General features: G+C 42.7%; 1 protein-coding gene and 1 long non-coding RNA gene across 12 annotated transcripts; one reads left to right on the forward strand and one right to left on the reverse strand.

Annotated features, from left to right (window-relative positions):
• The first annotated feature begins 2510 nt into the window (after window positions 1-2510).
• On the forward strand, window positions 2511-219898 carry wnk1b (WNK lysine deficient protein kinase 1b). Of its 10 annotated transcripts, none has more exons than XM_086008883.1 (30): window positions 2511-4523; window positions 54540-54712; window positions 65802-66022; window positions 67196-67353; window positions 116290-116378; window positions 117596-117815; window positions 118103-118442; window positions 127114-127301; window positions 130020-131564; window positions 132059-132166; window positions 132479-132514; window positions 133506-133652; window positions 150476-150757; window positions 154009-154082; window positions 157866-158025; window positions 158420-158536; window positions 159319-159492; window positions 165351-165408; window positions 166202-166336; window positions 170193-171631; window positions 172537-172638; window positions 183158-183250; window positions 185582-185654; window positions 186540-186697; window positions 198720-199414; window positions 201458-201660; window positions 201746-201940; window positions 212927-212968; window positions 215521-215717; window positions 216217-219898. In XM_086008883.1, the coding sequence occupies exons 1-30, from the start codon at window positions 3708-3710 to the stop codon at window positions 216535-216537; spliced, it is 8559 nt and encodes a 2852-aa protein (XP_085865009.1). In that variant the 5' UTR covers window positions 2511-3707; the 3' UTR covers window positions 216538-219898. The 10 variants fall into 10 exon arrangements, with proteins under 10 accessions (XP_085865009.1, XP_085865010.1, XP_085865006.1 ...); XM_086008876.1 differs by lacking the exon at window positions 130020-131564 and adding an exon at window positions 207456-207527 and having other exon boundaries at window positions 2522-4523; XM_086008877.1 differs by lacking the exon at window positions 130020-131564 and adding an exon at window positions 207456-207527 and having other exon boundaries at window positions 2522-4523; window positions 132062-132166.
• LOC147106108 (uncharacterized) lies at window positions 54565-89228 on the reverse strand. 2 transcript variants are annotated; one of them, XR_015081358.1, is made up of 6 exons: window positions 88953-89228; window positions 78048-78106; window positions 64474-64641; window positions 63919-64004; window positions 55325-55431; window positions 54565-54649 (listed from the first exon to the last, which is right to left on the reverse strand). It is a non-coding gene; the product is annotated as an uncharacterized LOC147106108 (long non-coding RNA). The 2 variants fall into 2 exon arrangements; XR_015081359.1 differs by lacking the exon at window positions 55325-55431.
• Window positions 219899-249494: the final 29596 nt, after the last annotated feature.

Below are 249494 nucleotides of genomic sequence, written 5' to 3' on the forward strand. Positions count from 1 at the left end.
TCACCTCTGGAATTTAACTCTTTTGTCCATGTTTGGACCAAGGCTGTAATGAAGTCTGGAGCCGAGTGGTCCTGGAGGAACCCAAACGGAGCTTTGATGAGCAGGTTATTGGTGAGTAAGTGCTGCTTAATACTCTTCTTCTTAGGCAGTCCCTCAGAACTGAGGATGACTTGCTTCCACACTAAAGATGAGTTCTCAGGTGACTGATGAGTCCAATGCGGGATCTACTGTCTCTGTCACAGGTGGGGCAGACGGTGGTTGAAGGGGCGGGTGGGTGGGGTGCTTGGGTTGACGTGCGCTCCTTCTGCTGTTTGCGCTTAGCTTCCGCTTGCTCCCAGCGAAGAGACTCGAGGTGTTCGGCGCCTTCTTGGATGCTTCTCCTCCACTTTGTGCGGTCTTGGGCTAGGGATTCCCAGGTGTCGGTGGGGATGTTGCACTTTTTCAAGGAAACTTTGAGGGTGTCCTTGAAGTGTTTCCTTTGTCCACCTGCTTAATAGCACTGTCGATGACACCTTCCATCACTTTGCTGATGATTGAGAGTAGGCAGATGGGGTGGTAACCAATGTTCCACCTAATTATAAATTTGGGCGTGCAGTCCCTTTAACGAGCTGCACGGCCCACTCAAAGTTTTGCACATAAGTGACATTTTACATTGGTAAAGCTGGGACCGGCAGACAGCTGTGCTGCCTCATGGCTTAGAGGGAATGTTGGAATGTTGGCGGTAATAGGCTGGATTGAATTTGTCCTTTTTGTGGATAGGACATACCTGGGCAATTTTCCATTTTGTCGGGTAGATGCCAGTGTCGTAACTGTACTGGAACAGCTTGGCTAGAGGCGCGGCTGGTTCTGGAGCACATGTCTTCAGCACTACCGCCAGTTGTTGTCGGGGCCCATAGCCTTTGCTGTATCCAGTGCGCTCAGCCTTGATATCACATGGGGTGAATCGAATTGGCTGAAGGCTGGCTTCTGTGATGGTGGGGACCTCAGGAGGAGGTCAAGATGGATCTTCCACTCGGCACTTCTGGCTGAAGAAGGTTGCAAATGCTTCAGTCTTGAATTTTGGACTCGTGCTAGGCTCCACCATCATTGAGGATGGGGATGCTCATGGAGTCTCCTCCTCTCATTAGTGGTCCACCATCACTCACGACTGGTTGTGACAGGACTGCAGAGCTTTGATCTGATCCGTTGGTTGTGTCATCGGTTAGCCCTGTCTATAGCATGCTGCTTCCGCTGTTAGCATGCATGCAGTCCTATATTGTAGCTTCACCAGGTTGGCACTTCATTTTTAGGTGCGCCTGGTGCTGCTTCTGGCATATTCTTCTACATTCCTCATTGAACCAGGGTTGGTCTCCTGGCTGGATGGTAATGGTAGAGTGTGGGATATGCTGGGCCATGAGATTATAGAGGTATACAATTCTGCTGCTGCTGATGGCCCACAGCGCCTCATGGATGCCCAGTTTTGACCTTTGTCTTAACAACCTTCTTGTGTAATATAGAGTTATAAAATGAGTTTGTGCCAGGCAGCATCCATATGGGGAGCTTCTGATTTCAACTGGACCATCCAAGATATTCCAAGTGAATACTTGCATTTGCTGTCGACTCATCTGTTCTCATGTACCTTCCTACAGTATTGGCCAGGTAGGAGGTCACTGATGCATCCCTTTGACTGGGAAATTTATGAAAGGGGCAAAATTAGCCTAAGTAAAACAGTGGATTTATTTTTTTAAAGTCCCACTGTAATGTCATAGCCATACGTTTACATTACACACATCCTGCATGTACTACCATCTTCAAAAGTTGGTCCATAGTCTAGCACTGTGGCCGGGCAGTGTAACCAATAAAACAATTTACACCAAGAAATAAGCATAAAGTGAGCAAAATAAATGCGACAGATCAGCGTTTTCACCAGTAATAAAAACATTATTTTAATCTTTCACTGTGATGGTGCATTAATACCCAGTTGTAGCACCCTGGTAACAAACAGAAATTGGAATAAGATGAATTCTGATCACTGATACACACCCTAAATGTAATAACCTGTCTTATTCTCTTTCCAGGCGCTGTGACCTGCCGCCAGCATTCTATGCTTTTTATTTCAGATTTTTATTTTTTATTGGAATGGTGAACTGAGGTCACTTTGAATTTGGGGCGGTAGACCATCCAGGAGAGAATTTCAATATCACGCAACGATGTATTTCCGTACGATTTATGTAATCTGCGTATTTAAGAAAAATGAGGGGGGGTTATTGCACATTTTTTCATTAAGATAGTATCTCCCCTTTAAGAATCAAGGCTGGAAAATGAATGACTAAGGATTTAAACAGCAGCCTCACCCCCTCCCTCGGTGCACTGCACGCATCCTTTTCCCCCCCCTATTGTCCGAATCACGTGCTGGTCTCAACGTGCTCGTTCGACGCAAAGTGGGAGGAATAAATAAACGCCAACCAACTGAAAAGTTTTCGCTGCATGATGGGAGTTGTAGTTCTCTCCCCTTGCGTGGTTCAAATTGAATGATAACCCGACGTCGTCAGTTGAAAAATAAAAACTACGTTTCCCAGATGGCTGTGCGGTGGGCGGCACGCATGTGAATTAGCTACCTTGAGCTCGAGCGCTGAGCTTCTTGGTAAGTCCCAGTCAGTGAGCGAAAGACAGTGTGTCCGCCATTTACAGTTGGAAAGAAGAGCGTGTGTGTCTCGGAGCGGAGAGGTGGATTAAGCACCTATCTTCGCCCCCCCCCCCCCCCCCCTCCTCCGCGGGGGGCCCGGGCTCGTTTTCATTATTAGTTGTCCGTAGCGGAAAAGAGTTGGTGATTTTCTTTTTTTTGGTTGAAAATTAATTTCCAGTGGGAGAGGAAGAGAAGAAGCCGGGATGTTACGTATGTGGACAGGACTGCAGTGAGATCTTCTCCCCGGGCAACTCGACCTGGGGTTTTCCATTGTTGTTGTTTCCAGGCCTACTCTATCTGGCAGCCCGGACTGCTCTTGCTTACTTCGATTTTGCTGACTTTTTTTAAACTATATACATTTATCGCATCCATTTTGAAAGCTTGGAAGAGCAGAGCCTTATGGACATCGACGGAACAGTTGTGGCGCTGTACATCATCGCTGTTTAAAAAAACGACTCCACACATTACCCGTAACTAGAATTGTTCTGCTGTTGAGGGATCAGACGCTGCATCGCTGTGAAACGGACTGTTGCGTTGATTGCCTCTCTTTTTTGGTAGTTAAAAAAAAATATAACTTTTTGGAGTTTATTGGAGAGAAAGGAACTATTTTGGCTCTGCTTCCATCGTCGGATTTTTTTTCATTTTAAATTTCTTTCATTATCTCCCTTTTGAGAGAAATGAAGGCTGAATGAAAACTGTTTGGGGTTTTTAATTAAGGATGGATGGATCACATCAGATGGTCCATGTTTATCTGGCTGCATCGCAACTGATTGAGTTGGACAATATTGTGTGTCTCTTTTTTTATGAAGGAACGCCTCTGTTCCAGGGACCCGATCCTTTGCACAAAAATAGTATGGAATTATTTTGACTTTAAAAAAAATTGGTTTGCATTTGTCTCTATTCGTAGTTGGTACTCTCTTGTGATTTTTTTGCATTTCAATCAGGCGCTTGACTTATGTCTCGCGTTGAAATCTTGTTCTAAAGAGAAACCACTGCAATTTTTTTGGTTTTGAACCCTGTTTGCAATCGCATTTTTGTGGCAATGTCGGAAAGTGCAGACAAGATTGGGTCTTTATTGCGCCCCCCTAAAAATGGTACCAATTCCAGTTCGGATACGACAATAGGGGAACGTTTTGGAGTAAATTTGAGAAAAAAGGAAGAGTTCAACGCCCTCAGAAGGCGGAGACATACTATGGACAAGGACAGCAAAGCAGAGCACCAACGATTTATCAGGAGGAGTGTGATCTGCGATTCCAACGTGACCGCTTTGGACCATCTGCCTAGTAAGACCTGCATTATCGTTTCTCCACCCGAATCGGATAATGCAACTATATTAATAAGCAGTGTCACCAATAATGAAGCGCAGCCTCCAGTGAAAGCAACGGCTGTTGACCCCGTCACTGCTGCAGTTCCTGTAATTGCCGAAGAAAAATGCGAAAACTGCACTGATGGCAGTACGAAAGACGGAAGCACAGTCGCGGGAATTGGCGATGAACCACCTAGGGCCCCCGTCCGTTCACCCGATGTCAATGTTTGCAATCATGCCGGGAGTACAGCCAGCAGCAGCAGCACTGTCAGCAAAGACAGAAGAAAGCAAAAAGCTGTCCCAATCAAGGAGGAAGTCGAGTCGAAAGTCAGCGAAGAAGACAGTGCGGAGAGCCGAGAGGCGGAGGAGGCGAGAAATCTCGAGAGGAAGGCGCAGGAGGATAATGAAGAAATAGAGACAAAGGCTGTGGCAACTTCCCCTGATGGGAGGTTTTTGAAGTTTGACATAGAAATTGGGAGAGGATCTTTCAAAACCGTCTATAAAGGTCTAGACACAGAAACGACAGTGGAAGTAGCTTGGTGTGAATTGCAGGTAAGTTTCATGCTTCTGTTGGAGGTCGTGTTTGTATTCATCCTTTAGGAAGATTGCCCTCTATTTAAATAATAATTCTAGCTTCCATCAGTACTGGTCCTGTCGAAGGAATCATAATCGTACCAAAGGTGATGTGAAATTTAGCACAAACATTAACTGGGGTCTGGCAATGAATCCCCTGACACTTGCCACTTGGAAGCATAGTTTAAAAAGTAGAGAAAACTGTTTTTGTAGTTTTAATTTTTAAAAAAGGGATTACCAATGTAATTTACATTCTGTTAAAAGGCTTTCTTCTGGCTTTCATTCTACCTTTCCTTGCTCAGACTTAGACTTAGTTTTGGTAATGGCCCTCTGGTATTTTCCCTGTATAAACCTAGACAGTGAGTGTTGGCAGATTTGACCATGGCTGGTGCCATCACATTGGACATCTGCACAAGAACAATTCTAAAGGGGATTGCTAGATTATAATCTGAATAGGGAACCTCTTGGTTTTCCACCCCCCCCCCCCCCCCTTCTCATGGGGTGCTGAGGCCATTGGATTTCTACCACCACCATAGCTGAAATCGGCTAACTTGGAACAGACTGGGTATTACACCATGCACCTTGCTGGTCTGTGTGGCTCAGAACTTACTGCTTTATAGCTGAATTTTGAAGTGGAGTCCAAAATGAACGTTGCTTCTCCTTCAGTAAATATTTGTGATTGTGTGGTTAGTTTCCACTGCACCACTGATGTGGTAATCCATGCAAGGGGTTGTGCAGTGTGCCTTGTTAATATGTATATTTACTTATTTCTGGGTTATTAATGTATAGTGGTGAGAAATGACCAGTGTTAATGCAGTACTTTTTATTAAAGTGTATTCACTGTTGTAATGTAAAATGCGACAGCCAATTTGTGCATAGCTAGGTCAAACAAACAGCAATGAGATCATGACTAGATAATCTGTTTAGCGATGTTGGTTGAGGGATAAATATTGGTCAGGACACCAGGGAGAACGCTCCTGCTCTTCAAACAGTGGCCATGGGATCTTTTACCTCCAAATGAGGGCAGTTGGGGTCTCGATTAAACATCGCCGCCAAAAACAGGTCCAGGCGGGGGGGCGCGGGGGCGGGGTGGGGGGGTTGGTCATTCGGCCTGATTGCCTGCCTCCCTTCCGCAGCTATGTTTGCGCCCGGGTGGCCCTGGAGATGGAGCACGCGGTGTCCGCTGGCGCGCTTGAGGCTTTCCGCGACCGGTGGGCGCCGCAGGGACTGGAGTGCATCACCACCCCGGCCAATACAATTTTAATTTAATTTACGTTTTATTAATTTACAGTCGTTATATGTTTGACCAAAAGAGCACAACCGTCTGACTCATTTATGGGGAGGAGGGTGTGGGACGGCCAAAGAACTTGACAAGGCTGGGACTTCGGCAGGACCTCATCATTTTTTTGGATCTGTTTCCCGCTTGGCAGCCAGTCACATTGACAGCCTTGTCGGCGGTTGGAAGGCCACACTCGCAGCAGGACGGTCAATGATCGGGGCTGGGAGGAGCGGGGAGATGGTTGGCGATTGGAGCTGGGTAGTAGGTGTGTGGAAGGTTGCCGATCGGGACTGGGGTTTGGGTTGGGCGGTGGGAAGTCTGTAGGCACTCCTGCGCTTCCTGGCCCACAAGGAGTGCTGAGAAAGGCACTTAGCTTGGGGAGCCGGCAGCTCCTGCCTCCCTTTCATTGCTGGGTTTCCCGAACTCTCTGAAACCCGTGCAGCAGCAGTGAATTTTAAATCGGGCTTCCAATTATTTAATTCTTTGTTTATAACCGTCAATCCTGTTTCCAACAAGATATTTATTATTTCTTTTACAATGTGTCAATTACTGAAGTTCCCGTAACAATAGTTGGTGCAACTTGGAGATTTATTCCAGTCTTACATAGTAACTTTTTGTTCTGATCAAAGGTCATTGACCTGAACTGTTAACCCAACCATCCTCTCTCCACAGATGCTGCCTGACCTGCTAAATATTTCCAACATTTTTTGTTTATTGTAGTAACTGTTTTCTGCTAGAATGTTCCACTTAAATACTATTCATATTTAATGTGGTAATGTCACTGTTTTTACATTATTTACAAGATATTTTGAATGATCTATAGTAAGTACAAAAAGGGCTCAGGTAGATTGAATTACTGTTTTTTAATTTTGTTCTACATCAATTGTGTATTCTGTTTTTGTTGACTGATCATCTGTATTTGTTTAAAATGTTATAGTTTGCAGGATGCTGCATAATTAAATTCATCTTATCCTCCAATATGCTTATAATGCAGTTTGATATATAGTCTGGCTGAAAAATCAGTTGTGCAGAATATTAGATGGCAATTTAGAGGTACAGGTAGACTACCCTTTATCCGAACTTCCGAAAACCGAAACCCTCTAAAAACCGAAAGTTTTTTCGTTCAGCGTAAGTCGTGCGCACGACCCCGACCCCCACCCCCGACAAATTTCCCAGTCTTATAAAATACCTTCTGAAATCCGAAATTTTCCGAAAACCGAAACCTCGGGACCAGCCGTGTTTTCGGATAAAGGATGGTCTACCTGTATTAATAATTGCATCAAAATGGGTATAAAGTTTGAATGCAAGGCCAATGTATATTTTATACAAAACATGCAATGCTTTATGGGTGCAGTAAGTACTTAAATCCTTGAAGCAAAGTGTACATTTCAAAATCTTGAAGGAGTAGTTACGATTTAAACACGAGCTGATTTCCCATAGGGTTGCTCGTGTCGAATCAGAGGATGTGGTAGAACTTAGTGAAAATGTGGTGAGAGACCGTGAACTAAATGGGTAGCGATCAGCCAGTTAATCAGGATAAGTTGATAATGAAGTGCTTTTTGATGCCTCCAGTTTCTCGGGAGCCAAATTATGAAAATGTCACTTGTGTGTGCACTTAAAATATGACTCCATATTAGTGTATCGCCTATGGTGTTTCTGATAGTATGTCAGTGATGGGCTGTTTTTAGGACAGGAGCGTTATGGCATGTATTTTGTACACCATATATTTTGCTCTGTCCCTTTTAAGGCCACAAAGCCTCATTGCTGTTAAGTGAACAGCAAAAGTAAATGTGGGTCCCTTACAGGCTGCGACAGGAGAAGTTATAATGGGGAATAAGGAAATGGCAGAGAAATGAAAAATACTTGGTGTCTGTCTTCACGGAAGAAGACGCAAAAAACTTACTGAAATAGTGGAGAACCAAGGGACTAGCGAGAATAAGGAACTGAAAGAAATTAGTATTAGTAAAAAAAAAAAAAGTACTGGAGAAATTAATGGGACTGAAAGTTGATAAATCCTCAGGACCTGATGGCCTACATCCTAGGGCTTTGAAAGAGGTGGCTATCGAGATAGTGGATGTATTGGTTGTCATTTTCCAAAATTCCATAGATTCTGGAACGGTTCCCACGGATTGGAAGGTAGCAAATGTAACCCCACTATTTAAGAAAGGAAGGAGCGAGAAAACGGGGAACTGCACACCAGTTAGCCTGACATCAGTAGTAGGGAAAATGCTAGAATCTATTAAGGACGTGGTAACAGGACACTTATTTTAAAAAAAAATTAAAAAAAATTAAAAAAAGTAATAATAGGATTGGGCAGAGTCAACAAGAATTTATGAAAGGGAAATCGTGTTTGACAGATCTGTTAGAATTTTTTGAGGTAACTAACAGAATAGATAAGGGGGAACCAGTGGATGTGGTGTATTTGGATTTTCAGAAGGTATCGATAAGGTATCACACAAGAGGTTATTAAACAAAATTAGGGCTCATGGATTGGGGGTAATATACTAGCATGGATTGGTTAATGGACAGAAAACCGCGAGTAGGAATAAACGGGTCATTTTCGGGTTGGCAGGCTGTAACTAGTGGGGTACGACAAGGATCAGTGCTTGGGCCTCAGCTATTCACAATCTACATCAATGATTTGGATGAGGGGACCAAATGTAAAATATCCAAGTTTGCTGCTGATACAAAGCTGGGTGGGAATATAAGTTGTGAAGATGCAAGGAGGCTTCAAGGGGATATCGACAGGCTAAGTGAGTGGGCATGAACATGGCAAATGGAATATAATGTGGAGAAATATGAAGTTATCCACTTTGGCATGAAAAATAGAAAAGCAGAGTATTTTTTAAATGGTGAGAGATTGGGAAATGTTGGTGTTCAGAGGGACCTGGGTGTCCTTGTACACGAATCACTGAAAGTTAACATGCAGGTACAGCAGCAATTAGGAAAGCAAATGGTATGTTTGCCTTTATTACAAGAGGATTTGAGTATAAGAGTAAAGGCGTCTTACTGCAATTATATAGGGCCCTGGTGAGACCACACCTGGAGTATTGTGTACAGTTTTGGTCTTGACTAAGGAAGGATATATAACAGCAAAATACTGTGGATGCTGGAAATCTGAAATAACAGAAAATGCTGGAAATACTCAGCAGGCCAGGCAGCATCCATGGAGAGAGAAACAGAGTTAACGTTTTGTCAGAACTGGAAAAAGCTGGAGATGTAACATATTAAGCAGGTGCAGAGACGGGGGGGGGGGGGGGGGAGTGGTGGTTAGGAGGGTAGGATTATATTATGTTAGAAGGAACGATATACTTGCCATAGAGGGAGTGCAATGAAGGTTCACCAGACTGGTTCTTGGGATGGGGGAGTTGTCCTATGAGGAGAGATTGAGTAGACTAGGCCTATATTCCCTAGAGTTTAGAATGAGAGGTGATCTCATTGAAACATATAAAATTCTTAGAGGGCTTGACAGGGTAGATGCAAGGAGGATGTTTCCCTTGGCTGGGGAGTCTAGAACTAGGGGTCACAGTCTCAGAATAAGGGGTCGGCCATCTAGGACTGAGATGAGAAATTTCTTCACTCAGAGGGTGGTGAATCTTTGGAATTCTCTACCTCAGAGGGCTGTGGAGCCTCAGTCATGGAGTATATTCAAGACTGAGATCGATTAGATTTTTGTATAGTAAGGGAATCAAGGGATATGGGGATAGTGCAGATGAGGTAAAAGATTAGCATTGATCTTACTGAAAGTCAGAGCAGGCTTGAAGGGCCAAATGGCCTACTCCTGCTCCTATTTCTTACTTTCTTATGAACACTGGTTGAGTTCATGGAGAGTTTAATTGTTATGCAGCTACTTGTCAAAATATTCACTTTTTATATATAAGGCAATTAAATGGCTACAGACATTCTGACTCTTAAATTTTCTGTTCTTGGAAATTTAACCCTACATTACAAAAAAACTGGCTTTTTTTAGTGTGATGCAGAAATTTGAGTAGTATGTAGAAGTGTGACTGGAAACCCATGAACTTCTAAAATACCAACACTATAATTACTGCTTTATTTTTGAGAGATATTACGACACTCTGCCGTTTTAAAGTTATGCAGTAGTGAAGAAAGTGTTATCCAGTGGTGAAAGCCTTTTTTGAAGGAGAATGAATGGTAATAATGTCACACGGTGCACTGTTGTATTGTGCAGTCACTAGATTTGGGGTGTCGGGTTAATCCAGTCTGGCTTTTAAGTGTGCACAGAAAGCATTGAAATATTGACTGCCACCTATTTGAAACTTGGCTGCCAATTAATAGCCAATGTAATCTCTAACAGGCTTTTAACAATTGTTCCAATATACACACACTAAATTTCTTCCCCCACTTTTACCTTTTGATGGCCTTCTTCCACATGGTTTCTTCAGGTGAAGAGAAGGTCTGCTCTATTACCTATGTGTCTGAAGGTGTACAAGAGCAACCTTGCTAATTAACCATATGTTTGGCTTCCTTTGAGGAATAATAGGCCTGACTTCCAGACATTCTCCTAAATATATGGTTGAGACTATTTATTGTACAGGAATTGTAATTGCAAGCCCACCTCTTGCCATTCTGCCACATTGAGTTAAATTCTGTATGTGCTGCATCACCTGTGGATTTTGTTTTGTAATTTATTTTGAATGATCAACTTTTAATTCTTTTGAATATCTTCAATTGGTGAAAATGACATGGGAAGGACATACTGATTATTGTTTGGTAATTTGTTTTTAGGCCAGTGACAAATGGAAGAGGTATGCACGTCACTAAAGACATCTGGACTGCTTAGATTAGCTGAGGAATTGCAAATGAGTTTTAAAATATTCATCTTACTGCATGTCTTATAAAGAATTGAGATGCAATTCCAGTACAGTACTGTAGTTAGGATGGTGATATGTTGAGTTGAGTTTACATATTACTGTATGTATATTTTGAGAGTAATTTGTGTGTATTGGAAAAGCACATTTTTCTTATGTTTTTGGGTGTCTCAAGCACATGGCAGGTTAGTTACTAACAGCTTGGGTATAATTTGAAAGAAGATTGAAAGTCATTATGTTTGAAGAACTCAAGCTAAATTTGAGGAGAGTTTAGTTTGTGTAACTACTTTAACATTTTTTTTGTTTATTGCTGTGTTGTGAAGAAATGTATGTTGTAAAACGGTACCTCAGGGTATTCAATGAGGGTGCATCATGGAATTGAGATAATATCTTGTAAACCAGCAGAGATTGTAAGAAATCCCAGTGAAAATCAGCACTAATATAAGCAGCCCAGGTTTGTTTATAGACAATATTTTTTGAGGCAGAGTGTTTAGGCTACTTGTTTGAAAATATTTAAAAATATTGTAACTGCACCAGAATTTTAAACATGTAAAATTCTTTCCATGCAAAAAATTCAACCACGTCTGTTGTCTGATTTGGAAGGTCTTGAGATGTAACTTGAAAATGAAAATTCTCATTAGAAACCTGCTCTTAAAATTACAGTAATCTTTTGCTTCTGGAAGTGTGCACTTTGGAAATATTTCACTGCGTTCTTAATTCCATGCTTACGAATTCACATACTTGTGTTGGGAAATATTTCTGTTGCATAGTCACAACAGCTGCATTGCTTAAACCAAGTTTAAATAATCTTGCCATGATCCCTTGTGACAAGAATATTTAGGCTTGAATTACCCAAAAATGTGATGACCTTTTTTTTCCCCCCTGACTGACTTTGCTACTAAATGGATGAAGAACATTTGTAGGTGTACAGTACTTAGTGACATGTGGAGCAGAAATGAGCAAAGTTAATAAACTGTTTAATTATATTGCTTAGATCACTTGAGTATAAGTTAGAAGATCTTGGGAACCTGTTGCATTTTGGAATTTTTGATTATTTGGCCTAAGAGAAATTTTTATATTAATTTTAGGATATTGGTATTAAGTGAAATTTGGCTCAGCAGAGGTTGAATCCATAACATGCAGCTTTTGGGAATCTACTATAGTTTCGAATTTAGCACCTTAGGAATTACACCCAGACAAACCGGTTGGACACATGGCGTTTTCCCCGTATCATGTCCGCTTGAGACAGTGGGGGGGTTTGTTAAAATCATTCCAGTATACATTCACAGACATGTTAGAATGTCTGCCTTTTCATTCAGCACAGCAGGGAATTGTCCGATCAGGCCATGTAGGTGCCATGGGAGGAAGTTTTCTGATCCAGTGTGGTAGGTTTGATTGGCAGCTCAATGGGCCAATACTGTCTCACTAAAGGCAAGTCAGAAACACAGTCTGGAGTGATTGGAAAAGGAGATGAGACACAAAACGAAATCTCCCAGTTTCAGAAAAACTACTGGTCAGAAAAGTGTACTTAGCACACAAACTGTGCTAGTGGTGTGCATTACAGGGAGCGTTACAGAATAGGTAGTAATCATTAAGTGTCAAGTAACCTAGATGTTTTTGGTTAAAGGTGCCCATAAAAGTTAGTGTCCACCCCTTGTGCACAAAGTACAGCCAGTTCATATGACTGCTTTATTATGGGTGCTATTAAAAACACTTGGGTGATTTAGATACAATAATAACTTGAATATAGTTGTAATTATAGACCTATGGTCATCAAATTGGTGTCCAATTTTTGTTAGATCAGCCTAGAACTGGTAGAAACATGAATCCAGCAGTATGATGCATTCAAGCTGAGTTATGTGCTCTGAATTAGTGGCAGCATAAACAAAACCCCTGTCACTGGATTTATTCTGGTCCAAGTTTATTCGGTTGGCCAGGGGATTATGTCAATTACCTTGCCACATTGCCTTGCAAAGTGCAGTCATTTCAGTTTGGTATTGCCCATGAAAATGTAATGACGTTCTTTGCCCACCTGTCTTTTAATATTCCCAATTATGCTTGATTTGCTAAACCTTGATCACATGATGTTTCAGTAAATCAATGACATTGTACTTTGTTCTGGGTGGGTTTTATGCTATAGTGTTTTCTGAGTTAAATATGTGCTCTAGGAGATTTGTGACTCAGTTTGAATTGGTGGCCCTCATAGCACTTTATTCCATTTAATTGTATATCAATGGATGTCTTGATCTAATGGTATGTGTGGGAGATGGTTCTAACATCCTTGGTGGGTGGGGGTGGTACCGGGAAAATGGGAGTCAAGCTATTGGTCCTTATCAAAACATCAGGCCCCCCCCCCCCCCCCCGCCCTCCCTTGTGCCCTCAAGTACCCCATTACTACTTTTGCTATCGTCACCAATTCCTGTCTTTATGTTCCTGCCTTAAAGCATTTACATACAAGTTTTCTGCTTAAATTAATGGTTGAAAAATCATGAGCTGGAGGGCTTCAATTTCCTGATGTACATTCCAGGTGTGTGCCAGGAGCATAAAGGAGGAAATTTAGTGCACTACCAGAGTTTTCTGATTTACAGTCTTTAAAGACATTTCATAAACATACAAAATTACCTTACAAAATGTTCCAAAGTTCATGATTTACTTGTTTTAAAAAGCTCCTTAAGCCTTAAAGTGGTACAGAAGAGTTTTTTAAAAACTACATTTATAAACAGCAATCCATCCTCTACAAATCTTTTGTTTTCTAATCATCAGTCAACAAACCACAATCACAGGTGTTGTCTGTTCATATACATTTAAATAAATGGTAGACTTGCCTCAAATAAAGCTTTGACTATTTATTTAATCCCCAGTTTCTTTCAGTCTTTTGGAAAAAGCAAAGAAACTTTCAATTCCTCACAGCATAAGTAGACACACCCTTCCAACCTTCATCTTTTGTGCACAGATTGCATGCTGGAAATTATGAAAACTGAGCATGCTCAGAATGTACCGATGTGGTTTAATGTTCTCCAGCTGCCGAGATAAAAGCGTCTAGATGAAGCTGAAGTTTTTAAATTTTCATGTTAAACATTGACGTAAAAAATGACATTGCGAAATGAGAAACTAAGTTTAATGACAGAGTGCATTTGCAAGAGATACAGATAGATATATCTATTTAAAAAAATTGTGTATGGTACATGCTTCCTAGTCACCTTTGTAAATTTAGCATTGGAATTGCCCATGTAAACATTCTGTATGTAAATCATTACTGCTTGTTTTAATGTAGGTGCAAGCCACTAGTTGCCACCATGGCAGTCTTCAAATTATGGAAGCCATTCTCTTTCTTCTTGCCCCCACCCCCCACCTTCTTGCAGCTGCATTTTTGGGTATCTCTTCATGTGGAAAAACAGGTTTTAAATGTGAAAGGGGTGTGGGATCGCTTGCCCCAAGGTTTACCCCAGGCATTTTCTGGCCACTGAATTGGCCCAATTTGGGGGTCGGGACTACGCACCTTGTTAGTTTTCCCTGGTACTTCTCACTCCCACATCATGACCTGCAACCACTGACCCTGTCATCCCAACCCACTGATTTCTGACAGATTAAATGGAGTGGACTTGAACAGAGTGTTTTATTTGGGAATTTGGAAAGAGTGGGAACTTGAAGAGGGGGAAGGAGTTGTTGCTTTTTGTCTACACTACTTGTAGTGCTTTGTGTTACAGGTAGATATTTAATTTCAGTACCCTTAACTTAAGCTAGATCAAGTAAGTAGTCAAAAAACTACACTGTAAACTAAGTTACCTAATTACAAATTTAATTAATTAAAACAAGGTCATATAGGGATGGCAGTGCAGGTGGTGTGCCACAACTGCAGCATGTGGGAGTTTGTGGAGAGCATTGTGATCCCGGGCAACCATGTTTGCAGTAAGTGCCTGCATCTTGAACTTCAGCTCAGAGTATTTGAGGTGCAGACATTGTGGGGCATCAGGGATGGGTAGAGTTACCTGGACACTTTGATCCAGGAGGCAGTCACACCACTTGGGTTAGGTAGTGGTACAGGTCTGGTTAGTGGTCAGGGACAGGAGGGTGTGATTACAACTCGGGCAGGTAAGTGGATTCCAGGTGCAGTGATGGAGGAGCCTCAGCCTTTGCCCTTGTCCAACAGGAATGAGGCTCTTGCTGCCTGTGTGGATGAGGGAAAAGCCTGCAGGATGGATGAGCAAGCTGACCATGGTACAGGAGGCCTTTCAAGTGGGTGTGGGGGGGGGGGGGGGGGAGAGAAAGAGGAGAGGAGAGGAGTGAAAGGGAATGTAGTTGTGGTAGGGGACAGTGTAGTTGGGGATAGATACTGTTCTCTGCAGCTGCAACTGAGAGTTCCAAAGGTTGTGTTGCCTGCCCAGTGCCAGGATTAAAGACATCCTGCGGCAGAACCTCAAAGGTAATAATCTCTGCAGCCATGTGCAAATTGGCATTGGGACAAACCGATTAGAGATTTAAATGCGTGGCTCAAAGAGTGGTGTGGGAGAAAGGGGTTTCAGTTCATGGGGCACTGGCACCAGTATTGGGGAAGGAGGGGGCTGTTCCGTTGGGACGGGTTCCACTTAAACTGGCTGGGACCAGTGTCCTGGCAAACCGAATAACTAACTAGGGCAGTAGGGAGGGTGGGAGGATTCAGGAAAGAGTAAATTTAAAAGCAGCAAGAGAAATGTCAAGGCTCTAGAGCAGAGTAGAGTTTTGGGTAAAAATAGGCAGAATGGGTCAGGAAGGGACAGAGAGTAACAAAGGTGATAAGGCATCAGTCACTAAGGTGACATCAGGTAAAAATAGAAATATGTCAAAGCTAAAGGCACTATATCTGCAAAGCATTCGCAACAAAATAGGTGAACTAATAGCGCAGATAGAAATTAAGTTTTGATCTAATAGCCATAACTGAGTCGTGGTTGCAAAGTGCCCATGGTTGGGAACTAAATATTCCAGGATACTTAACTTTTTTAGGAGAGATAGGCACAATGGAAAAGGAGGAGTGGTAGCCCTGATAAAGGATGGGATAATGACAGTAGACAGAATCGATCTTCGCTCTCAAAATCAAGAAGTAGAATCAGTTTGTGTGGCGCTACGAAACAGCAAGGGGCAGAAAACATTGGTGGGAGTTGTTTATAGGCCCTCAAACAGTAGTTGTAATGTTGGGCAGAGTATAAATCAGTAAATTGGAGGTGCATGTAATAAGGGTAATACAGTAATCATGGGAGACTACAATCTACAACTAGACTGGATAAACCGAATTTGCAGTAATAGTGTGGAGGACGAATTCATGGAATGTATGCAAGATAGTTTTCTCGATCAGTATGTTGAGGAACCAACTAGGGAATAGGCTATTTTAGATCTAGTATTGTGCAATGAGAGAGGGTAAATCAATAACCTTGTAGTAAAGGGGCCTTTAGGGAAGAGTGACCATAATATTATAAAACTTTATATTGAATTTGAAAGTGTTTAGATTTTAAGACCCTAGTTTCAGATATAACAAAGTAAACTACGTAGGTATATGAGGCGAGTTGGCTAAGGTAGATTGGGAAACTACTTAAAAGGTATGATGGTAGACAAGCAATGGTTAGCATTTAAAGAATTAATACATAATTTACAACAAATATACATTCCTTTAAGGCACAAAAACCCCACAGGAAAAGTGGTCCAACCATGGCTAACGAGAAGTTAAAGATGGTATTAGATGAAAGGAAGAGGCTTATAATGTTGCCAAAAAGAGTAGTAATCCTGAGGATTGGGAGGATTTTAGAATTCAGCAAAGGAGGACCAAGAAATTGATAAAGAAAGGGAAAATAGGACGAGAGTAAACTAGTGAGAGACATTAAAACATGGTTAAAGCTTCTATAGGTATGTAAAAAGGAAAAGATTAGCGAAAGTAAATGTGGGCCCTTTACAGGCTGAGACAGGAGAAATTATAATGGGAAATAAGGAAATGGCAGAGAAATTAAACAAATACGTTGTGTCTGTCTTCACAGAAGAAGACGCAAAAAACTTCCTGGAAATAGTGGCAAACCAAGGGCCTAGCGAGAATAAGGAACTGAAAGTAATCAGTATTCGTTAAAAAAAAAAAAAAAGTACTGGAGAAATTAATGGGATTGAAAGCCGATAAATCCCCAGGACCTGATGGCTTACATCCTGGGGCTTTGAAAGAGGTGGCTATAGAGATAGTGGATGTATTGGTTGTCATTTTCTAAAATTCCATAGATTCTGGAACAATTTTTGAAAATTAAGGGCATCAAGGGATATGGGGATAGTGCAGGAAAGTGGAGATGAGGTAGAAGATCGGCCATGATCTTATTGAGTGGCACAGCGGGCTCGAAGTGCCATATGGCCTACTCCTCCTATTTCTTATGTTCTTCATGATCATCCTCCCAGTTCCATTGCCTCCCTTTACCACAGTTACTTTCACACCTTTTTGTCTGTGACCTCCTGCTTTAAGGACCTATCTTTGTAATCACCAACTGCCACTCAATGTAAAAAATCAGCAACCTCTTTGAAGCATTTAAACTCCTTATACTGTACAAATATATAGTAGAAAGTGTTAAAGTGCTGCAGTAAATTTTCTTGCTCAGCGGTGTTCCAGAGTGCTTACTTTCCCTCTTGCTCGCTCAAACACTAGTGTACACTTCCAATTAATTCCCCTGCCCGAGTTATGTCACTTCTCCTCTTCCTTCCCCCCCCCCCCCCTCCAAATCCTATTCTTCCTCGTTCGAAGGTAATGCCCTTGTTTCTTTTCTGCTGCAAAACTCAGAAGGAAAAAGGTTGATGTTTGCAGTGAAGGGAGCAGCGTTACTCATTTGGCCCTTTGCTGGAATCCAGACTAGTTGATTAAATGAATCAAAAGCAACTCCACAAATAACAACAACATTCATTTATATACAGTAGCATCTTTAATGTAGTGAAACATCCCAAGACGCTTCACAGGAGCGATTATCAAACAATTTGACACCAAGCCACGAGGAGCTATTAGGCAGATAACCAAAAGCTTGGTCAAAGAGGCCGGTTTTAATGAAAGTCTTGAAGCAGGAGAGAGGTGGAGAGATTTAGGGAGGTAATTCCAGAGCTAGGTAGCTGAAGGCACCGCCAGCAATGGTGGAGTGAAAAAAATCAGGGATGCACAAGAGGCCAGAATTGGAGGGTCTTTGGGCTGGAGGAGGTTGGAGAAATAAGGAGGGGTGAGGCCATCGAGCAATTTGAAAACCAGGCTGAAAACTTTATAACGAGACTGGTAGCCAATGTAAGTCAGCGAGCATGGGTGAATGGGACTTGGTGCAAGTTAGGACATGGACAGCAGAAGTTTTGGATGATCTCCAATTTACGGAGGGTGCAAGGTTGGAGGCTGCGGATTTGGGAGGTGCTGTCGAGGAAGTCTTGGCAAGTTACTGCAGTGCATCTTGTAGATGGTAGACACTGCAGCCACGTTGTGCCGGTGGTGGAGGGAGGTAAAGGTTTAAGGTGGTGGATGGGGTGCCGATTCAAGTGGCCTGCTTTTTCTTGGATTGTGTTGAGCTTCTTGTTTTGTTCGAGCTGCACTCATCCAGGCAAGTGGAGAGTACTCGTCACACTCCTGACTTGTGCTTTGCAGGTGGTGGGAGAGGCTTTGAGGAGTCGGGAAGTGAGTCACTTGCCGCAGAATACCCAGCCTCTGACCTGCTCTTGTAGTCAGAGTATTTATGTGGCTGGTCCAGTTAAGTTTCGACGATGGTAATGCCATTGAATGTCAAGGGGATGTGGTTAGGCCCTCTCTTATTGGAGATGGTCATTGCCTGGCACTTGTGTGGCGCAAATGTTACTTGCCCCATGCCACTTATCAGCACAAGCCTGAATGTTTAGGTCTTTCTGCATGCAGGCATGGACTGCTTCATTTATCTGAGGAGTTGCGAATGGTACTGAATACTGTGCAATCGTCAACGAACATCCCCACTTCTGACCTTACGATGGAGGAAAGGTCATTGATGAAGCAGCTGAAGATGGTTCAGCCGAGGACACTGCCCTGAGGAATTCCTGCAGCAGTATCCTGGGGTTGAGATGATTGGCCTCCAAGAACCACAACCATCTTCCTTTGTGCTAGGTATGACGCCAGCCAGTGGAGAGTTTTCCCCTTGATTCCCATTGACTTCAATTTTATTAGGGCACCTTGATGCCACACCAGTATTGTAAATGAGAAGGGGAGCCAGAGTTAGAAAAGGAATAGGCCATAAATGCACCAAAAATGTTTGGAGGAGTAGCTGAACTCTTGATGCCTGTGCTGCAGATTGGGGAAACCTGTGTGTACTAGATCATAGATGATAAAGCAGAACCTAATTCCAAACTTATTACTGAACATTGACTGTCAATAACAGCACATCAGGTAGGTATTATGTGGTCACCACATTCCAAAGGTATTGGCGCCTGTAGGTGGCGCCCTGATCACAAGATGTTGGGCCAGATTTTGCTGTAGCAGAGCATCTAACAGCCTCTGCTGTTACTTAGACTTTCCCTTGCACCCTTCAGCTCAAAACATTTTTGCCCACTAAGTTACTGAAAGTGTGAGCTGATAATTGCAGAGTGAAGGAAACAGGGCATCTGGGACCTGAGTGAACATGGCAACCAACTGTGTGTATCAATCAGATTGAAGGATTGAGAAATAAACAGCTGAAGGACTGAGAAGCAAGTACAAATTAGTGGGTGAATTCAATGATGATGCTGACGGCAAAATACTGTTCTCGTGAAGCTAATGGTGGAGCGGCGCAACTCGAACAGTTTTTGAATATTGGCATGTAACTGCACATTTGCTCCTCGCCTGAATTTGCTGTACCATTTACGCATGTAAATTGACCTCCGATAAACCAGCCATGTAGAAATGCAGTGCTCTTGAAGAAGAAACCAAGAAGCTGAATGCCTAATCACTTATCACCTGCTTGACAGCCCACTGAAGCAACTTTAATAAGGTAACAATCATCTAACTAGACAGCGTTCTCCTCTCGAGGAAATTTCTCTACCAGGCACTCGTCCCCCACAAATACAAAAATCCAATTCTGATTTGAAGCAGAAATTCCCTCCGACATATTTCCTCTCCTTTTCCCCTCCCCTCTTCCCTTCCCCTCAACTCCTCTTCCCTCTCTCTCCCTCTCCTCCTCCTTCCCCTCCTCCTCTGCCGCCGATGACGTTCAGGCATTCGACATGTTGCAAGAGTTAAAATAGTAAAATATAATTGTGCCTTTGCATTTTACTGTTTCCAAAACGGATGCAACTACAAAGTAGATTTTTTTTTAAAAATCTATTCATTATGGTATGGCTCATCAAGGGGAGGGATGTCAATGCTAGAGAAAGAAACACTTCGCATTTCAGTTAACCAGTGTCTGCATTAAGAACTTCCAGGTCAGGAATAGTACAGCCACATGCAGAGTCAACTTCCTTCTGCCCCCAATCTCAGAACTGCACACCTCACTGCATTTTCATTTCCCACACCAGCCAGCCTTGGGCCTGTTGACGTGATATTGGCACTTTTCCCACTAGGAACTGGATTGAGACTGCCCAGACTCATATTTTACATGGGACTTTTACAGTCGTGAGACAAGAGACTTTCATGCCATTGGCCTGGGCTGGATTTGAATCCAGATACTAGAAGGCCAGTCTTTATCCTACTGCACCACCCAGTTCCCCATAATTACGTTTACTATATTATATCAACTTGTATTTGGTTCAGTAAGTTGTCAGCCATCCAAAATGCAGACTCCTTGATCCAACTGTAATTTTTTGTTGTGAAGTGTAATTTTTTTGATTAGGTTAAGGCTTTCATGGTGAGTAAAATGGATGCATTTTGTAAAGGATTACAGATGATGGCTGTCTACTTGGGTTTTTGTAAATTATGAAGTCAGTAAAGCAGTCATATTGTGTAATGTTTGTAAGGCTGAGATGTGGCTATAAATTGAAGTCTTTGAACATCTTTTCTGTATCCATACGGATTGTATATTGAGTACAGAACTTTGTTTAAGATGCATTTTTAAACCTGATTTGGGCATTTTTACCAGCATAGTAGGCCTGCAAAGGTCAGATGTCTTGCTTGATGCTTTATCTTGCTATCGCTCCCATTTTACTGGACCACTGGTAGTCTTTCTCATCCTCTCCACACCCAAGAAAGCACTGCATCTGCCTGACCATGACCTGGGAACTGACTATTGTTTCAAGCACATTCATGCTTTAAGGAACTTGGACAGATCATGAGTCATGATGTGGAGCTCGCCTATAGTGCTTTGCTTCGGTTGGGAGGTTGGTGACCAGCAATGGCTTTCCCAGCACTGAGCTGGTAGCTGTGTTTTAGGTAGTTAAGGTACATAGACAGTTGGCTGTTTGTGCAGACTGTGTGCTTTAAATAAGAAAAACCTGGCTTCCCAGCTCTGTTACAGGAGAAAACTTCTGGGAGGTGGTGGGAAAATTTATGAAAACTCACCCTTCCCTTTAAACATGCTCCCAGACTTCTAAACATTTATCCCAGGATTTTCAATAGACTCGAACAGTTCCCATGGATTGGCGGGTAGCTAATGTTACCCCACTATTCAAAAAAGGTGGCAGAGAGAAAACGGGGAATTACAGACCGGTAAGCCTGACATCGGTAGTGGGGAAAATGCTAGAGTCCATTATAAAAGATGTAATAGCAGAGCACTTGGAAAACAGTGATTGGATTGGACAAAGTCAACATGGATTTACAAAAGGTAAATCGTGCTTGACTAATCTGCTGTAATTTTGAGGATGTAACTGGTAAAATAGATAAGGGAGAACCAGTGGATGTGGTGTATTTGGACTTTCAGAAGGCTTTCGATAAGGTCCCGCATAAGAGATTATCGTGTCAAGTTAAGGCACATGGGATTGGGGGCAAGGTACTGACTTGGATAGAGAACTGGTTGGCAGATAGGAAGCAAAGAGTTGGAATAAACGGGTCTTTTTCCAAGTGGCAGGCAGTGACTAGTGGGGTACAGCAGGGATCGGTCCTAGGACCCCAGCTATTCACAATATATATTAATGATCTAGACGGAATATCTCCAAGTTTGCAGACGACACAAAGTTTGGTGGGCATGTGTGCTGTGAGGAGGATGCTGAGAAACACCAGTATGATTTGGACAGGTTGGGTGATTGGGCAGAAGCATGGCAGATGCAGTACAATGTGGATAAATGCGAGGTTATCCACTTTGGTGGCAAAAACAGGAAGGCAGATTATTATCTGAACGGCACTAGATTGGGTGAAGGGGAAGTGCAACTGGTCCTTGTGCACCAGTCGCTGAAAGTAAGCATGCAGGTGCAGCAGGCGGTTAAGAAGGCAAATGGTATGTTGGCCTTCGTAGCGAGAGAGTTCAAGTACAGGAACAAGGATGTCTTGCTGCAGTGTACAGGGCCTTGGTGAGACCACACCTTGAGTATTGTGTGCAGTTTTGGTTGCCTTATCTGAGGAAGGATGTTCTTGCCGTGGAGGGATTGCAGCGAAGATTCACCAGGCTGATACCTGGGATGGCAGGAATGACGTATGAGGAGAGATTGGGTCAATTGGGCTTACACTCGCTGGAGTTTAGAAGAATGAGCGGGGACCTCATTGAAACTTATAAAATTCTAACAGGACTAGACAGACTAGATGCAGGCAGGATGTTCCCGATGGCCGGGGAGTCCAGAACCAGGGGTCACAGTCTAAGGATAAGAGGTAAGCCATTTAGGACAGAGATGAGGAGGAATTTCTTCACCCAGAGAGTGGTGAACCTGTGGACTTCTCTACCACAGAAGGCAGTGGAGGCCAATTCATTAAATATATTCAAGAAGGAGTTAAATATATTTCTTAAGGCTAAAGGGATCAAGGGGTATGGGGAGAAAGCAGGGACCGGGTACTGAATTTGGATGATCAGTCATGATCTCATTGGATGGCGGAGCAGGTTTGAGGGGCCGAATGGCCTACTCCTGCTCCTATCTTCTATGTTTCTCATCCCCATCTCTAATAGTTATATACCTTGACACCAAAATCCCTCCCTCCATTTGTCATGAAGCTCCCTCCTAAGCCTTTAGCATTATATGGCCATCAGTGGTCCCATTCCTTAATGGACACTTCCCCAATGCTCTGAGCCTGTCTGTTGCTCCAAAATTCCACCATCCACTTCCTATTACTTAGATCTGAAGCATCACTCCCAGTGCTCTCAGACCCTGCATGCTCCTCCCCTTCAACTCTACTCTTCCTGTTCCAAATCTGAGATACCTCCCAGTATTCTATACTGCACGGCCCTCCTCCCACATCCCAAAATCTGGTTCCCACCACCGCTGCCTCCCACCCCTCTCCCCCTACCTGCCGCAGCCCCCCCCCCCCCCCCCCCCACTACTGTAAGACCCAAGAAACTTCCTTCCCTAACACCGCTTTGAGTCTCCAACTCCTGAACAGTCCTTTCCTACTGCTTTCAGACCTCTGGACCAATTTCCCACTACAAGCCACCTTTTTGCACCTTTTCTTTCACTTCCTCTACGCCCTGCACTTTTTACAAAAAAAAAGGCATAAAATTAAGTATGTAGGCAAACATACATATTCTAGTAAATGCCAGTGATTTTATAATTTCCATGCACCGTATCTCACAATTTGATACTTTTGTAGTTTAAAAACTCAGTTTCACTAAATCACCATAAATCCGTTGTCCTGATAATGTTATCTAGAATGGAACAGCATATCCTTTGTCACAACGTGAGCAAGGCCACAGAAGATTTGCTATTAAGTCTTGCATATAGTGCATGCTTCCGGTAAATGTAACCCTTACCCCTTGTGATTTTTCTGACTGGCTGCAAAGCAAAACAGCAGATCAGACTGAAATAGTAGCGAACATACGAATCAAAAGTAAAGAAACTGGCTAGAAAACTACCAATGGGCATCTGTTTCAAAAAAATTATGGAAACAGTTAATTGTGAATTACCTGTTAGGACAACCTAATCAAAGAAATGAGGGTGAATCAATTATGTAGCCTAAAAGAAAAAATCTTTCGTGCAGCATTTTTTCCCCACTAACACAAATCTCTAACATCCAAAATAAGGTTATGAACAAAATAAAAACATAAGATCAAATATTTCAGAATAACAGTAAATTTTACCCACAGAACGGCCTTGTATGTCGTTTAATGCCTTTACTTTTTACTGCGAGGCCTCAGCCTATCTCGCAAGCCTCGGCTTCAAGTTGATGGGTTTCGCCCACAGTTATCTCTTTAGCTTCAGAGTGATGACTAACCATGAGCAGTCAGCGCAATTCTCTACAAACCATCAATAGAATTATCCCACTGGTTTGACAAGATTTCTGACGACTTGACTTTCTTCCAGATGATTCTAGAATGCACAGTAATGAATTATATTTTTTTCTTCTTTGGTTAATGTATAAATTTTTGCCATTGCTGCATTTATACTGAAGTTTTGTTTCACAAAGCCACACAAATGGCAGTTGGCCCTTCTGTTCCTTTAAAGCAAAGAATTGATTTTTTTCTCATTGGAAAATCTGCCCCCTGTTTGTTTCGACTTGGTATGTGTGTTCATTTATTTATATATATTTTTTCTCCAGTGCAATGAACATTCACAAAAAGTTGCCATGTGAGATATTTGTCCTTGAAATATGGAATTTTACTTGAGGCTTTTGATGCTAAGATGTGTGTGTGCTTTTTATAAAGTTCTTCAGGCTGATGGCCAGCAACAGGCCAGGGTTGGGTTGGGACCACACAGGCTACATTCTCCTACCTCAATACTGCCAGAACTCAGTGGCAGTCCTAGTGTTCTTTCACCCAAGGATGTTTCACACTCCAGTGCTCTTAGACCCGGCTCTGAATTCCATCCTCGATCTATCCAGTCTTTTTTTCCCCACCTAACCCCAGTCCCAGGCCTAATTCCAGCAGTGATCTCGCCACAGTGTGCTGGTATACCGTGGGACCCTTTGCTCCCTATTCTGACCGATACCGCTATCATCCCCCAAAGCTTGCAGAGCTTGAGACACTGGTACCTCTAGTGTTCAGACCTTGCGGTCCTCTGCCCACAGTGCTGATGGACCCTGGAATCTCCTGCTCCCAACACTGCTGCCATACCTCACTAAACGCCACATTCCACTTCCTAGTGCTACCAAACCCTGGGGTCTTCCTACACAGTACTGCCATAATGTAGAATCTCCCTTAATGCTACCAAAGCCTGAGGAACCCCTGCTAATGCTGACAAATTGCAAAGCCTACATTACTGCTGCTGCTGCTAAATTGCACATATTTCCAGTCTGCTATATGCTGCCTATCCTGTATACCTTTTGGCTTTAGAATAGTTGAACTAGATCGTGTATTTTCTGATTTCATTTTAATAGATTGGGTAAGACCAGGGGTTGTGCATGTAAGTTACACAAGGTAGAGCTAGGTTACATGTTGGGCAGTTCTTTTTTCCCTGCAGAATAGTAGATCTTTGCAACAAGTTGTCGGATTGTATGATGAGCATGGACTCTCGGCAAACCTTCCATAGAGAGCTGGACCAATTCCTGGTTGGGGGCGGTGATCACGTTGTATAAAGTACATTTCATCTTTTCAGCCGAGAAGAATTTGTTTTCATTTTTAAAATTGGAAATTTAGCCAGAAACCAAATCCTACATGGGTTTTCTATTGTTTACTTTCCCCCTCCTCTACATCCTTGGATGCTAAGCACTCTCACGAAGACTTTTGACTTCTCCATGGCCTCCACTGATGTGACGGGCCAATGTGAACTCCAACTGTAAGTGAAATCTTAATCTTTATTATTCTTTTTCCCTTCTTCACTCCACCCCCCCCACCCCCAACAAAAAAAATCTCTGTCCTCCTCTTGGTGCTGTATGTTCCCCTCTACTTTCATTTTTTCCCCTCCCTCTCGCCAAGAAAAAAAATGCATTTTCCTCCTTTTCCAAAGGCACTCCACGAGTAGTTTCTAGAGTGTCAGTAGCCTTTCAGTAACCAACACAAGTGGTCATTCTTCATGTCACCAAGACATCAAGCATTTGCAGGTTGTTTAACCATGAGATTTTACAGCAAACTATTCGTACTTTTCAACTGGTTAATTGTCCATTATTCATTATCCACTGGAAAATGGAGACCTGGCAGTTATTTTTTAAAAAGCCAAAGAAAGATTCCTTTCATGCTTTTATGGAATGCTGTAAATGAAAAGATTCTCAAAACAAACTGGAAGAATTGCATTATGGTGAATGTTGTGTTTACAGTTTTGATCCACCAGTTGAAATATACTTCAGTGGTTGATAACTTAACCTTCACCCTGAATTGGGAGAACCTGTTTGCAGGGACTGTAGCTCCAGTCATAGATTTATACAGCACAGAAAGAGGCCCATTGTGTCCGCACCGGCCATCAAGCCCTGTCTATTCTAATCCCATTTTCCAGCACTTGGTCCGTAGCCTTGTATGCTATGGCGTTTCAAGTGCTCATCTAAATGCTTCTTGAATGTTGAGGGTTCCTGCCTCTACCACCCTTTCAGGCAGTGAGTTCCAGATTCCAACCATCCTCTGGGTGAAAAAGTTTTTCCTCAAATCCCCTCTAAACCTCCTGCCCCTTACCTTGAAACTATGCCCCCTGGTTATTGACCCCTCTACTAAGGGGAAAAGTTCCTTTCTATCTACGCCCCTCATAATTTTGTACACCTCAATCAGGTCGTCCCCCCACCCCAGCCTTCTCTACTCTACGGAAAACAACCCCAGCCTGTCCAGTCTCTCTTCATAGCTGAAGCGCTCCAGCCCAGGTAACATCGTGGTGAATCTCCTCTGCACCCTCTCCAATGCAATCACATCCTTCCTATAGTGTGGCAACCAGAACTGCACACAGTATTCCCGTTGTGGCCTAACTAGCGTTTTGTACAGCTCCATCTTAACCGCCCTGCTCTTGCCTTCATTAGCCAAGGAATTGAATATTAAGTATCCCATATGCCTTTTTAACCACCTTATCTACCTGTCCTGCTGTCTTCAGGGATCTATGTACATGCACATCAAGGGCCCTCTGATCCTCTGTCCTTCCTAGGGTCCTACCATTCATTGTGTATTCCCTTGCCTTGTTGGTCCTCCCAAAATGCATCACCTCACACTTTTCAGGGTTAAATTCCATTTGACACTGTTCTGCCCATCTGACCAACCCGTCTATCGTCCTGTAGCCTGAGGCTTCCCTCGCTATTTACCACTCCGCCAATTTTCGTGTCATCTGCGAACTTACTGATCATACCTTCTACATTCATATCTAAATCATTAATATACACTACAAACAGCAAGGGACCCCACACTGATCCCTACAGTACACCACTGGACACAAGCTTCCAGTCACAAAAACAACCTTCGACCATCACCCTCTGCCTCCTGCCACTAAGCCAATTTTGGATCCAATGTGCCAAATTGCCCTGGATCCCATGGGCTCTTACCACCTTGACCAGTCTCCCATGAGGGACTTTGTCAAAAGCCTTACTGAAGTCCATGTAGACTACATCAACTGCACTACCCTCATCCACACACCTGGTCACCCCCTCGAAAAATTCAATCAAATTGGTTAGACATGGTCTCCCCCTGACAAAGTCATGCTGACTATCCTTGATTAATCCTTGCCTCTCCAAGTGGAGACTAATTCTGTCCCTCAGAATTTTTTCCAATAATTTCCCTACCACTGATGTTCGGCTCACTGGTCTGTAATTCCCTGGTTTATCCCTATTACCCTTCTTGAATAATGGTACTACGTTAGCTGTCCTCCAGTCCTCTGGCACCTCCCCTGTGGCTAGAGAGGTTCTGAAAATTTGTGTCAGAGCCCCTGCAATCTCCTCCCTTGCCTCACACAGCAGCCTGGGATACATCTCGTCTGAGCCTGGGGATTTATCCACTTTTAATCCTGCTAAAACCGCTAGTACCTCCTCCCCCCTCAATACTAATTTGTTCAAGTATATCACAATCCCCCTGCCTGATTTCTATGCCTACATCGTCCTTCTCCATAGTGAACACAGATGCAAAATATTCATTTAAAACCTCACCCACATCTCCCGGCTCTACACACAGATTGCCACTTTGGTCCCTAATGTGCCCTACTCTTTCCCTGGTTATCCTCTTACCCTTAATATACTTATAAAACACTGTGGGATTTTCCTTTATTTTGCCTGCCAGTGTTTTTTCATGCCCTCCCTTAGCTCTCCTATTTTCTTTAAGTACCCCCCTGCACTTTCTATACTCCTCTAGGGCTTCCACTTTGTATCTGCCAAAAGCCTTCCTTTTTTTCCTAATACATTCTTGTATATCCCTTGACATCCAGGGTTCCCTGGACTTGTTGGTCCCACTCTTGACCTTTGCGGGAACATGTTGGCGTTGTACACTCTCCTTTCTGAAAGACTCCCACTGCTCTGATGTGGATTTTCCTACAAGTAGCTTATCCCAATCCACTTTCGCGAGATCCTGCCGTATCATATTAAAATTGGCCTTCCCCCAATTTAGAACCTTTTATTTCCGGTCCATCTTTGTCCTTTTCCATGACTACCTTTAAATCTCACCGAATTATGGTCACTGTCACCAAAATGCTCTCCTACTGACACTTCTACCACTTGCCCGGCTACATTCCCTAGAATTAGGTCCAGTACTGCCCGCTCTCTCGTAGGACTTTCTACATGCTGGCTCAAAAAGCTCTCCTGGATGCACTTTAAGAATTCCGCACCCTCTAAGCCTGTCACGCTGACTATCCCAGTTAATATTGGGGAAGTTGAAATCCCCTACTATTATTTCTACACTTCTGAGATTTGCCTACATATCTGTTCCTCTATTTCCCCCTGACTGTTTGGGGGCCTATAGTACACTCCCAGCAAAGTGCTTGCCCCCTTTTTGTTTTTAAGTTCTACCCATATGGCCTCATTAGAGGAACCTGCTAAGAGATCATCTCTCCTTACATCAGTAATTGACTCCTTGAGGTGTCACCCCCTCCTTTTACACCCCCCTCTGTCTCGCCTAAAGATTCTATACCCCGGAATTATTGAGCTGCCAGTCCTGCCCCTCCCTCAACCATGTGTCTGTGATAACAACAATATCATACTCCCATGTGTTCATCAACACCTTCAATTCATCTGCCTTACTCGCAAGACTCCTTGCATTAAAATAAATGTCATCCAGCCTTGCCATACTCCATTGTGCCGTTACATATTTGCTCTGCCTTCCAGGCTGACTTTTTTCCTCTACATTTGGCTATGCATCACCCCCCTACTATAGCTCCACTCTGTATCCCATCCCCCTGCCAAGTTAGTTTAAACCCCCCCCCCCCCCCCCCAACAGTACTAGCAGATCTCCCTGCAAGGATGCTGGTCCCATTCTGGTTCAGGTGCAACCTGTCCGACTTGTACAGGTCCCACCTTCCCCAGAAGCAGACCCAGTGATCCAGGAAACTAAAGCCCTCCCTCCTGCACCAACTCTTTAGCCACGCATTCATCTGCTCTATCCTCCTATTCCTATACTCACTAGCACGTGGCACTGGGAGTAATCCAGCGATTGCAACCTTTTGAGGTCCTTTTTAAATCTACCTAGCTCCCTAAATTCTTGTTGCAGGACCTCATCCCTCTTTCTACCTATGTCGTTGGTACCAATGTGAACCACGACCTTTGACTGTTCACCCTCTCCCTTCAGAATGCCCTGCAGCCGTTTAGGGACATCCTTGACCCTGGCACCAGGGAGGCAACATACCATCCTGGAGTCATGTCTGCGGCCACAGAAACGTCTATCTGTTCCCCTTACGATAGAATCCCCTATCACTATTGCTCTCCCACTCTTTTTCCTCCCATCCTGTGCAGCTGAGCCACTCGTAGTACCACGGACTTGGCTCTTGCTGCATTCCCCTGAGAAACCATCTTCCCCAGCAGTATCCAAAATGGAAAATCTTTTGGAGGGAGATGGATCCAGGGGATTCCTGCACTACCTTCCTAGTTCTTTTACTCTGTCTGGCGGTCACCCATTCCCTGTCTGCCTGTGCACTCTTTACCTGCGGTGTGACCACCTCGTTAAACGTGCTATCCACGAAGATCTCGGCTTCGCGGATGCTCCACAGTGACTCCAGCCGCAGCTCCAGCTCCGAAACGTGGATTTCAAGTAGCTGCAGCTGGAGACACTTCTTGCACATGTGTTCGCCCTGGACACAGAAAGTGTCCCTGACTTCCCACATAGCACAGGAGGAGCACTCCACGCTGCCAAGCTGCCCTGCCATGTCCTAACCTTAACTTACTCCCTTTACTTCCTTTAAATTGAAGAATATTAAATACACTAGGGACCTTACTTCACTTTAAACACTACTTACTCTAAACTAGAGACCTTACTTTTACTTCAACGACTGGACTGTAGAAATACTAGGTCCTACTTACCAATCAGCTCCTTCCCTGGTTGTGATGTCACTTTAGCGGTTTTGCAGTTGTTGTTGTTTGACTGCTCCCGCTCTCTGACTCTTTCCCAACTCTCAGCACTCCTCTGCAGCGCTCCTTTATGGCCGCTCCGCCTTCTCTCAGGTCCCGCTGCCGCTCCCACACAGGTCCGCCTTCTCTCCGGTCCCGCTGCCGCTCCCACATAGGTCCACCTCCTCCAGTGTTCAGAATTGTTTTCCAGGCCAAGAGCTATCTGCTTTTGTCACCTTCTAATCCTCAGGCTGTAAGTACTATTAAATATTTTATCAAACACAAAACTAACCTCTTGTGCACTAACTGAAATGCTAACGACCAGCTACATTCTTCAAATATTCATCATAATTGCATAATTTTATTAAAATATTAACATAATCTGATCAGGGCTGAAATGGCAAATAACAGATAAAGGTAACCAAAAAGTTATTTTTGGAAATTTGATCCTGATAATTGGTGTGAACAATTATGCATTGTAAGTTTGTCTGGAAAAAGCAGAATTCAAAGTGCCAACCTAAGTCTCTCGAATAATGCTAACATGATGTCGAGAGCCACTCGGATCCTGTGCTTCCTTCTGTCGTGACTTCTTGATTGCAATCATACAACAAAGCAATTACCAAGTAGAGGCCAGGTACTTATCTATGGGAAGAGAAAGGGGGGGTGAAATAAACTATAGTAATGGCTCTATTTAACAGTTTTCTGTTAAACCGGACCCTTTCGTTTGCTGTATGGAAGTTAGGATTCCCTGTCCTATCTTAGCATTCCCTTATCCTTTACGAGTGTAGGATTATTATTGACTTTCACGCCTCCCACATTAGGGTTCGTAGACCTGAATCCACTTTAACGGAAAACCACACAGATACGCCAATTCTCTCTGATCTTTCATTTAACCACTAACTAATGGATTAAATAAGAACCCAACTTAACCTGTCCTGGAGTTTTCAAGTGCCCGGTAGCCAAACCGGCGATCTCTTGAAGTCTGTTAATCTTTAGTCGTCTTCTCTTCGTTAGACCAGGATAAGTTTATCTTGCGTGTACACCTCAATGATTGGCTCATTCAGGCATGGCTTTCCCCTTGTTCATGATTGGTTCAAAGTTTAGTGGGGTTACTTGATCATGCGTTTCACTTGTTGCACTTTATTGAGGGTTTTATCTCAAGACCATGCTGGTTGGTTCCATAGCAACTGCAGATTTGTCCTTGGTTACAAATGTTTTTTTGTCTGAGTAATGTCTGTTAAAAATGCTCCTCCATATGTGATTTAGCCATTAAAAGTTCGCTTTTTTTTGTATTACAGTTCTTCTTGCCGGGTATGTTTAAAATAGATTTTCCTTCACCTAGAGAGCATGAAAAGGTAAATTACAGCCTTATACCTGGGCTTGCCATGCATGGAGTAACAAGTTTGCGAGAGGAGGGCTGGGTTACAAATGACCTGGCAGTGCCGAGATCTGTTGTAGTGTTGCTATTGCTACCCGACTGAGATCAAGTAACTCGACCCAGATTTATGACCTGTATGACTGAGTACCACACCACATAGTACATTTACCTTTGTAGAAAGTTTACAACAATTTTAGTATTTTGAAGTGATAAGTTGCCATTAGCTTTTGTTCAGCTTCACTTGTCATCAGCTACATTGCCAACCCTTGTCTTCAGCTACATTGCCAACCCTTGTCTTGAGCTGGAAAAACAGGGTAACTTATCGAGGAGAAAGAATGTGCTTACCTGAGTTGGATGAAAATATATAAAAGTGGGTATGCCACCACTACAGATCACTTGATACAATACCAGCCTGCAGCATCAGTGTTGTGCTACGTATTTTGGTATTTATTGTCTGCTTGCTTCACTTGGTAGCACTATTGCCTGAAAAGTCAGACATTTAAACCGCATTCCAGAACTTGTACATAATCTAGGCTGACACATCAGTACAGCACTCGAGGGGTGGTGCAATTTTGGAGGTGCCATCTTTTAGATGGGATGTTAAGGTAGACCTAAAAGATTCCATATCACTATTTGAAGAAAAGCCTTTAGTTCTGGCCAGTATTCCTTCCTCAACCAGCATCACCAAAAACATTCATTTGTCACTTAGCTCATTTGCTGTTTGTGGGTTTTTTGTGTACACAATTGATGTTGAACTTGCATAAGAATAGCGAATATACTTCAAGTAATTTATTAGGTGTGAAGCACTTTGAGATGTCCTGAGGCAGAAATGGCCCTGAATCTGCGGTCAGTGGCGAAGCAAAGGCTTTTGCCGCTGGCCCCAAAATAAGCTTTGCACAAAGATCTCGCGATCTCTGTCAAGAAGTTCGGGTTTTCCAATGTGTAATTCAAATTAATGTAGTGTAGTATAGTGGGAATCCCATAGTGTGAGCTGCTGTGATGTCAACAAGCTGACTAAGCAGCCAATCAAAACGCAGAATTCTCAGACAGCGAACAAGGAAGCTCTTAAAATTGTAACTTTTTAAAAATGAGCAAAGCAAAGACTGGGGCTCTCTCATGAGGAAAAGGCGAACCTGAAATAAAGATAAACAAACGTTTATTTAAAAAAAAAAAAAAAAAATTTTTTTTTTTTAAAGTTTCTTGCATTTTAATTTTTTATTAAAATGGACAAATTTGATTGCACAAAATTTAAATTAGTTTTTCAGGGCCATAACCTTTGTTTAGCAGTCAATACGCTGTTAAAACCTGAGTTACACCTAAACCCTTTGGGTCTAACTTTTAGTGGGGAATTTAACAGCATAATTACTGCAGAAGAGCCGAAGTTTTCGTCCGTTTCCATGATTTGATGGATTTCTCTGATTGGCTTTGTTGGGGTGGGTGCACAGCGCAGCCTGTGGAGGAGCAGTGAATGACTGACAACAACTTCAGGGTTTCCGCATTAAGCTGCGCGTGTGCTAAATCCTGAAGTTACGGTCACTTCAAAGGCGAAATGACGGCGAATGCTGCCAGTTCGCCGCGTTTGCCGTCATCAGGACTGCAAATTTAGGCCAATGTGTTGCTACAAATGCAAGGTTTTTTTCTTTGTGGTATGGAAACATCATCTTGCTACTATATTATTTGGTATTTTTATCAAACTGATTTAACTGAGATCTATTACTGGGGTAACAGCAGATAGGTGAAGAAGGAAGCTTCTTGAATATTTTGCAAGGCAAAAGATACAATCATACTAGAATTGACAAACTTTCTTTTAAACCTTGTCCATGAGTTTTCTGAATCGCTTTGATCTTCAGTATTTTGATTATCTCAATGATTTAAAAAGAAAGTCCGACAAGTGAAATATTGCAAATTACAATGTGATTTTTGGGGTTGACCTGCCCAACAAGCTCATGTATATCTTGTGATAATTTTGAAAACCAAGAATTTGAAATGGAAGTGCCAAGTATCGATGTTAAACAAGTAAATATTGTGTACAGGAAAACTTTTGTTAAATGCTGCCAATCCACAGAGCAGCTGGGTTTTAATGGCGGGGAACTCAATTTGATGACTTAGCCTCCTACACTGTTCTAATGATGCTCAACAGAAGCTAGAAATCACCTTGCCTTTCGATTTGGCACTTTACAGCCTTCTGGACTCGACATTGAGTTCAACAATTTCAGATCATAACTGCTGCTCCCATTTTCCCCCCAGACTGCAGCTGTTGGTAATGATTCTGCTGTTGCCATTTACACCTCCCATACACCCACCTTTTTGTTTCTTTACTTGTCCCATTATCACCACCTTTTCCCTTGCATCCCTTTTGTTATTTAATCTCTCCTGCCTGCCACCCTACCTTCCCTTTTATTCTTCCCCTTTCCCCCCCCCCCCCTTTCCCTGCCTGTACTTGCTTAAAATCTGTTACATCTCTAACTTAGAAACATAGAAGATAGGAGCAGGAGTAGGCCATTCGGCCCCTCGAGCCTGTTCCGCCATTTAATGAGATCATGGCTGATCATCCAAATTCAGTACCCTGTCCCTGCCTTCTCCCCATACCCCTTGATCCCTTTAGCCTTAAGAAATATATCTAACTCCTTCTTGAATATATTTAATAAGTTGGCCTCAACTGCCTTCTGTGGTAGAGAATTCCACAGGTTCACCACTCTCTGGGTGAAGTGATTCCTCCATCTCAGTCCTAAATGGCTTACACCTTATCCTTAGACTGTGACCCCTGGTTCTGGACTCTCCCGCCATTGGGAACATCCTTCCTGCATCTAGTCTGTCTAGTCCTGTTAGAATTTTATAAGTTTCAATGAGATCCCCTCTCATTCTTCTAAACTCCAGTGAGTATAAGCCTAATTGACCCAATCTCTCTTCATACGTCATTCCTGCCATCCCAGGTATCAGTCTGGTGAATCTTCGCTGCACTCCCTCCATGGCAAGAACATCCTTCCTCAGATAAGGCGACCAAAACTGCACAATACTCAAGGTGTGGTCTCACCAAGACCCTGTACAACTGCAGCAAGACATCCTTGCTCCTGTACTCGAATCCCCTCGCTATGAAGGCCAACATACCATTTGCCGCCTTAACCGCCTACTGCACCTGCATGCTTACCTTCAGCGACTGGTGCACAAGGACACCCAGGTCTCGTTGCACTTCCCCTTTTCCCAATCTATTGCCGTTCAGATAATCTGTCTTCCTGTTTTTGCCACCAAAGTGGATAACCTCACATTTATCCACATTGGGCAGATGCAGTATAATCACCCAACCTGTCCAAATCATATTGGAGTTTCTCTGCATCCTCCTCGCAGCACACAATCCCACCCAGCTTTGTGTCGTCTGCAAACTTGGAGATATTACATCTAGTTCCCTCGTCTAGATCATATGATTCTGACGAAAGGTGATCGACCTGAAACGTTAACTTTGTTTCTCTCTCCACAGATGCTGCCTGACCGGCTGAATATTTCCAGCATTTTCTGTTTTTAGTACACTTTATCTTAAATTGGTAAAAGTACCAGCATGAGTTGATTTTCACCAGAGGGAACAATAGAGAAAACTGATTTAAAATGTTGCCTAGCACATCTTTCCATAAGTTTCTTGTTTGAAGTCATTTAATCTTCTATTCATAGCTTGATGGGATTTTGGTGCCTGATACTGCCAGTTGAGTATTGATGAAAAATTCAGTAAAATAGGGTTGTAGATTTTTTTTTTTTTTTTTTTTTTTTAAACCATCCCCTTGTAGTTCTTCAGACTTAATACAGTTTTCCAAGTTAGTTGTTAAATGCAGTAATTGTGACCTTTTTTTAAAATACTGAGCACTTGTGTAATTATGGAAAGCCTATAGTTCTTCTGTTTTTCTGCAACCCTTCAATCCTCATCCTTTGTCGTTCTTATCAAATGCAGCACATGTTCGAGTTCCATATAAAAAACATTTCTGTATAATTCACTGAGCTTTGACAGCTGAAACCCATCGTATTAAGGATTGCAATTACAAACTTAGTTTTTCCAAACAAACCTTAATCGCCAAATAAAATGCTATTATCAATTTGATAATTACAAGTTCTTCTTGACCTAATACAGAAATATACTTGAAAAGAATTTGGTGCCGAACAAAGGTAAGTTCATGTTTAGATTTGGAGTTTTAAATGAAAACTCCTGAAAGGTTAGACATGTACACCTAGTTCTAATGGAATATAATTGAGCCAAAACATTGTTATGCCTTTGAGTGAGTTGATTCAGTTACTGTCATGTGTTTCTCAATGATGCCTCTCTTCAAAAGATCAAGGATTTGTGAAAACAATCTCGTTCGAGAGGAAAGTGGGGGGGGGGGGGGATGGCAGCAAACTCTCACTGGGGCTCTTTGCTCGCCATGGGGGGTCCCCAATCATTTCCCCAAACTTGGTGAGGGAGTGTCCTTCCTTTCCAGAGGGTAGATTTGGGCAATGTACCATCCAAGGGTTGGATTTGTGTTTTAAGGGGGGGTGGCTGGGAGGAGGAGCTGAGCTGTGGTGCAGCTGATATTCTAGGGCTGCTTTTGCTGGGGTGGGTTTGTAGTATAATAAGGATTGGTTTTGCTGCTCTTTGGGGGTTGAAATAATGTCCTGGGCTGCTACTAGAGAGGCAGGGTGTAGTGGTGTGCCAAGAGCAGTTATTCTCTGTGGGAGACCGTACACAGATGTGATTTGCTGCTCACTGGGGCGGGGCTAGGTGTTAATTACTTGTCACTGGGCAATAGCTGCGCCCTAATAATTTTGAGTTGCTGTCAGGCTTGGCCTTGAGAGAAGGGGCATGGATAGAGCTGCAGATGAACAGTGCATTTGGTATGGTTAAGAGGACCTAAGGACTTGATGGTGTGCAGACAATCATTGGGGGTGCGGGGAATTTAAAAGGAACCGATGCCATGAATCAGGATTTCTTGCATGATCGCCAACCCATCGTGACCGAGGTGTTCTGTGGTAGGACCTGAGGTTCTGTTCAGTGGTAGTGGGGCAGCCAAAGCAATCCTTCATTTATTTTACGTTTTGAATTTGTTTTCCATAGCCAAGTGCATGTTACTATTGAAATGCTTTCTTTGCCTAAATTAATTAAAAAATCTTCCATTCTGAAGTTGTGGCAGTCTATTTTTAAATATAAAATCTTCGCCTGCTCTCCAATTTCCCCTGCTGGTTTTGTCCCAAAGTTTTTATTTTAAAACTGTAGCCATGGCACAGTTTATTTCCCACTCCACACCTCCCTCCTCTGGTTTCAAAGCTGCATTGCCACTGAAACTGTGGCAAAGTTTATCTATTTAAAATATAAATCTCATCTTCAGTGCTCCCATACTGTGTGCTTTACCTTGCTGGTTTTGAAGTCCTCTGCATACAGAGTTGCACTGCCAGCTTACTATACCTTTTCCATGCTATTCTGAATTAATTCCATACAATTTATATTTAATATATTAAGTTTTATGGGTATTGTGGACTTCTGTTAGTGTCACTCTTCTTCCCCTGTCTTTGTGGACAGTTAGAAAACAAACCAAAGATTGTTTATTGAGAATGTTCTTTTTCTCAGTGAAAACTTTGAAGATTTCAGTTTATTTTCCCAAGTGATTTAAACCCAGTTGCAAGATGCTTGAATTACTAGATTTCTCCTGATTGACTGTCCATGTTGATCATGACAACTGACTCCCCATGACATTCAATTTAAAAAAATCTTGCTCTTCTGAACTATTTTTTGGGGCTTAAGAATATTTTTCCATATAAAATCTGGCAAACTGCGTAACTGAACTTTTGAGCATTTTGAGGCAATTTTGTTGAGCTGGAAATTTGTTTATTGAAGACTTAAGTTAGCAAGCTCACTAATATACCAAGTGTTTTAAGGTAGGAACCTAAAGACAGGCTGTGGATTGGTCAGGAGAAGAAGCAGTGGGACAGTGGTGTCAGATGGTTGGAAAGGGGTGAAGGTAATTCAGATCCCTTTCTTCTGTGCTTCTTTCATCCTTGGCTTCTAGACCCTACCCTTCCAATACTGCCAAATTCTAGCAAGCTCCAATGCTCCCAACCCCTGTCCTGCTGGACTTGAAACTTTATTATACTTCTACCCCAATTTTCATATTCTGAGACCCCTTCTCTGTGCATATAAACCTAGATTGCACTGCCTGTCTCCCCAGATGCGTTTTGGTACCAAACCCTGGGATCTCCTTAGTGCTGTGAGATCCATGTCTCGGTGGACTGGCCACCCAAATGCTGATAAATCAGAGTCACAATTAATACTACTCGGCATAATATCCCTGTTGTTTCAAAATATCCAACTCACTGAGCAGCCTTGTGAAAGGTTAGCTAATGGCCCGGAATTTGCAGTCAGCGGCGAAGCTGACCTCTAAGAAAACTGCCCACAAAGATCTTGCGATTTCTGTGGCGTAAATTTCAGTTCTCCTGACCTTAGTTTGAATCTGGTGCCAAATCAAGGGAATCTCCAGCATCCAGCAACTGTGATGTCATCAAGTAGGCTGAGCAGCCAATCATATTAAAGAATTATCAGACAGTAAACCAGGAAGTAAAATGCACAGATTCTAATTTCCTTTGTATTAAATTTTAAAGAGAATGAAATAAAGATTGGGACATATATGTAGGATTAAAGTAGAAGCTGAAATACCATAAACTACTTAAATATTATTTTAAAAACCATGTAATTCTTAAGCATATTAATGGAAAAATTTGACATTCCACAAATATAAAAATTAGTTTTTCAGGACCACAATGGTCAATATGCCGTTAAAAACCCAGTTACTCCTCTTTCAACTTTTTCGGGGGGTGGGGTGCGTAGTTTAACAGCAACATTCCAGCGTAATATGGGAAGTTTTTGTCCGTCAGTGTGATTTGAATTGATTGCCGGCTCTGGGGAGTTCCACGGCACAACCTGTGGCGGTGTAGCAAATGCCTGACCGCGCCTTCTGGATTTCCGCATTTATCTGCATGAGCTAAATCCTGAAGTAGCTGTCCGTTTCAGAGGGGTAATGACATCGAACGCTGACAGTTTTGCCATCATTACCACTGCAAAATCCAGGTAATGTTTATCACTATCAACGTGAAAACTAATATTACTGAAGTTCCAAAAATGTTGCATTTCTAAAATCCACGAAGGGAGTTCGGTGATGAATGAAGGAGACATTCATATATTTGTGCACAAATATTCAGAAGAGTTTTATCAATTAGGCCTATGACTTCCATTTTGTTAGACCATTTGATCAATTTCTGGAATGATTATGCAAAGATGTATCTCTTTGTGCTAGCTTACAGAATCCTATTTTAGAGATGGCTTTCATGCCATTTATGCATTACAGAACTGTTCTGCCTTTGTATTGCAGGGTTGCCGTAGAGGTTTAGAGTACTGTTGGCACAACTCCAGGATAAATGATTGTTTGCTTGAAAGAAAAGGACTTTCATTTATGCATTGCCTTATCAAGTTCCCCAAATTCACAAATAATTACTTGGAACTGGAATGACTGCATTTGCCTCAAACAATCAGCAGGATATCATAAGTAGCAGTGAAATGAATGACCAATTGATCTGTGTTTGGTGGTGCTGGTAAAGAAAGACTTTAGCGCCTTTCACGACCACCGGACATCCCAAAGCGCTTTACAGCCAATGAAGTACTTTTTGAAGTGTAGGCACTATTGTGATGCAAGAATGTTGGCCAAGGCATGGTCAGTATTCTCTGCTCTTCACACAGTGCAATAGGATCTTTAATAGCAATGTGAACCACAGGAATAGACAGATGGTTGCTCAGACACCGCAGCACTCCCTTACTGCTGCATTGAAGTATCAACCAAATTTATGTTCTGAAGTCTTAGACTGGGACTTGAACCTACAACCTTATGACTCTGAAATAGGAATGCTACCAGCTAAGGAAAAGCTGTCGAACTGCACAGAACCCAGCCTTCGCCAGAAACTACCAGTGGTAACAAATATAAAGAACACAGAAAATTATGAACAGCATTTGATGTGGAATCATCATATTGGATCTGACCAAGGGCAGGTTGAGGTGTCTGCATACCTGAGCAGCCAGCAATGTGTGTCAGAATGAATCGCACCCTGCCGCTCTAGTAATGTAAAAGGAGTACGAAGGAAGCACCTGTGATGCCATGGAATTAACCTGCTTTACATTGCAGGGTGTGTTCCACAGCATCAGAGAAGGTAAACAATTATAAATAGGTGGGTGTTTGTAAGACATGCTTTGCAATTTTTTTTTCTGGCCACAGCATCTTCCTCGGTGACTGGGAGCGAGCCGTATAGTTTGTGAAGTGACATTGCTGGCGTGTTTGGGGTAGCAGAGTAACCACAGCCAAAAGAAGTGATAGTGCGAATGTAAAAGGGTTGTTTGTTTTTTTTTAACCATTTTCTCCCCTCCCTTTTGTACTTGATAGCTTAGACTAGTTCCTGGGATGTGACTACATGGATTCAGATTGTTCTTCAGTTCCTCACCCATTTGATATTATACTTGAGCCTGATCCTGTCTTAAACCTGATGTCCATTCACACTCCCTTCCAGAGAAGGAACCTTATCTGATTTATTGGGATTGAATTTCCGTGGGGTTCTCCAATCTCCCATTGTAACTTCACCAGTAACTCACAGAAATTGCAGGCATAAGTTTATAAACTACTCAGGCAGCCGGTGAATGTTCAGATCCAGTATTTTATTACTGTAAAGTATAATTGCCAGGATGTTCTCCCTATCAGCCACTGTAACTTTGACGGAAACCCCCCCCAAAAGATGCGTGATTGGGGTTCCGCCAAAGTTTCAGCAACCAATTGGGAGAACTGTGGAAATTCCCAGCAATGGTATTTCCCCTCGCTTACCTTGGTGAGCTGAGATATGTAAATTCAGCACAGACTAGGGCAGTGGTTCTCAAACTTTTTTGGTTGAAGGACCCCTTTTCAAATGGATTAGTAATCATGGAGCCCCCCCCCCCCAATCTAAATTATACAGGAAACTTTGTTTTATCTGGCACCGACGGGACCGAGCTGTTGCCGATCTATCAAAACTGCCGGACATACCAGCGTTAATGTTGAAGCATACGGAGGTTTTCACCTCCGTATCTGACAACAAACACTGTTGCTTAGCAACAGCTTCAAACAGTCGGACCATACCTTGGAAGTGTCTCTGTAGCTTAGCAACAGTTTGAGAGACTTTCCAGAGCCTGACTGTTGGGGGGGGGGGGGGGAAAAAAAGCCACGAGAAGGAAAAAAAAGCCACGAGAAGAAAAAAAACCTAACAAAACGGCTCCTGATTTCTGCCGGTAGATCGAGGTTTCTGGACATACAACCTCCGGACAAACCAAAGTCTCCTGTAATACTATATAATATGAAAGTGCTGCATGTAAAGAGTGTTTTAATAATGATTTTAAGAAAATAGGTACTTACTTAGATATCTGTAAGATGAGTGTGCCACACTATCATCGATCAACCTTTTGACGCCCACCAGCTTTGGTAACTATGGATCTACCCGGCGATCTTCGTGCCATCCATGCCACTCCCCTCCCTGGTGAGACAGCCGGCTCACACTCTGCGTTGCACATGTGGCGGCCGCATTCCGCTCTGGCCTCCTGGCTCGCACCAAGCTCTCCTCCAGCCGCCGCTCATTCGCTTGGTCTTGACCACGGCACTCTCCGCCACCCCACCCTGTAAGGCCGGCCCTGCTCGGTACTCATTATTTCATGGACTCCCCTGGAAAGTCTCCACGGACACCAGTTTGAGAACCACTGGACTAGGGATCAAACCTAGGATGGTCTTGAGCGGACTGGCTCAGTTGCTGAGTCAACAAATTTGAGTTATCGTGAGGAGAGGGTCATTGACGAGAGTTCATCAGTTCTGTTCAAGCTGGCTGTGCACCATGCAACACTTCTGGTCGAGCACTACAAAGTGAGTCACACTTACTGTGCAGTTAGTCTTGGATAGGAGTTTGCACCTGGTGAATTCCACACCAGCTGAGCTGGAGAATTATTGAGCAGTATTTGGGTGTTTCCCCAGAGAGCGAATCATCCCGAGCTGTTCCACACACAGACTTTCCAGCTGTGGCTACTGAATAGCATCAGGAGCTGTTTCTGCTATTTACATTTTTTTTTGTTAATGTTTTCAAAGCTATTACAGGGAGTTGAGGGATTTTTAAAAATGTTATTTCTCTATAAATTCCTGCTGCTGCATAAGCTCCTCCAGCTGGGTTACTGTACCATCTGGAACATAAACCTGTGGAAATGAGATCCTTGTTGAAAAGATTAAGGGAAAGATATTTTCTCTCCTCCCTTCATTGCATACAGTGCATCATTGTTAGACCCGGCTAAGTATTGGCAGATTTTATACAATTGTTGTGCTGAGGAGCAGAAACAGAAATGGCAGGTACCCTGCAACTAGAACCCAGAACCTTTGTGCAACTGAATCACTTGTCATGAGGGCAGTTATTGTCGCTTTTAAAGTAGCATTACTGTTGGTGTATTTTATCTGCAAACAACTTCCTACTTAAAAAAAAAAAAAAAAAATCATTGTTCTCTCAGCCTCTGAAAGAGAAAATTTGCATTCATATTGTACCTTTGACAACCTCAGGATGTCAAAGTACAGTATTTTACACCCAGTGAATTACTTTTTGAAATGTAGTCACTTTTTGTCGGTAACTGTGGTGGCCAGTTTGCACACAGCAAGGTGTCACAAACCACAGTGAAATAAATGACCAGTTAGTCTGTTTTGGTTGAGGGATAAATGTTGGCTAGGACACGGAGAACTCCCCTGCTCTTCGCCGAGCAGTGCCATCGGATCTTTAAAGTCCACATGAACAGGTTTAAAGCCTTATCTGAAAGATGGCAATTCTGACAATTCAGCAGTCCCATAGTTCAGTATGGCACAAGTGTCAGCCTAGATTATGTGCACAAGTCCTGCAATGGAGCTTGAACACATGATCAGCTAACAGAAATGAGAGTACTACTGCTGTCACTCTGGCGCTCTGCTTTGTGTGTTCTACATAACTGCAAAAATTAAATTTACAGGAATTCGAAATGTTTGCTTGAGCTTTGGCGCTGCAGCCAGCTTTTTGGGTGTGGACTGTCAGTAGCTTGAAGCTAATGTTAAGCTTTTTTTTAATTTATAAAAAAAAAAAAAAAAAATTGGCCCCTCTCCCTTTCATTTGCTGTCATTTAAAATTGGAGAACATTGCTTCTGCTTTAGAGAGGCAGTTGCACTAGTTTAACCCTTCAGGTGACTCTATTGAAGCTTGAATAACATTAAACTTGATCGTTTTAATGCTGAGATTGTATCGTTAACAGCCAAAAATCCATGCAGGAAAATGTTAGCTTCCATCTTAATGTAGCAGTGGGATAAAACTAATTGGATCCCATAATACTTTAGGTAAAGTAATCTCTTTTTGGTGATCAGGGCTTGCTAAATTAACAAATTAGAATGGGAGATAGAGAAAAGACTGGAGAAGTTTTCTTTATTGTTAGTTAACATTGACTTTTAAACCCAAGTGTAGCCTGTCTCTAAACTAGTGCTTAACAGCAACTTCCATTTATATAGCACCTTCAACATGACAAAATCTCCAAGCATTCACTGAACAAACTTATGGAAAATGGATGCTGAACCAGGAAAGGAGAAATTAAGAGGAATGATCAGAAGCTTGGTTGAACAGATGAGTTGTGAGATTTTTAAGATGGAGAACAAAGCAGGGCCAGGTGACTGAAGGCCCTGCACTGATGGTGAGGTTAGAGGGATGTACTTGAGTTCAGAGTCAGAGGAACTAATGTTTGGGGTGGAGGGAAGGAATATGTCACGTGCTGTGGACAGGCCGAGGAGGGATAATGCACCACAGTCACAATCACCAAGGATGTTGTTTGTGACTTTGGTTAAGGCTGTTTTTGTGTTGCGAGAAGGGAAGAAACCAGACTGGAGACCTGTCGTCACCTCTCTGATCCCAAACCATCTCTTTCTCGTAACTCTCTTCCCCATCTCCCCCAAAAGGGGGGGTGGAGGGTGGGGGGGTTGAGTGTGATATAATTGGGCCTCATCAAGATGAGATGTATGTACTGAAGAGTAAAACGCTTGTATTTGGGCATCCATTCTTTGCACTGAGCCAAATCAGGTGCAGCAAGGATGTGACAACATGATTCAACTTCATGTACTCTGCCCCAATTTAGTGTCTAAACAGACAACATATCGACTTCCTACACAAACCACCATTGCGGTCACACTGACTGAGGACTGTAGATTCACTGTATAAGATCAAGAGTCGACCATTCAGCCTCTCGAGCCTGTACTGCTATTCTGTACCTCAACTCCATTTACCTGCCGTTGATCCATATCCCTTGATACCCTTAATTAACAAAAATCTTTCAATCTCAGTTTTGAGTTTGACCCAGCATCTACAGCCTTTTAGGGATAATTCAGCATTGAGTTTTTGTGGCTGTGTTCACATTAGGGTCTGTGTTGATACTATACAAATGCATTTCACTTAGCTTTAACTAGCCTACAATGACTTTGTCTAGATTCTAAACCCAGAATCCAAAAGCACAAGGATAATATGTTTGGTATCTAGTTAGGCACACTTCAGAGCAAAGTGTTAATTGAAGGGTGATTAACAAAAAAACAGTATTGAAGAGTCACTGTCTTCTGACTGGCAAACTTTTTTGTTGTGCATGACAAATGATGTACAGATACACCTGAGTAGTTCCAGCATTTTCTGTTTTTATGTCTTTTCTTAGTCTTCCCTATGAAACAAAATAGGCTATCCAAACAATTATTTTCAATAAGGAATTCCCTTAAGTTATAGATGCCATTGATGAGCTGTCTTTCATCTGTACAGCAGTATTTTTGTGTTGCTTTAGGTGGAACATAATACCAAGCCATGTAAAGTTTCAACAGAACTCGATCATCCTTAGTACTTTGAAAACCCAGCAGCAACCCCACATCTGTTTTGTTTTATTTCATATACTGCATGTTGGAGTGGAGTTTTGGGCACAAATAGGGAAAATAGTGTTCAGAAACATTGTTGAGTTCAATTGTAGTATGTATTTTGATTTTTAATGGGTAACTTGAGGCATAATCTTTTTGTTGAAGACTACATGGTACAATGGCGGTCTTTCCCGATGTTTCATTAGTTTTTCCAGTTATTTTTATATTAAGAGTTCCAAACACTTAGTTGGCCTATATAGAACACAATTGAACATGCATACATGGAATGCTGGAACACCACGTGGAAATTTGGTGTAAAAATGTGACTGGGTTTTCTACCTGTTCCATTTATATCTAAAACTGTGCTGATTATTTCAGAAGGAATTTTGGGTTGTATTCACTGCAGTGGAAGCAGTATGTTTAAAAAGCTACTTAATCACTACCACGAATGGACAGGCATTGGAAATAGTTGCTTATGTTGTGAAATTTTTACCTGTTGCAGGCAGGCCTGGTTTGCTTCCTTTTCATGCAGAAACGTAACCAGCTTAAAGATAAAATTGACCGCTCCCCAGGACAATGCCAATTGTGTGTGTCACTAGAATATCCAGTTTTGGAATTGGGAAAGAATTCACAAAAATAACTACAGATGAGGAAGACCATTTGACTTATCAATTTTGCGGCCATCGGATGTTTTATTTGTTCCTTGGCCACAAACTGAACATAGGTGTGACCTTAGCAGAGCACTGGGTAGCTTTAGCATGATTCCCTTGATACATAAGTTCTACTGATCTGGCAACATAGTTAAGAATTCTGTTTGCTCTGTTAATTGCACTTCTGTAATGACTAGATATAGTCAGTTTTAGGTCTACTATCACTTCCAGATCTCTTTCAATCTCTTCCCTAGCTAGCTAAAACCACTTGTTATGTCCACTTATATTTTATTGTGCATAAGATCTGTATTAAATTTTATCTGCATTGATTCTGGTCTCTTGTACATATTATCGAGTCTCTTAAGTAATTGGGCAGCCACTTATTGTTATCTCCCCAACCTGACATCACTCCCTCAATTGGTACCTGCTACTTCCTCTTCCAACCAATTCTTAATCCACCTCCAAGATTTACTTAGACACCCACTGCCTTAAGCTTGTGTAAAGTCCAAGTCTGAAAGGCTCCACTACATCAGTACTTGGAGTATTGTGTCCAGTTTTGGTACCTGCACATAATGAAAGATACTGAAGCTCTGGCGTGGTGCACAGGAGAGCAACCCAAGAAGATACAAATATTATAGCTCTTAGTCGTTAAGGGTCCCAAGATTTAGTGTTTATTTTGGCAAAATGCAGATTTAGAGGGGATATAATTGACATTTTTGAAATGAAGGAATCTGATGCAGTCTGGTTAGATGGACTCTTTTTGAAATGGACAGGAATGATGGGTAAGGGGTCATGTCTATAAAATCTGTATGTAAAGAATTGGATTGGATGACTGGATTTTACCATCCAGAGTAAACTGAAGATATTTGATTGGTAAGGAGTCGCTGCAGTTTTTTTAATGCAAATTTTAGAGATGTTTGGATTGGCGCCAGTGCAAAGAAGAGCCACAAAGCTGACTATTAATCTTCGAGGTATGAGCAAAGACTAGAGAAAGTTGGGCTTTTCAGTATTGAAAGGAGGCATCTGAGAGGCAATCTTAAAGGTATTCCAGATTGTAAACAATATGGGAAAGGTAAATCTGGTAAATTGAATTGCAATAGTAGGATACAAGCAGCAGAGTTTTGGATGAGCTGAAGTTTACGGAAGAAGAGACCTTCTGCTTTAGTTTGTTCTGAAAAGGGGCATCACCTACCTCGTTGAATGTTTCTCACCCCCTTCCTGTCCCCAAATCCTAATCTGTAAAATGCTTCAGGTATTTATCATGAATATTCAACTATGTGATGCTCTGATGTACAAATAAGATAGAGGTAAAAACAGAAAATGCTGGAAATACTCGAGTCAGGAGCCTCTGTTAAGGGAGGAAAAAGGTAAGGTTAATATTTCAGGTCACATTTCGGAAGATGTTACAGATTGATAATTTATAAGGAAGAACCGAGCCTGGGAAAAGGGTCGGGCAGAAAAATATGGTCTGTGTTTTGGTGGAGGACAGGCAATGATTAAATGACAAGTGTGAATGGTGTATGACAGAGGCAATAAGAGAGAAGTTAAGGTAATAAAAGATGTATCCCAGACCCAGGATGTATGAATGGTTGCGGCAGAGGGGGAGGGAAGTATGGGAAATCTGATCAAGTGAAAAGGACTCCAATGGCCCAAGAGTGTGATGAAAGAAAAAGGCAGGTGGACACCAGGGGTGCAGACCACCCTGCCGGCCATGCACTGATTGGAGATCCCCATTCCAAACACGAGCCCACAACTTCCCCAATTCCAGAAGTGCTGGTGCACCCATCTTGCATTGCCAGGAGCTGTGGTTAAGATCTGAAGTTGTGCAAGACAATGGTAATGCCAGAGGGCTGTAAAGTGCCGAGCGGAGAGATGAGGTGCTGTTCCTCGAGCTTGTGTTGAGCTTCATTGGAGCGGGCAAAGGACAGAGGTCAGAACGCACATGGGATGGGGAATTGAAGTGGCAAGGGACGAGAAGCTCGGTCACACTCAGTCGGAGGTGTTCAGCAAAGCTGTTGCCCTGATGCAGGGATCACCACATTGTGAGCAGCGAATACAATATACTGGGTTGGGAGAAATACATGTAAATTGCTGTCTCACTCCTGCCATTTACTCATCTATTCTCCATCGCATCGCATACTATTTTTCTTTCTCCCTGACCTCTTTCCCTGACTCTCTGTTCCTCCTTATAAGCCTTTGGTTTATAACATCTAGTTCTGATGATGGGCCATAAGACTTGAAACCCAACCCTCCCTTTCTCTCTTCATAAATTCTACCTGACATGTTGTGTTACCAGCATTTTCTGTTTTTATTTAAAATTTCCAGCATCTGCAGTATTTTGCTTTGTGTAGGATCCAGATCACAGGTTTGATTGGTTTGGAATACCTGTACTTACACATTGAGGAATGTACCATTGCATATTTCCACTCAAGACTTAAGATCATCAATCTGTTTGCAAATCGACAATTCTCTTTTTTTTTTCCCCCCTCTAAGGTTGATATTGAGCAGATATTTTGACTCCGTTCATGTATGGTTGTGTGCCAGCAGTCATTGCTGAAACTTGAAATTGCAGAATGCAATTGAGCAGTTCCTCAGTTTTTTTTTATGAAGGAAGAATTCTTACAGATTATTGAACATCTGTGGAGAGAGAAACAGAACTGTTCTGATGAAAGGTCATTGACCTGAACCGTTAACTCTGTTACACTCTCTCCACCGATGCTGCATGACTCACTGCTGAGTATTTCCAGCATTTTCTGCTTTTATTTCCAATTTCCAGCATCCGCAGTATTTTGCTTTGATCTTGCTGATTATTCGTGACCAGGCTAGAAGCATTAGTAGGAGTATTTTTCTACCTTCTCCATAAAGTTAAGTATTTAGCAAACTCAAATTTTTTTATTTGGAGCTTATCAATCCATATGTAAACACTTTGTTTTGTAGCTTGCCTTTAATCAAAACTATTGAAATACTTTGCTTGTAAAATAACATTAGGAAACATTATTTTCCCCACATTTTAGTGGATAAAAACCCATTGTGAACCTATTGATAAAAGGCTCCTTTCCTGAAGGTGCTGAAATAGGTAAGGGAGAACCAGTGGATGTGGTGTATTTGGACTTTCAGAAGGCTTTTGATAAGGTCCCGCATAAGAGATTAGCGTGCAAAATTAAGGCACATGAGATTGGGGGCAAGGTATTGACTTGGATAGAGAAATGGTTGGCGGATAGAAAGCAAAGAGTTGGAATAAACGGGTCATTTTCCGAGTGGCAGGCAGTGACTAGTGGGGTACCGCAAGGATCGGTCCTAGGAGTCCAGCTGTTCACAATATATATGAATGATCTGGACGAGGGAATTGGATGTAATATCTCCAAATTTGCAGACGACACAAAGTTGGGTGGGGAGGGTATGCTGTGAGGAGGATGTCGTGAAACTCCAGTACGATTTGGACAGGTTGGGTGATTGGGCAGAAACATGGCAAATGCACTATAATGTGGATAAATGTGAGGTTATTCACTTTGGTGGCAAAAACAGGAAGGCAGATTATTATTTGAATGGCAATAGATTGGGAGAAGGGGAAGTGCAAAGAGACCTGGGTGTTCTTGTGCACCAGTCGCTGAAGGTAAGCATGCAGCAGGCGGTTAAGAAGGCAAATGGTATGTTGGCCTTCGTAGCAAGAGGGTTCGAGTACAGGAACAAGGATGTCTTGCTGCAGTTGTACAGGGCCTTGGTGAGACCGCACCTTGAGTATTGTGTGCAGTTTTGGTCGCCTTATCTGAGGAAGGACATTCTTGCCATGGAGGGAGTGCAGCGAAGATTCACCAGGCCGATACCTGGGATGGCAGGAATGACGTATGAGGAGAGATTGTGTCGATTGGGCTTGTACTCACTGGAGTTTAGAAGATTGAGAGGGGATCTCATCGAAACCTATAAAATTCTGTCACGCCTGGACAGACTAGATGCAGGAAGGATGCTTCCGATGGCCGGCAAGTCCAGAACCAGGGGTCACAGTCTAAGGATAAGGGGTAAGCCATTTAGGACTGAAATGAGGAGGAATTTCTTCACCCAGAGAGTGGTGAACCTGTGGAATTCTCTGCCACAGAGGGCGGTGGAGGCCAGTTCATTAAATATATTCAAGGAGTTGGATATCTTTCTTAAGGCTAAAGGGATCAAGGGATATGGGGAGAAGGCACGGCCAGGGTACTGAATTTGGATGGTCAGCCATGATCTCATTGAATGGCGGAGCAGGCTCGAGGGGCCGAATGGCCTACTCCTGCTCCTATCTTCTATGTTTCTGTAAATACTGGCCACCCTCCAGTATTTTGCCCACACACTTGAGTATTAGCAACTTATATGACCACATCATCACAACCCAGTCCATTCCAGTTGACGCACTTGCTGTCAGTTTCTGATGCCAATCAGGAACGTGATCTGTGGCTGATTTTTTTTTTTTCCTCCTCCTTCCTTAAGCCAGGAGTGCTGAGGCCAAGTGTAGCACCCAGCTTGAATTCAGCCAACAGCAGAGACTGGTAATGGAACTTGGGACCATAATGGTTTATGTGCCTTAGTACTACGTGGGTGGTGCCTCATGACCCTTTGGGAGACATAAATATGTTTCAAATTTTAAAAATTCACTGAGAATTGCTAACAGGCTGTAACTAATGAATTGTAGCCTTTGTTAAACCTAGTGTTGATTTCCCACAGAGTTTTGCTGAACAAAACTGCAAAATTCCATAGACTGTTAACAGTTAAAACTCAGTCTCGGAATGTACTGCCACTATTTTACATTGAGTATGCTTCAAATTATGGGCTTGTAGATATTAACACATCATACTGTCCCCATTAGTGTTCTACTGTCACTACTAGTGTATCTGGTAATAGAAACATAGAAGATAGGAGCAGGAGTAGGCCACCCGGCCCCTCGAGCCCGCTCCGCCATTCAACGAGATCATGGCTGATCATCCAAACTCAGCACCCCGATCCCTTTAGCCCCAAGAAATATATCCAACTCCTTGAATATATTTAATGAATTGGCCTCCACTGCCTTCTGTGGTAGAGAATTCCACAGGTTCACCACTCTCTGGGTGAAGAAATTCCTCCTCATCTCAGTCCTAAATGGCTTACCCCTTATCCTTAGACTATGACCCCTAGTTCTGGACTCCCCGGCCATTGGGAACATCCTTCCTGCATCTAGTCTGTCCAGGCCTGACAGAATTTTATAGGTTTCGATGAGATCCCCTCTCAAATCTTCTAAACTCCAGTGAGTACAAGCCCAATCGACCCAATCTCTCCTCATACGTCATTCCTGCCATCCCAGGTATTAGCCTGGTGAATCTTCGCTGCACTCCTTCCATGGCAAGAACGTCCTTCCTCAGATAAGGCGACCAAAACTGCACACAGTACTCAAGGTGCGGTCTCAACAAGGCCCTGTACAACTGCAGCAAGACATCCTTGTTCCTGCACTCGAACCCTCTTGCTATGAAGGCCAACATACCATTTGCCTTCTTAACCGCCTGCTGCACCGGCATGCTTACCTTCAGCGACTGGTGCACAAGAACACCCAGGTCTCTTTGCACTTCCCCTTCTCCCAATCTATTGCCATTCAAATAATAATCTGCCTTCCTGTTTTTGCCACCAAAGTGGATAACCTCACATTTATCCACATTATTGGGCAGAAACATGGCAAATGCACTATCACCCAACCTGTCCAAATCGTACTGGAGTTTCATGACATCCTCCTCACAGCATACCCTCCCACCCAGCTTTGTGTCATCTGCAAATGTGGAGATACTACATCCAATTCCCTCGTCCAGATCATTAATATATATTGTGAACAGCTGGGGTCCTAGGACCGATCCTTGCGGTACCCCACTAGTCACTGCCTGCCACTCGGAAAATGACCCGTTTATTCCAACTCTTTGCTTTCTATCTGCCAACCAGTTCTCTATGCAAGTCAATACCTTGCCCCCAATCCCATGTGCCTTAATTTTACAAGCTAATCTCTTATGCGGGACCTTATCGAAAGCCTTCTGAAAGTCCAAATAAACCACATCCAATGTATCATCCCTATATGGCTGTGCTCCATTCATCAAAAAACAGTATGCTGTAAACAAATGGAGTACTTTTGGAAAACACTCGCAACTTTTCAAGAAGTCACAAATTAAATTGAGCACTGGTATCAAAAAAAAAAAAAAAAAAAATGGAGAGGGGCTATTATTTTGCTATTTTTGTAAGTCATTTATGTGTCATTGGAATTCATTGTGTTATTGTATCGTATTACCGCAGATGATAAACTTCACTTTGGCAACAGTGCTGTAATCTATATAGGTGAAGCAGTGCAACTGTTAGAAGAGCTTTCAGAGGTGAAGCATCATCAGGGCTGCCATTTTATTCCGGCTGATTCCTGCCTACTTGCACGTCAGCAACGCAATTTACACATTGTAGGCCTGTGCGGACCTTCCCCATACATCATGAGTCATAACAATGGCTTTAAAGCACCTGTCTGTGCTGAAGTCTCTGAATCCACCCCAGTATAAACTGGGAAACTCTTCGACCTCACCATCTGACATGGCCTCACGACTCCCATTGTGTCAATCAGAGATAAGGCCCCCCCCCCCCCCGCACCTGCTTAATATCTGTTACATCGCCAGCTTTTTTCAGTTCTGATGAAAGGTCTTCGACCTGAAACGTTAACTCTGTTTCTCTCTCCATGGATGCTGCCTGGCCTGCTGAGTGTTTCCAGCATTTTCTGTTATTACAGATAAGGCCATCTCTGATCACTCCCTTGTATCCCCCTCCACCTATATCTCCTCCCCCCCCCCCCCCCCCCCCCCCCCCCCGCAACCTCCCAATCCCACTTCCTTCTGTGTCCACCCTGGAAAAAACACTTCCCCTAAGTCACTTACAACTGCACTTTCAAATCCCCAACTAGCCTTTGGCGCTCCATTCAGCATAACATTTCTGCAGCTACTGATCTGCGCAATCACACATCACCGCCACCTTTCATGCCCTTGTCCCCATTAAAACTACCACTCTCTCATCTTGGTCGATCCCCGGTATATGTCTCATATTTTAAGCCAAAGGGACGCAGATTTGAACATCTATGGTGGACAACTGGTTTAACCATTCATCGCCTGATCTGGTTGGGCCACATAAAGCACGATAGGGTCCTGCTCTCCTCTGCCAAAACTGCTCACTATTCCAGGATCATCCTGGAATGCAAAGATAACCCCCAACTTCTCATCTCCATTACAAACTGTCGTCTTAAACCCTTCTCCACACTTTCCTTCAACAACAAATGCGAAGAGCTCATTGACTTCTTTTGTCGCAAAGATTGAGACCATCAGTTCTGCTGCTTCCCTCCTTTCCCCTAGCCCACTGGGCCAAACTTCTCCTAAGGTTCCCCCCCCCCCCCCCCCCCCCCCCCCGTCCTAGCCCTGAACTCTCGGCTTTCTGTAGTTTCTCTTCTATCACCCATCATGCCCTCTCCGAGCTAATCTTGTCCACGAAACCCATCTTCTGCTGACCACCCAACTTCCCTTCCTGGTCCCCGTGCTAGCCGATATTGTTGACCGTTCCCTTTCCTCCGGTACTGTCTACTCCTCTTCAAATCTGCCGCCTTCACCCCTCTCCTCAAAAAAAAAAAAAACCCTCAGTCCTTGCAAACTACAACCCTATCTCCAACCTCCCTTTCCTAAGTGATTGAACGTGTTGTCACTTCCCAAATCCGTGCCCATCTTACCTGCAATGCCACGTTTGAATCCCTCCAATTGGGTTTCCACCCTGCCGCAGTACTGAAACAGCCCTTATCAAAGTCACAAATTACATCCTATGTGACTGACCGTGATAAACTATTTCCCCCCCCCCCCCCCTCAATCTTCCTTGACCTGTCTGCAGCCTTTGACAAAGTTGACCGCATCATCCTTCTCCAACACCACATCCGTAGTCCTGCTGGGTGGGTCTGCCCTCGCCTGGTTCCATTCTTATTTATCTGGTTGGAGCCAGAGAACCACCTGCAATGGCTTCTCTTCCTGCTCTCTCACCGTTACCTCTGGAGTCTCCCAAGGTTCTATCCTTGGCACCAATGTTCTCTCTAAGCTGCGCAGTAATGGGAAAGGGCCTGTGCAGGCCACGTGCCGGCTTCTCCATTGGAAATACCACGCATGCATGGAAATTTAAAGGGACTGTGCACTTTATTTAAAAAAAAGGCTGTGCAGAACAAGATGCAGCTTACAAGGAACACAATGCTCGGTTCCACACGTACGCTGAAGACACCCAGCTCCAGCTCACCACCACCCCTCTCGACCCCTCCACTGTGTCTGATTTGTCACCTGTTTGTCTAACATTCAGTATTGGATGTGCAGAAATTTCCACCAACTAAATATTGGGTAGGCCAAAGCCATTGTCGTCTTCCTCACCACAAACTCCGTTCTCTAGCCACTGACTCCATCCCTCTTGCTGGTGGCCCGACTGAAAATAGGCATATGTGAATGTGTACATTATTTGGGTTGGCTGTGTTGCCCTTTTCTCCCCTTCTCCTTCTCCTCCTCTTCCCACCCCCCCCCCCCCCCCCCCCCCCCACCAAAATGCATAAATATCCTGCCAACATTCATACTTTGGAATCGCTCATGAAGTCTGTCCATTCGGGTGAGGTACCAGGCATCTGGTGCTTATAAGAACTGTACACCAGTATAAGTTTCCACCGGTGGGGGGGAAAACTTGTGTGGGGAAGGGAGGAAGAGAGTTGAATCAGAAGCTTCATCAGTTGCATCATGACATTTTTCTTCTGTTGCTAGTCAACTGGTACCTTTTCTTCAAATACTAGTAAATTGCCTGTGATGTTGTGCATATGACATTTGCTCCACAGAGCCGCCTAATAACCGAAGTGTGTAGTTACATTGTGGCTGTTGACGAGGCAGAATTGAATGGGAAATGTTAATGCAGCAATTTACAATGGGAAATGTTGGCAAAGTGTGAACGGATATTGTGACAACTAGAAGTAAGGTTTATGCACAGGAAGTTTGTGTCCTATGCAATCTTTTAATAATGTACATATAATTGCACCACTCCACCATTAAATTTAAGGTCTCAATACTTTGAACCATACCTCAACAGAGTGCATGCACCAATCTCTGCTGAGGCTGCTGCATAAATGGCAATTAGTCGATATACACAAGTGGTCTGAGGTGGTTACTCTTCTTCCATTCTACTCCATATGTTGGTGGAAATATTTGCCAATAATTAGTTAAGATGAACTTGGGTATGCATTCACATTGCCTATCAAAGTTTCTCTACCACAAATTTACTTCATGCTGCAGTTTATTCAGTGTGGGTCTGTTTGAACAATTACGGCATGAGTAACTTGATAATCGTGAACCTGTTCTTCAAGAACAGGAAATGGTATTTTAGCATGTTAGCACTAGAAATGTTACATATAAACATTGTGGTTTTTATCTGCAGGTAAATTTAACGAATTTGCTTTCAGCACAGATTTCCTTAATGCTGTCTTATTGTTAACAGGATCGAAAGTTGTCGAAGTCAGAAAGGCAGAGGTTTAAAGAAGAAGCTGAAATGTTGAAGGGCCTGCAGCATCCAAATATAGTCAGATTTTATGACTCTTGGGAATCGACCTTAAAGGGAAAGAAATGTATAGTATTGGTGACAGAATTGATGACATCGGGTACTCTGAAAACGTAAGTAATAATTGTATCTAAATATTTTAAACTGAAATATCATTTATTACTTCTCATTCTTGTCATTTCCAGTTTTTTGATTTTGTTTTTGTTCAAGCCGGTCAGTATCTTGATTTCAAAACTGGAAATGCACAGCACATTTGTCAAGACCTGAAAGCAGTTGTGAAGAAGAATCTCACTTTAAACCTTGGCCTAGGTTTCTGATGTTGACTGATCTAATGTGCATTTCCAGCATTCTCTGTTGGTAGCTTAGCTTTCCAGTGTTTGTTTTTCCCTTTTTTATCTCTAGTATCTTAATTTATGCAAGTTTTCTAGGGTAAGTTAGGGAAATTTGTAATGTACTTATTTGAACATCAAAGCATTATATTCTTGAATAACTAGTATGAGTAGATGCTGTCTCATTTAAAGGAACTGTGTGCCTTAAGTGGCCTTTTTTCATTGTATATGCATTTGAAATATAGAAACAAAGTATGTACCTAAAATCCTTATCAGTCTGTCCTGCTCATCATATTCTATTGAGATGCATTAAAAAAAATTATAATCTGATGATCGGGTCTCCTAATTTTGTTTTGGGAAAGCAGCTATCTCATTTAAACGAGATGTAATGTGCACCTGAATTAGAAGTTAGTTATTCCCAGAGTTGCTGTAAATGTAAAGGAGCTTTTTGCTGTAATAAAAATCAGTTCTTCCAAGTGCTGGAGTATTTGCATAGAAAAATGCTGCAAAAAAAGACATTCTTTCAGTAAAGATTCTGAGCATTTGTAGATGACATAACAATATAATAAATAAAAGGTTCATGACCGTTTGCAAGAAAGCTACTTTTACTTCAGGAATCCATTTTACTTAGATTAGATTACTGTTTTCAATTTATCTTTAGTGTATTTGAATCATCCAAAGGGCTAACTACTTCTGTTGTCTGAAAACTTCCTGCTTTTATATTTTTTTAATGACATTTTTGCTGAAGAATTTCATTAAAAAAAAAACTTCAAAGAAGCATTATCAGCATAGAAAAAGATCCAGCAAATCTTTTCTATTGTCAAAAATAGGATCATGTCATTCACATTGCAGTACATTTTTGGGCATCTTCTCGGACTTAAACAGACTGTTCAGTCTTGGAGTCCTGTTGGACCCTAAGCTGAGTATCAGCCCCATTATCCACTCTAACTTAAAATCATCGACTTGTATTTCTGTAATATTGCCCACCTTACCCCATCTGCTGCTGAATCCCTTATTCATGCCTGTTGCACTGATTTAGAGCATAAGAAATAGGAGCAGGAGTAGGCCAATCGGCCCCTCGAGCCTGCTCCGCCATTCAATAAGATCATGGCTGATCTGATCCTAACCTCAAATCCACTTTCACTCTCCATCCCACCCAAACCCATGTGATCTCCCGGGAGAGGCGAAAAACCAGATTTAAAAACCCAATGGCCAATTTGGGAGAAAAAATCTGGGAAATTCCTCTCCGACCCATCTAGACGATCGAAACTCGTCCAGGAGATCACACTGTCCCTGTATTTCCTGCAGTACTTACCTTCTGTAAGAGGTGCTCTCCACCCCAGCCAGGAACAGGCCCAATTTACTCTTGAAGGACTCCTAGCTGGCAGCCTGTTCCTGAGGTCTCCACTAATCCCTGTGAATAGAACCATCTCCTGAAATCTAACACAGAATTAGAACACAAGAAGTAGGAGCAGGACCAGGCTACATGGCCCCTGGGCCCGCTCCGCCACCCACAGGGCCATGGCCGATCCGAACCTAGACTCGTGTCCGATTTCCTGCCCACTCCCCGTAACCCCTAATTCCCTTTACTTCTAGGAAACTGTTTATTTCTGTTTTAAATTTATTTAATGATGTAGCTTCCACAGCTCTCTAGGGCAGCAAATTCCACAGACCTACCACCCTCTGAGTGAAGAAGTTTCTCCTCATCTCAGTTTTGAAAGAGCAGCCCCTTATTCTAAGATTATGCCCCCTAGTTCTAGTTTCACCCATCATTGGGAACATCCTCACCGCATCCACCTGATCAAGCCCCTTCACAATCTTATATGTTTCAATAAGATCGCTTTTCATTCTTCTGAACTCCAATGAGTAGAGTCCCAATCTACTCAACCTCTCATATGTCAACCCCCTCATCCCCGGGATTAACCAAGTGAACCTTCTTTGTATTGCCTCGAGAGCAAGTATGTCTTCTTAAGTATGGACACCAAAACTGTATGCAGTATTCCAGGTGTGGTCTCACCAATACCTTGTACAACTGCAGCAATACCTCCCTGTTTTTATATTCCATCCCCCTAGCAATAAAAGCCAACATTCCATTGGCCTTCTTGATCACCTGCTGCACCTGCATACTAACCTTGTGTTTTGTGCACCAGGACCCCCAGATCCCTTTTGTACTGCAGTACTTTCCAGTTTCTTGCCATTAAGATAATAACTTGCTCTATGATTTTTCCTGCCAAAGTGCATAACCTCACACTTTCCAGTATTATATTCCATCTGCCAAATCTCTGCCCACTTACTTAGCCTGTCTGTCCCTTTGCAGGTTTTTTATGTCCTCCTCACTCACTACTTTCCCTCCCATCTTTGTATCATCTGCAAACTTTGATATGTTACACTTGGTCCCTTCCTCCAAATCATTAATATAGATTGTAAAGAGTTGGGGTCCCAGCACTGACCCCTGCGGAACACCACTAGTTACTGATTGCCAGTCTGAGAATGAACCATTTATCCCAACTCTCTGCTTTCTATTAGATAGCCAATCCTCCACCCATGCCAGAATATTACCCCCAATCCCGTGATTTTTTATCTTGAGCAATAATCTTTTGTGTGGCACCTTGTCAAATGCCTTTTGGAAGTCTAAATACACTACGTCCACTGGTTCCCCTTTATCCACCCTGTATGTTACGTCCTCAAAGAACTCAAGCAAATTTGTCAAACATGACTTCCCCTTCGTAAAGCCTAGCTGACTTTGTCCTATTAAATTATGTTTATCCAAATGTCCTGTTACTGTCTCCTTAATAATGGACTCTAAAATGTTACCAACCACAGATGTTAGGCTAACTGGTCTATAGTTTCCAGCCTTCTGTCTACTACCCTTTTTTGAATAAGGGTGTTACATTAGCAGTTTTCCAATCTGCCAGGACCTTTGCTGAGTCCAGGGAGTTTTGGAAAATTATTACCAATGCATCCACAATCCCTACCGCCACTTCCCTCAAGACCCTAGGATGTAAGCCATCAGGTCCAGGGGATTTATCCGCCTTGAGTCCCATTATTTTACCGAGTACCACTTCCTTAGTGATTTTGATCGTGTTTTGCTCCCCCCCCCCCCCCCCTCCTATAGCCCCCTGTTTGTCCAGTGTTGGGATATTCTTAGTGTCTTCTACTGTAAAGACTGATGTAAAATATTCATTCAGTGTTTTTGCCATCTCCATATTTCCCACCATTAATTTCCCGGTCTCATCCTCTAAGGGACCAACATTTACTTTAGCCACCCTTTTTCTTTTTATATAACTATAGAAACTCATGCTATCTGTTTTTATATTTTTTGCTAAGATCATGCCTGAACTTCTACGTCAACTCCACTTGCCCGCCCTATCCCCATATCCCTTGATTCCCTTAGTGCCCAAAAATATCTCGATTTCTGTCTTGAATATACTCATCGACTGAGCATCCACAGCCCTGGGGAAGAGAATTCCAAAGATTCACAACCCACTGAGTGAAGAAATTTCTCATCTCAGTCCTAAGTGGCTGGCCCCTTATCCTGATGCTATGAGCCCTAGTTCTCGACTTTCTAGCCAGGGGCAACAGCCTCTTAGCAACTACCCTGTCAAGCCCTCAAGAATTTTATGTTTCAATGAGATCCCCTTTCATTCTTCTAAACTTCAGAGAATATAGGCCCATTCTACTTCATAGGACAGCCCTCTCATCAATCTTGTGAATCTTTGTTGCCTCCCCCCTCTAAGGCAATTATATCCTTCTTTAGGTAAGGAGACCAAAACTGTACAGTGCTCCAGGTATGGTCTCACCAAAGCCCTATATAATTGCAGTAAGACTTCCTTGCTCTCCTACTCCAACCCCCTTGCAATAAAGGCTAACATACCATTTGTCTTCCGAATTGCTGGCTGTACCTGCATGTTAATTTTATGTGATTTGTGTGTAAGGACCCCCAAATCCCTCTGAATACCAATATTTACTAGTCTCTTACTGGCAAACATTTAAAGAAATGATTCATAATTTGCAGCGAATATATATTCCCTTAAGGAATAAAAACCCCAGGGGAAAAGTGGTCCAACCATAGCTAACGAGAAGTTAAAAATGTTAGATTAAAGGACGTGGCTTAAAACGTTGCCAAAAAGAATAGCAAGCTTGAGGATTGGGAGGGTTTGAGAATTCAGCAAAGGATGGCCAAGCAATTGATAGAAAATAGAATGAGAGTAAACTAGCAAGAGACATAAAAACAGATTGTAAAAGCTTCTATAGGTATGTAAAAAAGATTAGCGAAAGTAAGCGTGGGTCCCTTCGAGGCAGAGACGGGAGCAATTATAATGGGGAATAAGGAAATGGCAGAGACTGGAGCAATTATAATGGGGAATAAGCAAATGGCAGAGACATTAAATAAATACTTTGCATCTGTCTTCACGGAAGAAGATACAAAAAACATTCCGGAAATAGTGAGGAACCCAAGGGTCCAGTGAGAATGAGGAACTTAAAGAAATTAGTATTAGTAAAGAAATAGCACTGGAGAAATTAATGGGAATAAAAGCTGACATCCCTTGGACCTGATGGCCTACATTGTAGGGTTTTAAAAGAGGTGGCTACAGAGATAGTGGATGCATTGGTTTTGATCTTCCAGAATTCTCTAGATTCCAGAACGGTCCCTGGGCATTGGAAGGTAGCAAATATAACCCCGTTATTCAAGAAGGGAGGGAGAGAGAAAACGGGGAACTATGGACCAGTTAGCTTTATATCGTCTGCAAACTTGGATGCGTTACACTCGGTCCCCTCATCTAAGTCATTGATATAGATTGTAAATAGCTGAGGCCCAAGCACGGATCCTTGTGGTACTCCACTAGTTGCCCCTGCCACCCAGAAAATGACCTGTTTATTCCTACTCTGTTTTGTCAGTTAACCAATTCTCAATCCATGCTAATCTATTACCCCAATCCCACGAGCCCTAATCATGTGTAACAACCTCTTGTGTGGCACCTTTATTGAATGCCTTCTGAAAATCCAAATATACTACATCCACTGGTTCCCCTTTATTTACCCTGTTAGTTACACCCTCAAAAAAACTAATAGATTTGTCAAACATGATTTCCCTTTCATAAGTGTTGACTCTGCCTAATCATATTGTGATTTTCCAAGTGCCCTGTTAGATTGGTTTCCTTTTCAGATGCTGATGAATATGCTGTGTATTTACAGCATTTTCTGTTTTGATAGATGTTATACTAAGGTTTTACAGTGCACTGGTCAGCGCGCAATTAGAATATAGTGGTAATAGAAATGGAAATTATCGATGCATTGAAAGGGTGAGCTATTAGGAAAGATGAGGGAAGCTCGAGCTTTACAGTTTAGAATGCTTCTAGGTATAACTTCAGCCATTGTCTTGGGTCTCCAGCACAAACTCTGTTCACTAGCCACCGACTCCATCCTTCTCCCTGGTTGCTGCTGAACCAGACGATTTGCAACTTTGGCGTCCTATTTGACCCAGAGATGAGCTTCCGATTCCATATCCGCGCCATCAAGACCACCTACTTCCACCTCCGTAACATTGGTAGTCTCCGCCCCTGCCTCAGCTCCCATCAGATCTTTTTCTATGCCACTATATTCTAACTGCGCTCTGACCAGTGCACTGTAGATCTGGCTGCAGAAACCCTCATCCATGCCTTTGTTACCTCTAGACTCGACTATTCCTGGTCGGCCTCCCATCTTGCACCGTCTGTAAACTTGAACTTATCCAAAACCCTGCTTGTATCCTAACTCTCACCAAGCTCCGTTCACCCTTCACCCCGAGCTCGTTCATCTACATTGGCTCCCGGTCCAGCAACGCTTCAACTTTAAAATTCTTATCCTTGTTTTCAAATCCCTCCATGGCCTCGTCCCATCATATATCTAACCTGTCAGTTTACATTGAAACCCTCTCGTCCTGTGTCACATTCAAGTGTAATCGGTATTGTTAAGAAATATAATAGAGAAAAGGCCTTTAGTACCAGCTGGCATAGTTTTCAATGTGTTTTGAAATGGAATCTTGTGACCCATCTAATGTTTTAGTATAACTTTGTTGATTTAGCAATCATACAGGCTTCACAAATGTATGAATAACCTTTTAAACTGATGAATCCTGTCAATACAAACAAAAATATAAAACATTTCAAGTTGCCACTTGCACAGAGATTTTTGCATGTTGCTCTTAGTGTAAGGTATTGCAGTTATGCGTTGGTACATAGAATCTCAGTTGAGAAGCAGGAGAGTACACAGTATCTTAACTGGTATGGTAAGAATACCAGCATGACGATCAACGATTCGTGTAGAAAAAGGGTACGAGACCTACTTGAATTGAAATATGCATCGAAAACAGCGTTGATAAAGGAAAAAAATGTTGATGCGTGATACCGTTTCAGCTAAACACAAATTAAAGCCAGTTGCTTTATTCCAAGTCATAGAAATGTGACTGTGGGCTTAAAACTACATTGTCCAAACGGTCAACATCAGGGAAATCTTGGGAGAGCGCTTTGAGTCAAATAAACGCAAACCTCTTCTACAGAGCCATGATCATTTTTAGGAGTGAGATGCATCAAATTAGGCTAAATTTTTAAACCCAAATGAGTGAATCTCACTCCAAATGAATAAGACTTTGCAGGTAAGTTAAGTTCCTCTGTCCTTTTGGAAAAATAAATTTTAGACTCCAATTTGCATTCTGCCTTGTAGTTTATTGAATGTAGGTGAAGGTTGTATAGGGTGTTACAAAAACTTTAAAGACCCCTTAACGGAGCATGCTTGTGGATTGTGTTTATATATAGCAAAGTTATTTGGGAAGTAATTCATACAATGGGCAGCACGGTGGCATAGTGGTTAGCACTGTTGCCTCACAGCGCCAGGGACCCGGGTTCGAATCCAGCCTCGGGCGACTGTCTGTGTGGAGTTTGCACGTTCTCCCCGTGTTTGCGTGGGTTTACTCCGGGTGCTCCGGTTTCCTCCCACAGTCCAAAGATGTGCGGGTTAGGTTGATTGGCTATGATAAATTGACCCTTAGTGTTAGGGGGATTAAATACGTGGGGTTACGGGGATAGGGTGGGATATGTGTTGGTGTAGGGGTTACGGGGATCGGGTGGGATATGTGTCGGTGTAGGGGTTACGAGGATCGGGTGGGATATGTGTCGGTGCAGGCTCGATGGGCCGAAATGGCCTCTATCTGCACTGTGTGGTTTCTGTGATTTCTGTGAACAAGGACCGCAAGCTTCAGTGACATTTGGATGCCAGCACCTCTCCTGATCCCTATTCTCCACTCTCCACACCACCTGCCTCAAACCCCCCCCCCCCCCCCACTCCAATCGCTCTTTCCAATGTCACCCGTTGTCATATTTTCACTCTCCCCTCTGGTGTCCTTCCACCTGATCCTGACCTGGCCTCCACTTTATCCTCTTACACCACCAACTTAATGAATTTTGAGCTCGACATGATGTTGAGCTCTTCTCCTACCGCCTTCGCCTCTGTGCAGACACCCCCCCCCCCCCCCCCCCCCACCACACACTTTTCTCCTGTTTTCAGGGTTCTGAGGAAAGGCCATTTTCTTGAAATGTTACCTCTACCTTCCCCTCTCCACAGATGCTGGCTGACCTGACTGTTTTCAGCATTTTCTGTTTTTACCTGGGGAAATTATTTGTTTCCTACAAAGACGAGACCAACCAAATCCCCAGAACTACCTACAAACTGCCCTTTCAAAAAGTTATTCTCATGTTTTACCAAGCAAGGGATAATGTTAATTATGCAGTCATGCTTAACTGTTTCACATGATGCTAATATCCAGTCAAAAAGGTGGTTTATATTTAGAAGAAAATTCTAACTTTTTTTGCTGTCAGACTTTTTTTTATTTTCATTGGACTTCCTCTACTTCTCGCCCATCTTTCTACACCCACCCGCCCCCCCAGTCTGTTTTTAAGATTTATTTTGGTGGTGATATTTATCTTGCTTCTTGAAAAGGTTGGCGATTCTCTGACTTCAGAGAGACTTGTAATTTCAGATCTCTGCTTCCCTGGTCAGCTGTTCTTGGGGGAAGACATCACATGTATCCCAGAACAGCTCTGTTCAAATTTATGGAAGCCAAAACTTTGGACTGTCCTTGGAGCTGATCCAGATCCATCTGATCCCAGAAAAACTACTGACTGCATACTTCTTTGGTTGAGTGCTTTCAAGGTTGAATGGTTCCATATCAGTATCTCAGCTAGTTTGAATGGCAAGCTACTGTTGAAGTGCTGTTCTTCAACGTTCCCATTGAGTAAACTTTGTTTTCTTCCCAGCGCCACACTGCTCTTCCTTGATATAAAGGGTGGGACTTTGAGCTTCTGAATTCTATTTTGTTCTGAACAGTAACAAAATGCCTTCTATCTACTTCCAGTCCAGCATCTGCACTAACTGGTTGAATTGCCTATGATTTGACGTGCGAAGTACATGAAAATAAATCTGTAACTAACTACTGTATATCAATAGTATTATAATTTTTTTCCCACACTCTCTTCCCCTCCCCCAGGATCATTTTACATTAAAGTTGTGGAGATAGTGACAAATGGATAGCCATACTTTCCTTTTACCTCCTGTGATCTGGGTTTAAGTCCAGCAAGTTTTCTCCTTGTTGTCTGTAAGAGTCCTATTTGAAGTGCATTTGGGCAGTTTCAACATGTGTGTGTGTGAGCCCACAGCATAAAACCAGCCATAATTTGAACCAAATTGACAACATTTCCCACAGCAGCTAATCTTGTGGCCCGTAAAGTAATAAAGAAATTCACACTGGTGCAATAGGGGCTGTTGTTCTGAGCCAGACACAATAGAGGGAGCTTTGTTGTTTAGGGCTCTTACTTTATCTGAGAGGGTAAAACTTGATGAAAGAAACAGACAAATGTACCATCCCGAGCACAGGCTTGAGTAAAAATGATCACTTAAGTATAAGAAAAGTGGAACACTTAAAGGAATAACGCTGATCATGCCAAACAAATACATACCCAAAATCAGCAAACTCCGATTTATAAACATCCCATTTCTGACCTTATGTTCAATACATTAAAAAAATTATAACTGACTTCAAATCCTGAAAGGAGAAATAGAGGGGTTTACTGGGATGAAAATGCAGAAACATGTTAAAAAGGATTAGATGGGCAAAGGGAGACTGAGGAATAAAACCAAAAATAACAGTAAAATTCTTACAGTACTGCAACATTGAGGGCAGTTGAATGAGGTAAGCATAAAAGATGTCAATGGACTCCAAACTGAAGATTATCAAAAATAATAAATATTCTGAATGATTACTTGGAAGAATTCACGAGAAGAAATGAAGTCCTAGATAAGTTAAGAGTTCAAAACAAACAAATCCACAGGGAGAGAAGGTATTTATCCAAGTGTGCTATAGTAGATATGTGCCATGCTCACAATTATTGAGGGAGATGCTGGATAACTTAACTATCTTGTATATTTCTGTAAGATCACCAGTATATTGGAAACAGGCTAATGTGGTGCCCATATTCAAAATGCTGAAAAAACATTCACGGTTAGCAACAAACCCATTAGTCTTCCATTCTTTCTTTGTTTTCTTTTTATTAATTTCCAGGATGTGGGCATCACTGGCAAGGCTGACAATTATTGCCCATTCCCAGTTGCCCAGAGAAAGTGGTGGCAGGCATTTTTCTTGAACCAATGCAGCCATTGTGTTGAAGGTACTCCCACAATCTCTGTAAAATAATGGAATTGATTATCAGGAGTGAATTTGAGTATTAACCTAATAAACAGTCAACATGGTTTCTGAAGGGGATGTCTTGCCTGACCGACCTCAACGTCTTTGAGGAAGTAACAACCCAAGTGAACTACGGGTGCCCTACAACATGGTGTACCTAGACTTCTGAAAGACAGTTGACACAATTCCATGAGAGGCTGTTGGTTAACTTTAAAGCTATAAACCTTGGGCATGGTTAAGAAATTGGATAAGGGTTAGGAAATGCTGAGTACTCATTAGAGCAGTCATGTTGGGCTGGGAGGGGAAGTACTGAATGTGGTGCCCATTGCTTAGTGTTGGGACTGCTACTTATTCTAATGACTGAGATTCAGAAATTCAGTGCGAAGTGGCCAGATTTTCAAGTTATGAAAAACTGGGAGGGAAAGCTCAAACTGCAGTGAGTTGGAGAAAATTTGTAACTGGAGAGAAAAATGACATTAAATGTAGTATGGCGATACATGAAGCATTGCACATAGGAAGGAACAATAGGCAACATGCGTACTCCATGAATGATGTTGAAAAAGCTAAGAATTAACCTGAAAGAGACCTCGGAGTCTTGGTGAACTTAACACACGATGTACAACTGTGAAGAAAAACTTCTTGATTAGTCCTAAATTATTTTTTACTAGTTTGAACCCAGGTGCACTTGTCTTACTGTTCCATAAAATAGTAGTCTAGATTTACTTCATCCATTCCCTTAACTATTTTCTATATTTCTATAACCTCACCAGAATTGGAAACAGTATTCAAGCAACTGACGAAGGCAATAGAATGTTGAACGACATAACTATATGTATTATAAGTTAGAGAAAATTGTGATCAAACTGTACAATGCTCTGATTAGACTGAACCTTGAATATACTATCTAATTTTGGTTGCTGAGAAAAAAGGAAGACATTTAATGGCTGGTTCACGCATGGAACTGTTCAGATAACATCCAATGCATACATTATAAATAGACTATCAAAATACTGTTTTATTTGTCAGCAGATGGGTGCATTTGGTCTCGAGCACATTTTTTAAACATTTACAATAACAGACTTGTCAGAACGAAGATATCTGGTCAACTCATTTAAAATAGCATTTTCTTGTGATATGTCTTCTCATTCTTGATTTCAGCTATTTGAAGAGGTTTAAGGTAATGAAGATCAAGGTCCTTCGAAGCTGGTGCCGTCAAATCTTGAAGGGTCTTCATTTTCTTCATACCCGTACACCACCCATCATCCACCGAGATTTGAAATGTGACAACATCTTCATTACAGGCCCTACTGGATCAGTTAAAGTTGGGGATCTTGGCCTTGCTACATTAAAAAGGGCATCGTTTGCAAAAAGTGTAATAGGTAAGTTGATTGTCACCAAGTGAAGTTTGCTTAATAGGCTGTTGGTTTGGAATATGAAAGTAGAAAAAAGTAATTTTACAGATATGACTTTGAAATAGACGAGTGCACTTTATTGGATTGAAAAAAAACCCTGCAAATCTGTGGCCTACTTTGCTGTGCTTGTAATATTTATCCACTTCCTAATTTTTGTTCTTTAAAGATAGTTTCAGTTTATCTGAAACTATTTACAGGGTCTTATGTTCTCTTGTTTTTTTTTGCCTGGTTGTCCTGCTGCGCCCTCTTTACTCAATTTTCTGTATTCTAAGTATTTTCAACTGTAGGACATCTACTTTCCCAGCTGCAGTAGACCTAAAAGTACTGCAGTTGAACGGTAAGTGCTACAGATAAAGGCTGTGGTGAGTTGCCTTTCTGATGATTTGAAGACCAAAATTATTGAAAGTTTCAACTTTGTTTAATTATGTGGTAGTTTTCATTTGCAAGGCAACTTAGTTACTGATAAAGGGTGTAAGAAGCATAGTTGATCAGAGATTAGCTATGGTCCAGCTTTTTTTTTCCCTTTAAAAAAAACTTAGCTGATGGGAAAACCTAACTGATGGGCTTCCTTTCAGTCTGTGGAAATTGAATGGCTTGTAACTGAAACTGTAAACTCTGCACATTGGAATATTTTAACCATATTGCTTTTGTTGCAATTTGCAGCGTAAGTAAGGTGTTTGAAACCGTCATGATTTTGTTGCGTGCTGATTTTTGGAATATTGGTGGAATATCCTATGCAAGTTGCACCCCAGCTGGTCCTCCACTTCTCAGTTATTTTAAGATGGGACAATAGAAGGAGGATGAAGTTGCATTTAACCGTTCTGCATATGATGTATTTCCACTACCAAGGGCATTTAAGATTTGAGGTTTTTTTCCTGGGATAAACAGGATATTATTCATGATTGCAGGAATACTCGTTTAAATGCAAAGGGTTAATTAGATCAACTCGGTACTGTACACCGTTCAGGATGCCTTGCAGAAGAAAACTTAGGAGTTGGTAGGTTGCTGAGTAACTGAGAAGGGCTCTCCTTCGCCTCCGCTTTGTCTTCCCCCACAGGTCATCGTCCATCGGTGAGTACCGACAGCCTCTACTCACTCTGAGACAGTCTGTTAGAGTCTGAAACGTTCTTTTAATTTAAGGTACCCCTGAGTTCATGGCTCCTGAGATGTACGAAGAAAAATATGACGAGTCTGTTGATGTTTACGCTTTTGGGATGTGTATGCTGGAGATGGCAACTTCAGAATATCCATACTCGGAATGCCAGAATGCTGCTCAGATCTATCGTAGAGTAACCAGTGTAAGTACACATTGGGTTTGTGGTGCTTTGGCTACACCTCTCTCTAGTGCTACATTTCAAGTTTTTAAAAAATTTACTTTTGTAAAATGTGGTTAACTGTGGGGCAAGCAGTAGTTGTCATTTGAGTGCAGCAATATAATTTTAAGCAACACTGCTAAACAACGTTCCTGCTAAGCTGCGCGGCCATGCAGCGGTCTGGAGATCCAGCACAGGCCGCTCACTGGCTTTTCCATGGAAGAAACCATGCATGTGCAAAAATTTGAATGGGCCACGCAGCCAATTATAGGGAGGGGGGAAAATTAGAGGGGACATTGCTGCTGAATTGTTTGGGGCACGAGAATCACTGGGAGGTTCGACTAGCTTCTTTTGTTTGTTTCCATTCTGCTGTTGGGCTTCCCTAAAGAGCCACATTTGAAATAGATACATTCTCAAATAATTAAAATGCTTCACATGGTAAGTTTCTGATCTCAAATGTTACTTTTAAGTTGAGATGTTGAATCGAAGTTGGGCATTTTGCTATAGAAAGGGAGGGGAAACAGATTGACAAAGCTGCTCTTGTGTAACTTCTTGCGACGAGAACAAACCTGATGACGAGTTGCCTGGATATTTCCTCATTTGGAAAACATAGAAACATAGAAGATAGGAATAGGAGCAGGAGTAGGCCATTCGGCCCCTCGAGCCTGCTTCGCCATTCAATGCGATCATGGCTGATCATCCAAGTTCAGTATCTGGTCCCTGCTTTCTCCCCATACACCTTGATCCCTTCAGCCTTAAGAAATATATCCAACTCCTTCTTGAATATATATTTAATGTATTGACCTCTACTGCCTTCTGTGGTAGAGAATTCCACAGGTTCACCACTCCCTGGGTGAAGAAATTCCTCCTCATTTCTGTCCTAAAAGGCCTACCCCTTATCCTTAGACTGAGACCCCTGGTTCTGGACTCCCCGACCATCCGGAACATCCTCCCTGCATCTAGTCTGTCCATATAAGTTTCAATGAGATCCTCTCTCATTCTTCTAAACTCCAGCGAGTACAGGTAGACTATCCTTTATCCGCACTTCCGAAAACCAAAAACCTCTAAAAACCGAAAGTTTTTTCGTGGAGCGTAAGTCGTGTGCACGACATGACCCGAGTGGCGCCAAACATGACAGGAGTGGTCCGGGAGCTCTGCCTTTCCCTGTGAGCAGGGCAGAGGGTCACAGAGTTCCCTCCTGGGTAGGAGATTGCAGGCCGAGCCAGGTAGTGGTGAGGAGGTACCGGGAGAGTGAACCCAACAATACAGCGGCCCGTCCGATAGTCTTCTTCCCCCCCCCCCCCCCCCCACCGACCTGATTTGCGGGCCAGCTTAGTGTAGGAGTCAGCCGATATCCGGCTTTCCCACAACTGGTGAACATAAGAACATAAGAACTAGCAGCAGGAGTAGGCCAATCGGCCCCTCGAGCCTGCTCCGCCATTCAATAAGATCATGGCTGATCTGATCCTAACCGCCAATCTACTATCACAGAACCATCTCCTGAATCGAACAGAATTAGACACACGAAATAGGAGCAGGATCAGGCTACACGGCCCCTGGGCCCGCTCCGCTACCCACAGGGCCATGTCCGATCCGAACCTAGACTCATGCCCAAATTCCTGCCCGCTCCCCGTAACCCTTAATTCCCTTTACTTCTAGGAAACTGTCTATTTCTGTTTTAAATTTATGTAATGATGTAGCTTCTACAGCTTTTTGGGGCAGCATATTCCATGGACCTACCACCCTCTGAGTGAAGTAGTTCCTCCTCATCTCAGCTTTGAAAGAGCAGCCCCTTATTCTAAGACTATGCCCTCTAGTTCTAGTTTCACCCATCATCGGGAACATCCTCCCCGCATCCACCCGATCCAACCCCTTCACAATCTTATATGTTTCAATAAGATCGCCTCATTCTTCTGAACTCCAATGAGTAGAGTCCCAATCTACTCAACCTCTCCTCATATGTCCATCCCCTCATCCCCGGGATTAACCGAGTGAACCTTCTTTGTACTGACTCGAGAGCAAGTATGTCTTTTCTTAAGTACGGACACCAAAACTGCACGCAGTATTCCAGGTGCGGTCTCACCAATACCTTGTACAACTGAAGCAATACCTTCCTATTTTTATATTCTATCCCCTTAGCAATGAAAGCCAACATTCCATTGGCCTTCTTAATCACTTGCTGCACCTGCATACTAACCTTTTGAGTTTCGTGCACCAGGACCCCCAGATCCCTTTGTACTTCAGCACTTTCCAGTTTCTTGCCATTAAGATAATTTGCTCTACGATTTTTCCTCCCAAAGTGCATAACCTCACACTTTCCAGTATTGTATTCCATCTGCCAAATCTCTGCCCACTTACTTAGCCTGTCTATGTCCCCTTGCAGGTTTTTTATGTCCTCCTCACTCACTACTTTCCCTCCCATCTTAGTATCATCTGCAAACTTTGATATGTTACACTCGGTCCCCTCCTCCAAATCATTAATATAGATTGTGAAGAGTTGGGGACCCAGCACTGACCCCTGCGGAACACCACTAGTTACTGATTGCCAGTCTGAGAATGAACCATTTATCCCAACTCTCTGCCTTCTGTTAGATAGCCAATCCTCTGTCCATGCCAGAATATTACCCCCAATCCCGTGATTTTTTATCTTAAGCAATAATCTTTTGTGTGGCACCTTGTCAAATGCCTTTTGGAAGTCTAAATACACTACGTCCACTGGTTCCCCTTTATCCACCCTATATGTTACTTCCTGAAAGAACTCCAGCAAATTTGTCAAACATGACTTCCCCTTCATAAAACCATGCTGACTTTGTCCTATTAAATTATGATTATCCAAATGTCCTGTTACTGTCTCCTTAATAATGGACTCCAACATTTTACCTACCACAGATATTAGGCTAACCTGTCTATAGTTTCCAGCCTTCTGTCTACTGCCCTTTTTTAAATAAGGGTGTTACATTAGCAGTTTTCCAGTCTGCCGGGACCTTTGCTGAGTCCAGGGAGTTTTGGAAAATTATTACCAATGCATCCACAATCCCTACCGCCACTTCCCTCAAGACCCTAGGATGTAAGCCATCAGGTCCAGGTGATTTATCCGCCTTGAGTCCTTAGTGATTTTGATTGTGTTTAGCTCCTCCGCCCCCCCCCCCCCCCCCCAAAGCCCCCTGTTTGTCCAGTGTTGGGATATTCTTAGTGTCCTCTACTGTAAAGACTGATACAAAATATTCATTCAGTGTTTTTGCCATCTCCATATTTCCCACCATTAATTTCCCGGTCTCATCCTCTAAGGGACCAACATTTACTTTAGCCACCCTTTTTTTCTTTTTATATAACTATAAAAACTCTTACTATCTGTTTTTATATTTTTTGCTAATTTACTTTCATAATCTATCTTCCCTTTCTTAATCAATCTTTTTGTTATTTTTTGCTGTCTTTTAAAGTTTTCCCAATCCTCTATCCTCCCACTAGATTTGGCTACCTTATATGCCCTTGTTTTTAGTCGAATACTATCCTTAATTTCTTTACTTAGCCACGGATGGCTGTCTTTTCTTTTACACCCTTTTCTTCTCAGTGGAATATATTTTTTTGGGAAGTTGTAAAATAACTCCTTAAATGTACACCACTGATCATGTATCGTCTTACCCTTTAATCTATTTTCCCAATCCACTCTACTCAATTCTGCTCTCATACCTTCATAGTCTCCTTTATTCAAGCTTAACACGCTTGTTTGAGATCCAACCTTCTCACCCTCTAATTGAATATGGAATTCAACCATGTTATGGTCACTCATTCCAAGGGGATCCTTTACTAGGACATTTTTAATTAATCCTGTCTCGTTACACAGGACCAGATCTAAGGTTGCTTGTCCCCTGGTCGGTTCAGTTACATACTGCTCAAGAAACCCATCCCTAATACACTCAATGAAATCATCCTCAAGGCAGCCCTGCCCAGTTTGATTTGTCCAATTAATATGATAGTTAAAATCCCCCATAATTATAGTTGTTCCCTTATTACAAGCCTCAACTATTTCCTGATTGATACTCCGTCCAACCGAGTTGCAACTGTTCGGAGGCCTATAGACTACGCCCACTAGTGTTTTTTTTCCCCTTATTATTCCTTACCTCCACCCAAACTGTTTCATTATCCTGATCTTTTGACCCAATATCATTTCTCTGTATTACAGTGATTCCTTCCTTTATTAACATAGCCACCCCACCTCCCCTTCCTTCCTGCCTGTCCTTCCTGATCGTTAAATAACCTGGTATGTTTAATTCCCAGGCATTGTCAGCTTGCAGCCATATTTCTGTAATGGCCACAAGATCATATCCATATGTCGTTATTTGTGCCATTAACTCGTCTATTTTGTTACGAATGCTACGTGCATTCAGATAGAGAACTTTCAAATGTGTTTTTTGATACTTAGCTCCTGCTTTTGCCCTTTTTATTACTTTACCTTTTACTCCATACCTTCTGCCCCTTCCTGACACGCTCTGGTTTTTAATTTCCCCACTGCTACCTAAGTCTATGACCTTCTCTGTTGTTATTTTTATTATTTGCTCTCTAGGAACCCCCCCCCCCCCCCCCCCCCACTAGTTAGTTTAAAGCCCTCTCTACAGCCCTAGTTATATGATCCGCCAGGACTCTAGTCCCAGCACTGGCCAAGTGAAGCCCGTCCCAACGGAACAGCTCCCTCCTGCCCCAGTACTGGTGCCAGTGTCCCAGGAAGCAAAACCCTGGGCAGTCGAGCCCCAGACCCCCGCTAAGTCAAGGAATTCAGATACGGAGCAGGGGGAGCCGGAAACCTCGATCTAACAGCAGAAATCGGCAGCCGTTTTGTTAGGTTTTTTTTCTTCCCCTAGCATTTTTTTAAACAGTCAGGCTGTGGAAAGAGTCTCTGTAGCTTAGCAACAGCTTCAGAGACGCTTCCAAGGAAGGGCCAGAGTGTTTACAAGCTGTTGCTAAGCAACAGTGTTTGTTGGCAGATACGGAGATGAAAACCTTCTGAAATCCGAAAAATTCCGAAAACTGAAACACCGCTGGTCCCAAGGTTGTCGGATAAAGGATAGTCTACCTGTACAAGCCCAATCGTCCCAATCTCTCCATGTGTCATTCCTGCCATCTCCGGAATCAGCCTGGTGAATCTTCGCTGAACTCCTTCCATGGCAAGAACATCCTTCCTCAGATAAGACGACCAAAGCTGCACACAATACTCAAGGTGCGGTCTCACCAAGGCCCTGTACAACTGCAGCAAGACATCCTTGTTCCTGTACTCAAACCCTCTCGCTACGAAGGCCAACATACCATTGGCCTTCTTAACCGCCTGCTGCACCTACATGCTTACTTTCAGCGACTGGTGCACAAGGACACCCAGGTCTTGTTGCACTTCCCCTTCTCCCAATCTATTGCCATTCAAATAATAATCTGCCTTCCTGTTTTTGACACCAAGTGGATAACCTCACATTTATCCATGTTATATTGCATCTGCCATGCTTCTGCCCAATCACCCAGCCTGTCCAAATCATCCTGTAGTTTCTCTGCATCCTCCTCCTCAGCGCACAAGCCCACCCAGCTTTGTGTCGTCTGCAAATTTGGAGATATTACATCTAGTTCCCTTGTCTAGATTATTAATATATATTGTGAATAGCTGGGGTCCAAGGACCGATCCCTGCGGTACCCCACTAGTCACTGCCTGCCACTTGGAAAAAGACCTGTTTATTCCAACTCTTTGCTTTCTATTTGCCAACCAGTTCTCTATCCAAGTCAATACCTTGCCCCCAATCCCATGTGCCTTAACTTTACACGCTACTCTCTTATGTGGGACCTTATCGAAAGCCTTCTGAAAGTCTAAATACACCACATCCACTGGTTCTCCCTTATCTATTTTACTAGTTACATCCACAAAAAATTCCAGTAGATTAGTCAAGCACGATTTACCTTTTGTAAATCCATGTTGGGGAGAGACAACGGCAATGAAGGAGAGAAAGAAGGAAAGAAAATCATAATCCTTAAAGGACTTGATTTTTTTTGTATTTTAAGAGTATAATCCTGGGGGATGAAGGAAATTTCTGTGCAAAAATAATACTCGAGTGGTTTTGCAGATGAGGTCTGCTTTACATTGGTAATGCACAAAAATAGAACTTATATCTGTCTTTGCCTTGTCACCACCTTTATTGTCTCCAGCCTCAACGATTTCAATGCACCCCTGGCAAGCCTCCCATCCTCCATCCTCTAAATGTCAATTCATCCAAAACGTTGCCTGTATCCTATCCTGCACCAAGTCTCACTCATTCATCACCCATGTCCCCTATCATGGCAAATTTAAGATTCTGATTCTTTTGTTTAAATCCGGGCAAACAATCCAATCCTGTGAATTTCCTGCCAGTCAGGTTAGGTTAAAATGACTCGCCTAGTGTTCAGATCCCTCCTTAGCTCTGCAACCTCCTCGAGCCCTGCAAACCTCCCTCCACGGAACTCTGATTTCCTCTGACTCTGGACTCTTCTGCTTGCTTCCTTCACCCCATCATTGCTGGCTGTGTCTTCAGCCACCTCGGCTGTCTCTTTCATTCCCTCCCTAAACCTCTGTTTCTCCAACTTTTGCTCTCTATCGCCCCCTTTAAGATTCTCCTTAAAACCTACTTTGACCAAGCTTCTAGTCAGCCCACTTAACTTCTACTTCTTTGGTTTGATGTCAATTTTTGTCTGATTACACTTCTATGAAGCGCTTAGGGATGATGTTCTACGTTAAAGGCGCTATATAAATGAAAGTTGTCTGAAATTTGACCTCGGTAAACTTCCAACAGTTTGGTTCTAAATTGGCTGGGAAACTGCATGTTAACCAACTTGGACAATACCAGATTTAGTGATGTTCCAGCATCCAAATAGATATATTTTCGCATAGCAAATGAGGAACTAGACAATTATCAAAATAAGAAATAATGTCAAGTGAAGAGTAATATGTAGAATATAGATGATATATGTAATATAGGTTAGATTAGCACCTCTTGTTTCTTGACTCTAACCAAATAGATTCTGTCCTTGACCCCTCCAGGACATATCCTCTCTTCAGCACTGTAATATTCTCCTTAATCAATACTGCCACCCTACCTCCTTTCTTAGAAAGTTCAGAGGGGAAGTTAAAAAGGAAATAAGAGGGGCAAAGATAGAGTATAAGAATAGATTGGCAGCAAACCTAAAAGGGAATCCAAAAGTCTCCAAAAGGCATATAAATAGTAAACGGGTAATAAGAGGAGGGGTGGGGCCGATTAGGGACCAAAATGGAGGCTGAATTGTTCATTGGAAATTTTACTGATGTGACCAAGAACAATTAAAGCAGAATTATCCCACAGCAAATCAGACCAAATATGGTAGTTAGAATGAAACCGTATTGAGTAAAAACAAGTTACTCTACAATCCCTCTCATACAAATGATGAAGGGTATTGTCAAAAAGTTATTTGCTTCCAATTCACAATGTATTGCATGGCACTATTGGATAAAAGGACTGCTTCGATTCTTTTAATAAATGCTGCTGTTTCCTTTACTGGATTATCAATCTTTTTGTGGTTGAAATTAATGGAAAACCATTCTGATAAATTAAAACTGTATTTTGTGACCTTCAGTTCTGTTTGACAGACGATTAAAACCAGTCTTGCTGATATAAAAACAGAAAATGCTGGAAATACTCAGCAGATCAGGCAGCATCTGTGGAGAGAGAAACAGAGTTAACGTTTCAGGTCGATGACCCTTCGTCAGAACTGCTGATGCTCTCTTTCCGATTGCTGTTTGTTCAGTGTTGCCTTTGTAGATTTTTTTTCTTACTTTAATTAGAACCAATTTAGTAAAACAACGAACTTCTGGAAAAACGTTGTCAAGACACAAAATTCAAATCCATACATGACTCATTGCGCCAGTTCCTGGCCACTTTGGATTAGTGGGTAAGTTGAAGAGACATTTAAGTAAATAATTGCTCTTTAGTGCTACAGTATGTCATCATCTCACCAACGCTGTCATCCTTGTTCTCAACCTATAAGTCCTAGTGGTCAGGACAAACACCATTGATATGTTGCTTTCAATAGAATGTTGTCGCATAGATTTTTTTTCTGCTAAGAAAAATATTCCTGCAGTATCTTGTACTTTTCTATACTCTTGTTATACTATCTGCTGAGGAAAAGGTGATTCATACATAGAAACATAGAAGATAGGAGCAGGAGTAGGCCATTCGGCCCTTCGAGCTTGCTCTGCCATTCAATGAGATCATGGCTGATCATCCAAATTCAGTACCCTGGCCGTGCCTTCTCCCCATATCCCTTTAGCCGTAATAAATATATCCAACTCCTTCTTGAATATATTTAATGAACTGGCCTCCACCGCCCTCTGTGGCAGAGAATTCCACAGGTTCACCACTCTCTGGGTGAAGAAATTCCTCCTCATTTCAGTCCTAAATGGCTTACCCCTTATCCTTAGACTATGACCCCTGGTTCTGGACTCCCCGGCCATCAGAAGCATCCTTCCTGCATCTAGTCTGTTCAGGCCTGACAGAATTTTATAGGTTTCGATGAGATCCCCTCTCAATCTTCTAAACTCCAGTGAGTATAAGCCCAATCGAGACAATCTCTCCTCATACGTCATTCCTGCCATCCCAGGTATCAGCCTGGTGAATCTTCGCTGCACTCCTTCCATGGCAATAACGTGTTCCTCAGATAAGGCGACCAAAACTGCACACAATACTCAAAGTGCGGTCTCACCAAGGCCCTGTGCAGCTGCAGCAAGACATCCTTGTTCCTGTACTCGAACCCTCTCGCTACGAAGGCCAACATACCATTTGCCTTCTTAACCGCCTGCTGCACCTGCATGCTTACCTTCAGCGACTGGTGCACAAGAACACCCAGGTCTCTCTGCACTTCCCCTTCTCCCAATCTATTGCCATTCAAATAATCTGCCTTCCTGTTTTTGCCACCAAAGTGGATAACCTCACATTTATCCACATTATAGTGCATTTGGCCACCCTGGAGCCATGTTTCCGTAATCCCAATCAAATCATAATCGTTTACCTCTATTTGTGCAGCTAATTCATCCACCTTATTACGAATGCTCCTCGCATTAAGACACAAAGCCTTCAGGCTTGTTTTTTTAACGCTCTTAGACTTATTAGAATTATTATTTACTGTGACCACGTTTGATTTAAACCGTTGTTTTCTCTGACTGCCACTTTTGTTTTTCTCCTTCCTATCTTTTTTGCTTTTATCCTTGTTTCCCTTTCCTCTGTCTCCCTGCTCAGGTTCCCAACCCCCTGCCATTTTAGTTTAAACCCTCCCCCAGAGCACTAGCAAACACTCCCCCTAGGACATCGGTTCCAGCCCTGCCCAGGTGCAAACCGTCCGGTTTGAACTGGTCCCACCTCCCCCAGAACCGGTTCCAATGTCCCAGGAACTTGAATCCCTCCCCTTGCACCATTTCTCTAGCCACGTATTCATCTGAAATATCCTTCTATTTCGACTCTGACTAGCACATGGCACTGGTAGCAATCCTGAGATTACTACCTTTGAGGTCCTATTTTTTAATTTACCTCCTAACTCCCTATATTCTGCTTTTAGGGCCTCATCCTGCTTTTTACCTATATCGTTGGTGCCTGTATGCACCACGACAACTGGCTGTTCACCCTCCCCTTCCAAGATGTTCTGCAGCCGCTTTGAGACATCCTTGACCCTTGCACCAGGGAGGCAACACACCATCCTGGAGTCTCGTTTGCGGCCGCAGAAACGCCTATCTATTCCCCTTAGAATAGAATCCCCTATTACTATAGCTCTCCCACTCTTTTTTCCTCCCGTGCTGTGCAGCAGAACCACCCCTGGTGCCAGGAAGTTGGTTGCTGCTGCTTTCCTCTGATAAGCCATCCCCCACCGCCCCCCCCCCCCCCCCCCCCCCAACAGCAGTCAAAGTGGTGTATCTGTTTGAGAGGGGGATATCCACAGGGGACCCCTGCGCTACCTGCCTGCGCCTAGTACTCCGCCTGTTGGTCACCCATTCCCTTTCTTCCTGTCCAACCTCTAACTGCGGTGTGTCCAACTCTGTAAACGTGCTATTCACGATGTCCTGAGCATCGAACGCTCCAGTGCCGCAATGCGGTCTGTCAGTAGCTGCAGCTGGATGCACTTCCTGCACATGTAGTTGTCAGGGACACAGGAAGTGTCCCTGAGTTCCCACATATCGCAGGAGGAGCATACCATGTGGCCGGGCTCTCCTGCCATGACTTACCCTTTAATTAATTGAATTTAAATTAAATCAATCAATCCCACTAATTACACTACAGTTAACTGGTTTACCAACAGTCCCCGCTACACCAGAGAGACCTTAGTAACTATAAACCACGGAGTTAAAGTTTAAAAAAGAGAAATATTCACCAACCAATCACTTACCTGGTGACATCGCACTTTGATTACTTTTTACCTCTCCCCCCCCCCCCGCTGCTGAATTGGTATGCCTCGTTCGCTGCTGCCGCTTTTAAACTGCCGCCGCTCCTCACCCAGGTCCATCGCTCTGGTCAGGCCTCGTTCGCTGCCGCCGCTTTTAAACTGCCGCCGCTCCTCGCTCCTCACCCAGGTCCGTAGCATAAAAGCAAAAATGAGGGAAAATGGTTGTAATCAACAGTGGAAGATTGAATACATTTGCTGCTTAAACTTGCCTTTGGGTTTCTGTGCAGAATCACTAAGTTTTCCTTGCCAGGAGTGTTGCATGAGAGATCTTAACAGGAGGAGAAAAGCATATTTCAAACAGGGTTTAAAAATACAAATTTCTTCCAAGTTGTTTCCTCTTTGGGAATGCAAACTTTTGAAACTCAGAAGGTCAAGACTGAGTTCATGGTTAAATTTTTTTTAAAAATTTCCTTACTAAAAATGTATGGTTGAACGATTTCCCTTGTTTGGATTTTATGTAGTGAAATTGTAAACATGTTCTTCAAACACATGTTTAGGATTTTGCTTAAAAGAAACACGAGGAAATCTTTCTCCATGCTGCTATCTTATGGCACTAGTCATCATGTGTATAAAACATAAATACTACTCTAGCATTAGAGATGCCTAAACGGGTGCATCAAAATTAAATGGATATCACACCAGTATTTACATTCTGCAATTTAAAGATTGCATCAACACTAGTATTTGACCAATCACAGAAAGCAGATCTTGACCAAGATTTTGCAATAAGAATAACGGTGAAGCTGTCAGTGCTTACCGTTATTATGGAGTAAATCGGACAGCAACTTCTAGCGTCCGCATATGCACAATATAACGTGGAAATCTGGAAGTTGCTGTCCGATTTACCCTGCTCCTCCGCAAGCTTCGCTACACCGGTACCTTGTCAATAGACGTGAGATTGAAATACATGCAAGGGTGTGAAGTTGCAGTACTTAGCCACCGAATACTCACTAAACACGCCAGAAAAACTTGGGGCTTGTCCATTCAAGTAAGCAAATTTTTAACAGTGTGATAACTCTGACACTGAAAATAACTTGCATCAGTGTGAAGTCTCATTCCTTCAGATTTTAATTATTGTTGGAGATTGAAAAAAACCTGTTTTTTTACTTTGTCTCTCTTTATCTCTCTCAGTTCTGTCTTTCTTTCTCCCTCTCTTTCTGTACATAATTTTACATAGAATTAAATATTCTAACATACACTTCCTGGTTTAGCCTCTGCATGTCGGTGAGGATTCTTAAATCATAGAATCATCGAATGATACAACACACAAGGAAGCCTGTCGGCTCTTAGAGCTATCTAATTAATCCCATTCCCCTGCTCTTTCCCCATAGCCCTGTACATTTTCCCCCTCCAAGTGTTTATCTAATTCTTTTTTGAATGTTACTATTGAATCTGCTTCCACCACCCTTTCAGGCAGTACATTCCAGATCACAACAACTTGCTGTGTAAAAAATTGTTTCCTCATGTTGCCTCTTTTTTTGCTAATCACCTTAAATCTGTGTCCTCTGGTTACGGACCCTTCTACCACTGGAAACTGTTTCTTTTTTACTCTATCAAAACCATTCATGATTTTGAACACCTAACAAATCACTTAACCTTTTCTGCTGTAAGAACAGCAACCCCAGCTTCTCCAGTCTCTCTGCATAACTGAAGTCCCTCATCCCTGGTACCATTCTAGTACATCTCTTCTGCACCCCCTCCAAGGACTTGACATCCTTCCTAAAGTGTGGTGCCCAGAATTGAACACGCTACTCCAGTGGAGGCCTAACCATTGTTTTATAAAGGTTTAGCCTAATTTCCTTGCTTTTGTACTCTATTCCTCTACTAATGCCAAGAAGTCTACGTGCTTTTTTAACAGCCTTCTCAGCTTGTCCTGCTACTTTCAAAGATTTCTGCCCATGCACCCCCCAGGTTTCTCTGTTCATGCACCCCCTTTAAAATTGTACCATTCAGATTGTATTGTCTCTCCTCATTCTTTCTAACATTGCATCACGTCACACTTCTCTGCATTAAATTTAATCTGCTATGTGTCTGCCCGTTTAACCAGTCTTTCTTTATTCGTTCATGGGATCTGGGCGTCACTGGCAAGGCCAGCATTTATTCCCTGTCCCTAGTTGCCATTGAGAAGGTGGCAGTGAGCTGCCGTCTTGAACCACTGCAGTCTGTGCGGTGAAGGTACTCCCACAGTGCTGTTAGGGAGGGGGTTCCAGGATTTTGACCCAGCTACGATGAAGGAACGGTGATATATTTCCAAGCCAGGATGGTGTGTGACTTGGAGGTGGTGGTGTTCCCATGCACCAGCTGCCCATGTCCTTCTAGGTGGTAGAGATCGCAGGTTTGGGAGGTGCTGCCGAAGAAGCCTTGGTGAGTTGCTACAGTGCATCTTGTAGATGGTACGCACTGCAGCTACGGTACGCCGGTGGTGGAGGGAGTGAATGTTTAAGGTGGTGTAGATGGGGTGCCAATCAAGTGGGCTGCTTTGTCCTGGATGGTGTCTAGCTGCTTGAGTGTTGTTGCAGCTGCACTCATCCAGGCAAGTGGAGAGTATTCCATCACACTCCTTACTTGTGCCTTGTAGATGGTGGAAAGGCTTTGTGGAGTCAGGAAGTGGGATACTCGTCGCAGAATACCTAGCCTCTGACCTGCTCTTGTTGCCACAGTATTTATGTGGCTGGTCCAGTTAAGTTTCTGGTTAATGGTGACCCCCAGGATGTTGATGGTGGGAGATTCAGCGACAGTAATGCTGTTGAATGTCAAGGGGTGGTGGTTAGACTCTCGCTTGTTGGAGATAGTCATTGCCCGGCACTAATGTGGCGTGAATGTTACCTGCCACTTATCGGCCCAAGCCTGAATGTTGTCTAGGTCTTGTTGCATGCGGGCACGGACTGCTTCATTATCTGAAGAATTGCGATTCTAAAGTCTGTTACGATCCGCCTCATTGTTTACTACATTTCTGAGTTTCGTATCATCTGCAGACTTTGAAATTATGCCCTATACACCCAAGTCCAGGTCATTACTATACATCAAAAACAGCAGTGGTCCTAATGCTGACCCCGCCAGTCTGTAAAACAACTGTTCACCACTACGCTCTGCTTTCTGTCCCTTATCCAATTTTGTATCCATGCTGCCAAAGTCCCTTTTAATCCCATGGGCTTTAATTTTGCTTACCAGTCTATTATATGGTACTTTAGTCAAATGCCTTTTGAAAATCCATATACAGGAAACTCTTTGGTATCCGGCACCGACGGGACCGGGATGGTGCCGGTTGATTAAAAATTCCAGATGATGAGAGGGTTATCTACCGAGGCTATTTTTAACAAACAAAAATTAAAAAATCAAGAAATGTGCAGTATACAGTAATTGGGTACTCCCGGCAGCACGGGAGAGTCAGACTCCTGTTATTGAGGTGTTCGGACTTCCGACAGCGCCAAGAAGCTGAGTAGTGGCAGTTTGGAGAACTACCCCCACTGACTAACTCGGCCACCGCGGGAGACTCGGACTCGGCAACATTTCCGGTTATTGAGCTGTTGTTTTCAGAGTATGAATTTTGCCGGTTAATAGAGAATTCAGGATATTTAGGTGCTGTTTAAACGAGAGTTTCCGGTACTCCGCATCAACCGCACTACCCTCCTCAATCTTCTCCGTTACTTGCATCCAAGAGCTCAATCAAGTTAGTCAAACACAACTTGCCTTTTTAAAAAAAAAAAAAAAAAAAAATCCGTGATGAGTTGGATTTATTAGCCATGCTTTTCCAAATGCCAATTAATTTTGTCCCGATTATTGTCTCAAAGTTTCCCCACAACCGACATTAGGCTGACTGGCCTGCAGTTGCCGGATTTATCCCTCTCCCCTTTTTTTAAACGGGTGTAACATTGACTTTTTCCAGTCCTCTGGTACCATCCCAATATCCAAGGAGAATTGAAAGATTGTGGCCAGACTTCTGCAATTTCCACCCTTATTTCCCTCAATAATAGAGTTATACAGCACAGAAAGAGGCCCTTCGGCCCATCGCGTCCGCGCCGGCCATCGGGCCCTGTCTAATCCCATTTTCCAGCATTTGGTCCGTAGCCTTGTATGCTATGGCATTTCAAGTGCTCATCCAAATGCTTCTCGAATGTTGTGAGGGTTCCTGCCTCTACCACCCTTTCAAGCAGTGAGTTCCAGATTCCAACCACCCTCTGGGTGAAAAAGTTCTTCCTCAAATCCCCTCTAAACCTCCTGCCCCTTACCTTGAATCTATGCCCCCTTGTTATTGACCCCTCTACTAAGGGAAAAAGTTCCTTTCTATCTACCCTATCTATGCCCCTCATAATTTTGTACACCTCAATCAGGTCCCCCCTCAGCCTTCTCTGCTCCAAGGAAAACAACCCCAGCCTGTCCAGTCTTTCTTCATAGCTGAAGCGCTCCAGCCCAGGTAACATCCTGGTGAATCTCCTCTGCACCCTCTCCAAAGCAATCACATCCTTCCTATAGTGTGGCGACCAGAACTGCACACAGTATTCCAGCTGTGGCCTAACCAGCGTTTTGTACAGCTCTATCATAACCTCCCTGCTCTTGCCTTCGTTAGCTGAGGCATAGAATATAAGTATCCCATATGCCTTTTTAATCATCTTATCCACCTGTTCCGCCTTCAGGGATCTAAGTACATGCACACCAAGGTCCCTCTGATCCTCTGTCTTTCCTAGGGTCTTACCATTCATTGTGTATTCCCTTGCCTTGTTAGTCCCTCCAAAATGCATCACCTCACACTTTTCAGGGTTAAATTCCATTTGCCACTGTTCCGCCCATCTGACCAACCTATCTATATCGTCCTGCAGACTGAGGCTACCCTCCTCGCTACTTACCACCCCACCAATTTTTGTGTCATCTGCAAACTTACTGATCATACCTTTTACATTCACATCCAAATCATTAATGTAGACCACAAACAGCAAGGGACCCAGCACCGATCCCTGCGGTACCCCACTGGACACAGGCTTCCAGTCACAAAAACAGCCTTCCACCATCACCCTCTGCCTTCTGCCACTAAGCCAGCTTTGGATCCAATGTGCCAAGGCACCCTGGATCCCATGGGCTCTTACCTTCTTGACCAGTCTCCTATGCGGGACTTTATCGAAAGCCTTACTGAAATCCATGTATACCACATCCACTGCACTACCCTCATCCACACACCTAGTCACCCCTGAAAAATTCAATCAAATTAGTCAGACATGATCTTCCCTTGACAGCCATGCTGACTATCCCTGATTAATCCTTGCCTCTCCAAGTGGAGACTAATTCTGTCCCTCAGAATTGTTTCCAATAATTTCCCTACCACTGATGTTAGGCTCACTGGCCTGTAATTCCCTGGTTTATCCCTACTACCCTTTTTGAATAATGGTACTACATTAGCTGTTCTCCAGTCCTCTGGCACATCCCCTGTGGCCAGAGAGGTTCTGAAAATTTGTGTCAGAGCCCCTGCAATCTCCTCCCTTGCCTCACACAGCAGCCTGGGATACATCTCGTCTGGGCCTGGGGATTTATCCATTTTTAAGCCTGCTAAAACCGCTAGTACCTCCTCCCTCTTGATGCTAATATGTTCAAGTATATCACAGTCCCCCGGTCCGATTTCTATGTCTACATCATCCTTCTCCATAGTGAACACGGATGCAAAAAATTCATTTAATAAACCCCACCTACATCTTATGGCTCCACACACAGATTGCCACTTTGGTCCCTAATGGGCCCTACTCTTTCCCTAGTTATCCTCTTGCCCTTAATATACTTATAAAACACCTTAGGATTTTCCTTTTATTTTGCTCACCAGTGTTATTTCATGGCCCCTCTTCGCTCTCCTAATTTCTTTTTTAATTATCCCCCTGCACTTTTTATACTCCTCTAGGGCTTCCTCTGTCTTTAGTCCTTTGTATCTGCCAAAAGCCCCCCTTTTTTTCCGAATACATTCTCATATATCCCTTGACATCCAAGGTTCCCTGGGCTTGGTTGGTCCCACCCTTGACCTATATGGGAACATGTTGCCATTGTACTCTCTCAATTTCCTTTCTGAAAGACTCCCATTGCTCCGATGTGGATTTTCCTACAAGTAGCTTATCCCAGTCCACTTCGGCCAGATCCTGCCTTTACATATTAAAATCGGCCTTCCCCCAATTTAGAATCTTTATTTCCGGTTCATCTCTGTCCTTTTCCATGACTACCTTAAATCTCACCAAATTATGGTCACTGTCACCAAAGTGCTCACCTACTAACACTTCTACCACTTGCCCGGCCACATTCCCTAGAATTAGGTCCAGTACCGCCCCCTCTCTTGTAGGACTTTCTACATGCTGGCTCAAAAAGCTCTCCTGGATGCACTTTAAGAATTCCGCACCCTCTAAGCCGGTCACACTGACTATCCCAGTTAATATTGGGGAAGTTGCAATCCCCCACTATTATTACCCTATTATTTGCACACTTTTGAGATTTGCCTACATATCTGTTCCTCTATCTCCCCCTGACTGGGGGCCTATAGTACACTCCCAGCAAAGTGCTTGCCCCCTTTTTGTTTTTAAGTTCTACCCATATGGCCTCATTAGAGGAACCTGTTAATATATCATCCCTCCTTACAGCAGTAATTGACTCCTTAATTAATATTGCGACACCCCCTCTTTTACCCCCCCGCCCCGTCTCGCCTGAAGATTCTATACACCGGAATATTGAGCTGCCAGTCTTGCCCCTCCCTCAACCATGTCTCCGTGATAGCAACAATATCATACTCCCATGTGTTCATCAACATCTTCAGTTCATCCACCTTATTCGCAAGACTCCTTGCATTAAAATAAATGCCATCCAGCCTTGCCCTACTCCCTTGTGCTGTTGCATATTTGCTCTGCCTTCCAAGCTGACTTGTTTTTTCCTCTATATTTGGCTGTACATCACCCCCTATTATAGCTCCACTCTGTATCCCATCCCCCTGCCAAGTTAGTTTAACCCCCCCCCCCCCCCCCCCAAACAGTGCTAGCAAACCTCCCCGCAAGGATAATTGTCCCGTTCTGGTTCAGGTGCAACCCGTCCGACTTGTACAAGTCCCACCTTCCCCAGAAGCAGACCCAGTGATCCAGGAAACTAAAGCCCTCCCTCCTGCACCAACTCTTTAGCCACGCATTCATCTGCTCTATCCTCCTATTCCTATACTCACTAGCACGTGGCACCGGGAGTAATCCAGAGATTACAACCTTTGAGGTCCTGCTCTTTAATCTGCTACCTAGCACCCTAAATTCTTGCTGCAGGACCTCATCCCTCTTCCTACCCATGTCCTAATCTAGGAAACGTCCCATCCGGGACATTGCTGCTTCCTTCTCCTGCTACATTGGCAGCATCCTCTTCTCTAGTGAAGGCAGATGCAAATAACTCATTTAGTACCTCGGCCATGCCCTCTGCCTCCACAAGAAGATCTCCTTTTTGGTCAATAATCGGCCCCACCCTTTGACTACCCTTTTTACTGTTTTTATGAAGACTTTTGGATTCCCATTTATGTTAGCCAATAATCTATTCTCATACTCTCTTTGCCCCTCTTTGCCTTTTTTTAGATCTCCTCTGTACTTTTCAGCTTGGTTCTCTGCTGTATTATGAACTTTACAATTATCCTAAGCCTCCCTTTTCTGTCTCATATTTTAATCTCTAGATCTTTAGTCATCTGGGGAGCTCTAACTTTGGATGCCTTTCCTTTCCCCTCATCAGAATTTGTCTAATATGTACCCAAACAATCTCTTTGAAGGCCTCCCATTGTTCAGTTACTGTTTTGCCTACCTACCTATGATTCCAATCTACCTGGGCCAGATCCCTTTTCAACTCACTGAAGCTAGCCCTCCTCCAGTTAAGTATTTTTACGCTTGATTGTACCATATCCTTTTATATAACTACTCTAAACCTGATGATATGATCCCCAAATGCTGTCCCACTGAAACATGCTCCACTTGCCCCACTTCATCACCCAGAAATAGATCCAGCACTGCCTCCTTCATCGTTGGGCTGGAAACACACTGATCAAGCAAGTTATCTTGTACACATTTTCAGAATACCTCTCCCTCTTTGCCCTTTACACTGGTACTATCCCAGTCTATATTAGGATAATTGAAGTCCACCATTATCATTACTCCAGTTCTTGCATCTATTAATTCTAAACAAATAGACTCTGTCTTTGACCCCTCAACTACATCATCCTTCTCCAGTGCTGTAATAGTTTTTTTTGATCAATACAGCAACCCCCTTCCTTTTTTTCTTTTCCTAGCTTTCCTGAATACCTTGTAGCCAATCTGATTACATGAGGAGACATGCTGTTGCTTGCCTTGTTCACAAATGTCCTAGATCCCCTGTAGAGGACACTGCTTCAGATGCCCGATGACCGTAAATTGCCACTGTTCGTTCGCCACTGACCACAAAATCCAGGCCATTACATGTCTCTATTTACCAGCATAATTAAAATTGCACAATAGTTAAATTATTCTAAGTTTGCCTGTAATTTGCAAGAAGCTACAAAGTGAGGTTCCTGACAGCGATCTAGGGTTCATCGACATTCTGGTGCTTAGAGTTTCTTCTCACCTCAGTCTGTCCTCGCTTCCTGGAGCCAAACACTGCATATCCTGCCCAGCTTCATCCATTTTCTTTCCCTCCCTCCGTACCCCTGTCGCCTGCCTCTTGAATCCTGATGCTTTGTCACATTGTAATTTGCTGCTATCTGTTCCCTTCCTTGGTCTCTTCCACCTCATCCCTTCCCTGAAATCCACCTCCTGCACCTTTTTTTAATTCGCCCCTCGCACCAAGCTCCTGATGACTTACAGACCCAGGCTCCACTGTTAGCTCGCATTATTAATGGTTCTCCTTCCTCAGGCATAGTCTTCCTTACCACCAAAACCAGTGCTATCACCCCCCTCCCCCCCACATTCAAAAACAACCCACTCATTCTCTCTAATTATCACTCCATTTCTAACTTCTATTCCTTCCATTGCTGAGATCACTTATTTACATCTCCACCCCCCCCCCCCCCTCAATCCCGCTATCTCCATATTTGATTATTCTTGCGCGGTCCTTGCTGGCTTTTCCTTGTCAGCACTCCATGAATTCCAATTTCTCCAAAATAAAGTTACTGGTATCCTATCCTGTACTAAGCCCTGGTTGTCCTCATCTCTCATCTTTGTGGACCTGTACTGGCTGTCTGTCTCCATCACATTAAATTTAAAATCCTCTTTGTCGTCAAATCCATCCAAGGCTTTGATCCACCTTGCCTCTCAATCTCCTCCAGACTTGACTTCCCTCCTGGACTTTTAGTTTTATTAACTCTGACCACCTGTGCATTGCTATTTTCCTTCACCCAATCATTGGGTGATTGAGCTTTCAACTGCCTAGTCTCTGTTCTCTTGAACTCCCTCCCTGTTCCACAGGGGGGAGTACTTCAGATGGTCATTTAGTGCATGGGATAAGATGCAAAAGTTCAGGAACATTAAATGCAAAAGTAATTATTTTAAAATGACATTGTATCATCCAGTTAATACCACGTCACTAAATGTAGGTAGAAATGTGGATATGATAGCAATACTTTAAAAAAAGGAATTGGGGAATCAAAAAGCTGCCATTCCCATAATTTTAAAAGTACCCATGTATTGAAGGGAAGAAGCCAATTCTATCATGGGTTGTTATGGTAATTTTTTTTTCCATCCGAAGAATGTAAGATACATTTTCGGTTGCAATTTTTTTTACTTGGGCTCCTAGGATTTCACCATTGCTTTTAGGAAGACATACAGGAGTAGTTACGAACTGCCTCTAATTTTTCCTTCCCCAAACACTATTCTGGTTTCAATGCTATAAAAAGGACATAGAAGCACTGGAGAAAGTACAAAAAAGATTTACAAGGATGGTACCAGAACTGAGATTACAGCTGTCTGGAAAGATTGAACAAGTTGGGGGGTTTTTCTTTAGAAAAGAGAAGACTTCGAGGTCTTTAAAATTATGAATGGGTTGGACAGGGTAGATGTAAATAGAATGTTTCCACTTGTGGGAGAATCCAAAACTAGGAGCCATAAATACAAGATAGTTACTAAAATCCAATGGGGAAATCAGGAGAAATGTCTTTACTCAGTGGTTAGAATGTGGAACTTGCTACTACAGGAAGTGGTTGGGGCAAATAGCTTGGATGCTTTCAAAAGGAAACTAGATGAGTACATAAGAGAAAAGGGAATAGAGAGATATGCTGAAAGGCTGAGATGCAGTAGATGGAATCGGATGACTCGTGGAGTATCAACACCAACACAGACTAGTTGGACCAAATGACCTGTTTCTCTGCTGTATATTCTGTGTAATTATTTTAGATTGATTTTGGTCATTATCATTCATGTTACCAGTTCTCTGTGGTTTTAATTTGAGTTGAATTGGGTATTGGAGAAATGTTTTGAAAAAGTTTCCAAGATCCCCAAGCTTTCCAAATATAACTTGATTTTCCTTTTTTAAAATTTATTGAAACATTAAGATGTTAAATGCACTTGGATATTTTGTAATTCCCCATAAGAGCTCCCAGTTTCTCCTGTTGAATTAGTGAAAAATGCTGACTGGGGCTTAAGGTTTCTTGCACTCCACCCCCACCCTCTTTCCCAGTCAATAAACAAGCAAAGAAGTAAATAACATAAATCACTCGAGTACTTATGAGCAGCTCCTACTATCTAACAGAATTATAGCAACAGACATTAAAATGGGGAGTGTTTGAAAAGTTTCTAAACTTATTTTTTAAATCCCTTTCTTCTGCCTGGCATAATGCCTGCAATTGAGGGAATAGGCTGCGTCCAACAGCCGTTGTAACTAGCTGGTAAGCATTAGGATATGACTAGCTATGACTGTTCATTGAGTTCGCCTGACCTGTGCACCTCACACCCCAAGATTTTTGCATTTGATGTGTCCTTTGCTATGTCATTCAGACTGGCAATAAAAATGGAATGGTACTTGACCCTGTGTCCACCCCACTCTGGCATGGAGCATTAGCGCATTAATTCAGCACCACAATCTATTCCATATTTTGTATCTCGAACAGCAATTTTCCTGATTGAAATTCTAACCCTGGATTACAACACTGGTACACCATCTAAACTTACCTCTGAATTTTTTGCCGATTACTTGAAGGGTTCATTTTCTCAATTATTAATTCCATGGTCCTCTGAATCCACAAGTCGTCAAATGGTGTTACCGCAGTCTTTCACCAAGTGTTGTTGTGCGAGTTGAATTTTTAAAACCGGTGATCTGTTTGGTAAAAAGCAGCTACGTTTTATTGCCTCCCCTTTACCTTTCGACTGCAGTCCAAAGCATAAGTGCAGTAGACCTTGATCCAAATGCAGGTTGAATTATTTTGAGCCTGGAGGTGGTAAGGGTGGGGGGGAAGGGAGGAGAATTGTCAGCAGTTATTATTAAACTTAACTATGCAGGCATTTTAATCAGATATTTGCACACAGTTATGTTAAATGTGCGCAAGTTGTGAAATGGTTTGTTCTGATACCCATATAGTTAGTTCAGTGCTGTATACATTCTAATTAGTTATTGAAAACCTTTTAAGTGAAAGGTTGCATTTTGTAATCAAACAATACTGTTTAGTTTTATAGGAATCTAGGAATTCAGCCCCTTGAGCCTGTTCTGCAATTCATTAGATCTTGGTTGATGTATCTCAAGTCCATTTACCTACATTGCTCCATATCCCTTGCTACACTCGGGTAGAATATCTATCGATCTCAGTCTTGCAAATTTCAACTGAAATAGCATTCACAGCTTTTTGGGGGACAAGGGTTCCAAAATTCCACTACCCCTTGTGTGGGGAAAAATGCTTTCCTGATTTGATTGCTTATTCACTCCTCACTCAGCGCTAATTTTAAGATTATGCCCCCTTGTTCTGATTCCCTAGCAGACATCAGTAGATATCCGAGTTGGAATAAAGGGTGCCTCCCTCATTCTGGGAGGATTTATGAGTTTCTTTGCTTTTTCCAAAAAAATTGGAAGCAAGCAGAAGTTTGAAAACTCTCAAAAGCTTTATTACAGGCAAGTTTCATAGTTTAAAATATTGCTCCTTTTCTATCATGAACTGCTAACTTGGACAACATGTGTGATTAACACACCAGCGATTTGCAGCACTTATGGTTTCTTTGTTAGAAAACCCAGCAAAAGATTCTTTATCAAGAATCTCTTTCTCCTTCACAGTCCAAGACTGAAAGGGATTTTAGCTTGTATTTCCAAAGTGATTGAAACCCAGCTGAAGGTTGAGTTTGAATTTTTGATTCCTTTTGTTTGGCTGCTGTCCAAGTCAGTCATGGCAAGCCACCCTCTTCCAAATGAAAATTTAGTTAAAACATCTTTCTCTGAACCATTTTTCTGGCATAAGCGTGTACATATATTTTTATACAATAGGTGGGAAACTACATAAACAATTTCTTGAGTGCTTTTAAGGTAATCCTTCGTTTTTTAGTAGTTTGTTTATTGAAGACTAAGTTGGCATATTCACTAAGTATACTATTGCTTAAAGATAGGACCATAAAGATCGGAACTGCTGACAACAGGGAAAGCAGTGGCAGGAGGGTGTTTAACAAGGTAAACATTTAGGATAGTGCGACACCTGATTCAAAAAGGGTCAAAGGTCCCATTCTCCTAGTGCCCTCCTCCACAAGACTGCTGTATCTTGCCTCCCCTAATACTGTCAGACCGGAGTAACCCCTGAAACACATTAACCGATTTGGCCCTCCCTCTTCCCCACTCAGATCCCAGGACACCCTTTCTGTGCTGAGAAACCCCATTACCACATTTTCAGTGCTCCCTGATGCAGGACTGCCCCTAATGCTCCCAGACCCTGGGATCTTCCTCCCAAGGCTCCCAGATTCAAGGACCTGTGTCACTGTTTTCAGTAACCTGCTCTTAGTGCTCCCTGTCCTTTGGGACACCCCTGCCCCCCTCCCCAAAGTACTACTCGAGTTGAAAACTTTATCCCAGGACTACCAATTCCAGGCCTCCTCCCGAGTGCTCCCAGATCCCAAAGCTGCCCTCGTGCTGATCAGTCAGTGTCTGATAATATTTTTCATAATACCCTTATCTTATAAAATTTACAACGCACCTGAGGAAGGCCATAGAGATCTGCTATATAATATATTAAAAGGCGGTGATTGGCGTGCACTTCCTGTTTGTCAGTTTCTGTGTTGCAATACTTGGCTTTCAATCCTCCCAATGCGATGTGGTGCTGCTGCTACTCTGAGAGCTTATCTCCCAGGTTGGATCCTCTAGGTAGTAGGTAAAAAGTGGAAAATTTATTTTAAATTTGCCAGCACTCTCCAACCTGTCCGCCCCGTTCTGCATGCCCCACCACCTTGTTTGAACCACTGTCCTCCCTCTTCAGCAAAATTCTAGGCTATTTATAACGCCAGAAGTGTTCTTTTTATTAAAAAAAAATTTAAAAAAATCTTACATTTATATATAGTTGTGGTTTTGGGACTGGTAGGGAAGCAGAGGGGACAGATGAGGGATTGAGAGAAGGAGAGAGCTCTACAATGAGTAGGATGGGAGGATGCAGGGAGTAAGAAGGTGGTGTGACAGGACAGTGGCAGTGATGGAGGAAGGGAGTGATGCAAGTACAAGTGGCACGTGTTGGAGAGATAACAGGAGGACGGGGATGTTGGCGGGCAAGTGGGATTAGGTGACTGGGGGTGGGGGGTAACATACAAGTGATGAGATAGGTATGAGGTTTGGAAAGAAGACTTGCAGCAAACAGAGTTGGAGCTCCACCCCCTCAATGATGATTTCTGGTGGTGTCTGCACCATGGCTAAATAACCCTCCATCACATACCTGCAATTGGAAAAAGTTGTCTGTGACACTCTGCTTTTGTCTGCCGTGCCCCACTGCCTCCCACTTGAAATCACAGGAAGAGACAGAAGTTGAAAATAATGGGGAAGATGAGTGAGTGCGAGAAGGAAGTAGCAGACTGAGAAAGATATGAGAAGAGAACCTGTAACATGAAGATGATGGACTCTGAGGAGGACAGTGAAAATAGCAAGAGGAAAGTAAGAGGAGAGAGACAGTAAAGCAGTAACACAGATATCCGAGACCAGTAAAAGACCATAAGCTCTAATAAGCTGTGAGCACCGCCACAGGAGATCTGCTAGTATATATAAAAAAATCTTTGTCTAGTGCGTCCAGATGTCACACTTGGTTGCAAATGCAAAATAATCTAATGGTGAGTGCCTCTTAGCTGCTCCCTGAAACTGACCAGCAATATTTTAAGCTGAAAAGTTTCCGTAACCAAACAACAATTAAAGCTGAGTCACCATAGGCTGTGTTTAAGGTAAGCAATTGGAGTTAGTGGCCTTAGAGACTGCAGAATAGTACATTGTGCATTACATAGCATATTGCAGTGCACCTGTCATTGTAAAACCGCACATCATCCAATTTACTATAAGGAATGCCATGGAAGATTTGTGTGTACTTCTGCAAAAATGTTTGTATAAGCTTTTGAATAATAAAATACTTGTAATTTTTTGATCTGAGCTTTGCATTAAATGGGTTTTAGCTTGCAATCAATTTTATTGAAATGAGCTATTAAAAGTACTTTACTAAGAGAATTTGATTATCACATGGTAGTGATCAGGAGTGTGTTTTGTTCTATTTTGTAACTGTCTTGACTTTGACGTGGAAAACATTAGTAACCAAAATAAGTCTCGTCAACATGTACATTCCACTTGCTTCGTTAACAACCATCATTTAGCCAGTTCAGTTCAAGGACAGAAAGATAAGTCAGAAATTTCAGTGTAATTATTTTCTCAAGTTTAATTGGCAGTAAAACCAATGGTACAAATTTCCTTGATGGTGAAGTGGTACCAGTATTTAATTGACATTTTTAACTGTGAAATCTATTGCCACTCTGGTTAACCTGTTACAGGAACATTCCTTCTTGGCTTCACTTTGAAGGACTTTGAGCTAAAATCTGTTCATGTACAGTTTATATTAGTCCACATTGCCTGCTACCCTCCAGGGATCTAGCAGTGATCTTTGGCAATCAAATCAGGCCTTGTTGGTGTGTTCTATTCAAGTCTTAATGTCTTGTGTTGTGATGTATAAATATTTATGTATCAAGGATGAGAAAAGGCCATCATCAAGTATAAATGTGCTCATCCCATCCTTTGGTTGATTTCATCTCGTTCCCCCGCTACCCCCCAACCTCTGACTTTGTTAAAGTTTTATTTCTATACAATACTATATTTTTTGTTCAGACAGAAGAATAATGAGTTGTCTTTTACAAAAAAAAAATTAACATTGACCATTACCACTTTGGGATTTTCAATATTGTCTGTTAGGTGCCCTACTGAGTTCACAATCACTGCTGAAATACTTCCATATATGAACTAGAAAATTCTATTTTTTGTGCACTCTGGCTTGAATATAAGGTTGATTGCTAATCCTAGTCAGTTTTGTGTTGTGGATTGACTGATCTGGTTACTGATTTTTGTTTTCACCCAAGGTTCTTGAAGTTCAAATGGGTCATTTTTCAAATGCTGATTAGATGCAAAACCAGTTTTAAGTACGGGGAAACTGTTAGGTTATAAATTTAATGACTTTGGTTCTAAAAGGGCAGTTTTACGTGAGGTTTTTTACATTTTCCCAGAAATGGCTTTAGGTGGGTACAGTTCCGTGACTTGAGGAAAAGTTTTATAGTAATAAAGTGAAACACTTCATCGGTTAACAACAGGTCAGAGAGAAAATGTGCTATTTTAAATCTGTTTTTTTCCAAATAACCTGTTGGAATGACTGGTTACAGTGAAGTACAGCCATTACTCTGATGTTATTACCTTTAGAAATATATTATACTTTCATGAAGGTGACCAGTGCATGGTTAAAATTCAAACTTTTTGTTGAACAATGCAAGACCTGCATGCACTCTAGATTCTGCATGAAAAGTGCGGAACAGATCATTTTCTAGAGCCTCCTATCCGGGTAAGATTTGCAGTGTCCAAAAATGATGATTTAGAGGCAGAGATAACTTTTTTTCATTTTTCTCATCTTGGTTATGTCTGGTGAAGTTGGGGGTTAAAGTATGTTTAAGTCATGATTTTTATTTTTCCTGTTTTAGACAGGTTTGCTTAAAAATATAGCATAACTGCTTCATTATGACCAGTTGTGAAATTGTGAGTATGATAATGGATAGTATATCTGGTGGTCATCAGCAGAACATTACTATTTTACCCAGTTCACATGACTGAAAGAACTTGCATTCATATGGCACCTTTTCAGGACATCCCAAAGCGCTTTACAGCCAATGAAGTACTTTTGTAATGTAGGGAAATGCAGCAGCCAATTTGTGCACAGCAAGGCCCCACAAACAGCATTGAAATAAAAACCAGATCATTTTTTTTAAGGTGTAGGCTGATGGATAAAAGTTGCGTAGCTCAATATTGTCAAGACAGAGGTCATCCTGTTTGGCTCCTGTCAGAAACTGCATACCTCAGATTCTATTATTTCCCCTTTCCCAGCTGCTTGTTCAGTGCAAGCCCAACCGCCTGCAACCATAGTGTCCTGCTCAGTTCAAATTTCGCACCCAGTTCCTCACCAGAAATGCCTGGTTGTGTATCTGTGATGTACATGTATGTGATTTCCCGTGCTAAATACAAAATATATCAGATGGTGAATGTAATTCTTTGTTGCCAGAACACTTAAGTACTCGTACCACATCAAATTATTGGTTTAAATGTAATTGTTTTTCAGTTATAACATATTAATGTCAATATGCTAAACAAGCCTTTTAGCAGCACCACATAAAGGATAAAGGGAAGTTTGATCAGATTGCCAATCAGTGCTGGTTTGGGACTAAAAAAACACAAGAGCAGCTGTTGTTAAAAGCATTGATATTAAGAGGGGAGACTGAGTAGCCTAATAATCAACTGGTTAAAGTGCTGGTGAGTGCTTATTGGAGATTGCCCACACTGATCACTTAGTTATGTTGGTCATCTACTTGTGTTGATCATCTGGGTTACACCTGATTCCACTATACAACAAAAAGGTTTGCTCCTTACCAGTGCTGGCAATGTTGTTTAAAATCAGCCAGGGTTCTAGCTACAAACATACAAAATTGATGGGCAGGAAAAGACCAGCTGGTCCATCAAGCCTGCCCCATGCTCATGATGGCCGGAGCATCATCACTAAACACTTCCTCCTTCCCTACCCCACCGCAGCCAGGTAATCTCCTGGGAGAGGCAAGAAAGAGAAAAAACCCAGGGGCAATAAGTGAAGTAATACTCTGGAAAAGCCCCCCTCACACCCTCAAACTATCAAAACCAGTCCAGGAGATTACTTCGACCAAGTGTTATTTATAAAAACACTTACATTTTATATGATGCGATCTCTGCTCCAGTCAAGAACCAGCCCAGCTCCAGATAAGTATCCAGTGACACCTAATAGAAAATGTGCGTGTGTGAGGACATTGGCTGAAAATCAGATCAGGCCCTCTAAATTTCAATAGCCAGTCAACACTCGTTATCTTGCCTTAAATACACAGAATGGCCACTTAGTTGAGATACCATGGTGGCATAGTGGTTAGCACTGTTGCCTCACAGCGCCAGGGACCCGGGTTCAAATCCGGCCTCGGGTGACTGTGTGGAGTTTGCACATTCTCCCCGTGTTTGCGTGGGTTCCCTCCCCGGGTGCTCCGGTTTCCACCCACAGTCCAAAGATGCGCGGGTTAGGTTGATTGGCCATGATAAAAATTGGCCCTTAGTGTTAGGGGGGATTAAATACGTGGGGTTACGGGACAGGGTTTGGGTAGGATGGCTGTCGGTGTAGGGATCGGGTGCTAGGGTTTGGATGATCAGCCATGATCTCGTTGAATGGCGGAGCAGGCTCGAAGGGCCAAATGGCCTACTCCTCCTATCTTCTATGTTTCTATGCGCTCGCTGCCCATGGAACAATACCCCCGCTCGCTCTCTTCTCTCCGCCCCCCCCCCCCCCCCCCCCCCAAAAAGCACAATTCAGTAGCTTTGGGATAGAAGGGGGGGGGAAATAATTGGGCTCATGCTTCGCTATGTCTACTGTTAAACTGGAAAGTTAGATTGAGGTAACATTTCTCTTGTCCCCATCACAGAATTAGTCACGAAATAAAACGTGCTGTTCCTACTGAAGTCATTTATTTCTGCCAAATGTCTTTACTATTCACTTTAATCATTACAACAAAGAAGTATGTACCAGGAATAATCAAGATTAAACTGGTTGCAGTACAACTATTCAAGGATAATGGAGATTTAAATCTGCTGCTTGTTCAAACCAAAGTGACTTGGGTGCCAATCACACAAACTTCCACTGAGAATTATTGTACGTAATACCATTCCTCTTTAGTAGGGTGAAATTATTATGGATCATCATCTCCCACTTGGCTCTTTTGAAACAGAAAAGAATTATGCATTTGAGGAAACCTTTTACTGAAGAATCTGCTCAGAAAATTTGATCCTGCCTTTGTGAAAATCTAGCTGAAAGATTGCGGGACAGAACATAGCCTGCAGAAAGTGTTACGCACTTCAATTGCTAATGAAATCTGGTCATATGACTAAACAATCTTAAAGGAGGTGTAGAGGATAGTGCTTGGCATTTGGCTGGGTAAGCAGTGGATTTGTTCTGCTTGCTGTTGCAAAGATAAGGAGGTAGTCTGATGAGACAAGTTTTTAAATTTATTCTTTAACTGGGGTGGGGGGCTGAAAGGATCCTAGTGACTCCAGTGTGGAAACTGGGCATCCACTGACTTGCCACATATTACCTCTGTCGTCTTTGTCAAAATGCCCCCTGTGACCAGTTAGACTTTATTGCAAATTCTCAGATGGATTCTGAGAATAAAGAGAGATCCCCAGTGTTTTTTATCATCAATTCCCATTGTTGTTGCTGCTCCCATCAAAATGACCATGTTCACGATAACGAGGTGAGTAATGGTTACATTCTTGAAGTTTGTTAATAAATGCTTATTTTTATAAATGAGGTATTGAATGTCAATGTTCACTGAATTTTTCTCATTGGCAACTCCTAAAAAGTGTGCAAAGCTAAAAATTATTTTTGTCTTGCCTTGCAAGGTCATTTGGTTCATAATTGTACTTAATTTTCAGAGAGAACCTAATGTTTCTACCAGTGTGTGTTTTATGGTAAACTCTGAATAAGCATATTGTTTAAAAGCCTCTTATTTCTAACCACCCTCAATCTCCTCCTTCCCCCACCCTGGTTCAAAGATTTTTGGAGGAAAAAATATCTCCAGATTCCTGAATGTTGATGGTTTGATAGTCCTACTCGTGCTCAAAATGTTTTTTTAAACCTCAAAAATATAATGGTGCCATTTGAATAAGATGGGAGGGAGATTCATGTGCATTCATTTGCCTTGTTTGCAACATAGCAAAATTCTCTGCCACCTTTTTCTAACCAAATTTCTAGTAGAGATATAGTTTTAACATTGTTTTAACTTCTGCATTGTTTATTTTGGAAAGTAAAACTTCTTTCACATTTGGTTTATGTTCAGATGAGTCCAGTTTAAAAAGCATCACTCCAGATTTAATTTTTATAAGGGCGTTAATGAAGAATTGTGATTAACTTGTAGGTCCATTTGCTTTTTTTCCTTTTTACAGGAAAAGTTCTGATATCCGGCACCGACGGGACCGGCGTGTTGCCGATCTATCAAAAGTGCCGGACATGCAAAGTCAACGTTGAAGCATACGGAGATGAAAATCTCCGTATTTGACAACAAACACTGTTGCTCAGCAACAGCTCGTAAACACTCGGCCCGTACCTTGAAGCGTCTCTGAAGCTGTTGCGAAGCTCCAAAGACGCTTTCCAGAGCCTGCCTGTTAACAGAATGCTAGGAAAAGAAAAAAAAACTAACTAAAACGGCTGCTGATTTCTGCCGTTAGAGCAAAGTTGCCGGACATTCAACTTCCGGATAGCACAAAGTTTCCTGCATTAGATTATAACTTTTACAATTCTATTACGAAATAATAGGAAAAAGAAGGTGGTTAAACGCAATGTGGGCCCCTTATAAAATGACTGGTGATATAAATGAAAATAAGTAAATGGCAGACATGTTAAATAAATATTTTGCGTAAGTAGAGGAAGAGGATAGCATGCCAGACATCCCAAGGAAACTAATATTGAATCAGGTTAATTTGCTTATGTTAATTTTGAAGAAAATAATGGCATAAAGAGTGACAAATACCCAGGACCCTAAGGTCCGCGGCTGCCTGCCGGTCCCGCGCAGCCTGGGACCAGCCTTTTCAATGTAAAGTTTCATGCGTGTGCAAAACTGTAAAGGGGGCCACGCACCCAAAAAAAAATTAAGAGGGAACATTGCCCTGGACCAGGTGGTTTCCAGGGTTTTAAAGGAAGTAGGGGAGAACATTGCAGATGCCTTAACTATGATCTTCCAAAGTTCTATCGATTCAGGAACCTGTGTTGGGGCCTCAACTATTCACTATTTATTAATGACTTAGATGATGGGATACAGAGCCACATATCCAAGTTTGCCAATGACACAAAGATAGGCATTATAAGCAGTGTAGATGGAAGCATAAAATTACAAAGATATTAATAGATTAAGTGAATGGACAAAACTGTGGCAAATGAATTTCATTGTATGCAAGTGCGAGGTCGTCCACTTCAGCAACATAGGAACAGGCGTAGGCCATTCAGCTGCTTGAGCCTGCTCCGCCATTCAATGAGATCATGGCTGATCTGCGACTGAACTCCATATACCTGCCTTAATACCTTTTGGTTAACACAAAGCTATCCATCCATCTCCAATTTAAAATTAACAATTGATCTAGCATCAATTGCTGTTTGCGGAAGAGTGTTCCAAACTTCTACCACCCTTTGTGTGTAGAAGTGTTTCCTCATTTCACTCCTGAAAGGTCTGACTCTAATTTTTAGACACTGCCCCCCCCCTATTTATGGAATCCCCAACCAGTGGAAATAGTTTCTCTCTACCCTATCTGTTCCCCTTTAATATCTTGAAAACTTCGATCAGCTCACCCCTTTTCCCTTCTAAATTCTAGGGAATACAACCCCAATTTGTGTAAAATCTCCTCGTAACTTAACCCTTGAAGTCCGGGTATCATTCTGGTAAACCTACACTGCACTCCCTCCAAAGCCAATATATCTTTCCTAAGGTGTGGTGTCCAGAACTGCTCACCGTACTCCAGGCGTGATCTAACCAGGGTTTTGTATAGTTGCAGCATAGCTTCTATCCCCTTGTATTCTCGTCCTCTAGATATAAAGGCCAACATTCCATTAGTCTTTGATTATTTTCTGTACCTGTTCATGACATTTTAATGATCTATGTACCTGAACCCCCAAGTCTCTTTGGACCTAAAAAGAGTAGATTAGTGTACTTTCTAAATGTTAAAAAGCTAGAAGCAGTGGCGCTCCAAAGACACTTGTGGGTCCATGTACATGGATCATTAAAATGTCATGGACCAGTACAAAAGATAACCAAAATGACTAATGGAATGCTGGCCTTTAGATCTAGGGGACTAGAATACAAGAGGTTAGAAGTCATGTTGCAGCTATACAAAGCCCTGGTTAGACCACACCTGGAGTACTGTGTTCAGTTCTGGGCACCACACTTTAGGAAGGATTTATTTTAAAAAAAAAAAAAAAAAAAAAAAATAATTTATGGGATCAGGGTGTCGCTGGCAATGCCAGCATTTATTGCCCATCCCTAATTGCCCTTGAGAAGGGGGTGGTGAGCCACCTTCTTGAACCGTTGCAGTCCATGTGATGGTACTCCCACAGTGCTGTTAGGTAGGGAGTGCCAGGATTTTGACCCAGTGACGACGAAGGATCGGTGATATACTTCTAAGTCGGGATGGTGTGTGACTTGGAGGTGGTGGTGTTCCCATGCGCCTGCTGCCCTTGTCCTTCTAGGTGGAAGAGGTCGCGAGTTTGGGAGGTGCTGCCGAAGAGGTGTTGGCGAGTTGCTGCAGTGCATCTTGTAGATGGTGCACACTGCAGCCACGGTACGCCGGTGGTGGAGGGAGTGAATATTTAAGGTGGTGGATGTGGTGCCAATCAAGCGGTCTGCTTTGTCCTGGATGGTGTTGAGCTTCTTGTGTTGTTGGAGCTGCACTCATCCAGGCAAGTGGAGAGTATTCCATCACACTCCTTACTTGTGCCTAGTAGATGGTGGAAAGGCTTTGGGGAGTCAGAAGGTGAGACACTTGCCGCAGAATACCTAGCCTCTGACCTGCTCTTGTTGCCACAGTATTTATGTGGCTGGTCCAGTTAAGTTTCTGGTTAATGGTGACCCCCAGGCTGTTGATAGTGGGGGATTCAGCAATGGTAATTCCATTGAATGTCGAGGGGAGGTGTAGGGTTGCAAAATTCTGGGAATTTTTAAGAGGAAACTTACCATGGGAATTTTGAGTTTTTTTGCACACTGATGGTTTTTGTCTCTGACCCTTATATTACCTTTGTCATCAAAATAGACATACTGTTCCATACAAATAAAAACAGGCTTTCAAAACTTTATTTAGGTCATAATTTTGAACTTTATTGAACCCCCACAAAAAAGACCCATCTAAAATAAAATAAAAAGAGCGTCAGCTTATTTAGCCTGTAATTTGCCCTTATTTTGTCCCTTTGAGTCTTCTACTCATGAGTCTTCTGAGTCTTCTACTCCTCATTGCTCCTCCTGATTCTCTGACTCTGGCTCTGACGTGTCCATTTCCTCCTCTGTGTCAGTGTCTAGCTGTGTGGTGGACACTTCTGTATCTGGCTCAATAAGTTGTCGGTTTGTCCGGATAGCCACCAGTTTCTCCACTCTCTTGTTAGTCAGCCTGTTGCGCACCTTTGTATGCGTATTCCCAAAGTGACCAGTTTCATTCAGAGGCTGCTTATGAAGGTGGGATTTGGAGTATCACTGATGCAATGGGTGACAGGGCCTCAGATGCACAAAGTCCCTTCCACCAGGTATGTGCACTGATATGCTTGCATGATTCCCATATCCCATCCCCATTCCAAAGACCTTGCTTGGTAGAGAACTTTGCCAGACTTCCCAGAACTTTGCCCACGTCCAGATTGAGGTGGCGTGAGAGGGTAGAAATCGCATTGTAAGTGCTGTTGATCTGTTCTCCAGAAAGTATTGGTCTCCCGACATGCTTTGGGTCCAGCATGTATGCTGCAGCATGAATTGGCTTGACACAAAATTCTTGACGTGTCTGTATGAATTGAACAATTGCCTTCTCTGCTTTGAGCAGCAGGGATGTGGGTAGGGCAATGCTGATTTGTTCTCTTAAATCAGCAAAAATCCTGAGAACATCAGACAAGACAGCATCATCTCCTTCAATCTGAGCAATTGCAGACGCTACTGGTGAGAGTTGTTTAAGGCTGCTAACCACTCTCTCCCAAAACACATCATCCAGCAGTATTTTTTTGATGGTGGTTTCCATATCCCCAGACTGGGATATTGCCATTTCTTGCAGCGACTCCTTACCCTCCAGAAGACTGTTGTACATTATGACAACGCCACCCCATCTAGTGTTGCTGGGCAGCTCCAGTGTGGTGTTCTTGTTCTTTGTCGTTTGCTTGGAGTTGTAGGTTGCTGCAACTACCTGTTTTCCCCTGACATACTTAACAACTTGCTTGGCTCTCTTGTACAGTGTTTCCATGGTTCTCAAACCCATGATGTCCTTGAGGAGCAGGTTGCGCCCATGAGCTGCGCACCCAATAGACGTAATATGAGGGTAGGCCTCCTCCACTTGAGCCCAAGCAGCCTTCATATTCGCAGCATTGTCAGTAACTACTGCAAAGATCTTTTGTGATCCAAGATCGTTGATGACCGCTTTCAGCTCATCAGCAATGTATGTGCCTGTGTATCTGTTGTCCTTCGTGTCTGTGCTCTTGAAGAACACTGGGAGAGGAGTGGAGACGACTTAGTTTATGATGCCCTCCCCTCGTACATTTGACCACCCATCTGAGATAACTGCAACACAGTCTGCCCCCTCTATTGTTTCTTTGAGCTTTCCTTGGACTCTGTTATACTCAGCCTCCAGCAAATAAGTAGACAAAGCATGTCTGATGGGAGGACAGTATGCAGGGCGAATAACATTGAAAAATCTCTTCCAGTACACATTGGCGGTGAGCCTGTCGCATATACAGCTCGAGCAAGGCACTCATCTGCATTCTTCTGGCTATGGTTACCCATTGTATCAAAGAACCTTCCAAGTGGGCCAGGAGTTGCTGATGAGGAGCCTGATGTTGAATGTGAACCATCATCTTCTTGAATGGAAGCAGAGGAACTCTGGGCTGACTGCTGTGAGCTTTGAGTGAAGTTGTTGCATTTGGATAAATGCTGCTGCATCTTTGTGGCATTCTTTACATCTGGTTTTTTAGTGTTTGCACATGTACACAGTCTTTCCATCTTTTATGCCTGGGGTAAAATGTTTCCACACATCCGACGGTAATCGTGGCATTGTTCTATGCAGAGAAATAAAGGGCATTCGTCTCTTGTGTCGAACTGTGGTCGATCAGCATGACTGCAACAGGGTGAGTGAATTTTTCGTGATGCTCCATGTGATGGAAGCATGACCTGTGCATGCACGATGCTACATCACCAATAGAGGGAGCTAATCGCTCATCCAACCAATCAGGACACATTTGTTCACAGTCACACACACAACTTGTAATTATTAAAACAAGCTAAGTAAAAAGATTAACATATATTGATTAAGAAATTCCTTAATAATTAAGATTTCATCTGTTAGTAATTTTGAGAGAGGATCTGTGGGGGGAAAAAATGAAAGAAATACAAAAAAAAAACAATATTATGCTAGCATGTGCTTTCTTGGGCAAAATTCCCAAGCTAAACTTCCCATGGAAAATTTACCGGAAACGTTCCACCCCTTCGCAACCCATGGGAAGTGGTTAGACTCTCGCTTGTTGGCGATAGTCATTGCCTGGCACTTCTGTGGCGCGAATGTTAACTGCCACTTATCAGCCCAAGCCTGAATGTCGTCCAGGTCTTGTTGCATGCGGGCATGGACTGCTTCATTATCTGTGGAGTTGTGAATGGCGCTGAACACTGCAATCATCAGCGAACATCCCCATGTCTGACCTTATGTTGGAGGGAAGGTCATTGATGAAGCAGCTGAAGATGGTTGAGCCTAGGACATTGCCCTGAGGAACTCCTGCAGCGATCTCCTGGGGCTGTGATGATTGACCTTCAACCACCACAACCATCTTCCTTTGTGCTAGGTATGACTGCAGCCAGTGGAGCGTTTTCCCCCTGATTCCCATTGATTTCAGTTTTACTAGAGCTCCTTGATGCCAGACTTGGTCAAATGCTGCCTTGATGTCAAGGGCAGTCACTCTCGCCTCACCTCTGGAATTCAGCTCCTTTGTCCATGTTTGGACCAAGGCTGTAATGAGGTCGGGAGCCGAGTGGTCTTGGCGGAACCCAAGCTGGGCATCCGTGAGCAGGTTATTGGTGAGTAAGTGCCGCTTGATAGCACTGTCGATGACGCCTTCCATCACTTTGCTGATGATTGAGAGTAGACTGATGGGGCGGTAATTGGCCAGATTGGATTTGTCCTGCTTTTTGTGGACAGGACATACCTGGGTAGTTTCCCACATTGTCAGATTGATGCCAGTGTTGTAGCTGTACTGGAACAGCTTGGCTAGAGGCACGGCTAGTTCTGGAGCACAAGTCTTTAGCACGACAGCCCATAGCTTTTGCTGTATCCAGTGCGCACAGCTTTTTCTTGATATCACGTGGAGTGAATCGAATTTGCTGAAGACTGGCTTCTGTGATGGTGGGGACCTCAGGAGTAGGCCGATATGGATCATCCACTCCACCCTTCTGGCTGAAGTTGGTTGCAAACGCTTCAGCCTTGTCTTTTGCACTCACGTGCTGGGCTCCACTATCATTGAGGATGGGGATGCTCATGGAGCCTCCTCCCGTTAGTTGTTTAATGGTCCACCACCATTCATGACTGGATGTGGCAGGACTGCAGAGCTTTGATCTGATCCGTTGATTGTGGAATCACTTAGCCCTTTCTATAGCATGCTGCTTCCGATATATTGGCCTTGATGCTAGAATGATACCTGGACTCTGAGGGTTGAATTACGAATAGAGTCTACCCAAGTTAGGGTTGTATTCACGGAATTAGAAGATTAAGAGGTGATTTGATCGAAGTTTTCAAGATATTAAGGGGAATTGGTAGGGTAGATGGAGAGAAACTATTTTTGCTGGTTAGGGAATCTAAGACTAGTGGACATTGTCTAAAAGTTAGAGCCAGGCCTTTCAGGAGTGATGTTAGGAAACACTTCTACACACAAAGGATGGTAGAAGCTTAGAACTCTCTTCCACAAACAGCAGTTGGTGCTAAGTCAGTTGTTGATTTTAAACCTGAGATTGATAGATTTCTGTTAACCAAAGGTATTCGGGGATTTGGAGCAAAGGCGGGTTTCTGGAGTTAGGTCACAGATCAACCATCTCACTGAACGGCAGAACAGGCTCTACTACTGTTCCTATGTTCCTAGGATTAGCAACCCAGAATTTAAGCTCAAATCTCACTGGCAAATTGTGAAATTTAATTCAATTAATCAGGTAATTTGTGGACTGGCACCAGAGAAAAATAACCACAAAAGCTTCTGGATTGTTGTAAAACCCCAACTAATTTCCAAATTAAGTAAGTGGTGACGGGGCATTTAGAAAATCATATGATTAGGCAGCATCAACTTGGTTTTATGAAAGGGGAATCGAGTTTAACAGATTTATTATTTTTTTGAGGATGTAACTAGCAGGGTAGATAAAGGGGAGCCAGTGGATGTAGTATCTTTGGATTTCAAAAAGGCATTTCATAAGGTGCCACAGAAAAGGTTGTTATGCAAGATGAGGGCTGATGGGGTTGGGGGTAATCTATTAGCATGGATAGAGGATTGGTTAACAGACAGAAAACGGAGAGTAAGGATAAACAGAGAATTTTCAGGTTGGCAGGCTATAACTAGTAGGGTGATGCAGGGATCAGTGCTTGGGCCTCAGCTATTTGCAATTTATATTAATGACTTGGATGAAGGAACCTAGTGTAATGTATCCAGGTTTGCTGACGATACAAAGTTAGGTGGGAAAGTAAGCTGTGAGGAGGACACAGTCTGCCAAGAGATATTGACAGGTTAAGTGGGTGGGCAATAAGGTAGCAGATGGAGTATAATGTAGGGAAATGTGAGATTATTCACTGGTAGGAAGAATAGGAAAACAGAATATTTTTTAAATGGTGAGAAACTATTATGTTGAAGTTCAGAGAGATTTAGGTGTCCTGTACAGCAAGCAATTGGGAAGGTAAATGGAATGTTGGCCTTTTATTGCAAGGGGGTTGGAGTACAAGATAAGGAAGTCTTGCTATAATTGTACAGGGCTTTGGCATGACCACACCTGGAGTACTGTGCACAGTTTTGGTCTCTTTATTGGAGGAAGGATATATTTGCCTTAGAGGCGGTGCAATAAAGGTTCACTAGATTGATTCCTGAGATGAGAGGGTTGTCCTATGAGGAGAGATTGAGTAGATTGGGTCTATGCGCGCTCAAGTCATAGATTGATTACAGCACAGAAGGAGGCCATTTGGCCTTTTGAGCCCATGCTGGCTCTCTACAAGAGCACTTCAGCTAGTTCCACTCCCCTGCCCTTTTCCTGTAGCCCTGCAATTTTTTTCCCTTCAGGTAGTTATCCAATTCCCTTTTTGAAAGCCACGATTGAGTCTGCCTCCACCACCCTTTCAGGCAGTGCATTCCAGATCCTAACTACTCGCTGCGTAAAAAAAGTTTTTCCGCTTGTCGCCTTTGTCACCTAAAATCTGCGTCCTCTGGTTCTCAACCTTTCTGCCAATGGGAAGTTTCTCTCTATCTACTCTGTCTAGATCCCTCATGCTTTTGAACACCTCTATCAAATCTCTCAACCTTCTCTGCTTGAAGGAGAACAACCCCAGCTTCAACAGTCTATCCACGTAACTGAAGTCCCTCATCCCTGGAATCATTCTCGTAAATCTTTTCTGCACCCTCTCTAATGCCTTCACATCCTTCCTAAAGTGCAGTGCCCAGAATTGGACACACAACTCCAGTTCAGGCTGAACCAGTGTTTATTAAAGGTTCTTCATAGCTTCCTTGCTTTTGCACTCTCTGCCTCTATATTTATGAAACCCAGGACCCCATATACTTTTCTCAAAGCTTTCTCAACCTGCCCTGCCTCCTTCAATGATTTGTGCACATATACCCCCAGGTCTTTCTGTTCATGCAGCCCCTTTAGGATTGTACCCTTTAATTTATATTGCTTCTCCTCGTTCTTCCTACCAAAATGTATCGCTTTGCACTTTACTGCGTTAAATTTCATCTGCCACGTGCCCGCCCATTTCACCAGCCTATCTGTCCTCTTGAAGTCTATCACTATCCTCCTTAATGTTCATTATACTTCCACGGTTTGTGTCATCTGCAAATTTTGAAATTGTGCACTGTGCACCCAAGTCCAAGTCATTAATATACATCAAGAAAAGCAGTGGTCCGAGTACCGACCCTGGGGAACACCACTGTATAACTTCCTCCAGTCTGGAAAAACAACCATTCACCACTACTCTCTTTCATGTCACTTAGCCAATTTCATATCCATGCTGCCACTGTCCCTTTTATTCCATGGGCTTCAACTTCGCTGGCAAGCCTATTATGTGGCACTTTATCAAACGCCTTTTAGAAGTCCATGTCAGCCGCATTGCCCTTCTCAACCCTCTGTTACCTCATCAAAAAAACTCGATCAAGTTAGAAGAATGAGAGGTGATATTATTGAAACATAAGGGCCCAAAATTTGCGGTTGGAGGCTTCCCGCAGGTGGATGCCCCCAAGCTGCTAAAAATCTCCGAATTTACCTGGTGGTACAGAGACTCGCGCTCCTGGGCTTCTCCAGAATGCCGCGATCACGTGGGCTGGCCCAACCAATGAGAAGGGAAATCCGCATTCATACTTGAGGGGATTCTGTATGTACGGAACTCGCAAGTATGAATGGGGATCACTTAAATACATAAACACATGAAATAAGTTTTTTTTTAAATAACATTCAAAATTAATTAAAATGCCGTTTAATTAAATATTTTAAACAAGTTCAATTTTTTGACTTATTAGACAGGGTTTTTTTTAATGTATAAATGAGTGATAAAATTTTACACTTCTATTTTTTTTTTTAACTTAGTGGTAAAAGCAGCTCTTGCGCCTGCTTTTACCAGGCATAAGAATTTCAAGGGCATTCGCTGGGCAGAAGTTGGGCAAATAGCGCAACTCTCCGCACGCAGAGGCTCTTTCCCCGGGGATGCTGCTAGTTACAACCTCAAAGAACTCCAACAGATTTGTCAAACACGATTTCCCTTTCATAAATCCGTGTTGACTCTGTCCAATCCTATTATTATTTTCTAAGTGCCCTGTTATCACGTCTTTAATAATAGATTCTAGCATTTTCCCTACTACTGATGTCAGGCTAACTGGTCTGTAGTTCCCTGTTTTCTCTCCTTCCTTTCTTAAATAGTGGGGTTATATTTGCTACCTTCCAATCCGTGGGAACCGTTCTAGAATCTATGGAATTTTGGAAAATGACGACCAATGCATCCACTATCTCTATAGCCATCTCTTTCGAAACCCTAGGATGTAGGCCATCAGATCCAGGGGCTTTATCTGCTTTCAGTCCCATTAATTTCTCCAGTACTAATTTTTTTTACTAATGCTAATTTCTTTCAGTTCCTCATTCTCGCTAGACCCTTGATTCTCCACTATTTCTGGGAAGTTTTTTACGTCCGTGAAGAGACACAAAGTATTTGTTTAATTTCTCTGCCATTTCCTTATTCCCCATTATAATTTCTCTTGTCTCAGCCTGTAAGGGACCCACATTTACTTTCGCTAATTTCCTTTTACATACCTATAGAAGTTTTTAGTCTGTTTTTATGTCTCTAGCTAGTTTACTCTCGTTCTATTTTCCCTTTCTTTATCAATTTCTTGGTCCTCCTTTGCTGAATTCTAAAATCCTCCCAGTCCTCAGGATTACTACTCTTTTAATGCAACATTATAAGCCTCTTCCTTTGATCTAATACTATCTTTAACTTCTCTTGTTAGCCACGGTTGGGCCACTTTTCCTGTGGGGTTTTTGTGCCTTAAAGAATGTATATTTGTTGTAAATTATGTATTATTTAAATGTTAGCCATTGCTTGTCCACTGTCATACCTTTTTAATGTTTCCCAATCTACCTTAGCCAACTCGCCCTTCATACCTACGTAGTTCGCTTTGTTTAGATTTAAGACCCTAGTTTTGGATTTAACTAAATCACTTTCACTTTCAAACTCAATATAAAATTCTATTATATTATGGTCACTCTTCCCTAAAGGCCCTTTTACTACAAGGTTATTAATTAACCCTTTCTTGTTGCACAATACTAGATCTAAAATAGCCTGTTCCCTAGTTGGTTCCTCAATATACTGATCGAGAAAACTATCTTGGATACATTCCATGAATTCGTCCTCCACACACTTACTGCAAATTTGGTTTGCCCAGTCTATATGTAGATTAAAGTCCCCCGTGATTACTGCCTTACCCTTGTTACATGCGCCTCTAATTTCCTGATTTATACTCTGCCCTACATTGCAACTACTGTTTGGGGGCCTATAAAGAACTCCCACCAATGTTTTCTGCCCCTTGCTGTTTCTTGGCTCCACCCAAACTGATTCTACTACTTGATTTTTGGAGCTAAGATCCTTTCTCTCTACTGTCTTTATCCCATCCTTTATTATCAGGGCTACTCCTCCTGCTTTTACATTTTGTCTATCTCTTCTAAAAGTTAAGTATCCTGGAATATTTAGTTCCCAACCTTGGTCACATTGCAACCACGTCTCGATAATGGCTATTATATGAAACCTCTTCTTTTCTATCTGCGCTATTAATTAATCTATTTTGTTAATGCTTCGCGCATTCAAATGTAGTGCCTTTAGCTTTGACTTAATTTTTCACCGTAGTCACTGATGCCCTATTATCTTTGTTGCTCTCTCTCTCTTCCTGACCCACACTGCTTATTTTTACAGAAAACTCTACTCTAGAGCCTTGACATTTCTCTGGCTGCTTTAAATTTACTCGTTTCTGAATCCTGCCACCCTTTCTTCCACCCTCCGCCGCCCCAACCTTTCAAGTTTAAAGCCCTGTCTACTGCCTTAGTTATACTGGTCCCAGCCCTGTTTAAGTGGAGCCTGCCCCAACTGAACAGCTCCCACTTTCTGCAGTACTGATGCCAGTGCCCCATGAACTGAAACCCCTTCCTCCCACACATTTAAACCTCTAATCTGTCCCGATGCCAATTTTCACGTGGCTCAGGTAACAATCCAGAGATTATTACCTTTTGAGGTTCTGCTTTTTAATTTGGATCCTAGCTCCTCAAACTCTCTCAGCAGAACCTCATTCCTAGTTCTACCTAGGTCGTTGGTTCCTACGTGGACCACAACAACTGGATCCTCCCCCTCCCACTCCAAGTTCTTCTCCAGCCGCGAGGGGATCTCTTTAACCCAGGCAACGTAACCTTTTGAACTCTGTCGCGGCTGCAGAGAACAGTATCTATCCCCCTGACTATACTGTCCCCTACCACAACTACATTCCCTTTCACTCCCCCCACTTGAATGGCCTCCTGCACCACGGTGCCATGGTCAGCTTGGTCATCCATCCTGCAGGCACTTACTGCAAACGTGTTTGTCCGGGATCACAATGTCCTCCACAAATTCCAATATGCTGCAGTTGCGGCACACCACCTGCACTGCCATCCCTATAGGACCTTTGTTTTATTTAATTGAATTTATTTAAATTTGTAATTAGGTAACTTCGTTAACAGTGTAGTTTTTTGACTACTTGATCTAGATTAAGTTATGGGTACTGGAATTAACTGTCTACCTGTAACACAAAGCACTACAAGTAGTTGTAGGCAAGAAGCAGCAACTCCCTCCCCCTCTTAGAATTCCCATTCTTTCCAAATTCCCAAATAAAACACTCTAAGTACACTCCGTTTTAATCCCGCTCTGTGCAGACGGCTCTGTGCTTTGCAGACCTGTTTACTCTTACACGCTTGAAGATTCTTGACTGATCGCAAGTTCCGGGTTTTCGCGCATGCGTTTCACATGTCTAAACGTGGAACTTGCACGGCCTCTACGGGCATGTACGCACCCATAGAGGTCGCAAATTACGGCCCAGGATTCGGAGGGGGATTGACAGGGTAGATGCTGAGAAGTTGTTTCTCCTGGCTGGAGAGTCTAGAACCAGGGGTATAGTCTCAGGATAAGGGGTCGACCATTTAAGACTGAGGTGAGGAGGAATTTCTTTATTCAGGGTTGTGAATCTTTGGAATTCTCTACCCCAAAGGACTGTGAATCGTTGAGTATATTCAAGGCTGAGACAGATAGTTTGTTGGACTCCGGGGAATCAAGTGATATGAAAATTGGGCGGGAAAGTGGAGCGGAGGTCTAAGATCAACCATGGTCTTATTAAATGGAGGAGCAGCCTTGATGGGCTGTATAGTCTACTCCTGCTCTTAATTCTTATGTTCTCATGTTAATGTCCTAAGGGAAGGACCTGCCTCCTTGGCTTGATCTGGCCTGCATGTGACTTCAGTCCCACATTGTGGTCGACTCTTAATGCCCTCAGGATAACTAAGGGTGGGTAATAAATACTGCCTTGTCTGTGTCATCCCAAGAAGAATTTTTTTTAGTATGGTAAATACTTGGTGAAACAAATTTTGATATTGCAGAGATCAGATGCAAAATCAAGTATTTAAAATTTTAACCAACTCCCAGGAGTTGCACATGAGCAAACTGGGAAAGGGTTGTCTTTTTTGAACCCATGCACATTTTTCCTTTCATCATAGTTTGCAACTGAAACATGATTCTTAGGAAAATGTGAACCCAATCAGATGCCTTGAATGGAAGTAACAATACATGTATATTTGATTCAAAATCATCAGTTGTAAATTGCAACATGGAGTAATTTTTTTTAAAACAATATTTTGGAGATTGCTATATTAGGGCATAACACCATTTGCAGCTTGAAGAATTATATTTTTGTCAGTCTATAATGTATTAAATCTTGCATCTGTGCACACTTAACTATAAATCCTTAACAACAGAAAACGCTGGAAAAACTCAGCAAGCCAGGCAACATCCGTGGAGAGAGGAACAGAGTTAATGTTTCAGGTCAAAACCCTTCAGAACTGAGAAAAAAGCAGGAAATGAAACAGATTAAAAGGCCAGTATGGGGGAGGGGATGAAAGAACAAAAGGGAAGGTCTGAGATGTGAAGAGACCTTAAGAGATATTCAAGACGAGATGGTAATAGGATAGGTAAAGAGACAACAGATGGCTCTAGATGAAGTGTGAAATGCGCTGGCAGAATGAGAGACAGCTGCCATGTGGGAGAGAAAAAAAGGAAAAGGCACAAACCAAAGGTATGGATAAAAAATATATAAAAAATATAATAGGGGCCGAGGTTATGATCTGAAATTGTTGAACTCGATATTGAGTCCGGAATGGTGTAAAGTGCCTAATCAGAATCCTTGCTTCCATTTGTCAACCTTTTTTTTGTTGTAAAGTCTTTTGTCCACATTTCCAAATGTATACCTAAACTTGTCATGCTGTAATTACACAGTGGTGGCAATATAGCAGATCAATTTATGCATTGTCTCAGTGGTAGCACTCTCACCTCTGGGTCAGAAGGTTGTAGGTTCAAGTCACAAGTCTCGCTCCAGAGACTTGAGCACATAATCTTAAGTTGACACTCCAATGCAGTACTAAGGGGAGTGTTGCCCTGTCGGAGGTGTCGTCTTTGGGATCAGACATTAAACCAAGTGCCTCCTCACATAGCCCAGCCTAAGTGGCTGCAAGCAAGGCTCCCAATGCTGAGGGGAAGGGAGGATGAATGCACAAAGGGCCAGAAACAGAGTTGTGTGGAGGGGACTATGAGGTTACAGAAGTAGGGAGGGGTGAGGCCATGGAGGGATTTAAACATGTTAAGAATTTTAAGTTTAAGGTGTTGGACTGGGGCAGGACTGTCCCTGTGTGCAATGCTACTGAAAATCAAGTATGACTATGTTCCAAAATGGTGACACGATTAACTGCATTTTTTGCTGAAGCTAGAAGCAATTAGCTCCTTTTACGAAGAATGTAACCTTGGGCCTTGAAGTTAAGGATAACCAGATGAAGGGTGGAAAGGAGAGATTTTTTCTTCTTTGCTGTCAGTGTTTTAAACAACATGCTTGTACACCTATTCAAAATTCTGAAGATTTAATTGGAGCCCTCCTAACATCACAACAACATATTTTTGATGGTTATCTATTTGCAGTGAACCAATATCTCTGCTGCTGGTTTAACTGCAAGGTAATGGATGATGAATTGGGTTGTTTAAAGAATGAGTTTGTACTCTTAAATGTGCTCCTCTAATGTGACGTTTGTGAAATATGGATATTCTGATGAGCAATTGCACAGTTGTAAGTTGACTTTTCTTGCTCTGTGCAGCTAATTTTTTTCATGACTACTTTTCATGCTAGAATTTTGTCCAGAACCTGTGTCCCATTGTTGCTGTCAGTAAGATTATTGGTTCCAAGTAATGTTCTACAAGTTTAGGGTAAACATTACTACTTTGTAATTGAGTGTTTTTTCTAAAGGACTAAGGATGGAACTGGGATTAAAATAATTAATAGATCTGATCTCGTAGCAGTAATAACAAGTGTATTCAGAATGTGTTTTTATTATGTCTTTGAACTGCAAAGCTGTTGTGACACTCAGTCATGCAACCCAAGTTTTTGTATGTTCACAATCGACAAGGTCAGTTTTTCTGAGGCATTTGTTGGTGTTCTGGAGGAGTCTACAGCTGCACCCTGTGGTGGCACCAAATAAAAGGTGCCTTTCCTTCAAAATTTGTTTCCTAATGTAGGAAAATTAGGACTTCATTCTTTGTCTCCAAACACAGTATATAATATATTTATTTGACCAATTTTCTCTTTTTCCCCCCCCCCCCCCCCCCCCCTCTCTCCATGTACTGAAGATATTAATTCCTGCTAAGGTGTGGTGTTCATCTGGCACATAACCCGTTGTCATTTTTCATGTATGGGGCACAATGACTGTTGGCAAGTTATTTCTAGGCATCAGGCTATTTGTGGGCGGCATTGTGTGGAGGACGCAAAGAATCTCCAAAGGGATATAGATAGGCTAAGTGAGTGGGCAAAAATGTGGCAGATGGAGTTTAATGTGGGAAAATGCGAGGTTATCCACTTTGGTAGGAAAAATAAAAACAAATTATTATTTAAATGGGGAGAGATTTCAAAATGCTGAGGTACAGAGGGATCTGGGGGTCCTTGTACATGAATCACCAAAAGTTAGCATGCAGGTACAGCAAGTAATTAGGAAGGCAAATGGAATGTTGGCCTTTATTACAAAGGGAATGGAGTATAAAAGCAGGGAAGTCCTGTTACAACTGTACAGGTTGTTGGCGAGACCACACCTGGAGTACTGCGTACAGTTTTGGTCTCCTTACTTAAGGAAGGATATACTTGCATTGGAGGCAGTTCAGAGAAGGTTCACAAGGTTGGTTCCAGAGATGAAGGGGTTGTCCTATGAAGAAAGGTTGAGCAGGTTGGGCCTATACTCATTGGAGTTTAGAAGAATGAGAGGGGATCTTATTGAAACATATAAGATTCTGAAGGGGCTTGACAGGGTAGATGCAGAGAGGATGTTTCCCCTCGTGGGGGAATCTAGAACTAGTGGGCATAATTTCAGAATAAGGGGGCACCCTTTCAAATCGGAAATGAGGAGGAATTTCTTCTGAGGGTCTTGAATTTTTGGAATTCTCTTCCCCAGAGAGCTGTGGAGGCTGGGTCTTTGAATATATTTAAGGTGGAGATAGACAGATTTTTGAAAGGTAAGGGAGTCGAGGGTTATGGGGAGTGAGCAGGAAAGTGGAATTGAGGCCAAGATCAGATCAGCCATGAGCAGGCTCGAGGGGCCAAATGGCCTACTCCTACGTCTTATGTTCTTATATTACATTAAGCGCTGTCATTCTTGCCCCCTCCCTCCACATAGACATTCTTGATAATCTTTAAGAAGATGGTGACTTGTATAATCATCAACTAAATAGTTCACAGTTCAACCCAGAGATTATTTGGTTAACCTGAATTTATTTCAAAGTTATGTTTTTTTTTGTTGTGAAGACTGGAAAGCTGCATAGTAATTGGGTTCCTGCCCAATGATACTGCAATGTTATCACAGCACTTCCTTTGTATGCTCAGTAATTTTTTGATGAACCGATCAATTATTATGCCCTGCCCTTTACAAATCTGTTTTCACTGCCCCTGATTAGTGCCTACGTTTCTAGGGATGCATTTACACTGTAACTACCTGGGTTACAGTTGTCGCAACTGTTTACATTCATGGTTCCTGTCTAGGTGGAACTGTAACAGCACTGCCCAGCAGAGAGCTCTGCACCTAGCTGAATACATGCATATGTAGAGCTTTCTTCTAACATTTAGAAACTTAAATGAATTTAACCTCTAGACTTGACTATTCCAATGCACTCCTGGCCGGCCTCCCTAGTTCTACCCTCCATAAACTTGAGGTCATCCAAAACTCTGCCGCCCATGTGCTAACTTTCACCCAAGTCCCGCTCACCCATCTCCCCTGTGCTAGCTGACCTACATTGGCTCCCAATTAAGCAATGCCTTGATTGTAAAATTCTCATCCTTATTTTCAAATCTCTCCATAGCCTTGCCCTTCCTTATCTCTGTAATCTCCTCCAGCCCTATAATCCCCCAAGACCTCTGTGCTCCGCCTATTCTGGCCTTTTGAACAGCCCCGATTTTTAAATGCTCCACCATTGGTGGTCATGCCTTCAACTGCCTTGATGCTAAGCTCTGGCATTCCCTCCCTAAATCTTTCCAGCTCGCCACTTCTCTTTCCTCCTTTAAGACGCTCCTTACTCTTCGACCAAGCTTTTGGTCATCTGCCCTAACATCTCCTTATATGGCTGTCATTTTTTTATTAGATAACACTACTGTGAAGCGCCTTGGGATGTTTTATTATGCTAAAGGCACTATATAAATATAAGTTGTTGTTGAATGGAGAGAGCAGAACCTTTGGTGGTCTCATTCAAATTGAGGCCAGGTAGGTTAAAAAAGTACCCAAAAGATCAAGTGGACCCTCTGAGCGCTTATGAGGCACTGGATTTAGACTGCATGCAATGTGTAACCAAAGTGATGCAGGACAACCCTCCAGAGAAGCTTGCCCTGCATTGCTCCTGAAAAGGTCAGGCCCCGAGTACAAAGCTACACTACAAGTTACCTTCATTGTGAAGCAGAAATCACTTTGCACTGATGCTAAACTTGCAGTGTGCTTACATCCTCAAGTGTTGACTCATATTATCCCCAAGTTAGCTACAGTTTTCCGACTACAGATGTGAGGTTAACTGGTCAATAATAGCCTCGCTTATCCTTCTTAACATTTTTGAGCAGGGACATAACATTAATCGCCCTCCACTCCTTTGGTAGAATTCCAGTTCTCTTACCCCGCCCCCCAACAATTATTTTATTTTTATCTTCCAATTAGGCACTTTGCAGCCTTTCGGACTCTCTCTCGAGTTCAACAATTTCAGATCATAACCTCGGCCTCTATCACATTTTTACTTAAATTTTTTTTTTCTTCCACCCCTTTGTTTTGGGGTTTCCCCCCCCCCTTCCTCTTTTTTTACATGGCAGCTGTCTCTCATTCTGCCAGTACATTTCACACCTAATCTGAGCCGTCTTTTGTCTCTTTACTAGTCCTATCACCATCTCGTCTCGTTTTGAATACCTCTTAATGTCTATTCACTTCTTTTGTTCCCTCCCCAGCCCTGCCTTTCGATCTATTTCATTTCCTTTCCAGTTTTGAAAAAGGGTTTCAACCCGAAACGTCGATTCTAATTTCTCTCCACGGATGTTGCCTGGCCTGCTGAGTTTTTCCCGCATTTTCTGTTGTTAATTTAATTTTTATTATTGAGCTGCAAATCAGTGGAAATGTACTTCAAACAACAAATATTACCATCATTGGCAAAGTTATTTTTATCTGGCAATTTCATATTTTGCATACAGAAAGGTGTTAAAAGGGAACAACTTTGTAGTAATTATCCAAGTGAAGAACACTAGTCATTTATTTTTCTTTTAGAAAGAAGTTGCTGAAAGTGCACATATGGTAAAGTCAGCATTGGCAAGAGCAAGCTAGGTTAATGTTTTGGGTTAAATCAGTTGTAATGAAGGTTCACACCCATATTTCTGTTTGATATTGACTTGATCTGATGTGCATTCCAAACATTCACTGTTATTTCAGATTTTCATCTTTTGTGTTTTTATCTTCTGTTTAACACTCTTTTCCTTTGGTTTGTTAGGGGGTGAAGCCAGCCAGCTTTGACAAGGTAGCGATCCCTGAAGTTAAAGAAATAATCGAAGGATGTATCCGCCAGAATAAAGATGAACGGTGAATGTCTTGACAGTTGCTGTAGAAGCAGTGTGGGATTTAAAAGCTGAACTGCAAATATGAGTCTTGCAGTTGTGTATAAATTAGTGTTTTGAGGAGATAGTTATTTTCAAAAGGCAGTTATGCACCATCAGGCAAGAATCACTGGAATTCGCAATTAGGTTCAGATCAGGTCAGAAGCTGTGATTAGTGTTTTCTTCATTCCAGTTTCAATTTATATACTGTGAAATTTATTTGCCACCCTGCCGTTAGTGTTTGTGTTCAGGCAGAACAACATGCAGCATAGTATATACTGTCACTTAGTCATGAGAATGAATTCACTGTCTGGAGCAATTTTGGCAGTGTTCCTAGGGAGGTTCCAAACTGAACTATGGTGCTCCTTTCAAAAGGAGGGTCACGACAAGTTGTGAAATCGGAAAATGAATCAAACCATATTGTCATGGAAAACAAGAAATATAAGTATAGAGGTCTGAGAACAAGTAACTTATCCACCCTTTCAATTGGGGCATAATGGTTTACTTGAGAGGACCAAGGAGAAAGGAAGATAGTCTTCAGGCAGTTGAGAAGTACATTGGTGCTGGAAGTGAAAAATCCATAGCTTAAATCATCCCTGTCCTCCCTCTCGATTAAGGAAAACACATTGCAGGAAAGTGCATCTAAAGGAAGAGAAGTTTAGAGGGGGAGAAGAAACTCCAATTAAGAATTTGTAAAAGGCATTTGTGAAGGTAATTTTTTATTAAGTTTATTATTTGGGCATCTGGGTGTAGTAGATTAGACACTGGCAATTGACCTCAAGGACTTTGATTCAAATCCAGTCTTGACTGATGGGATGAAAATCTCCTTTGTCTGCTGGCTCTAAGGGTTATGTGTGAAATTAGTTTGGCAACCTCAATCTAGTGGACAGAGACCTAGAGCACGAAATGGTCCATAATTTGTTACTGATTAGCAATCTCATTCAGAAGACCACAGGATCATTGGTGTGGGGAATGGTAAAAGTGTCATTGGTGCAGTAGGGATTCTTGTTCTGAAGTTGGGGCTAAGGCAGATGGCTAGAGGGAGTTTTATTCTGCATCTGGTTGTGCTGTACCTGATCTGCATTTGCTTGATGTTGACCTCTTGAAATAGGAAGAGTTTCATTTCCCCAGCACCAACATCAGTTATCTTAATGAGCATAACATAGAGTTTATTCATTATATTTTGTTTGAATTGGATTGTAGGTATGCAATCAAGGACCTTTTGAGCCATGCCTTCTTTCAGGAAGATACTGGTGTTCGCGTAGAGTTGGCAGAAGAAGATGATGGAGAAAAAGTTGCAATTAAGCTTTGGCTACGAATTGAAGATATTAAGAAGCTTAAAGGAAAGTATAAGGATAATGAAGCCATAGAATTCTCATTTGACTTGGAAAGAGATGTTCCGGAGGATGTGGCACAAGAAATGGTAAGTCATTGCACTAATTATAAACCTCAATTCTGTGCTCGATTTTTGAGTCCCAGCTGCATTTGTGACTTCGGAAACTGCATCTTGTAATTGTCATTGCCCACCATCAAAGTGAAATCATTTACCCGTAAACCAATCCTGTGTAAGCTATGTAACTTGCACACGGGAACCTTGCCAAGAACAAATCTTTTTTTCAATCTTGAAGGCTTTCTATCCTAATTTCCTCTGAATTGAAAATGTGGTAACATTGCAGTTTTTGACTTGGTATGGCATTGTGCTTTATTCAGGTGGAATCTGGATTTGTATCCGAAGGAGATCACAAAACGATGGCGAAAGCCATCAAAGATCGTGTATCTCTGATCAAACGGAAGCGTGAGCAACGTCAGTTGGTCAGAGAAAAGCAAGAGAAGCTGGAGGAACAGCAGAAGAAGCATGATCAAATGCAGCAGCAGAAAGCTCAGCAAGGAGCCAGTATCTCTCAAACTGGAGGGGGGCATCCTTCCCAGTTAGCCACTACTGCAGTCCCTTCTGCCCTTCCTACAACCCTCCCAACCCAAGTTGAGCCTGAAGAACCTGAAGCAGATCAGCATCGACTGCAGTATCAGCCAGCTGGAAACTCTGTTACATGTATGTTGTTCCTATTAAATCTTGACCAAAACTGTTTCAAAACAAAACTCGACCTTAGCCTAAAACCTGTGCAGGGTTTTCTAAAGTCCATTATTGATAAATCTGCCTTGTAATGTTGCATTTTATTTCCCTGATGAGAGAAATGTCACTTTCTCTTGGGTAACGTTATTATGCATGAACTTGCACAGAATGTTGGATGCAAATTTGTGCTTTTTCCCCATGTGGAGGAGAAGTCACAGAATCCCCACAGTGCAGATAGAGGCCATTTCGGCCCATCGAGCCTGCACCGACACATATCCCACCCTATCCCCATAACCCCACGTATTTAATCCCCTAACACTAAGGGTCAATTTATCATAGCCAAATCAACCTAACCTGCAAGTCCTGGTCTTAGTTTTCCTGTCCGAGAGGCAACAACTGAGAGAGATATTTAGCTAGTGGGTGGAAGTAGAGGGATATTGGGAGAGATAATATGTTGAGTTTTGCATGATTTTTACGGGGTGTAATCATCTGGAGGTACTAACTTAAAAAAAAATCACTTCCTTTCACTTTCTTTTTAACCTATCTTCCAGTCTGTTACAAAGTCTTGTTCTGGAGTGCTCTTTCAGTTCTTTCCTTCTTGAGTCTAGACTGTTGTCCATACATATAGGAAAAATATTTTATATCCAAAGATGATTATTTTAATGTATGCTGCAAAATAGTGAAGTTATACTGCATACATTTTTCAAGTCCTGTTTTTTTGAAAGTTTGACAGTTAAATCTTTAATCTACAGTTTGGAAAATTGTTAATGCCATTTTGTTGACTGATAAGTGCTTTATTTTTAATGCTTCAGTATCTATCACTAGATCCAAGTTAACAACAATCAAGATTCTTGTCCTGCCTAACCACTGATTCATAAGACCTCTCCTGACAAATCACCAATCTGCACTCTCCCACAGAGGAGTAATTGCAAAGAAGTCTGCTCTTAGAGATTTTCTGAAGGATCTCTTCAGCACTACTGAAGCCACAGCAAGTGTTTCACAACATATGATGCTCTTTGTGTAGATGTTGATAATAGCACTACTCCTCTTTCTATTTCTTCCACCCCCCTCAAAAAAATATTCTTGTTCTGATTCCTAATATTCTAGCACCAAGTAGGATTGGATTTTGTGTCCTTTCCATTTGATGCTGACAAACACTCCTGAGCCTAGTGTGGGAAAACAGTTCAGCTCCTCTGGCGAGAGGCAGAACTATACTCTTACTGAATGTCAGCAGTGAGAGGAGACTATCCTCAGTATTTTTAAACTTAATGTTTGCATTCCTAACTTCAACTCCATTGCCTAAATTTCCAATATAGATGCACTTTAGACTGAAATGATTAAGTGGGTTTTAGAAAGACTGAATTGGAAGTGTGCTGTTTGCAGACAGTATTCTAGGTTTTGTCCATTCGCATAGCTCCCAAGTACAAATTTGGACATGTGTAGGGTGTACACTACTCCTGGAAGCAGAAAACTGTATGTACAGTTAATGAAATTTAAAGGAATGGGGACAATTAAGAGTGCTAGAATAGGGGACATAAGTTCTTAAAGCCTCTGGGAAGGCTTTGAAGGCATCTCCATCCACTTGTAGGTTTGTTGAAGGAGGAGGGAACTAAGAAATGACAAGTAAAAGTGAAGGGACAGGAAACCCTAGCTGCAGGCATGCATCTGCTGGAATGTGACAGAGCAAACCAGCACACAACCCCTGTCGCTCTCTGCCACTCCAATCATCCCTGTAGGTTAGCATCATAGCATGCCTGGAAGAATGTGGACTCAAGATCTATGCTGTAGCTGGAATTACTGCCACTGGATGTGCCACCTCCGTGCTGGATGCTAGCTATAGGTGTACTTGCAGCATATGACACTGCTCTGTATCTAGCTCTGATGACCTGGATCCTGTAAAGACAGTTGCCAGATAGGTGTGCCAGGGCTTACAGTTCTGATTGGCACTTTGGCAGGTGCCGCTAATCAGAGTACTCTGCCTGATCATCCTGGCATGCCCTCTTTCCTGCAGTGCCATGGAAAATATGTACTTCCAAGGAAGCATCCATGACATTCAATGGTACCATTCGATCTGCTGCCCCCGCTTCCTTTGGGGATAGGAGCCTCCGCTTGCACCACCTGTCTGCCAAAGCATAGTATATTCATCTATGTTTGCAGAAGTCAGTGCGCGGACATCCGCGCAGCCTGGCCAGCCTGGAAACCCTCCTCTTCTTAAAGCCTAAAGATGGGGTTTTCCATAGGGAAATCCATTGATGGCAGTAATAACACTTGGGGCAAAAAAAAATGAGAATGACGTAGTTTACAGCAGAGAAACATGTCATTCGGCTCAACTGGTCTATGCCGGTGTTCTTGCTCCACATGAACCTCCTCCCACCCTAATTCATCTAACCCAATCTGTATATCCTTCTATTCCTTTCTCCCCCATGTACTTGTCTGGCTTCCCCTTAAAGGCATTTACGCTATTCACCTCAACTACTCCATGTGGTATCAAGTTTGACATTTGAACCACTCTGGTAAAGAGGACAGTCCTGTCCTGATCCAAGATCCACACCTGTACTTCCAGCAGGGGCTGTTGGATAACAACTGTGACAAGGACGCCAGCGATTTCTCTCCCTCCCCACGTTTCTTTTGAATACAGTTGTGCTGAGGCCAATCGTAGCTCCCTACCACTGTCACTGCTGGTAGGATATATTTTTAATTCAGATCGATCATTTTACCTTGTGGTGGATAAGAGGGTATGACGAGTGAGCTCTTCCCTAAATAGATTTAAAAGCTGCTCATTTCGCAAAACTTTGAGAAATGTACATTTTACGACAGAAAAATTGAGTGTCTACTTGCATTACATTGTCGTCTCAAGACATTTGCATCTGGACAATTGCCTTATTAGAGTAGCTTCCCAGGGTGTCACAGTCCAACAGGTGCTTTTTCATGAGACTGATTTGCCCTATAAATCTAGAACCGGTTCAGGATCTATGTTGAGTCTGGATCCTGACCATTGAATGTATATCCCCATTACTGTTGGAGTGCTTCATTGTTCTACAGTTGATTGCAGTTCAGGACCCAGACTGAGTCCAATTCAGTGGTACCTAAATTTTGCTATGTGACTAGATCAGTTCAGAGACCATTACAATATCATTATTCTAAGAATCAATATCATTGCAAAGGTGGCATTTGTCTTGAAATGTCCTGAGGAAAAGTTTATTATGGACTGTAGCTGCAAACTGTCCCATCGCTTGCCTGACTGACTGCATCCTCTGATACACAGCTGAAAAGTAGTGCAGACTCAACCACAAAGATATTTTGATGTAAACATACTTAAACTGTAAGCCACTTGGTTCGCTTCATTCTTCATAGAACGCATCTGCAGCAAATTGGTAGCTGTCTCAAATTAACCCTGTGCTGTGTAGAGGGATTCGGCAGATAAACCATTCATAGAGTCAGAGTTATACAGCACAGAAAGAGGCCCTTCGGCCCATCGTGTCTGCGCCGTCCATCAAGCCCTGTCCAATCTAATCCCATTTTCCAGCATTCGGTCCATAGCCTTGTATGCAATGGCATTTCAAGTGCTCATCCAAATGCTTCTTGAATGTTGTGAGGGTTCCTGCCTCTACCGCCCTTTCAGGCAGTGAGTTCCAGACTCCAACCACCCTCTGGGTGAAAAAGTTCCTCCTCAACTCCCCTCTAAACCTCCTGCCCCTTACCTTGAATCTATGCCCCCTTGTTATTGACCCCCCTACTAAGGGGAAAAGTTCCTCTTTATCTACCCTATCTATGCCCCTCATCATTTTGTACACCTCAATCAGGTCCCCCCTCAGCCTTCTTTGCTCCAAGGAAAACAACCCCAGCCTGTTTAGTCTTTCTTCATAGCTGAGGCGCTCCATCCCAGGTAACATCCTGGTGAATCTTCTCTGCACCCTCTCCAAAGCAATTACATCCTTCCTATAGTGAGGCGACCAGAACTGCACACAGTACTCCAGCTGTAGCCTTACCAGCGTTTTTACAGCTCCATCATAACCTCCCTGCTCTTGCCTTCATTAGCCGAGGCATAGAATATAAGTATCCCATATGCCTTTTTAACCACCTTATCTACCTGTTCCGCTGCCTTCAGGGATCTATGTACATGTACACCAAGGTCCCTCTGTACTTCCTAGGGTCCTACCACTCATTGTGTATTCCCTTGCCTTATTTGTCCGTCCAAAATGCATCACCTCGCACTTTTCAGGGTTAAATTCCATTTGCCACTTTTCCGCCCATCTGACCAACCCGTTTACATCGTCCTGTAGCCTGAGGCTTTTCTCCTCGCAATTTACCACCCCACCAATTTTCGTGTCATCTGCGAACTTACTGATCATACCTTTTACATTCTCATCCAAATCATTTATGTAGATCACAAACAGCAAGGGACCCAGCACCGATCCCTGAGGTACCCCACTGGACACAGGCTTCCAGTCACAAAAGCAACCTTCGACCATCACCCTTTGCCTCCTGCCACTCAGCCAGTTTAGGATCCAACGTGCCAAGGCACCCTGGATCCCATGGGCTCTTACCTTCTTGACCAGTCTCCTATGCGGGACTTTGTCAAAAGCCTTACTGAAGTCCATGTATACCACATCCACAGCATTTCCCTCATCCACACACCTAGTCACCCCCTTGAAAAATTCAATCAGATTGGTCAGACATGATTTACCCTTGACAAAGCCATGCTGACTATCCCTGATTAATCCTTGCCTCTCCAAGTGGAGACTAATTTTGTCCCTCAGAATTTTTTCCAATAATTTCCCTACCACAGATGTTAGGCTCACTGGCCTGTAATTCCCTGGTTTATCCCTGCTACCCTTCTTGAATAATGGTACTACGTTAGCTGTTCTCCAGTCCTCTGGTACATCCCCTGTGGCCAGAGAGGTTCTGAAAATTTGTGTCAGAGCTCCTGCAATCTCCTCCTTTGCCTCACACAGCAGCCTGGGATACATCTCGTCTGGGCCTGGGGATTTATCCACTTTTTGGCCTGCTAAAACCACTAGTACCTCCTCCCTCTCTGCTAATATGTTCAAGTATATCACAGTCCCCTTGCCCGATTTCTATGTCTACATCGTCGTTCTCCATAGTGAACACAGATGCAAAAAATTCATTTAAAACCCCGCCTACATCATCTGGCTCTACACACAGATTGCCACTTTGGTCCCTAATGGGCCCTACCCTTTCCCTGGTTATCCTCTTGCCCTTAATATACTTATAAAACATCTTAGGATTTTCCTTTTATTTTGCTCGCCAGTGTTATTTCATGGCCCCTCCTCGCTCTCCTAATTTATTTTTTAAGTATGCCCCTGCACTTTTTATACTCCTCTAGGGCTTCCTCCGTCTTTAGTCTTTTGTAACTGCCAAAAGCCCCCCTTTTTTCCTAATGCATTTTTGTATATCCCTTGTCATCCAAGGTTCCCTTTGCTTGTTGGTCCCAGCCTTGACCTTTACGGGAACATGTTGGCGTTGTACTCTCTCTATTTCCCTTCTGAAAGCCTCCCACTGCTTTGATGTGGATTTTCCTATAAGTAGCTGCTCCCAGTCCACTTTGGCCAGATCCTGCCTTATCATATTAAAACTGGCCTTCCCCCAATTTAGAACCCTTATTTCCGGGCCGTCTTTGTCTTTTTCCATGACCACCCTAAATCTCACCGAATTATGGTCACTGTTGCCAAAATGCTCTCCTACTGACACTTCCACCACTTGCCCGACTACATTCCCTAGAATTAGGTCCAGTACCGCCCCCTCTCTTGTAGGACTTTCTACATGTTGGCTCAAAAAGCTCTCCTGGATGCACTTTAAGAATTCCGCCCCCTCTAAGCCTTTCACACTCTGACTATCCCAGTTAATATTGGGGAAGTTGAAATCCCCCACTATTATTACCCTATTATTTTCGCACTTCTCTGAGATTTGCCTACATATCTGTTCCTCTATCTCCCCCTGACTGTTTGGGGGCCTATAGTACACTCCCAGCAAAGTGCTTGCCCCCTTTTTGTTTTTAAGTTCTACCCATATGGCCTCATTAGAGGAACCCGCTAATATATCATCCCTCCTTACAGCAGTAATTGACTCCTTAATTAATATTGCAACCACCCCCTCCCCTTTTACACCCCCCCCCCCCCCCCCCCTGTCTCGCCTGAAGATTCTATACACCGGAATATTGAGCTGCCAGTCCTGACCCTCCCTCAACCATGTCTCCGTGATAGCAACAATATCGTACTCCCATGTGTTCAACAACAACTTCAGTTCATCCACCTTATTTGCAAGACTCCTTGCATTCAAATAAATGCCTTCCAGCCTTGCCATATTTCCTTTTGCCTTCACATATTTGCTCTGCCTTCCCAGCTGACTTGTTTTTTCTTCCGTATTTGGCTGTAAATCACCCCCTACTATCGCTCCACTCTGTATCCCATCCCCCTGCCAAGTTAGTTTAAACCCCCCCCCCCCCCCCCCCAACATTGCTGGCAAACCTCCCCGCAAGGATATTGGTCCCCCTCTGGTTCAGGTGTAAACCGTCCGACTTGTACAAGTCCCACCTTTCCCAGAAGCAGACCCAGTGATCCAGGAAACTAAAGCCCTCCCTCCTGCACCATCCCTTTAGCCACGCATTCATCTGTTCTATCTTCCTATTCCTATACTCACTAGCACGTGGCACCGGGAGTAATCCAGAGATTACAACCTTTGAGGTCCTGCTCTTTAATCTGCTACCTAGCTCCCTAAATTCTTGCTGCAGGACCTCATCCCTCTTTTTACCTATGTCGTTGGTACCAATGTGGACCACGACCTCTGGCTGTTCGCCCTCCCCCTCCAGAATGCCCTGCAGCCGCTCAGTGACATCCTTGACCCTGGCACCAGGGAGGCAACAAACCATCCTGGATTCACGTCTACGGCCACAAACGCCTACCTGTTCCCCTTACTATAGAATCCCCTACCACTATTGCTCTCCCACTCGTTTTCCTCCCTTCCTGGGCAGCAGGAGCACCCCCAGTGCCAGGAAGTTGGCTGCTGCTGCTTTCCCCTGGTAAGTCACGCCCCCCAACAGTATCCAAAGCGGTATACCTGGTTGAAAGAGGGATGGCCACAGGGGTCTCCTGCACTACCTGCCTGCTTCTATTGTTCCACCTGGTGGTCACCCATTTCCCTTCTGCCTGTGCAGCCCTACCCTGCGGTGTGACCAACTCACTGTACGAGTAATTCGCGACCCTCTTAGCATCGTGAATGCTCCACAACCCATCCACCCGCAGCTCCAGCGCCCCAAGACGGCCCGCTAGTTGCTGCAGCTGGATGCATTTCTGGCACACGTGTTGGTCAGGGACACTGGCAGCGTCCCTGAATTCCCACATAGAGCAAGAGGAGCATATCATTCGTCAGTTAATTTGCACCTAAGATTTGAATTTGGTTGTAAATAAATTTATGTCCGAAGCATTTGAACCGCCAAGGCTTATATTATCTTAAGTTTCTCATTTTAAGCTGTTACTTTCAAAGTCCTCTTTTTGACACAAAGGATCAATGTATTGCTTGGTGGTAGATTCAGCATATGTTTAGTGCACCAATGAACTATGATTTTTGAAAGTAATGAGGTAATATCAAACTTTTATCTGTTACCTCACATTTTTGTAGGAAGCTGCACATTTGTTGCTGTGTAGAGCTTGGGCTTTCTTCTTAGAATAGCACATTTGCCATACAAGGCTAATTCTTTTTTTGAGAACACAAGACAATTTGGGCTTCTATAGTGTTCCTCAGTTTACTTTGCAGATGGAGAGATGGGCACATAGCAATTCAAGGGATTTAGGAACAAGAAATACAATTTTTATGTACAAATCTCTTGCTGAACATTGATTATCTTTCTGGTCTACAATAAATTTCTCAATTGGAAAGATCCCCAAGCTGATTTTCTTTTTCCTCTGTAGATGACAGCAATTCTTGCTTATAAGCAAAGGTTAAACTTTCAAAGAGACTCTACATACAATAAAGTAGTATTATAAGGTGTTTTGGTATACTTGATAGTTCACAACTGCTTTTATTTTACTGATGAATTTGCAGGTGCTTTAAAAAGAAGTTTAATACTTGTTGGACAGGTATTGTAATAAAGCCATTGACGAGTGTCATGAACACTAAAGGCCCAAGAGTAAAGGAACCCCAGTGTTAATATTTTTAATATATTGTCCTTTTGAAACCTGTTGAGGGTATCAATTTTGCAGGTCATTTAGTCATTATTAGTGATTTTAGTTCAAAACCCTAGAAGTAATGAGATAACTGCTTTCAAATACATTTGAAGTTCAGTGTTGCGGGCAATTGGGAAGGACTGGACATTGGTCTTTTAACCCTGTGTATTTTGGTATGAGATGAAGCTATGCGTTGAAAAGGATGCTAGCATATTAAAACTGAAAATCAATGCACTCTGCTTGTTCATGAATATCATTATACAACCACAAATTACTGAAATCTAATTCTGATGCCCTGATTTCAAATCCGAAGTTCAGAACCGAAGCTGGGATCTAATCCAGTTGTGGCCATCACCAGTTAACAATGCTATAAATAGACAAAAACACGATTTGATTAAAATACAAATAGTGTGTTTTTTTTTTGCAATGTAACATTTTGATACAAAGCTTGTTTTTCTTTTGTTTAGCTGATGGCACATTTGACAGTGGCCAAAGTTCATCTGGATTTTCAGATTCTCATGGTACCTGTAGTCAAACTGTTGCCTATGGTTCCGCTCAAGAACAGCATATTTCATCCAGCCAGGCCCCTGCTTACAGCCCTCCAAATGTCCAGGCAGCATCACAGCAGCTTGGTGGCCATCAGCAGCCTACAGGGGTAAGTACATTGGGCTGGATGCCCCTTCGTAAACAGTATTTGTAAATCCATGAGACTGAGTCAGGAAGCCTTTAGTGAGATTTTTTATTAAGTATCTATAACTTATGTTTGGAGAGCCCTAGTCGTTTCTTGAATATCAAATTTAATTATAAGACACAATATCAGGGCATTGAATTTAAAAATACGTTTTATTCCTTCTGTCTTGATTTGTATGTTATTTTAAAATGTAATTAATTTAAAAGTAGTATTGTTAAAATAGAAATTACTTTCAATAATTGGCACCATCGGCTTGTAAACTGGCAAAGATGCCATTGAGTATTTTTCTTCAATGTGTGCTTGACATGAAGCCATTTTTTCCACATTCACAACAAGAGTTTATTGCAGTTTATTTATCTCAATGATGTTTACTGCTTTATTTTTGAGGGTGAAACTTGGTCACCAACACTAAAGGCACCAGTGGTTTTTATTATGCAACTTCCATAGGTAAAATAATTCCAATGATAATTGTGATATTAGTTCAAAATCCTTGGAAGAGTAAGGTTGCAGAGAATTAGTCAAAACACAATGTGAGGAAATGGTACATTTACAATAGGTATTGAAAAACGGATATTTATCTGTAAAACGTTAAGGTGCCTGTAGTTCTGATGGTGTTGAGCTTTATTTTGGCACTGAAAATATGACCTGCCTCTGGCATGTTCATTGGTTTTAATTAATTATTGACTGATGCACGTGACATCATTTTTGTTTATCAATCCAGCTAATATGCATAAACCTTTTCATGCATCCTCATGCATTGTGCAATCCACCCTGTAACCCTTGCATTTTTTATTTTGAAGTGCACCTTTATTGGTAGTCATACAGAGTTTGCAGGCTGCTTGCAGTACTTTATTCTTCTATCCAAGAAGCATACATTGGATTTTTTTCTCCTTTTTGAGCACTCTTGGATATGATCTGATGCTGACCAGTAGTAAACTTAACAGATAACACCTGCAGGATCATATCTGATCAGTTGAGACTTGCATAGTACTAATTCTAACCAGCTAATCTGAAACCAGTAGCAGTATTAGCTGCCTCCATATATCCTGTGCAGCTAAACTTCCTGCAGATACATGGAGATCAGGTTCTAGTCAACCCATTCCTCATTTCTCAAGTTGAAGGAAATTTGCATCATCATGTGATAGTGTAAAACACCCCATTTCATTTCCTTCTAGTGCTCATTTACAAAATGCGATGATGAACGCTGTCACAAACAACTTAGTATGTCTTGTGTATGTATATGTTGACATCCAGTTTACTGTGGGTCAGTTGATACGTGTTATTTATTCCTTTCTTTATTTTTTCTTTAGCTTCGACGAGGTCGTAGCATGTCTGTATGTGTTCCCCACCTTTCCACCATCCCTGATTCACCCTACATTCCTAGACAGTCCTCCACTCCACCACCAGTTCCCTCTGCACCTGTCTCCCCCCATGTTTGGACTATCCCTGAAGAAACCTTTGCAGAAAAACTATCAAAAGCACTGGAAAGCGTCCTACCTATGCACTCAGCTCCTCCCCGCAAACTGCGCCGCTCCAGCCTTCCGTGTATTAGTTTCAACCCTGTATGTTGTATGTGACTCATGAGGATAAGTTGTCATTAAATACAAACTATTCTGGGCACTAAGTTTTACAATAAAGATGAGATTTAGTTCAGGTTATAGTACTTAGAGTTTCAGCTTTTTTGAAGTGGGAAGTGGAGGTGAGTTTTTTGACAGAAGCAAGAATGCAAAGTTACATTGCAATTTCATTTGATTATTAAATGATGCATCCATATGGGAAGAATTTAAAACAGGAAAAAATATAAAATGTTTATTTTGCTAGTTCTATTTATACAAGGTACCTGGAGCAACTCGGTTTAGTTCAGGAATTATCCACTTCTTTAAATAAGCAGTATTACTTGTAACCATTCTACTGGTTTATCTCCGATCCTGAGCAGAGTTGGCAGCATAGAAGCACAATAAAATTTAGAGAATCACATTCCAATTGTAATTAGGAAATATTTCAATTTAACTTGGATCCATACTTTCAAAACTTTTGTAGTCAAATAAGTGGCTGCTAAAAATAGTTATGTAGATTATGATGTCTGAAATATAATTTTTTGAATGGCATCGAGTAATAGTGTTCTGGCCTAATCTGTAAGCATTGTTGGCTTAAATGAGTATGATTCACCTGACAGCATAAAAAGTTTGTTGACAGAATATGTTTACTTGATAGTAACAGTTTTTAATTCCTTTATACCAAGTCCTACTGGTACTGTTAGACATTGAGAAAAGCGCAAAATTAAATGTAAAAGGACTGGCCTTTTCATTCTGTAAAGTAGAGGATGATAAAGTTCAATCAGTTGTCCTCGTAATATAAGCCAGCACTTAAGCTAGATCAGATCATTAATATAGTACTTTTGGAGGTCATGTTTTAAATGTGAACTTCCAAGAAATAAATCTCTTCCACATGCAGTGCCTTTAAGATCAAATGTAAACACTGCATCTGAATGTAAAACTTGTGCCCACAGCTGTATTTAATGTATTCATTCAGTTCTTTTAAATGTCTTCTGTGTTTGTCTGACACTTTTGCTATTGTTGTTCTATAATGTAATTCTTAGTGAAATTCAAACAAGCTCATTTTGTGATGCATTTTTAATTTTCTCGACTCTGATTTGAGATTTTTGTCTTCATGTTAAAGCAGCCCCCATCTCTAGTGCACCTTTGTGGGGGAGTTCCATCACAACCAGAGACTGTTTCATATCCATCTATTCCTGAAAGACCATTTTCTTTCTCTCCACCACCAAGTTTTCCTCTGAAAATTGCTAATTCTCAACGCCGCAAAAGTACTTCCATCCTGGAAGCCCACACTCGCCATTTTCAGCCGATGCTGAGGACCGTAGGCCAGAATGTTTTTTCTGTTGGTGATTTTTCAAATCGGAATGCTGAAAGCTCCACCATTAAAGGCTTGGTTACTCATAGATCTACCAGTGAACCAATTCAAATTGAAGGTCAGGTGCAACCAGAACAAGTTCATGCTTTTGTTGAAAGCAAATCAAGATTGGGTCAGTTTGAAGAAATTCCACTTGTGTGTCCAACAATGTATCCATGTGGTGTGCAGTTACAGCAAACTTTGCAGGACCCATATGAGGCTGTGACATACAGTAACTTTCCAGCCTTTGCATTTTCTTTGCATCAAATTCCAACAGAAGTAAACCAGCAGCAGCAGCAGATTTATTCCCAGCCCTTGAGCTATGAGGAATCCCTGAGTGGTCAAACTTTTCTGCCCTGCCCAATACAAAACCTGATGGGTCAGATGCCTCAAATGGTGCAGATGGCTTCTCATAAAGTACCATCTCAAGTTTCACACCTTCCTTCTCATCTCCAGCTGCCACAGGACATGACACAAAAATATGGACAACATTGGAAGATTGGAGAGTCACAGGCAGGAATTCCACTGCTATTTCTACCCATGCAAGAAGATAGAGATGCTCAAAGTGAACCTGCACCAACAGGTGTTTTCACAAGAAATGGTGTTGGGACTGTGAATACGATGCTAACTGTTCAGCATTTGACTGTCCCTCATTCTGCACCAGCTATTCTTGCACAGATAAATGAAGGCAGAACTGGGTCGATCTTTGAGTTCCCAGTTCCTCCAGTGCAGGTGGAAAGTAATGGCATACAAATTCCTGTTCCACCATCTACTCAGAGAATTTACAGAAGTCGGCGGGGTTCAATGGATCTAAGCTTAGAGGACAGTCAAGGGACTGGAATGTACAGGCTTCAGCCAGTGACTGAAGAACAAGTGGTTTATTTCAGTTCTGATACTGTGGTACTGCCAGGTGACTTCCTGCGCAGCAGACAGCCAATGTCAGAAGAACTTTCTCAGAATCTCAGTCCACAGCGTTCAAGTGACTCTGGTCAGTCGACTTCCTCGGAGACCCAAGAGTTTCAGTCTCCTCCTCCTTTGGGTTCTACAGCACCATACTCCAATTTATCATTTGGTTATGAGCAGCAACAGGTTTTGCCGGAGCATGGCACACATCATGAAACATTGCAAGGTGTGCCAGTTTCACTGGCTGCACAACCACCTGTGTTAATTCAAACCAACACTGAGCCCTTTCTGGCAGCTTCAGGGACAGCTGGCTTGTATCTCCAAGTCATGGAAGGATCCTGGTCCCATCCTGTTTCATCCCAGCAGAACTTGCCACTGGATCACAGTTCTGCAGATGGGCAGAGTCTACCTTTGGTACTTGAGTTTCAGGTGTTCATGCCTTTTGCTGAAGTCTATTTAGTATTTTACAAGGCAGATCTGATCACTGAAAAATGCATAGCAGCCTGCAAATTAGAAATAGTTTGTATTGCTCCATGACTTACATAAATCAGTCATTTGGTTTGGAGTAAAAGCGCCCTAGTTTAGATGCTACAGGTTCAAGAGTTTTTTTTAAATTGATTGTTCAGTTCAATTAAATACTTCAATTTTAGAAAGCTATTTGTATGTTTTCCGCTTAATCACCGAGGAGGATATCTCGCCCTTTTCAGCAATAATATCTCCCATTTAAAATTTCATAAATTTTAAAAAAAATCTAATTTTGTGTATAGTCAATAACATGATTTCAGAAGATACATAATCGTCTGACTTAAAATGCCTGATTAACATCAATTCAGGAGACATTATCTTCCCATGTGATGGCTACATAATATCTGTGCTATTAATTCATTCTGTAATGTCTGAATATCAAGCAGGTCCAAATGCAGAGCCAGCTGCCTCCAACCAGTCTTCCTCTGGGTGTGACATCTCAGCAGGCAACTTCACAACCTCCACCAGGTTCCATACAGCAGACGAACCAGGTAATGATCAGTTTCTACAAGGCATGGCTTGTAAGGATAAAAGTGAAATTGACTCTTATACTAGGGACTGCTATTCAGGAAATCTGGTGGTAGGTTGGCAACAAAAACCTTTTTGATTTTCACAGCTGAGTACTAACTGGGAAATTCTAGGAGCCAACACACGTGATGAGAATTTGGTAGTGTGGCTTTTCGCTTTGTTCTTTCTGATAAATATTTCTCCTGGCTTCTTCAACTTCAGTTTGCAGATAGATTGGTAGGACTGTCTTTCAGCTGGTACTGTATCTCATACTTTGTTATGTTTGTTTCTTGTAGTTTGGCAGTTACTACACCCCAACGTATCTTCCACAGGTAGAGAATTTCATTCTTCTTTAATCATTTTCCCCCCTTTTTTGTTGTGTATGCATAGTTTTCACTGCTCTTGGTTTGTGCTAAGCAGCACAGAATCCATGCTTAAAATTTGAGGTTTTTCTTTTTTGTAAGAAATAACAAAGCTGTTTGTTTATTTTTTTTAAGTTATTTTATTGTGCTAAGGAAATAAGTAGGTTGAGATTGCAGCATGCCTATTTGTTGCAAGACTATCTTTATTTATACCAAATGGTATTAACTGATTGACATTTGCAAGGTAAGTACATTCATTACTAGGTAACTTGTACTGTGTATGGAATTTCCTCATAATCAGTGCAACTTATTTCAAGTCCCATTAGAGTGGCTTATGCTCTCTAAAATTGCAGAGGAAATCCAAATAAAATACTATTTGTGCCCTGTGGTAGGGGATGGAGGAGGAGGAGAACCTTTTAATGTTCTCAATTTAATGACTTAATTCACAACCACAACCCCCATATGTCAAATTCTAAATTTTGACTCTGCTGGCAGGGGCCAAGGACCCAGGCTAAGACCAGGGAATGCTCTTGTAGTGGAAAATAGCTTCAGGGGAGTTTACCCAGGTTGGTGTTGCATACATTTTAGCTTGATAAAGGGAAGGTTGCCTGACTGCACAACCAGTGCCTCGTTGCATGGCTGCTGGTAGTTGCAGTAAGTGGTCCAGATGGTCTTTGGGCATCTCAGTAAGTTTGTGTTAAAGACCAGGTGTGGCTGTGGGAGGAAAGAGGGAAGTTTGGGAATTTAAAAAAATCATACATAGACAAGATATTTAAAACTTCTTAAAATTTGTGAGTTCAAAATAAAAACATTAACACCTTTCCAGGTTCAGTTAAGTAAAATATATTTTTAGAGGATTTTCATTCTAAGGTGTAAGATCGGAACCACAAAGCAAAGCTTACGCTGGATTACTTGCAGATATAAGAATTAACACCACATTTTTCTCTCTCTCCTTCCCCAGACAGTACAGCAGCAGCCAGTACAGTACTCACTTCCACAGATGGTATCCAGTGGCTCTGTTCCAGGTCAAGTAGTTTCTCAACCCCAGACCCTGCCTATAGGTCAGAACCAAATACATGCTGCTCAGCAGGGTCCTACTTCAACACAGGTATAGCATTGAGTTACTGAAGCATGTTTTCTTTGCTGTTTGACCAGATTAAGCTATATTTTCTCATACTGTACTAATCATAGTTAGCATGGAGCATTTATCTGTGTAAATTCTCTTTACTATTTAAATTGGTTATGGGAATTTTAGTTTAACTGCCAGCAACTTCAGAAAATCTTGAGCTGATTTTGTTTGTTTTAATCTCACACACACTGATGTTGAAATAAACATTGTTTTTTATAGTTATAAAGCTACTCAAACATCAGTAGATTTACTACTGAGATATTAACCATAAAACTAAATTAAATACCTGAAACACAATTTTACATTTTTTTTTGTCTTTGTTTAATTTTAACCTATTTAATGTATTCTGAGAGTTGATTTAACATCAGCAAAGATAGTCTGACCTATTTGCTTGACCATGAGCTATCTTAACATTAGCCCAGTAACCATTTGCAGGTTATTCACACAAAACAGTTAGTAAAACAAAGGGATGTTTGGTCCAGGTTTTATCGAGGAGTGCTGATGAGACCAAAAACGGTCTTTCAGGAGGCCCTTTCTGCATGGACTACTGCATAATCCAGTCAATGTTGCACTGTTATTGGCTGACAGGAAATGTGCTTGTGGCAGGAATCAGGTTCTTCGTACTGTCCTGCTCCCATTTTGAGAGATGTATTCTGCAATAGTACTAGTAGCCTGGCTCTGAACTGACTGCTTATTTTCAACAGCAGTAAGCAGGTTTGAGTTAGCGCTAACCCAGGGAACATTAACTTTGTGTTTGGGAAGTAGGCATTTTACTACCTGTACCAATGGCCATTCATAGAATCATAGAATAGTACAGCACAGAAGGAGGCCATTCGGCCCATTGAGCCTGCACCAGCTCTTTCAAAGAGTAATCCAGCTAGTCCCAATCCCTGGCTCTTCCCCATATCCCTGCACTTTTTTTCTCCAAGTATTTATTCAATTTCCTTTTGAAAGCTACTATTGAATCTGTTTCCACCATCCTATCGGGCAATGCATTCCAAATCCTAACCACTTGTGTAAAAAAGTAAAAAAAATTGGCCCCAGTTCTGTGGCAGGGCAGATCTGTTCAAGCTCCGAAACACTCAGCTTGAGTTCGAGCTGCTGGAGGCATTTCCTGTACACGAGTCTCTGGACTCGCATGGCGCCGAAATTCGCTGAGATTATTTGCATGAATACCTTTGTGGCCTTCTGCGCATGCGTGCAGTATACTGAAGTCACGCATGCAGACCCAATCCTTTCTACGCATATATGCTGTATAACGGAGCCGCGCATGCGCAGCACCCAGTTGCGGCCTGCACCGTGGGCCATGCTTTCCTCTGCTCCGTGGGAGAAGGTCAGGGCATCCGTTGGTTTTTGGGGGTTGGGGGACTGGGAAGAAAGAGGAGATAGGAGAGAGACATCATTGGTGGGGGGGGGTGGTGGGGAGAGAGAATGGGGGTCGGTGGGGGGAGCGAGAGAAGGGGGGTCAGTGGGGGGAGAGGTCGTCAGGAACTACTCTCTATTCACTTCATACCCAATAAACCTGTTAACATGTCATGCGCACGCACACAATGCCCCATCTACGGGGTGGGTGGGGTTGAGGTCAAGAATTAAGGCGTGGGGCGGGTGGCGAGGGTCAGCCCTGTCTGTTCTCTGAGCCCCGTCTGTTCTCTGAGCCAGAATGAATGGCTCGAATTACACTGCAAAGTACTTGATTACTTGGGCAGGCAGGATCTAATTACAACTTTGAGATAAACTGCTGGGTGTGTCTTGTCCTTCAAGGGGACTAATCAGAAATCTGGTCTTGTCCTCCAAAGTGACCAATCAGAAATCTACAAATAGATGCGACCGCAGAAATTGCAGTCTACGGGTCGCAGCTGTCCCTCCATTCTAATTAGAAACTTTAAAAAAGCTCCTTAGATATAATGTAATTATTTATATAATTGCTGTTAACTATGCCTAAACTATTTTAATGTATTAAATTACACTTTTTCTATTTGCTCTTCAAAACAAACTATCCACAGACTAATTATTTACTGAAGCTTAGCAAGAGCCACTGAGATCATTAAACACACAGAACCTAAACATTAAATATCTGGATACTTAGCCTTGATACTTATCTTGGAATTCTCGAGTTCTGCGACTCCACTTCTTTTGAGTTGGGTGTGAGAACCGCCTTCCTCCTCTCCACCGAATTCCTACTATCACCAAATTCTGTTTGCGATCCACTCCGATTGTGATTCACGCAGCAATGTCTCCAAACTGCAAAATTTAAGTAACTAGGTCCAATCTAAATTGTTATTGGTATGAGTTTAATTTTGGCTGACTTCTGTCTAACTAGGCCATGTCAGTTTGATGACAGTGTTGAATTTTATTCTTAGGATATATGGTTGCTCCTTTCTTCTGCTAGATTTAATTTATAAAAGATTTTTGCAACATCTTGGGCATGAGGGCCACACATTTATTGCACTTTAAAACCTAAAGGCACTGGCATTTGGAGTGTTAATGTTCATCCTCGAGATGGCAGAGTTAAGTACAAAAAAAGTTAACTTATTTTTGGTCAGCCAGCTGTCTGACGCACATGGAAACCCAGTACCTTGTTTGAGTCTGCAGACAAGCTATTGAGATGAGCTTGTTTACCAAATAGGGACAGACTCCATTTGCCGAAGTCCAGAGAGCTTGGTGCAGGTTGGCAGAGCCAAGATTTAAGATCCCATCAAGTGTGCATAGGAGATTGCTAGAATGTAGTCACCTGAAACCATGCAGTATACCAGTATAGAGCACTGGTAAACTTCCTACTGCTTCAACAGTAAGGACCAGCCTACCCATTAGGCATTGTATTGCAGGGCTATCTTCAGCTGAATGATGAGCAGAAATTCCTTAAACAAAATATTGGGAAGACCGAAGCCATTGCCTTTGGTCCCCACCGCAAACTCCATTTCCTAGCCACCGACTGTATCCCTCACTCTGGCAACTGTCTGAGGCTGAACCAGACTGTTAGCAACTCTGGTGTCGTATTTGACCCCATGATGAGCTTCTGACCACATATCCGCGCCATCACCAAGACCGCCTATTTCCAGCTCCGTAACATCGCACAACTCCTTCCCGCCTCAGCTCGTGCTGCTGAAACTCTCTCATACGTTTTTTACCTCTAGACTTGACTATTCCAACGCACTCCTAGCTGCCCTCCCATGATCTACCCTCGGTAAACTTGAGGTCATCCAAAACTGTCCTGCCTGTGTCCTAACTCACACCAAGTCCTGTTCACCCATCACCCCCGTGCTCGCTGACCTACATTGACTCCCGGTTAGGCAACACCTCTTTTAAAATTCTCATCCTTGTTTTCAAAACCCTTCGTGGTCTCACCCCTCCCTATCTCTGTAATCTCCTCCAGCCCCACAACCCTCCAAGATATCTGCACTCCTCTAATTCTGACCTCTTTAGTATCCCCAATTTTAATCGCTTCACCAATGGTGGCCATGCCTTCAGCTGCCAAGGCCCTAAACTCTGGAATTCCTTCCCTAAACCCCTCAGCCTCTCTACCTCTTTCCTCTTTTAAGATGTTCCTTAAAACCTACCTCTTTTTGACCAAGCTTTTGGTCATCTGCCCTAATATTTCCTTATGTGGCTTGGTGTCAAATTTTGTTTTGTAACGCTCCTGTGAAGCGCCTTGGGACGTTTTACTACGTTAAAGGCGATATATAAATACAAGTTGTTGATGTCGATGTTAATGATGAATGGGAAGAATTCCACCAGTAACGAGTATATCCCTCCAACTTCCAGTGGTGTGCAAGGCCTATGGTCAATTTTCAACAATGCCAAGTCGCACACAATGGTAGAGTTGCATGTTTTTAAATCCTCAGCTTGCACCACACCTCACACCATTGTCTTGTTGAGAGGATGGTCAGACATCTACTTTGTTTCCAGATCTGTTGGTTTCCATTTCTGTGCGTTCAGCTGCCAAGGCCCTAAGCTCTGGAATTCCCCCTCTAAACCTCTCCACCTTTGTACCTCCCTTTCCTCCTTTAAGACGTTCCTTAAAACCTACCTCGGGTTCTGTAGAAGGGTTTCGACCCGAAACGTTGACTCTATTTCTCTCTCCATGGATGTTGCATGGCCTGCTGAGTTTTTCCAGCATTTTCTGTTGAGGTAGGTTTTAAGGAATAACTTGTCCTAATATTTCCTTATGTGGCATGGTGTCAAAATTTGTTTGATAATGCTCCTGCGAAGCACCTTGCGATGTTTCACTACATTAAAGACGCTATATAAACCAAGTTGTTGTTTTGAGCCAGGTATTTAAGAGTATATATGAGAACTGTATGAGTTGTGCTTCAATTTTTTTAATTTTAGTTCAATTTTTAAAATAATTTTCTTCCCTTTCTGTGAAGAAGTACTGGCTGTAACTTCATCTTCTAATGGCCATTTGCTTTTTTAAGATCTACTGGTTCAGCACCATGTCCAACATAATCATACTTCTATATTTTCTGTTAAAATATTTAATTGTGTCGAGCATGAACAGAAAATATAAAAATCAAGGCAGTATATTTGCTATGTAAAACTACTTTGGCAAAAGTATATCTGTCAAGTGAGACACAACTTTTAACAATAAAATAAGTGCGGTTTCCTCTACCTGATGTTGTTGATCAGGTAGAGGATATCAAAATAAATTGTTCAAAATGCAGAAACCAATACAATAAAATAGTAGCTAATATTGCAAAATTGGGATGAACAAGGCTGTATAGAGGCCTGTAGTATGATTCAATTAATTAGCAATTGTTGGGGTTTACTTCAAATCTAGTCTTTAAGCAGGTGTACATTTCAATGGTGCATATTTGATGGTATTTGCAATTAAATGTAAACACAATTCCACAGCTTTAATATTGTATGTAGACGGTTTTTTGCAAATCTGAATCCTTGTTCACTTTTTAAAAAAAAAAAAAAATTGTAATTTTAAACTTAGTCTCTATTATTGGCTGGGGAAAAAAGTGGTTGTTTCACTTAAATCCTGAAATCTCCCTTAAAACTGAGCATGCCGTGCTTAAGATAAATGCTGGAAACACTGTTAAATGCATTCTCCTTTAAAGAGGGTAAGGAACATTGCTTGCATATTTTTCATTAAAAACTGAATTCAGCAGGCAAATAAAACATTTTGCTACCACCCCTCTTTCCCCTTCCCCCCCCCCCCCCCTTAAGATGATTCACCTGTAAACTTAATTCTTTGTACTTTGTTCTCCCATTATATGCTGCTACGGTAATATTGGAGTCTACCTGTGAAATAGTTCCCATCTGGGGACTGCGGGTGGGGAGAGAGTGTAGAAAGAATATTCATGCTGTAGTCTTCTGTCAGTTATCCTGATACATGTCTGGCACTTTGTGGCCAATCTCTGTTGCAGTATAAATTGATAGGTTGTATCTCTGGAAAAGTATAGTAATGCTACTCGGTCTTCTATGGCGTTGCATGTGAGTGGTTATAACCAAGAATTGTGTGCAGATGAAGTGGAGTTAGCAGTTGAGGGATAATTGGACCAAGGTGCACAGACATAATTCAGTCTCTATTTTGAAGTCATATATTCTGTGCTTCACATTTATAATGGAAACTGCTTCTGTAAGCTTGTCATTCTGTAATTGCCCTCCTGCCAGTAGTGGAGCGCCTTCACTAGAGTGAGAATGTCATTATAGTGAGACAAGTTTACATAAACAGTTGGCATTATAAACGTGGGCATAGTAATTTCTAATGGAAGAAGTTGACTAGAAGTACATGCAGACATCAGATGTTAATATATTACTAGTCAATCACCCATAACGTTACGTACAGTGAGTCAAGACCTAGTGCATATTTTAGTCAAGTGGTTTTGGATAAATTGACCCTTAGTGTTAGGGGATTAAATACGTGGGGTTACAGGGATAGGGTGGGATATGTGTCGGTGCAGGCTCGATGGGCCGAAATGGCCTCTATCTACACTGTAGATTCTGTGATTCTGTGATTCTGAATCCCAGATCCCAGAAGTCAGAATTCTGTTCTAAATTGGGTGGTGCTGTTTTACAGGTAGAGTTGAGGTGCACCATTAAGGCCTTGAAGAATGCATGCTGCTTTGCATCTGACTTCTGCTGTAGTTCACTTAGGATTGCTCGATTTTTAAACTGAAAACAAGCAGAAAAATGTCTTCAAAAAAATTAATGTGTTTTCATGTGTTTGTAGCGCTGAGGCAGGTATTATCTTTGGCAGATGTAACCATTCCTCCTTCAAATTGAATTAAAATTTCAAATTTTGGCTTGCATGCTTTTATTTAAAAAAAAACTACAGCACTTTCTTCAGTTAAAGTCCTTGTATTCATAATCTGTCACTAGAGTATTCCATACATAACAATGCTGCTTTTTCATTTTAATGTAATTCTCTTTTTCCTTCCTTACTTTTCTGCATGTTGGTTGCTTGCATGTTTAGCAACTCTGTGCTAGTGGCGTGAGTGCACCATGTCTTACTACCTCACCAAGCTCTGAGCATCTGCAGTTAATCTTCCAGGGTGCACAGGTGTCTCTTCAGGTACTTGTAAAGCCACTCTGCCTACCAATTTTTTTTAATAGATTTTTCTTAATCTAGTTATTTATAGAGATGATGATGGTTTTCCTTCTGCTTCATGAAGATTACCTATTAGAAGTGGTGTATAAGCACTTTTTGTCAGCCAGTATTAGATGCCCTCCGAAAGCTTGAATAAGTTACTGGTCACTTCCATCTCTTGATGCATAGCCTTACTGGTGAAAGAGGATTCTGTTGAGGAAATTGTTCCATCAGAAGACTTTGAGTCTAACCGGCAAAATCCCATTGAATGTATTGTGGCAACATGCCACCATTGGACATAATCCGCTCACGGCGGCACGGACAGTTTACGCAGACGCACTGCCAGCAGCAGCCGCCCCCAGCCGTGGGCCCTTTCCTCCGGCAGCTTGTTTCCCGCAGGGACAGGCTGCCGTGAGCACTTCCTGTCTGGGGAGTATTTAAGTGGTTGCGCGGGCTTTTTAAGCACTTGTTTTGCCATGATGTAAATTAAAGCAGTTGTGTTCCATCAACTCTGGTCTCGACTCCCACGTTTGCCGCGGTATCTCAACACTGGTGACCCCGACGCTCAGGACGAATCCTAAGCTAGCATGGCGGATACAAACGCAGTCACGGTTAAACTACCGGACTTTTGGGAGAACCTGGCCAAGGCCTGGTTCGTTCAAGCCGAGTCCAGATTCCGGCTGAGAAGCATTACAGTCGACGCCACGAAGTACGACTACCTCGTCGCCTCTCTCACCTGCGCCACAGTCCCTAAGGTTTGGGCAGCGCTGCAGGATCCACCAGAGGAAGGCAAGTACGAACATCTGAAGGCCGCGCTCAAAAAATTTCAGGCGTCCTCCTACCAGCGCAACTGCCAACTCCTTGACCTCCCAGGCCTTGTTGACGCTTCACCATCAGACCTGCTTTCCCACATGCTGTCCCTCTCGGACGACAAAAAACCCGGCGCCCTCTTTCGCACGCTTTTCATTCGGCAGCTCCCCGCCAGCATCCGCCCGCTCATTGTGGAGTCTGGCTCCATGGACCTGAACGAGATAGCCGAAAAGGCTGACCGGCTGCTCTCCGCGCAGACCGCCCGTGACGTCGCGCCCGACCTCACGGCAACGACCACGCGGTCCCCCCGGCTCACTAGGCCCGACTGCCCTTCCACTCCGGGTCACTGCTACTACTACACCCGTTTTGGCACTAGGGCCCAACGCTGCACGCCACCGTACACTTTCAAACCCCTCCCCGCACCGGCCCCCACGATGGCCGCGGGGCAAAAGGGGCCCCTACTGTACGTCACCGACGACCGCACCAACCGCCGATTCCTGTGCGACACAGGAGCCCAGCACAGCATCACCCCCGCCTCCGCCCTCGAAATCCAACGCGGTGCACGGGGTGTTACGCTGGCTGCAGCCAATGGCTCTGACATCCGCACATACGGCACCCGCATGGTCACGCTTGACCTCAGAGGCCGCCGCTACCGCTGGGAGTTCCTCACAGCCAAGGTCCTCTGCCCACTCATCGGCGCCGACTTCCTACGCGCCCACGGCCTCCTTGTCGACATTCCGAGGCACCGCCTCGTCGACATCAACACTATGGCCCCCATCCCTGGCGCAGTCACCCCGGCCCGTTCGGCCGGCCTGACGACCTACTGCCTCGCCAGAGCCACGGACGACTACTCGGCACTACTAGCCGAGTTTCCCGCCCTCACTAACCCGACCTTTTCGGCCAAAGCCGCCAAACACGGTGTGGAGCACTATATCCCCACCACCGGCCCCCCGGTCGCTGCCCACGCCCGCAGACTTGACCCGACCAAGCTGGAAATCGCGCGGGCCGAGTTCACCACCATGGAGCAACTCGGCATCTTCCGCCACTCCAGCAGCCCTTGGGCCTCACCCCTCCACATCACCCCCAAGCCCGGCGGAGGCTGGCGCCCCTGCGGGGACTACCGCCGCCTCAACGATGCCACCACCCCCGACCGATACCCGGTGCCGCACAGCCAGGACTTCTCGGCCCGATTGGCCGGACGAACCGTCTTCTCCAAGGTCGACCTGGTGCGCGGTTACCACCAAGTCCCCGTACACCCCGCGGACATCCCCAAAACGGCCGTCATCACCCCATTCGGCCTGTTCGAGTTCCTGAGGATGCCCTTCAGCCTCAAGAATGCAGCCCAGGCTTTTCAGCGCCTTATGGACTCAGTCCTCCGGGACCTGAACTTTCTATTCGTCTATCTAGACGACATTCTCGTGGCCAGCTCCTCCAAACAGGAACACCTCGAACACCTTCGCATCCTGTTCGGACGCTTAGCCCAACACGGGCTTATCCTCAGCCCGGCGAAGTGCCAATTCGGCCTAGCCGAGATCGACTTTCTCGGCCACCACATCACTCCTGTTGGGGCCGTCCCCCTGCCCAACAAGGTGCAGGCCGTCCAGCAATTCCCCCGCCCTAAAACCATCAAGGGCCTCCAGGAGTTCCTCGGGATGGTGAACTTTTACAACAGGTTCATCCCCAGAGCTGCAGCCCTCATGAAGCCCCTATACGATTCCCTCCGAGGTAAATCCGGCAAGATGGCCGTAGCCTGGACCGCTGACACGTCAGCCGCCTTCGACGCCACCAAAAACGCACTCGCCGACGCCACCCTGCTCGCGCACCCGAGGGCTGATGCCCGGGTTGCGCTTACCACCGACGCCTCCGAGCCGTGTTCGAGCAGTGGGTCAATGGCGCATGGCAGCCACTTGCCTTCTACAGCCGCCAACTGCGCCCCCCCGGAGGTCAAATACTCTACTTTCGACCGCGAGCTCCCCGCGCTCCACCTGTCGGTCCGCCATTTCAGGTTCCTCCTGGAGGGCCGCCCCTTTACCACGTACGTGGACCACAAGCCGCTCACATACGCGATGGCCAAGAACACCGACCCCTGGTCCGCTAGGCAGCAACGCCAGCTCGCGGCCGTGTCCGAGTTTACCACGGACATCCAGCACGTCTCCGGTAGAGACAACGTTGCCGCCGACTGCCTTTCCCGTCCTGCCATCTGCGCGAATCACCTAGCGGTCGACTACGCGCAAGTAGCAGCGGCCCAGCTCACGGACCCAGACCTCCTCTTCGGCGGCTACCAGCCTGCCAGGGCTACGCCTAGCCAAGGTCGCGCACGGGCCCGAAGCCACGGCAGTCACTTGCGACATCTCACTCGGCCAACCCAGGCCGGTCGTCCCTGCAACCTGGCGCCGCCGCATCTTCGACGCGCTCCACAGGCTCTCCTATCCGGGTTCCCGCGCATCCATTAAACTCCTCTCCCAGCGCTTCGTCTGGCGCGACCTCGGCAAAGATGTTCGGACTTGGGCCAACTCCTGCCTCGCCTGCCAACGGGCTAAGGTGCAGCTACACACACAAGCACCCCTGGGAGACTTCGAGGTACCCAGCCGCCGCTTCGACCACGTACACGTCGACATCGTCGGTCCTCTGCCGCCATCGCAAGGCCAAACTTATCATCATACGATGGTCGACCGCTACACACGCTGGCCTGAGGCAGTGCTGCTGACCTCCACCACCACAGCTGACATCGCCAGGGCGTTCGTTAACACCTGGGTCGCGAGGTTCGGCGTACCGGCCGACATAACCTCCGACAAAGGCGCCCAGTTCACCTCTGGACAGCCACAGCACGCAACCTCGGGGTGACGCTCCACCGAACCACGGCGTACCACCCGCAGGCCAATGGGCTGTGTGAACGCTTCCACAGGTCACTCAAGGCCTCGCTCCGCGCCAGCCTGCAGGACAGTACCTGGACTGACCGCCTACCGTGGGTGCTACTAGGCCTACGCACCGCAGTCAAGGAAGACCTCCAGTCCTCAGCAGCGGAGTTAGTCTACGGACAACCGCTGCGCGTACCAGGCGAATTCCTTCCGGAGGCTACCACGCCTTGGTCGGCCGAACAGCAGCGGCTCAACTCTTTCGCTTCCGCTCAACAGTTCGCCCCACTTCAGGTCAACCGACACGGCGAACTCGCACCTTACGTCCCGCCAAACTTACAGCAGGCACGCTTCGTCTTCGTGCGACACGACGCACACTGCGGACCCCTGCGACCCCCGTACGACGGACCGTATGAGGTACTACAAACCGGGGACAAGGTCTTCAAGCTGCGACTCGGCGACAAGGTTGAAACGGTCTCCATCGACCGACTCAAACCAGCACACACAGAACCAGGGGAACAGGTCCCCGTGGCCCGACCTCCAACTAGAGGCCGTCCCGCCAGTAAGCGAGCACAGCCAGCGGCGAACCGCCCGGCCCCACCAACTAGACCGGCGGCCACTCGGAGCTGCTCCGGCAGAACCATTAGACCACCGTCACGACCCGTCCACTCCTCCTAAGCGGATTCTGGGGAGAGCTCTGTGGCGACATGCCACCATTGGACATAATCCGCTCACGGTGGCACGGACAGTTTACGCAGGCGCACTGCCGGCAGCAGCCGCCCCCAGCCGTGGGCCCTTTCCTCCAGCAGCTTGTTTCCCGCAGGGACAGGCTGCCGGGAGCACTTCCTGTCTGGGGAGTATTTAAGTGGTTGCGCGGGCTTTTTAAGCACTTGTTTTGCCACGATGTAAATTAAAGCAGTTGTGTTCCATCAACTCTGGTCTCGACTCCCATGTTTGCCGCGGTATCTCAACAGTATAATTTTAAAATCTGTGCTTTTGAAACCACAGATTTAAAGCATCAAAAAAGTTAGAAAAATCTAAAAGCTAACGAAATATTCTGAGGAGCTCCTCAAAAAAATGAATGCATTATTCTCACCAGGAGCTTTCACTTTTTTTAAAAATCCTGCAGATACGATTGCACCAAGAAACAGATTAATTATGCTCATATTTGTTTTTTAGGTGAACCATGTCTCTTTTACCTCAGTTTATATTGAATTTAATTTTTTTTTAATTATTAAAGAAATGAAAGCACTGAGTAAACACAAAATTTAGTGAGACTGAAAAGCTGCTTAAAAAAAATAAAGAATATACTTGTAAGGAAGAAGCAAGCGACTGATTTATTTAAGTTCTACGGTAACTGATTGTTCAATATGGTTGAACTTAAGTAAAATTATGAAAAACTTTTGTTATTTGAGAAATGTTTAATCTATTGAGCCTTTCATGAAATTTTTAACAAGTTTAACGATTCTTGTCCTGTTGGAAGTAAGAAATGCCTGTCGGCTCATAATTAATGAAATGGAAAATGCTAACTAGATCTTTGGATGAAATATTACTCTATGTATATTTTTTTTTTTTTTTAATTCTTCTGACTCCCACCTTTGTAGAAAACCAATTTTTCAAGCCTGCCTTCATAACAATTTCTCATTCTTAGTGTTTTAGTGAATCTTCACTTCAACCTTTCTTTGACTCTAATCCTGGCGTGCGAAGAACTGCATGCAGTATCCAACTGTGACCTAAACGATGTCTTGTACAAATTCAATATCACTTCACTGCTTTTATATCCAGCGCCCCTTAATATACAGTGCAGAATTCCATTTGCCTCTGATCGTTTCTGCCTGCAGATGTATCTGCAACTCTTGGGTGTACTCTTCCTCTGTTGAGATGTTTCAGTTTATCATCATACTTTCATTTCTTTTTTCCCCAAAATGTGCTACTGAACATTTCTCTTTATTGAACTATATCTGTGACCTATCTTCCCATTTTTGGTAACCTGTTACTTACTCTAGCAATGTTCTGCATTCTTCCCCTTTCTTAGCCATGCCCTTAATTTGGCATCATCAGCAAACTTCATTTTTATTATTCTTGTACCCAAGTCCAAATGATTTAAATAATTTAATAGCAAAATTTGTCCCAAAACAAATTTGTGGATAATACAACTCTCATTCCTCCGATCCGAAAAACATAAATTTACACCAGCTCTGATTTCTGTCCCCATGCCATTTCTCTGTCCAGTTGGCTACATGTCTTGCTTTTCATAATTTTTTTTGTGACATTATCAAATGCCATCTGAAAATTCATATGTATAACATCCACCCCAATCCCTTAATCCTATTTACTGTGATTTTGGTTAAATTAGTCAAACACAATTTGCCCGTCACAAATCCCTGCTGATTATTCCTGATTAGCCCATGCCTTTTTAAATGTTCACTAATTTCATCCTGTGTTCTGGGTGGTAGAAGTTCACCCACCATAAAGGCCTATGATTTTCTGGCATATCTTCCCATTTTTGAAGAGACTGTAGCATTTAACTCCTTCCCATCCTTGAGCACAATTTTGGTTTCAAAAGATTTTTGTAAAATTATAGTTAGTGCCTCCACTATCTCCACCCCAGTCTCCTTTTTTAGTATTCTGGAATATGATTGAATGTTTATTTGCATCACTAAAATAATGCTTTCATATCCATGTCAGAGACTTAATTTGTAAGAAAACATTGTGAGCTAGGTTTTTGCAAACAATTATAAAGAATTTACGATTTCAGTGTTGTAGTGGCACATTCTATACTTGTGTGTATATATGAGTGGCCATTAAGGAGATAAACTGAAGTCTACAAGATATAGCTATTCAAGATTTATTTGATGCTCTTTATGCTTATGACTGGATTCATATTTGCTCACCTATCTGCTGAGATATAGGCTATAAGTCATTTATACAGAATAACTGAAAATATTTGACCACATTAATATAGGTGGGATAAGGGAGACAATTTTATGAGAATAAAAGCTTAAAAATATGGTGCCTGAAGCTTGCCAGTAAATGTAGTGAGTCTTTATACAAACAGAAATAATAAACTCTATTAACATTTTAATTGTTACGTAATGCATTGTGATTTTACGACAACCTAATTTCATGTTTTATGGGGTAATTGTTCCTTTCAGTAGCAGAAAACATTACTGAAGTTAGCTGTGGGTAAGTTACCAAGCTTAAAAAAAAGTTGAAAAGAAGTGACTTGATAATTGTATGTTTCACAATATTGAGTTACAGATAGAAAAAAGGCATCTACCGCATATAATATTATTGCCTTGTACAATCAATCCTTGGTTCTTGCATCATTAACATGCAAAAACATTTTGGCCACGGTATTTTTATTTCTCAAGTGAAATGCATAATATAGAACATCCCACTACATCACTGAAATCCTGAACTTATCAGAATTATTTGCAAAAACCTAACTCAATTATTCCTTATAATTGAACATCTGTCATGGAAATATAACAAAGCAGTGCCTGAGCAAAACACTAAATATTCCAATTCAAGTGCATTTATCAATTAATGGAATTGAACCTAAAGTATATGCACAGGGTTTGTAAATCTCTCCCTAGAGTTTGAACTGTCCTTTGTGCTGGACACAGTATGAAGCTGCTTTCTTTATGCCCTTACCCTAACCATAGTATGATTTTGCAATTTGAAAAACTTATATCAAGTATTGTATGTTTCTTTTAAATGATGCAAACGTTTTTTTTATTTGGCGGCGTGGTGTGGCATCAGTCTGTATGCCTCGGTTTTGCACCATAGAGTGGAAGGGTACACTTTTTGAAACTCTCTGCATCGTGACTTCTGATTTACGTCACGGATGACGATTGATCTTGGTGTATAACATGCAACTTAATTTTACAGTATATACACGCTTGTGCAGTCTGGGATTTATGTGTAGATTTAGTTTTTCCTGAATAGTCCCTCCCATTTTTAACAGTGAAGGAACTTAAATACAGTAAGTTACTTTCTATTCAGGAAGGAATAGATATTGACCATATCATTAAATCAAAAGAAATGTTTTACAAGTGGAAAAGTATTGAAGTATTTTTTTATATAAGTAGGCATTCCCCCTTGCCTCCTTTCTAATTCCGATCTCGCTTTTTCTTTAGCCTCCTGTATCCCAAACATTTCAACCAAACTGCTTCTATGCCAGTATCAAACACTGGTTTCCAACAATCCTCTTATTCTCCTCTTACCACACATTCTACCTGGGAGACACCCCACTCTACAACACTTGTGGCATCCCATGTATCTGTTGCTCAACCACACATTCCAGCCAAACTTTGCTTCCTTGCTCAGGCAGGTCTTCCTCCTTTGGCCCCATTTACAATAGTGAGTGTCAGTCAGTCAACACACCCTGTAATAACATTGGTTAAAGCTACTTCCTATTCTGTGGCACATCTCATGCTCACTGATAAAGTTTCCTTCATGGTGTAGTTATTAACGCAGCTCCTTGGTCAAGTAGTTCCACAACTGGAGTAATGCTTTGGCTTGTCGTTGGGCATTAAGTAGCTGTCACACCTGAAAGTTGGAAAAGTTTCTCAGGCAAGTTGTGGTGGGGAATTTCCTCTAAACACAAATGGTGGAATAACTGGATCACTGTTCTATCTAGATAATTATATTCATTCATTGGCAGAGTTTAAACTGGCTATGCAAATGCCTCAATTTCATTACAGAACAGCAAGGCTAATGTGTAGGAAAGATAGCAAAATACTGCAGATGCTGGAAATCCGAAATAACAACAGAAAATGCTGGAAAAACTCAGCAGGCCAGGCAACATCCGTGGAGAGAAATTAGAGTCGACGTTTCGGGTGAACCCTTTTTCAAAACTGGAAAGGAAATGAAATAGATCGAAGGCAGGGCTGCGATAGAACAAAAGAAGTAAAGAGACATTAAGAGGTATTCAAAACCAGACGAGATGGTAATAGGACAAGTGGAGACAAAAGACGGCTCAGATTAGGCGTGAAGTGTACTGGCAGGATGAGAGACAGCTGCCATGTGGGAGAGAGGAAAAAAAAGGAAAGGGGGGGGGGGGGGGGGGGAACCCAAAACAAAGGGGTGGGAAAAAAATTAAGTAAAAATGTAATAGGGGCCGAGGTTATGATCTGAAATTGTTGAACTCTAAATTGAGTCTGGAAGGCTGCAAAGTGCCTAATCGGAAGATGAGGTGCTGTTCCTCGAGTTTACGTTGCGCTTCCGTGGAACAATGCAAGAGGCCAAGGACGGTGAGGTCCGAGTGGGAATGGAGCGGTGAATTAAAATGACAGGCGACCGGAAGCTCGGGGTCACCCTTACGGACTGAAGGGGGTTTTCCCTCCCCCCTGCCCCCCTTTTTTTTTTCTCTCTCTCCCACATGGCAGCTGTCTCTCATCCTGCCAGTACACTTCGCACCTAATCTGAGCCGTCTTTTGTCTCTACTGCCCTATTACCATCTCGTCTGGTTTTGAATACCTCTTTTGTTCTATCGCAGCCCTGCCTTCGATCTATTTCATTTCCTTTCCAGTTTTGAAAAAGGGTTCACCCGAAACGTCGACTCTAATTTCTCTCCACGGATGTTGCCTGGCCTGCTGAGTTTTTCCAGCATTTTCTGTTGTGTAGGAAATTTGGATTCAAAGAACAGCCGTTAACAGATTTAAACTAAATTTCTGACTAGCAGAAATAGTACTTGTATTCTCTAAAAATTTTGGTGTTTCTGTCTTTCTCTAGATTTTAGACTTTGAATGTAACTTATTGTCAAAGGAGTTAAGAATTGAACACTTTCACTCAAATAAATAATATTTTTAAATGCTTGAGTTTTTTTTAACTTAGCAATGCAATTCCCGTTTCTTACTTGGGCACCACCATCAGTAACATTTTACATTAATCTTTAAACCTACTGAGTTTTCCATTTTGGCTAATTTGGGAGGTGGCAACAGATATGTAGGCTTCAAAAGGACCCAAAATAGGGACAAAAGCTAGCAGAAGGAGCAAGTATAACTGCTGGTAATGAAAGATCTGATTAAATATGGATCTGTATAGAGTCGAGGAGAGAAAACCTCTTCAAAATCCAGAACTTAGGAACACGGCGACAGTCTTGGGGAAGGTGATTACATTGGGGAAAATCCTACCATAGAGGAACATTGTTTTAAAAAGTTGAAGAAAAAAATAATTTGTAATGGTCTGTCTGCCTCAGATGACTTAAAACTTTACATTTGTATACTTAAAGTTTGGGCAGTAACGGATACACTATTATTTGTTAAAAACCTACATAATACTGAAACACAGTTATTTAAGCTTTGGAATACCTTTTTGTACCAAGAGAGAATTAACTAAATTGCAGCAAACAGGAATCAGAATTGCCATGTTGGGGACATAAATCAATGACATTTGAAGTTCAATTCTGTTTTTTTGCTTAAAATTCATGAGGAACAAAACAGAATATTTCAAGCGAAAGAAATTAGTTACAGGCTTAAGATTTTAAAGAACTGGTTGTACATAGTTTTGTTTCCAGCAAGGAGAAGGAATATTGCAGTCTTGCAAATTATACAGTCTTCATAATTGTTCTGATCATGTGTTTTAATTCCTTTCAGAGTTACCCCACCCAGTTGCCGGGTGTTGCTCCTAGTCCTGTGAAGTCTTCTGTGGGTGTTCAGTCCACTGTTGTCTCACCACCACTTCCGGCTTCTACAGATGTTGCATCTCAGCCTGTTACACAAGCATCGTATCATGTTGGTCTTGCTGCAGGTGTGGCACAGTCCTATATTGAATCTACAGCAACTGGACAAACAAGAGTGCTCCAGCCTGGTGCCTCCACTATTCAGCAGAACCAGATAGGGCCTCTCACACCGTTACAGACACAGGCATCTCAAGAGGTATTTATGCTTAGGCATATCATTATTAAGGAAGTACAAAACATTCTACTTGGTAGCAAGCTTTATCACTTTTCTACTACCTGAATTCATTTTTGTTTTCTAAGAGTAAATGCATTTAATATGTTTTGAAATATCAGATTTTGCTCCCTTTTGTGGATGAAATACAGTTGCACAAGTGATTTTACAATATTTTTTGTGTTGTGGCTCAACTAAACTGTATTATGCAGCTTCATTGCACAACCTGTGGTGGCATACTCCATTGAAAGCTGAGTGAGCGAGAAAGACAAATAGATTGAAAGATAGTTCCTTCACTTCAATTTGATTTTTTTTAAAACCTGCTGAATTTTTAAATCCAAGAAAGCCTCTGAGGGAAACAAGGGAAGATAGGAGAACGTGATGAGAAAGACAGGGTTGGGGGGGGGGGTGCTCCCCATGGGCAGAGTGGGTGGTGGGTTAGGTGTGAGGTTAGTGACAGTTGAGCAGTTAGTTCAAAGGGGAAGAGATGAGGTAGTAATGTGAATGAGGGGTACTGGGAAGGGGTAGTAGGAAGGGGATGCAATGCAATGGGAGGAGAGGGTGGGGAAAGTGAGCGTGATGGGAGCTACTGAGAGCAATATTTTCCCCACAACACCCATCCCAAATGCAGTCTGCAGTCATGGTGGCTTCTTTCCACTCCACACCATGCCACCTACCACCTGAAAAGTCATGGGGGGGAAAAAACAAGCATAAAGAAGAGTTGAGAATAGAGGAAGAGAAAGCAGAAAATGAGAAACGGCAATATGAAGAGAGTGCGCATTTTCTCTGACTTGCCATGTTCACGGGAGGTTGACTACCAATAAAAAACCTTGTGTATGTATGCACCTCCGGTCCCCAAACTTGACTTCCAGCGTCACTTTTTTTATCAAGCTTTTAACATACAGCATTGAAATTCCTTATGTAATTATAGTTAAACTTCCTTATGTAAACAGTTGCCTGTAACAATGTGGGCACAGCTGTTCTGCCACTGCATGACATTATGGTTCCCAGCACCCAGACAGTAATTAGAACATAAGAAATAGGAGCAAGAGTAGACCATACAGCCCCTCAAGCCTGTTCTGCCATTTAACAAGATCATCATCTACATCAACTCCACTTTCACACCCTATCCCCATATCCCTTTATTCCCAAAAATATACCGATCTCCGTCTTGAATATACTCAATGACTGAGCATTCACAGCCCTCTGGGATAGAGAATTCCAAAGATTCACAACCCTCTGAAGAAATTTCTCCTCATCTCAATCCTAAATTGCCAACCCCTTATCCTGAGACTAAAGCACACCTAATCCTAAATCCCTGCTTTAAAAAAAAATTGCTATTTTAGAATTTCATGTTGGTTTTTGTGCATATTTTTTTCATTTTTGCTTCAAAAATGTTTTTATTGCCACATCAGGCCTGCTATTCCAGCTTACTGGCACTGTGAAGGCATGTGGGGGAAAGAAAATCATAATTGTATCAATTGTTGACTGGGCATATCTTTTTTATTTGCCCTCCAAAAAGTAAATATTTTGTCACGTCTGGCCCAATTTTCTAGCCCCATGTCAGCTCCGTGTTAAATGGCACCATCAGCATGGCAGGCAACACGCACACTCCAGCTTCCTGTTTAATTAGCTGCTCATAATATTGAATGCTGATTGAACAGATCTCATTTATATTCATGAAAATATTTTTTTATTGCCCTGTTGAGCTTGTTTTTCCCACCATGTTTCTGCTTCTTGTCCACTCCAGATCCCTGCTTGAAAGTGTAAAGGAAATCTGATTTTCTTCAATTAATATAATCCATTTCTCCTATGAATAATCTATTTTTCACCGATTGACCATGTGTAATGCCACGGGCCGTTTACTGGTATAAAATGCAGATCACTCATTTATAGTATCCACAGTATTGTGGACAAAGTTGTGGAATTCAATCCCCTAAGCACCAGTAAAAATCCCAGAATGCCTTTAATAATTAAATTTGATTCAGTGCCATTGATGTTATGCCGTACATGGTATAAACACTCTATCTATATCACTCTATCTATACCTATATTAATATTGATATGTCCAATCACCTGTCAATATTCTTTATGGAGCTTGCCAGGTTGTGTCTACACACTTAGATTTGTAACAGCGCGTGATGCCTGTAGGTGGTGCACTGTTCGGGTTTCTCATTTAAAGTTCTTTCATGTTTATCAATCGCAAAAACCTTTGAAACACTTGGTTTGAATCTGCATGCAGTTCTATGCTTTGAGCACGGAGTGGCTAGGCGACTATTTGTTTTCTCCTCTGTCAGCCATCGTGCTAAAGGTAAACAGTTGTGAAGTTTTAAGTCTGTTTATATAATTACTCTAATACTGAATTATTTTTCATGTTATTCTTCCCCAGCAGACAACCCCTGACCCAAAATTAAATTCCCTGGCTAATCTAGATGATTTCCTGCTGCTTATTTTATTCACTCCTGTCTCTCTCTCTCCTCCCCAGACAACATTATTCCCTGAAGCTGATCTCGTTGATTCCTAGCTTCAAGAATAATCTCACAACCTTGCAGTGAACGAGGGATAAGACTTCCCACACTGTTCTTGATAAATCAGTCTTGTTGCTGCGCACACTGATCTTCCACGCCGCCGTAGTGACTTACATCCCAGCCAGTGCCTCCACCTGGCCTGCGGCCACATTCCTGGTTGTTTCCCACCTGTCAATATAGTGTACCCCCTGCTGGCAGCCTTGACTGGAGATGTTTTAATGGAAGGAAGCAGCCTGTCAAAACTTTGCACTTATGATTTTGAGATAGTAGGAAGCAGTATTAGACAGGCCAGTAAAGATTTGATTTCCAAGTACACATTCTGCAGATGTTCTGCCTGAATTATGCAGCCGCCCTAAGCCCGTTGCTATTGAGATATGTATGCTGCCCACCTACCCTAAGCTGAGGAAGTTTCCAAGCCTTACAACCTTTCTCTTCCCCCTTCCTCCTCTCTCCTTTCCTTCTACTTACCCCACCTTTGCAGGCATCCAGGTTGTTCAACAGGTCAAGAAATAAGCTGCTTGGCTTCCATATTTGGTTAACAATAGCATGAAAGGCAAAATTGAACATGTGGAGGAAAGTTATTTCAGTAGAATTTTGTGCTGGAGAAAGAACAGTAAGACTGACATTATTAGGAAGAAAATGCTTATCCTTGTTCAGTTTGCTTTTGGATGTCTATGGTCACAAACTGATTTTGTTTTATGTTTCTAGGTGCCCCAGGCTCCCTCACAGACCTTGCCTGTGGAACAGTTACAATTACACCAATTATGCTCATCTGTGGACAGGTGATGATTTAAAAATCGTTTTAAAGAAAAAAATCAACTTTGATTCCCATGACATAGTGCATTCCTTTTTGAGCTTTATACACTGCACATATATGTATGCACAATTAGTTTGTGGGTTTCATGAGCCTGTGACACATTCCAACTGTATATAGATAGATAGAGGCAGAACCCATTTTGTATATAAATGTTATTAGATTGTGCTCTGTATAAATGTGAAGCTAAGAATGTGGGAGGTCTAAGATGGTTGCCCAGTTCTGACATGTCAGTTTTCCTGAATGTGGCTTTTGTTTTCAACCGGCACAGCATTACTGTGTAAATTAAGTTTGGAAGATTTCATTTGAATGGTGTAAACAACCTGTAAATTGAACTGTCCGAGGACCAGATAGCATGTGGCCTGTGAGATTGAGTGTCAGAGGATGATTTGAACCACCTGGAAACACTCAGCTGAGTGTTTCTAGCATTTTCTGTTTTTATTTCTGAATTCCAGTATCTGCAGTATTTTGCTTTTTGTAAGGCTGAACCAGCAGTGTCCTTCGTGAAATGGAATTTAAGGTGCAGTAAGTAGTGCAGGTGGGGGCAAGAAGTTACAAAGGGGCATAAACAGATTAATTGAGTGGGCAAAACAGTGGGAAATTGAGTTCAATGCAAACAAGTGCGAGGTCATCTGCTTTGGATCCAAGAAGAACAAATTGGAGTATTTTCTAAATGGTGAGAAACTAGGAACTGTGGAGGAACAGAGATTTGGGTGTCCATGTACACAAATCATTAAAAGCTAGCGGACAGGTACAAAAAGCAATCAAAAAGGCTAATGGAATGTTGGCCTTTATCTCGAGGGCTTGAATACAAAGGGGAAGTTATGCTTCAGTTGTATAGAGCTTTGGTTAGACCCCACCTGGAGTACTGCTTTCAGTTATGGGCACCACAATTCAGGAAGGATATATTGACATTGTTTTCTGTGAAGCTGCTTGGGGGTGGGGTGGGGGACATCAGTGATGTGCCCATCAGTGATGTCCTCACAGCAACCTAGTAGCAAAATCCAACTTGAATCTCCATTCTGGCAAGAAAATTAATGTTTTGATGAATGTCAAAATAAATTAACTATGTATGAAAAAGGGAGTATTTAGAATACAGAGCGGGATTAAATGGAGTGGACTTGAACAGAGTGCTTTGTTTGGGAATTCGGAGAGAAGGAAGGAGTTGTTGCTTTTTGCCTACACTACTTGTAGTGCTTTGTATTACAGGTAGATATTTAATTGCAGTACCTTTTTAACTTAATCTAGATCAAGTAAGTAGTCAGGAAACTACACTGTAAACCAAGTTACTTAATTACAAATTTATTTAAATAAATCAAGGTCATATAGGGATGGCACTGCAGGTGGTGTGCTGCAACTGCAGCATGTGGGAGTTTGTGGAGAGCATTGTGAACCCAGACAACCACATTTGCAGTAAGTGCCTGTATCTTGAGAAACTTCAGCTCAGAGTTTTTGAGCTGGAATCTGAGGTGCAGACATTGTGGGGCATCAGGGATGGGGAGAGTTACCTGGACACTGTGATCCAGGAGGCAGTCACACTCCTTAGGTTAGGTAGTGGTACAGGTCTGGTTTGTGGTCAGGGACAGGAGGGTGTGACTGCAACTCAGGCAGGTAAGGGGACCCCAAGTGCAGTGCTGGAGGAGCCTCCGCCTTTGCCCTTGTCCAACAGGTATGTGGTTCTTGCTGCCTGTGTGGATGAGGGAAAAGCCTGCAGGATGGATGAGCAAGCTGACCATGGCACCATGGTGCAGGAGGCCATTCAAGTGGGGGGGAGTGAAAGGGTATGTAGTTGTGGTAGGGGACAGTATAGTCAGAGGGATAGATACTGTTCTCTGCAGCCGCGACTGAGAGTTCAAAAGGTTATGTTGCCTGCCCATAAAAACATAAGACGTAGGAGTAGGTAATTTGGCCCCTCTAGCCTGCTCTGCCATTCAATAAGATCATGGCTGATCTGTTCTTTGCCTCAACTCCATTTCCCTGCCCGCTCCCTGTAACCCGTGACTCCATTACCATTCAAAAATCTGGTACCAGGGTTAAAGACATCTCCTTGCAGCTGGAGAAGAACTTGGGGTGGGAGGAGGAGGATCCAGTTGTCATGGTCCACGTAGGAACCAACGACCTTGGTAGAACTAGGAATGAGGTTCTGCTGAGGGAGTTTGAGGAGCTAGGATCCAAATTAAAAAGCAGAACCTCAAAGGTGGTAATCTCTGAATTGTTACCTGAGCCACACGAAAACTGGCATAGGGACAAACCGATTAGAGGTTTAACTGCGTGGCTCACAGTGGTGTGGGAGGAAGGGGTTTCAGTTCATGGGGCACTGGCACCAGTATTGGGGAAAGAGGGAGCTGTTCTGTTGGGACAGGCTCCACTTAAACTGGGTTGGGACCAGTGTCCTGGCGAACTGAATAACTAGGGCAGTAGATGGGGCTTTAAACTAGTGAAGGGTGGGGGGCAGGAAGATTCAGGAAAGAGTAGCTTTGTAAGCAGCAAGAGAAATGTCAAGGCTCTAGAGCCGAGTAGAGTTTTGGGTAAAAATAAGCAGAGTGGGTTAAGAAGGGACTGAGAGTAACAAACGTAATAAGGTATCAGTGACTAAGGTGACATCATCTCGGTCCTAAATGGCCGATCCCTTATTCTGAGACTGTGACCCCGTGTTCTAGATTCTCCAGCCAGGGGAAACATTTTCTCAGCATTAACCTTGTTAAGCCCCTTAAGAATTTTATATGTTTCAATTAGAGCACCTCTCATTCTTCTAAACTCTAGGGAATATAGGCCTAGTCTACTCAATCTCTCCTCATAAGGCAATCCCCTCATCCCAGGAACAGTCTGGTGAACCTTTGTTGCACTCTATCTAAGGCAAGTATGTCTTTCCTTGGATAAGGAGACCAGAGCTGCACACAGTACTCCAAGTGTGGCCTCCCCAATGCCCTGTATAATTCTAGTAAGATTTCCTTACTCTTCTACTCTAATCCCTTTGTAATGAAAGCTAACACGGTGGCATAGTGGTTAGCACTGTTGCCTCACAGCGCCAGGGACCCGGGTTCGAATCCGGCCTCGGGTGACTGTCTGTGTGGAGTTTGCACATTCTCCCCGTGTTTGCGTGGGTTTTCTCCGGGTGCTCCGGTTTCCTCCCACAGTCCAAAGATGTGCGGGTTAGGTTGATTGGCTATGATAAATTGACCCTTAGTGTTAGGGGGATTAAATACGGGGGGTTACAGGGATCGGGTGCGATATGTGTCGGTGCAGGCTCGATGGGCCGAAATGGCCTCTATCTGCACTGGGGTTTCTGTGTGTTCTGTGTGTGTGTGTATTTGCTTTCCTAATTGCTTGCTGTACCTGCATGTTAACTTTCTGTGAGTCATGTACAAGGACATCTATGTCCCTCTGAATGCAAACATTTCCCAGTCTCTCTCCATTCAAAAAGTATTTTGCTTTTGTTTTTCCTACCAAAGTGGATAGATTCACACTTGCCCACAATTCCCTACAAATGATTGGAATCTGAAATGAAAACAGAAAATTCTAGAAATGATGTTCAAGTCTGTCAGCATGTAGAGAAAATTGATGAGTTAAAGTTTTAGGTGTGGATCCTTTATCAGACCATGGTCAATTCTACACCAAAGTTAACCAAAGATTTATTTTTTCAGATGCTGAGATCTACTGTGTAATCCAAACATTTTCTACTTTAATTTCATAATTCTTGCAAAAATTCTGTTAGAGATGTTCTGTCTAACTGTTGTGTTGTGATTTCCAGTGCTCACTCAGATGTTGCTTCTGGGATGAGTGATGGAAATGAAGGCCTTCCAGCAAGTGGGAGACATGAAGGGAGATCAGCAAAACGGCATTATCGTAAATCTGTGAGGAGTCGTTCACGTCATGAAAAAACATCTAGACCAAAGTTACGAATTCTTAATGTAAGCATCCATTGTTTTAGGTAGTTATGTTGAAAGTAAAGTGACGTAAGAAAACTACTAAGCACTTGATTTGAGTATAAAACAAGGCTTTAATCAACTTTCACAACCATGAGATTCTAGTTACATCACTAGTTCCTGGTTACAAAAACGTCCTGGGCAAGCTGGGCCCACGCCCGAGTATTTATACTCCTTGGACGGCGCCACCAGCTGGCTGCCCAGTGTTATTTCATGAGTCATTTCTTCATGAATGATGAGATTCATGACAAAGTTTAAGAATTTGGAGGTTAATGTAAAGGTTTGAATATTGAGTGAAGAACGCAACACCACATTTTCAGCCTGTTGTAAATTTTTGCCCATGTTCAATACACAACACTGCATTGCATTTTATTTTTAGGTTTCAAACAAAGGAGACCGGGTTGTGGAATGCCAGTTAGAAACACACAATCGAAAAATGGTTACTTTTAAATTTGATTTGGATGGTGACAATCCAGTCGAGATAGCAGTTATTATGGTGAGTAAAAATTACTGAAATTGCTTGAAGTTTCAAGTGTGCTATTGAATAAAGTGCAGTATTCGTGGTGGGAAGTAGGTTAAATTCGCAAGAACAAAATTTAAATTAAGTACATAATGTTTACTAGGATGGTACCAGGGATGTGGGACTTCAGTTATATGGAAAAGCTGGAGTTGTTCTCCTTAGAGCAGAAAAGGTTAAGAGGAGATTTGTTAGAGGTGTTCAAAATTATGAAACGTTTTGATAGAGTAAATAAGGAGAAATTGTTTCCAGTGGGAGAAGGGTCGGTAACCAGAGGATACAGATTTAAGGTGACTGGCAAAAGAACAAGAGGCGACGTGAGGAAATTTTTTTATACAGTGGCTTGTTCTGATCCGGAATATACTGCCTGAAAGAGTGGTGGAAGCAGATTAAATAGTAACTTTCAAAAGTGAATTGGATAAATACTTGAAGGGGAAAAAAATCAAGGGCTATGTGGAAAGAGCAGGGGAGTGGGACTAATTGGATTGCTCTACCAAAGAGCTGGCACTAGCACAGTGGGGCAAATGGCCTCTTTCTGTGCTGTATCATTCTGTGATGTTTATATATGACCTCAGTATGATTTGTTCTACATGGCTGAAATCACGGTTCATGTTTTGCATTAGAAACTGTACGCAATTATGAAAGTGAACTGCTTTTGATTGTCGTCCCTAAAATACAATTACAGTAAGACCTCTAATAACCATTTGCACTGTTGAATGAGCAATGATTGTCGGAATCAGCTGCAGTCTTCTCTGATACAGGTTCAAAACGAGTTTATCCTGGAGACTGAGCGGGAATCATTCATTGACCAAGTACGGGAAATTATTGAGAAGGCTGATGAAATGCTGAGTGAAGATCCAAGTGGGGAGCCAGAAGGTGATCAAGGCTTGGAGACTGTAAAAGCCCAGGTTGCTGCTTCCTTTAATCAAGTACAGGTATGCTTTACACCTTGTTGGAAAACGCTCAATTAATTCTAATCACCAGTACTGATCTGTCTGTAGAGCCTCGCTACCTGAACTTAAAAATTTGGATCCCTGAGAACTATTTAGATGAGAATTGTAATGTTCTGTGTTGATATTGACTTGACTTGAGATGCAATAGTGTAACTTTTTTTTCTCGACATCACGCCAGTCTGTCCACATAAGTCACATCTTTATTTTCATTCACACCTGCTCCTCACACAACTCTCCAGAGTATGTAGACATGGTAACTGCAGTTGGAATACATGCAAGAATAGTACAAGTTAACTTCTCGCTGTAAAAATCAGTGGCCCGTATTTTCCGATCGGTGGCTTCCTGCGTGCAGAGGCCTCCGATCTGGAAAAAAATCTACGCCCTTAGCTGAGGGCTCCAGAGGTCCGGCCATTTCTGCTCCTGGGCCTCATAGTCATAGAGTCACAGAGTTATACAGCACAGAAAGCGGCCCTTCGGCCCATCGCGTCCGCGCCGGACATCGGGCCCTGTCTAATCTAATCCCATTTTCCAGCATTTGGTCCGTAGCCTTGTATGCTATGGCATTTCAAGTGCCCATCCAAATGCTTCTTGAATGTTGAGGGTTCCTGCCTCTACCACCCTTTCAGGCAGTGAGTTCCAGATTCCAACCACCCTCTGGGTGAAAAAGTTCTTCCTCAAATCCCCTCTAAACCTCCTGCCCCTTACCTTGAATCTATGCCCCCTTGTTGACCCCTCTACTAAGGGAAAAAGTTCCTTTCTATCTACGCCCCTCATAATTTTGTGCCCCTCATAATTTTGTACACCTCAATCAGGTCCCCCCTCAGCCTTCTCTGCTCCAAGGAAAACAACCCCAGCCTGTCCAGTCTTTCTTCATAGATGAAGCGCTCCAGCCCAGGTAACATCCTGGTGAATCTCCTCTGCACCCTCTCCAAAGCAATCACATCCTTCCAATAGTGTGGCGACCAGAACTGCACACCGTATTCCAGCTGTGGCCTAACCAGCGTTTTGTACAGCTCCATCATAACCTCCCTGCTCTTGCCTTCATTAGCCGAGGCATAGAATATAAGTATCCCATATGCCTTTTTAACCACCTTATCCACCTGTTCTGCTGCCTTCAGGGATCTATGTACATGCACACCAAGGTCGCCCTGATCCTCTGTCTTTCCTAGGGTCTTACCATTCATTGTGTATTCCCTTGCCTTGTTAGTCCCTCCCAAATGCATCACCTCACTTTTCAGGGTTAAATTCCATTTGCCACTGTTCCGCCCATCTGACCAACCCATCTATATCACCCTGCAGACTGAGGCTACCCTACTCGCTGTTTACCACCCCACCAATTTTCGTGTCATCTGCAAACTTACTGATCATACCTTTTACATTCACATCCAAATCATTAATGTAGACCACAAACAGCAAGGGACCCAGCACCGATCCCTGCGGTACCCCACTGGACACAGGCTTCCAGTCACAAAAACAGCCTTCCACCATCACCCTCTGCCTTCTGCCACTAAGCCAGCTTTGGATCCAATGTGCCAAGGCACCTTGGATCCCATGGGCTCTTACCTTCTTGACCAGTCACCTATGCGGGACTTTATCGAAAGCCTTACTGAAATCCATGTATACCACATCCACTGCACTACCCTCATCCACACACCTAGTCACCCCTGAAAAATTCAATCAAATTAGTCAGACATGATCTTCCCTTGACAGCCATGCTGACTATCCCTGATTAATCCTTGCCTCTCCAAGTGGAGACTAATTCTGTCCCTCAGAATTGTTTCCAATAATTTCCCTACCACTGATGTTAGGCTCACTGGCCTGTAATTCCCTGGTTTATCCCTACTACCCTTCTTGAATAATGGTACTACGTTAGCTGTTCTCCAGTCCTCTCCACAACGAAATGCACAGGGCCCACGTACGCATGCGGTTCGCGGTCCCTGGTATCACGTGGGCCATGTGGAACCAATGGGAGAAGAGAATATCCCTTCATACTTTTGACAGCTTAGACCTGTCAAAAGTATGAATGGAGATCACTCCAAAAACACATCAAAACATTATTAAATATATATTTTTAATCCTGTTTTTGAAATTACATTATTAAATATTTTAAACAAATTTAATTTTTTGAAAAAAATTAAAGTTTTTTACGGGGCTAAAAATAAACTTTTTTAAAGTATTTTTAAATTATAAATGAGTGGGGGAATTTTTTTTTTTTACTTTTTTAATACTCTTCAGTTGGCCTTACGCCTGCTTTTACCAGGCTTAAGATTTTTAAGGGATTTCAGCGGGCAGAGGTTCTGCAAAAAGCGTAACTCTCCACCCGCAGAGGCCCCCCTTCGGGGCAGGCATGTGATCTGTCGAGGATTCTTGACCGATCAGAACTGCTGATTTTCAGTGCATGCGCTCCGCATGCCTGAAACCGGCACTTGCGAGGTCCCTACGGGTGTATACACAACTTGTACACACCGATAGGGATCAGAAAATATGGGCCATTGAAAAAGTTAAGTCTTGTTGAATGAGGTCTAACTGAGTTTTTTGCAGCGTACCAAGTCATAATTACTGCTGAACAACCTCTCTGGTCCTGAAAAACTAATTTTATAAGTGCGGAGTGCTGTTTTCTCCATGCCATGATAAAAATTCCATAGATTGTTAAAATAATTTTTTTATAGTTTGATATTTCAGCTTCTACTCTAATCCCATATGTATGTCTCAATCTTTATTTTGCTCCCTGTAAAATGATTACAAATGAATGATAATCAGTACTTTTTACTTCCTGGTTTGCTGTCTGTGAATTCTTCAATTTGATTGGCTGCTCAGCCTGCTTGATTCACTATTCCTGGATGCCTCGGATCCCCTATAGCTGACGCCAGATTGAAACTGACGACGGAATAGGGGAAATCGACGCCACAGAGCCTGCTAAATCTTTGTGGGCATCTTTGTGGTCAGTGGTGAGCGCCGTCCCTTTGCAGCTGACCGCAAAATCCGGGCCAATGTCAAATCAGGTACAGAAAGCAAAATAGAGAGCAAGAAAGATTGGATATTAAGAGAGAGGAAATAGTGATAGTGACAAAGTTTAAAAAAATATATATATATATATCCCACACTTGTGAAAGTGTATCTTCAGTGCTAGAGACGTTGTTTGGCAGTAATTAAGACTTGTAACACCGTTAAAAAGGGTACTTAAACTGAACTGGACTAGCCCTAACTTTCTGTGACGAGTTTAGTCCATATCGATCATGCAAGTACAGGAACTTCTGTTTAATACGTTTGAATGGGGAGCCAGACAGCGCAATGCCATTTTCGTGCGGCTTACGGAGGAGCGGCGCATCTCGGACAGCATAAATAACGGTGAGCGCTGTTAGCCTCACTGTTACTTTTACAGTAAGTTCTGTCCATTTGTGTCCAACCCTGAGCACCACACATAAGAAGGCCATCAAGGCCTGAGAGAGGGTACAGTGGAGATTTACCAGAATTATACCAGTAATGAGGGACTCCAGTTATGTGGAGGGACTAGTGAAACTGGGATTGTTCTTCTTTGAGCAGAGAAGGTTAAAGGGAGATTTAATAGAGGTTTTCAAAATTATGGGGTATTGATAGAGTAAATAAGGAGAAACTCCACTGGTGGGTGGGTTGGTTAGTAACCAGAGGACACAGTTTTAAGATAATTGACAAAAGAACCAGAGGGGAGATGTGATTTTTTTTTTTTACGCAGCGAGTTATGATCTGGAATGGCTGGAGTAAGCAGATTGAATTGTAACTTTCAAAAGGGAATTGGATATATACTTGAAAAGGAGAAATTTGCAAGGCTATGGAGAAAGAGCGGGATTGTGGGACTAACTGGACAGCTCTTTCAAAGAGCCAACACGCAGTTGTGCTTGTATGATTCTATAATCTCTCCTGATCTCTTGCCCTATCATGCTCTTTCTTCACCCTGATTGCACTCCCGCATCTCCTGCTCGCGCTCTTCGTCCCCCAACTACTTCTCCCTCCCGAGAAAGTGAATAACTTTTTATTAAATGAAATATGTGACTGAACAAAGTAGTTTTTCCAGAATTTTACCTATTTTATGTCGCTCCTCATAACATCAGAAATAATAAATTATTCAATTTTTGCCATTGATATTGGCCTACCTTACTTAACCAGTTACTTGCTAGACTGACACACACTTAAAGAATGAGTTCTCTCTGCTTCTTGCTCATGTAGCTCCAAACACAAACCTGCTGCACAACTACCATTTTTTCCATCCAGAGAGAGGAAGCCAAAAGCTTAACCTTTGTACCTCCACCAGCTTGCACTGTCTAGGAGTGACTAGTTGAGATGCTAATCAAAGTATCACCTTCCCTTCTTTGGTGTGGAGGTCATGGCAACCCTATTGCCTGTTTCGTTATTGCGCTCAGTAAATTGAAGCCGTTCCAACATTACAGCTGCAAATATCTCTAGGCGGTGGTGGGCAATGTTCCCCCTTATATTGTTAAAGGGGCCGCGCAAAACTTAACATTGAAAAAGCTGGTCCCGGGCTGTGTGGCCATGCAGCTTAGAGGTAACGTTGGTGGTGGGTTTGCAATTCTGTTAATTATTTCATTTAGTTCCCTAGCTAAGTATCTAAATCTACATCCTGAATAACTTGCGTGTTCCTAGAAGTTAACCTCATGTGAACCAAATTTCATGTCATTTGCAACATGTGTTAACCGAGGAATCCCCCCTTTACCAAGTAGGCAAAAATCTAAAAGGTGACTGTCACGCTTCCTGTAATGCTCTTCTGATTCATTGCGAGCAATGCCAAGGGTTATCTGCTAATATAGCTAGGGTTATGGAGGATGAACCACATATTCAAAGAATGACAAAATCCGTTTTTCAAGTAGATTCATTTTTCAATGCTTTTCAAGTGTTAACTGTATATCATAATATTTGAAATCTTGTATTTGTGTGCATTTCCTGTCACACTTACGACATTTTCCCCCCATTTTAAATTCCTGTTTCTACATTCATAATGCAAAGTGTCTCTAAATTTGCCTCGCTGTAATTATACCTTGCTATCAGTGCTGGTGCTGTGGTGGATCAGTTTTCATCTCCCATTTCCTCAGCTTGTATTGGAGAGGAATGTGTATACTTTAACCAACTCTATTTCTCTACTTTGCAAATTGCTGTAAGATTTAATATCTTTTGGTAAATAATATAAAATTGAAGTACATAAAAAGGATAGAATGTATGACTTTAAAATGGAGATGGAATTACATCTATGCACCCTAATCCTTCCTTCATTACTTTCTGTTGTCACGTTTCTTTGATGTCAACTTTTTTCAAATTCCTATATCCACATTTCCATTTTCATTGTCACATCATTGCATGCTCTTGCCACTAGGTGGCTTCATGGATCAAATTTCTTAACTTTTTCTCACAACTATGTCACCATCTTGATTTGTGTGGTAAAGTTTAAACTTCAGTTCTTTCAATGTTTATTGTATTATTTTGAATATGCTATACTGTGTTACATTAATTTCACTTTTTTGCTTGCTATCTTTTACTGTCTCACCTCCACTCTCTTGGCTTGCATGTCTGTCTGCTAAGGTCTTGTCGCCCTACCAATACTTCTGTGCCCTCAATGGTCCCAACATTGCTAGCCCCTTCTGACCTGCTCAGTCTGCAACTTGCTGACTTCTATGGTGGTCTGCCCATGCCCCATTGCGCCCACCTGCTTATTAAGTTGCTCCACCCTCATCTTCCTCCATCCCACCCACCGACCTTAATGGGCCTTGGCATCTGCCTCGTGCGAAAGAGAATAACTAGTAACTGATTAAACAAATGTGGTTCCACTGATACACAATTCATTTTCTGTTCAGAATGCAGAGGGCAAGTACACGCAACAAGAACCTCTCATATCGGCACCCATTCAGTTAGGTAAGTGACATTGTTTCTTGTTTGAAAGAATTTATTAAAATAATTTTGAAGTTTAGGTAAACTTCATAAATCTGTGGTAATCCAATGTGGACATTATCTTCCATCAACTGGCTGTCCTTTGACATTGCTGCTAGTGTACAAAAAAAGTCCCCCAGTGGATCAGAACTTCACTTCTTTCAAGAACTTCATAGAATGTCAACTTTATAAAAAAAAAAAAAAAGCAATTTGAAGACTAATCTCATGTTGGGATTCAAATGAACATTACCAAATGACAAAGTGTTGTTCGTTCAGTTTTTACATCATCTGAACTTCAGTGGTGGTATTATTGCCATGAAATCCCCTTTTGAGTCTTTAGTGAACTGTAATCATGGTCCCATTGTACATCTTTCTTCTAATTTAATATGTGATCACTTTTCTTTCCCCTTCATTCTCCACCCCACTTCTCCCTTTCCTTCCCCGCCCACAAAACCAATACTGTGATGTGCAGCCCTGGTTTAGTTGTGGAGCAATGTTGATGCCAACCAGATTTATCAAAGGAAAATTGCATCTTTAAAGTACAATTTGTTGTTGCTATTGAATCTTAAAGCCGTTGGTGAAACACAGTCCTGCATGTTTACTTTCTGACAAGTTGGATGTCACAACAGAAGGCTTTATGATGGTTGGAAGTCAGTGCATGAATGATGTAAATCTATCTTCCAATAAAGAAAGTACTGCCAAAAAAGGATGAATGGTAATGTGGAGTGATGGAATTGTACTGAAATTGCATTAATGTTTTGTTTTATTATTGGTGTAGGTACACAGGCAGGCTCTGCAATGCAAGTGGTCCATTCTGCTGGAAGACGGTTTATTGTCAGTCCTGTCCCTGAGAGCCGATTACGAGAACCAACTTTAAGTATGGGGGTCACTTCAATTAAAGAAACTCCGACAGGTATAGTCTGAGAGATGGATTGCAGTATTTTTCCCTTTTTTAATTGCCAGGTATAAGAGCATTTGTGAGGCAATATTCTGGGCAGGAGTTACTGCAACTGTTAAATTCATCTTTAGCAAATGCAAAATTGCAGTCAGTGCCCTAAATATCATACATCCTTCTCCTCTGAAAATGGATATTGTAGAAGAGAGTAATATCCATTCTGAGAGATTTGCACATTGACCTTTTTAAGATGTATACTCACTTTCTTCCAAAACTTTCATTCCTTTTATTTCTTCTAAAGTGCCCATTTTAATTGAAGCTATCCAAGAGATTACAATAGCTAACCGATACGGACTGTCCATCAATACAAAAGTAAACAAACCTCAAGAAAGGGCAGCTAAAATAAAAGATGGGGCAGCTTAGATTGACACTGTTTACAAGTCAGAGGGGTTGTAATTGGAGGGGTTTCTTCGCTCAGGAAAGTGGATAGTCAGGTGTGCCATAAAGACAGTACCTACAAGATGGTGTGTTTTCTACCTGGAACTAGAGAAATCGACACTGAGGAAAAGTTGGAAGGAATACCGAAGAGGACAGATAGGGACCCAGCAATGGTAGTTCATATAGAGTAAATGACTCGGAGAAATACTAGATGGGCCCTAAACGTCTCATGCAAGAGGATTGCTTCAAAACTGAAAGGTGGGGATTCAACTTAATGTTTCTCTGGTATAATTCCAGTGTTTGGGAAAGAAGGGGCATTCACCAAGAAAATAGTGACTAGCAATCTGATGTGAAAACAACAATGCTGAGTTCATAAATAACTGGGAAAACTTTCAGAATGAAAAGGACTGGTATAGGAGAGATGGGCTGTACCTAAATAAAACAGTTGAAAATCATAAGAGCCAGGAGGAAATCACATCCCAAATGAGCTGGATCTTGGGTAGAAGGTAGTCGGCAGGGGCGTTTGGATACAGATAACCAGAGAAAGGTGTACATGAACTAGAGAACAGGAAAAAGCTGAAACTTAGGGCTATAAGTAAAAGCACTAGCAATAAGATGTCAGAAATGGAGGCAGTTGTGGCAGTAGGGAGTTATGGCCTAGCGGGAATATCAGAAACATGACTAAATCTAGAGAATGGAAATTAATATAAGATTCAGGAATATAGTAGTCTGAAAAGACAGTGGACAGAAACGGAGATAGTGTAGCCCTTTATGCCAGGAATATCTGGGAGGCAAATGGAATTGATTCTGTGGGAGGGGAATACTGCAAAAGGAACTTCTCTGGTTGGTTATCTCTGATGTAAAATACTGCAAGTTAACAGTATGCTGCAGGCTACCAGGTCAGCACAAGGAGAGACCATTTGCTCTATGGAGAGATAGGGTAAGGTTATGGGAGAATGGAAGACTCATTTTAATAGACTTCAATCAACCAAATATATATTGGGGAAACCCAGGGGGTTTATAGTCAGAGTTGGTAAATATAATGCCTGACTGTTTATGACAGTGCATCAAAAAAGTCATGCGAGGCAGTGCTCAGTTTGTTGATGACCCAGACGAAGTACAAGAATTGGAAGTCATAGCACTCATGGGGTTGGTTGGGTTGGGGGGGGGGGGGGTAGCAACCACAGAATGGCATGATCTGGGAGTCAGAAATACCTATGGCAAGGAATAAGGTATATAACTTTGAAAGGGCTAACTTCAAAGAAATAAGGGATAACTAAAATGAGTGGATATGGGAAGCTGCTCAACAACACTTTGGTAGAAGGTAAGTGGAAACACTTGAAAAGAATAATGCTGTGCTTTCAAGATAAATGCATAAAATCGGTACGGTCAGACTAAACAAGAGTGACCCTAAATGGATAAATAAAGAAGAAAATGACCTCTATATCCCGAAGAAAGGAAGGGGTTCACTGGGATAAATGTAAGAACACCTATAAACATTTTAAGAGTGACCAGAGGGGCAGAGAGAACTATATTTAAAAAAAATGGCAGACAGTAAAGATGGTGGCAAAAAATAATTTCAGTACCACAGTGGGAAGAGGGCAGTCAGAGAAGAGATGAGAACCTTAAGATGAGCTGCATGTACTTCCTCATGATCATTATTTTGTGATAATATACACTTGGCTGTATTGAAGTTGTCAAAAAGCCATTTTTCATGGTTGTCTAAGTAAATCAGTCAGAAAATCTCCAATTTGGTTAAATGTAAATTGAGTTAAAATATTGGCCCAGAAATTCGGGTCAAGGGCTTCCCGTGGGTGTAAGCCCCTGACCTGCACTTACCTAGCATGCCGGCCGTTGAGCTGTGGGCCCCCGTGGAATTCCGGAATCCTGGGCCTCCTCCAACTGCCAGCGCGCAGTGCTTGCGTATCCCAGGGGCACAGTTAGTTCGATGCGTCCCCTGAGATCACGTGGGCCATGGAGAGCCAATCGGAGCAGGGAATGCTCCATTCATAAGTTTGACAGGAAGGGCTGTCAAACTTATAAATACTACAAGCCCCAAAACATCACTAAATTTTCAAATAATTTTTTTTTTTTTAATCACATCTTTTAAATAAACTATAAATTACATGAAATAACTATTTTAAACAATAATTTAAATTTTTGAAAAAAATAATTTTATTTACTAATGGGGCTAAAAATAAACTTACCTTTCTTTAAAGTATTTAAAAATAATAAACCTGTGGAAAAATGTTTTAATTTTAATTAATTCACCACTTACCTTGTAAAAAGCAGGCCTTGCGACTGCTTTTTATATGTGTAACTTCTGGAGACTTACCCTCCCGGGAAAACCTGCAAAAAAAAAAAACCTAAGTTTGATGCGCATGCGCAGTGCATGCAGGAAACCGGCACTTCCATTGGGCTTACGGATGAGTGCCCCGTGCGTACTCGCCCGTGAAGACCTGAATTTCTGGGCAATCGTTCCATATAGACTCGGACTTGGTGTATATTTATTTATGTTCAGCGAGCAGAAACAATACTTAATGTAAGTGGAAAATAATGACCTGGTGCAGACTTTTGGACTCCCAGGTCAAAGACCTGAGTTTGGATTCCAATTTAGACTGGCATTTTCACTCTGGCTTCACCAAAACAGGAAGATTATTGGTCTCAGTAAATTGTTTTGGAGAAGAAAGTGAAAATAGATTTTGGGTTCAAAGTGGATGACCTCACACTTCCCCACATTGAACTCCATCTGCTACAGTTTTGTCCACTCACTTAATCTATCAGTGTCCTTTTATAACTTTCTGCACTATTTACTGGCCACCTAACTTGGTGTCGTCAGCAAACTTGGATATATGGCTCTCTATTCCTTCATTTTTAAATATGGTGTAAAGCTGAGGTCCCAGTACAGATCTCTAGGGGACACCACTCGACACATCCTACTAATTTGAGTACATACCCATTATCCCTACTTTCTGTCTCCTAACCAATTCCCTACCCATGTCAGTAGGTTGCCTCATTTTTCCATGTGCTACCATTTTTGTTAAGGATCTCTTATGTGGCACCTCATTGAATGCCTTCTGGAAGTCCATATAAATAACATCCATAGATATTCCCTTATCTACCACATTAGTGACGTCCTCAAAAAATTCAACTAGGTTCACCAGACATGACTTGCCCTTAAGAAGCAGCAACAGCACAGTGAATAAAAACGATTAGTGTTATAAGATTTAATTTAAAAGGACATTGCTATTCTAAGGATTATTTGTTTGCATTTAGTACACTAAATATCCCACTGATGCAGGTATCAACTTGCTGATGCATGTGGCATTGAAAACTGTTCTTTAAATTGTGGAGAGATTGAAATCACTGTTTTTGGTTAGAGGTTTTCTGTTGGCAAGTGATTTTTGTTCTAATTAAAATTATCTTTGTTTTACAGTTGTTTCCCATAGTCACAATCTAAATCTGTCGCACTCGGCTTCCTCAGTGAGTTTGCAACAAGCCTTTTCAGATTTAAAGCACAAACCATTTCAAGAGGGTCCTAATACTGCCCCTCCAGTTTTCAACCAAACCATAGCACCGTTTACTATGGTACATCCAGAAATGACCAGTATCGGACAAGGAATTCATACACAAACGGCGGTGTCATCGTCAGCACCAGCTAGTCTAATAGCTGCTAGTTCTGCATCTCCAGCCGTGATGCAGAGTATTCAGTCGCAACCAGCTGAGCTGTTACCTAGTGAAACCGTTGCCAGTGTGATTGTCCCTAGTTCTATATTGCTGCCTCCGACCTCGCAGCCAGCTCAGCAGTCAGTTGGTGGCCCTGCTGCCAGTGTTAGTGTTCCAAATTGTGTATCTCCACCTCGGATCTCCCAGGCAAGTCAGCAACTAATTGGTGGCCCTGTCACAAGTGTTTCAGCTCCAAGCTCGATATCTCCACCACTAATATCGCATGTGGTTCAAAATTTGATTGGAGGAGCTGCAATCAGTGTAGGAACTTCAACTTCTGTTTCCCCATCTTCCACTCAAGCTGTGATAATGCAAGCCCCTCAACAACTCAGTGGTGGAACTGTGGTCAGCCTGGCAGAATCGTCCACTTCACTGAGTTTGTCACAGGGCCAGACAGAGACTTTGTATAGTGCAACCCAAGCAGAAATCCAGCAGATGGGTGGTAATGGCATGACATTGGCAGTCACCACATCACCACCATTATTACAACCTGTTAGTGGCATTCAGACTCCTGTCAGCCAACCCTTTGTGGTGCAAACAATTACTGCACAAAATGCCACATTACCTCAGACTGCAGGCATTTCTGTGCCACTGGCAACCCAAGTCTCTGTACCTGGCACAGGACCTGTGCAACCTGTTTGCAGTATCCCTTCTGTTCAACAAACACTGATTCATAATCAGCCTCAAACAGCTTTTCTTCCAAATCAACCCCATATTCATTACTCCGAAGTGGACATAGATTTGAACACCAAAGGCACTGGCATTGATGATATTAAGACCTTGGATGAAAAGCTTCGTTCGTTGTTCAGTGAACATGGTACTGCAGGCTGTACTCACATTTCAGCACCTTCGGAGATGGGATTGGTTGCAGAGTCTGCCACAGTTGATAGTTTGCTCATTACAGGAAAGGTATCTGGTGTCCCAGGGACTTCAGCAACAGTTACTGCCCCACCCTACCCAGTAGCTACCACAGGTTCTGTCGTACCTCCTTCCAGTCTACCTCTTGGCCCTACAGGACTTCCATTAACTGTCCAGCAACCTTTGACTCCTGCCAGTTATGCAGCAGTAGTTGCTCCCCTGCCAAGTGTCATCCCAACTGCAGGACGGCCAGGCACGCCACCATCCAAACCACCACTTGGTAGATTACCGGTAAGTTAACCAAGAGTATATGAAACTATGTGCATAATTTAACCGTGTAAGTGTGAGAATGGAAAACTGCATAAATAATAATGGTTCAGTTTTCAAATATCTTGTCTATTAACGTAATTCCTTCTGGGGGTGAATTAATACAAGAATTTAATATCTAGGACTAGGTTGCAGTGCTGGTCCAACTGCACCAAATTTCCTTATTTGCTTGATTTATTTTTTTATTTCTTCCCCTTTGCCTCACCTAATAATTCAGTTGTAGTCAGTAAGGTGGCCACATACACATTTTTCTTTGTCCTGCAGCATTCTGTAACAGGATGGCTATGGTTCCCATTGCCAAGTCTCTGCTATTGGTGCCTTTAAACTGACTACAAGGAAATGTTTGAGAAAATGTCTGATTTTCTTTCATTGCATGGCTCCTTGATGAACTATTGAAGAGTAGGAGCTCTTCATATGAGGAGCACATATTTTCCAAATCCCATCTTACAATTAAACTTCAAGCTCCCATGTATATGTTTTGATCAAGATGACTCTTTGATCTTGAACATGACTAATAACTAATTATACAATTTGACAAAACTCAAGATTGCACACCTGTAAAGTTGCACTATACAGTGGAAGATTATTTTGCCATTAATGAAGTTTGTGATCAGGTACAGAAAATACTGCACAGCTGATTATCAAAACTGTAGACTAGCATATAGTTTGTGAACATTTTGTATTGCTTATTTGAATTTGTTTTATTTGAAGGTCAGGTTTTTATTATGAAATGCTAAATTCCTTCTCTAAATTGAAGTATGCTGCTTTATATGATATACATTGAGAATATCTTTGAAGACCTGTATTTGCTAAGTCATTCACTCTCAGCCTTGGTTGATGCAACTCCTCTTCCCATTCATTACTTGTAGGTGCAACAGCTAAGCACGGAAGCTCTTGACCAACAATTAAAACAGGCTCTCACTCCACCCACTGAGCAGTTGCCACCCTTTCCAGGACCTTCACTAACCCAGGTGCAATAATATTACCCAGTGTGCTCTTTGTGAATTCATTACTCTATATATGTGCCATGTCCTCTGCATGTGATTCATTTCATCTGATTGCAAATTATCTGATGCATGTTCTGTGTCTTGCTTATTAACCCTTTAATTGTAAGTTAATTCAGCATTGTATGCAGTACAAGCTAAACCTCTCGATGCGCAACACCCATGGGTTGGACAAATTGCTCCCTTTATCTATTCCTTCTGTTCACCAGATATTGATGAACATATGGCAGATGAGTCCATATACGAGCAAATGTTCAGTATCACTGAACATTTCTATTCACAGAATGCCCTTTAACGTGCATGCGGCAGTCAGTGGTTTTGGAGTGCTCAATCCATCAATTAATGATGTGGGTTAGGTTGGTAAATTAAGCATGGTTCAGTACTGTTAACTGAGCCAATTCCAGTGTTGAAAAATGATTCAACACCTGCTGTAAAAGATGCAGGAAACATCAAAGCTGCTGTTATTTTCTGCTTAAGTCCATGTCAGGTGGATTCTGCAGAAAATATTCTGGTGTGCACAAGATGTAGGACAGTTCTGGATGTTTCAGAAATATTTTCTTCTGGTAGAGTGTTGTGGTGCATCACTTCTGCTGGCAGTGCTCTCAGTATAATCCCATGATAATGGAAGCAGAGAGACCACACAAAATTATTGATACTTTGTTTAAACCACAGGTTCCACCATGCAAGTAGACTTAATCCCACAGAAGCCTCCTGGACTGATTCATATTGTCTCCACCCTGCCAACAATTACCACTGCATGTCTTGCTGAATCTCCTCTGTGCCTCTAACTTGGCATTCCCTTTGTATCCATTCATATGCACACTTTAGCTACCATCCAGATCTGGGATCACTACTACTTTCTCCCTTTTTGTTTTGGCCCTTCTGAGGCCGTACCATCCTCCTCTTCCCTTCACCTAGCCATGGCACCTTTCATCTACACCTCTCTGGTATTTTGCCCACCCTGACCCCTACTCCAACCAATCACCACTCTTCAGTCTACCCTGTCTCCTGTTGCTATCCCAAGGTTGAATTCCCTCTTTGAACAAGCTGCTGACTCATCCTCTTCATTTCTGCAATGAGCCTATTGTGGTACCCATCATTGCTTCCTTCGGAGCAGCAACCCAAATTACCCCATTCTCTACTATCACTGACCATCTCACCCAGCATACTCCTCCATGTTCAACCTCTTCAACCACTCCCCATCCTTCTTGCCTTTTGCACTACCGCTGGCACACAATTGCCTCCTGAATGTTTACTCCTTGCAAGTGAGACTTTTACCATTCATAACTTAATGTGGATGATTGTATCAACATCCTGTATGATGGACAAATGGATCACAGGCAAAGACATTTCACAGAATTCTTCGCACCAGCCTATTCATTTAACCATTAGCTCTGCCCTAACCTTGGTCTCTTCCCTTGGCACTTTCTCATTGCCCTGAACATCTTGCCCTTTTCCATCTCATTTCATTTAAAATCCTCATTGGCTAAAGAAAGAACTTGCATTTGTATAGTGCCTTTCACAACGTCCGGATGTCGCAAAGCGCTTTACAGCCAATTAAGTACTTTTGAAGTGTAGTCACTGTTGTAATGTAGGAAACACGGCAGCCAATTTGTGCATAGCAAGGTCCCTCGAACAGCAATGTGATAATGACGGGATAATCTCTCTTTTTTCATGATATTAGTTGAGGGATAAATATTGGCCAGGACACCAAGGAGAAATCCCCTGCTCTTTAAAAATAAATAAATAAATAAAAATTTAAATAACGCCAGGGGAATTCTTTACGTCTACCTGAGAGGGAAGATGGTGCCTCGGTTTAACATCTCATCTGAAAGACGAGACTACCTCCACTCCCAATCCTCATGCCGACTTCCTCCTGGACATGCCCTCTCTCTCTCTCTCTCTCTCTCTCTCTCTCTCTCCTTTGCCCCTGCACTTAACATGACTCATCTTCAGTGCTTTCAGTCTTCACCCTAGCCCCCTCTTCTCTGAATACACCATGTTCTTGTCCTCCCACAATCTCACCCTTTGTATAAACTCCCCATATCATATCCTTGATCATCCCCTCAACCTAGTCATATCTTGTAGCCTCTCTAGCCCTGTGGTCTCAATTTCTGACATGGCTATTTCTGACCACTTCATTGTCTCCCTTACCGCCCACATCTCTCTAATCGCCTACGATTTCACTACTTTCATAAAGTGCTTTTAGAAAACCCCCCTCTAGGAACCTTAGAACCTCAGTCTCAAATTCCCACCTCCATGTTCCACAACTAGACAATGTAGACCATGACGAGCTGTTTCACCTTGTCCAGCACAGTAGAACCACAGGACACAATCTGCGCTTGAGAGAGAAATTCAAAACAAATCTGCGGAAACAATATTTCAGTGAGCGAGTGGTCAGTCTATGGAACAGACTCCCGAGGGAGACAATGGAAGCAGTTAATATTGATTTATTCAAATGCAGATTAGGTAGATTTCTTTCAGAAAATATATTTTGTGCTACAGTATGAATAATTTGAGACATGACGTGGTAAGTGTAGCATGCTTGGAGGGAAAAGGTGACTGAACCTATGGTTCCCAAAGCTTTCCACCACTTGGATTTTGTGTCATTTCTGAGCCTGTTGTAGATTAATTATTAGAGATTGATTGCTATGATTAGTCAACAACTCCATTATCATTATCATGTGACTACCAGGATGGTAGAAGGCAAACTAGATGGCCATTGGTCTTTTCTTATCTAGAAATTCATATGTTTGTTCCTCTGTAACACGTGATTTTTTTTTGCTGTTGATTTTTATAACTGCTCCTTACACCCTATTCCTCCACTCCTACACCATCACCAAACACCAAGTATGAGTAATTCTTGGATTTAATCATCACCAAGATGGAGACCAAGTGTGCAGCTGCTTCCACTACACCCTTCCCTTCCCTTTACCCATAGGCCCCAACATTCCCAGTTCTCACCACCCCACCGCTTAGCCCTGGACCCCTGCTTTCCCCCAATCTCCCTGCAGTCTGCAAGTTCATCTTATTTTGTGAACCCAATCTGCTGCTGCCTCAACCCCATTCCCACTCAACTCCTGATCACCTAACTCCCTTTCCTTGCCCCATGCTAGCTGGCATTTGTCAGTAGTTAGATATCCTGAGATGTTGCCCCTCCATTCAAAACTGCCATTGTCATCCACTCCTAGCTACCCTCAACCCTTCTGCCCTTGGTAATTACTGCCCATCTGAGCTTTCATTTCCTGTCCAAGGTCTTTGAACAAATCATCACATCCCAGCTCCATATTCATCTCTCCCATAACTCCTTGCTTAAGTCTCTCTAGTTTGGCTCCCGCCCTTCTCACAGCACCAAAGTCGAAGAACATCCTTTGTCACTGTGACCATGGTGTTTCATCCCTCTTCGACACCTCCACAGCAATCGACATGGTTGACCACGCCAACCTCCTCCAACATCTCACTTCTATCATTCAGCTTCATGGGACTGTCTTTTTATGACTCCGATCCTACCTATCCAAAGTAGCGAGTGCATCTCCAAGAATGGCTTCTTTTCCTTCCATTTTCGCAGTCATATCTGGGGTCCCGCAAGGATCTATAATGATTCCTCCTCCTCTTCCTTGTCTACATGTCGCCACTCAGTGACATCATCAGCAGCCATGGGGCCAACTTCCACTTGTAATGCTGAGAACACTCGGCTGTACCTCACATGCCTCGACCCTCTTTGTGCTGTCAGGCTGCTTGTCTATTATCCAGTGTTGGATGAGTCACAACTTCCTCTAGATTAATGCTGGGAAGGACAAAAACCATCATCTATGGCCCCTGCCACCAACTTTTCTCCCTTCCCACCAATTCCTTCCTTTTCTCCAGCCACTGTCGAGTTTAACCAGACTGTTTGCAACCTTGGGATCCTTTTCAACCCAGGACTTGCTTTCTGACCCTAAAACTAAACTATAAGCTTGGTTAATTAAATACATAAACTTTAATTAATTAAATAAATAAAGCAAGGTTAGATAGGGATGGCAGTGCAGGTGGTGTGCTGCAACTGCAGCATGTCGGAGTTTGTGGAGAGAATCGCGATCCCGGACAACTGCATCTGCAGTAAATGTCTGCATCTCGAGGAACTTCAGCTCAGAGTTGTTGAGCTGGAGTCCGAGGTGCAGACATTGCAGGGCATCAGGGAGGGGGAGAATTACATGGGCACTTTGATCCAGGAGGCAGTCACACCCATTAGGTTAGGTAGTGGTACAGGTCTGGTTAGTGGTCAGGGAAAGGAGGGTGTGAATGTGACTCTGGCAGGTAAGGGGACCCCAGGTGCAGTGCTGGATGAGCCTCGGCCTTTGCCCTTATCCAACAGGTACAAGGTCCTTGTTGCCTGTGTGGCTGAAGGCAAAGTCTGCAGGGTGGATGAGCAAACTGACCACGGCACCGTGGTACAGGAAGCCATTCAAGTGGTGGGAGTGAAAAGAAATGTTTATAGTAGTAGGGGATAGTATAGTATGGGGAATAAATACTGTTCTCTGCAGTTGTGACCGGGAGTTCTGAAGGCTGTGATGCCTGCCCGGTGCCAGGGTTATGGCTATCTCCTCACGGTTGGAGATGAACTTGGAGTGGGAGGGGGTGGATCCAATTGTCATGGTCCACGCAAGAACCAATGACATAGCAGAACCTCATTCTTAGTTCTACCTGAGAGTTTGAGGAGCTAGTTTTGAAATTAAAACGCAGAACCTCACAGGTAATAATCTCTTGATTGTTACCTGGGCCATGTGCAAATGGGCATAGTGACAAGCAGATTAGAAGGTTTTAGGCATGGCTGAAAGAATGGTGTGGGAGGCAGGGGTTTCAGTTTGTGGGGCACTGGCACCAGTACTGAGGAAAGAGGGAGCTGTTCCGATGGGATGAGTTCTACTTAAACCGGGCTGGGACTAGTCAATGTTCCCTTTAAGCAGAATGGAAAAGGGAGTGGGGGCGGTATGGGTAGCCCTGATAACAAAGGATGGGATAAAGGCAGTAGAGAGAAAGGATCTTAGCTGATAAAATCAAGATGTAGAATAATTTTGGGTGGAGCTAAGAAACAACAAGGGGTAGAAATCACTTCGTGGGAGTAGTTTATAGCCCCCCTAACAGTAGTTGTAGTGTCGGGCACAATATAAATCAGGAAATTAAAGGTGCATGTAACAAGGGTAATACAGTAATCATGGTGGAGTTTAATTTTCAAATAGACTGGGCAAACCAAATTTGCAGTAATAGTGCAGAGGACGAGTTCGTGGAACGCATTTAAGATAGTATTCTAAATCGGTATGTCGAGGAACCAACTCGGGAACAGGCTATTTTAGTTCTAGTATTGTGCAATGAGACAGGGTTAATTAATAACCTTGTATTAAAGGAGACTCTAGTAGCAGTGATCATAATATGATACAATTTTATGTTGAGCTTGAGAGTGATTTAGTTAAGACTGAAACTAGGGTCTTAAATCTGAATAAAGCAAACTACATAGGTATGAGATGTGAGTTGGCTAAGGTAGGTTGCAAAACTAGATTAAAAGATATGACCATAGATGAGCAACAGCAAACATTTAAAGAAGTAATTCATAATTCACAACGAATATACATTCCCTTAAGGAATAAAAACCCCACAGGGAAAAATGGTCCAACCATGGCTAACGAGACATTGGATTAGTATAAGATTAAAGGAAGAGGTTTATAATGTTTACCAAAAAGCATAGTAAGCCTGAGGATTGGGAGGATTTTAGAATTAAGCAAAGGAGGACAAATATAACTCTACCATTACCATCAAGCCAGGGGATCAACCCTGGTTCAATAAGGAGTGCAGAAGAGCATGCCAGGAGCAGCACCAGGCGTACCTAAAAATGAGGTGCCAACTTGGGGAAGCTGCAACACAGGACTACATGCACGCTAAAAAGCAGAAACAGCCTGTTATAGACAGGGCTAAGCGATCCCACAGTCAACGGATCAGATCAAAGCTCTGCAGTCCTGCTACATCCAGTCGTGAATGGTGGTGGACCATTAAACAAGTAACGGGAGGAGGAGGCACCATGAATATCCCCATCCTCAATGATGGTGGAGTCCAGCACGTGAGTGCAAAAGACAAGGCTGAAGCGTTTGCAACCATCCTTAGCCAGAGTGCCGAGTGGATGATCCATATCAGCCTCCTCCTGAGGTCCCTACCATCACAGAAGCCAGTCTTCAGCCAATTCGATTCACTCCACCTGATATCAAGAAACGGCTGAGCGCACTGAATACAGCAAAGGCTATGGGCAGGAGTTCCTCGGGGCAGTGTCCTAGGCTCAACCATCTTCAGCTGCTTCATCAATGACATTCTGACATAAGGTCAGAAATGGGGATGTTCGCTGATGACTGCAGAGTGTTCAGTGCCATTCACAACTCCTCAGATAATGAAGCAGTCCATGCCCGCATGCAACAAGACCTGGACAACGTTCAGGCTTGGGCTGATAAGCGGCAGGTAACGTTCACACCACAGAAGTGCCAGGCAATGACTATCTCCAACAAGCGAGAGTCTAACCACCGCCCCTTGACATTCAATGGCTTTACCATCGCCGAATCCTCCACCATCAACATCCTGGGGGTCACCATTGACCAGAAACTTAACTGGACCAGCCACATAAATATTGTGGCAACAAGAGCAGGTCAGAGGCTAGGTATTCTGCAGCGAGTGCCTCACCACCTGACTCCCCAAAGCCTTTCTACCATCTACAAGGCACAAGTCAGGAGTGTGATGGAATACTCTCCATTTGGATGAGTGCAGCTCCAACAACATTCGAAGCTCAACACCATCCAGGACAAAGCAGCTAGCTTGATTGGCACCCCATCTGCCAAGTTAAACATTCACTCCCTCCACCACCAGCGTACCGTGGCTAGTGTGTACCATCTACAAGATGCACTGCAGCAACTCGCCAAGGCTTCTTCGGCAGCACCTCTGAAACCCGCGACCTCTACCACCTAGAAGGACAAGGGCAGCAGGCGCATGGGAACACCACCACCTCCAAGTTCCCTTCCAAGTCACACACCATTCTGATTTAGAAGTATATTACCAATCCTTCATCGTCGCTGGGTCAAAATCCTGGAACTCCCTACTTAACGGCACTGTGGGAGTACCTTCACCACAAGGACCGCAGCAGTTCAAGAAGGCGGCTCACCACCACCTTCTCGAGGGCAATTAGGGATGGGCAATAAATGCTGGCGTTGCCCACATCCCATACATGAATTTAAAAAAATTGATAGAAAATGGAATATGAGGGTAAACTAGCAAGAGGCATAACAACAGATTGTAGGAGTTTCTATAGGTATGTGAAAAGGGAGAGATTAACAAAAGTAAACATGGGTCCCTTACCGGCAGAGACTGGAGCAATTATAATGGGGAATAAGGAAATGGCAGACATTAAACAAATACTTTGCATCTATCTTCACGGAAGAAGATACAAAAAACGATTCCAGAAATAGTGGGGAACATTGGTGAAGTGAGAATGAGAAACTTTAACAAATTATTATTAATAAAGAAATAGTACTGGAGAAATTAATGGGAATAAAAGCCGACAAATCCCCTGGACCTGATGGCCTACATGGTAGGGTTTTTAAAAGAGTTGGCTACAGAGATAGTGGATGCGTTGGTTCTGATCTTCCAGAATTCCCTAGATTCTAGAACGGTTCCTGCGGATTGGAAGGTAGCAAATGTTACCCCGCTATTCAAGAAAGGAAGGAGTGAGAAAACCAAGAATTATAGACTAGTTAGCCTGACATCAATAGTAGGGAAAATGCTTGAATCTGTTATTAGGGACGTGATAACAGGGCCCTTAAAAATTCATAATATGACTGGGCAGAGTCAACACTGATTTACAAAAGGGAAATCGTGTTTGACAAATCTTAGTTTTTTGAGATTGTAACTAGCAGGGGTTAAGGGGGGGAACTAGTGGATGTAGTGTACTTGGATTTTCAAAAAGCATTCGATAAGGTGCCACACAAGAGGTTATTGCACAAAATTGGGGTTGATGTATTAGCCTGGATTGAGGATTGGTTAACAAACAGAAAACAGTAGGAATAAATGGGTCATTTTCTAGTTGGCAAGGATCAGTGCTTGGGCCTCAGCTATTTACAATCTATATCAATGACTTCGCTGAGGTGACCGAGTGTAATGTATCCAAGTTTGCTGACCGTAAAAAAGCTAGGTGGGAAAGTAAGTAGTAAGGAGGCTGCAAAGGGATATCGACAAAGTTAAGTGAGTGGGCAAGAACATGGCAGATGGCATATAATATGGAGAAATGTGAAGTTATCCACATTGATAGGAAAAATAGAAAAGCAGAATATTTTTTAAATGGTGAAAGATTGGGAAATGTTGCTATTCAAAGAGACCTGGGTGTCCTTGTATACGAATCACTGAAAGTTCACATGCAGGTTCAGCAAGTAATTAGAAAAGCAAATGGTATGTTAGCCTTTATTATAAAAGGATTGAAGTATAAGAGTAAAGAAGTCTTACTACAATTATATAGGGCCTTGGTGAGACCATACCAGGAGCAATATTCCCTTTAATTTTTTTTGGGTGCCTGGCCCATTCAAATTCCTGCGCATGTGCATTTTTTTTCTATTTAAAAGCTGGTGCGACGGCAGTGAGGGAGCTCCAGAGGCCGCGCAACTTAAAGGGAACATTGACCAGGAGCACTGTATTCCTTACCTAAGGAAGGATATACTTATCTTATAGGGAGTATACAATGAAGGTTCACCAGACTGATTCCTCGGATTGGGGAAGGCGGGAGGATTGTCTTTTGAGGAGAGTTTCAGGAGACTAAGCCTATATTCCTTAGAATTTAGAAGAATGAGAGGTGATCTCAGTGAAACACATAAAATTCTTAAAGGGCTCGACAGGGTAGATGCTGGGAGGATGTTTCCCCTAGCTGGGGAGTCTAGAACTAGGGGTCACAATCTCAGAATAAGGGGTTGGCCATTTAGGACTGAGATGAGGAGAAATGTCTTCAAAGGATTGTGAATCTTTGGAGTTCTCTACCCCTGAGGGCTGTAGATGTTCAGTCATTGAATATATTTAAGACAGAGATCGATGGATTTTTGGATACTAAGGGAATCGAGGGATACGGGGAATAGTGCGGGAAGGTGACGTTGAGGTAGAAGATCAGCCATCATATTGACTGGGGAACAGGCTCGACGGGCCCAATGGCCTAATCTTGCTCCTATTAAGTTCTTATGACGCCATGTGCTGTGCGCCGCAAAAATTTTCCCACCTCAACCCCTACTCTAGCAACTACTACAATTTTCACTTGCTGGAACTCCAAAACTCTTGTACAAAGCACTGCAACACAAATCCCAAGATGCATTAAGTTCAACTTTTCTCTCTGCTTTATCCTTGCTAGCCTACATTGGCTCCTCATCCCTCAGTGCATTACATTTGAAGTGTTCGTCCTTGACTTCAAATCCTTCCCATGTTCTCACCTCACTTAATCCCTGCAATCTCATCCAGACCTATATCTCTCCTGCCACCCCCTCTTCCCCGCCCCAGCAATTGTGGGGCCATCTGATTCTGGCCTTTTGTGCATCATCTTCCCCCCCCCCCCCCCCCCCAAAGTAATCCCACCATTGGCGACAGATCCTTCAGCCACCTTTGTCCTACTTTTTGGAATTCCTTTCATAAACCTCTCCACCTCCCTTTTCACTTAAAAAAAATAAAAAATAAAAATAAAAAAAATAATAATAATAATAAATAAATAAATATAAATAAATAAATAAATAAAAAAATATGTTCAACCAAGCCTTATGTCGCCCATTTCCTAACTCCTTTTTCTTGCCTAATCTGTGAAGCACAAATGACTGTTAGTTGCATGGTCTGTCTCAGCCAGGTTAACGGGAAATATATTGGACCCATAAGCTTGAATGACATGAGACTGCATTCAATCAGACAGTGGAAATGTGGAGTAATTTAGAAAGGAAAATGGTGTATATATATGTTTGTTAGATTCTTCAAGCTACCTCTTATTTTAACATTTTCTCCCAGGGCCACACACTACTTGTGGCCCAGAGGGCAGCTGGGCTGGTAGGTAAGAAGCTTGCCCAACACTTTTTTGCTGCTGTTGAGCCATCTGCTCAGCACTGCATGACTAATCTAGGGCACTCCCTCCTCTGACCTCTTGGTTTTCCCCCAGCTCCTAGAGGTGGGCAAGACGGTTGGTTTGAGCTTCAATCAGTACACTTAACAGTATTGACCACATTTTGTTTGTGTAATGATACTAGGAATTTAGTACTTTGAGCTCCTTTATTTGTGAGGTTTATTTGTGTGCTCTGCAATACATTCATCATACCTCTAGGGAAGTTTTATCTGCAGCTGCAATAAAACTTCAGTTGAAATATTAATGAGTATTAGAAATGAGCTTCTGTTTTTGGGTACAGGCTATGGATTGAAGTGTGAATCCATGGATAGCTAACTTAGAAAAACTTGTGTTGTCCTTCAGTCACAACCGTTGGACACTTTGGATGCCCAATTGAGACGTGCCCTGAGTCCAGAGACTGTGACGAATGTACCAATTGCTATCACTTCAGTGCAGGTGAGTGTTGAGGTATTATATGACCAACTTTTCAAGTTCTGGTAGTGTGGTTTGAATTCCTGACGTCGTTAGAGGGAGTTTAGCCAAGTTGGAGGTAAATTTGGGGCACAGCAGTGAGAGAATACGGGAAGTATTTAAGTTTTAAGGTAATTGAGCAGTATCAAATTGGCTTCACCTGCTGTTCAATTTCCAAAACTACAAGCCTCTTGGAAAATTTATGGCAATACAGAAATGTCCTCATTAGCTTCCACTCAACTTACTGCACATTGAAGAAATAATTTATAACAGGGTTTTATTTGTCATTGGGTAGACTCATACTGGTCTCTGCTGTCTAATGAATTGGTTGGCAAAGTACTGATGCCATGAAAATCTAAAGCTGTGTGGTGAGAAGTGAGAAATTCCATATTTATATGTGGTGGTTTGTACTAGGATTAGTCTACAGTGGAGTCTGATTAACGCTAGGATAAACTAGGTACACAATGTGATTGCAACTTCGGAACAGGTGCTTAAAGTTTAGTGAACTAAGCACTACATTTGTCATGGTTTGTTGCTTGATTGCTTCTCCTGTTCAGACCACCTTGGTGTTGTCCAACGTCATGTGGATACCATGTGGTACTATTCCTGTGTCTAGTATCATGTAGGGTGTTATGTACCTATTTACTGGAATCAGAACTTGGCTCTTTTATATTCCGCAGAGGTTTTGTTTTGGATTTAGTAATTGCCTTGACTTCCACCCTGAACAAGTGAAGTTACAGTCAAGCTCTGACGTCTCTCTTTTTAGTGTGTGTTTTTAAAAAAAAAAAAAAAAAAAAAAAAAAAATTGGTAAAGCCAATAGACATGATTTTTATGCTACTTCAGTGCTTCTACAGCTATCAACAATTTATTTATGGAATACTGGGTTGAATGATGTAGGATTTAATGTTAAATTGATATCTTGGAGATTTGCTACATTATCTTAGCACCAAATAATTTTTTTTGCCTTTGGGTCGCTTCCATTTGGGGGTTTATTAAGTTGGATAATAGTCCATGACAGGGGAAAATGATATGTTCTGTGGAAGGAACAAGCTGGCTTGACAGAGTGCCCATTTCTCACACTATACATTCATAATCTCGACCTCCTGCTTGCTAAGGTTGTTAACTTCTCCCTAAATTTGAGCACTGTTTCCATCTCTTTTAAAACCATTCAATATCCGTTTCTTGAAAGATGCACTCTCGCCTCCATCATCTCAACTGCCCTATCTGTAAACTTCCCTTTCTCTCAAGTTCTTGAATATGCCATTGGTACTCAACTATAGGCTCAGCTCTTTCATCACTCCCTGTTCAATTCCTTCCTATCCAGTTTTCTATAGCACCAAGACTCCTTTGATGAACGTCAACAATAATATCCTGTCTGACTGTGACCACAGCTAGTTCTTCCTCAACTTTTCTGTTGTCTTCAACACTGTTGATCATTCCATTCTCCACCGCCACCTCCTCTTGTCCACCTCACTGTCTTTGTCACACTACTGTCTGTTCCGGCATGATTACTACCTTTCCTCCAATAGTTTCTCTTTCTGTTCCCACGTGCGTGTTCCACTCGGCTCTACTTCTCCACCAGGACTGTTACTATACAATCCAACACCCTGAACATCTAGCCTTAGATGAGTGAAAATTTCCCAAAATTCAACATAGGCAAATCTGAAAGCATCTTGTTTGACTTTTGCCAGCCTTTATGTGCCTCTGGCTCCAATCTCATCAACTTTTCTGTCTTGTCTATTAGAGCTGAACCCAATGGCATTCAGCTTCAATGTTCTGCTCAATCCGGAATTTTAAACCCTACAACCGGTCCAACAGCAAGATAGCTACCTTCCACCTTCAGAGCATTGCCCACTTGTGTCCCTATCTCATGCCACCACTGCTGATGCCCTTTTTCACATCTTTATTACCTCAAATATTGTTTTCTCAAACACACCTCTACCCTTCACCCAATCCAGAATTCTATGCCCAAGTACTTATGTGCACATTTATAACTGTCGTCTGCACCAAGCTCCACTGGCTCCATGGAGCAAAACTAAAGCTTACTTGAACAACACAAAAAAACTATGGTACAAATGGGATGCAAACTTTAGCCAAAGAGGAAGCCTGGTAATGTGCACACTCATGACTCCAATGTGTTTTGCCCTGTATGTTATGTCCATTTGTTATAACTCTCTCCAAGCAGTACAAAATTAAGTCTTTTGCAAATTACTACAGCTGATATGGATATGTCTGCAGAATAGGTAAATTTGTACAAATCAAACATGCTAATTTTAGGCTGTTAAGTCTTCATTAAACTTTTTCTGTTATCACAGGGTGCGGTTCCAGTGAATGGATCGATGGTGCCTCTTGGACAGAGCTTTACAACAACCAGCCTGCCTGGTGAAGGTGAAGAATTTACTGAAATGAGCTACATTCCACAGCACTCCTTGCAGGGAAAATGAGTCTTGTGTAATGTTATAATGGATTACTGCCACTCATCAAAATATTTATCGTTCAGCTGAATATAATCAAAGGATTTTTGAGTAGTGAAAGTGATCATGAGTTTACCACAGTTGTTGAGTGTGAAATGTGCGTAATGGATGAGTAGAGTAGATAAGTTAGTGGTCTTTTGTACCAAGTGAAAAGAGGTTTAGGTCATTTTTTTTCATGAAACTTAAGATTCAGACATGAATTCTGGCAAAAAATGTAGATTAACTGGCAAAGTAGAGTTTTATTTAAATATTGATGCACGACTGCAACTGGTCCAAGCTCCATCCTGGTCAACTGGGGCTAATGAAGGCAATTGTTAATTTATCCATCATTGTAACTTGAACAACTTGGGAAAAGAAATCAAATACTTTTTTCAATTAGTTATGGAGTACTGGGTGGTGTTGTGGACTTCAGAAAGTGCATTAAGCTCCGAGAAAGTGTCATTCCTTTATTGTACTTGGAGTTCATTTTTCAAAAAAATACTTGAAATTTGAAGCAAACTGCCTCCAATTATTTCTCCTGATTATCACTACATCTAGTCTTGACTGTCAGAACTGTCTGTTATGCTGACAGTTCAAAAATGTAAACATTTTCATTGATAATCGCTGTCAGACACAGACATTCACAAGGTGTCTTTCCTCATTTAATTTGTTAAAATAAACAAACCAGTCCAATTTTGAAAGCTCAAAGTAAGCAATCATATTTTGAATGTACTCAACCACATGATCTGAATCTACTTTTGAGATGATGTATTTCACAAATGTATTTTTCACTCTTTTTCCTCCCCTTTTCCCACTCCAGGCCATGTCTCACAGCTAGGTGACAGTTTGACTGCCTCAGAAGACAGATCTGGCTATCCTGTGGTAGCGTCACGGTCTCACGAGGAAGGTGTTACAGCGTCAAACACAGCTACAATTGCTAGTATTGGAAGTGGAGTTGTTAAAATGGGACGTTTTCAGGTAAGAATTCAATGTTGCAAACCAGAGGAGATGAAAACATTCTGGTTTTTTACCATGCATTGCTTTTATTTGGTCATAATCTGCTATCAATTTGACTATCGATCTCTGACTTGCTGCTTCAAGATTGCTGTATTTTTTTTCCACCAACCCTCTCCCAACTCATTGATTTGGACTTCTTTCTCAGATAATGTTGAACAGCTAGTGCCATTATCACAGAATCACAGAAACCCCACAGTGCAGATAGAGGCCATTTCAGCCCATCGAGCCTGCACCGACACATATCCCACCCAATCCCCGTAACCCCTACACATCTCCCACCCTATCTCTGTAACCCCACGTATTTAATCCCTCTAACACTAAGGGTCAATTTATTATGAAGAACCCTACAAACGTATGCCAAATATTTAAACACCCCCTTTGTTTTATTTCTGTCTTTCACTTCCATTGAGGGAGTAAATGACACCAGTGTTTTCTTTAAATAGTTGGGAAAGCAAAACAAAGAGGAATGTGACTGATGGTGTTAAGCTCAATAACCCCTTCAGCAGCCAATCATACATATTTTAAATTTGCATGCACTTCCCATCAATTTTTTTCCATTGTAAATGACTGTGTTCATGTTTATAATGTAAACTTTTCATGATTTAATTACACCCACCCCCAGTGGAGACGCTGTACTGTCACACTGCTGGGAGGGTGTAATTACAACGTGATAAGTGGATGTAGGAATTTATAATGGAAATATAAAAATAAGGAATGTGTGACTTCAAAATGGGGACTTAATTACATTACACACACTGATCCAATTATGCCCTGCCCTCCTTACCTGATGACAGTTGGTCTTGACTCCCCGTGCAACACCACGGACGATCAACTGGAAATATGTAGATTTTTAGACTGATTTTACATTTAATTCTTTCACGGTCCATTTAAGAGATTTTATACGAATGAAAAAGAAAATGTCATGTGGGTGTAACTGTAAGGCATGGCATTCCTTGGTGTAGGATGGTCAAAATGTTGTTTTGTTTCAGAGTGCCTTTTGTTCCATTATTGATCAGATCGATTACATCCTACAGTTTCAAATTTTCTCATGTTTGTTATTTTCATAAAATGGAGAATTTAATCAAAACTACCTCCAGTTAGTTAAATTTGTTAAAATAACTCCTACTTCTGTCTTGCTGGCCTCATGTTATGTCAGTCAGATCTTCCTACATACAGCATACTTTTCAGTGTCTGCTATCCTACATTTAACAGTTCTGTGTTTAGGAATAATTTTAAATACTCACCCAACAACAGAGTATGCATTTGACTGCTTGTGTCTTACACAGAAACATAGAAGACAGGAGTAGGCCATTCAGCCCCTCGAGCCTGCTCCGCCATTCAATGCGATCATGGCTAATCATCCAAATTCAGTACCATGTCCCAGCTTTCTCCCCATATCCCTTGATCCCCTTAGCCTTAAGAAATATATCTAACTCCTTCTTGAATATATTTAATGAATTGGCATCAACTGTCTTCTGTGGTAGAGAATTCCACAGGTTCACCACACTCTGGGTGAAGAAATTCCTCCTCATCTCTGTCCTAAATGGCTTACCCCTTATCCTTAGACTGTGACCCCTGGTTCTGGACTCCCCCGCCATCGGGAACAACCTTCCTGCATCTAGTCTGTCTAGTCCTTAGAATTTTATAAGTTTCAATGAGATCCCCTCTCATTCTTCTAAACTCTAGCGAATATAAGCTCATTCGACCCAATCTCTCCTCATACGTCATTCCTGCCATCCCAGGTATCAGCCTGGTGAATCTTCGCGGCACTCCCTCCATGGCAAGAACATCCTTCCTCAGATAAGGCGACCAAGACTGCACACAATACTCAAGGTGTGTTCTCACCAAGGCCCTGTACAACTGCAGCAAGACATCCTTGCTCCTGTACTCGAATCCTCTCGCTATGAAGGCCAGCATACCATTTGCCTCCTTAACCGCCTGCTGCACCTGCATGCTTACCTTCAGTGACTGGCGCACAAGGACACCCAGGTCTCGTTGCACTTCCCCTTTTCCCAATCTATTGCCGTTCAGATAATCTGCCTTCCTGTTTTTGCCACCAAAGTGGATAACCTCACATTTATCCACATTATACTGCACCTGCCCAATCGCCCAACCTGTCCAAATCGTACTGGAGTTTCTCTGCATCCTCCTCACAAAACACACGCCCACCCAGCTTTGTGTCGTCTGCAAACTTGGAGATATTACATCTAGTTCCCTCGTCTAGATCATTAATATATATTGTGAATAACTGGGGTCCTAGCACCGATCCCTGTGGTACCCCACTAGTCACTGCCTTCCACTCGGAAAAAGACCCGTTTATTCCAACCCTTTGCTTCCTGTCTGCCAACCAGTTTTCTATCCAAGTCAGTAATTACCCCCAATCCCATGAGCTTTAACTTTGCACGCTAGCCTCTTATGCGGGACCTTATCGAAAGCCTTCTGAAAGTCCAAATACACCACATCCACTGGTTATACATAAGAAAATAAGAAATACGAGCAGGAGTAGGCCAATCGGCCCCTCGAGCCTGCTCCGCCATTCAATAAGATCATGGCTGATCTGATCCTAACCGCCAATCTACTATCACAGAACCATCTCCTGAATCGAACAGAATTAGACACACGAAATAGGAGCAGGATCAGGCTACACGGCCCCTGGGCCCGCTCCGCTACCCACAGGGCCATGTCCGATCCGAACCTAGACTCATGTCCAAATTCCTGCCCGCTCCCCGTAACCCTTAATTCCCTTTACTTCTAGGAAACTGTCTATTTCTGTTTTAAATTTATGTAATGATGTAGCTTCTACAGCTTTTTGGGGCAGCATATTCCATGGACCTACCACCCTGAGTGAAGTAGTTCCTCCTCATCTCAGTTTTGAAAGAGCAGCCCCTTATTTTAAGACTATGCCCCCTAGTTCTAGTTTCACCCATCATCGGGAACATCCTCCCCGCATCCACCCGATCCAACCCCTTCACAATCTTATATGTTTCAATAAGATCGCCTCTCATTCTTCTGAACTCCAATGAGTAGAGTCCCAATCTACTCAACCTCTCCTCATATGTCCATCCCCTCATCCCCGGGATTAACCGAGTGAACCTTCTTTGTACTGACTTGAGAGCAAGTATGTCTTTTCTTAAGTATGGACACCAAAACTGTATGCAGTATTCCAGGTGCGGTCTCACCAATACCGTGTACAACTGAAGCAATACCTCCCTATTTTTATATTCTATCCCCCTAGCAATGAAAGCCAACATTCCATTGGCCTTCTTAATCACTTGCTGCACCTGCATACTAACCTTTTGAGTTTCGTGCACCAGGACCCCCAGATCCCTTTGTACTTCAGTACTTTCCAGTTTCTTGCCATTAAGATAATAACTTGCTCTACGATTTTTCCTGCCAAAGTGCATAACCTCACACTTTCCAGTATTGTATTCCATCTGCCAAATCTCTGCCCACTTACTTAGCCTGTCTATGTCCCCTTGCAGGTTTTTTATGTCCTCCTCACTCACTACTTTCCCTCCCATCTTAGTATCATCTGCAAACTTTGATATGTTACACTCGGTCCCCTCCTCCAAATCGTTAATATAGATTGTAAAGAGTTGGGGACCTAGCACTGACCCCTGCGGAACACCACTAGTTACTGATTGCCAGTCTGAGAATGAACCATTTATCCCAACTCTCTGCCTTTTGTTAGATAGCCAATCCTCTATCCATGCCAGAATATTACCCCCAATCCTGCGATTTTTTTTATCTTAAGCAATAATCTTTTGTGTGGCACCTTGTCAAATGCCTTTTGGAAGTCTAAATACACTACGTCCACTGGTTCCCCTTTATCCACCCTATATGTTACTTCCTCAAAGAACTCCAGCAAATTTGTCAAACATGACTTTGTCCTATTAAATTATGATTATCCAAATGTCCTGTTACTGTCTCCTTAATAATGGACTCCAACATTTTATCTACCACAGATGTTAGGCTAACCTGTCTATAGTTTCCAGCCTTCTGTCTACTGCCCTTTTTAAATAAGGGTGTTACATTAGCAGTTTTCCAGTCTGCCGGGACCTTTGCCGAGTCCAGGGAGTTTTGGAAAATTATTACCAATGCATCCACAATCCCTACCGCCACTTCCCTCAAGACCCTAGGATGTAAGCCATCAGGTCCAGGTGATTTATCCGCCTTGAGTCCTTAGTGATTTTGATCGTGTTTAGCTCCTCCCCCCCCCCCCCCCCCCTAAAGCCCCCTGTTTGTCCAGTGTTGGGATATTCTTAGTGTCCTCTACTGTAAAGACTGATACAAAATATTCATTCAGTGTTTTTGCCATCTCCATATTTCCCACCATTAATTTCCCGGTCTCATCCTCTAAAGGACCAACATTTACTTTAGCCACCCTTTTTCTTTTTATATAACTATAAAAACTCTTACTATCTGTTTTTATACTTTTTGCTAATTTACTTTCATAATCTATCTTCCCTTTCTTAATCAATCTTTTTGTTATTTTTTGCTGTCTTTTAAAGTTTTCCCAATCCCCTATCCTCCCACTAGATTTGGCTACCTTATATGCCCTTGTTTTTAGTCGAATACTATCCTTAATTTCTTTACTTAGCCACGGATGGCTGTCTTTTCTTTTACACCCTTTTCTTCTCAGTGGAATATATTTTTTTGGAAGTTGTAAAATAACTTCTTAAATGTACACCACTGATCATGTATCGTCTTACCCTTTAATCTATTTTCCCAATCCACTCTACTCAATTCCACTCTCATACCTTCATAGTCTCTTTTATTCAAGCTTAGCACACTTGTTTGAGATCCAACCTTCTCACCCTCTAATTGAACATGGAATTCAACCATGTTATGGTCACTCATTCCAAGGGGATCCTTTACTAGGACATTTTTAATTAATCCTGTCTCGTTACACAGGACCAGATCTAAGGTTGCTTGCCCCCTGGTCGGTTCAGTTACATACTGCTCAAGAAACCCATCCCTAATACACTCAATGAACTCATCCTCAAGGCAGCCCTGCCCAATTTGATTTGTCCAATTAATATGATAGTTAAAATTCCCCATAATTATAGATGTTCCCTTATTACAAGCCTCAACTATTTCCTGATTGATACTCCGTCCAACAGAGTTGCAACTGTTTGGAGGCCTATAGACTACGCCCACTAGTGTTTTTTTCCCCTTATTATTCCTTACCTCCACCCAAACTGTTTCATTATCCTGATCTTTTGACCCAATATCATTTCTCTGTATTAGTGATTCCTTCCTTTATTAACATAGCCACCCCACCTCCCCTTCCTTCCTGCCTGTCCTTCCTGATCGTTAAATAACCTGGCATGTTTAATTCCCAGGCATTGCCACCCTGCAGCCATGTTTCTGTAATGGCCACAAGATCATACCCATATGTAGTTATTTGTGCCATTAACTCGTCTATTTTGTTACGAATGCTACGTGCATTCAGATAGAGAACTTTCAAAGATGTTTTGTGACACTTAGTTCCTGCTTTTGCCCTTTTTATTACTTTACCTTTTACTCCATACCTTCTGCCACTTCCTGACACGCTCTGGTTTTTAATTTCCCCACTGCTACCTAAGTCTATGACTTTCTCTGTTGTCATTTTTATTATTTGCTCTCTAGGAATCTCTCCCCACCACCCCCCCCCCCCCCACTAGTTAGTTTAAAGCCCTCTCTACAGTCCTAGTTATATGATCCGCCAGGACTCTAGTCCCAGCACTGGCCAAGTGAAGCCCGTCCCAACGGAACAGCTCCCTCCTGCCCCAGTACTGGTGCCAGTGTCCCAGGAAGCAAAACCCATTTCTCCCACACCAGTCTTTGAGCCACGCATTTAACTCTCTAATTTTATTTATCCTAGCCAAATTTGCTCGTGGCTCAGGTAATAATCCAGAGATTATTTCCCTTGAGGTTCTGTTTTTTAATTTGACCCCTAGCTGCTTATACTCCTTTAACAGAACCGGCTTCCTAGTCCTATCTACGTCGTTTGTACCAACATGGACCACGACAACTGGATCCACCCCCTCCCACTGCAAGTTTCTTTCCAGCCCAGGGGCGATGTCCTTAACCCTGGCACCGGGCAGGCAACACAGCCTTCGGGACTCTCGCTCTCGGCTGCAGAGAACTCTATCTATCCCCCTAATAATACTATCCCCTACCACTACAACATTTCTATTTACTCCCCCCTCTTCAATGGCCCCCCCCCCCCCGTTCCACGGTGATGTGGCCAGGTTGCTCATCCTCCCTGCAGTCCCTGCTCCTGTCCACACAGGGAGTAAGAACCTCGAACCTGTTGGACAAGAACAAGGGCTGCGGCTCCTCCAGCTCTACCTCCTGGATCCCCGTACCTGCCTCACTCGTAGTCACACCGTCCTGTCCCTGACCATGGGCTACATCTGAATTAATTAACTTCATAGGTGTGACCACCTCCTGAAACAGAGTCCAGGTACTTCTCCCCCTCCCTGATGTGTCGCAGTGTCTGAAGCTCAGACTCCAGCTCATCAACACGGAGCTGGAGTTCCTGTAGCAACAGACACTTGTCACAGACGTAATCACCGTGAGCCTCAATGGGGTTCACCGGCTCCCACGTCTCGCAACAGTAACACATCACCTGCTCCATTCTATGTAATTAATTAAATTTTTTATTGTTAGTTATGGACACCCTCTGCCTGATTTTAGATGCTAGTATCCCCTTTAATTAATTGGATTTAAATTAAATCAATCCCTCTAGTTACACCAGTTAAATGGTTTACCAACAGTCACTGCACCAGAAAGGCCTTTATTAACTACAACCCACAGAGTTAAAGTTTGAAAAGAGCACCTAACACCCCACTTACCCTAACTCACACTTACCCAAACTCAGAGCACTCTTACCTTATTTATTCTACCAGTTACATCCTCTCAAAATTCCAGTTGATTAGTCAAGCTTGATTTACCTTTTGTAAATCCATGTTTAGCTACCCTCCAATCCATGGGAACTGTTCCAGAGTCTAGAATTTTGAAAGATGACCAGCAATGCATCTACTATTTCTAGGGCCACTTCCTTAAGTACCCTAGGATGTAGATTATCAGGCCCTGCGGATTTATCGGCCTTCAATCCCGTCAATTCCCCTACAAATACTGATTTCATTCAGTTCCTCCCTCTCATTAGACCCTATGTTCCCTGACATCTCTGGGAGTTTATTTGTGTCTTCCTTTCTGAAGACAGAACCAAAGTATGTATTTAATTGGCCTGCCATTTCTTTATTCCCCATTATAAATTCCCCTGATTCTGACTGCAAGGGAGCTACGCTTAACTTTACCAATCTTTTTTTCTCTTCACATATCTATAGAAGCTTTTACAGTCAGTTTTTATGTTCCCTGAAAGCTTACTCTCATACTCTCTTTTCCCCCTCTTAATTAATCCCTTTGTCCTCCTTTGCTGAATCCTAAACTGCTCCTAATCCTGAAGTTTGCTGCTTTTTCTGGCCAATTTATATGTCTTCTCCTTGGATCTTATGCTATCCCTAATTTCCCTTGTTAGCCAATGTTGAGTCACCTTTTTTGTTTTATTTTTATGCCAAACAGGGATGAACAAATTCTGTAGTTCATCCATGCGATCTTTAAACATTTGCCATTGCCTATTCACCGTCAACCCTTTAAAGTAACATTCCCCAATCCATCCTAGCCAACTCGCGCCTCATGCCATCGTAGTTTCCTTTATTTAAATTCAGTATCCAAGTCTCAGAATTCTTCATTAAGATGGAGAGTGAAGTAGTTGATACAATCATATTATGATCGCTCCTCCCCAAGGGGCCCTCACACAACAAGATTGCTAATTAATCCTTTCTCGTTAATAATACCCAGTCTAAGATGGCCTGATCTCTAGTTGGTTCCTTGACATATTGGTCCAGGAAACCATCCTGTATACACTCTCTAGGAATTCCTCTTCCACAGTATTGTTACTAATTTGGTTAGCCCAATCTATATGTAGATTATAGTCACCCATGATAACTGCTGTGCCCTTCTTGCTCGCATCTCTAATTTCCTGTTTAATGCCATCCCCAACCTCAGCATTACTGTTTGGGGGTCTGTATACAACTCCCACTAACGTTTTCTGCCCCTTGGTATTTCTCAGCTCTACCCATACAGATTCCACATCATCAGAGCTAATATCCTTCCTTACTATTCTGTTAATCTTCTCTTTAACCAGCAATGCTACCCCACCGCCTTTTCCTTTTTGCCTGTCCTTCCTGAATATTGAATACCCCTGGATGTTGAATTCCCAGCCTTGGTCACCCTGGAGCCATGTCTCCGTAATCCCAATTATATCATATCTGTTTACATGTATTTGCGCAACTAATTCATCCACCTTATTACGAATGCTCCTCGCATTAAGTCACCAAAGCCTTCAGGCTTGTCTTTAACACTCTTAGACCTTTTAGAATTATTGTTTGCTGCGGCCATGTTTGATTTACACCCTTGATTTCTCTGACTTCCACTTTTGCTTTTCTCTTTTCTGTCTTTTGCTTCTATCCTTGCTTCCTTTTCCTCTATCTCCCTGCACAGGTTCCCAACCCCCTGCCATTTTAGTTTAAACCCTCCCTAACAGCACCAGCAAACACTCCCCCTAGGACATCGGTCCTGGTCCTGCCCAGGTGCAAACCGTCCAGTTTGTACTAGTCCCACCTCCCCCAGAGCCGGTTCCAATGTCCCAGGAATTTGAATCCCTCCCTCTTGCACCATCATTCTAGCCACATATTCATCTGAAATATCCTTCTATTTCTACTCTGATTAGCACGTGGCACTGGTAGCAATCCTGAGATTACTACCTTTTGAGGTCCTATTTTTTAATTTATCTCCTAACTCCCTATATTCAGCTTTAAGGACCTCATCCCGTTTTTTTACCTCTATGCACCACAACAACTGGCTGTTCACCCTACCCCTCCAGAATGCCCTGCAGCTGCTCCGAGACATCCTTGACCCTTGCACCAGGGAGGCGACATACCATCCTGGAGTCTCGTTTGCAGCCGCAGAAATGCCTATCTATTCCCCTTACAATAGAATCCCCTATCACTATAGCTCTCCTGCTCTTTTTCCTCCCGTCCCGTGCAGCAGAACCACCCATGGTGCCAGGAAGTTGGTTGCTGCTGCCTTCCCCCCCCCCCCCCCCATAAGCCATCCTCCCCAACAATATCCAAAGCGGTATATCTGTTTGAGAGGGGGATGGCCACAGGGGACCCCTGCACTACCTGCCTGCGCCTACTACTCTGCCTGGCGGTCACCCATTCCCTTCCTGCTTGTGCAACCTTTACCTACGGTGTGACCAACTGATTAAACGTGATATCCACGACGTCCTCAGCATCACGAATGCTCCAGTATGTATCCATTCGTAGCTCCAGCGCCACAATGCGGCCTGCCAGTAGCTGCAGCTGGATAAATTTCCTGCACACATGGTCGTCACGGACACAGGAAGTGTTCCTGATTTCCCACATAGTGTCGGAGGAGCATGCCATGGGGCTGAGCTTTGCTGCCATGACTTACCCTTTTATTAATTTAAATTAAATCAATACCACCAATTATACTACAATTAAATGATATCCTCAAGGGCCCTTGTTTCCTAGCACTCCCCGCTACACAACAGAGACCTTAGAAACTATAACCACAAAATTAAGACCACCTAAACTTTATAAACTATGAACCTTAACTGTCAAACTATGGGTGAGTACTTATACTACTCTAATCACCTGCTTCCTCCTGCCCGCGTCACGTATTGAATCGTGACGTGGCTCTGGAACGCCGCCGCCAGTCTGCGAGATTGGTAAGCCTCTTTTTAAAAAAAAAAAAAAAAAAAATTAAAAAAGTTAAAATGCCCGCAAAAGTGAGTTTAAATACTCACTGAACCTGCGCTCTCACCGCTCCCGACACTGGCCTGTGATCACCCTGTGCAGTTCTTTCACTCATGAGTGATGTTCCCTCTAATTTTTTTTGGCCCACACAGCCCCTTTAACTGGCTGCATGGGCCATTCAAAGTTCCGCGCATTCGTGGTTTTTTCTATTTAAAAGCAGGCTCACTGGCTGCGCGGGACCTGCAGAGCGGTGCGCGGCTGTGTAGCTTAGAGGGAACATTAACATAGAAACATAGAAGATAGGAGCAGGAGTAGGCCATTCGGCCCCTCGAGCCTGCTCCGCCATTCGATGAGATCATGGCTGATCATCCAAACTCAGTACCCCGTACCTGCCTTCTCCCCATATCCCTTGATACCTTTAGCTCTAAGAAATATATCTAACTCCTTCTTGAATATATTTAAAGACTTGGCCTCAACCGCCTTCTGTGGTAGAGAATTCCACAGGTTCACCACTCTCTGGGTGAAGAAATTCTTCCTCATCTCTGTCCTAAATGGCTTACCCCTTATCCTTAGGCTATGACCCCTGGTTCTGGACTCTCCGACCATCGGGAACATTCTACCTGCGTCTAGTTTGTCCCGACCTGTCAGAATTTTATAAGTTTCGATGAGATCCCCTCTCATTCTTCTAAACTCCAGTGAGTATAAGCCCAATCGACCCAATCTCTCCTCATATGTCATTCCTGCCCTCCCAGGGATCAGCCTTGTGAATCTTCGCTGAACTCCTTCCATGGCAAGAACATCCTTCCTCCGATAAGGCGACCAGAACTGCACACAGTACTCCAGGTGTGGTCTCACCAAGGCCCTGTACAACTGCAGCAGGACATCCTTGCTCCTGTACTCAAACCCTTTCGCCAGGAAGGCCAACATACCATTTGCCGCCTTCACCGCCTGCTGCACCTGCATGCTTACCTTCAGTGACTGGTGCACAAGGACACCCAGGTCTCGTTGCACTTCCCCTTCTCCCAATCTATTGCCATTCAGATAATAGTCTGCCTTCCTGTTTTTGACACCAAAGTGGATAACCTCGCATTTATCCACGTTATATTGCATCTGCCACGCTTCTGCCCAATCACTCAACCTGTCCAAATCATCCTGGAGTTTCTCGGTATCCTCCTCGCAGCACACATGCCCACCCAGCTTTGTGTCGTCTGCAAACTTGGAGATACTACATCTAGTTCCCTTATCTAGATCATTAATGTATATTGTGAATAGCTGGGGTCCAAGGACCGATCCCTGCGGTACCCCACTAGTCACTGCCTGCCACTCGGAAAATGACCCGTTAATTCCTACTCTCTGCTTTCTGTCCGCCAACCAGTTCTCTATCCAAGTCAATACCTTGCCCCCAATCCCATGTGCCTTAACTTTACACGCTAATCTCTTATGCGGGACCTTATCGAAAGCCTTTTGAAAGTCCAAATACACCACATCTACTGGTTCTCCCTTATCTATTTTCCCAGTTACATCCTCAAACATTGCTCATGAGCCAAACCTTAATGAATTTAGGATGACCCTCCGGTCGCCTGTCATTTTAATTCACCGCCCCATTCCCACTCAGACCTCACTGTACTCAGGCTCTTGCATTATTCCACGGAAGCTCAGCATAAACTCGAGGAACAGCACCTCATCTTCTGATTAGGCACTTTACAGCCTTCCGGACTCGATATCAAGTTCAACAATTTCAGATCATAACTTCGGCCCCTATTACATTTTTACTTATTTTTATCCACACCTTTGTTTTGGCCCTTCCCCTCCCCCCTTTTTTGTCTCCCATTCTGCCAGCACATTTCACACCTAATCTAAAGCTGTCTTTTGTCTCCACTAGTCCTATCACCATCTCGTCTCGTTTTGAATACCTCTTAATGTTTTGTCTTCACTTCTCTTTTGTTCTCCCCCAGCCCCCATACTGGCCTTTTAATCTATTTCATTTCCTGTGCTTCTTTATTCTTGACAAAGGGTTGTGACCTGAAACATTGACTCTATTTTCTCTCCACAGATGTTGCCTGGTCTGCTGAGTTTTTCCAGCATTTTTTGTTGTTATTTCTTAATGAATTTTTGTTTGGCGAACCACTAAGTAACTTCTTTCCTTGTAGGTTTCTGTTGCAACAGATGATGTCTTGTATCAAGAAACATATGATAAACAGGAAGAGAGTAAGCAGAAACATATTTCAGATGAGTCTTCCTTTTCTGGAAGCAGCCCTGAAAGTACGGTGGTAAAACCTTCTGAATGTGTCAGTCGTGAAGATGTGGTGGATAGTGCATCAGTAACTCAAAGCAAAAACAGTAAATCTCCACCATACCAAGAGCAGGAGTCAGCCCAGCAGGCAAAAATAGGACGATTCCAGGTCACAACAAGACGAGACACTGTTGGCCGTTTTTCAGTGGCAAGGACACAAGATGAGGTTACTTATGAAGCTGGCAAGGGAAACTATCCCTGTGTTCCTGTGAGTACTGCTCCATTAACAGTACTCTCATCTGGGCCAATGGATCACATTAGGGCTTCAGATCAAATTTTACCACCAAAAGATTCAATTGAGTCAGAACAATATCTGCACACGAATGGACCAGTTTTGTCGGAGGCCGGACAACAACCCTATTCAAAGGAACTGGATCAAACACAGGTTGATAGTGCAGGGAGTCCAGGCTCTCCTCAGTCACCAGAATCCAAGGGTACCATCATTGTACAGAACCTTACCAACTCATTTAATTCCTCCTACATGAGCAGTGATAATGATTCAGAAATTGAAGATGAAGATATGAGGAAAGAGCTGCACAGATTGAGGGACAAGTAAGTGTTGTTACTTTTCTCTCGATCTAGTTATAAAATTTGTCTGACATGTTCAATGTACACTGATGTAAGTAAGCCTGTTTCCAGCAGTTAAGTGAAATTTAGCAAGTGTTAAAACATGTAATATTAACACTGATCTGTGAATAGTCACCTGTCTGAGAGCAGGGAATGCTTTCCAGCCTTGAGATTCACAGGCTTGTATCTTATTCCATGTATAGAAAAGTGCAACAAATCCATTTTTTAATTTTTGTTGTTTTACCTTCAAAGGAGGAACTTTCTACTTTTTTTTCCTTTCCTGAACAAATATGCTGGAATACAGTTCCAACTGCAATAAATGACCAATTTTCATTGATTTGCCATGGGAGAGCGCATCATTGTCAAGCCCAATCCTGTCCCCTGATTCACAAAGATGTAGTTATGACCAGCAATGCAGATTGATAATCCAGAATGAATTTTTCTCTCCCTAGTTTAGGGGCAATGCAGTCAATTGCATTGTCCTTACTGCTGCTCCAGCTAAGATTAGCAAAACAGTGCACACAGATTTAACCTGGTCTGTACAGCTCAGTACCACAGCCAATAAAACATCACAGGTCATTCTCGTGGTTTTTACTGCAGGAATCTGATGTTTGTTTATCATTGATCCTGCTGAATGGTCCACTTGGTTCTGTAGTCATAATTTTGTGCAGCCATCTCAGCAGTAGTTTGGTGGCATTGAGAATGTGTGACCATATGTTTTATCCTTAAGCTGCCAATGAATCTATGCAAATATATTGAGGTAATTTAATGTTAAAACATTCCTCACTCCCTTGTAAATGTATGATCTGGTATGGTGCTAAGCTGTATGGACTAAGTTAGTCTCTGACGTGCACTGAATTTAGCTGATCATGGCTGGAACAGCAGTTGGCTACAGTGCACCTGGGTTAGGGAAGAAAGAAATCATTCTGGGTTGTCACTCCTGATTTTCATGTCATAAGTGTGTCTTTGTGAATATGAGGTATGGGCAGGACTATGATCCTTCCTTTCCCCCAACATCTGAAGAATGTCCACATTTTGCTGCTGGAACATGTAAGGCCATACATTAGGATGACTGAGAGAAGGGCAAAACTGAGAGAAATAAAATTCAGTCCATCTGCACCTGCTAAGTATTACTTGGATTTAAAAATGTACTTTTTTGTGTTTCTCTGGAGTTAAATACTCTTCACAAAGATTTTTGCTGCAGCAGCTTGGCTAATTATAATTAACAAATTGCAATAATGTAGTGGAACATAGGAGCAGGAGCTCCTTGAACCTACTCCGTCATTCAGTCAGCTCAATACTAATCTGTACCTTAACTCCAATCCGTACCTCAACTCCATTTATCCAAAAAAGGAGGGGGTGGGTGGGAAGAAAGAGTTCCAGATCTCCACTACCCTTTGTGTGGGGAAAAAATGCTTCCTAATTTCACTCCTAACTGGCCTAGCTGTAATTTTAAGATTATTCCCCTTATTCTGCATTTACCTCACCAGAGGAAATAGTTTCTCTCTATCCCATTTTAAAACAGGCGGTTGCTTATTAGGTGCCCTAATTAGGTGTTTGGGTTGTTTGTGATGGAGTTAAGATTTGTGTGGGTTTTTTCTCTCCTGTCTGAATTTTACTGAGATGCTCTACCTGGTAATAGCTTGTTTCTGATTAATGGAACCTGCTCCCTGCTCCTCCAGTTTCCTGATGACCTCTGCTAGGGTGAGGTTGGAGCTACAGATCTCTGGGTGCTTGGTCAGGTCTTAGAGTCCGTCAGTAAGGAGGCTTGTTCAGGTAGCGGTTCAAGAAGTTGCGGATGCTGTTGAACGACAGCAACATTCTTGTAGCGCTACCACGTTATACTTGCCATCGTGTATAACGGGCAAACGTGTTCACACGAACATGCCCGCTATAAGTGATGGGGACTGTATATACCCTATTGAAATTCTTTAACATTTTAGTCAAAATACCATAAAATATGAAGCATGTAAAACCAACACATACGGTTTACAAAATAGTACAGTATCCCAAACTTATCTGTTTCAGACATTTGAAAGAAATTCAGGAGTTGCAATCACGGCAGAAGCAGGAAATCGAGGAACTCTATATAAAATTGGGTAAGGCACCACCTGCTGTAATAATTCCACCTGCGGCACCCCTGTCTGGACGTCGCAGAAGACCCACCAAAGGAAAAAGCAGCAAATCCAGTCGGAGCAGTTCCCAAGGACAAAAGAGTCCTTTACTTTCTGGTAGGTGATGACTAGCATCCATTGTGATAGTTTTTTGTACTGTGATGTTTTCTGTTGATGTCATGTAGCTGCGCTCTAATTGCAGGGTCCATAACTGCTCAGAGTACTGCTTCGGTGTTGACACCACAGCAGATGCTGTTGCCGCCCTCAAGTACTCATGAATTCACTGTTTCTGGACAAGGTCAGTTGCCGAAACCCTCACCATCCAGTGAAAATTTGTACTCTGCTTACACCAGTGAAGGGGTGATTTCTGGACAAAGCATCTCTGGTACCGGACAAGGTAAGAATTTTGCTAACTTATGTAAAGTTTCTGGGTTACAAATTCTGTCTTTTTACAATCACTACCTCAGTTGTAGAAGTGCTCATATGCAAGGTTAATACATGCATAGTTGCTCTGAAGGCACATTTTATGTCTGATTTTGGGTGTGGACATTCACTGATTTTGAGGGAAAGTCCGTACAGCCCATCAATGACTAGTGTATTATTGGCCTGCACGGAGAGGTCCTCCAATCCATGCCAGAGTTACAACGAAGGACCTGATGGAAGTGCCACCATCTGAGCACATACACATTTATTACTACTGGCATCCAGTAAAATCTCATCCCAAGGAGGGTTTCACTGCCTCCAATGATCTTACCATTGGAAGTAATGCTATCATGTAGAGTATCAATGAATTAAAAGTCTGATCCGCAAACCTAATTTCTGTGCTGCACACATTAACTTTTGATAACTGCTTACTGTACTGTTTGGAATTTACACAAATATCCATGACTCCTCCATTCATCTTTCACCAATAAAGCAGTCCTGATTCTGTGCTTTATAAACTAAGCCTGAGAGAAGATTTTTGTGGACCTTTGTGTGGCGACTTCTGTTCAAATAAGGCTGCTTCTGCTTTTGAGTCTCTTCCGTCCACTTGAGAGTTACATTGTTCCTCTTGTAAAAGATGGAAGAATCTCTTTCATAAGTCCTTGAGCAGTGATGTCTACATATCTCTGTGAACATTACCCTAAACTATGGGCCATGAGACAAAAGGTTTGGTTGTGTTGCTCTGTTTTGTGATGCTGATGTATTGTAAGGTTATACCAATTTACGTTTACTAAAGGTACCTACACTACTCCATATGATTGCTCTACAGAAAATCATTTTAGCTTGCAAGTGGACAGTGTGCCAGAATGAAAAATGGTCATTACTTGTGTTTTATGTGAACTTTTAATTTTTCAGTTGTGCCATGAATTGGGATGAGACGTGGTGAACTTGTCATGTAGCAAATTAGCTGGATCGTGGAGTGGCCATGACACAGAAGTCAGTCAGGTTTTAGTGGAATACAGATCAAATCTCCTTTTGTTCTTTTTTCAGAATGATAGTAAATATCTGGAAGCTGGTCATTCATTGGCATTTGTTTCAGGGATGGAGGAACTAGAGTGAAGGAGGAAGAAAATATGGATTTTGAACATGCATGGGGGGGGGGGGGGGGCGGGGGGAGGGAACCACAAAGCTCTGGAAACATTTCATGAAGGTGGAAGAAGCAAAGAGGTCTATAATGCCCAACTGCAAAAAGTGCTTTTTATTTTACCGTGATTTTCCAATCAACTGGGCTAGTATAGGGATTAGAGCACGTATTTTCAGCAATCGTCCATACCCTTATTCCCTATTAGAGAAGCTGGGATTGTTTTCCGAGCAGGAAAGGTTAAGGGGAGGTTTAATAGAGGTGTCCAAAATTGAATGTTTTTGATTGTAAATAAGGAGAAACTGTTTTCATTGGCGGGTGGGTCGGTAACCAGAGGACACCGATTTAAGATAATTGGCAAAAGAACCAGATTGCCGATGAGATTTTTATGTAGTGAATTGTTATGATCTAGAATGTACTATCTGAAAGGGTGGTGGAACCAGATTCAATAGTAACTTTTAAAAGGGAGCTGGATATATACTCTAAACGGATAAATTTGCAGGGCTGTGGGCGAGTGTGACTAATTGGGTAGCTTTTTCAAAGAGCAGGCACAGGCACAATGGGCTGACGAGCCTCCTTCTGTGCCATAAGGTTCTATGATTCTAGTACTGATTAAAATAGAGAGAGAGAGAGAGCAGGAGGATTGTGGTTAAGAGGTGAGAGAATAACCCAGCTATCAAGCTTATTCTTGTATCTATCAGGAGTGTGGAAGAGTTAGTGCAAATGATTTGACACAGCACATCTCATGACACATCCTGCAAATTTCTACATTTAACAGCAATTTGCTGCCATAGTTTCCCAATTTTGTACAAGTCTTGGAGTGAAAATGCCAGTATCTGAGCAGTAGCAAACATCTTAACTGAATTACAAGAGTCTTTTTAAAATAATTTTTGTTGAGCTGCTGTTTGTATTTTAGCTAGAACTTCAAGGAGGAATGGCCATGCGTAGTATTTAGCTGGTTTTCTACAATGCCTGTGCGATAATGAATTAAGAATGAGACATAGAGACCATGCACATCAGTGGGTTTTTGCTTGCCCCTATTCTGACCGGTGAGTTGAGGACATCATGCCCTGTAGATAAAAAGAAAAAAATGCAAATGCCAAAAATTGAGATAAAAGCAACAAACATTGATAATGTGCACCATTTTCAACAGCATGTGTAAAGAGAAAAGGTAAGTTTATGTTTCAGATACATAGCTCCTTTGTTAGAACTGATAAAGTTCTATGTTTAAAACGCTAACCTGTCTTATTTGCTCGGTTACCATTTTGAACTTAACGCAGCGCTAAATGGCTTAAGCACTGATGTATTGATAACAGAACTTGGCCTTCAGTGTGGTTGCAGTTTAACCTTACTACAGTATGTACACCTCTCCAGTTATCTGTGTAGAACACAGGTTGTGTATTACAGCAGAGAAGGTGTTGTGTATCAGGAGTTTTAAACCATTTTTTCCACAGAGGATTTAGTGGAAAAAAAATACTTGTAATTATTTTTTAACTAAAATGATTCTCAAGTTTTTTTTAATAAAAAGGTACCTAAACAAATGGTGGTTAATATGCTGAATGAAAGTTGTTTCTCTCTTTCCTCCCTCCCCCCCCCCCCCCCCCCCCCCCCCCCACAAAAGACTAAAATAATAAGCAATTTGCCAGCTTGTCCAGATAATCGAGAAACAGCTTGCACGCATTGTATTGGAAAGTCCTTTGTCCACAGACAGGGATCAAAGGGACAGACAAGTTTTTTGAAAGAGTAAGGCTGCAAGGGCGTTTAGGTTTGTTAGAGAAAACTGTGAGGGCTTTCGCTGAGGCAAAGAGGTCAGAAATTCTGAAGGATAGTTAAAAGCCATCTTGCTTAAGTCAAGTAAGCCAACCCACTGATGTATATTTTATATTATTACACAAAGATGAGTTGTATGGATTTAATTGAGAGTTTGATCATAACGGCTCTTCTGTTTGTTCATCTTACTGTGGAAATAAAGCAGCTTATTAATTTAATCAGGCATTATTTTGCCAACTGTGTGCTTAGTATGAGGATGGAATCGGTGACTAGGGAATTGAAATTGTTGCGTTGGTCTAAGGCAATGGCTTTGGTTTTCGAATCTTCACTTGGAGGAAATGTTGACTCATCTGGGACTGGATGTTAGACAAGCAGTCTGACAACACTGAGGTACAAATTCACAAATCATTAAAAGTAGCAATGCCGGTTAACAAGGTCATAAAAAATGCAAACCAAGCATTGGAGTTCATTTCTAGAGGAATAGAATTGAAAAAGCAGAGATGTTATGTTAAATGTGTATCGAACCTTGGTTAGACTACACTTAGGATAATGTGCAAAGTTCTGGGAGATGAGGAGAAATGTTTTCACCAAGTTGTCGGAATCTGGAATGCTCTACCTGAAAAGGTGGTGGACGCTGATTCCATAAATAATTTTAAAAGGTAGTTGGACAGGTACTGGAGGAGGAGGAGGAACTTACCGGGTTACAGACAAAAAGCGGGGGTGTTGGACTAAGCACGACTGCTCTTTCAAAGAGCCAGTACAGGCACCATGGGCCAAATGGCCTCCTTCTGTGCTGTAGGCTTCTATGATTTCTATGCCTTCGGAGAGGTTGAAGAAGGATTTGTGAAAATGAAACTAATATCCACTCCAGATCACAAGGGGATGCTATTGTTGCATCCCTGGGTTATATTAACATGCAAGTAGATGCAGCACAGTGTAAATCAACTCCCATTTAAAAAAAAAAAAAAAAAAAAATGTTCAGGCTGGAGCGACTGACTCGAAGATACCCACAGCAAACCTTAATTTGTCACAGAAGTTAAAATCACATATTAATGACTGCTGTCTTCTAATGGTATATAAGTGTGTGTATGTATGCATACATCTATTTGTATGCCCATAACATCTACATACAAAATTTGTCCAACAGGCAAGATGCCATTTATTGGTTGTGCTAGGAGATGGAATAGTTTCTTTCATTTTAGTTTTTTTCTCCATATATTGACAACTTTCATTGTTTCAGTTTTTGTGAATTGTCTTAGTTCTGTGAAATTCAACTTGTAGAACAATTTGAAGTGATATTTTGATTGCTTCAGTTAGCACTGGTATATTTAAAAAATCTTTGAGGCAAATCTAGGTATATGTGCATGTAGATGAATATATATATATATATATATATATATACATTTTGATTGCTGTTATGCTATATATAAAGTGGTTTTAAGTTTACGGTGCCTATAGCCCTCTGCTGTAATAAAATAACCATGTTTTACACACATAACTGGGTACTTCCATTTTTTCTGTTTGAACAAGAAACAAAAATGTCTTTTGGAAGTTTCTTGACTATCTCCTGTTCAAGTTCTAAACGATCTGTTTTCTGTCTCCGAGCATTCCATTTCCACAGACTGATGGTATCTATATTTCTGGTTTATGCAGGCCAGATGTCTGGACAAGTGAAAAGCAGCTCAGTCATTGCCTCACAAAAGTTAAGAATGTCACAAACAAGCTGATGATTGTAGCTGTTGTCAACTAATTTTGTCACACTGAGAATCTGGTCATCTATTGTATTTTGAGTGTCTCCATATGCAGACTGAAGGCTCAAATAATTGCCATTGGTTTTGTGTGTGAATGTGCAGTGCAGTCTTTCTATACAGTAGAGATCCCAGTGTTTAATGGTTATATTTACTGAACATTTCTGCCAGCTATAAAATCAGGACGGTCATTGTGGGCTCTGGGGATTTCTCTACAGGGAGTCAGACTCTGATGGATGGTAGCCGTTAGGCAGCTGCTGTACACCCCCAAGCGTTGCCAAAAACCTGGAAACAGATTGTTCATACACTTACGGCTAGGAATAGTGTAATAGGACACCTGAGGTGGAGAAAAAAGATGTCACATCCAGTTTAAAAACATTGAAGGAAAAAACTTTTTTGCAGCTATTAAATGTTGCAGTATTAGATCTCTTTAGCAACCTTTAATAAATTGTTAAATGGTGAAAACAATTAGTGGAAAATAACCAGACCAGACTGAACTTGATCTGACTGAACTTGACTGAGGAAGAATCTGAAGCACGGATAGTGCACATTATTGGGGATGATGACTATTAAACTAAACTCCTATAATCAGCATCACATTTTCCAGGGCAACAAAAAAAAACAGGTAAACATTTCTCAAACTTTTTAAAAAGATGATTGGGACAAGGCTACATGTAGTCTGGGTGTGCCTACAAAATAGTTACTGTTTCATTGAAATGCTCAAGGATGAGAGGTTTTGTATTTGATGTGAAGTACTCCCTCAACTCTTTAAAAACTAACATTCTGACTCTAGTTGTCTGTTTTCCTCCTTTTCTGTTACTCTGTCACAGGCTCAGCAACGTTTCACTGTGCATCAGAGCAAGTGACTTTTAAACTTGGCGGCAGAAGGACAAGGTTTCTGAGTACGCCCTGTCTGGCTCTTTGTGTGTAACACTTTTATTCTTTTCTCATCTGCCCTTTTCTTCCTCTTCCGCTGCATAAAGCTTTGCTGCTAACTGTCCATAATCTGTTCACTACGTTTTCAGAATTCAGTCGCCTATTCGAAGTTTTCCCACTGGGCAGAGTGATAAATTCAAAAATTCAAGAAAAACAAAAATACTGTAATTTGACTAATTTCTGCTGAAGTTTGGAAAAAGAAGCAAAATACATTATGAAAGTGATCTTGACACAAAAGGTTGCCAACAACCAACCATGATTGCGTGTGTGTGTACGCGCGTGTGTTAGTGCACACATCACTTGAACTCCTTTTTAGGGATTTAAGTATTTGAATCCAGATTTCATTTTTTTGTCCACTTACATGAGGTTTTATAAAATTAAGCCTATTTCTTGCAGAAAGTTTATATCTTAAGATATTTATTTTTACCTTTTTGTGATGTACTTTATACTTAATTTATCTCAAAGCCCTGCTTTCAGAGGCATTTTTGCAAAATAAATGAGGTGATTTATACGCCACTGGAGGAAGAAGCCCTACCTTGTGAGATGGTTTCATTCCTTGTCTCTCATCAATGTGTCAACAGCAGCAAATGAGAGTGGCTGCCACCTACAGAGCTTCCTGTCAGCCGCCATTTTATTCTGGCTGCATGTGTGCTGAGTGCTCAGTCTACTAGCACAAGCTAGCAATGCCATTTTCATAATATTAGGCTGGACAGACCACCATCTAACATTGTTGAACATCTGCAGCCATGGTGAAAAAGTTGCAAACATGAGCAGAGCAAATAAGAACATTATCATGAAGGGAGCAAATTCAGAACATATAATTACATCATATTGCAGTTAGATGGTAACTTTACCCCTTTACACACAAGTTCTGCAAAGTAAATTAAGTGTCCATTTGAGTAAGTATTGCATTTTCCTTAAAATGAGGAAAAATTAAATAGCCCAAAATTGGCAGATTTTTTTTGGTGGAGTTCTCATTCACCATGTTCCCATCCTACCCTTTTGTTTCTTCTGTCCAATATTTCAGCATACTTTTATTAATACTATGGAGTGTGCAACTTCACAGCTACAAATGCACTTCTGTTCACCTAAACACGAGCAGCTCAACAGTTAACTCGGGCCTCCAATTTTAGTTTAGTCAATTTCTGTATGACTGACAGTGTTGAAGTCTCTGTCCAGTCTTTCAATTGAGTTGTAAATAATTTATGCTATTGGTCTAGAGGTTGATTTTTAAACCATTGGTGTAGAATAACATGCATGCAGTAATACCTACTTGTTATAGTCATTACAACTAATTTTCGGTGGCCCTTGGGTGGTTAGATTGTATCATTAACTCATTAATAATTCACCATTGAATGGTGTTGGCTCTTTGAATCGGGTCTGTATGACAAGTTACATGGGCATTGGAAAATTGTCAGAAATTACTGTTAAAAACAATTGAAATATTTTGCTTTTTTTTTACTAAAATGGACCCCATTCAGGAGCTGTGGTCTTAACGTCCAAAATGTACCACATACCAAAAATTTTTTTAAATTCTAAACCTTTTTGGAGTAATGAGCAGTAGATTCCCTTCACTGATCCCTGCATTATCATGGTCCCCCCCTCCTCAAAGCATCTTAACCACCCTTTCATGGTAGTAGGTAACCTTTCGACAATGGTAGGTCACTATTTCCATTCCTGTCCTAAAACTTTTAATAGGGGAGTTCAGCCATTTTTAAAATGTCCATGCATTGCATGGCATCTGTTTTATTCCAATGATGATTTTCTGACCATTTTGTTTGTTGCTGTTACAAGTTAGAAACATGGATGCATCAGTACAGAAAAAGCCCCCTTGTCCTTTATTCATGCCAGGTTTTCTGTTTTACAGTCAACAGAATCTGAACTTTTTCAAACTATTACGCAATTTTTTGTTCTAATTGCAAAAACTGAAAAGCATCTTTTTAATAAGAGTACATCTGTGTTTGGGCATTCCATCTGCCAGTAGTCAATCTGATTAAGTAAAAAGTGCTTGAAGTTTTTAAGAACTGATTCTAGATGTTTATACCATAGTTCTGGTTTTAGGAACTGTGGCATAATACTGCAAATGTTTTGCTTTCTATCATCATATAGGACTACTTTCATTCCAAATATGGAAATACTTAGTTGTATTAAAACACCCAAGACACTCAATTATAAGCTTGTGCCCTTTTACCAGCCTGGCCCACCATATGGTTTCACCAACCTTTTGACAAAATAGTTCAACACCAGCTGCCTGCAGCCTCCAATCCTTCCTGAATTATTCTTTAGTCTTAAGTACAGAGCAGTCATCAAATTGTTCTCAACCTGTGTAGTCCTTTTCCTCTCCCCCCTCCCCTCTTCTCCCAGCCTTTGTTACCACTCTACAAATGCATGCTGCTGCAGTATCTTCCTTTATCTAAGCAAGCCAAAGAGAATTTCAAGTGGCTTGAATAATTGGTGTAATGTGTTTAGCTGATGAAAAGACAAGAGTTGGCTGACACCACCTTGGATAACAATCCCGGTTGTGGTGTAGATGCTAGCAGTTCTTTTGAAGCAGCAACTAAAAAAACTATGCTTCAGAACCAACTTTCTAGGTATGTTTTACAAAAAAAGCCTTTCCTGTACTTTTCCTGCACCATAGGTTTCCTGGGTTAGATTGGGTTGGAGTACAACTCTCGGGCAGGTGCTAATGGCATTCTGAAAGGCCACTGATAGCTGCGTCAGAGTGGTTCCGAGTGGCTTTCCCTTCAACTTTCCATGCCAATGGAGAGGTACATTGTCTGCTTGCCACCCTTTCTACAAGTTCACACTTGGGATCAGGAACTTGTTTGGTCAGTTGCACAAATACAGTACACGGGTATGGTTTAGGTATATATTGCAGCAGTAGAGTGGTAAAGTAGGCTCGTGTGGTGAGGGAAAGGGGGAAGAAGACAAAGATTAGACTACAGCAACAGTTTGAGTTCTCTGGCTAGTGAGCTGACCTGAAAGCCAGATCTAGATTTCTTTTTGATATAAGGATTACTGTTAAATCCTTAAATCAATCCCCATTTAGTTATTTGTTTAATATCACAATTGAGTGCAAAAAAACAAAGTTTGTAATTGGTACTTAATATAACTGAAATTATGCTGTGGCATATGTTCCACTATAAACTCACCAAGTTTCAATAGTCCTGCATAGCAAAAAAAAAATAGAAATAATGGGTAACAATATGTACACCTGCTGAGAATTGACTTTACTGCTTGACTTGGTTTGTGGTGGAATGTTCCAGTCATCATCCTGATTTGCCAAAACACTTTGAATCCCACAGGCTGGTATGGATGCAGGTCCAGTGGACTTTATCTCTGCTAATCCTAGTGCATGTCAGTTTAAATGTTCAGCAAAAGCAGCATGGCTTCCTACGAGTTTACATCTCATGGAAGTTGTTTGATTACAGCTTTCTGACTGTCTTGGTCTCAATTTTCTGACCTTTCCGCTGTCTAGCTGCTCTGTGTAAGTAATTTCATATTATAAACTTGTGCTGTGGTTATTGAAGCTTAAACAGGAAATATCTTGGACTTTAAATGTTTTTACTTTATAATGATGCATACAAGACTGTCTTTTTACTTTTTTTCCTTAAAACTTTTGGACACGATCATCGGCAAAATCATTTTGCAACACCATTACAGCACCTCCTGCGTCATCAAAATGACTTTTTCCAAAAAATGTTTTATTCAATTTGCAGTATAATTGACTCTTTCGTGCAGATTAAACATACATTTATAACCATTCTATGCTGCTTATGAAATATTGATTGAGAAATTACTTTTGCATTTTTTCTATGAAAAACATTCAATTTTAATTTTCTGATTGTATTTATGGATTGTTAGTTTGTCAGTTTCTGTAATTAGGAATGACAGATTAGAAAATATTTTAATGCATATCATAAAACTTATTTCCCAGCTATAGTGTTGTTTGGCACAGCAAACCATTAAATTGTTCATCTTGATTGGTCAAAATTACAATTGCCATGGTTTTAAAGTTTACCTGTGCTTTAAGAATGTCATCGGGCGTTTCTTTGATACAAATCTCACTTTTACATGGCGTGAGTTAGCTTATCAGTAAAGCCTGACAACACACAACTTTGACTGCTAAACAAAATTGTCAGTAGCTTTTTAAAATCTTTAGAAGTTGTATTCTCTATGCTGTATGTCACTCTTTAGCTGAGTGAGCAGGTGAATGATCTGCTCGCAGACTTCTGCTAAATCTGCTTTGCTGCCCTGTCCTCACTTTCCACGGGCGATCCACTAATGTGTGTGCATCCATCTATCTCTCTCACTATCACATAAGCAGACTCGCTCTCTCTCCCGTGCACGCTATCTCTCACTCACTCTGGCTCTCACTCATTCAGACAGTTATATACATTAAAATATAATGTGAAGATTTAATTGCCCTCATTATAACAGGGAAATCTTATTTATTTTTTGCCTATTTGTGACGGTGCCCTCTCATCCAAAGATGATCTGGGTCAAGTAGTTATGAGCTAAATATATTTTTCACTGTACCCTCTGCTGTCAGGGAAATGGAGATGTTGAACCTGATATTTAGACAGGATCACTTTTAAACAGCGATGATGAGATATCTATTTCAGCAAATGTAATATTGAATTATTTAAATTGACCTGCATACATATTCAGATTCTGTGGCTGGTGTTGCTAAATATGCATGACCATAATCCCAGGACTAGAAACTATACAGCACAGGAAGAAGGAAAAGCTGACCCCAGGCAGGATCTCTTGTCTGCCGCTATGGGAATGGGACTTTACCTTTACTGCAGTGCACATTAATCTTCTGCTAAATAAGTTCCTTCCTAACCCCCCAAAGTTCGTCTACTGTTTGTTCACTTTGCTGGTCCATTACAACACTGAAGCAGAGATGCAGAGGAAAAAAAATCCTCCTCCATAAAGATTTGTGTGACCTGACCATTGCGTGGTGCTGCAGAGCAGTTGTGTTCTAGAGGAAGTGCAGATGTTTGAATAAACTCGAAATAAGAAAGCAGTGTATCGATCTTAAATAATATTTTGAAATACTAGAAATCGGAGGCTCTGTGCATACTTCTCAATTTGTAAATGTTTAAGTTTAAGTGATCAAATAACATTTTGGAATAGGTTCTGAGAAAGAAGCATACTTTTTTACTAAATTTAGTCAGTGATGAAGTCCTAACTTCCTGAATTTTGCACTCACGTGCTGAAGGATAAACATTTACTTCCTCTCTGGTTTTACTGCAACGCAGTCCCGTATGAGGTCACATTAATCAATTCAATTGATATTAATGTACTTTCTTCCATTCTGTATGTTTCTCTTCTCCAAGCACTTTTCTTTATTCTTTAGGGAAGATGGTGAAAAAAGTCTGCCCATGCAACCAACTGTGTAGTAATTATCTTTTTCTAACATTTTACTTGCATAGCATGTGACACTTGCTGTATAAAATCCTTGCATCTGATTTTAGCACTTGGGCTTCTCCTGATTTTTTTCGAGGTTTCTACAACACCATTGTTTGTTGGGAGGACGAGATGTTTTTCAGAAACCGCATTTTTTTTTTGCACTTAATGACCTGAAGTAGTGTCAGAAATGATCTTTTCTAATCTGGCTGCATGGCTTTGTGTTGCCTCAGGATATGCAGACTTCAAAAAATTGTAATAGAAGAATTCTTTCTGTAGACCAGCACCTCATGGAATGAAAAGCTAGAATTTAAAAACCCTTTTTTTCCAAGCTTTGTTTGAAAGGTGTTCGCTGCCCCCTTCATAATAGAATTATGCATTTTAAAGGAAAGCTAGTTAAGTACATGAAGGAGAAAGGAATAGCATGATATGCTGACAGGGTTAGATGCAGTAGAATGGGAGGAGGCTCGTGTGGAGCATAAAGACCGGCATAGACCAATTGGGACAAATGGCCTGTTTCTGTGCTGTAAATCCTATGTAATGTAGACTCGCAAAGCTTGTCTCATAGAAAAAGCCCAAGTGTAACTGCCTGACAGGACCTGGGCTCCAGACTTGGGACTCCATGTTCAGAGACTGTTGCTTTAGCTGAAAGGGATGGTTCATTTGTACTATAGATCCACTTTTAATTGCAAAAACATTTTAGTAACCACAAGGTTATTAGTAAATCTTTGACTACAGCAAATGTAATTAAAGCCAATAGTGCATCAGCTTGAGAGTAAAACATATCAAATACCACAAGCAGCAACCCAGAAAACCTAAATAGTTGAGTCCATGCAGCACAGTCATTTAACTAGACTATGAATCTCACCTGGTCATAATTAGTGCATGGATCACAGTATCCTATTAACTTTGGATCAAAACTTTTGAATTTCCTTTCCCTCACCCCTCAATTTAATTGGCCAATTATCAGAGACCACAGAACCTATGATGCTAAAATCAGGTGTAAAGGTAGCTTTGGTTTTTGCATGTGCTAAGAGCTGGTAAAAATAATTTGTGAATGTGAATGGGTTTAGTGTTTTCTTTTGTGATGTTCTCTAGCTGCACTGCATGTACAAATGCAGCTTGGCTTTAATGCAACATCTTTGAAGCACGTGTTACAGTAAAGGAAGACTGCATGAAGCCTTTATTAAATGGCTGAAACTAATTTGCTTTCTTGTATGTACAGTAAATCTTTTCTATAACACAATCTTGGACCTGCAAACTGCATGTTGAAGTTAGAAGTGCGTTATAAATATAATTTGTGCAAATTAGTTTGCTCTGTTCAAGGCTACATGCTACCACAGTTCTAGACCCATTGATGAAGGACATTTTAAAGATATTTATTGAAACTTGACCCCTCTTTGGTTGATTCAATCCTGCAACAACAACTTGCATTTATATAGCACCTTCAATGCAGAGAAACATCCCAAAGCGCTTAAATTCATTATTAACTTCAGATGAGGAGTAACGAGAAAATAAGAGCTTTCCTTTACTCTTACATCCTAGATTCTGGTAACTTTTGGTTGTGTTTGCCATGTATCAAGAGTAAGTATAAAGATGCAGTATAATGTGGATAAATGCGAGGTTATCCACTTTGGTGGCAAAAACAGGAAGGCAGATTATTATCTGAGCGGCAATAGATTGGGGAAAGGGGAAGTGCAACAAGACCTGGGTGTCCTTGTGCACCAGTCGCTGAAGGTAAGCATGCAGGTGCAGCAGGCGGTTAAGAAGGCAAATGGTATGTTGGCCTTCATAGCGAGAGAATTCAAGTACAGGAGCAAGGATGTCTTGCTGCAGTTGTACAGGGCCTTGGTGAGACCACACCTTGAGTATTGTGTGCAGTTTTTGTCGCCTTATCTGAGGAAGGATGTTCTTGCCATGGAGGGAGTGCAGCGAAGATTCACCAGGCTGATACCTGGGATGGCAGGAATGACTTATGAAGAGAGATTGGGTCGATTGGGCTTATATTCGCTAAAGTTTAGAAGAATGAGAGGGGATCTCATTGAAACTTATAAAATTCTAACAGGGCGGATGTTCCTGATGGCAGGGGAGTCCAGAACCAGGGGTCACAGTTTAAGGATAAGGGGTAAGCCATTTAGGACAGAGATGAGGAGGAATGTCTTCACCCAGAGAGTGGTGAACCTGTGGAATTCTCTACCACAGAAGGCAGTTGAGGCCAATTCATTAAATATATTCAAGAAGGAGTTGGATATATTTCTTAAGGCTGAAGGGATCAAGGGATATGGGGAGAAAGCAGGGACAGGGTACTGAATTTGGATGATCAGCCATGATCTCATTTAATGGTGCAACAGGCTCGAGGGGCCAAATGGCCTACTCCTGCTCCTATCTTCTATGTTTCTATGATAAGCAGTCATAAAAAGAGGTAATCTTCAAGTCGTATCCAAATATCACTGAAGACATGAGTTATAATGCTTTTCTTGTATTGAAAACTATATGCTGCCAAATCTGTAATCAACAACTTTTAATTTCTTTCTTACTTCCCAGGAACAACTAGCACAAATGCAGTAAGTGGAGTTGGGCAAATGGCTCAGCAACAGCAGCCAGCAATAACCAGTAGAAAAGGCACCTTCACAGATGATTTGCATAAGTTGGTAGACAATTGGGCTCGAGATGCTATGAACCTTTCCCAGAACAAGCGTGGCATGAAACAACAGGGTCAACCGGGCCAGCATTACTCTGAAGTAAGTAGGAGTCTGCTTCTTGGCTCAGATTTGTTTTAAATGTGTTTAAATGGCACACTAGGTCAAATGGTTGAGTATTGGACTGCTAACCAGAACTACCTGCTGCTTGAAATTACTTTAATCTTTTATTTGAGTCTTAAGATGAGTTTTCAATACTAGAATGTTCACCTTTGTCTTATGGCTGATCTGAGTGACAAGCAATCCCTATCACAGACTTTGTACCTACCTAAAATATCGACACTGAAAAAAAGCATAGGCTGTATAGCACCTTATCATATTTCAGAAACTTCATTAAGCACATGGCATACAATTTTAGTTACTTGTGTTTTTTTTGAGGGGCAGTGACTATTATGTAGCAAATATGTCAGTTAAAACTATCAGAATTATTCTGAGGGGTAAAAGGTGGGGGGACTTATGATGGGGCAGCTTCTGTTATCTCGGTGTCATTGGCAGTCCTATTCCTATAGGACTAATGCTGTTTGTTTATATAATTTTACAGACAATGCCAAGGAAGTATTCAGCACCAGGTCAACTCTGTGTCTCCATGACAAACTCCGTGGGGGGACCTTCTATTTCTACTGCCTCAGTTGGCTCCTTGGGTCCTTTCAACAAGACTCCTATCTGCCAGTATGGTTACCCTGGAGCGCCTTACAGTGGCCAATGGACTGGAGCACCTCCCCAGCAGCAACCAGGCATGACACCACCAACACCAGGCCTCCAGTTTCAAGCAGTCGGCACCACTTCACTACAGAGCTTTCCCTTGGGCACTTTGCAGAAATCTGTCAGCAATCCTCCTGGATCCAATCTTAGGACAACGTAGAGGCACATTTCTAGTTCTGGATAAGTGTGATCGATCGACTGAGTGGAATTCAAGGTTAAATGGCCTCTGCTGATGTTGCTGGGGATGGGTCATAGAGCTTTAAAACATACAAATGGCTGACACTGCTTTTATATACACAGCATCATTTGAGAGCTATTTTACTAGTTCTGTTTCAAACAGCGTTCTGTGCGGACATGTATTTACCCATCAGTTTTTGATGTTCAAACACTGTGATATATAAATGTTGTTGGACAACAGTAGTTAAAAGTGGATTTAGAGGGTTTAAAGTTTAAAAAAAAAAAAAAAAACTAAAGCTAGCTATAATCCATACTTATCAGAGACACTTTAACTTCCTTTGTTACTTCATTGTATTAGGTAAATAAATGTGAATGTAAAATTGTATAAATGTACTTGAATACCTGTTTTCCCAGTATGCTTGCTGGATTCATAGTGCCTTGTATTGTGCTTCTGACTTGTCTGCAGGAAAGCACTTAAGTGTCCCCAACAGAGAAAATAGAGGAAGAGAGCAAGTGAAGGTGGAGTTGTGGTAAAGTGGATAGTTCATACTTGTTCTTCAACAGAGCTGTTGTCATTTGCAGTGACCGAAATACGTCCATTATGTAAATCTGTTCCAGTCTTTGTCCTTCCCTCCCAAGTGATGTTAAAATATGGAGTCACCCAAGGCCAAGATATTAATGGTTAAAGTTTTCTCATGTAGATTCAAGATTTGCATTTTCCAGGATATTCAGCAAGTGCTGTTGCTTCTGGAAATGCATTGAAAATGTCAGTGGTTAGGTTAGACTATGTTGAAGTCACGAAGTCTAAAATATTAGTTAATAGTTGATACCCCCACTAAAGACTGCTGGTACATATTAAAAGCAGCATCCCCTCTAAGGCCAAAACATGTTTCATTTTCCTTCATGAAATACTGAATCTGGAAGAAAATGAGGTTCTGCCATGCATCTACCATTAATCTTTTTGAATGTAATTCATAATTGCAGTTTATTGGCCATTTGTTTTTTTTTTACTTCATTAACCCTGATACAATTTACTTTGTAGTTGGAGGTTGTCACCGTTAAAATAACTTGTGAACCAACACAGGAAAATGTTCTGAACCTGGATATGTGAGAAATGTGAAAAATGATGTAGGAAACCTAGTAATCAGTTTCAGGAAGGCCTTTCTGACATTCTACCCTGGTTTTTCCTAGTATGTCAATCTGATACATAAGTGATCAGAAATTCTAAACTTCACTGTCCATATTTTATATGCAGCAGTGACCATATAGAACAAGAATATGATTTGAAATAAATACAAAATTTAAGACTACACTGATGTATAAGATTTGTATTTTTCTTTACATTTCTCACTTAATGAAAAGGAATGCTAATTTAAAAATATTTGATAGTTTCCTGTAAGATCAACTACTTAAACCTGAGACTGTCTTCTTCCCCTCCCCCCAAAAAAGGATATTTTGTCCTTTTGCTTCATATTCATCCCAACTACAGAAGTTTAATTTTTGTTTCACCAGGTATTTGCAGAAAAGTAACTGGTAAAGAACTTGCAGTTTTTACTGATGTGGAGAATAAAAGGACAAATATAACAACATTAGGCTGTGAAGGTTGTTTTTAAAAATAAAAAAAAAGGTTTCAGTTCTCTGATTTATCAAAGAACTGTTAAAACCCTGCATATGTAGTTGTTGCAAAATGCAGGTCAGCACTTTATTTTGTTTAGTTTTTTTTTTAAGTAAAATTGAGGACGGTTGCACCATTTATATAAAAAAAAAATAAGACTTTTCAATATGAATGAATGGTTAGTTCTGCTGTAACTGTTGCAACAATTCATGGAACTGAAGAATTTCTACTGCAGCATCTATTGCAGACTGTTGCTAATATGTGAGCCTTAAACAATATTGAATGGAGTTGGGAAGCTTAAAAGTTGTAGAAGTAGACATACTATAGCAAATTATTCCAATAGCTCTTGTTTGAAATGCCCAAACTCTAAGAAAAGCATGCATTAGGAGTTCCCATGTATAAATTACCTGTTATGAAGAACACACTTCTGTCTTTCACTCGGCTTTGTTTAAAAAGAAAAACTTCAGAAAGAATTATTGTGTAATTTTATTGTTGGTTGAAAGTGTAATGGTATTTTCTGTGTGACCTGCTGGGGGTTTTACTTTTGTTTTAGGCAGATAGGCATGATAATGAAAAGCTTTTATTTCTCTTTCTGTCTTTGCTTCCCTTTTAATAAAATTTGAACTGGTACGGGGACCGTTTCAGCAGCTGCTTTCACTGTATCTCAACCCTATGATTCACGATGTTTGTTATTCTGTTGTGGATTCCTTTCTTTAAAACGAAGGAAAAATTGAGAAAGAAAAAAAAGCAAGTACTGCAATCAGTATTACTCCTTAGACTGCAATAAACTGTGAAAAGTCCACACAAATACATTGCATTTTTTTTTAGTAGAATAACTTTTTTTTTAGATACTGGTTGGGTTACTGACCTCGGGGGGGAAAAACCCTAGATGTTCTGTGAAATTTATGCCATTTGCATGGGGTTGAGGAGAAAGCTCAAGAATGCTTAACTTAAGTTTCTCAGCCCTCAATTTCCTCTTCCTTCTCTGCCCATCTGTTCCCTCCCTTCCCCAAAACTGTAGTGGAGGTGGATGTGGAATGATATGCAATAATTAGTGCTGGGATTTCTGATGGAGGTAGGCTGTTAGTTTACGTAATGTTTGTTTTTGGTTCCTGTTTAAGTACAGGTTGGCAGTTAGAGTTTCAGTATATGTATGCTATTCTTGTGCGTTGAGATGCATATTTTTATGCACTTGATATATTCTGCATTGTTTTGCTCTGTAGTTAAGAATTAACATCATCCAACATCTAAAGCAAAAAGCAGTTGGTTTCAATTTATTTTAAACTAGGATGCAGCACACAATTTTTCTCCCCATCTCCCCCTTGTTTCAGGCTTTTTAATATCGTGCAAAAAGCTGGATCCATTTGCCATTTCCCTCCTGTGGAAAACAAATTTAAAAAAAAAATGTACAAATGTTATAAATGCTACTGACCGGTGTTAAATTATTTTATGTAATACTCTTGATACCTTTTTTCCCCACAAATTGCAATCTTGAAATGACTGATTCTTCTGTTGCTCTGGAGTTCAGTGTCTGTCCTGAAGATCTCCTTTCATTATTTAACATTATACACTGTAAAGAAATGTGGGGATCATTTGCAACATGAATTGTATGTTTGCACTAAATAAGGGTGTTGAGCTACATGTAAGATTGCGCTTTGCGCTGAAATTTGTTACTTTCTTTGTAGATTATTAACTGAAATCATTCAAATAAAAATGATCAAAATCTCAACACCAATCTGTCTGCATGTTTATCGCACAAATAAAAGTCTACCCAGCCTGGATGACCTCGGCATTGTTTTTAATTAATTTTAGTTGCTGGTGGCTTTTGTGGTGGGTTCAGTGCCAGTGATGTGAGAGAACTACAGTGACCAACATGTGTGGAGGACCAATACCTCATGAGCACAAGTGAAAGTCAATTGATGATCTCATTGAACACCTGATAGTCTTGTTACTGATGACATTTGGTGTTGCTTCTAATGGAATATTTACAGTAAGTTGAATTTGGTTTTTTTAAACTTGTGATGTCCAAAATAATCCGAATTCACAAGATAATTGTGGATGATAAAGACTCGACCCACTTGGTTCATCCATCCAGAAAGTTCCTAAAATCCCCCTATTGAAGCATCCATTTGTTCCTTAAATGTTTCCAGGTTTTCCACTTCCACGACTCTATCTCGAAGCCTATTCCATGTATTTATTACTTTGTGCGAAGAAAAATTTCCTGTTACCTGTCCTAAATTTATCTCTTACTTGTTGGGACTTGTGACCCTTTTTTTTCTCAATTTAATTTAAAGTAATATTCCAAATTTACTTTATCCTTTCCCTTAACTATTGTATTCTGTTATAAGATCACTTCTTGGATGCCTCCTTTCAGGCAGATGAGATGAAGTTTCTGCAGTCTTTCCTCAACTTGACAGTTGACACTTGAGATCAGCCTCATGGCTCATGTCTGCACTGCCTCCAGCACTTGAATGTTATCTCCGTTGTGTCTCGGTGATCAGAACTAGACATAATACTTGAGTCGTGATCTGACCAGAGCACACTGCAGTTTGATTAGAACTTCCTCTGACTTAATAGAATAGTGCAGCACAGAAGGAGGCCATTTGGCCCATCAAGTCTGCGACTGCTCTTTTGAAGAACAATCCAGTTAGTCCCACTCCCCTGCTCTTCCCCATATCCATGCAATTTTTTCTCCTTTTCAAGTATTTATCCAATTGCCTTTTGAAGACTATTATTGAAACTGTTTCCACCACCCTTGTGACTTGTACTCTACTGTTTAGTTATGTAGTTCAACATTAGTTAGATACGTTTAGTGTCCAGTCTACTAAGATCCTGTGGTCTCTTTCAGCTCATCAAACTGCTGTTTCAACACCATTTATGAAGTCTGTATGTTACCTATCTTTCCTTCCAATGCGCAATACTCTACACTTGTCTGCATTAATTTTTATCTGCCGTTGTTCTGCTCACTTGCATATTCTGCCCAACTCAAATTGTCATTTTTGAGCTGCCTCTTGTGATTCCACTGCCCCCTCCTAGTTTGGTATTGTCTGCAAATCTGACCACTTTGCATTGAGTTTCTAAATCCAAGTCATTTATGTAAATTAATAATAGTCTGAACAATGACCTTTTGAGGCACCCCATTCAGTATTTCTCCCCCAACCGCCCTCTTTCTCCCCCCCCCCCCCCCCCCCCCCGAATCCTGACCACTCCTCTGAGGAATATTCATTGTTCGCTACCCTTCAGTCAGTCAGAGGCAAAACGCATGGCGTTAGGTTTTATTTCCTGTTAATGACTGTTGAGCAGTACAAAATCTCTGAACCGTATCAAACGTGTGGATGATTTGTCCATTGAGCCTTACTTCTACTGTTGTGGTGCAACTTATGCGCACTATGACTCCCATCTGTCCTCACCAGCCAGCTATGTAATATCCTGTAAGAGGTGAAAAACAGACAAAAACCCAAGGCCAATTTTGGGGGGTAAACCTCGAGGAAATTTCCCTCCATCTCCTGAAGGTGAACAAACAAGTTCCAGGAGACCACAGTGACTGGGAGATGCATCCGCCAATACCCTACTATCTCCTATAAGTAGTGAGGTCGGCCACTTTCAGGAACTGGTTCAGCTTCCTTTTGAACGTTTGCAGCGAATCTGTGTGAGCTGGTAACTTGTTCCATAGGTTGACGATTCTTCTGTGGAAAAAAATACTTCATGATATCTAACCTAGTTCTAAGCTTATATAGCTTACTCATGTCCCTTGATTCTCCCTAATCCACACAACTCGAATAGCTGATCTAGAGAGACTAAATCTAATCTTTTTCATTATTTTAAAGACATCAGTCAAATCTCCTCGGTCTATGTTTTCTAGAGATAAAAGCCCAGGCTGTCTCAGCCTATCATGGTAACTAAGGGCCTTTAAATTAGGTATCAATCTAGTAGCCTCCCTTGAACCTTTTCCAGGGCCTCCATATCACCCAACATGAGGGGACCCAAACTGGACAGCATATTGTAAATGAAGCCGAACCAAATTCTAACACAAGGACAGTTTAGATCATTCCAGCCATGTCCACATCGCTGGCTAACTTGCAAAAGATTTAGTTAGAAGACTGAAAGCTGCTGAAACAGTGCGTGCAAGATGCATTCTGTAGATGTCAACAAAAGACAGAAATGATACAAAATTATTTGACAGCATTATGTGAATTCCTGTATGCATAAGATGACTTTTTAAAATGTATTTTGTAACACCTAGGGATGAAAAAACAAACCAAACACTACACTGGCACTGGATGTTGCCTCACTTCTCATTAATGCTGCTGACTTGTCGCACTTGTAACAGGCAACAGCACAAGTAATGCACATTGAAGTTTTGTTGGCAAGGTTAAAACTGCTTCTGGCTTGCAGTAGATTATTCTGTGAAGTACTTCAGAATTAATTTTGAAAGTGGGTTATTCAGGAAATAGCATTGATTGATTATTTCAAAATGATCATTGCTGCAATAAAAATCCTACATATAAATATATCTGCTCATCTGTTGCGTTTAATCCAATTGTTCTTTGAAGCTCTAAGTTTAAAAACTAGTAAATCTCCCATGGTGTTGCTCAAAATAAATTGGTGCCTATTGTCTCTTAGCTGTGTTTATTGTCTGTGTGTTGCTTGGCCTCTTGTCTTCTCCTTCATGTCTGTTCTCCCCCTTTTCTGCTTTTCTGTCTTCTCTCTGCTTTCATTTGGGAGTTGGTGGGTTACATGACTTGATGGGAAGGAAATTCCATAGCTGAAGGCACGGAATGCCTGGTGGGGTGAAGAAAATCAGGGATACACCAGAGGCTAGAACTGGAAGAACGCAGTGTTCTTGGAGAGTTGTAGGGCTGGAGGAGGTTAGAGATAAGGAGGGGTGAGTCCATAGAGAGATTTGAAAAGATGAGAATTTTAAGGCGTTGGACTGACTAGCAGATTTTCAACTTTGTAAGGACACGACTGAAGTGTATGGTATGGAAAAGGTAGATTCAGTAAGTTATTTCAAACTGCACTATAAGAGTAGGATAGAGACATAGGTTCAAAATAGTAAAAGGCAAATTTAGGACTGATGACAGGAAGTTCTTAACACACAGAATGGTCACCACAGGGAATCCAAAGGAAGAGTGCAGGCAAAAACACGAAGTATACAAAAAGCAATTGGAATGCAGTGATGAAGAAACTGTAGGGTCTTTCTGGAAGAATGAGCTAAGATGGGCTGAATGGCCCATCTTGTGACAGCTTTTCAGTGACAGTTCTCCAGAATCCACACACTGGATGCTAAATTGCAGAAAAGCCATTGAGAAAGTCTGTGAAGTGTTGGCTAAATGCTTGCCCACAAGAAAGGAGTGAAAACCTGAGTCTGGGCGAATGAAACTAGTCTGCTTTTGTACAGCTACATGTGCCTGGTTAAAGAGCAGCATTTTGCAAGCCTTGTCATCTCACTGGGACTAGTAGGGGTGGGCTGTGGAAATCATAACTCTCACAATATTCCTTTTGAGACAGAAGATGTGCATTGATTATTTTAAACAAGAATTTCCCCCTTGTTTTCTTTGCTTCTTGTTAGAAGGTGCTTTCTCTTGCTGGGGTATAGTTGACAATGCTCTGGTAGCTCATGCAAGCGGCATAAACTGTGCACAGCAGCGGACCAGGTGATTGTGGATCCGCTGCTTTTCTGTTTTTCTTTGAGAGAGGTGGATGAAGAGTGAAATTCAGCCATTGTGTCAACCAGAATTTGGTCTAAAGTGCACAGAATATGGAATATTACAACATCTCCAGTATGTCTGCTAGCCCCAGAAACACAACTACATTCTCAGCAATGTTTTCACTGACTTTAATACTAGGCTGAAGAGTGCTATTCTGAATAATTACCATCTGAGAAATGTATTTGGAGAGATGAAAATAAAGTGCTTACTCCGTGACAAAATAATATTGAATCACAAGACTTCTGAGTAGGGGACAAAATGTAATTATTTCATTTGATGGGTAAGTCTTGAATAGTATAAAAAATTAGCTGGGATGGAGCATGGGTATTTCTAGGTCTTTTACCCCATTCTCTTGCATCACTAAGAAGTCACATTATAAACATCAATCCTGATCTAATTTGGATACACCATCCTAATTGAGAATGTTTCCCAAAAACGAATGTTTTGTATGGTTAGAGAGGCATGTGAAGAATTGCGGGGGAGACCCAGAAAGTAAGTATAAAAGGAGCAGTGTGAAAACCAACCCGTGAGAAAATGGAGAATCGCAGGACAAAAGGAGAGCTGTGAAAGCTGACCGGAGAGAGTGGAGAATTGCAGGAGGAGACCCAGAGTGTGCGGATAAAAGGAGAGCTGTGAGAGAGCAGAGAATCGCGGTGAGACAACAACTTGCATTTATATAGTGCCTTTAACATAGTAAAATGTCCAAGGCACTTCACGAGCGCCATCAAACAAAATTTGACTGAGCCACAGAAGGAAATATTGGGACAAATGACCAAAAACATGGTCAAACAGGTACCTTTTAAGGAGTGTCTTCAAGGAGGAGAGAGAGGTAGAGACACGAGGTTTAGGGAGGGAATTCCAGAGCTTAGGGCATAAGATAAAAGGAGTGCTGTGAGAGTACAAAGAAGGGGGGAGGGGGGGACCCAGAGAGTGAGGATAAAAGGAGTGCTGTGAGAGAGCGGGGAGTATTAGGAGATTCGATAGGTGATAAAGAGCACGACCTCAAGACTGGTAATCTGAACAACAACTTGTATTTATATAGTGCCTTTAATGTTATAAAACACCTGGAATACTCCCACTGCCGTGTGCTAATGAGTATAGGAACAGCAAGATAAAGCAGGTTAATGCATGGCTGGAGAACTGGTGCAGGAGGGAAGGCTTCAGATTCTTTGAGCATTGTGTCCACTTCTGGGGCAGGAGGGATTCATACAAGATAGACGGGTTGCATTTGCACAGGGCTGGGACCAACGTCCTCAAGTGGAGGTTATCTAGTACTATGGGGGGAGACTAAGCTAATTTTGTGAGGTTTGGGGGGGGGGGGGGGGGACCAGGATGAAGCATCAGAGAGGAGAAACAAAATTTCTGTTTTGATAACAATTGGGAAATTGACGCAAATTGCACTTGAAATTGCACTGGCTCGGATATACAGTGTTGTATCTCAAGGGGTTTTATACCCTTACCTATATAACAATTAAGGACGACTCCGGGGTGGAGAGTTTAGTTAACGGCCATTTTATTTACAATGTGCTGCTTCACTCAATGCACTACATTTCCCATAGTACATTGCAAATCACCACTACGGTATCCCATGTGGGACAATTCTAATACACATTCAAAATACACAACATATTTCCTCCCCCTTAAAATAGAATGTCCACAAAACAGAATAACTGAAAATGACTATAACTTTGGAAGAGAGGGTAGACTGCCTCTACATTATGCTAACCCTGGGGATTATTCTGCCCCATGCACACAGGTTAGCACTAACTAACTAAGGCGCTCTGGAGGCTGCCTTTCTCTTTGGGGGTAACACCTAGTCTCAGGAGCAGGCTCTGGCTGGCTCTCCCGTGACCCTGCAGGCATAGCTTCCTCCCTCGATGGCACAAGAGTGGATGGTGCCACCGTTTCAGGGTCGGATGACCAGTCCCTGCTGGAGCCGCCAGCAGGTCCTTGATCCTCTGTTTCTTGGGTTACCTGTGGTGACTGTCTTGGCAGTAACTGGTCTACATGCCGTCTCCATGTTCGGTTGTCTCCGGTGCGGACTCGGTATGAAACGGGGCCCATTTTTTGAATGACCATAGCCGGGACCCACCGCGCCGGGGTGGTGTAGTTACGCGTGAGGACTTTGCCCCCCACCACAAAGTGTCGTTCTTTGGACCTCTGAGCTCGTCTGCTGACTTGATCCTGCTGATTGGCGTGCACCACTGCTTCTGTGGACGTTGGCCTCAACAGGTCAAGGCGTGTCCGTAGCTGCCTTCCCATGAGTAGGTAAGCAGGAGATGCTCCAGTCGTAGCATGAGGCGTGTTTCGGTATTTCAGCAAGAAAGCATTCAGGCACTGCTTTAGAGGAGCATCACTTCTTGCCGCTTTCAACGCGCGTTTCAGCGTTCTGACAAATCTCTCTGCCAATCCATTCGTGGACGGATGATAAGGCGCGGAGAACGTGTGCTCGATTCCATTGCTCTTGAGGAACTCCTCCATCTCCTGGGATGTGAACTGTGTTCCATTGTCGGTTACGATCTGCTCCGGCAGACCAAATCGCCCGAACATCTCTCTCAGAGTCTCGATGGTTTTCTCCGTAGTGGTAGTGGACATTACTGCAACCTCCGGCCATTTGGAATGGGAGTCCACCGCAACCAGGAACATCGCTCCTTCCACTGGTCCCGCGAAGTCCAGATGGATCCGTTGCCACGGTGTCGCCGGCCATTCCCATGGATGCAGTGGTGCTGCTCTTGGCGTATCCCTGGTTGTCTCGCATGATGGGCATGATTTCGCTTCAACTTCAATTTCATGATCCAGGCCAGGCCACCAGAAGTAGCTTCGTGCCAGCTCCTTCATCCGGACAATACCACAATGTCCTGAGTGCAGCTCGTTGAGGACATGTTTCCGCAGCTTTGGTGGTATGATCACTCGCATGCCCCAAAGGAGGCACCCTGACATGACAGACAACTCCTTCCCTCTTGACAGGTAAGGTAGGAGCTCAGTTGGTGCATCTGACACCCGTGATCCGTCTCCTCGCATCACCCGATCCAGCACCTTGGATAGCGTAGGGTCCACTCTGGTCTCTTTCTTGACCTGCCGGGCCGTGACAGGGGCATTGCTCACCATGTCAAAGTAGAAAATCTTCTGCTCACAGCCTTCAGAGGGCACAGGCAGCAGAAGTCTTGACAATCCGTCCGCATTGCCATGTGCTGCTGACCTCCGGTATTTGATGTTGTAATTGTGAGCGCTTAACATAAGTGCCCAGTGCTGCATCCTGCACGCTGCCAGGGAGGGTATTCCTGTGTGTGGACCAAAGATCGATGTCAGAGGACGATGATCCATCAGCAAGGTGAATTTCCTTCCGAACAAGTAGTGATGGAACTTTTTGATTCCAAAGATGATGCCCAAAGCCTCTTTTTTGATCTGCAGGTATTTCACCTCCGCCTTGCTCAGGGACCTTGACGCGAATGCAATCGGCTTCTCTTCGCCTGAGGGAAAGATGTGGGACACGACTGCGCCAACGCCATAAGGCGACGCGTCACAGGCCAGCTGAATCTGCAATGACGGGTCAAAGGGCGTCAACACTCTGGGGTCAGTCAAAGCTGCTTTGGCTTTCTTGAATGCAGCTTCGCACTCCTTCGTCCACGCCCAGGCCTTGCCCTGACACAGCAACTCATGTAATGGCTTCAACAGTGATGCCAGCTGTGGAATAAACTTTCCGTAATAGTTCAAGAGACCTAAGAATGACCGCAGCTGGCCGACATTTGTAGGTGCAGGAGCGTCGGCAATGGCTTTCATTTTCGACGGTGCTGTGTGTAGGCCGTCCGCGTCAATGACATGGCCTAGGTACTCCACTGATGGCTTGAAAAATTCGCATTTGTCCTTGCGAATGCGTAAGCCATATTCTTCAAGTCTTCCCAGTGTCTTCGTCAGGTTCTGCAGATGCTCGTTGTCGTCCTTTCCTGTGACAAGGATATCGTCGAGATAACATTGTAGCCCTGGAATGCCGCTTAAGATCTGGTCCATAGCCCGCTGAAACAATGCTGGTGCTGATGTTATACCAAAGGGTAGGCGGCAGTACCTGTAGAGGCCCTTGTGGGTGGTGATGGTGAGGTACTTCTGTGAGTCCTCTTCTACATGCATCTGCAAGTAGGCTTGGCATAGATCAATCTTGCTAAACGTCTGACCACCTGCTAGACCCGCGAAAAGATCTTCAATGATGGAGAGAGGGTACTGTTCAGCTGAGAGCACAGGATTCACTGTTACTTTGAAATCTCCACATAAGCGAACCGCGCCGTCACTCTTCATCACTGGTACCACGGGCGTGGCCCACTCACTGTGCGAAACCGGCACCAGGACCCCTATCTTGCCCAGACGCTCCAGGTCAGCCTTCACCTTTGGTCTGAGGGCGTAGGGAGCGTTCCTGGCCTTCAGGAATCGTGGCTGGCTGTCAGGCTTCACCTTGAGTTTGACCGTAATCCCCTTCATACTCCCCAATTCTCCGTCAAAGACAGCCGCATGCTTTGTCAACACTGCCACTAGCCCCGTCTCTTCGACTGACACCGCATTCACTTTTTTCCAATCCAGATGAATTTTCTCCAACCATAGCCTGCCCATCAGGGATGGATAGTCACCTTTGACCACGTAAACTGGCAGCATCACGGTTTGTCCATTAAGCTCCACCTTGACCTCCGTCTTACCCAACATTGGGACTGTTTCCCCAGTGTAGGTCTTTAAGGTGAGCTTGGCTGGCGTCAGTGATAGGTGGTTCAGTTTTTCTTTGAATAGCTTCTCTGAAATCAAGGAGACAGCGGCCCCCGTATCCAGCTCCATTTTGACCGGTATTCCCTCTAGTAGTGGAGTGACTCCATAGCCTGATGAGCCTTCATTCACCGTTAACACATGGAGATTCAGCTCCCCATCAGAGTCTGTGTCACTGTCTTCCTGTTCTTGTTTCACCATGTGTAGGTTTTTCTTTTTAGAACGCCAGTTGGATGTGTTTCCTTGTTTGTTTTTGTGTGTCTCTGTGTAGGATTGTTTGCTTTGCCCTTTACACACATGTTCAATGTGTCCTTTCTTTTCACATTTCCGACAGGTCAGGTCTTTACACCAGCAGTCAGATGGCTGATGACCTGACCTTCCACATCTGTAACACTCTCTGGCGCCCCTTGCCTGCTTATCCGGTGTAGCTGCTACCCTGTGCACTCTTGTTGCAGCCCCCAACAGCTGTGCATCTTTAGCTGCTAACTCCATAGACACAGCGAGCTCCACTGCTGATTTAAGCGTCAGTTTGTCAGTCGTGAGCAAGCGCTTCTGTGTTGCTTCACATCTTAATCCACACACAAACCTATCATGGACAGTGTCATTTAGAGTTTCACCAAACTCACAATGCTCAGTTAGCTTCTTTAGCACTGCAACATATTCGGCTATGGACTCACCCTCCCCTTGGTTTCGTTTGTGAAACCTGAACCTCTCGGCAATCAGCAGCGGCTTGGGTGCGAAATGTGTTTCCAAAACTTCCACAATCTGATCATATGTCTTAGCGCCGGGCTTATCCGGGTGCATCAAACTCCGTAACAAGCCAAATGTTTTTGCTCCGATCACACTGAGGAACGTCGCCACTTTCACGTCATCTTTAATGCCATTTGCAGTTAGAAAAAATCCGAAACGCTCTGTACAAGCACTCCATTGCTCCGCCGTTTCATCAAATGGTCCAAACGCTCCGGTTAACATAGCCATTTTGTTTTCTTTTTTTTTTCTTTACAGTCCTTTTCCTCCACTTTTTTTTTTATTTTTACAGTCCTTTTCCTCCACTTCGTTTCACTGTATCGTTACTCTCCCCCTTCTTATTTGTGTAACACACGAACCGCCACCTTTACGAGGCGATTGCATCAGCACTAAACTGCGGGCGCGCCATTAAGAAAAGACAGGAACTTCTTACTTTAAACATCGCCGATTCCAGTGCAAAGTGATGCGCAAGTCCGTCGTCCTCGTCGCCAGTTTTGTTGTGTCTCAAGGGGTTTTACACCCTTACCTATATAACAATTAAGAAGGACTCCGGGGTGGAGAGTTTAGTTAACGGCCATTTTATTTACAATGTGCTTCTTCACTCAATGCACTACGTTTCCCATAGTGCATTGCAAATCACCACTACGGTATCCCATGTGGGACAATTCTAATACACGTTCAAAATACACAACATACAGTAATTCACTTTTCCGGTAAAAAGCATTAGCCTAATCACAAACATAAAATCTTCTCTGAACAGGCTCAATCGGGCAGTTTTGAAAATGGGTTTATCACAAAAAATAAGCAAAAGTGTCTAGTCCGCCACCCATGACTAACCTTATTTTAAATCACTGAAAATTACTTTAAAAAACTATACTGAACCATACTACAGGAAACTTTTTTATCCGGCACCAACGGGACCGGCGTGCTGCCAGTTGATCAAAAAGTCCGGATTACAGTGAGGTACACTTACCAAGATACGAGAGCCTTGTACACGGCCACAGGTGCAGGAGCCCCGGTTACACGGCACTTGTGCAGGAGTCCCGGTTACACGGCTACAGATCCAGGAGTCCTGTTGCACGGCCACAGGTGCAGGAACCCCAGTTACAGGGCCACAGATCCAGGAACCCCGGTTACACGGTCACTAATATATAGTAAAACTTACTTGAACCTTCTCTTGAATTTTGCCGGTTAAAAGAGAGTTTCCTGTAGTTTTATTGGTGTACACTAGTCAGTTTCTTAGTAAATTAAATATTGTTTAATATGTTAAAAAAAAATGTAATGTGCCTGCCACAACAACTTGCATTTGTATTCAAAAAATTGAAGTCAATGGGAATCAGGGGGGAAACTCTCCACTGGCTGGAGTCATACCTAGCACAAAGGAAGGATTGTGGCTGTTGGAGGTCAATCATCTCAGCCCCAGAACATCGCTGCAAGAGTTCCTCAGGGCAGTGTCCTAGGCCCAACCATCTTCAGCTGCTTCATCAATGACCTTCCCTCCATCATAAGGACAGAAGTGGGGATGTTCGCTGATGACTGCACAGTGTTCAGTGCCATTCGCAACTCCTCAGATAATGAAGCAGTCCAGACCCACATGCAGCAAGATCTGGATGCCATTCAGGCTTGGGCTGATAAGTGGCAAGTAACATTTGCACCACAGAAGGGCCAGGCAATGACTATCTCCAACAAGCGAGAGTTGAACCACCTCCCCTTGACATTCAGCGGCATTACCATTGCTGAATCCCCCACCGTCAACATCCTGGGGGCCACCATTGACCAGAAACTTAACTGGACCAGCCACATCAATACTGTGGCAACAAGAGCAGGTCAGAGGCTTGGTATTCTGGGGCGAGTGTCTCACCTCCTGACTCCCCAAAGCCTTTCCACTATCTACAAGGCACAAGTAAGGAGTGTGATGGAATACTCTCCACTTGCCTGGATGAGTATGTTATGTATTGTGTGTTCTATTGTGTGTTCTCCTCCCACCTGTGGTGGCGCTGTCACAGGAGATAAATGGTTGGGTGTTCTCTGTTAAGTTTAGCTCTCTTTGTTCGGAACTTTCCAGAACTGCAGGTGATTTAAATGGCTACTATATTAGGAAACATCGGTGATTTTGATGAAAACGTGGAGCAATGGAGCGCTTATACAGAACGTTTTGACTATTTTGTATTGGCGAATGCGGTGGCAAATGAAAAGGTCGTGCCTACCTTTTTGAGTGTAATCAGGCCGAAGACATTCAATTTACTTCGCAGCCTCGTGCAACCAGATAAGCCAGGAACTAAAACATATAAGCAACTAGTGGAAATTCTTGGAGCACATTTTTCACCAAAACCTCTGGTTATTGCTGAGAGATTTAGATTTCATAAACAGAATCAAGAGGAGGGGGAATCAGTGACGATGTTTATTGCTGCTTTAAAAAGGTTGTCGGAACACTGCCAGTTCAAGGAGGTGCTGAATGACACCATTAGAGACAGACTTGTGTGTGGTCTGCAAAATGCAGCCACACAGAAGCGCCTTCTTACTAAGGACAACCTTACTCTTGAAAAGGCCATTGAAGTTAGTGTCTCCATGGAGATGGCGGAAAAGGAGGCTCACCAGTTGAGTTCAACAGGGAGAGTTCACAAGGTGTCGTCTAAGCCTAAAGGTGCGCGGAACGGCACATGTTATCGTTGTGGGAAAACGGGCCATCACACTAATGACTGCTGGTGTACGGAGCTGGAATGCCGAAATTGTGGCAAAAAGGGTCACATTGAACGCGCCTGTAGAGGTAAAAAAAGAACAGACAGAGCTGGGAAGCATGGAAGCAAAATGTCTGTATTTGGACAAGAGAGGAAAAAGAGTGTTCATTCAGTGCAGTATGATGGAACAAGCAAAACAGAGGGGAGCGACACCTCTGAGGAGGAAGAGGTCAGTATGTACTGACGGTTGCAGGTGATTTAAATGGCTACTGGGTGTCACCACTGGTGGAGGGACAATCAGTGCGGATGGAGGTGGACACAGGCGCGGCTGTGTCCCTTGTTTCAGACACTGTCTACAACAAAATGCTAAAGCATCTTACCCTTCAGCCAACAAACATTGTGCGAAAGACGTATACCGGCAAACCTGTGGCCATGAGAGGCGTCATTGAGGTGACAGTTAAATTGAACGGACAGACTGCAAAACTGCCACTATATGTGGTAAAGGGGAATTACCCATCGCTACTGGGACGTGCGTGGCTAGAGAAAATCACGCTGGACTGGCCTGCAGTCCGCATGATGTCAAAAGGGGAGTCAGGTCTGACTGCAGTGTTAAACAAACATGCAGAACTCTTCAATGGGGAACTTGGGAGCATGAAAAAGATCAGCGTGAGACTGGACATTAAACCTGACAGCAAGCCAAAGTTTCACAAAGCCCGACCTGTACCCTATGCAATTAGGCCAGAAGTTGAGGCTAACTTGGAGGCCTTAATCAAGAATGGAGTCCTGGAGCCTGTGAGCGTGAGCAAATGGGCCACACCCATTGTTCCTGTCCTGAAAAAGGATGGATCTGTTCGAATCTGCGGGGATTTTAAAGTGACTATTAACCCGGTGCTGTCTGCGGAACAGTACCCTCTTCCCCTCATTGATCTTTTTACGGGCCTGGCCGGAGGGCAGAAGTTCAGCAAAATAGACTTATGCCAGGCTTATCTACAAATGCATGTCGATGACAAATCAAAGGAGCTGCTGACAATTGTGACACACAAGGGGCTATACAGGTACTGCCGCCTTCCGTTTGGAATTACGTCGGCCCCTGCTCTATTCCAAAGGGCAATGGATCAGATTTTGAGTGGACTGCCAGGAGTCCAGTGCTACCTGGATGACATCCTTGTCACTGGGACAAATGAGGAGGATCATCTTCTGAACTTGGATGCGACACTACAACGACTGAAAGAGTACGGACTCAGAGTTTGTAAAGACAAATGTGAATTCTTTCAGTCTTCAGTTGAGTACCTGGGGCATGTGATTGATGCTACTGGCCTGCATAAGGCACCGTCAAAGGTCAAGGCGATCGTGGAGGCCCCAGCACCCCAGAATGTGAGCCAGTTACGTTCATTTCTGGGGCTACTTAACTACTATGGGAAGTTTATTCCAGACTTAGCAACATTGCTGAAGCCATTACATCAGTTGCTATGTCAAGGCAAAACATGGAAATGGACTGAACTGTGCAACGAAGCTTTCGCCCAAGCAAAGAAAACATTGCTGAAATCGGAGGTCCTGACACACTTTGACCCAAAGCTACCCGTGCAGCTAGCATGTGATGCATCACCATATGGTGTGGGAGCAGTCATATCCCACATTATGCCTTCGGGTGAAGAGAAACCTATCGCCTTCGCATCACGCACCTTGAACAAGGCCGAGAGTAACTATGCGCAGATCGAGCGCGAGGTCTTGGGAATCGTTTTTGGAATTCGAAAATTTCATCAGCACCTGTTTGGGAGAAGGTTCACACTCCTGACGGACCACCGTCCATTGACTTCAATCTTCGGGCCCCACACCGGAATTCCATCTCTCGCTGCAAGCAGGATGCAAAGGTGGGCTTTACTATTGTCAGGACACACATACGACATCAAATATCGCAAATCAGACTTGCACGGCAACGCAGACGGTCTCTCGAGGCTACCCTTGCCTGTTACTCCCCCAGAGCCTCGTCAGATAGACATCTTCTACTTTAGACAAGTGGAGGGAGCACCTGTCACTGCAGTTCAGGTGCGAAGGTACACCCGCAACGATCCAGTCCTATCTGAGGTACTGGACGATGTCATTCGAGGGAGAGCTATAAGAGATTCTCCTAGTTTGAAACCTTACGTTTCAAAAAGAAATGAGCTCTCCGTCCAGGCAGGTTGTCTTCTTTGGGGACGCCGTGTCATCATTCCGCCACCTCTGAGGGAACCTATACTGCAACAACTTCATACAGGCCACAGTGGGATGGTTCAGATGAAGGAAATGGCAAGAAGCTACTTCTGGTGGCCAGGTCTCAATGGGAATATTGAGGAGAAAGCCAAAACATGTTCCCCATGTCAAAGGGTCCGGAATGTTCCACAGCTGGCAACCCTACACCCCTGGGATTGGCCTGCAGAAGTGTGGCAGCGAGTACATGTGGACTTCGCCGGTCCTTTCGAAGAGAAGATGTTTATGATGGTTGTGGACGCTCGTAGCAAGTGGCCAGAGGTCGCTGTGATGAGGTCTACCACGGCAGAGAAAACAATTGAGAAACTTGGTGAGATGTTCAGCCGTTATGGCTCACCGGAACAACTCGTAAGTGACACCGGTCCACAATTTGTATCACAGGAGTTTGCAACCTTCCTGCATGTGAATGGTGTCCAACACATCAGGTCTGTGCCCTATCATCCCTCTACTAACAGCCAGGCAGAAAGGTTTGTGCAAACTTTGAAGCACGCCTTGAAGGCATCGCAAGGTCAGGGCTCAATCCACCAACGTCTGAACAGCTTCCTGTTGTCCTACAGGAACGAGCCGCATGCCACAACCAAAACTTCCCCCGCTTCGCTCATGATGAAGAGGCAGTTGCGGACAAGTTTTGACTTACTCAAACCTCCAAGGGCAGAACAGGTTGTCCATTGTCAACAACAAGCTCAAGTTGAAAAGAGAGAGAAAAGAGCCAAGGAGAGACGGTTTCACCCTGGAGAGCACATCCTAGCTCGAAACTACAACACTGGACCGAAATGGGTTCCTGCTACGGTGATCGCGCAGACGGGCCCTGTGTCTTACACGGTTGAGACTGCTGAGGACGTCGTCTGGAGAAGACACACAGATCAACTGTTGCTAGGAGCAGAGACAGCCACAGAGGCTCCAACGGCTGGTTGGCCTGAACTGTTTCCGGATGATACCGCAAACCAGCATCCTTTGCCACAGTGCTCTTCTCCAACACAGGAAGTCAAAGAGACTGTTCCACCTGTGCAAACTCCTGACTTTCAACTGACACAGGCACCTTCTCCATCCAGGCCTGTGTCAATGCCTACTGCTGTGGAAGCCAGCGATGACCGCCGGTATCCTGTCAGAGAGCGGCGGCCTCCAAGACGCTTGGATCTGTAGGCTTAGTGACTTACCCACAAGACTGGGGCAGAATAAACCCCAGGGTAAAGTCAGGGTTTGAGACAATCGACCTCTACCCTAGGTTCGTTGAGTGCATTGAAAGTAACTTACCTGTTGAGGAATAATGTGGACCTTCCATTTAAGAGGAGAGGAAATGTTATGTATTGTGTGTTCTATTGTGTGTTCTCCTCCCACCTGTGGTGGCGCTGTCACAGGAGATAATGGTTGGGCGTTCTGTGTTAAGTTTAGCTCTCTTTGTTCGGAACTTTCCAGAACTTCCTTTCCTTCCAATAAAGCACTTCATGTTTGAATCTATGAGTTCTGAGTCCTAAATTGTGTCTAGGTAGAAAGGTACCGACACAACAGAGTGCAGCTCCAACAACACTCAAGAAGCTCGACACCATCCAGGACAAAGCAGCCCGCTTGATTGGCACCCCAACCACCACCTTAAACATTCACTCCCCTCCACCAGCGGCATACTGTGGCTGCAGTGTGCACCATCTACAAGATGCACTGCAGCAACTCACCAAGACATCTTCGACTGCACGCTCTACCACCTAGAAGGAGAAGGGCAGCAAACACGTGGGAACACCATCATCTCCAAGTTCCCCTCAAAGTCACACACATTCCTTCATCGTCACTTGGGTCAAAATCCTGGAACTCCCTAACAGCACTGTGGGAGTAACCTCACCCCACGGACTGTAGCAGTTCAAGGCTGCGGCTCACCACCACCTTCTCAAGGGCAATTAGGGATGGACAATAAATGCTGGCCTTGCCAACGATGCCAACAACCCATGAACGAATAAAAAATAATTTATATAGCGTCTTTAACATAGTAAAACGTCCCAAGGAGCTTCACAGGAACGTTATAAAACAAAATTTGACACTAAGCCACATAAGGAGATATTAGGGCACACAAAGGTAGGTTTTAAGGAGTGTCTTAAAGGAGGAAAAAGAGGCGGAGAGGTTTAGGGAGGGAATTCCAGAGCTTAGAGCCTAGGCAACAGAAGGCATGGCCACCAGTGGTTGAGCGATTAAAATCGGGGATGTTCAAGAGGCCAGAATTAGAGAAGCGCAGATATCTTAGAGGGTTGTGGGGCTGAAGGAGATTACAGAGATATGGAGGGGTGAGGCTATGGAGGGATTTGAAAACAAGGATGAGAATTTTAAAATCGAGGCGTTGCTTGACCGGGAGCCAATGTAGGTCAGTGAGCACAGGGGTGATGGGTGAACAGGACCTGGTGCGAGTTTTGGATGACCTCACGTTTACAGAGAGTAGAACGTGGGAGGCCGGCCAAGAGTGCGATAGAATAGTCAAGTCTAGAGGTAACAAAGGCATGGATGAGGGTTTCAGCAGCAGATGAGCTGAGGCGGGGCGGCGTCGGGCGATGTTTTGGAGCTGGAAATAGGTGGTCCTCGTGATGGCGTGGATATGTGGTCAGAAGCTCACTTCGGGGTCAAATATGACACCAAGGTTGCGAACAGTCTGGTTCTGCCTCAAACAGTTGCTGGGGAGAGGGATGGAGTCAGTGGCTAGGGAGCAGAGTTTGTGGCGGGGACCGAAGACAATGGCTTTGGTCTTTCCATAATTTAATTGGAGGAAATTTATGCTCATCCTGTACTGGATGTCCAGTCTGACATTTTAGAGACAGTGGAGGGGTCGAGAGGCGTGGTGGTAAGGTAGAGCTGGGTGTTGTCAGCGTACAAGTGGAAACTGACGCTGTGTTTTTGGATGATGTCGCCAAGAAGCAGCATGTAGATGAGAAATAGGAGGGGGCCAAGGATAGATCCTTAGGGGACACCAGAGGTAACAGTGCAGGAGCGAGAAGAGAAGCCATTGCAGGTGATTCTTTGGCTACGATTAGACAGATAAGAATGGAACCAGGCGAGTGCAGTCCCACCCAGCTGGACGACAGCCTACTCATACCTGTGCGCTTAAGAAAACAAGCTCAATTTGAAAACCCTCCTCGAATGGCAACAAACGGACGCAATTGGTGGAGAAATGTCTTAGTCATTTTTTCAATCTGGGGGTGGGGCCAGTTTTGTAGCTGGGGTCAGCTTCTGGTGAAATGACTTTTAAACCAGCGTGAAAGATTGCAGAAACGCCATTACGCTCGACATGACTTATGTTTAAAATTACCAGATGTTTTGTGCTGGTTTGGCCAATTTCAGCCGGATTGAGCTGATAAAATAAGAGGAAACTCTACCCCAAGATGCATAGAGGACTGGGAGAGACAAACATTATTAGAATAAAGAGTAGCCCAGAAATAGGAGAAATCAGACGGGGGAGCAATGCAAGGCAGACAAAGGCAGGTTTGGAGTGCATGTGTATAAATGCTTGAGTGTGACAAAGGAACATGAGAATTAGGAGCAGGAGTAGGCCATACAGTCCATCAAGCCTGCTCTGCCATTCAATAAGATCATGGCTGATCTTCGACGTCAACTCCACTTTCCCGCCTGATCTCCATATCCCTTGTTTTTCCTGGAGTCCAAAAATCTATCTATCTCAGCCTTGAATGTACTCAACGACATTCTTTCGGATAGAGCATTTCCACAAATTCACAACCCTCTGAGTGAAGAAATTCCTCATCTCAGTCTTAAATGGCCGACCCCTTACCCTGAGACTATGCTCCCCAGTTCCAGACTCTCCAGCCAGGGGGAAACAACCTCTCAGCATCTACCCTGTCAATCCCCCTCAGAATCTTATATGTTTCAATGAAATCACCTCTCATTCTTCTAAACTCCAGAGTATAGGCCCAATCTACTCAATCTCTCCTCATAGGACAACCCTATCATCCCAGGGATCAATCGAGTGAACATTCGTTGCACTGTCTCTAAGGCACATATATCTTTCCCCCGATAAGGAGACAAAAACTGTGCACAGTACTCCAGGTGTGGTCTCACCAAAGCCCTGTACAACTGTCGCAAAACATCCTTACTCTTGTACACTAACCCCCTTGCAATAAAGACCAACATGCTATTTGCCTTCCTAATTGTTTGCTGAACCTGCATGCTAACTCTGTGTTTCCTGTACGAGATAGAGAAGATGATGAAACAAAAAAAGAGGGTGTATGATGCATGTCAGGTAAATTCTTCAAGGAAGAGCCAGACCAAATACAGGAAATTTTCGATTTACCGGCACCTAAATAACCGGAAATCTCGGTTAACCGGCAAAATTCAGGAGTAGGTTCAGGTCACTTTTATTACTTGCCTTCCTCCATTTGTTGCTGTGCAAGGGTGTGGCTGCAGCTGTTGTTAAGCTACAGAGACGCTTGCAACTTGTGGCCATTGTTCTGAAGCTGTTGCTAAGGAACAGGGTTTGTTGCTTTATACGGAGCTCTCAGCTCCGTATCTTTTACTATAGCTTTCGGTTATCCAGAATTTTTGATGAACCGGCACCACGTTGGTCCCATCCGTGCCGGATAAAAAAAAGTTTCCTGTACAATAAGTTGAGAGGGGATGTGAAGATGAAAATAAGATTTGCAAAGAGAGAATATGAGAGTAGAATGGCGGTTAACATAAAAAGGGAACCCAAAAATCTTCTACCAGCATGTAAACAGTAAGCGGGTAGTAAGAGGCGGGGCGGGGCCCATTTGCGACAAAGAAGGTGATATATGCTTAGAGACGCAGGGCAAGGCTAGAATACTCAATGAGTACTTTGTATCAGTGTTTACTATGGAGATGGATGCTGACAAAATATCGGTGGAAGTGGAAAAGGTAGAAGCAATGGAAGGGGTGAAAATTGATAGACAGGATGTACTAGAAAGGCTGAGTATGCTTAGAGTGGATAAGTCACCTGGTCCAGATGGCTTGCATCCCAGATTGCTAAGGGAATTGGGGGAGGAGATAGCGGAAGGGCTTGCCATAATTTTCCAATCTTCCCTAGATGTGGGGGAGGTGCCTGAGGATTGGAAAGTGGCAAATGTGACACCATTGTTCAAGAAAGGGTGCAAGGACAATCCTAGTAACTACAGGCCAATCAGTTTAACATCAGTGGTGGGTAAAGTTTTAGAAACAATAATCAAGGAAAAAATTAACAGGCACTTGGAGAGGTTTAAGCTAATTAAGGAGAGCCAACACGGATTTGTAAAAGGCAGAGATCATGTTTGACTAATTGAATTTTCTGATAAAATAACAGAGTGAATTGATGAAGGGAATGCAATGGATGTTGTCTACATGGATTTTAGGAAGGTGTTTGACAAATTATCAAATAGAAGGCTGGTTAACAAAATTGAGGCTCATGGAATAGGTGGGTCAGTGGCAGCTTGGATAAGGAATTGGCTTAAGGACAGAAAACAGCAAGTTGTGGTAAATGGCTGTTTTTCAGACTGGAGGATGGTAGAACCCAAGGATCAGTGCTGGGGCCACTGCTTTTTTTTGATATATATATAAATGACCTGGATATTGGAATACAGAAGTAGAATTTCTAAATTTGCCGATGACACCAAACTTGGGGGTGTGGCAAACAGTGAGGATGATATCAATCGACTGCAATAGGATATAGAAAGGTTAGCAGAATGGGTAGACAAGTGGCAGATGGAATTTAATACAGAGAGGTGTGAGGTGATGCACTTTGGCAGAAGGAACAGGGAGAGGCAATATACACTTAATGGCACAGTTTTAAAGAGTGTACAGGGACAGAGGGACCTGGGAGTTAATGTGCATAGGTCCCTAAAGGTGGCAGGACATATTGAGAGAGTGGTTAGCAAAGCATATGTGATCTTGGGCTTCATAAATAGAGGTATTGAGTACAAAAGTAGAGAAGTTATGCTGAACCTTTATAAAGCGCTGATTAGGCCACAACTGGAGTATTGCGTCCAGTTCTGGTCACCACACTTTAGGAAGAATGTGAAGGCCCTTGAAGGTACAGAGGAGATTTACCGGAATGGTTCCAGGGATGGGGGGTCTTAGCTACAAGGACAGGTTGGAGAAGCTGGATTTGTTTTCATTAGAGCAAAGGAGGTTGAGGGGTGATTTGATAGAGGTGTACAATATTATGACGGGTTTGGATAGGCTGGACAGGGAAAGGCTGTTCCCACTAGTTGATGGTACAAGGACTAGGGGACACAGATTTAAGGTTTTGGGCAAGAGATACAAGGGGGATGTGAGGAAAAACCTTTTTACGCAGCGAGTGCTGAGGACCTGGAACTCACTGCCGACAGAAGTGGCGGAAGCGGAGACACTCAATGTTTTCAAGGGGAGACTGGATAGGCACTTGAAGGAAATAAACTTGCAGGGCTACGGGGATAGAGCGGGGGAATGGGACTGACTGGATTGCTGTACAGAGAGCCGGCACAGACGCGATGGGCCGAATGTCCTCCTTCTGTGCCGTTATGACTATGACTTACTTAACCTGTCTATATTGCTTTGCAGGCTCTTAGTGTCCTCCTCACAGCTTACTTTCCCACCTAGCTTTGTATCATCAGCAAACTTTGATACATTACATTACACTTCATCTAAGTCATTAATATAGATTGTAAATAGCTGAGGCCCAAGCACTGATCCTTGCGGCACCCCACTAGTTACAGCCTGCCAACCGGAAAGTGACCTGTTTATTCCTACTCGCTGTTTTCTGTCCCTTAATCCTCTGTCCATGCTAATACATTACCCCCAACCCCATGAGCCCTTATCTTGAATAACAACCTTTTACGTGGCACCTTATCGAATGCCTTTTGGAAATCCAAATATATTACATCCAGTGGTTTCCCCTTTATCTACCCTGCTAGTTACATCCTCAAAAAAACTCTAATAAATTTGTTAAACACTATTTCCCTTTCATAAAAACATGCTGACTCTGCCTAATCATATGATTTTCTAAATTCCAAGTTATCACTTCCTTAATAAGGGATTCCAGCAATGACAAATAAGGTTGGTGAGCTACAGGTACAAGTTGCCACATGGGGTTGTGATACAGTGGCAAGAATGGAAAATCTGGCTCAAACAAGGGCAGGAATGGGATCTTAACATTCTTGGCTACAATGTATACAGGAGGAATAGGGAAGGAAGAAACAAACAGATGGTGGGGACAGTATTGATCGAAGATACTGTTACAGTAATGCACACAAGTGTCCGAAATAAAACAGGGGAGCTGGAGGCGATCATGCATTGGGAGGAACCAGACATAGTTACTGAGACATGGCTACAGAAAAATCAGGACTGGAAATTAAACATTGCAGGGTATAACATATTTAGAAAAGATAGAGAGGGAAAAAGGGGAGGTGGAGTAGCTGTGCATATTAGGGATAACATAATGGCGGTAGAAAAAAGGGACGTAGATATCAGCAAGAGAAAAATAGAATCCATATGGGTAGAGATAAAGGATCACTCACACTAATAGGCATAGTCTACAGACCACCTAATAGTGGAAGGGAGGTGGAGGAAGAAACATACAGACAAATTAGAAAAATGAGTAAAAAACATAGAATAATAATCATGGGGGATGTCAATTACCCCTGTTGGTGAAAAATAGATTCACTCGAGTCTGTCTTAAAGTAAAAGTACACAGTTTATTAACAGAATGTTCTGGGAGAAGAACCATAGACCCCGCGGTCTAGTGATAAGCTTCTCACCGTTCAGTGGTATCGAAACGTCTTTTATACAGGCAAAACATTACACACCAATGTGTTCACCCAATCATGTTCCCCCAGCAACAACTCTCTTGTCTTCATCCAATCACGTTCCCCCAGCAACAAGGTATTGAAACTTCTTTTATACATTATAGCAAAATATTACACACAGGTGTCTTCAACCAATCACGCTCCCCCAGCAACAACTCCCCTGTCCTCACAGGAATGATATGGAACCTTCTAGAACTTTGGGCGGTTTTTAATAGTTAATTACAAAATGGGCAGTTTTGCAGCTACCAATTACTCTAACTCATCAATACACACAATTTTGATTCATCTACTTTGCATTATAGAATAGTAGAATTACATTAATACATCCAAAGGGCTTCCAGCAAATAGTTTGCAGAAGGCTGCACCACTGAATAATTGTAAAATATTTAGTGTTTCCCACATTCAATAACTGTTCAACAATAATGTCAAGCACAATGGTTTTAATGGGAGCGGACACAAACAGTTAATTCCTGCCCCGTCTTAAGCTGAGTTTGTTTTGTCTTGTGCCATTGTTTCTTATTTACAAGTTCACTTCTTACAATACATTCTTTAACTCTTTATATTGCTGCTTTAAGCTATATAATTTTCACCCTAACACCCCGATATTAATTGGACAGAAGAGGTAGGTAAAGGGGATAAGGGAATGGAGTTCCTGCAATGTCTACAGGACTCCTTTCTAACCCAATATGTAAAAAGCCCAACAAGGGATGATTCGCTATTGGATCTAGTTATGGGGAATGAGCCAGAGCAGATAAGAGAAGTAAAAGTAGGGGAACATCAAGGCAATAGTGACCATAATATAATACGCTTTAAGATGACAATAGAGAAGGACATAAGAATGACAAAAACCAAGTTAATAGATTGGAGAAAAGCTGATTTTGAGGGGCTGAGAATAGACCTTGGGATGATAAAATGGGCAACAATATTGGCAAACAACTATGTAGAGTGACAAAGGGAACTATTTAAAACAGTGTTCAACAGAGTACAGGAAAAATATATTCTGCTAAAAGGAAAGAACAAACTAAACACTAATGAGACTCCATGGATGAATAAAGACATAAGGAAACAATTGAGGGTAAGGAAAGAGGCATACATTAAGTACATAGACAGCAGAGGAGTGCATGATAAGAGAGAATACGAAGGGATTAGGAGAGAAGTCAAAAAAAATTAGGGAGGCAAAGAGGACTATGAAATTAAATTATCAAGGAACATAAAACAAAATAGTAAAATATTTTACAGGCACATCAATAAAAAAAGAAATGGGATGGGAATAGGGCCATTAAGGGATGGACAGGACAATACCACAGGTAACGACAGGGAGATGGCAGAAATATTAAATAATTATTTTGCTTCGGTATTTACCAGGGAGATAGAACAGATGGACATGACATTGGATGATGAAATGAGTAATGAGATAAGTGCATTTAAAATAAAAAAAGGGGATATATTAAATAAACTAATCAAACTCAAAGAGGATAAAATCTCTAGTCCGGATGGATTGCATCCACACATTTTAAAAGAATCTAGGGAAGAGATAGCAGAGGCATTACTACACATATTTAATAATTCATTAGAAAAGGGTATAGTGCCAGAGGACTGGCGGATAGCTAACTTAATACCTTTTTAAAGAAGGGGGATAGAACATGTCCAGGGAATTATAGACCAGTCAGCTTAATATCAGTGGTAGGAAAATTAATGGAATCCCTACTAAAGGAGAGAATAGAAGAATATCTAGAAACCAAAAAGTATAATAATGAATAGTCAGCAAGGATTTCAAAAGGGAAAATTTTGCTTGACCAACCTTATTGAATTTTTTGAAGAGTTAACAGAGAGAGTAGACAATGGTAATGCAGTAGATGTAATTTATCTAGATTTTCCAAAAGGCCTTCGATAAGGTACCCCATAATAGACTAATGAATAAGGTCAGAGAATGCGGAGTCAGGGGACAAGTAGCAGAATGGATTGCTGGCTGGCTTCAAGACAGAAAGCAGAGAGTATGGGTATAGGGTAGCTATTCACAGTGGCAGAAAGTGGGTAGTGGTGTTCCACAAGGATCAGTGCTGGGACCACTGCTGTTCACAATTTACATTAACAATTTAGACTTGGGAATCAAAAACACAATTTCAAAATTTGCGGATGATACCAAATTTGGGGGGGTGGTGACTGCAACAAATTACAGGACATTAGTAAATTTGCAGAATGGGCAAATAATTGGCAAATGAAGTACAACACAGATAAATGTGAGGTATTACATTTTGGTAGGAAGAATAGGGAGGTCACTTATCACTTGGAGGGTGCGAGTCTAGGTGGGGTAGACGAACAAAGGGATCTCGGAGTACAAATACACAAATCACTAAAGGTTGCGCCAGAGGTGTGGCTTTTTCCAATTGTCGCTTGAGGAGGTTGAAAGCTGAAATAGCCATTGCCTCCAACGGAAATGACTTCGTGTGAAACAGGGGCTGGATCTTGTCGGAGAAGTGGGGTATCCACTTCGCATAATAGGCGAACATGCCAAGTGCCCGACGAAGAGAGCCGAGATTCGTAGGGGGAGGGAGCTCCTGAAGTGGACGAAGTCGCTCCGGATCTGGTTTGATGACACCGTTGCCCACCCAGTAGCCAAGGATTTGGACTCATTTAAGGTTAAGTTGCGACGACGGAGAACGTCAAAAAATTTCTGGAGGTTGGCATCATGCTCTTTCTGGTCATGACAGATATGGAAAAGTGTCCGTTAAGTTCTCCTGTTTGACTAGGCTATCCATTGCCCATTGAAAGACGGCCACCCCGGCCATCCCGTTGGTGACCCCAAATGGAAGGCGACAAAACTGGTAAAGCCGACCATTGGCCTCAAAGGCTGTATACTTTTTGTCAGAGTCCTTTAACGGTACTTGATGGTATGCGCTCTTTAAATCAAAAGTTGAAAATACTTTGTAGTTGGCAAGGTTATTGACCATGTCATCGATGCGTGGTAGTGGGTAGGCATCCGGCTTGGTATACTTGTTAATAGTTTGTGAGTAATCGATGCAAAGACATTTCTTGTGTTGCTTCAGAGGATTTTTAACGACGACTTGAGCCCGCCAGGGAGATGAACATGGCTCAATGATACCGTCAGCTAGAAGGCGAGAGATCTCTGCCTCGATAAAGGATAGATCATCTTGGCTGAAACGCCGTGATTTAGTGACTATGGGCTTACATCGGGGGGAAAGATTGGCAAACAAGGAGGACTCGTCGAGCGAAGTCGCAGAAAGCGCACAAAACGGTACTGTGGAAATAGTAAGCTCCGGCTTTGACCCTCCAAACTCGAAAATGAGTCTTTTGTGTTGTTTCTGGAAATCCTGTCCCAGGAGCACATCACTGCATAGGTTTTTGAGCACCCTGAGCCGGGTGGAGAAATAAGTACGGCCATTGAGAATAAGGTCGACAAGACAAAAGCTGGAAGAGTTGGTGGTCAGTGTCATCAGAGCCATTGCAATTTCCCTGTCCGAGGGGTAAATACACAGTTTTAACTTACTGACAGCCCGCTCACTGATGAAGCTGTCAGAGCTGCATGAGTCGATTATTGCACTCAAAATGTGTCCATTTACCGAAACCTTCATGGCTGCATGGGACAGGCTTTGGGGAAAACAGCTGTGATAGGAGGAGGAGCAGTTTTACCCTTGACAGCTGTAACCTTAGTAGTGGTTCTTGGGGGAGGAGCAGTTTCATAGATAGCAGCTGTAACCTTAGTAGTAGCTCTTGGGGGAGGAGCAGTTTTATAGATAGTAGCTGCAAAACTAACAGGGGCTCTCGACCGGTATACCTTAGAAAAGTGGCCTTTCTTCCTAACAGAGGCTCTTGACTGGCATACCTTAGAAAAGTGACCTTTCTTACTGCAATGATTGCAGGTTGCGTTATGAGCAGGACAAAATTTCCTATAATGGAATGCACCTCCACAGAAGAAACACTTTCTTCCAGATTGCCAAGATGCCGCTAGGGCAGGGTCATCATCAGTGAAGGCTTCTAGGGTAGGGTTGTCATCAGCTAAGTCAGAGTTATCATCAGTGAGGGCTTCCGCCCGAGGCCTATCGAAGGAGTCATTAAAAGTGATAGCAGCAGCCCATGCACGTGGTAAAAGATAGGTATCTGCATTCCTCTTTGCTAAGTCCAGGGAACATGCCTGGTCATAGGCAGCCTATAACTAGAGGGTTTTATTCTCCAACAGACGCTGGCGTATGAAGGGAGACGCAATCCCATTAATAAAGGAATCACGAATTAACTCCCCCTGGTACTGCTCAGCTGTGACAGCTTTAAGATTACAATCCTTGCTGAGCCTGCAAAGCTTTTGAAGGAATTCATCAAGTGATTCCCCGGGTTGTTGTCGAGTTGTGGCCAGTAGATGCCGAGCAAAAATTTTGTTTGGGGCCTTAACGTATAGTCGTTGTAATATTAGGATAGCGGAGTCATAGTCTACACAGTCTTCGATATAGTCAAACACATGAGGGATACATAATTGGCAAGTATCTCTAATTTATCAAAAACATTTTCACCACACACCCTGAGGAAGTTGCTGAAGGTACGATACCAGTGTTTCCATACCTTAGCAGTTGTAGGTGAATTCGGGTCCAGGTCAAGACGGGCGGGTCTGAGTAGTTTGTCCATGGATTGATTACTACGTCGGAGTTCCTTTCTACAGTTGACGTCGTAGCTGGCTGTTCCCGAAATCACTCAGAGCGTGGAGCCAATACGCAGTTGATTAAATTGACGTAAGAAAACTCACTAAGCACTTGGTTGAGTATAAAACAAGGCTTTAATCAATGGTTTCACAACCATGAGATTCTAGTTACATCACTAGTTCCTGGTTACAAAAACATCCCTGGGCAAGCTGGGCCCACGCCCGAGTATTTATACTCCTTGGATGGTGCCACCAGCTGGCCGTCCAGTGTTATTTCATGAGTCATTTCTTCATGAATGATGAGATTCATGACACAGTCCATGTTGGTCTTTATGCTCCGCTCGAGCCTCCTCCCATCTTTCCACATCTAAATCTATCAGCATAACCCTCTATTCCCTTCTTCCTCATATGCTTATCTAGCCTCCCCTTAAATGCGTCTATACTATTCGCTTCAACCACTCCCTGTGGTAGCGAGTTCCACATTCTCACCACTCTTTGAGTAAAGAAGTTTCTGCTGAATTCCCTATTGGCTTACTTGGTGACTATCTTATATTGATGGCCTCTAGTTATGTTCTTCCCCGCAAGTGGAAACATTCTCTCTGTATCCACTCTATAAAATCCTTTCATAATTTTATAGACCTCTATTAGGTCACCCCTCAGCCTTTCTTCAAGAGAAAAGAGACCCAACCTTTTCATCCTTTCCTGATATGTATACCCTCGCATTTTTGATACCATCCTTGTAAATCTTCTTTGCACCCTCTCTAGTGCCTCTATATCCGTTTTATAATATGGTGACCAGAACTGCACGCAGTACTCCAAGTGTGGTCTAACCAAGGTTCAATACAGATTTAGTATAACTTCCCTACTTTTCAATTCTATCCCTCTAGAAATAAAACCTAGTGCTTGGTTTGTTTTTTTTATGGCCTTCCTTTCGTGGTCGAGTGCGATGCATCGGAGGTGGTCGACCTGTTGCATTTCTGTCCAGAACTTTGCAGGGTAGCGAGCTCCATTATCCTCCTGTCGAGAAGGAGGCTACGGCTATCATCGAAGCAGTATGTAAATGGAGTAATTTTCTTGCTCGTCGCCATTTCACGCTTATAACTGATCAGCGCTCCGTGGCCTTTATGCTGGATAACCGGAAACGCACTAAGTTCAAGAATAACAAAATACAGCTCTGGAGGATGGAATTGGCCGCCTTTGGCTACACCATACATTATCGACCTGGCAAAGAGAATGTAGCCCCTGATACCCTCACACGTGCATTCTGCTCGTCTATGTCAACTTCGACTCTTGCGGATCTTCATATTGACTTATGCCATCCTGGCGTTACCCGTATGTTGCACTTTGTGCTATCTAAAAATCTCCCATTTTCTACGGAAGAGGTGAAAAGAACATGCTCTACCTGTGGAATTTGTGCGGAATTAAAACCGCAATTCTTCCGTCCATCGGATGGCTCGCTCATACACGTTATACAGCCTATGCAGCGACTCAGCATTGACTTTAAAGGGCCATTGCCTTCCTCAACATGAAACACCTACTTACTTACTATGGTGGACGAGTATTCATGCTTTCTCTTTGCTTTCCCCTGTCCCACTATGCTTACTTCCACAGTGATCAAATGCCTTGATCAAGTCTTTTCCCTTTGCGGTACGGCCAATTTCATCCACTCTGATTGGGGTCCCTCCTTCATGTCAAGCGAACACAAAAGTTATCTTTCCCAACAGGGAATCGCCACAAGTAAAACTACACCATATCATCCCATCGGTAACGGACAGGTTGAGAGATACAACGTTATCATTTGGAACGCTGTTCATCTTGCACTGAGGTCACGCAAACTACCAGACCAGTAGTGGGAAACTGTGCTCCCTGACGTGTTGCATTCCATCAGGTCTCTTCTTTCTATGTCCACCAATGTCACTCCTCACGAGTGATTCTTCAGGTTCCAGCGTCGCTCCACTCATGGGACGTCCCTACTGTCATGGTTGGCAGCTCCCAGCCCCGTGCTGCTCCGAAGATTCGTCCGATCTTCCAAAAATGATCTCCTCGTTGACGAGGTGCAACTAACAGACGTTAATCCCACATACGCGCACGTGCGGTACCCTGATGGCCGGGAGTCCACTGTTTCACTCTGAGATCTGGCTCCCTGTCCAACCAGTCCCAAGGACCCAACTGATAGAGGGACCCATAGTAATGATGCCGACACTCTGCGCTCCTTTGAGGACGACACCCTGCCTGGAGCATCAAGGGATCTGCTGGCTACTCCACTGGATCAACTTGGGAAGCCGATCGCTCCCCACGGGATGGCCACCCGAAGCCAGGACACCGGTCAATCCCTGGCTACCAAACAAGATGAAGTCAGCTCTGCGCCTGTGGGGACCCACACCCAGAGTCACGATTTCCCCAATCTCCCTCAGGTTGATCAAGGCGACATGGGCCCTGTCGATCTACCAGTATGGACCAAGCGACCCAGGGACCAAGACATGGTCCGAGGAGACGTGCCTGCCAGTCACAAACAAAGGTCTAAAAGACTGCGGCTATTTGTGGTCCGTCTAATCCGCTAGAAGGAAGTCATTGGACTTCCAAATCTTTCAGGCGGGAAGAATGCCATGAATCTCATCATTCATGAAGAAATGTCTCATGAAATAACACTGGGCGGCCAGCTGGTGGCGCCGTCCAAGGAGTATAAATACTCGGGCGTGGGCCCAGCTTGCCCAGGACGTTTTTATAACCAGGAACTAGTGATGTAACTAGAATCTCATGGTTGTGAAACAGTTGATTAAAGTCTTGTTTT

This window comes from Somniosus microcephalus, chromosome 16 (assembly GCF_052327205.1).
Source record: "Somniosus microcephalus isolate GS21.2 chromosome 16, FLI_Smic_1.0, whole genome shotgun sequence".
Classification (NCBI taxonomy): domain Eukaryota; kingdom Metazoa; phylum Chordata; class Chondrichthyes; order Squaliformes; family Somniosidae; genus Somniosus; species Somniosus microcephalus.

Bases quoted from the DNA above. Each gene is read 5' to 3' on its own strand.
- wnk1b (XM_086008883.1), top strand. From the start codon at position 3,708: ATGTCGGAAAGTGCAGACAAGATTGGGTCTTTATTGCGCCCCCCTAAA. The intron at 54,713-65,801 runs GTAAGTAATAAT...TCTTGATTTCAG, and splicing joins ACATCGGGTACTCTGAAAAC to CTATTTGAAGAGGTTTAAGG. The intron at 215,718-216,216 runs GTAAGTAGGAGT...ATAATTTTACAG, and splicing joins CGGGCCAGCATTACTCTGAA to ACAATGCCAAGGAAGTATTC.